Source organism: Arvicola amphibius, chromosome 13, assembly GCF_903992535.2.
Source record: "Arvicola amphibius chromosome 13, mArvAmp1.2, whole genome shotgun sequence".
In the NCBI taxonomy this organism is placed as follows: Eukaryota; Metazoa; Chordata; class Mammalia; order Rodentia; family Cricetidae; genus Arvicola; species Arvicola amphibius.
This window is the reverse complement of record NC_052059.1, coordinates 40,011,009-40,243,428: the sequence shown is the minus strand read 5'-3', so window position 1 is coordinate 40,243,428 and position 232,420 is coordinate 40,011,009. Positions and strand designations below refer to the sequence as shown.

Genomic DNA, 232,420 nt, shown 5'->3' with positions numbered 1-232,420 from the left:
GAAGTGTTCCATGCTTACTACAGGCCTCCTAGTCCATGGCTACCCTCCTCAGCCCATTTCTCTCATGGCTCTTTCTCTTATCATCTCCCTACCAATCCTCTTTTAGCATCTTAGAGTATGTCCAACTCAACATCCACCATGACGTAACTCTTCTACTGTTGCCAATAATCACTCGATCTACCCTGTACTTCCTTGTGCAGAGGTTTAAAGAAGGACTGATCGTGGTTCAGGTTCTCCATAAGAGGACAGATATGTTCTGCTGAACCCTGTCTGAGGATGCAGACCAGATTCTACCTAGAGGCTTTTCTCAATCTAATCTTCTGGGATGAGCTGTGTGGGAAGTTCCCCAGAAAGGATCTTTGGCATGAAGAAAAGAGTCACTGGATTTACCCTAGGTCTACATGCTAATGAAAACCTTCTCTGCAAAGTGAATCTATGGACTTCCTGATCTGGTCAGTGTAGCTACCTCTTTAAGGCTTTGCATTCCTGTTTCTTTCCATTTTCCCTTCTAATATAACTATTTTCAACTTCCCCTACAAGCTTTTTCTGAAAAACAGGACTTTCAAAATAATAGACACTTAAAAAGATATTATAATAAGCATGTCAACCACTTTTTTTAATGGTTTAATCAGAAAAAGTCATCACTAAAAGCAAAACAAAATCCAGAGTCATGAATACAAAACCCTTGAAAACCAGTGGACGGAAGATGAATCAAACTCAGTGATTTTTTATTTCACTGCTTGCCTCAGAATTGCGATTTGATGACCTTTACAGAGCAGTTGCTGTGCTCCGTGATTAAAATAGTCACATTACAATCCACAGGAAATCATTCAAACCTCAGTGGAGGAGAAAAATCATTTGGTAACTAAATTAGAAACATTTATGCCATCAGTTCGACCGAGCCCTTAGACCCACTGATGTTACGAAACTTGTATGTTCCAGAATGTCTGCCTTATAGCTGCCAGTGCGGGGAACATGGATTTCAGCCTCTCCAGATCAGAACCATGAGACAAATCAGAGACTGGAACACTAATAAAAATATGGTCGGTCAGGCATGGTGGTGCACACCTTTAAGCCCAGCAGCACTTGGGAGGCCGAGGCAGGTGGATCTCTGAGTTTAAGGCCAGCCTGGTCTACAGAGTTCCAAGACAGCCAGGACTCCACAAAGAAACCCTGTGGAGAATCAACAACAACAATAAATCGTTAATAAAACATTCCTCCTGTAGCACAAGAGTTATTCAAATTATTCATATTTCTCTTTGGTTTTTTGGTTTGGTTTGAATTTTTGAGGCAGTATCTCACTGTGTAGCCCTACCTGACCTGTAAGTCACCTCAAATGCACTGCGAGAAGCCTCTGCCTCTGGAGTCCTGGGATTAATATACAGCACAATGGTTAACGATACTGTATCACCACCATGCCTGGCATATTATTCATATCCTTTAGATTCACAGCAAGAAGAGAATAATATAATAGAGCTGGGGTAATTTGTTTTTAAAGTATCACAGTGAATCAAAATTCTTAGGAAGGACATGGTGTAGAGTCTATACTTTAAATCTAGTGCTGGAAGATTTAGGAAGACATTAGTAATCAATCACCAGCTTAGGAGTCACCCAGACATTACTTTGTATCCTTTCTCTACCATTTACTGTCTGCGGGGAGCAATTATTTATACCTTGCAAGCCTCACCTGTTAAATGTGCATTGTTATGATTCAAATGTGAAAATTCTCCAGAACCTTCTCCCCATTCTGTGGTGCAGTACTGGGAGATTGTGGGATGTTTGGGGCACAGGGCATGGCTTGGAGATACAGGTCACTAGGGGTGAATCTTCACGGTTATAACACAGTCCTGTTTCTGGTCCCTTCTCTGCTTGCTGTCAGTCACAATGTGGGAAGCATAACCCACAGGCTTCTGCTGCTTAGTACCAGACAGATTTTCCCACCGTGCCTTCCCCATCGTGAGGAACATGAGCCAGGACAAACCTCTCCTCTTTTAAGTGGTTCCTGTTAGGAGTTCGGTCACAGTGTCACAAGTAACTCATTCAAGGGTAACATTGGTTTGCAGCATTGTAAGAATCAGGTAACATTTACACAGGAGCTGATTCATAGAAGGAGGTGGCGAGCAGAGGCTGCTATGACCTCCTAGCCATTTTCCACAGGAAGGAGGAGAAAAATGAATGCAAGGGACCCTCAGTACTAACAAGCCTAAGGCAAAAGTTAGATATGAGATCTAGCAAGGGTTTCTCACAAACCTATCCCTGTCTGGTTTTTCCCCTGGTGTATCCATAAGATGTGCTACCCAGGGGGAAAGCAACAAGAAAGGATGAATGCTGTGTGATCTCACTTACATGCAGGATATAAAACAGTCAAACGCATAGCAGTAGAGCAGCACAGTGGTTACCAAAGACCAGGCATTCAGGAGATGTTGGGGAAAAAAGCCTTATAGTCATGGTACTGATAACATACAACAGGATGTGAGCTGTCAGTGATATTGTATCCCTTACTTGAAAACATCTAGAAAGGTAGATCCAAAGTGTTCTTTCCGAATACATCTGTGCACAGATGTGTGGTGGTTGATGTGTTAATTTGACTGTTAGTTATTATGTACATACATGTAGATTTTTGCCTTGAATGTATATAGTTGTCGGTTACATCTCATTAAAGTTTGTGAGATTTCTGGGAGAAAAAGTGTATTTTACCATTCTTCAATCTAGTCCATTCCCAATATACTTTCATGAACGCTTCGAGAAATATTACATTGAGGAATGTTGCAATGTAGAAACCATTTGACTTTAAACCTAAATAATAGAACATTCTTTGGAGTTCTTTTGAAGATACAGCTTTACAGGGGGCATCTGCTTTCCTGCCCTGTCTGGTTTTAAAAGTTCTGAGAGATTCTTCCCATCAGGGGAGCCCAACATAGGCCTCTCGGTCCCCCTGGATTGTGTCACGTCAGATGCAGATAGGGTGGGAGGGAAGCCTTCACTGGTGTTTCTCAGAGATGTGGGAAAACACAAGCCTGGCGCTTCTACAAGTGAGAAAGACCAGTGGTCTGCTCCATCCTAGACCACAACTGGCAATCCAGAAGACTTCCTTCAGGCTACCAATGGACCAGCAGAGAGCAAAAATCAGATGTGTTGGCAAAGGAGCTCCATGTCTAAGCCTGGTGTGAAGGGAGTGACCCTCCCCACCCCCTCACCTCCCCACCTCCCCACCTCCCCACCCTCCACTTCCCCACCTCCCCATCCTCCACTTCCCCACCTCCCCACTCCCCACCCAAGCAAAACAGACAATGGCCCCATGGGGCTTTGGGACTAAGGTATTTGAACTCTTGAAAGGGAGCATCTCCTTGTACTTTCCTACCAATCTTTACAGCAGAAGGGAAGTTGGGTACAGAGTACTTTTGATTTAGAAAAACTTTATTTTCTCTGAAATGTTATTATTTAAAGTAATAGTAAGGAAACTATGACTTCAAGGTACATTTCCTTCAAATGGTATGAAAAACTGTCCATTGTGTTGGCTAGGGAGGCGAGAGGATCATTCCATTCCTACCAACCATCTTTGGAACAGTAAAAAAATTTCATTTTTTACCACTGCTGACATCTGCTGGGCATCTACTGTCAAGCAGCCTCAGCCCTTTGGAGAAAAGAACCAAGAGAGCTGCCAAATCCCCAGATGACTCCAGCAAGAACAGACACATGTCTGCCCCTAGTCTACAGAGACCTTCCTCACGCCCCGAAGTGGAGCCCCTGCTCCACACATAAGCAACACTGTGGTACCCACGGCTTCCAAGTTTGAAATCGCAGGTACCTGTGGGTTGTTGTAACAGTCTTGTGATGAGCTGTTGCTAGTGACCAGTGTGAGTCAGAATAAAGCAGAGATGGAAAAATAAGGCAGAAACGGGGATTCAAGAGCAGCCAAGTCAAGTGGTGGCCACTGTCAAGGTGTAGATAAACTACAAGTGAACAGCAGAAGAAAATCACCAGAGTCCAACGGTTTGTTTAGATAACAATGACAACCACATCTTTCAAAAGCTCTGGAACAATAGTTCTCAATTTGTGGAACACATTTAAAATGCACACTGCAGGGTCCCTTTCCAAAGATTCTTGATGCATTTACCTAATTATTTTTCAATAAAAACTTGGAGTCAGATATTGGGATAAGACCTGAATGATCAGAGAAGTGGCAGAGAAGCGACTAGTGGCCTCCCTATCTCTTTCATTCCTCCATCCAAAAAGACTGAGACCCTCTCTAAGCCCTGCCCTACTACTTCCCCTCTCTTTATCTGTCCTCAGTCCTCCAAAACCTCTGTGGTTAATTTTGGTCAGCTAGTAGTTAGCTCAGTCCTCTAATTCAAAACAAACTTTACTGATAGTCTTGGGAACATTAGAATGCAATCAAAATATCACACAGAGATTCTGCTTGGAAACATGTAGGGTGTAAGCTAGGAATCTACAGTTGTATATAACATAGAGCTTCTACATAGTCTTCAGACCTCTTTTCAGGAAACATTGACGTAAAGGTATGCCTGCAGCCCCATTTCTTCATTACTTCAGTGGAAATTTATTTGAAATGCATCCAAGTGGTCAGGCATGGTAGCACAAACCTGTAACCCCAGCCCTCAGGAGGCAGAGAAAGAAGGAACACAGCAAGTTCAAGACCAGCCAAGTCTGCATAATGAGACCTGTCTCAAACTTAAGTAATCGATTAATGTAAAGTTCACCCAGTTATTTAGGGGGATGCTGGGAAGTACTGCAAGGATGCTGACAAAGGCTCAGTCCCTGGCTTTAGAAAGTCCACAGCCTGGCTGAACACACCGGCACAAGAGTGAATGGAAAACCGGCCATTAGAGGGTCTGGAAAGTATTTGTGGATGAGAGGACTGACATGTGACGACTAGAGCCTGAAACTCCCCTCAGAGGCTCGTGTTTCCGGGACTTGGTTCTACCCCCTCCCCCTCATCTTGCAGACGTAATTGGAAGTCTGTGGAGCATTCGTGAGATGGGGTTGAGGTGGAGGCAGTAGACCTGTGAGGATTGTAGCCCTACTGGTCCAGCTGCCAATCTGCTTCTTGGCTCATGCCATGAGGATCCTAAGCCACTTTTGTTGTAGCGCATACCTCCTTTAATCCCAGCGCTCAGGAGGCAGAGGCAGACCTGTCTCTGAATATGAGCCCAGCCTGTTTCTATAAAGCAAGCTCTAGAATAGCCAGGGCTACACAGAGAAATACTATCTCAAAAACAAAACCAAAAACCATTACCTACGCAGGCTCCCACTGGGTTGCACCATGACTCGATTACACAGACACTGGGAGGGATCATAGTATGGAAGGTAAAGATGCTCGAGGTGAACATGATGGCCATAAATAAAGTAGAACATGCTGGGGGCTGGAGAGATGGCTCAGAGGTTAAGAGCATTGCCTGCTCTTCCAAAGGCCCTGAGTTCAATACCCAGCAACCACATGGTGGCTCACAACCATCTGTAATGGGGTCTGGTGCCCTCTTCTGGCCTGCAGGCATACACACAGACAAAATATTGTATACATAATAAATAAATATTAAAAAATTAAATAAAATTTAAAAAAAGAAAATGCTGACAATGTTTGGAAATAAAAAGAATGAATAGGAGATAGGAGAACAATTGAAAGAAGCCCTTTAGAGACTCCAGGCCCACAGTCTTCTGACCATCATACCAAGATTCTTTATCCTCAATTCCAAAGCCAAAAAAATATTAAAAACTAAAGTTGCTACTTACTTTATTTGGTTAGTGAGCTACTCGCTTTAAACACCAGAGCACCAGAGAGAAAAAAGGACCATGGGCATGAAGGGGAAAACAAAATCTCATCTCTGGCATGGACTGATGTTAACAGAGACCATCACCATGCAGAATGAAAAAGGAAATAAAACCAAAATACTAAGGAATGTTCAAGGGAGGTTAGACTAAATAATATAATTTTCAATTCAAGTTGTTATTTTTTTAAAAACAGTTTTTAAATGGATACATTAACCATATTTGGAAAAATCCACTTGTCAGTCAAACTTCAAGCTTCTTTTTCTTTTTGTTAATGTTGAGAACTTCATACATGGGCACTGCATCTATCTGTATCACTCCCGCCCTTCCTCATATAACTCCTCCACAATTCATATCTTTTTAGAAATATATACATACACACACACACACACACACACACACACACACACACATATCCATGCATATACTACCTACTGAGTCAATTTAGCTTTGCTCATATGCACACGTGTTCAGGGCCAACCACTTGGGATTGAACAACACATGAGGACTCTTATCCCTGAAGAAAACTGATTCTCCCTCCCAGCAGCCATTGACTAACCACAGCCCTCCGTCTAGGGATGGACCAAGGTAGAATTTTTCCTGTCCACGTTGGCTTGTCTGTGATGTTATCAGTATGCTGATCTTGTTTATGGGTACATTTCCTCCGTCACCTCAAACTTCTTAAAACTCAGATAAATGAAGACAAAAAACAATAATGTGAGCTGGGTGGGGCACCTTAGCACAATTATCATCTCCCAAAACCACAGTATTTATGCCTCTCCATAGCCTTCCTAAATTTTTGTTAGCTTGTGCTTACAGATTCTGCCAAATCCTCATTTCGATTCAAGTTGCTTTTCTGTATATGAAGTTTCAAAAGATATATTCCCTAGCAGCAAAGCCCCTATAGAAAAGGAGAGGCTTGAGAGCACCAGGAAAGGAATTTCTGGAGCCATGTGTGCCTTCACACAAGTGCCAGGGGAGTCTCTACTGAGTTCATTAACTAGCATGGCATTATTTATTTCTGCTTCTGGGGGAACACATGGAAGCCCATACCTCTCTCCTTTCAGTACTCCATATGATTTGATCACTGTTTTCTGTCAATAAATTTTCCCCAATGGAAAGAGAATTGCAGTGATCTGTACATCTGTTAACCTTGTTTGCTTCCCCATCTCTTGAGTTAATAATAAATTCAACTGTTCCATCCTTGATTGCATTTTTCTTTAAAGTTCTATATTTATCAGATGGTCGCATAGCATATTGCAATGCCCTTGCCAATTCTATGCACCAAATATTTGTCTCAGTCACCCCGGATCCCTGAGAAAGCACATGCTGAGATTATATACAAGTTGCCTAAATGAAGCTCAGGGTGCACCTAGAAAAAGATGTCGATATCATATATAATTTCAACAGGTGTGTAAATGTTATGAGAATATTGTATTAAACAGGGATTTCTAGAAGAATAGAAATAATAACGTGTGTGTGTGTGTGTGTGTGTGTATACTTTAAAAGGAAATTTATTAGATTTGCTACACACTAAAGACTGGGTAGAGAAACAATGGCTGTATGCACACCAGAGAAAAACACAGTAGCACTCAAACCAAAAATTCTGGATACCTTGGCCGTCCCAATACAGCACTGAAAGTCTAGTTCTCTGGAAAGTCATTGATATTAAGTCTGTATTGGAAGACCTACGCCCATATAGAAAGAACCAACATGTGTATATAGGTTAGTTTATTTAGTAATGTATATATTAGAATGAATATTTATGCTCATTATATCTATAAAGGAGATTTATTAGAATGGCTTCCAGCCAGTTCAACAATATCTGTCTACCAATGAAAGGTCTGAGAATCCAGTACTTGTTTGATACACGAAGCTGGATGTCTCAGCTGGTCTTCAGTATATGCTAGCATCCCAAAGAAAATCCCAAAGAAGTCGGGTCTAACAGCAGTGAAGGAGGAATGGACTTGCTAGTCAGAGAGTGAGAGTGAGCAGTCCTTTATACAGGTTTCCAGGAGAAGATGTGGCTCAAATTAAAATGGATCTTGAAGTGGATCTTACCTCTTCAAAAAAAAAACCCAAATTAAAGCTGGGTCTTTCCACTTCAAATGCTTTTGGGAAAAAAAATCTCTCACAGGTGTACCCAACCAGTTGGGTTTTTAGCTAATCCCAGATGTAGTCAAGTTGACAACCAAGAACAACCATTGCAGCAGGAAGCTGTCGCTTTTGCCCTGGACCACGTTGCATCTGAATAGCCCTTTGGAATTTGTTGTCTACTCTGAAGATGGCTCTTCTCTGTAAATGACCTCACAAGATGTGTGGCTTATAAAAGGATTCTAAATCCTGTCAAGTTGGCAAGACCAACTGTCACAAATATATTGTTTCTGCTGGGAATAATGGTGTATACGTGTAATTCCAGCACTCAGAAGACTGGACAGTCTGAGGACAATGGATTCAAAGCCAGTATGGTATGTAAAGTAAGATCCCTGTCTCAGCATGCATGTGCACACACATACACATATACATTTCTTATAAACATGCATATATATATATATATATATATCATCAGCTCATAGTCAAATGAGAAGGTTCTGTGTACAGACTCTTTTACTTTGTATGACTATTTGGTAGGAATTATTCCATTCTTCATGCTCCAGAAGATCAAAGAAATGATTGCATCGTTTTCCTCTTTAACTCGTGTTCCCTCTGTCTCCTGCTCTTCCTTCTTCTATCCCTCTCTCCGGTTCAACCATCAAAATATACCCACCCCTCTTGACCAGAACATTGTCTCACCTAGAAGATAACAACAATCCTCTTTGTCTCTTCAGTTCCCCATTTGGAGAGCTTGTGCACAGCTCAGCAGCCAGAGGAGTGCTTAGAAACCATTTTCGGCTCAAAAACTTTCAATGCTTCCGCTATCTCACTCACAGTAAAAGCACCCCATCTGAGCTCCTCTTTCACAATGTTCTTGGGTTTATCCAACCATACATGGGTCCCTGCTGTTCCAGAAGCTGCCAGCATGTGTGGTCAGGTCCTCCAGAATGAAGGTGACCCTTCCAATACCTTGATTTTTAAACCAAGAGACTTGTAGGAGGAGGTGGCGCTTGTTGGTTCCCGGCCACCCCAGCTAGCTTAGCCCCGAAATAACCACACAGAAACTAATAAACAGTATTAATTAAATCACTGCTTGGCCCATTAGCTCTACCTTCTTATTGGCTAACTCTTACATCTTAATTTAACTTATTTCTAATAATCTGTGCATCGCCACATGGTTGTGGCTTACCAGCAAGGTTCTGCATCTGACTCTGGTGGCGGATCCATGGCCTCTCTCTCTCTCTCTCTCTCTCTCTCTCTCTCTCTCCGCCCTTTTTTCTCCCAGCATTCAGTTCTGTCTTGCCCACCTACCTAAGTTCTGTCCTATCAACAGGCCAAGGCAGTTTCTTTATTCATTAACCAAGACAGAAGGACCTCCCACATCATAGACTCATCTCAGATGCCAGATCTCCAGAACTGTGAGGTAGCTCACGTGTGACTCAGTTTCCATCTGGAGTCATTACTGACTTAAAGAAGTCATTTGAGTTTAAGATTGCCTGCTCTTCCTGCTCCAAATATCCTTGAGGACTGTGAGAAAGTTAATCATTTAGCCCATGGGAAGGAGCATTTTCACCCATGAGAAAGAACACATTATTAAGATTTGGGCTGGGGTGTGCCAGCCAGAGGCACTCCTCGTTAGCGATGAGAAGCTGCTTAGCTGAATGAGATAATGCACCTGTTTGAGCTTCCTCCTAAGGACAGTGCAGGGATGCAGCCAGCTGACTGTACTGCCCTTTGTTTTGCCTTTTGCCTGTAATTAGTATATATGCTGGCTGAGAAATAAACTCGGGGCTGTTCGGTATTAACTTCAGTCCTCCTGGTCTATCCAATGTTTCTGTCTTCATTTATCTTAATCTAACATTTCCTCAGCCTCGGCGCCCCCTCCCAGGATACCCCCAGATGACTTCTGTGTGGCAGGTTCCAACAGAACTGAAGGATGTGTGTGCTTTAAGTCAATCACCTGTTGCTTCAGCAGTAAGAAACTAATATACAATCCACTCTTCATCTCATAGCAACCAAAGACAGTGACCCCTTCATGAAAGGTTCTTCCAGTTCTAAAATTTCACCAGCTAGCTATCAGGTAGGTGGTTTGCTTAATTATTTGTGTATTTATAATGTATAGTTGGAAGGGTGTTTATTCACATTAGACACAACATACAGAAAAATAGAAAATCAAATTGAGAAAGAGCAGAGAGAGGAGGGAAATACTTGTTTTGTTTTTCTTAATCATAAAGTTCCTGAAAGCATCCCCTGGACCAAATATCATAACCATGGCAGACACCACACCACCATGTGATATGAAACTAACTCCATACAGTCATCAATTGACCAAGTAGAAATTGTTGATCAGATCCTGTTGGGACCATTTGGAGTCCTGGCCTCCAGCTTCTCTTCCCTGCTAGAGATCTTTACTTTCCTTCTGATTTGAGCTACTGAAAGCTGTGTCAAAGTTGTTTACCAGCTCTGCTTCACGAGCACGTGTTGCTTTGGCCTTGAGGATCAGAGGATAAGGTTTTCACCTGTTGGCCCACCTGACTGTGTTGGGTACATAAGCTTCCATGGTGCTATTGAATAAAGGGCTTCTTTCCAGTGACTAGAGGTCTGTGTCTCTGTCTCTCTGTCTGTGTGTCTTTGTGTGTGTTTCAATCTCCAGCCCCTTGCCTGAAGCTTGTGAAATGTATGGTAGCGCATAGAGTACAGACAGGTGTTGTACGCTGCAAGATCCTATGCAGTTGTGTGCTTGTTTGTGAGTAACAGACAAGAAATGTATGGGGCTAGAGAGGTGAGTCAGCAGTTAAACTGGCTCAACTACACTCATAAAATGATAGGCCATTGCCATATTATTCCTGCCACTATTGCACCAGTGAGCACACCTTGCCTAGAAGGTTGATAATTGCAGTTCACAGAGCTTACAGCTAAGTAAAACGACTGCTGACTTGTTGGTGGGAGGCTACTTGTTCATTCCCAGCTGCCCAGAACCAAAATAACCACACAGAAATCTGTATTAATTACAATGTTGTTTGGCCAATAGCTTAAGCGTATTTCTAGCTAGCTCTTATATCCTAACCCATCTCCATTAAGCTGTGCATCACCACGAGGCCGTGGCCTACCAACAAAGTTTCAGTGGGCTCCAGTGGAGGTGTCTTTCTCTGTCAGTGGCTACATGACTTCTCACTGACTCTGCCTACTCTCCCTATATATCTTTTCCAGCCTGGCTATATTCTGTTAAGCCATTGGACAAAAGCAGCTTCTTTATTAACCAATGGTAATAAAACATATTCACAGCACACAGAGGGGAATCCCACATCACTGACTTTTCTCCCCCAGAAGTCTGCACAAAAAGTCTGTAACTATAAAAGATAGGAAGATTATATATATATATATATATATATATATATATATATATATATATATATGAATTACTTACAGGCTACAGCCCAGCTAATCCAACAGCTAGCTGCAAATGAAAAGGCCAAGAGTCCAGTAGTTACTGAGTCCACAAAGCTGGATGTCTCCGCTGGTCCTCAGTAGATGCTGGAATCCTGAAGAAGTAGGCTTTAATGCCAGTGAAGGAATGTTTGTTGTTAGCAAGGTGAGGACAAGCAGGCAAAGAACAAAAGCTTCCTCCTTCCATGTTTCTCTATAGACTTCCAGCAGAAAGCGTGGCCCAGATTAAAGTTGTGTCTTCCTGCCTCAAGACCCGACATAACGAATTAAAGGCATGTGTCGTTCTACCTCAAAGGTTCAGACTAAAAGTGGATTCACCCACTTCAAATCAAGCAAAAGCAATTTCTCACAGATGTGCCCCCTCATTTCTGGATTGTAATTCATTCCAGATGTCCAAACTGACAGCCAAGAATAGCCATCATAGTGACCAAGAGCAATGACAAGAGCTTGTAGTGATCTGGAGACCTCTGGAACCTCCATGACCAACCCATGAACTCCTTAAAAATGCATCCCACACCTGACACTGAGATTTGTCTTTAATAGTCTACAGCCTCTAGAGGCAACCTTATCCATCCATGGAGGTGTCTCCCTTCAAACTCACATATGTGTGTATATATACTATATGTTTCATATATACTATTTTAATTTTTAATTATCTTATAAAGAGTAGGTTTCATATGTATTTTCATATCCCTTAGTTTCAGTTACTCCTCCACCTATTTGTGAATATTTTGTGAAATAGGTAGCTAACTTTTTTTTAAAAAACATCACTACATTTTTAACTGCCTATCTAGGTCAGTTATGTAAACTCGGGGAACTCAGGTTTGATGATCTGTATTTTTTTTTTAATGCCCTTCCATTTTGTTCTCTGTCAACTAATCAAGCTCTTTTTTTATGATCCAGGAGCTAAAGATGGACCATTCATCCCCCTGAGAATTTGATTCATGCTCCCTGAGACCCCCAAACCCTCCACACCATGATGGTCCTTTCAATTTCCCCCACTAAAATACATATTCACACTGAAGGCAAAGGGAGCAGACAGAGCCTCCACCCCGGTCCTAGAATGAGATGTTCTCCATGTCCAGAAGAAGTCACATCTGCTGGAGTGCATCTGGCCTGTTCCTCCCACCCCCGACTCACAACATCATGATTTTCAAATGTTGTTACTATATTACTGGCTCCCAGGCTGTGTAGTTGGGCTCTAGGAGGTGGACGACTGGGCTAGAGCGGTATTTAACCATTATTGGAAGATACTGGCTATGTCATGTTCGCCTGAGCTAGTCTGGGCTGGTAGCCATGGGTACTGGTATAAACTCACTAGCTTCCGTTTCTCTTGCTCCTCTTGAAAGCCTGAATTTTCTCTAACAAATCATAGACAGTCTGGAGACAGATTGCTTCAATTTGTATTCAACTCAGTTCCCAAATAAAAGAGGTCATTTAAAAACTATTTATTTACTTATTATCTATACAGTGTTCTGCCTGCATGTATGCCTACATGACAGAGGAGGGCACCAAACCCCATTACAGATGGTTGTGAGCCACCATGTGGTTGCTGGGAATTGAATGCAGGACCTGTGGAAGAGCAGAAAGTGCTCTTAACCTCTGACCCATCTCTCTAGCTCCTAACAAGATCATTTTTATTGTTTAGTTTATTACTTGACTATCCTCTTCACTCTCTAAAAACTGTAGGGGGCACAGGGGTCTTTTTGTTCATAGACATGCACTAGGTGAGCCTGGAATATACATAAAAACCAAAGTTGTTCCTTCAAAGAGAGAATGGAAAATCTATTTTCCACCCAGAATGCCGGAGTGGATGTCCTTTCTAGCCCAGTGACTTTTGCACAATTTGTGTGGCTGGGGATGTTCCACCCTGCTCCAGGCTTGTTCTTATAACCTTGTTCTTCTCAGTCAATATATAGACCCCATCTTTATGGAAGGTGTCACAGGTGCTTTACAAAGAGTCTCAATGTAGTCACACCTTGTCTGTATTTAGCTTACTTTGTCCCTCAAAGAGATTTGTGTAGGCTTTGTTGTGCATGTGAGACTGAGTTAGCCATCACAAAAAAAATAGTTTTCACCACGTTGTGCTGAGCTTAAGCCCCAAATAAGCCACTTGGGGTCAAACTCCCTAAGTTTGAGCCAACACTGGCTACTGAGTCATGTATGCTAAGTTGTCTTCTTGCCTCTCACTCAGCACTCTGCTGCCTGTGGAGGTCACAGAAACCCCTGAAAAAAATTACCGAAGGAAGATTACCAAACATTCTCCCTCCAAATCAGAAATAAGGTATATACTGCTTCCTGGGGAAAAATAAACAAATTTTATGTAAATTACTGCTAAGAAAAATACCAACAGAAGACCTTGAGCTCAAGGAACCAATGCTTTATACTGTAGCCGCCTTAATACATATGATATAAGGTTGCTGCAGACAGCATGTTTTTTGCTTAGTCATTTATATAAGAAAATAGCGCCTAAGTATTGTTCCGGGAATGCTGCTGTCAAAGCAACAGGAATATAATTGCAGGTGGTAAAGCACAGAGGAGGGTTTTTTTTTTATTGTACACATAAAAGAGACATATTGTATACAAAATATCCATTCCTAGAGATGAGGATTAAGATAGAAATGGATTTCCATATGATTGATGAGTTTCTTTCTTAAGATGTCTTTGCTTTATTCATTCTCTCTCTCTCTCTCTCTCTCTCTCTCTCTCTCTCTCTCTCTCTCTCTCTCTGTATTGCTGTTTTGTACTGAATAAAATCAATACGTGGCCTGATGTCTTTAATAAGTGTGATAGTGGACATAACACATGTCCACAGATTCTTTGGCCCGTTTATCAAGCCTCCTTTCTGTAGTCTGGGTAGCTTGTGGTTTCCATGATCAGCATTTCAAGGTAATATTAGGAAAGGACAGGTAATTCCTGCCTCATCTTTCTGTACCTGAGCCAGCACGTAGACAGGCACATGCTCTGACCAGAAGGCAGCATCCACTGCCGGGTTTGCGAGTGAAAACACCTATCAATGACTCCGTTCCCCCACTCTTGACTCATCTCAGCTTTTGGATCTCATGGTTAATCCACAGACACCAGGGATCAGAGAGAATTTATCCCTCTTTGTGCCTTGTCTAACTTCTGTACCCCAGAATGAGCAAAGCAAGGTGGCATTTCACATGACTATGCTTTGCAATAGTTTGTACAGGATTAGTTACCAGGCCAAGGTGGCATTTGTTAAGTGAAATGTGGCACATCTACAGACTGACACGACACATAGCTATTAAAAAGTTTTAAAACGGAATAATTCATAATAATACATATTACCCCAGTGTATGAAAGTGAGGATGATAAACACTGCACTTATGAACTTTCCAGAAAGAAATATGGCAGTAGATTTCAAGAGCAATAAAAATGTCCAGAACAATTGACCCAATAATTCCTCCTGTAGGACTATATTGTAAATTAAAAATGTTTACGTCCAAACATAAATCCAAGAGCATCTGCTTCAAAACGTCAACAGAAATAAATCACATTTAGAAAAAAATCGATAAAAGAAAAGAACACAAACTCTCAACAATTAACAAAAACAGCTGGGCGGTGGTGGCGCACGCCTTTAATCCCAGCACTCGGGAGGCAGAGGCAGACGGATCTCTGTGAGTTCGAGGCCAGCCTGGTCTACAAGAACTAGTTCCAGGACAGGCTCCAAAGCCACAGAAAACCCTGTCTCGAAAAACAAAAAAAAAAAAAACAATTAATAAAAACAATATGACAGTCATAGTGGTGAAGACATTTTTAACGGCACTAGTATGTAATATGAGTGAAATAGATCACCTCTTCAGAAAACGTGGATTATTAAAAGAATGTTTTTGAAAACTTAAACAATCACACTACAAGTTGCAAAACTCTCATTATTATTCATGCACACACACACACGTGAACACGCGTGCATGCACGCACACACACACACATCAGGTTTTGCAGTCAATGGTTTTCAAGTTGAGCTGCTGAGGTCTGGAGGGCTGGCTGGGAGTACAGTGTTCTGTGTAAGCATGAGGACTTGAGTTCAGGCCTCAGCACCTACGATAAAAGAGCTGGACCTCAGGGTGCACACCTGTAACCTCAGTGCTGAGAGGCAGAGGCTAGAGGATTCCAGGGCTTTACGGGACAGCTAGTTTAACCAGTTGTTGAGTTCCAGATTAATGAGAGACCCTGTCTCAAAATACAAGGTGGAGAGCCAGAGGGAGATACCCAGAATGAACTCCAGGCTCCACATGTATATGGCATGGATACAAACACTTGTTCCCATGCATATGCTCATTCATATATGAGGGGTGTGTGTGTGTGTGTGTGTGTGTGTGTGTGTGTTTTGGGAAAGGGCATGCAGTTCCTGACTCTTTCTCGTGGGACTTCTTTATGTATTTGAGCCACCATGTAGACAAATAGATATTCTGGCCAGAAGGTTTGTGAGTAAAAATACCAACAAATGACTCACTTCCAATGCGCGCACGCACACACACATGCACACGCGCGCGCGCGCGCACACACACACACACACACACACACACACTGACCTATGCAGAGATTAAATTCTCTCAGAGAGGAGAGATACGGTTCTCACAAGTGTATATATATCACTAGACTCAGATCCAGCTGCGCTAACTTTACAGGTTAAGCATGTATTTTAGAATCAGTCATCTAGATGCTCAGTATCCCAGGTTCCTTCTGTAGATTAAATATTAATCTGATGCAGACTCCACTTTTATGTTCCTTAGCTTTATACTTGAAGCCTAATTCCTCAATTTGATGGCATTTGGAAGTGGATGATTATAACATGAGAAGGAAGGTCCTCCCAAGTGTGAGTAACGCCCCTAACAAAAGCTGAAGGGCCCAGCACTCTTGCCCTTTGCAGTGAATTTGTCCCAAGGTGCTCCTCTGCAAACCAGGAAGAGAACTCTCACCAGGGACAAGATTTCCCAACTCTCAAAATCAAAACGAATAAACTTGTTATGCTCCACCCCAGAGTACAAAGTTTTGGGAGAGCGAAGACAATTTCCATTCCCACAGATCTGAAGGAGGTTTGAGCTTTTAGGATTTCCTTTGTATGCCTTGGTTGATTACACCCTGCTCATATTCATTCAAATTGAGAAACTGAATAGTCTCAGTCACATACCTGTAGGTCAGCGTTTCTCAACCTGTGGGTCACAACCCCTTTGGGGCGGTATCGAATGACCCTATCAGGGGTTGCCTAAGACCATCAGAAAACACAGCTATTTACATTATGATTCATAACAGTAGCAAAATTACAGTTATGAAGTAGCAATAAAATAATTTTATGACTAGGAGGTCACCACAGCATGAGGAACTGTGTTAAATGGCAGCAGTATTGGGAAGGTTGAGAACCACTACTCTATGTAATTTTGGACATATTTCTTTAAATGACTAATAGTCACACATTTTTATGATCAGAAATATCAACGTTACTTTCTCATTCAGCTTACTTTACTTTCATACCCAAATAATAATGCAAACTCTTAATATATTAGAAGATAGAAGTTTTGATCTACTATAATTTCACGCTACCTGAAAGAGAAGTGTCGTCGTGATTATTATTACCTCTTGCGAATACAAGAACCATTTAAGAAAATTAGTCTGTACCTCAAAGAACTCAACTTACTAATTGAACACCCTTTAAACTTTGCTCAAACATTTAAGAGTTAGAAAGAACCTGCAGACTTGGACATTCTTTTATTGTTTTGGTTGTGAGACTCAGTTTGAAGGTAATTACTTTTTCAGTAATTACATTTAAAAGGTGTTAAGCTGGGAGTGGTAGAGTATACCTTTAATTCCAGCACTGGGGAGACAGAGGCAGGGGGATACCTAAATTCAAGGCCAGCCTCATCTACATAGCAAGTTCCAGGCTAGCCAGGATTACATTTAAGACCAAATCTCAAATAATAGTCATAGCATTATTAATAATAACAATAATAAATTTTAAAAATTCACCTTAATAGTTTCTCAATATAATATTCTTTTATGAACAGGTACATAAATATACCCGAGTCACATGACACAGAAAAGCTGCAGCTCATCCACATTTAGGTTATAGTGGTCAGTTCACCACCTTGTTATTTCAGCAAGACTAGCCACATAATGTGCAGGTGTCTGAGCAAAACTAAAAAGCAGCACCTATACACAGAGCAGGCTCCAGGTCCTTCTGACCGACTGTTCCAAATGCACGGGTTGCATGCTCATTAAGCCATGCAAACTCAGGCTGTGCATTGTATGAACAACCTAGCGGCCTAAATACTGATTTAAAAAACTAGTTGCAATGTTTAATTTTCTGAACAAAGTACACTTGCTGGTTAAATTGGTTGAACAGAGATCTGCTGTGAATGATTAACCAGCAACTCTTAAAAACAGTTCAACTTTTATCGAGGGAAAAAAACCAGACACTGATAGAGTTACTGTGTGTCACCCTCTGGAAGCCCCAGCTCAAGCAGGTGCACCCAAGACTTGGGGCAGGGGTGGAAATTTGAAACGTCGCCCAGGTTTCTGAACAACTGAAGAGTGACACTTAAGCCCTTCTCACAAGGTAACAGCGGCAGGCCCGCTGGTGTACTGGATGCTTCGTTCCCTTGCTGACTTCTGGAAACATCTGAAGCGTGCTGCAGAGATCAGGAGATCCAACGTCAGATCAAACACATTTTGGCTAACCCAGGCATACAGAGTGAAAAGAGGAGCCCGCGAAAAGGCTGTCGGGAATGGCCTCGTGAAGGAGGGGCAGGGCCCGGAGAGGGCAGGGAGCTTTCTTAGAGCAGGGCCTCTGGGAGAGCGAGCCCTGAGGGCGGGGCCGCAGAATGGGAGCAGCCCTGGAGGGCGGGCTGCAGGGGGGGAAAGGGGAGGGCCTTGAGGGCGGGGCCGTGAGAGAGAGGGGGGGGGCAACGGAGGGGGCGTGTCTGAGGGCGGAGACTAGAGTGGGACCCGCCTCTAAGGGCGTGTCTGAGGGGGAGGGCGGAGCGGGCCATCCTGGGTGGGCAGGGTCATAGGGGCGGGTCTCTAGGCGGACGTGTTTAAAGCTCCGCCCGTTTTTTCTGGCCTTAGGTCTCCCAACCCCCACCGCTGGAGCGGTCTCTCCCCGAGGTAAGAGGGGGTAAGCGGCGAGCCCCGGCACCCTCCCCGGCCTGGGTCTGGGGGTGGCTGTCTGCAGACGCCTAGCCGTGCGGCGGTGATGGCTGCGGCCCGAGAGTGGTGATGATCCCTGCGCCGTCCCGCCGAGGCAGGGCTGGCCTCGTCCCGCCGGGCCTGCTAATCGCATTAGCTCCGCGTAGCTGGAAACAATATGTGACCTGGGGCTCCGCGCGCTTGCTGGGAAGCTCGGGTTGGTGGGTGGAGTGCCCGCTAGTGCCGCTTGGTGCTGAGCGTTCCGGTGCGGAGCTCCCGCTGCCGGGAAAGCATTCTGTCCCGGAACCCCGCCTGGGCTGCTGGCGACGCCACTGGGGCCCGGGCGACCCTTCACCCTGAGGCGCCATCGGGAGCGCGCGGGGCCGGTGCACCCCGGAGCTAGAGCTCAGCGCTCACAGTTCAAGTGTCTGTTGTCCTCGATAGGTCGTTTCTGGTTGGGTCATCAGAAAGGTGGCATTTGCAGTTTTTGAAAATTAACAAAAGTTGCTACCAATTTTTGTAGGCTCTGTTAGGCCTAAAGATGAGCTACTTAAAGGCATTCATTGAGAAAGAAGTTAAGTGAATGAACACCCAGGCTTCTATAACGGTATTGTTTGTAGTGGAACAGACTAGTAAGAAAATAGACTAAGTTTTAAATTATCTATTAGCCATATATAATTGCCATTATGGTAGTGGAATTTATTTATTTATTTTTATTTTGTAACTGATGCCTGCCCCAGAACTTACTTTGTAGACCAGGCTGACCTCGAACACAGAGATCCATCTGGCTCTGCTTCCCTGACTGCTGGATTAAAGGCACGCATCACCGAGTTCGTCTTGCTAGTGGGAATCTTTAAAGTTAAACTTTGAGACAGTCCAGATGTCATTTAGGCTGTCCAGGCAACGGTCTGAAAACAAGCCAATAAGAAAGGAAGTTGACTTGAAGGTGAACAACTTAAGTTTAGTTTTAAATGTGTGGGGTTTTACTAGCTGGTGATAGACGGGCCTAGCAATTCTGGCAGTAATGCTTACAAATTTGAAAATAAGAAGGCAGATTTAGATTTTTCAACCCAGAAACTAGTTGAGTTGGGGGAAAATACGTGAAGAGAGCAAGGAAAGGGGCACGTGGGCAGGGGCGGTGTGTGTGTGTGTGTGTGTGTGTGTGTGTGTACCTGAAATAGAGTGGCCAGAAGAGGATTTGAGTAAAGAAATGCATGCGGGTCAGTACTGTTGAGTTTGTGCCCGCCCCGAGCAGCCGAAAATGTCGACTCATTGTGAAGCTGCAAGAGTTGTGTTCATTGTCAAAGTTCCGTGACCAAACCCTAAGCCTTGTGGCGAACAGATGCAGTCACAGGTTGCTTAACAACTAGGCTAGACCCTGAGAATGTTTTCTTAAGAGGGTTCATTTGTGGGTGAGCTTCCCAGAATGAGCTTAGGCCAGCCTAGATGGTTCTTTGACTATAAAATATGATCTGCAATTCTAACGCAGTGGTAACGACTTGTGTGTCTCCACAGAAAGGTGCAGAAGGACCTAGCGATTTCTGGAAGTAATGCTTAAAAATTTGAACATAAAAAGGCAGATTTAGATTTTTTTTTTAACCCAGAAACTCTGATTGAAATTTAGGGAATGGGAGTTAGGGGGAAAGTATGCTAAGAGATCAAGGAAAGCAGGGAGGTGATAGAGTTTTGGGCAAGGAGAGACTTTGGGTAGAGACATGGTGTTTGTTACTGTGAGTTTGTACCAAACACACACACACACAAACACAAAGCAGCAGAGAGTGCCTATTCATTGTGAAGCAGCGAAAGTGTGTGTTCATTGTCAAAGGTTTTCGACCAAACCCTAAGCCTTATGGCAAATAGTCATACATTGCTTAGCAACTAGGCTAGGTCCTGAGAAATGTGTGTGAGCATCCCAGGATAAGCTTAGGCCTAGATGGGCTGTGGACATGTACAATGTATAGACTATGGTAGGCAATTCTAACACAGTGGTAACTAATTGTGTATCTACACATAAAGAAGGTGAAGTAAAATGTGGTATAAAAGATAAAAAAACAAAACAGGATGCCAGGAAAAGCATGCGTACTGCAAATGGATTTTCCAAGTCAGGAGCAGCTCTGGTGTGCCGCAGTGAGTGAACGGAAGTGACACTGAATGCTTGGGATGCTAGGGATTTTAGAGCTGTACTAAATTTACTTTAAAACATCTTACTGATAATAAATCAGTAATAAATTTAACTTTTTCTTTTATAAACTTTGTAGTTTTCAGAACTATTTAACATTATGCAAGTATGCAAAATATGTTGCAGTCTTATTTTATCAGCTTTTTCTTTTCCTGTTTTTAAGTTTTACAAACTTTTTATAAAAACGGAGACCTGTTCCCACAATAGGCAGCTGATTACACAGGATCAGTCCCGTCAGTGTTCCTGTCTCCTTCCTCCACTTTTCATCCCACTGGAAGATCCTGGGGGCAGTACACATAGGGCTCTCTCCTCTCCCACAGTAGCAACGCCTTCTCCCAGCATGCCTTATGTGAGGCCTGCATGAGGCTTTTATTTTTAGGAGTTGGAGAGGAGAGTGTATCTTGTTTACTTTCCCTTTTAGTCCTAAATTTGATAAGTGACTGATAACCATCAGATTTCCTCTCTATGAATAAAAACCTTTTTGTAGTGATATTTTATTTGTATTTTAATAAATAAAGCTTGCTTGAAGATCAGCGTGTAAAACAACCCCACTGTCAGTCTTGCAGACCAAGCAATGGTGACATACACCTTTAATCCTAGTAGCCACACTAGTTTGCCATAGAAAACTGGGCAGTAGTGGTGCACGCCTTTAATCCCAGCCCTAGAGAGGAATATAAAATGGGAGGAGACAGCTCCCAGTCTCAGTTTCATTCTGAGATTCCTGGAGGCATCATCGCTACTTTGGACTGAGGTAGAGGTAAGAGCCAGTCAGTGGCTGGCTGTTTTGCTTTTCTGACCTTCAGGTTGAACCTCAATTTTTGTCTCTAGGTTTTTATTAATTGTGCTATACCTTTTAGTGTTTGTTCTTATGTTTTTAAAGATTTAAAGATCTCACTGAGCATTGCAAATGGTTCTATTAAATCTTTCACTGAATGTTGTCTTCCCTCTACAGCTATGTGTGTGTTTGCGGTTTCAGCTCATACAGCATCACCATCATATATGTCATATGTCCTTGACTAAACTGTTGGGGTGGAAGTTCCATCCCAAGCCCTCTCCCCTGGGAGTTGCCTCAGTCCAGACTCCCCCTCTGAGAACCTGCCAAATGATGACCCCTAACCACAAATGCTCAAGACTACTCCCACCAGATATTTAAATAGCACCCTAGAGAACAAATGTGTGGTTTTCCGGTCTTCCTTCCCTGCTCCTCTTTGGGGGGCTGGAAAGCCATCCAGGAGCATTGGTATCCGTTAAACCTGAGCTTTTTCTAAATTGGTTTAATTTGATTTGGTCTGATTTGGGTTATTACATCAGCAGAGAAGCTTATCGGGTGCAGAACCTTTTCATAGATCCTCTCTGTGCTGACTGTGTCTATTAAGGAAGACTAAGGGGTTGACGTATTTATCCCATCAGCTATATTTCCCAGGTCAATAATGACCTCCCTCAAAAGAGTATCTCTGTTGGAAATATGTCAGTGTGTATAACCTCTGGGTAGTCTGTGCTGTGGTGGAATATGTTCTGATCACAATCTGTTTCTTCTTTTTAGATCCATTGCCCTTTGGTGCAGACAGAAAGAACAAGTAGCAACTTTACAGGTAAATTTAAGTTTCATTATTTGTGACTCAGTTAAAAAAGATAATAGTATGGTTTAAAACAGTTGTTAATTTTCACACAGAAAGGTTTTATTGAAAAATATAATTACCTAAATATAATCACTTGTTTAATTGATTTAAGATTGAATTTATAAAACAAATAAAAGGAGAAAATGTTAAGTTTTTTTTCTCTCTTTTTTTTGGGCATTCTACCAATTTTTTTAAAAAAGGTTTTAACCATGTTTCTTCTGGCCAAGTAAAAAATTCTATTTAGAATTCAGCTACAATCAAAAAGCAGAGGAAATAAAGTACTTGTGGTTTATTCAGATAGGCAAGTAACAGTTTCAAATGATACAAAAAAGTATCAAAAATGAAGTTCAAAAAAATTACTCGTCAGTTCTACAAATCACAATAATTAGGTGCTTCTTAGGTACCAAATATGTGCTCAATGAGCCATGTTTTAAGGAAGCAGATGTAGTTTCTGCTAAGCAAAGGAAAGAAGACTTCATTGTAGAATCATTTAGCAAATAAATTGTATTCTCCAGTCTCGTGTGTGTGTAAAATATATATACTGTCTGCCTCTGTAATGTTAATGTTTTAGAAACATGACTGAGAATGACTGAGAATAACTGAAATTTAAATAGAATAATAACATGTTATGGAATAATTTGTCATTAAGAGTTAATATTTTGTAAGTTAAAAACCAAGATATCTGTGAACAAAGGGTACTTTCTCTATGTGTAACTACCCTAACCCTATAGAATTGGTTCATCTGGCCTCAGAGAGAGAGAGAGAGAGAGAGAGAGAGAGAGAGAGAGAGAGAGAGAGAGAGAGAGAGAAGAAAACAGAGAGCTCATGGTCCTCTAGGTGGCAGGACCACAAAGCAGCTATGAGTAGCATCACCGATGTTGCCCACCAAGTTCAAATCACATTCCTCCAATGTACAACTAAGTATCTGGATTAAAGACGGAGGAACATTACTCTCATTTAGAATTGTGTAAAGACATTTCCAAATTTGCTTTTCAAACTGATGTTGCACATCTAAGAGTAGCCTGGAATAGCAGCACCCACTCAGCACCCAGTTACATCACTGAGGAGACTACCAGAGTGTAACACCTGTTTCTGGTGTCTGAAGGTGCTGGGTGTAAAACCTATTCCTTTATATTTTAAGTGGTGCTTCTAGGGGTGGGAGGAAATCTTTCTGTGAGGTGCACACCAGAATCAGTTGATTCTTTTCTTGTAATAGGTATTTATGATTAAAAATATTCCATGTTTTTCCCATGCATTTTCTGTTGAAAGGTAATATGTATGTTTAAATTTATCTTCATGTGATGACCAGATTCATTGAAGAGAAAAGAAATTAATTGCCATGCTTCAAAATTTCCTGACAAGTTCTTCCTTTAGTTCACAGCTAAGAGTTTATGTTTGCTTGTTAATTTGTTTGAGAGGAGAAATATTGATTAAAGATAGCTTGTCACTTTCTTGCAGAAACTTATAAGAATGGACACACATATAAAGATGCCTCAGCATGTAAAAAAAAAAAATGCCTGTGATGCTGGAAGTGCTTAGTAGTTTTCTAAATTAATATAACTTAAGATCTGTCAGACAGTCCACGACAGTAACGACAACAAACCTCACAGATGACATACCAAAGTGCTGACATTTTCTAGAAATGAGTGTGGCTAGCACACCTGTGAGTATGAAAACAGTTGTGTTTAGATAATGGATCCGAGATCAATTCTGTCTCAAGGTTTTTAGGGATGAAATGCCTTTAGAATGAATGGGATTTATCCTCACCCACAGGAGGAGAATGGCACTGAAGCAGATTTCCAGCAGCAGGTGCTTCGGGGGGCTCCAGAAGGTCTTTGAACATGACAGGTAAGCGCTTAAGATGCAATTGTAGAGACCTCTCATTCAGTTCTATTATGTATTTTGTTATCATTTTAAATAAAACTTCCGCTTATAAACCTGCCTGCTCTGCCCCATGCCCACTGTGTATCTGAGAATTTCACCACATTTAATTGTTTCTGGCTTGGGCACTATGAGAAGAAGAGCCTGCAGAGGGTCTTCACTGAGAAGAAGGAGAGCCTGCAAGCGATCTTCAAGCTGTGGCTTGATGGTCTTCTAAAATTTCCTGGAACTTTGTCTGTGTTGTTAAAAATTAGAGAACATCTTCCTTGTAGATCTCCTAATATAGCAAAGAAACCTAGACTTGATTAAGTTGGCAGCTTAAACAGACATATTTGCTTCTACCACTGTCTGAAATCTGACTGTTGTGTTTTAGGTAAATGCATTAAACATACACACATACACATGGAGACAAAGAATCAGAGGACAGGACAATATTTCAGATGCATAAATGCAGATAGTCACATACCACATAACTTAGCAAAGGTTTAGTCCTTTATCATCATAGTGGGGAGCATGTCAGGAGGCAGGCATGGTGCTGGAGAAGTAGTTAAGAGCTATATCCTGATCTGTAGGCAGAGAGAGAGAGAGAGAGAGAGAGAGAGAGAGAGAGAGAGAGAGAGAGAGAGAGAGAGAGAGAGGGAGAGAGGGAGGGAGGGAGAGAGGGAGAGAGAGAGAGAGAGGGAGGAGAGACTGGGAGGTGGGCAGGCATGGACTTTTGAAACCTCAAAGCCCACCCCCAGTGAAACACTTTCTGCACAAGGGCACACCACTTAATCCTTTCAAATAGTGCCACTCCCTTGTGACTAAGCATTAAAATATATAAGTCAGTAGGGGGCATTCTTATTAAAACTACACACCCCAGAACTCATATGGTGGAAGGAGAGAACTGACTCCTACAAGCTATCCTGACCACTACACAGTTACCATGGTGTGTCTACCCACACGGTGTATACTAACTCACCATGAGGGATAATTCTAGAATTCTTCAACTGCATGGTTTAAATTGTCAGACTGAAAAGGCTATCCAGTACAGAACACCACAATGCTATGACGTATCAGAGCACTGGGAGCAAAGAAAATTTCTAAACGTATAGAAGAGAAAATGGATTGAGATTTTATTTTACGATACTGGTTAGTTCATGAGCCATGCCCAAATCAACGAGACGGTGGTGGTGCCTTAAATTCTGACGGATGAACCTATCGTGATTACACATCATGTAGATGGAGAGAATGAAGACAGTTTTCACATATTTTCTAGGTACTGAAATAGCTGGGCGGCATGCTTCTAGTGAGGGACTAGAGAGAGAACTGAGGACTAGCGATCAGGAAGCAAAGTTATCTAGCGGCAGTCAGAGTAACTCTGACAGGATATTAGTGATCACAGAGGAAGATAAGGATGTGGCACATTTTAGTGCTCAGCAGCAAATGTAGAACTGAAGAGCCATGGTTTTGGAATTCATTTCTTATAGAAGTTGCTTTGGTATGTCATATCTCATTAGAAATACAGACTTTTTCATGCTACATTGGGAATTACATTTAATTTTTTGAAATTTATTCAACCTCAGAGCATAGGCCCAGTATACTAAGCCGGCTCCATTCTCTTTTAAAGGAGTATGGTATATTTATTAAATGTTGGTACTTACTTTAAATGTTAAATCACATTTTAAAAATTCTTTACTGTGTATTCTTCCTTTTTTTAATTGTTAACTTAGTTTTGTCTTGATTAATGAAGCACATTAATACTTCTTGTGGCTGTTAAAATTGCAGTGTTGAGCTGAAATGTAAAATGAGACTTGCTGTCTACCTGCCTCCACGGGCAGAGAGTGCCAAGTGTCCTGCACTCTACTGGCTGTCTGGTAAGTGCTCTTCTCTGGAATTTCATAAAGGCATTTTGTCTAGCTTTTTGATTGTGACCTACTTATCTATTTCTTGAGTCATTTATAAAAGTCTTCGGGTGGGGCTGGAGAGATGGCTCAGCGGCTTAGAGCAAGTGGTTTGGCGTTTAGAATTCACGCAGGCAGCTAGCAACTTCCTATAACTAGAGATCCAGGGGATCTAACACCCTCTGCTGGATTCTGAGGGTACAGGTACTTGTACTCACGCACATACATACACACATAATTAAAAAGTAATAAGATAAATTTTTTAAAATTTTAAATTTTGTCCTACTCCGTTTTATAGCTTTATCTTGAGAATAATTTCGGACTTAAGAGAATTACACTTTACAATTGTAGTTCCTCTACAATTAGACCAAGTCACTTAGCTGAGAACATAAAGTTCAGTACTCAGTGATAAGGGTTTGGAAAACTTATACGTAATTTGTACCCGTCCAAGCATTTCTGGAGTTTGCAAAGACTCTAGTGGTCAAACAGAACACTATTAAATGGAACTGGAACACAAGGATGCATGCATTAGAAAGAAGACAAGAAACTTTCTAAATGGGCAGAATGCTGAACCCTGGTCTAGAGCAAAATATAAGGTATATTATTTGTGTTTTAATAAATAAAGCTTGCCTGAAGATTAGAAGACAAAGCAGCCATACTAGTCAGACATACAAGCTAGGCAGTGATGGCACACACCTTTAATCCCAGCAGTCAGAGGCATCCGGATCTCTACGAGTTCAAGGCCACCCTGGACTGCACAAGACTGGGTCTGTCTAAAAGAGAAATGGAGCTCACACAATTGGGATCCCTCACCTTTAATCCCAGCACTAGGGAGGTGGAGACAGGAGCAATATGGGTGGAAAGAGGACTGTAAAGGGGAAGAGACAGGGACTCACTGGAGTGTGGAGTCTGAGGTTGGTGAACATTGCAGGATCGCCTCTTTGTTCATCTGAGCCTTGGTGGAGGTAAGATCTCTCTAGTGGCTGGCTGCTTTGTTTTCCTGATCTTCAGGTTGAACCCCAATATGTGTCTCTGTGTTTTTGTTATCCATGCTACACAAGAGCATTCAGTTACTTTTAATGTTACTTGTAACTTTGTGTCTTGTTAATTTAATACTGTTTATGAGTAGGCTTAGTCTCTATTCTCTTGTGGGCTAATAACTATAAATAATTGATAGTTAATTTGTAGCATATGCATTTCCGTAAGCTTCATTTTTGCTACTGTTCAGATATGCAGCATTGACCTTTGGAAAAGTGCTGCCGGGTTAGGTTCAGCTCAAGCATCATTGCTAGTTTACTTGGCCACTCTCATATCAGTCTTCAGTAGCTAATAATTAGCTGATTTACTGTATAGTACAATATTAAAGCTTGTAGAATATTCACAGTGTAGCTTGACATAACAACCTTTTTCATCTTCAGGTTTAACTTGCACAGAACAAAATTTCATAACCAAGTCTGGCTTTCAGCAAGCTGCCTCAGAACACGGCCTTGTCGTCATTGCTCCAGATACCAGTCCCCGTAAGTGTCCTGTGCAAAATGCCTTACAGACAGACGTCTAAGTTGTAAGTAGAATAATGCCCATTATATAATTCATTCTAGGTTTGTGCTGTCATTACCCTTTGAACATTCAAGCAACATCATGACTCTAAAATGCCATACTGGGAGTAGATTGGGGAAACAGGATGAAATAATTCCAGAGAACATTCGGGGACATTTTCAGCTCAAGATAATGATTGTCACCATTGACATCTGTCTCCTCATAGTGGTGAAGAGACTTACAGAAGTGTCAGTAGTCCAGGAGGGTCGTCAGGGAAAGCATCACAACACAGTCCTGGAAAATAAAGAGCACACGAGCTTCTTGTAACGGAATAAAGATACGTGTTTTCAGAATGTGTAGGAGGATGTTCAAGTTAGGGTAGCTTGCCTTGCCTCCTGAATTCTTGTTTGGAAGTCTTCCCTCTCACCTCACTGGCCAGAACAAGTGCCATGTACCACTCAAGGGAATAGGACCCAGAAAGCTGAATCCCTTAATGTATCTCAAAAAGTAGAGGAGAGTTCACACTGTTTCGTGAAAGCTCCACTGTGTGTGGATGCACATCTTCAGCGAACAGTGTGTGGTGGGGTCATTCTCTTACTAAGTAGCCTAGGCTCACAGGCTGGGCGATGAGCGAGTACCCTGTCTCAGCCTCCCAAGTGCTGAGATTATAGGTAGGTGCCACTGTACGTTACTGAGCACGGGGAGCAGCCATAGAGTGGTAAAAGTTTACCCTTCCCCTGCTAGGTGGCTGCAACATTAAAGGAGAAGATGACAGCTGGGACTTCGGCACGGGTGCGGGCTTCTACGTGAATGCCACTGAAGACCCCTGGAAAACAAATTACAGAATGTACTCTTACGTAACCGAGGAGGTAATTCAGTTGTCCTGTAATGATTGACTGATGACCACTGAGAGTTTGGTTTTCCTTACGGAGCCCTTCCAAACCTGAGAAGTTATAGGAATGACACTGGAAAACCAATTTTAATTTAGGAAAAATTCCAAGGTCTGCTAATATTACAACTGTAGGATTTTAAATGATTTTATAATTATATGTAGGTCTGTGCACACTTTCCAGGTTATCTGAGAAAATAACACATGAACCAGACCTTTATGTTCTGGAGCCAGTTCAGTTAGGTATCTTATGTAGGAAGCAAGGGCTTGATTGGAAAGGGCAAGTGGCAAAGCATAACTTCTTTAGTAATGTTGATATGCAGTGTATGTATTTTCCTGGATTTTATCACATATATAATAAAAACTCAGAAACAGTTGAAATCTTAGTCATGTATAGTTTGTGGTGAGTTTGTTGTTTTTGGTGCTGGGGTCAAACTCAGGATCTCATGCATACTAGGCAAGAACTTCACCACTGAGGCACCCCAGCACCCAGGCACCCATAATTTAACCCCTAGATAGCAATTATGCTTTGCTATATTCTGAGCTTTAAAATTTTTACTTATTTTTTATATATTGATTTGTTGGTGCAGTTTTTCCTGTTAGCATTTGTTCATTGTACATTATCCTAGGTTTCAACGTTTTCATACAAGCAATACCCCCGCACACAACCTCTTAACGTCTCTGCTCCCTTACTGCTAGTTATTCCTCTATCAGACATGCCAGCCTGCAGCACATGGCCACATGCATCCTAGGACAGCTACGAATACAGCTCAACAAAACAGCAAACTCACTGAAAGTGTATGTGAGTCTGTTTTTTTTTTGGTTGTGCCATTCTTACGTGTGACCTCTGTAGATGACAACATTGTGTTGCATTTGGACACCCTGCTTTCTTCTTCACGTTATATCACATAAGTGATTTTATGTATCTAGGATCCACAATTATGTATTTAGGATCCACAAATGAGAGAAAACAGGATTTATCTAAATTTGTTAACATGTTAATATCGTTATTTTATTTTTCATGGCTGAATATAGTTCCATATATATGAACCACTTTTTGTTACCCATTCTTCTGTTGATGGACACCTAGTTTGATTCCATAATTTAGGTATTGTACAGTTAACATTGATGTGCAAATGTCTCTGATATATTGACTAATGTGTAGGTCCTAGGATTCAGGCTCAGAATTGTCAGATTGTCAGTCTTAGAGGCAAGTGACTTTTATCTTCTCACTAGCTCTGAGCACTTTTTAATTGAAAAGTATGTATCAATTTCTGTCATTTTCTTGCTCTTTGTTTATCCACTATTATACCATGGCTTATTCTTTACTGTAGCCTCATGAATGTGTGATTTCCTTGTTTACTTTGTTTACTTATGTTCTTTAATTCATTTAGTTTACTATGTTCTCTTGATTTTTGTTAAACATTCTTACAGTTGTCCTTTTGAATTTGTCTGAGATTCTTTCTAAATCACTCTGATGGAATCCACTACTGTGGAATTGTTCGGGGATTTTTGTTTGGTTTTGGTTTTCAGGTGTCATACTGCCTTGATTTATGTGTCTCATATTTCTTCCTATTGGAACTTGTGTACCTATGGTTACTTCATAGGTTGTATTATATACATCATAGGTTGGATTGTATACTTTCATGGGAAGAATTTGCAAGGTTTACATGGGGCAATGTTGTAGTAGGATTGAGGTGTCTCTCCTCCACAGATTAAGATGTAGTTCTTGGCTAACCCTTCAGATCACATGACCAAGGGCACCAGGCATAATTCTCAAGAATATTGTTCATTACAGAAGCAACTACAAATGCTAGACAGGCCCACTTGCAAATATAGTTGGTCATCTATTTAACTTTAATATTTGAGTCATAAAGGAACAAAGGTAGTATGGGGTATGCTAAAGTTAAGACTCCAAAGAAGTATGCTGAGGAAGTACATGGATTTGTGTTTGAGCAGAGGAGACAGACACCAGGAGGGAAAAGTAGAAGGAATGGGGAGCCTTGGAATGTTGCTAAGATCCCACAGGGATTAAAGATTGTTAAAGCTACAAGATGTTATAGTTAAAAAGAGAGATAGGGAACAAGGTAGGAATGATGATGATCTGTGGGCGGTGCATAGGGAAAATTCAGTAGACTAAAATGGGTGCAGAAGTTAATGGAACACAGGACAATCCTAAAATTACTTGAGCAATAGAAAACATAAATTTAGGAAATGTGCAAAGAGAAGATATTTAAGATGTAAAAATAAAGTCAGGTAGTCTTTTTGAATGTAGCATGGGTCAGTAATTCTTTCTTGGTAGGATGGGTTCTGAGTTCCTTCCCCCCCTGTATTGTTCCACATGACTTTACTGTAGTGGTGCGGGAGGTACAATTTGCATATCCAGGTCAAACCTGTAAAGCTAGATTGGTGAGTTTTCAGTGGCCCAGTGGAATTTGAACCAATACATTTGGGCTGAGTTTCTTCTCTCTAGAGCAGCGGTTCTCAGCCTTCCCAGGGGTGCAGCCTTAATACAGTTCCTCCCTCATGCTGTGCTGACCCCAACCATAAAGTTATATCATTGCTACTTCAGAACAGCAATTTTGCTACTGTACTTATCTGTGTTTTTCAGTGGTCTTAGGCGATCCCTGTGAAAGGGTCCTTTGAACCCCTTCTCGGGGGATGGCATCCTACAGGTGGAGAACCTCTGCAAGCTAGCAGCTCTCTGCAGGGAATGTTGCTTTGAGGATGATAGCCACTCAGTATTCTGCATATGCTAGAGGTCACACTTCCTCTGGCTGTTGCCCTTTTCTTGGAAGCATTTGTCTTAAGGCTCTGGCTGCCTTTGGCTGTGGTCCTTCCAGTCTCCATGCACTTTGAGACTATATTATTAGGAAATTTCATCCTATTCGCGTTAGCTGGATTTTATAAGTATTTTTCAGTATTAGTCTAACTTGAATGATTTCATAATTGTCCATGTACTTTATATTTTTTCGTAATGTAAGACATTTGTGTTTTGAAAACGCATTTACCATAACAAATAACCTTCCTGCCTAGCTTTTCTCCATGAAGTACTCATTTCTTATAAGATTAGCAACGTCAGCTGCTAAACCTGAAGATTGAATTCTATAGCAAGATAGAAGCCACCTGAAGAAGAGAGCTGGGCTGTCACAAGTTGTCTTGTGGACTCCATAAGGGGCATAGTGCAGACATGCATGGGGACACACACTGAATAAATAATTACGGGGGTGGGGGTCAGAATGTTTCGAATGTTCTTCTGTATCATATCCTTAACTTTATCCATTGATTTATAAAACATCTGGGTGCATATTTTTCAGTGACACATTAGTAACCGCTTTCCACCTGAGGGTTTTTCTTGTAATCTGCACCAGTTCAAGCCACTGTGCTTTTGATCTGCACCAGATCACACTGCTATATATAACTTTGGAAAAGTCTAATATTTCCTCTAAGATCTTAATCATATCATTAAATTCTTTCTAGCTTCCACAACTCATAAATGCCAATTTCCCAGTGGACCCACAGAGGATGTCTATTTTTGGTCACTCCATGGGAGGCCACGGAGCTCTGATTTGTGCTTTGAAAAATCCTGGAAAATACAAAGTAAGATAACAATAAGCTTCATTGATAATGGGGATGTTCAAAGACAGAGATTTTGAACTGGCTTTAGAATCAGTCAGGGATTAAACATTTCTTGGGTTGGGGTTTCAGGAGGTAGGCTGAAACTTGATCAAATGTGATACATGCTATACAATTATTATCATAGAAATTCCATCAGAATGGTTCTCATTGGCCTGGTAGAAGCAGCAGAAAATACAGCTTATATTTTCATTGTTTTTTTTTTTTCAGACTATAGTTTTGAACATATTTTTCCTCAGGATTGTTAGTCTTGATTACTGTTATTATGTGACACTATCTGTCTATCATGGCTTCAACTTGAGAAACATCTCTGTAATGCTGAATTTGATTGCCTACAGTGGAGAACATTCATATTTTAGAATTTTATGTTTATGAATGCTCTGGATGAGGCTGAAATGCAATTTGGTTGAAACATATCTCTCACATCTCTGATCCCTCATGCCCTAAACCCCGCTTTTTTTAAGGCTTTGTAGATTTTCTTTTCTTTTAATGAGACAAGATGGAAAAGCCACAACTGAAATGTTAAATTCAGCAACTGAAATGAAGTGTGCTTAAAAGCGGGATGCGTGTTTTAAATCAGGGTGTTTGGCATCTTGAGATTGGTTTCATCTATTTCCTTCCTTTGGAAAGACTGAGGGATGTGGTGTTACTCGTAGCAGCTTCCTAACCCAACGCTAGAACATAAGGGTTCAGTTTTCCAGTTATTGTACAGTCAGCGAACTTATTGTCTAAGGTAGAAAGTAAACTTAAATATTTTATTAACTTAATTTTTCATTTGTTTTTTAGAAATGAGTAGTCATGAGCCTGTGAACATTGAGAAGTCTAGAGCTGAGAAACGCACTGTTGCCCCCCGAGACTCGGTGCTGTGTGAAGGCAGTCCTCCTTGCTTCGTGCTACACTTAAGAGAAGCCTCATTTAGCAAGAGCGTCACTAAGGGAGACATCAGTGTTTATATCAGTACAGATCAGTTTTCAGCGGGAATAAAGAGTAGAAACTCTTGAACACAAACTTTTGTTTATACCTGAACTGACTTCTAAGGCATGGTGTGCACGAAGCACTTCAGTTAGTGAGCTTTTGAAATAAATTATACAAAGCTGTAGTATGAAGAGGCCACAATTGCAGGGATTTTGTGTTAAATCAGAGTTGCAAGTTATATGCATCCATAGTTGATTAGCAACATATAACTTATTCTTAAATTTTCTTTGTCTCTCAGTCTGTGTCAGCATTTGCTCCAATTTGCAACCCAGTGCTCTGTCCTTGGGGCAAAAAAGTTTTTAATGGATATTTGGGACCAGATGAAAGTAAATGGAAGGTAGGTAATGTTTAAGAAATACTCATTCTTAAATTTTTAGGTTTGTTATAGATACATCTATATGTATATGTATATATACCATGTATGTATTTGTGTGTGTATATGTGTGTTACATAATTACATATGTTGACTGTTGTATAGTTAACTCCTGCATGCTTGTAGGTTCTACATCTGTAGATTAAACCAAAAGAAGCTCATTTTAGTCACATTTGTAGTTAACACGGTCAGACCTTTCCTCATCGTCTCTGTTCTCTACCTCACCTTGACACTGTAGCAGGTACTAGGAGTAATCTGTAAGTAATTTCAAGTACTAGGGAAGGTGTGTGGGTTGTATGCAAACATTGCTATTTTATATAAGTTATTGAAGCATTGCCGTGTTGACATCCTTGGATGGGTTCCACAGCCAATCCCCAGGTGCCCGGGGACAGCTATGTAATAGTAACCTTGGTTTTTGGTTGTTCTGAATCATGGAAGTTGTCCTGATGCTACTTTCTCTGATGGTGATTGCTTTCATATTTCTAAGTTACCGTTACCTCTAAATTAATTTTATAAAAATTTAAATTGGATGTCTGAGTGATTTAGGCTAAAAGTTAAAATAATTTTGAGTTTAATTTTGCTTCTAGTATAGTATATTCTGGAAAATACTGTTTTGGACACTTGTAAAATTTTAATATTTCTTCTGTTTATAGGCGTACGATGCAACCTGTCTCGTGAAGTCCTCTTCAGGTTCCCAGATTGACATATTAATTGATCAAGGGAAGGATGACGAGTTTCTTACAAATGGGCAGTTACTCCCTGATAACTTCATAGCTGCCTGCACAGAGAAGAAAATCCCTGTTGTTTATAGGCTACAGGAGGCAAGTGTTGGGAGACCTTTGTTTATCTACAGAGCAAGACTTTTACAAAGCTAGATTATGTACAACTTAGATTTTATTTTAGCTACTTGAGGACAGAGGATGATGCTGGCCGCAGGAGTCTTTAGTTACATTTAGGCATCTGGAGTGAAATGTGTGATACCTAAGGCCAAATTAAATAAGAAAGCCCTTGACAGTGAAAAATAATGCAGTTTTGCCTGTTGTCAGGCAGTGGGAAACAAGAAGTTTAAGGCTTGAATGGCATAGTCTCCCACAGACTCACTGCTGGCACTCAAGAATACGGCCCGCCTCTCCTTTACTAGGCTTCATGTATACCATGACCTCGGAGACTGAGTGTGGTCTACAAGTGCTGGGGATCCTGCTACTGTGAGAGGGAGTTGTGGTTGGCTTGCAAAAAAAAAAAACTCCCTCTGAAATTCTTCTGACTGTCCACTGGGTCACCTTTTTGTGCTGCTCTGGTTTTAGAAATTTTACTTTTAGTTTTTAAAAATACTCATGTGGCTCAGAATATAATATAAACAAAACATTCATTTCAAGATGAAAAATGAACACTGAAAATCATATGATCATGTTTTATAAAAAACTTACTTGTTAAAGCTTAACGGTGACGTGTCTGACATGTCCACTAAAGTGTAGCCGTGATGACAAATGCCCAGATAAATGCAGCGGTGTGCAGCGTGGCTCACCACAGTTCGCACCATGCTTTCACGGCACGGACTCGTCTGCAGCCCTCACACGAGCCAGTGAGGTTGTTTCTGTGCACTTTCATCTTTTACACGTATGTCAGCTTTAGAGCAGCACTGTAAAGTTCTTACCTGAGGTCATAACGTGTGGTGGAGTCAGGACTGTTAAACAAGATCATGGCCACAAGTTCTGGCCCGTCCTCTTTCTGGCTTTTCTAGGCAGTGTTCTGAAGAGCAAAGGGATGAATTAGAACTAGCACAAGGGGAGACTGGATGTAGCTGCTACCTCTCTAGCTTTCACTGAGTTAGTAACTCCATGTTTACAAGGGTGGTTTGATCATGTGGACCATATAAAAATGTGTGTGTGTGTATGCACACATTCATATTTATCTCCATTGATTAAGTCTCTGTGTGTATTTCATCCTTAAGTAATAGCATTTTTTTAGGATTATTTGAACATTTCCCATCACAGTTGGCACTTAATTCAATAGCCAACCTAAGAAACCCCAATTCCAGTTTGGTTGTAAGTTTGGCACCATGTTTAACTACGTCAACTGTAGCTGTGAGTGAAACCCAATTCTGTTCTTGTCCAGATGACCTTAGCTGCCTGGCGTTAGCATGCTGAATGCTTTGTCCGCTTCCCCTGAGGCTGGGAAGCTTCTGGTCCAGCAAAGTCTGAAAATATCTGGAGTTGGTTAAAACAATAACCTGGAGTTAGAACACGGTTGACATTGTTGGGGGAAAACATAAACCAGTGTATTAGTTTCTAAAATGCCTAACTATCCCAAGCAATGAAGAAATGCGTTTGGCTCCCTTAGAAAGAGCCAAGACAGAATAGTAAATTCTTCCCCAAATCAAAGGAACTTACTAAAGTCACCAATTACAATCTTATAGGTAGGCACAATCTTTTCATTCATTTTCCTTCCTGCAAAGGCAGGAGGAGTAACTGCAGAGCCTGAAACAGATTTCGGTAGGTGTGCTGTAACTGGAACAGTGAGTGGGCACTGCTGGGTGGTGGCCACAGAGAGCCACTTGCAGACCCCTGCTCAGTTTCCTGACCTTAGATTTCTGCAGGTCTGAGGGGTACTTTGTTGGTTAAGTCTTTTGGTTTGTTTGCTTTGATCTGATTTTTGCTATGGTTTGTTTGTTATTTTTTAATTACTGGTTTATTCATTTAATAAGTATAACTATCTCTGAACAGGAGCTGGAAACAGGTTTTATATAAAAAGAAAGACAAAAATGACTGCAGTTCTATGCTTTAACTGTCTTCATTGTATGTCTGTCAAGTCAGATGTCCTCAGTTTATATTTGTGTTTTGTCAGTTGCCAAAGAAGATTGCTTGAGAGGAAAGGATTAGTTCATGAGGATATTTATTTATTTCATATAGTTTTTAATCTGGGGCTTTGTGGCATCTAAGCTGAAAAACCGTGATATGCACCAGAACTCTGGCAGTGTTCAGACACTCCAATTATGACAGTAGGACCTTAGATGCCCTGATTTTAGTTACTGAAGTTACGGAATGGGGAGAAAAGTTCAGTGGCCTAATGCTGAGGAAACATCCAGAAACAGCACCCCCTTCTTAGAAAAGAGAAAAGGGGGAGGCTAGCCTTTCTGCTCAAGTTTTAGGGCTTTTTTGAAGATTCAGGGGCTGTTTTGACCTCTGCCCATCTCTGTGGCTGTGTGTAAGGTTGTTATCTAGCACCTAGACTCTTAACTGATAAATAAGCAAATGAAAGTCTTTCATGGCTCTTTATTCACTCCAAGTTCAACCTGAGCCTTTCTAATTGGATCTAGAAAATATGTAGGGAGGTGCTGCCTTTTGATGTAGAGATCCATAGTGTGGTGGAGCACTGCTTCCCTTTTGAGAATTGACTGAAGACAGAAAGAATGGGTTTACATTCTTAGAGCCAGCTTTCCTACTGAGTGGTTTTCCATTTAGAGTTTGGAGTGGAGGAGAAAGGGCCCCTCAAGTGTTGCTAAATATAGGGAATTACACAAGCTGCTTGACAAGGCAAACTGACTAATTAGTCAAAGAATGTAGTGGAAGGCGCTCATTTAATAAGCTCGGTAACCAGAAACTGAACCCTACCCAGGATGGCATGCTTAGCTCCCGTTGTCTACCTTCAGCAGAACTTCAGTAGTCAGCGTGTTCTCTTACCTCTTGTTGATACTTTCAAAACTCCTTCTTGGTCCTTCACGGCAGGCAGTAGGCATAACTCTAATTATTGAGAGGTGGGAAATCAAGTAATTCTAGGGCACAGTCTTGGTCATGATGACTTTCCTCTTGGATGTTCTTCCACACTCGAAGACAGGTTACTCTTAAGTTACTGGGATGCATCTGCATTGGAACTTCAATCATGATGAATCCAGAGTGACCTTCCAGACCTTTTTGCAAGAAAAGAGAACATGTACTGACTCATGTTCAGAAAATGTAGGCAGTTCCCTATTTCTCCAGTGAAAGCTTGATGATATTGTTAGGGTTGTTTTTAATCTTACATGCTTAGAAAAATTCTCATTTCCCCCTCAGAGACTGTTCAAGCACATACATATACATACATATACATACATATACACACACACATGAGTTCTTAGACTTCCGTCACTTACAGTTTATTCCACCTTGCTTTTAAATTGCAACTGAGGTCGTGCTGTTCCCCAGGCCATTGATATTTTAATACTCTTAGACGTTAGTCCAGTCTTAAATGTTTTTCTTTCAAAGCTACTTACCTTGTACTCAGAGAAGAGAAGGTTGCATTTCCTTCCCCTATAGCAGTGGTTTTCATTGGAGTAGATTCATTGGATGTAGAGTTTGATGAATTAATTCCTTTCTTCTCAAATAAAGATAGGACATGGGTAAGAGAATTTTTTTCTTCCTCTTTCCATGGGGGTACATGTGCCCATGTGTGCTTGTGCATGTAAAGGCCAAAGGTGAACATCAGGTGACATGCCTCAGATTCTGTCGTTTTGGAGCATGTACAAGCAAATTAAATGACAGGAGAGTTTGTTACTCATTCGTAAGAGAGACATTTATGTCGGAGTTTCTGAATGGTACAGAACAATGTCTTATTTTGTCTTCCAGGGTTATGATCATAGCTACTACTTTATTGCAACCTTCATCACCGACCACATCAGGCATCATGCAAAATACCTGAACGCATGAAAAGCTTCAGGTGGAAGAATCTCATCGGCATTATAAACCTTGGACTACACGGAATTGCTCAGTAAAAGATTTGGGGTTTCCTCTCAAAAGATCATCCTCCTGCAGTTAAATCACTTTTCTGAATAAAGATATCAAACTTTCTGATAGTTATTTTACACAGTTATTAATTCACATAGGAATTTAATGCTTGATAGTTTTTCTGAGTCCTTTGGGAATCCCTGTTAAATAGCCCCAAGTCTTAGACTGAATACAGTTCCGTTGGAGTGATATCAGGATTGAAAGGGAATTCCGCACAAATTTCTCACCCTCCAGACTCCAGGTCTCTGAGGCCACTGGCTCTTCTCACCTTGTCTTCAGGGATTTGATTTTTTAAAGGCATTTGATAACTGATCATTAACAGGACAGGGAAGCAGGCCCAGGAGACTTGAGTAAACGCGCATCATCACACAGCTGTCTGCAGACTTCCTCAGCTCTGGTCCAGTGAGGGTTTTCTTACCTACTGAGCTGAATGCATTGGTAAATACTGGCTTGGGCTTTGTTGAGTCTCTCAAGATTATATACTAAGACACAGTCTGAAAAAAGTTATGTAAGGGGACTAGTAACTTATATGTTACTCTAAACAGATGCTTTCTCCTAGTTACATGGATAAGTTTAACTTGGTGAATTCAGGTGATTGGTCACTGTAAATACCCACACACTCCCTAAAGAACTTAATAGACAGCCTTTTGAAATACGATATAGAGCCTGACTGCTTTAATAGTCTAAGATTTTTCTGTTAACACAAAGGATCTGTCCTAGTTTTCCCTCTGTCGTTAGGGTAAAGCACCGTGAACAAAGGTTTGCCTTCTGTCGTTAGGGTAAAACACTATGACCAACAGCATCGAGAGGAGGAAGAGTTTGCCATCTGACACGTCCACATAACAGTTAACTGAGGCAGGAACTGGAGGAATGCTCTCTACTGACTTGCTCTCCGTGGCTTGCTGAGCTTTCCTAGAGTACCCACAACCACCCAGCTGCCCAGGCTGCCCCTGTGGGCTGGGCCCTCAGCCACATCAGTTATCAAGAAAATGCCCCACATACTTGCCTATAGCACAAGCTAAGAAAGATTAAATTCTGTAGCTATGAATACTACCCCAAGTTCTTTTTCATAGGAGTTTTAGGATTTGTGTGTGTGTGTATGTGTTTCAATTTTGTGTGTCTGTGCATGTATGTGTGTGCACATGCATGTGAATACCCAAAGACCACCTCAGGCATGATCTCAGGAGTGCTGCCCATCTCCTAGAAATTATTAATATTTATGCTTTGCACATGTCCTGCCAATCACTGGCTTAATGTAATTGCAACAAAGGTAAACACCAGTTACAGCCCAAGTGGCCCCTATAGATGTATAGGTAGCCAGGACATCTGAACTCAAAATTTTATGTAAGGTAATCCTAACCTGCAGGGACTGTTTCTTATTGATGCCTAATACCTAAATATAAAAGGAATTTCTACTACTCCCAACACACACACACACACACATTCCCTAAAGAATACATCTAAATGGCTTGATGTAAGCAACGGCTAAAAAATGATCTTGCAATACCTAGTTAGCATGTTCTAGAAGTCGTGCGACAGAATTAGATTAGAAAGCATTATGTTGAGCCGGGCGGTGGTGGCGCACGCCTTTAATCCCAGCACTAGGGAGGCAGAGGCAGACAGATCTCTGTGAGTTCGAGGCCAGCCTGGTCTACAAGAGCTAGTTCCAGGATAGGCTCCAAAGCCACAGAGAAAGCATTATGTTGGATGAAAACTCACCTCTAAGAAGCAACAGTCAGCTGACAGATTGTGTCTTTTAGTTATGAGAGAGAGGCTTCAACTGAAACCTCAAGTTATGTCTGCTTAAAGAAGACTGGACAATGACAAGGCCAGATGACATTCCAAAGCAAATGGGAGAACTCCCACAGGTTCCCACCTCTAGATGAACCACAAGCGATCCATGACTGCGAGAGAAAGTAGAAATACACCTTCATGCGAGTAACGCCACATGAACTCAGCAGGTGCTACTGATAGATTTATTCAGATATCCATCTATATGTGACAATAATAAAAAGAGGCCACGAATTTGAGAAGAAGCAGAGGGACAAGGATGATGTAATATCCAGATGCCAGACTTAAGTGCAGGCTTGTCACTGCAGCTACCAGCCTCTGAGGGGGAGTGACTGTCGCTGACTAGAGTTAAGGTGTGCGTGAGCACCTTAGCAAGACTCTGTCTCAGAAAAGAAGAAAAAAGATCAAAAACAAAACAAAACGCGGTGCTGCAGATGCAGCTTAGTGTAAACTGCCACGCAGCATGCATGAGATCCCACGTTCAACTTCCAGACCATAAAAATAAAAAGGCAAGCCGCAAAGGAGGTGCTTGCAATAGGCTTGTCCGACGAAGCCGATGTAGGGTACAGTACTCACACAAGTTTATTATAAAGGGCCAAAAATGTGAATGGCCACATCACAAAAGTGTGTGTTAAGCAGGAAATGGACAGACTACAATGAAAGGCCACCACACACCCTCCTGAATGGCTGTAGTGAAGACAACAGGGACTCTTGTTGACAAGGCTACTGTGACATGCACTGGTACTGCTGAGGGGTGCAGGTGGTGTCAGCTAAGTCTGAACATAATATCCATGTCCCCACGTAACAATTCTACTCTGAGATATGAGCACACAATCAAATGAAAATGGTCACAGCAGCACCAATCACAGAAGCCCAAATCCGGAGATGAGCTGGATGTCCATCTGCACTAGGATGAATAGAATTGAACACGTGACGAGATACTCTACAGTAATGAAAATGAACACATCACAAGCAGATTTTTGGCCACACACAAGAGTCAAAGAATTGAGGCGACATTCCATATGAACTCCTTGTGACTATTTTTTTTTCTTTTTTTTGGTTTTTCGAGACAGGGTTTCTCTGTAGTTTTTTTTTTTAGAGCCTGTCCTGGAACTAGCTCTTGTAGACCAGGCTGGCCTCAAACTCACTGAGATCCGCCTGCCTCTGCCTCCCGAGTGCTGGGATTGAAGGCATGCGCCACCACCGCCCGGCTTTCCTTGTGACTATTTTACATAAGGCTTTAGACCTGGCCACATTCGTCTATGGTGGTAGAAACTGGGACAATGGGAAGCCACAGCAGAGAGAGGGGACTGGAGCATAGTGTAAGAGGACAGTTCACTTTGAAAAGTTACCAGGACATACACAGAATTCTTCCACTTTACCCACACATGCTATTCTTCAAGGAAGCTTACCATTAAGAGTACTCTGAGTACTTAGTCTGTGAAGACAAGACACATACTCACTACTGATGTCCGACACAGGACATTTATCCTGGGTAAAATTTCCAGAGGCAGCCTCAGTTGTTGATTCCATGATGTATCTCCAAACCCTCAGAGATGGTGATATGGCACGCTGCGGAGTACACCCTAAGTGGCATACTGGTTTTAAAGACACAAAATGAGTTTAGATAAATTTTTTCCCTATGAAATTTTATAGTGGAATAATAAACATTTCTAAACTATGTATCTAAGGTATTTTTGGTTTATTTTTTATGTATGTGCATGAATGCCTTGCCTGCATGTATGTATATACACCACGTGGGCTCCTGGGGCCTGTGGAGGTCAGAAGAGGGCCTTGGATCCCCTGGAACCGGGGCTGGGAGAGTTTTGAGCCACCCACACAGCTGCTGGGGACTGAACTGAAGCCACCTCTTCAGCAAGAGCAAGGTTCTTGACTGCTGAGCCACCCCTCCAGCCCCTACGATAGCTTCAAGTGTGTATACAATAAGCTGTAAAAGTGGGAAGGATTTTTTATTTATTTTGGTGGTTGGGGGTAAACACACAGCCACAGCCCATGTACAGGGAGTAAAATGACAGCTTTTGGGAGCCAGTTCTCTCTCATGTGAGGTTCCAGGAATTAAATTCAGGTTTCACAAAAACAAAACAAAATAAAAAAAAAAAAAAACCAAGACTAAGCCACATTCCTGACCCTGGACAAGATTCTATAGAGTCTAGACATATATCAACTAGCAAAGGCTGTTCTGGATATTAGCATCAGGGGAGCGCAGATGGCTTCCTGCTCAAAGCAATCTTATATTAGGTCTACTGAGGATATACCATGTGGAATAGACTATGTTGTCCGTAGAACCTCTCAAACCAAAACTACCTCACGAAATGCAAAAATGCCAAGGCTTTTGTATTTGTAATTATTTGAGCTTTCCTTTTAAAGACTAGCTTCCAAGTAATCAGAAGACTTGGAGCTTTGGGTAAAAAGGAAGTATTACCCATGCTCCAGTGATAAGAAGAAACTATGTGGGGAAACACAGCATGCGGCAATAGAGACAGCAGCCTGGGTGGGTTCCACTAACACCAGCAGCACAGACACTGAGATCGACAATTAATAGTTTTCATAATTCGGGTCAAGAAACTAAGGCATCTTCGAGATGTCTTGATCCAAGGGAAGCCCCACCTTTACCCTCATTGTACCCCCCCCCATAATAAGTTTGCTTTTGGTTTTTGTATAACAAGTAAATTTTAGCTTGGGGGGAAAAGCATATTAACCTGCAGGGAGGGTACATGTGTATTCTCCCCATGTGCTCTTTGATCCTCAACCTAGCAGTTGTTCAAAGACCTCCAGACAGTGCTGAAACTGATTTTTTCATATTTATAAATTTAAATTACACATCAATTTAGTAAGATTCTAACTACTGAAATAGAAGTTACAAAAGAAATTATATATTAGTTAGATTCATGTATATTCACAATATATGATTGCTATGATCTATTTGAGCAATGGTACCCTATGTTTGTGTGTGTGTGTATGTGTACATGTGTGTGTGTGTGTGTAGTCAACATTAGCATCAGACTGATAAGTCAACCCAAAGGTGGTTGGTACAAGTTCAACGTTTTAATGGCTGTTAAATAATAAAAAGGTTTGCACTATATACATTCTGTCTACTTATCACACTGTCAGCCAGTCATGCACGTTTCATTGCACATATAAACAGTGTACAAGGATCTTGAAGACATCTTATCCATACAAGAACTGCATTAAAAAAAACATTTTACAAAATATTTGAAGCCATTTGTATGATACAGCCAATTTCAAGAAAATAGTGGAAATTAATATCAAAAGAAATATTTTAATTAAAAAAATATCCAAAAGTCATGGTTACTGAGCTTCATGTCATCAAAGATACATGTAAAAATATATTTCAGGACCCCCTGCTGCCAAGCCACAAAGGCGCAGCATTCCAAATCCCTGTGTAGCTAAGCTTTGAATGCTGCTCTGGTTGAACACACTGTTAAAAACCCTCTCATCTTTACATTGTTACGCCATCTGACAAAACAGGTATTTGTGCAGTAAAGTATTAAAATAGATTTATGTTAAAGTGCACAGTACATTTGATAGGAAGTAATTTCCTAGCTGCCGGTCGGAACCCCGTGTTCAGAAACCCCCATCATGTCCTGGTGGAGGGTCCGTCTCTGCTGAACGCACTCGTTTCTCCTGAAGTTTTTTGTACCTACCGTGACAGTCAACACTTTCCCCCCCCCTCCCCCCCGTAGCTACTGTGGCTAATGGCTTTGTACAGCGGTGAATGTGCAATCAGCATTGAGGGGTTTGGACAGACAAATGGCTGGGATATCCATCCATACCTACAGCGTGAGTGTGCATGGGTGTCACTGCCCGGCATAGTCCTATGAAGCCTTCAAGGAAGCTCTCGCACCCGCAGGGTGGGTCGGGCTCCTCTCCTTGGCTGGCTCCTCGCTAGTCCTAATGTGCTCGTCTTTGCTCCCCACTGGCTGCTCACACACTCTACCTACTTGCCCTTTACCCACACTGCATGGCTGTGCACGTAGCTGCCTACCAGAGGCACCACGACCCACCTCACTTCCCAAGTTTCCTACCAGACACCGGCGAGGCTTCCACGTCTGGTCTCTTTTTAAAAGCACCAGCTCCATTACAATAAAAATGAGCCCGTCGACATTTGGGAAGCTCACGCTTTTCGAATGCCGGCAGTTGTAAGAAGTGCTGGTTTCCTGACTCCAACTCTTAAGACCCTATAGTTAGACCTTCCATCATCCCCATTTCCACGCCCATTTTCTCCACGTCTACCTTTGGTGCTAGGTGCTACTCAATTACCCAAAATACAGTGCAAAAAAATTATACCTCGAGACATATGCTGGACACGTCCCACTTCTCTGTGTTAAAATGTGAATGTTTTTGCGCATAGCAAAAGAAACATGAATCAAAAAAATAACCTGTTCACATTTCATCTTCAAGTTTAATATGCCTTTTTTTTTTCCACATAGCTATTTACAAATTACTCTGGGGTGCGCTGGCGATTTCAGTCAGTTCACTCTAAGAGGGGCTAAGAGGGAGGGCTGCTGGAATGTAGGAAACTGGATGGAATGCAGAAATATAAATAAGATCAATGTTCCACAAATCAAAGGGTGCGTGTCACCTCCCCAGAATACAGCTCGTTGTCACGGAAGCACTAAGTGTTTCTTGCTTAATTTCCCTTTTCTGAATCATATACACCACCAGGAAATAGGAACACTGAGACCTGGAACTCCTACGCGCCAAAGAGGCTCGAAAATAACTCAGTATTTATAATATTAAAATAAATTGTTTAACCACAAAAAAGCAGTAATAAAATAGTCTCCTAATTTACAATTTGCATCCAAAGGATGAATAACGGCTCACTAATAAATAATATTTATATAAATATTTTGTGTGTTGAAAATAGTTTCTCAAAAAAGGCAATGGTCTCAAGAAACATCTTGAAAGAATTTGGTGGCAGAAGAACCTGGTTGCATCCCCTTCCCCGCCGCCCCCACCACTGATTCTGCAAGGAGTTTGGTTTTGCTACAACAGACGCGACTCACTGTGAAACGGTTTGTGCTTGGCGTTTGGTAATGGCAGTTGGTAAGTGTGGAAGGGATAGAGGAGGTTGAAACGGCAATGGTGTGCTACTCCAATCTCTGCCAGCTCCCTCACTGGCTGCCAGACAACACCTGTCCAACCTGAACCCTGGAGACCAACTCTAAAAGGACCCAAATCCTCCCTTCGGCTGAAGTCTTGTCAACGTAGCTGGTCAGGGAACTGGCGAGTGGGGGAGCAGGTACAGGTGCCAGGAGCAGAGCCCGGGGTCCCTGCTCTGGGTAGAGTCTGAGCCCACCCAGCAGAGGCGGCTGGGCCTCATGTGAACAGAGCTTTTGTGACGGCGACGTCCAACAGCGCTTGAACAGTCATGCCCACTTTGACCAGACCTTTCTCTTCAAGGATGTGATGAGGCAGACAGAGCTTTTCCTGCAAGGAAGAACAAAACACCAGAGTTCAGATGACGGGCCAAGGACGGTGAACTATAGCATGGGAGTTGGGTCACCCATGGCTGTGCCGCTTGCTTCCCTCGGCCCGTGCTCCCTCCCCTGGGGGCCAAGCCATTGTCGAAGCCTTTTCTGGGCTTGCAGGGAGAATGAGTTCTCCTATGTGAAGGCTGTTTCAGAAAGGTTCTTAATCACACCCAACTCTGAACTAGATCTAAACAAGTAGGAAACTTTTCAGAAATAACTGAGTGATACGGAGTTAAAATAAAACAAACAAACAAAAAACCCATACACCAAGAATATCATAGCTTTTAGCCTAGGCAAGAAAAATTGCAAATAATGCCTCGTGTTTAATGGAAATCTCTTACTCATTTACACAGACTACAGATGGTTATAACGACCACCAGCCTTGATCTAATTCACTTTATTTTTTGTCATTTCTAGAGTGTGTCCATGCTAGGTGACCCTTCTGTGGTTTAGGCACAGTCTGTATAGAAGAAATCTTTTTTAAGGTCTTTTTTGAATGGCAATTTCTATTTTCTGTGCATGAGTGTTTTGGTTGCACGGATATATGTGCATCACATGCATGCCCGGTGCCTGCAAGTCAGAAGAGGCAGTGGAGCCCCCAGAACTGAAGATAGAGACAGTTGTGAGCTGCCATATGGGGGCTGGGACCCAAATCAGGTCCTCTACAAGAGCAGGAAGTGCTCTTAACCACCGAGCCATTGCTCTAGCTCTGCCAACGTTTTGTCTTTTTTAATTTTCAATCTTGTGCATGCCTATGTGTCAGTGTGCGAGCATCTGAATGCAGCTGTCCACGGAGGCGGGAAGAGGAGCTGGAGTCACAGCCCTGATGTGGTGACGGGAACAGACTTGAGTCCTCTGCTAGAACAGCCATGCTGTTAACTACTGAGCCATCTCTCCAACTACTGAGCCATCTCTCCAGCCTCTACAGACGGCACCTAACACAGCTCCCAATGACCTTTCCTTCAAAGGTCTTTTCTTTAAACTGGCAAAGATACACAGCATACGACTTCCTCATGTTCTGCCTTTGCTTGTGGGAGATGTCTAAGGCACCATCTTCAAGGAGAGTGACCCGGAGCCCTTCCTGGCGTACCACCTTTCACATGCTACAAGGCAGTGTACAACATACCATGAAAAGACATTTGCACCTTTGTCACGTGGCCCTGCTCCGTTACCTAAGTAAGAGAGGCTTGGACTCCGGGCCTTAGGAAATGACCACATGTGGCAACGTAAGAACAATTTTTACCGTGCCTTCATATACCTGTGGAAAGCCAAACAGGATGACCTCTGTGACATGTTAGGCAAGCAGGTGAGTTTACACTGCTAGTCAAGCTCACGGCCAAATGTCAGGGTCAGAAAGGATGGACGCCGCGTGTGACTGAAACTGAGAGTAAGTCATGACCCACGTTAGGAGAAATGGTGACTCAGGGGGCATCTATACCTAGATGACGATACCCATCCTTTTCTGACACCCTCTGTACAGGCCAGGAAATCTGTAGGCTCTGTTGTCCCTCTGCCGCAGCTGGTTAACTTCCCCAGCACCCAAGCTCACCTCTAACCCACTAGGAAACTACGAACGTTTAACACAGTTAAGCTTCTGGTGTCAGGCATTATTTTGGAAAGGAAAGAGAGAGAGAGAGAGAGAGAGAGAGAGAGAGAGAGAGAGAGGGAGAGAGAGAGAGGGAGGGAGGTCAACACTTCATACCATATGCTAAAATCAATTAAAGTTATTAGAGTTAAATGTTAAAAAACTCTAAATGCCTTTGATTAAAAGGAAATACAGATTTATGTATTTATATATTTTGTGTGTGTATCTGCATGGATTTGTATGAAGCACATGCACACGCACACAGATGCCAGGAAATCTAGTTGGAGTCCCCAGAATTGGAGTTACAAGGGGATGTGAGCCAACCCATGTCCACAAAAGCGGTCTTACCCAGTCAGGGGAAGACTCTAGGCCTAATAAAGACATATTTACATAATGCAAAGAAAAGATCAAAACATTGAAAACTTAAAAATGTGAGTTTTCCATTTGAAAAGTGAAAAAAAAACCCTGCTTAATGAAAAGATAAACAAGCCAAAAAGCCCTTAAAAAAATGTTATTTGCATCAGATTCCAAAGGGCTTAGCAATACTGAGAGATCAGTAGGTGAATACAAAGGCGGTAGGCATGTTTGTAATCCAGAACCCAGGAGGTGGAGTCAGGAAGATCATAAGTCTAAAGCCTGCCTATGCTACCAGAAACTCCCTTGATGGGTAAGTACAACTTCCAGATAGCTTTGCCTACGACAGTGTTAAGACATCTGATTCCCAACCTAACCTACCTACATCACGGCTTGGTCCAGCATCTGCCACACACATGCTCAGAATGCTTGCATTATTTCACCGTTGGGCAAAACCACCGAACACAAATTTTATTCTACACCTATATAGAATATGTATTCTGTATAGTGAATAGCTCATGTAGTTTATTGAGTCCTACACTGAAAGCGAAAATAATGATTTTTCAGAACGGCACCATCTAGGTGTAGAAAATCCTAATTGAGTATCATTAAGTCAGGGATCACCTGTGAACACAAACAGAAACATAACCCTCGCACCCTTCCTTCCTCCTTTCATTCAGGCCCACCCAGAGGTAGCCTCAGATCATGTGGATAGCTTGGAGTCATCTAAGAAAACTAGCCTAGAAGGTAGAAACCATGTAAAGATACAGCAGCCCTGGGTATTCCACCACAAGACCGGAGTGGACACGGGGTTCAACTCTAGGGGCTGTCTGGAAAGACGAACACAGAGATTCCTCAGAAATGGGGAGCAGGGTCACCCTACTTGTGGAGAAAGGTCATTTTCTATCACAACAGTCGTGTCCCTGCTTCTCCCCAAAGCGGGCTCAGAGGATGGAACAGGACTGGAATTGCTGTGGATTTACACTGGGACTGGGGACGACGTTGAAGATCAAGGGCTTCAAAGAGCCAGGCAGGTCAGGCGCCACCTCCGCAGACCACAGCACAAAAGGACTTACAGAAGAAAGCACTGTGCATGGTTACTGACTGACTTTACATGAACTAAAACTGCCCTGCCGCAGGATGTCCGAGGACTTGCTGAAAATGTGACAGAGGACGCCTCGTCTATCTGTGGGCAGCCTGTGCTGGTATTTTTTAAACGGGGTGAAATCACAAATATGACCTGGCTTAACCCTCAAACACTCAGTTGCTTTTTGGAGCAGGTGCTTCCCGTTACTGCCCCCGTGATGGAAACGATCAGGACTTCAACCTTCCTAACGCTGCGACCCTTTTATACAGTCCCTTAGGTTGATGACCACCCCCCCCCAACCACAAAATTATTTTTGTTGCTACTTCATAACTAATTGTGTTACTGTTGTACATTGTAATGTAAATTATTTTAGAGATACAAGTTTGCAGAGAGGGCCCTGACCCACAGGTTGAGAACCACTGGATTGGGCTCTCTCATCCACATTTTTCTGAGCCACAGTAAATAGGATCAGAAAAGGCAGGCGAGCCATTGAGAAACAATGCTAACTGGGGAGTAAAGGCTGTCACCGCTGGCTCTTCTCTCCCTGCCGTGTTCTTAAGATGACTACAGACAGCCAAGCCTACCCCGAGGCCAGCCACTAGTGCAAAATGAAGCCCTCCATACCAGCGTACTTCCCTACGTTCCGCCCGTTTCTTTCTTTCTTTCTTTCTTTTTTTTTTTTTTTTGAGACAGGGTTTCTCTGCAGCTTTAGGGCCTGTCCTGGAACTAGCTCTTGTAGACCAGGCTGGTCTCGAACTCACAGAGATCCGCCTGCCTCTGCCTCCCGAGTGCTGGGATTAAAGGCGTGCGCCACCACCGCCTGGCCCGCCCGTTTCTTTAAAGGAAACATTCTGGGACTAAATTGTGTGAAGCTTAAAGTGTGTGTTATTTTAATGCACAAGAGTGCAAAGGTCAAGTTCTGCCCCCAGAGTCAATCCCTTGCTACTTCTCCCTTTATTCCTCGCGGTGCAGCCGGGCTATTCTCTGGCCCCTTCTCATCCTATGTTATTCACAAACATCCATCCATCCACTGCCTTCCCACTCAGACTAGCTTACACACCTTTCTAATCTTAGTGGATATTTGCTGTTTCAGGGGATCTGCATGGCGACCCTTCTTGAGTGTCAGGCCATCTTTCGATGTGTTTCACAGATCCTGTAATTGAGCCATCCCAGGTCCTTCTCACTGAGTCTCTCTTTGTTTCCTAAGAAGCCATTTGATCAGGGGTCCACAAACTAGGACCTGCAAGTTAATCCAATTCCTGATCTATTTTTTGTGAATAAAGTTTTATTGGCACACAGAACTGCGCATCAGCTCATGTATTCTGTGTGCTGGTATTGATGCTTCAATGACAAGCTGGGCAGTTGCAACAGAGACCATCAATCTAAAAAAAACCATATAATTTCTGTCCTGCCCCCAAATGCTAGAACCTGGCATGGACTACAAACTTTCTGAAGACAGGGGCATAGATCTTGGTCACTATTTTACCTGCAGAGTCTCCCATAGGGGCCAGTGCACAATGCACATGCAATACACAAGAATGAATAATTGAATGAATAATTGAATGAACCACGAATGAACAACAATGCAGGGAAAGTCAAGGACTGGAAGTAAAGTAAAAGACACAGTCCACCAACCTAAAGGGCTGTATGTTGAAAGGGAATTCTAAAGTCTCAAACCTAGCTTTCAAAGACTCTGAAAGAAAATTAGACTAAAATATTTTTCAGGAGATGGGACATAGCTTGGATAAAGAAAATGCACTTAACGTATGCAAGACCCTAGGTGCACTTCTCAGCACCCGAACATTTTAGCTAACCTATAACCACTTTGCGACTCTCAGGCTCCTGAAATTTTAACTCAGACTGGGATTTGTGTGAATTTGGGGGACAATCAATGCACTAAATATACATACATACATACATACATACATACATACACACACAGACACACACACACACGAATGCATTGTGATATCAAGTGATTCATTTAACCACTCTCACTGATAAAACCCAACTCAGCTGTCCTGCTTTGGGATTTAACAAGGCCCCTTTTCTGTAGTTTTAAGGACAGTGAAGTAACCTAGACCTGAAGTCCAGAAGGAGCCATTAGAAACAGGCTGTCACTAAGTTTGGAAATCCTTACACCAAGGGGAACATTTTCAACCAATAGCAGCGAGGAAGGAAAAATATATGTCATGAAGGGTTACTGCAAAATGAAAATGGGAAGAGTTGTTTCTCTTTATCATTTATATTATCTTTATAGGAGGGAATATTTAAAACATCCTTTCTTATGAGAAGACGGGGATTTAGTGTGCCTGACAGATCACACTGCTGGATCCTCCACCTCTCAGCCTCCTCCAGGCAGATCAGTCAGGGGTCCCCAGATGACACGCAATGGCAGGTGTCCCATAAGCACATGAGCTGTGTCTGGGACCTTGGAGAAGTGTCACAGAGAGGCTTCGTGTTCCAAACAGAAATTAATGCCTTGGCTCATAATAAGCAAAATGACTCGCTCCAAGTTTTGCCTGAAGGGCTGAACTAATTACGTTCTGTTGAGTGACCATACTTTATAATGAAGAAATAGCACACAGCACGTGTTGAGGGGAGCGGCACATTAGGGTGCAAATTAATGACATGAAAAATGAAGTGTGGCCAAGGGACCTTCGGGATGCCTGGGGAGAGAGACATAGACAGTTAATGCTGAAGTTCAAATCTCAGCTCATGGAATTGTGCTACTCACTCAATTTTTATTGATAGTGTTTTTTCCTTGACCCAGCAACCCAGTATGTTTTCTCTTTCCCCCTTCCACCCACCATAAAAAAAAAAAGCGAGGAGAAAGAAATCCAAACAAACAGTGGTGATCACTGAAAGTCAGCCCCCATGCATGGCAGAGCTGGGTGAAAATGCCAAGAGCCACTCTGGGGACCCATGAACAAATGCATCAACGGGCCAAGAAGAAACTTGGATTAATCACCCAAATTGTGTTTATTAAGCGACTTATGGCTCAGGGTGCTCACCAGACACTGTACAAAGGGATTTTATTGTTACAGATTGAAAAGTACAAGATAGCACCAAAGGCAATTCAGTACATCTGTGGTTATTTAGACACAACTCAATGTCCAACAGCTTCCAAGTACCCTGTATTCCCCAATCAATACAAAGATGGGAGGAAAAGGCCCAGACAGTCTAACAGCGTACCATGTAAAGAATGTTGCCTGTTTAAAAATAATTCTGATCTGATTTAGCAGCAAGGAAACATTATAAATATATCCTTTCAAATATGGAGGTTTTTCAGAATCTCCTCTTCCCTGGACTCATGAACAGGTTCAGAAAAATAAGATACTATCCCTAGCAGCTGTATCTGAGGAATGTCTGCATCCAGCAAACTAGAAATTTACCTTGAGGACAATAACTCTACCATCTTCCCCACCCAAGAAGCAGCATTTGGCAAGAAGGTATAAAACAAAGCAGGTGATAGTGGTTGAGCTTGCAGCGGGGCTTCTCATATTGTAAAGAGGCATCCCAGGACTCAGCAAAATCTGGGTCTACATTAGAGTCTAACATTTTCCCCCTTTAATGAAAAGCTCATTGTTTTGCTCCAAAAGTGAGCATTGATAAGCAAGCCTTAAAAACAAAACAGTTAGCCAGTTAACATGTCTGGAAATCAAAGGACAAGTGGACAAAGTAAATGGAGAAAACAAGATTCATCTAAAATGAGAGCAATCTTATCATTAGCTGCTGCTATAGTAACTCGAGGCCTTGGTACCAAGAATGTTCCAAGACCCATAGATTTATTTGAGACTGAATAGTCAAATCTATCACATTCTGGATCTGCAGTCATGTGACATATTATGAAAGTAAAATGATCCAATACATTATGCAAAAATAGAAATCCCTTCTAGAAAACACTTTTCTCTGACCCTCAGAACAGCCCTAACGAAAAGGAAAAGCAGTGTAAGCAGATCCACCAGGTGGCGCTCTACCAGGAAGGCACTTCCCCAGAACATGCCTGCATAGGGCAGAGAAGGCTTGCTGAGGTGGACGTGGGCGACGACCCTTCCGGGTGTCCTTCACAATTCCCTAGCAGCAAACAGGGAGGACTCCAACTAACCAGCCGGCACTGCAGCCATTCTCCAGATAAGACTTCTCAACTTGGTCAGCAATGGCATCGTTAGAGAATTTTATGAATCATACAGGGCCAAAATGCTGGCTTCTTGTCTCTGCAAGGCAACCCCTCTACAACTCAGTTCCCAGTCCTGACTTTGAACTGGCATCAAGTCTCAAGACTACCATAAGCTAAATCCAGCCTGTTCTACCTTGACTTCCCTTATCCACTACCCAAAGCAGCAAAGGCTCATGGGAGAGAGCAGGGCCCACAGCAGCATTGGTGCCCGCACTATGTGCATGAAGAAACATGAGGTATAGATTGACAGGCTTTGCTGTCACTGTTAAGGGAGAGAAACTACCCAAGGGAAACTGTATTCTATAAAGTTTGTGCTTCTGGAAAAATCGGATTCATAAATGTTCAACTTCAAAACTCATTAGCTTACTGAAGAGCTGAGAGGAATGGGAGTTTGCAAGGCAAAGGCTCCAATGGAGGGAGGAGCTGGGATGGACCAGGGTGCCAGAGCTGAGCATTTGGATGCGCGTGCAGGGGTTACGCAGACAGAGCGTTCCAGCGGTAAGTGATATAGACCAGTACTATAAAAAGAACATGGACAAGACAGAAGCCTATAAGGTCCCTGGCGCGGAGGGTAGAAGTTGGTTGTGGGGGTTTCTCCCCGAGTGCCAGCAGAGCGTCAACAGTCTTTCGAATGTGACGAAAATCCAACTGCAGGATGTCACACGGAGAGCAGAGGTCGGCCTAATCCAAGGGCAGCCATTAGAACAGAAAGAGACAGTGCATACGATTAACAACACACAGAAGAACAACTGGGAAGAAGCACACATTTATGCTTACTAGCAAATAGTAGGAGTCAAACCGTACTTCAAGTGTGACAATCCATGACAAAAGTAGAACCTCCCAGGGTAGCCTACGTACACTGGACAAGAACCCCTAGCCCCAGTCACACCACGGCCACTGCACTCTGTGCGATGTACACACCATCCTGAGACCGGTGAAATGTTTATGTGCTCACCAGTGGCACAAAAGCACGAGCTTCCCATTCGGGACATTGAGGGCTTAAACTTCACTAAAGAAAAATACAAATCTTAAAACTGAATCTTCAATCTTTTTTGGGGGAGGGGGAGTAGAGTCAGGGTTTCATGGTATAGCTCAGGACAGCCTCAAACCCAAGAGCCCCAGACTTGGCCTCCTGGGCGCTGGGGTTACATAACAGAATAGGCTAAAGGGGACCTCTGAGATACGCAGTAGGATAGCTAGCACATGACAGGTTATTATCTAAATCCCTTTACGATTACGCAAGTATGGCAAGATGCCTCAGCCTGTGTTTTATCTCCATGCAACCTATGTGTAATAATTCGCTGTTCAGACTTCTGAAGAGTTCTCCTGGCCCACCACTGTCAGGATGAAGTATTCTTACGCACTGAACTTCTGAATCAGGAGGGTTTTGGTGTTTCTGTTGCTCTTCTTTAAAGACGGGGTCTCACTGTGTAATTTTGGTTGGCCTGGAACTTGCTGTGTAGACCACACTGGTCTTGAACTCATAAGAGATCCACCTTCCTCTGCCTTAGGGGCTAGAATTAAAGGTGTGTGCCACCACATCAGGTCTGAAACACAATGTTAAGCCATGCAACTCAATATTAACAATAATTATAACTTGTAGACCAGTAAGACAAAAAAGTTGCATTTTGCTTTCAACTTTAACAAAGATTGACAATATCTGTGACATTTCACAGACATGATTTCCAAGTGAGCAAAGCATTTAAAATACCTATTATATGTATATGATGTGTGTGTGTATGTATGTATGTATGTATGTATATACCTCGACAGAGGATTAGTCTTGTATTGTAGCTTTCTGGATAAACATACCAATCTAAGTCAAAGGACTATTTTAAGTGCAAGTGCCTATATCCTCAGTTCAGCCGATACCCTCAGGTAAGATACGACATGGGCGGATGAGGATGGAAATCCTTTATGATGGCAAAGATGGTCTGGTGTGGGAAGTTTTTCTGTATATGTGTTGCTTTTATTGGTTGATGAATAAAGCAACACATATACAGAAGAACTTCCCACATCAATGCTCGTAACAAAAATAAATCAGTGCTTTTAAAGATTTGAATGTTATATGTGCACATATGCACCGTGTTTGTGTGTCTGCATGTGTGTGTGTGCGCACGCACATGTGCACCCAGTACCCACAGAGACCAGAAGAGGTGCTAAATGCCCTGGAGTGGAAGTTACAGGCAGCTCTGAGCTGTCCTGCATGGGTCCTGGGAGCAGAACTCAGGTTCTCCTGAAGAGCAGCAAGTGCTCTTAACCAATAAGCCATCTCCCCAGGCCCAACAAAAGGTATTTTAAGATTAACAAATCATGTCAAATCCACCCAGTCTTACATGTATTCTCAGTGGATCTCAAAGAACTAAGATAACATGAAGAGTCCTCCCAAGAATCAAAGCAGCCACATTTAAACTGGATCTTACTGGGGTCAGATGTTGGCCATGAACTAGGAGATGGGAACTATCTCCTTCCCATAGCGGAGGTTTCCCCTGCATTAGAACATTGTGGGGCAGTGCTATCTCTGACCAGGAAAGGGTGAGAAAAGTCAACATAAAACAGAGGCTTAAACACAAACTGAAATGTGACTTTCCAAGGGACCAGGGAAGCCTGAGAAAAGCAGACGTGAGACGAGGGGGTAAACACAAACATGCATGTGACTTTCTCAGGGCATTTCCGTGTTAGAAGCCACCCACTCTGTCAGGGGCGGTGACACACACTTACAATCCCAGCCCCTAAGAGGCTGAGAGTTTGGGGTCAGCCTGGGATACTTAACAGGATTCTGTCAAAAAAAAAGAAAAAAAAAAGAAAAAAGAAAAAGAAAGAAAAGCAAGCAAGAACACTGAGGAGCACCACTGGTCAAGCTCCCTGGCAGCACTGGTCTGAGGGGTCAGACTGCTGGGAAGTTAACTTCTTCAGGTGGGGCGGACATGCCCATGAGCGCACTTTTGGGGACATAAAGGACATCTCACCAGGTCATGGAAGCTAGATTTAATTAAAGCAGCTGAGGCCCAACGTCTCAGGCTATGATCATTTAAATTACAAGGTGACCTTTAAGAAAAACGGTCGGGACTAACTAAGCCCGGCTGTGGAGCCATGGCAACTGCGGTGTGTCATGTGGTGGGCTGCTGCAACCATCGTAGAACCGGGTGCTGACTCGGTCCCACATGACAGCGCCAACACCCAAAAAACAGCTCCAGCCTTGGCGAGGCTAACCACGAAGGAAATTCCTGAGAGAAACTGGGATTTCCTGACCCTTTGTGCTTTCCCCAAATTGGCCTGTGGAGAGGAATTCTGAGGTTATGGTACTCTCGTATCCCTGAGAATTAAATGAGAAAACACTACATTTGCAGAGACTAAACCCCCTCATTTTTCACAGATTACTTGTAATGAGTGAAAACATTTGCGAAACAGTTAATCCACTCAGAACCCTTCTGAGGCAAATGTTGATTTAATTTCCCATTACACGGGGAAAAAAAATCACAGCCAGCAGAGCCTACAAAATCAGCTAAGATTAAACTCACGGATGTGACTGAAATTGGAAAATGAAGATTGACTCAGACGCTCCAAACACCAAGTGCTTACTCACAGGAAATAGAGACAAATTTGGATGTCTGCCTGTCTATAATAAACAAACATAAACAAATAAAAACTGAGGCAGTCTCATTGTAGTTTTCGCTACAACTATGTATACGACAGGCCTTGAACTCCGAGATCTGCCTGCCTCTGTCCAAATTACTTATGTTCTTTTGCCCTATGCTAACTTATCTTCCACCCAAAGTGCCCATTTTTATTATTACTATTTATGCCCAGGCTCTTCACATAGGAAAAATATGCAGTGCCTGTCATTCTGACCGTGGCTTATTTATCAAAATGATGATTTCCAGTTCCATCCGTTTTCCTGCACAATAATATCCTTTCACTCTATTGCGGAAGGAAAGCTGCACAGTGCAGATGGTTCACTGTTTCCTTGTCCACTCGTCTGGTGACAGCTAGCGAGGCTGATTCCAAGCCTGTCAACCAGAAACAGTGCTTCCACGGGTGTGTACGTATCTCCCTGGGATGCTGGCCTGGGTTCCTTTAAGTGCGCACCCAGGAAAAGTATAGCTGGGTCACATGGAAATTCTTCAGGTTTCTGAGGAAATGCAATCTCGACCTCCACAATCGCTGATGTAACTAACATTTCCATCAGCGAGGACAGGCACCCTCACTAGCTTTTCTGTTCATTTGGTTTCTTGCCTTTTTTGTTTTCCTTTGAGTCAGGGTTTCTCTGTGTTTCTTGCTCTGTAGGCCAGGCTGACTTCAAACTCAGATTTGCCTGCCTCTGCTTCCCGAATGCTGGGATTAAAGGCGTGTGCCACCAGCGCCTCACAGTTTTCTGTTTTCTTAATGATAGTCACTTCTGACATTGATCGTTTTATTTTAAAACTCCCTGATGGCTAAGAACAATAAACATTGTTCCCAGCTATCGATTAGCCATTTGTATTTTTTTCTGAGAACAGTCTCCTCCATTCATTTATCTATTTATTCACAGAACTTCTTAGTCTTTTAGTTTTTCCGTTGTTGAGTTCCTTCTGAATTCTGGCTATTAATCTCTGTGGGCTGAGTTATTGGCAAATGCTTTCTGTCCTTCCTTGGCTATGAAGAACCCTTTAATCAGACGAAATCCCATTGGCCAACTGTTGCTGTCATAGCTTGAACAACTGCAGTCAGGGCCTCCCCCTTCATCTTGAAAGGTTTTCCTCCAATGCTTTCAAATTTTCACGAAGACATATGATCCAATTTTAACTGACTTCTACACAGGATGAAAGAGGGGGATCTAGTTTTATTCTTCTACATGCCAATGTCTATTTTCCCCAACATCATTTGTTAAAGAGGACAGTTTTTTCTTCAGTGTATGTTTTTGGAACCTTGGTCAATAATTAGATGGTTACATTTGCAAGGGTTTACTTCTGAGTCCTCTGTTCTGTTCTGTTCTATTCTATTCTATCCTAACTACTCTACTCTACTCTACTCTACTCTACTCTATTGGTTTATGCATCTTCTCCTGTGCTGGTCCCACACTGTTTGTCACTATAGTGCTGCAGCATAATCTGAAATGACATTGTGTGATATCCACAGCACTGATTTTGGGTTTTCTCTCGGACTGCTTTGGCTATCCAGGGAATTTTGTGATATCCACAGTACTGATTTTTGGTTTTTTCTCTTAGGAATGGTTTGGTTATCCAGAGCATTTTTGCTTCTGTGCAAATTTCACTACTGTCATTTAAAGCTAAATTTTAAGGGTGTATGTGATTGCCATGGAGGTCCTTCCATTTTCTAGTATCTCCTTCATTTTTTTTTTCCTTCAGTATTTTAAAGTTTTTGCTTTGGAAAGGTCTGGCACATACTTCCTCAGTTTATTTATCTTAGCTTTTTGGCTGTATTTTGTTTTGAAAGCTTTCAACAGGGTCCCTATCCCTTGGTTTTATAACTGGCATACAGAAAAGCTACCGGTTTTGTATGTTGATATTTGTACTTGGTTGACTGAGAGGGTTTTTCTTTTTTTGATCAGAGAATCCTTTTTATTTTTTTATTATTCTGCATTTTATTTTATTTTATCTCATTTTAATGGTTTTTATTGCGCTACATGACTAAGAGTTTTCTTAACTACTGTCTGGTAACAGCGATAGCATGACTTTTCTTACCTTTCCTATCACTTTGAGTATTTCTCACTTACTGCTCTAGCGAGGGAGTCAAGGTCCACAAAGAACGAGAGAGGGGAAAGTGGACATCAGCACCTTGTTCCCGATCTTAGAGGAAGTGCTTTCAATCTGTCCCCATTTGGCATATGGCTACAGGTTTGTCACACACAGCTTTGATGGAGGAGGGTCATCTGTCTATGTGTTGCTTTCATTGGTTAATTAGTAAAGAAACTGCTTGGCCTGATAGGTCAGAACATAGGGGGTGGAGTAGACAGAACAGAATGCTGGGAAGAAGGGAATCAAGTCAGTCGCCATGATTCTTCGACCCGAAACGGATGTAGGCTAGAATCTTTCTGGGTAAGCCCCCACCTCGTGGTGCTACACAGATTAATAGAAATGGGTTAATCAAGATGTGAGAGTTAGCCAGTAAGAGGCTAGAGCTAATGGGCTAAGCAGTGTTTAAAAGAATATAGTTTCCGTGTAATTATTTTGGGTAAAGCTAGCCAGGAGCCGGGCAGGAATGCAGCCCCCTGCTCCTTCTACACAGCTTTTATTAGGTTAAATATGATCCTTCTAATTCTGCTTTCTTGGAACTTTGATCATAAAGTGTTGACGAATTTTGTCAAAGACTACTTCTGCATCCAGTGAAAGATCCTTGCCCTGGCTTTTATTTATATCCACAAAATACTTACCGACGCATATGCTGAACAACTGCATCCCTACAATGAAACTAATTTATCATGATTACACCTGTGGTATTGAATTTGTTTTACTGAAGAAAAATGGTCTATGGTTCTCTTGTGTTTTGTCTTATCTGGTCTGTGTGTTTGGATAATGCCAGATTTGTAGAATGATTGGTAACTGTTCCTTTCCTTTCCAGTTTATGGAATAGTTTGAAGAGTCTCTGTGATGGCTGATCTTGACTGTCAAATTGGCAGACCTGGGAAGAGGAAACCTCGACAGAGGAGTTTCCTCCATCTAACTGGCCTGTGAGTGTGTCTGTGGGACATTTTCTTGATTGCTATCTGGTGCAGGAGTGCCCAGTCTACTGTGGACACTGCCAGCCCTGGGGAGGAAGGGAGGGAGATCTGGACTGTGTAAGGTGGCTGAACAAGCCAAGGGAAGCAGCAGGGTTCTTCCATGGCATTTGCTTCAGCTCTCACCTTGATTGTCTGCTCTGGCTCCCTTTCCTGATCCAAGCTAGTTTTGGATAGTGTTTGTGAAGGTTTGAATAATAATGGCCCCCACAGGCTCATATATTTAAATGCTTAGTAGTGAGGGAGTGGCACTATTTGAGAAGGATTAGGAGGTGTGGCCTTGTTGGAGCAGGTAGGGCTTTGGTGGAGGAAGTACATCACTGGGGGTGGGCTTTGATGTTTTAAAAGCCCACAAAGCCCCCTATCTCTCTCTGTCCGTAGAACAGGATGTATCTCTCATCTACTTCTCTAGCACCCTGCCTGCCTGCACAATGTCATGCTCCCCCATGTTGATGGACTAAACCTCTGAAACTGTAAGCAAGCACCCAATTAAATGCCCCTTCCTGGAAGAGTCGCCTTGGTCACGGTGTCTTTTCCCAGCACCAGAACAGTGTTGTGTCACAGTAACTGAAAACAAACAGGGACAGACAGAAATTGGTACCACAGTGGGGTGCTGCTGTGATGGACCTAACTGTGAGGCTTTTGTGTCTTTGGTTGTTTGTGGGAGGAAGGCAGAGGAATTTGAAGCTTTGTCTAGAAAAGCGATTGAGTGCTCAGAGCCTAATGCGCTCCTGGGGGACTTGGCAAATGATGCTGAGAAGACAACTGAGAACGGGGGGGGGGGGGGGGGGGGGGGGGGGGGGGGGCTGACTTGTGCGGTTTCAGGAGGAGGTCTGAGATTTCCTCAAAGGCTCCATTGGGGCTGATTTGTGATATTTCAAATGGAGAATCTGTGCTGTCTGGTCAGCTGTGATCAACAAGAGACTAGCACCATGGCAGTGAAACCTTGGCTTTACTGGGATAATCAATGCTGGTTGGCTGGGGCTGAGAAAATCAGCTGTGACTGAAAAAGAGACCAGCATGCCTGGGGTAAAGTCTTCTGGGCAGTACTGTCTGGGGTCAGCACACAGTAGCTGTGGTCCAGGGGAGGTGGGAGTGGGGCTGCGTGCACAACAGTCTGGCAGCAGAACTTGGTAAATAACGTGTAAGAGTTCCCCATATGGTCTTTGTTTTGAAGACATGAAGGTGTCATGGAGAGCAGCTGAGGCTTGACACTGTGTGGCAAGGTCAGACTCCCTGAAAAGACACCAGGAGAGGCAGCTGCTGACAGTATAGACTCCGCTGCAGCGGAAGCTCCAGGATGGAGGCGTCATGGAGATGCGGAGGCTTAGCATCATGAGAGGCTGAAAGAGGCCGCTAGTGAAGGTGAAGCCTCAGCTGCAGTGGAAATCCTGGGATACAGGAAGTGGCAGGATCGTAGGATGTCTGATACGGGCTATGGCAGGTGTGGAATGAAGCCAGCCTGGGCCTATGAGACAAGCTATAGGCATTGGAGAGGGCAGAGACAGAGAGGTGGGGCTGCCTAAGTCCTTTGGAGACCACACGATCAGAAGGGAGACCAGATGCTGGACAATGAGATTTTAACACTGTTAAATTTTGGTTTTGTTTTGTTCTTACTGTAACTGTGCCCTGATTTTTCCTCTTGGAATAAAAAAGCAAGTAACTTACTTGGTATTTTATAAGACCCCAAAGATAAAAGACTTTGGATTATTAAAGAAACATTTGACTTTTAAAGCAAATTGTGTTTTGTTTTGAGACAAGATCTCTCTACATAGCCCTTGGCTGTCCTGGAGCTTGCTATATAGACCAGGCCTGCCTCAAACTCACAGACATATGCAGGCCTCTGTCTGCTGGGCGCTGGGGTTAAAGGCACGAGCAACCACATCTGTCAAAGTGTTGAACATCTTAATGGCTGCGGGAGTTCCAAAGTTGTACTATAAGTTCAACTTTTAATTAGCATGAGATATGGGGGACAAGGAAAGGTCACATGCTTCTGTATCAAGGTGACACGTCTCTGGACACTTTCTTAATTGTACAATGATGTAGTAAGGCCCAGTCCACTGTGAGTGGCATCACCCTTAGGCAGGTTGGCCCAGGATATATAAGGAAAGCGGCTGAGCAAACCAGTAATCAGTGTTTTTGCACAGAGTCTGTCTCAGTTTCTGCCCTAATTCCTTCAGTGATGGGTCATTACCTGGGAGTTGTAGGATCAAACAAACCCTTTCCTCTCCAAGTCGCTTCTGGTCACGGTGTTTATCACAGCAACACAAAGAAAACTCGGACACTACTAGGTGCCATAGAGTCTAAATTCTAAGAGCTAATCTTACCTAGACAGAAGTTCTATTTAGAAAACTGGAATGCATTTACTTAATCAATATGCTTATATTTTTATTGAATGTATCATTGAACAATATCTTGATAATCACTCTAAAAATGTAAAACCCAAACTTGATGACCAGGTAACAGTCTGCTGTAATGAAGAGAAAGGTGGAGGATTTCAACTTCTCTTCAAATATACAATAAAACATTGCCAATTTTATGGACTTAAGAGAGCAGCTCTGTTTTTGTCAAGCAAATTTACCTACATATACAGTTTTACTGTTCTTAAAAATTTGGTTTCCATTGTAAAACTTTCCTCTAAGCTTAAGTCATTGCCAACAATAAAACATTAAGAGGAAAAAAAATGGCTAGCCGCCTTGAAAAAAATAATTAAATAAATATATGTATATATCTGAAATAAAATTTAAAGTGTCCTTGTATTTAAAATTTTTTTAAAACCCTCATTTTAAAAGCTGGGTTTAAGATGATTCGTTTTGAACTATGTATGGAGACAGGCTGGAAGGTTACTGACCAGAAAGGATGCTCACATGACTGGGTATGGTACTTAGAACGGAACAGATGGGGATGGAGGACAGACGACCTTCAATGCCAGCCGAGGGAGCTCTAATGCCCTCCTCTAGCCTTCAGGGCAAATGTACTCACACACGCAAACTTGTATACGTTCTCGTAATTAAAAAGAAAAATAAATCTTAGAAAAAGAGATGAGCTGACTTTATATGGTAGGTTCCTCCAATAGTAGGAATTTACAAATTAGAGTAATAATAAAACCTGTCAGCCTGTATTTCCTTATCCAACCCATACAATTATAGACTCACAATAACTATCATCATGCCAAGAATCTTACGTCTACCCTTCAATTTAAAGTGATTACTAAAGTCACCGCTTTGTGGGAAACGGAAACAAACTCGACGAAAATAAGAAACTCGTTTCATTTAAAAATGAAAACAAAACCCAGAGCTACAGTTTGCCGTTGGATGACAAAAATCCTGATCTGTTGTCACGTCTGCATCATCTAACCCCTCACTGCATGTTGTCACACGTCTGCATCATCTAGCCCCTCACTGCATGTGTGATGTAGGAAATGCTCTACCATTGCTTTCAGCAGAAAATCTCACTACGAAACACAAATCCAAATACTAAAAGGTGGAAAAAAAGAGGAGAAAACCTCCAACACAGTTAAGCCTGCATTCACAGAATCAGTGTTCGCATCTGTAAGTAATTCTCAATGTCATTCTTAACTCCACTCGGTAGGGAAACTGAGGGCCACCCAACAGCCTGTCCTTGGGAGTTGGAAATGAAAACTAGCGGCCTTGCATCCTCCTGAAGGGACGAGGCAAGAAGGGCCACAGCCTGCCAAGGTGTCCTCGGAATGGGTCGCTGTCTTACCTTCCTTCTCTATGTTCTCTCTAGAGAGAGTAAAGAAGGGCAAGGGTGGGGCAGTGAGAAAAAAAAGAGTGTCTTTCTTATCCAAGTGCACCTCCCCCATCTAAATAGGTACCTCGATTAAAAGAAAGATGATTCCTACAGAGTTCTATGACTATGGTGACTTATTTAGAATTGGGTGAAAACTTCCCAGTGAATGATGTATTTGCTGTACAATACTTTTGATTCTTCATCAATGAGAGACTTCTCTCAGCCTGACAGACTGCTAGTCCTAAAGTAGCCTAGATGTGGAATGACAGCCAACCATGAACCCGCTACATGCAAACCAGAGGTCAGGAGGGCCAAACTGACTCAGAAACGACAAAGGAAGCTCAGCTGTGTAAAATGGCTTCATGGGCCCAAGACTTAACCAGACTCAGATTCTTGGCTGATACAAAGACTCTAGCCTGAATGATTTAGGAGCCCGCCGAGCACTGTCCTTAAGGCTAAGGTCAGAGATAGCTGCCAATCTGACCAGCAGCCTCACACAGGGTACTACTGTTGCCCGATACTGTCTACAGTTCTGAATCTCGCCAACCAAAGACACTGTGTGTGCACAGGAGCCAGGCTGGAACCACTTACGGCAAGGAGTGCTGTACCATGCCAGGGAGTGGCAGTTTCACCCGAACCCTCCACTATTTATCTAGTGAGCTGAAATGCTGCCTCACAACACCCCACATGGGCACACGTCCTGGATAATTAATAGACTACTGCCTAGTTCTAAGGACCAATTGCTCAACTGTACATAAATACTTCACAAACACTGCCAACTCTGGAGTAAGTATCTGGGATGGTACTGGTGGAGATTTCTTATAAAATGGAATAAATTATGAAGGTAAAAGCAATTTTAAAAATTGCTCCTATTCCATCAACTGACTTTGCATGCAATCATTTAACTGAGTCTGCCCAGCTCTGGCATCTGCCCCTATGTACCTGATAAACTATACAAACTGTGCCGACTTTAGGCTGTAGTTCCGATTCTAACACAACACGGAACTAACACAGGCTTAGAGAACAGACAGACCTCACATCATCTCTTTGAATGAAACATTCCCTCATGCACTTGTGAGATGAAAACATTCTGTGTTGAGTAAGCAGGAAGATTTGCTAATTACTTTCCAATTGAGGATTTCTGGTTTTCCACTCGAGTGTGCCTTCCTTATTTAACATTCTCAGTAAAGAAGTTTAGTTGCTCATGTATTCTTTTCCTGGTAGTAGTGACCTAAGGGTAACCTAAGAGACAAGAATGATCCCTCCTAACTCACCGGGGCCTTCCAACACACACGCTTACCATCTGCCATTGGCTTGAGAGTTCCGATTCACAGCGGGGGAACTCTTACTGGCCCACGATAGAATCAAATTAACAGAAAAATTGTCTTTTCACAAATATCTGAAGCCAAGAGTGTTTATGGGATATCCAAAGACACACAAATGACACAGACGTACGGAGTAACGGAGTTGAAGGCAGACCTGATGACGAAGACATTTCAGCAAGTAAATAAAACGAGATGTCGTTTCTCAGAAATGGCAGTGGTGACCTTCTTTTCACTGACACAGCTTGATAGAAGGACACTTTACAAACAGTTTGCCTTTTCTCAGATAATCCGGGAATCCTTCTACTAACCTACACTAAGCCAAAATAACAGGGAGGAGTAAAGGAAAGCTGGGGCTAAGAGGAGGGGAGTGCAGTACACTTTGAAACTGATACACAAGCTCAGAGTCTCTCCTGAGAGTTTTGTTTTTTAACTGCTTGTTTTTTTTTTTAAAGTTGCTTTATCCCTGTATCATTAGGAAACACAGAAGTCATAAGAAATGTAATTTCTACTTATCTCTGTTTACCATAATGATGAGGGACTTTTTTTTTTTTTTTTTTTTTTTTTTTGGAGACAAGGTTTCTCTGTAGCTTTGGAGCCTGTCCTGGAACTAGCTCTTGTAAACCAGGCTGGCCTCGAACTCACAGAGATCCTCCTGCCTCTGCCTCCCGAGTGCTGGAATTAAAGGCATGTACCACCACCACCTAGCAAGAGTCATCTTAGTTTGTGTAGCTGTGACCTAAATCCTGAAGTCGTTTGAGGCTAAATTAAATATGGAAATCTCTAAAACCCCCAAGCACCTTCCTGAGGATGCCTTTAGGGCTGAGCCTGGGATGGGGGATGGGAGGAGTGAACTGTATAATTAGTTGGGCTACAAAGACTTGCAAACTGGGACTAAAGCAGACGGAAGGATAAAATGAAAACGTAAGTTGTTAGCCAACTGCAAAGTCACATGGATTGTTATCACCAACAATAACAATAATTTATTTTTAATGAATATTAGTTTGACTCATCTCTTAAGATCCAGCCACTGGGAATGAAAGCCAGCAATTAATATGCCATCAGGGGTTTTGCCAAACAGCCCAGGCTAAGGAGCCCACGGGCTCAGATCTGCTGCTCTTAGCTACTCTATGGGTCTGGTCCTAGGCCACTCGCTGTCCCAGCAATTCCTGCTAAGAAAATTTCTGATTCTTTTTTAAAATTTATTTATTTATTATATATACACCTTCCAGGAAACAGTGCCAGATCTCATTACAGATGGTTGTGAGCCACCATGTGGTTGCTGGGAATTGAACTCAGGACCTCTGGAAGAGCAGCCAGTGCTCTTAACCTCTGAGCCATCTCTCCAGCCCCCAGAATTTCTGATTCTTATCAACTCTCTGATAGCCCTTTTCTTTCAAATCTGGAATTTTACATTTTAAAACAAATGATTCCCCCTTCTCCTTAGAACCAAACACACATGTAAAACCATGCTAATTTCATTGCAAGAAAACAATTTCCGTTCAAAATGTGTGTCACTTAGTCAAGATTATTTCTTGAAACTTAAAAAAAAGATGTGAAACAAAAACAAGATGTCTATTCAACGGTTCAAACAGCTATAATGACGTTTTGATCAAAACGTGGCCATTTGAACTAAGTCTGGTGTTACCTCGGGAACGCCAAGTTTTCTGCAAGCTTCCAGGAAGTTTTCCACATTCCTCCTGCACTTGGCCATGCTGAGTTTGGGCTAGAAATGCAAACATACAAAAACAACAGAGTATTAAGATAAAACGCGATCCAGAAACATCCATCTAGAGACAAAAAACTTACTAGTGTGGCTCATATCCTTGCACTGTGTGTGCAAACACAGACACTTATATGTGCTCGGTAGAGAGAGGTTTAGAGAGACACAAGTATGCAATGCTGATGCACTGCCACAGAGCTATGCCAGCTGCTCACACATCTAAGCTATCTGTGCATGTGCACACAAAAAAAACTCACATCATACACTTGGACAGCCCATTTTAGTTCACCTAAAAATATACCACAAATATCACCTTTCCCCAACAACAAATGTATTTCCATACTAAGGGTTAAAAATCCATGAGGCTGTCTCCTCACCAAACAAACAAACAAACAAACAAACAAACAAAAAGTTGAATTAGAAAGACACATAAGAGGTAAACAGCATTAAAAACGGCAGATTTAACCCAAAGCTTCACTGCTGCACCGACCCTCACTGCAGTGACGAGGAAAGCACGGGTGGAGTCATACAGGAAAAAAAAATTGATGATAAAATTTTAAACACTTCTTAGCATTTTTTTTTTTTTTTTTTTTTTTTTTGGTTTTTCGAGACAGGGTTTCCCTGTAGTTTCTAGAGCCTGTCCTGGAACTAGCTCTTGTAGACCAGGCTGGCCTCGAACTCAGAGATCCGCCTGCCTCTGCCTCCCGAGTGCTGGGATTAAAGGCGTGCGCCACCACCGCCCGGTGAGCATTTAAAAAAAAAAAAATTTCCACTATTAATTTTCTTAAAAAGGAAAGCAAAAAGTATGGCTGATACAAATAAATAAACAAATACTGAGAGGCTAAACAAATACTGTCTCTTGTAGCGGAAGAGGAAATCCTCTCACCAGTACCCCAGACAGACACAGGACAGCTGTTCACAGCCACACAGACAGGAGGAGCAGAGAGAACACAGGGAATAGAGAAGAACAGATTCTAGAGGAACAGATTCTAGAGGAAGTGAGGCGCCAGAAGCCTCCTGTGGTCCCACAGGTCCACCGCCGCCATCCTGTACTCCTAGCTCAGGGACAGTTCTGTGGTAGTGGTTAAAGGTTCAACCTCACCACTGGTAATCAAAACTCCCATTAATCACACCAAGTGGGAGGCCAGTGTTTTGACTATAGCCTGGAAAAACTGAAGAAACTAATTTTTCTCCTCTTTAAACAATTTTTAGACTATGTTGAGGATGGCAATGACTCTATGTAAACTACCTTCCCTGAGCTTGGCATTACAAAACCATACACCACGGGGCTCATGAAACAAAAGACCAGAACACTTAATGCTTGCAGTAGCACGGTCAGGACAGGCACCCTCGGCATTGCTGATGGTGCAGACACAATTGTATTGGTTGTCTATTCTACACCTGCTGCATTTGCTGCTGAAGGCGCAACAGTGGAACAAAAGGACACAAACCTTAGGCCACACAGCTCTAGCGTTGCTGGAGACAACAGCCAAAAGAAGGGGTAGAGTGACATGGGGGAGTTATTACCGGTGATGGGTTTGCAGTGAGGGAGACACAAAGGAACCACATTCTCCTGTGCCAGAGCAGGAACTGTGGTGGGCACCAGGGGTCCAGGTTCTACGGCTACAGCAGGGCTGGGTCCATTCAAAACTGCTTGAGGGGCTGGCAAGATGGCTTAGTAGGTAAATGCACTTGTAGCCAAGCCTAATGACCTGAGTTCGATTCCAGGACTTGCAGTAGGAGATGCTAACCCACTCCTAAAAGTTACCCCGTGATCTCTACATAACCACTGTGGTAAGTGTCTACACACACGCATGCACATTCATGCACACGCACACATGTACACAAACATACACATCCTAACTTTAAAAATAAAAATACTTTGAGCAGACCACAGGAGAATTTCTGGTAAGTGGGCATTTAGAAGTGAGCTGCAACAAACAGACTCCTGCAGCAGATGGTAAGAAAGAAGGGTGATCAGGAAGGATCTGGTGCAGACAATTTAGGCTCCCATAGATTTCAAATATACATAGTGTATATAAGATCATAACTCAAAACACAAATGTATGGAGCATGTTAAAGACAGAACACTGGTTTCTGCTATTTTTCTCCTACCAGCCACTGTTTCCTATGTGTTTCCAATTTGAAAAATTATTAAAAATGAAAAGATCTCTTGAAAAGTATGGTGTTTCTCCTGAAACATAAATAAAACTGTAAGGGGTCATGATTCTTAATGTCTCCTGACACCTTGCAAGGTGACAGTGCACATTCTGCCGGGCAAGCCAGAGAATCCAGCATGTCTAAAAAAACTGAGCGTTGGGCACACAGCTCACCCAGTGTCATAGGGAATTGGCTTAGTGGCTAAGAGAGGATCCAAGTGCAGTTCCTACCACTCACCCCTGCATCTCCAGCTCCAGGGGAGCCAATGCCTGAGGAGGCCAGAAGAGGGCATTGGATCCTCCGGAGCTGGCTGAGGATGAAAAAAAAAAAGTGGCCATATTTTTGAAAAGGAAAAAGCAGAGTCAACATTATAGAAAAGAAGCTGACAGCTGAAATGAGACAATCAGCTGCTTTCTGCTGCCAGGACAAAACAGAATAGAATAAAAAAACGGTCCTAGCGAGAGCTCCCTGAAGCGGAGGGCAGGGCTTTCAAACAAGCAGTCACCTGACACTGATTACACAGTCGAAATTGTACCTTGAGATGAGTGGCTCAGCTATATATAAACAGGGACGGTGGCAGTGGCTCATTTATGTGACTTGTCTCTCCAGTACCTCATATCATCCTCTCAGGAGAGCCACCATATAGTTGCCGGGAATTGAACTCAGGACCTTTGGAAGAGCAGGCAACGCTCTTAACCACTGAGCCATCTCTCCAGCCCCCTGATTCATCCACTCTTGCAGGCAGGATCACAAACTGCCCCTGTAGCTTTCTCCCACCTGTCCCAGGCGCTGTGACATCTAGGACAAGTGTCAGGGACAAGGCAGCTCAGTGGGAAAGCGCCTGCTTGGCAGACAGAGGCCCTGGGTCTGATCCCTGGCAGAGGAAGGAGAGGAAGGAAGATGGGAAGGGAGGAGAAAGAGCAGCGGAGTGGTGCCTGGTGCCGGGATTGGTCGGTGATTCAGGATGCTTTCTGTGTTCACGTATCTCCATAAGCTACTGCAAGATCCCCAGTGATGAACAGAGAAGAAATCCCAACCAAGCACTGGGGAGGTTGAGGCAGGAGGGCTTGGCTTGGGCTAGCTAATGAAAAGCTAGTGAAGCCCTACTGAGAAAAAAGCATGAGAGAGACCACTAAGAAAAAGCCTTCAACCAGACAGCCTTCTGAAGAGGTACCTCAGTGTTTAAATGCCCTTTTGTAAGGGTCAAATCTCTGTGCTCTATGGCCTTAAACCAGCATACTGATTCGTAACTTCTTTAGACTCCACACCTGAGATAGCTATTTTCTGTCTTTCTCACACATGTGTTTTAACTGAAAAGTGCTGCTTCTTCCAACTTCTTGCTTTACTCCATTCTTCTGGTTGTATGGGGCCCAATGGAAGGGTTCCGGGCAGACTCCTAGAGACCCCACTGGCATCTTTAACCAACAACTCCATGCAAAGAGAGCCTGTCTAATGCCAGTTTCCCTCTCTCTGGCCTTACTTACAACTGCAGGTGAGGGGACATGGATGCTGGCGACAGACCGCGGGCGGATATGGTTGGCCAGGTGGCAGAGCACGACGCCATCCATGAGTGCAGCCCCGAGGTCTTCGTGGAGGGTCACTTTCAACCTCATTTCGATGCTCTGGGGGTAGAAAGCAGAAAGAGCCAGTTGCTATGGGCACCAAAACAAGTTCAGTGTTAAACACAGCTGGATGTATAAACTGGAACACTATTCTCAATGGGGGACAAGGGTAAGAATTCTGGAGGTAGGGAGTCGGCTCTGTCAGTGAAGGGTTTGCAAGGACCCAAGCTTGATACCAGAATCCAGAGAGTCTGGTATGGTAATCTATGCCTGTAATTCCAGCAATGGGGAGGTGAAGTCAGGAGGGTCCCTGAGGTTACCTAGCCAGCCAGGCTCGTCAGCAAGGTTCAGGTCAGTGAGAGAGAGAGACCCTGACTCAGACACAAAAATGTAGATGGTAGCTGAGGTCATTTCCTGGCCGCCACACATACATGCACATTCACACACATGCACACACACACACACACACACACACACACACATACAGACACACACACCCCAGGCACAGAGAGAATGTTTGGAAAACACATTAAATATTTTCAAACATTTTTTAAAAACCCTTTATATAAACACAGATTCAGTTGTCCTGATATGCTTTATTTAAAACTGCACTAATAAGAAAATCCTTTTGTAGTTTATTTCTAAGACAGAGGCACATGTAACCCAGGCTAGAATCAAACTCTCTGTGTAGCTGAGGATGACCCTGAGCTCCTAGTCCCCCTGCCTCCACATCCTCAGGACTGGAATTACCCACCTGTGTGACCACACCTGGAATCACTTAAGTTCAGTATGTTCCTAGCTTTGGTTATGAGAATATAAAAACAGAATGAACAGATTGATAAAGACCAAATCTGGCTAGCTCACTGAGTTGACACGGAGTGGGAGGGGGATGAAGGAAGCATTTTAGTCAAGAAATCAATTAATTATCCTTATTCTAAATATTAAACTGAAGAATGGTTTAGCAGCTAAGAGCACATACTTACAGTGCTATATTATTTGTGTTTTAATAAATAAAGCTTGCCTGAAGATCAGTGCAAAGCAGCCACACTAGTCAGCCATACAGGTCAGGCAGTGCTGGCACACACCTTTAATCCCAGCACTAGAGAGGAATATAAAGTGGGAAGGACAGGAACTCGCTCTCTTTCAGTCTGAAGATTTCATATAGGGTAAGAGGTCTCTAGTGGCTTGGCTGCTTTGCTTCTCTGAACCCCAATATCTGTCTCTGGGTTTTGATTATTCTTGCTACACCTACTGCTCTTTCAGAAGACCTGAGTTCAGTTCCCACCACCCATGTCAAGCCGCTCACAACTGCCTGTAACTCCAGCTCTAGGGGATTCCACACCCTCTTCTGGCCTCTGCAGGTACTGCACTCATACACATGCCCACACTCAGACATAGACATAGGCACATAAATTAAAATAAATAAATTAGATTTGAATTTTGAAACAATGCAGGGGAATTAGAAAGCAAGACAGGGAGCTTTCATACGCTATTTGCCAATGACAACAACTTGGAAAACAACCGTGGTGTTGTGTGTCGAGGCACACAAGGCTCTTTCTGAAGGCACCCAGGGGATGGGCGTCCCCTCTTGAACTCTTCGCACATGTTACTCCTTCACAGGCTCCCAAGCTCGGTTCTTCTGTTTTCAGTTTGCCTTCTCTCCGGGCCTTCAAGTCACGTCTATCACCCTGTCGTTCGGCTCATCCCACAGCATCTCGGCGCTGCTGTGGCTCCTCTGCAGAGATGTCCTGGTTCCCTTGTGTACCACTCTACGGCTTCTTCTCCCAGGACAATGTCAGTCATTACTCTCTCTAGTGTGGCTGCTTGAAATTCTGTTCCATGGTTCGAGGTATTCTTTTCACCCTTGCAGTGCTGGGGCTCAAAGCGGGGTCTTCCACGAAGACAAGTGAATCTGACCCCACCACTCTGCCAGTAAACGACACCTCCAGTTTTCCTCGGGTAATCTTGACCACCGTGCCAGATCAGAGTTGTCATCTGTGGGCTGTCTTCTCACAGGGTTTATGATCCTCCCAAACCCTTGGTTTGCGGACTGATTTTTCAATTGAAATCCAGGCACTTTTTGCATTGTGTTGTGAGATTCAGGCTTACTTAAAACTCGGATTTAGACAGATATGTTTAAGGATACCAGTCTGATATAAAGTGAAAGACTCCCACCATGTTATGGCGAGACTAACGTAGAGGCCTAGGTTTTCCACTTGGCCTCAGGAAGCGGGAGGATGGTAGTGGTCGTCCTCTGGCAGGGTTCCAGAGGAATGACCCAGGCTCCACACGGGTCTCCCCTGACTCTGTGAGAGCAGACAGGCTCCTTACTAGTGAGGGTGAATTTCTGGTTTCTACCTTGGCTTTTCTGATACCACTCCCACAGGATGGTCTCTGACTCGGCCTTTGCCAGCAGGGCATCTTTTCTCTGATGTCCAGAGCGAGTAGAACACCAATAGTCTGAAAGTTCTCGGTCTTGCTAGACAACCACCCAGTTGTCTGGGTAGAGGACACAAGCTTTCAATGTGTGTGCATTAGTGTCTCTGGCTCCAGAGAGACGTGAGGTGAGACAAAAACCCACGGAGCTTAAGGCCGTGTTATTCCTCAAGTTTCATGCCTGGCCCTGCAGGGCACTTAGCTTGTGCAGGTGTGCTTACTGGAAGGATGGGGAAGGGTGGGACTGGTCTATCCTTTAGCCAGAAATCAACTTTAAATCCCGAGCAAAAGCTGCTGCTAAGGCAGAAGCTTTTTGGAACTGAGTAATAGCTATGAAGGGACAGCTAATTTAGTGACTTGCAATGAGTGAAAACTGGAAGGTGCTCACAAAGCTGGACATTCAGAACAGATCTGTGTGTGTGCGCGCGCGTGTGTGTGTGTGCGTGCATGTGTGTGGTTTATGTATATGTATAGTTGTGTGCAGGTGCATGGTGTGTGTACGTATATGTATGTATGTGTACATGTGTGTGGTGGATGTGTATATGTAAACGTGTATGTGCGTAGGTACTATGTGTGTGTATGTGTGCATGTGTATGTGTGGTATATGTATGTAAATGCATATATGTGTGCAGATGTGTGGTATGTGTATGTATATGTGTGTGGTGTATGTGTATATGTGTGCGTGTATGTGTGTAGGCACTGTGTGTGTGTGTCATACATGTATGGGTATGCATGGGTATGCATGTGCACACATGTAAGATCAGTTGTCAGTTTGGGGGTTCTTCCTCACTCTCTGCTTTATTTTTGGAAACAGGAATGCTTACTTTTACCTGGATCTCACCAACTAACCCCAGGGATCTACTTGTCTATGCCTTCCCAAAGCTGGTGTAGCTGTTTGGATGAGAACGGACCCCATGCTTGGTTCCCAGTTGGTGGAACTGTTTGGAAAGGCTCGAGGAGGTGTGGATGTTGGAGGAGGTATGTCACTGCGGGGAGGACTTTTGTCAGAGAAAGGAGAGGTTTCAACATAAAATCTGCAGCCTCTCAGAAGAAGCCTTCTGGCCCTCTGCGGCCCTCACCATAATAGGTCTGTTTGAATGTTGAGTAACTTACAGACCATCTTCCACAGCTGACACCAGCTTCTTCCTTGGTGACAGGACTGTTAGTGTCTTAAAAAAACATATCATTTTCCTATGCAGACACAAAGACCTTTGGGGTGCCCATGAGGTTCCACAGCACCGTGAACAAACACACATTCCCAGTCCCCACCATTATGAAGCTGAAAGTCTTGGATGGCATTCAGGCAAGCCTTCACCTTCAACAGGAATTCAAATGGTTTGCTTATTACAGGGTGGATTTCAAAGCTCTGACTGGTTTGGAATACAAACTTCAGAATACTATATACATGCCTTTAAACTAGCGAAATATTACTATTAGGCAAATAAACGACAGGCATTCTTTCACACTGTACCAGAACTCACTGCGGGTCTTCAGTATAAGCAGAAACTGAAACTCAAGGCTAAGTTACTCACGCAATAACAAACAGTCCAGCAGGGACCGACCTAGCTGGATCTGTAACTGGGATGTGTGCAGTGCTTCGGGAAGGCGTTTGCCACACACAGAACGCTGCCGGGACTGTGACCGTCACACTCAGTCACGTGCCACCCCCAGTACCTCGCGGAGCTGCTCCACCAGCTCCTTTTCTTCTCTCATCTGCTCCATCTTCCTCCGAATCGTAAACTGTGGGTCTATGGATTCCAGGTTTCTCTGAGGTCTTAGAAACACTGCAACAGAGATGGGGGGAAAAGATCAATCCATGTTGCTACACAGGGCTAGTCCTAGTACAGCTAAATAAATTATTTACTTATCCCAAAGTATTGATCATTCACAGAAGCAAGGAAATTCCAGGATCACAGCAAAGGTTTGATGTGAGTAATCAAAGGGAAATTATCTCGAGCTATGGTTTCAGGTTGTGTGGACTGCAAAGCTGTCTTGTGAATGGTGACTGAATGAATAAACCAGAGGGGAGGATGGGTCTCATGGGGTGGAGAAGAGAGCACACCATCACCCACACCTCTCCCACTTCTACCGTTTCTTCCAGTCTAATTGATATTCTAATCATACGCTTTATCTTTCTTTAAATATAAGTAATTTAGATAAAAAAAGAAGGTACTAGAATTGTTTTATATGTTAAAAATGGGTGTAGAAAACTGTTCTTGTTAGCTTCACATTTAATAAGCCTCCATCAAGAACTAGGTAATGACATAAAGGACAACATATTTGAGAATGGAGTGGAAAAATTCTGCTGTCTGCCCTATCACCCGGGTGTTCAAAGAGTCAGCTCTTTACAGATGTGCTCAGATTAATGTCGCAAAGACTGGCGGAACTACGGGCGGCTTCATCACCGCTGGCTCAGGAGCCTTGGACTTCCTACCAGAGCAGAGGCTGAAACCAGTGCTTGCTCTGGAGCAGTTCAGAAAATCCATACTCTCGGGGCTAGAAAGACAGCTCAGTAGATAAGAGCACTGTCTGTTCCTCCAGAGGACCCAGGTTCAACTCCAGCCCCGACAAGGTGGCTCACAATTGTCTGTGACTCCAGTTCCAGAGGACCTGAAGCCCTCTTCTGGCCTCTGAGGGCATCAGAGATGTAGATGGTAAACAGACATACATGAAAGACAAAACACCCATGTGCATAAAATAAAAATAAATAAATCTTTTTTAAAAGTTAGCAAAAAAAAGAAAACATATAACTCTCCTGGGCTGAATGTGTAGCTTGTTCAGCATATATGAAGTCCTGGGTTCAGACCCTAGCACTGTATAGAACAGAACAGAATGAACGGACGATGGGGGGAAAAACCTCATAAAAACCAAATGCACTAAACTTCTCGGTGATAACAACAGTGGAGATGATTAAAATACATTCCACATATGACTTCCCACCATCTCTGCACCTGTGGAGGAATGCTGGGAACAGGACTTCTAAAAGCCAAGCAGATTAGGAAGGCCGTGTTTGTGAGGCCATTTTTGCTGGCTATAAGGAAGTGTCAGGAACCAATGAGAGCACAGCTCTTCTAGAAACTGAAGGTGTGCGTGCGTGCCAGAGCTGAAACTGAACTCTTCTTAGGCAAGAGATGTACTTAGGTGTACAGAGGAAAAGAACAACCTAGAGACTCCTGGAGGCAGGTCGAACAAAAGGAGAATAATCTGGGGAAAGATAACTCTGGCCCCTGCAAACAGTGACCTGGTTCATGCCAAATTCCAAAGCAAGCTATCTGCAAAGGCCGGTGGATATGAAGTCTGTGTGATGCGGTACCTCTTCCAAGTTGAAGCTAATGGAAAGTACATAAATAAAAGTGGATTTGCTGCCTTATAAAAAATATTCTACATGTAAAGAATTTAGTAGCCAGGCATGGTGGTACACGCCTTTTATCCCAGCACTTGGAAGGAAGAGGCAGATGGATCTCTGTGAGTTAGCAACCAGCTTGGTCTATATAGTGAGTCACATGCCAGCCAGAGCTAGACAGTGAGGTCCTGTCTCAAATGGGGTTGGGGAGGTGATTGTAGCAGGTTAGTTAAGTTTTTCTTACTAGAGATTTTTTTAGCCTGGAGACACAAAGCTGTTGGGGGCAGGATGGTCTGGTTCTCTCGGTGTGGACTTTTAGATTTGGCTGGGAGGTGGTGGCAGTGCTGACAGTGTCATTCGGGACAGTTGGGGCAGAGAATTCCCGCGTCAGACGTCACCACTGTCTAGCAAGTGACAGGGATACCACAACTGCAGTAGTTCCACCCGCTGTCCTTCAAACAGTGCTGGATACAAGGTGTCTACGGCCATTCTGTCATTGCCTACAAGGTCACTTTAGAAATGACCTCAGCTCATTACACTTTAAAACTTAAATACGGGCTGGAGAGATGGCTCAGAGGTTAAGAGCACTGGCTGCTCTTCCAAAGGTTCTGAGTTCAATTCCCAGCAACCACATGGTGGCTCACAGCCATCTGTAATGAGGTCGGGTGCCCTCTTCTGCCCTGAGGGCATACATGGAGGCTGAACACTGTGTACATAATAAATAAATAAATCTTTAAAAAAAACCCTTAAATACAGCTGGCAAATACAACACTATGGGGGTGGGAGGACTGTGTTCTTGATGGACTTAAATATGGGGTGCTATGAGACCGTATCCATCTGAATCCTCCAGTTCTCTTCCTACGTTGAGTTCAGAGATGCCAGAAGCAGCACTGAGATGCTTGGGTAGATGAGAAGTTTGACAGAATCTTTGATTTAGTTCTTGGAGAATAAGGCCGACCTAGTGCGCATAAGGCTTTCTGGAATGGCAGAATGGAGCCTGCGCCCTGGACTTACGAGGGAAGGAAGCTGAGAAGTCCCTGGAAAAAGAAAGTGTGTCACTGGAGTCTCTGAAGTAAGACCAATTGGAAGTAGGGGGGGGAAGGATGGAGGAAGGGAGGAAGAGAAAGAAAGCCAAAGCTAGCAAAAGAAGGATAATGTGATCCAGTCAGTGGGGAGGAGAGTTACAAAAGAAAGTGAGGGCAAGTTGGCAAATTAGAACCAATGGAAGCAGAGCCATGGGAAGAGAAACGCAGTGTAAACCCTAAAAGCAACTTCATGCCGCAGAGATGTTAACCGAATTTACCAAAAAAGTCAAGGAATGTGGACGGAGCTGGGTAATGCACCCATATGTCACCAAGGGGCGCCTCGACCCCACTCCAACAGGCCTACTGTTTGCTTTGGAGATCATTTCCCTTCTGCACTTATTCCTGGGCAAATCTTATCTAATCCGACCTGCTAGATATTTTCAATATGTTTTTATTGGACGATTCCATTCTGAATATGAAAATCTGAGGAAGTTGAGTGAACTGTGAACTCTGGCTTAACTGCGCACGATCCAAGCGTCTGTGTTGGCAGAGTCTGCAAGGGATATTGGGGTCATGCGATGAGGTCTGCCTTTTAATTCCCTGACATGCCTGCTTATTTTACCTTCCTGGGCCTCTTCGCGACAAAACCTGCACACCGGGGGTGTTCGTTCTGTGAACAGCCAGCAATCAAAAAAAGTATTACTTAGAGCTTTAAACAAATGCTTCATATGTACACATATTATTGGATGTGAGGAGTAGATGTAGTGTATACGGTAAAATTATACAATTATTATAAATACTGTGGGCTATTTAAGAATTTTAAATAAACTCTTCTTGGTTTGGGGGTTTTTGTTTTGTTTTTTGTTTGTTTTTCAAGATAGAATTTCCCAGTAGTTATGGAGCCTGTCCTGGAACCAGCTCTTGTAGACCAGGCTGGCCTTGAACTCACTGAGATCCACCTGCTTCTGCCTCCAGAAGGCTGGGACTGATTAAAGGTGTGCGCCACCACTGCCTGACTGGAGAGAAAGTTGTAAACGCAGGCCTGCGTGATGGTGTGCGTATAAAGGATTCCACCGGTCTCTCCTCTGTGATTCAGCCACTGGCCTCTACACCTTCTCCTCACAGTCGCTGCTTCCCATGCGCATCCAAAGACGTTTGTCTGTATCTCTTGGCACTCATCACTCTGTATTACCGCATACTTGATACGCGGCTCTGGAAGAGTCCGGTGGCGTGCTCTACTGCACCCCACAAAGCAGTGCCGGCACAGGCTTGTTGGTCAGCAAAGGAAACAAGTGTTTCAGATCTCTCAGGGAGGAGGGATGCACCTCGAGATACCTTTGCAGAAGTGACCTCATCCTGGTGCCTAGCTTCTCGATTTCTCTCTCCTCTCACAGAACGACACCAAATTACTTTCCAGGTCTGAACACATTAACCTCCAAAACAAAAGTCACACAACAGGGACGCCAGTGTTCACCTAAGGTCTCTGAATCTGGGGACCAGACTTTCTAATCTGAAGCCAGAGCTGAAAGTCACTAAGGAACCTCCCACACCCTCAGGGGTACACTGTCCTCACAAAAGAGATGGAGATGTCCGCAAAACTGGCCGGAGATGGTCGGCCATTCACTCGCTCTTACGTGAAGATTAATTTTAAATAAGTCTAAATTAGTAGAAGGCCAGGATGGGTTTCCAACTTCTAAGGGAATGGGGAAAGGGAAGACTCGGCCACAGAAGGCCTGAGAGATAAGGCGGAAGAAGAGGGTGAGTTCCCAGTAACAATCAGATGGAAGGAAAGCCACCCCAGCTGGTGGCAGAAGCAGGCAGGGTCACAGATGGACTTCCATGCCGTTTGTCCCTATCAGCAGACTGATTTCAGAAACTGTGGGTCTCCAGATGACCAGGGTCTGTCCAGCCTGTCATAAAAAATAAATACTCTCTGAAAAGAAAATGTTACAAATGATACGGTGAATTTAAAATGAGCTCAGTTCTGAACAAAATGTTGGAAGGGACTTGAAGAAAAGAAGGTTTTGTGTGGAAAGTGAGGCAGTAAAGCAAAGGGAATATCCCAAGTTTGCCAAAGTTAATAACCAAAAGTGATGTTATGGCAGTCTAAGCTAACATTTACAAGGCTGGACAACTACGGGCGTCAGATAATAAAGACACTGGGGAGACAAGGCATTGCTGGACATGCCGAGAAGGCCTAGCGTAGAGCAGTCCGGCTCCGTGGAAGCACTGAGAGCAACACTGAGAGCTTACTGCCATGATCCTCCGCTCCTCTACCGCACGGCTTCTTCAGCTGAGCTAGAACACACACCACAGTCACAAGGCGAAGTCAAGCACACAGGGAATGAAGATGTGTGCCACACTTGGGACAAACAAATAAAGAAAAATGAAAACCACATCTGACATGATTGCCCATTCCAGAGGAATACCGAAAACAGTCCTTTCATCATTGCTGCGGTACTATGCGGTAAGTCGCTGGAGTTGTTACATACGGGAAAAGGTCACGGAATAAATGCAACGCTATTTCATTTTCAGATGTTCGTTGCTGGCTGTCGGCACCTCAGAATTCCTAATAAAAAGAAGGCCAGGCCTAGAGCCTTGTATATCAGGTCCTCACTGGTGCAATGAATGTAGATTTGTCTGACAGGGGACACTCAGGAGTTGGGAATGCAGGCCTCCCTGATCCCTGTCTCACAGCGACATCCACACAGCTCCTAGATATTCTGATAGTGATCGGCTCACATACCAGCAGAGAAATTCTGCTGTTTAAAAGTTTCAAATCTTTCCCAGATTTGAAAAAAAAAAAAAAGTCCTCTGGTTTCAGAAATCATACCCAAGGAAATACCGACTCACACATAAGTGTTTCATGCCAGGCTTATTTCCGGTAAGCAACATCACACCATGAACAACTGGGCTTTGAGAAGAACAGAAACTCCTTTCTGGTTGGTCATTTATTCTTAAACTAAATAAGAACAGCTTATCAACAATGTTTCCACCAAACCCTCCCCAGCTTCCAGAATCTAAAGTAGGATAACATAAGGAGGGGATTTTGTTTCATGATCTTTTTTTTTTTTAAATCATGCTTATTTTCAGTGAAAAAATATTAGACCACCAGTTCTCAACTTGGGGATCACGACTCCTTTGGGGAAGAACAACCCTTTCACAGCGGTCGCCTAAGACCATCAGAAAAATCAGATATTTACAATTCCTAACAGTAGCAAAATTATAGTTATGAAGGAGCAATGAAATAATTTTATAGTAGGGGTCACCGCAGCATGAGGAACTGTGTTAAAGGGTCATAAACATTAGGAAGGCTGAGAACCATTGATTTAGACAACTATGAAATACTATTATTTCTTGTAGAATCAGTCTATTAGAATATGCATTATTCTTTAGTAAGCTGGAAATGTGGCTGAATTTTAAGCAGAGATCGCAGTAGTGTTCTAACTTTATTTTCTAATCACTGTAGGGATGACAGATGGCACACTTGGCATCAGAAAACGTACGTACGCTGTGTGCGTGGTAGTTATGCCTCACATCCAATTTCTCTGTTTCATTTAAGATTTCTTCTATCCTTTTGGAGTTTGAGGTAAAATGTTTACAACTAGCATTAAACCAGAACAGAGATTTAGATAGATGTGGTATATAGTTCTAAATAATTTAATTTTTATTTCAACTACTTGAGCTATCTAATAAGACAAAATTAGGATATCCATATTGTGACTCACTGGGTGTTCCCAATTTTTAAAAACGTACACATATTATGATCAGACTAACTCTGTATCCTCAGTATCCTAATGTGAGTGAGTTCACACCAAAAATTATGAAAGTCAAAATGTATTAAAATTTTGGGGGAAAAAAGAGTAATTTCTTTTCATTTTTAGAAACTGTTCAATATCAACATTATTTCCAGTGCAAAACTCTAGGCTTCACCATGATACCTTTAAATTGCCTTTAAAACCCCCATGTAGTAAATATAGACAATAAAAGATCAATCTTATTTTTTGAGGCAGGGCTCCACTATATATATGGCCTCAGGTGGCCTCAAACTCTCTACTCTCCTGCCTCAGCCTGGCCTATGCTGATGTTATAGGAATGTATCACCACACCCACATTCTAAACCCCGATATGTGAGCTCAAATCTTTGCAGATGAATAGACAAACCAACCAAACCCCAAACAGAACAGGTAGAGAGAAGAGAGCAGTGTGAAACCCTCCCCGGACGCAGCACCCTGGGGTACATAAACTGTCCCGCCATCAGCCCTTGGGCAACAGCTCACATGCACTTGTCTAGACTTAGCCTTGGAGGCTTCCCGAGTACAGAGCATGCAGGTCAGTATCTACTGTCTCCAGCTACACACTAAGCAATGTGCAGCACAGTCACTGGCTTATCCACAGAAACATTGAAGAAGAGACAAAACACCTACCATTGTCAGTGTCTCCTTCAGATGGAACACTGTAGCTAGAGTTGTCCCATGTTTGTGCCTGCGTAAGTTTGTTGAAGGAGATAGGAGGGAGAATGAGGGCTGGGTCTGCAGGAGAGCGAGAGAGCCAGGTGGACAGATGCACAAGGACCAGGGGAAACCAAAGGGGCCGCAGCATTTCACGCATGGCATAGGGTTCGTATGGAAATGAAGTGGATTTTGTTACATGGGATTTAAATTCAAATGCACAATATAGGGGGAGAATGAAGGATGGCGCATGGAATAAGAAGAACGATAAAAACTGAGCGTTAGTAATTTTTGGTCACATACTTTGCATGCAGTCAATAGCCGAAATCTTAACGGTTCTACAAGCCTGCAGTCTAGAGTCCTAATGGATCATGGCAGCAGAGGGCAAGAACCCATAATTTATGCAGCTGAAAGGAAAAGGCCTACCCAACGGCCTTTGCAGGCCCTTCTAATCCACTAACCAGCAGATACAACTGCACAGTTCATCCTGAGCTGCAGGGCACATTAGACAAAGCTCAAAATGGATAAATGTATCTGCTATTTAAAAACAAAAGGATCACAAGAGTGTTGCATATGCTAACGCTTTTTTAAAATCAAGACAGTAGATTTTTAAAGACACTCCTGTAAGGTTTCATAGGGTGTTTAACTAAGAACTGGCCTCATTAGCTCTTCCTTTAACCCTTGAAGTGCTTTAAAAATCACTTTTCAATGTCGCTCAGTAAAACGGTTTCTGAATATTCAGTACACATAACATAGAAGAAAAAAAAGTCAAGAACTTCTGAGTTAGCTATTTATAAAATGGTAAGACATCTTATCTTTGGGCTCAATATCCAGAAAGTAATTTCCCTGGGTAGTTAAGGAATCTGCAACTGGAAACTTGGGAAGGAAAGAGCATTTGTTTCCTCCAGCTTACAATAAATACTCTCGTTTTCACCTCGTCCCAGAACTGGAATTGTGCACAGTGCGGGCACAAGGCAACCTCTGACTTGGTGAGTTGAGGCTGAACTCTATAAATGCATCAAAAGTCACTGAACCCATTTTATAACTAAATTATTGGATCCACCATTCAAAAGACTGTTAATCTTTGGAGAGTCATCCAACTTTTGATTTCGATTATGAAATTTTTTTTTACATTCTTACAGAACTGTCCAGAAGGCTTGAAAGAGCCCGCAGACCCACATGAGGCAGTGGGGGCAGAACCATGGTTACCTTCATGTCTCCCCGGAACAGAGCTGGGATTGTGGAAATCAAGGCACGGCCGAGATTTAGCCATATAAGCCCAGTTTTGCACATGAGGCGGCTGGTCACCTGAGTTTTATGCTATTTCATCTGGGCTTTTCCTTTCTAGAACATACTCTAGGGCGGGAGATATAGCTTGGTGGTAGAGCACTAGCCTGGCATCTGCAAGCCCCTGGGTTTAATTTCCAGGACTGAAAACCAAAAGCAAAAAGGTCTAGGAACTCTGATCCCTCTACAAGCCTTTTTCCAACTGTTTCTCTTCCCCCCTCCACCCCTACTCTGTTCTCATGGCCTGGAAACCTCCACACCTGGCTACACGCTGCCCATCAACCATGTGCTCCAAGAACAAAGTATTTCCTTTTGTAAAGGAATCATCTTGTCTCTCCCATAGGCCAGAGACTTGTCATTTATCCTGTTGTCACAATGCTTTCCCCCAAAAGCTTAGAACTGTGTTTTCCTCCAGGTGTGCTTACAGACATGTGCCCAGGGCCTTTATTAGAATCCACTTCAAAGCATTAGTGGTAATACTAAAAATACAAAACATTTAAAACAAAGGCTGTCCTAAAAAAAAAAAAAAAAAAAAAGGCAGATAGCACCCAAGCCAGAAATATATAAAGTACTGTTCTATCGCTAGTCCTTTTTAGAGACTGAGGGTAACTTTGCCCATTGCTATAATTGTTTTTGTTGATATAGTAACACAAATCAAAATCAAGTAAGCCAAAGACACTTTCCTGTAAGAATTCTCTCCCCTGACACCTAACCACTCATATAAGCCTTAAAATGCTCACCCTCTTGTTTGAGTCAACGCAGAGGCCTTATCACGCTCAGAAAGCAACTGGGGACATCTTGGGGAGGACTCTGCCTTCAGGCTGCCCTTTAGCTCAGTGGGGCACCAGGAACCTTTAGGTTAAAGGGGACTCCTTTATTTTCCGTGGGGAGAAAGTTCAAGGGAACCTTCCTTCCCTATGCGCAGATTCCCTTTGCCGCCCCTCTGCCATGGTTCAAAAGAAAGCAGGCTGCCCATGCCTGGAACCACAGACCAGAGAGCTCGAGACAGTCACCTGACCTCCTGAGCTGCGGATGCCAGGACCCCAGCTGACTAGAGCTGACCATGCTCCTATTCCTCAGGGAGACGTTTGAGGGGCCCCAGAGGCACATCAGAGTTATTCAGAGTAAGAATCAGCAAAGGTCAACATACCTGAGCGAGGCTTCAGGCCAAAGGGAGCTGTGATGTTTGCAGTCGGAGACACCGAAGGCGAGTTCTCTCTCATCTGTGGGATGAGAAGGGAAGATGATTGGGGCAAAAGTGAAGAACCAGATGTACTTGTAGGGTCAAGGATTATCATAAAAACACTCTGCATTTCGCTATTCCTGCGCTGTGATGGAGTCCTGGCTTCATTCTTGGCTACAGAAAAAACATCATTCTGTAAATGCTTCAAGAGCAGCCAGCAGAATGTTTCCAGGCACCCTAGTAAATGGTGTTACTAGCAGTGTTTTTGTGGTTGCATCCAAATTTTTTACTTGCTCGCTATAAAAATATTTCGTGGTGACATAACACCGGCGACCCACTTCTCCTCCGACACAGCTGAATGCATGCATGCAGTCATCCCAAAGGGCACACCTAAGGCAGCCTCTCCAACACGGAGGGATGAAATAGTTACCGCTGAGCAGACAGCTCCTCTGCCCAGCAACTGCACGCTGACCCCACACATGCCACAACCGCATCTGTGCCACCTGAGTGACTTTCTGACGACTTCTGTAAAGACATCCCCATCTCTAGTTTCCAAAAACTATTTCTCATGAAATGAACCTTTAGTTATATAGACAGCCAACAGATTTGTGACAGTGGGTGCCAACGAATGAAGGACCCCAGAGACTGTCCACTAACTCATCCACCCCAGCATTAGAAACTGCCCATTTCTCCATCCACTAACTTGTCCATCCCAGTGTTCGAGACTGCCCATTTCTGTGAACGATACTTCAGTTCACTTTCACGAACTACTTCAGCTTCCATTCATCCCCAGGAACCTTACCTCGTTTGGAGAATACTGGCTCCCATTGCTCTGTAACATCAGGTCGTTTTGCACCTTAAGGAAGAGACAAATGCACAAATTCTGTTAACCTGTGAGAAAGAGGAGGCAAGGACTGCATCCTCCCTATTTCCATCAGAGCCCTGGCCCCAGAGGCACACGCTGGCAAAAGCTGAATTAATCTGTGTGTGAAGTAGTGAAGAAGGTCATATTGCTATTTTCTAAAACTACACAGCGGTATTCATAGAAGGAAGAAGGTAGGGGCTGGAGAGATGGCTCAGAGGTTAAGTGCATTGCCTGCTCTTCCAAAGGTCCTGAGTTTAATTCCCAGCAACCACATGGTGGCTCACAACCATCTGTAATGAGATCTGGTGCCCTCTTCTGGCCGGCAGACAGAATATTGTATACGTAATAAATAAATATTAAAAAAAAAAAGAAAGAAGGTATCCAGAGGACAGCACAGACTGAGATAAGAGATCCCCGGCATAGGGACCCTTCCCAAGTACCTATAAACACATCTTACCTGGCTGGGTTACCAAACTGCCTGCTAGTTCCCTTCTCCATTTAAATTATGGGTTTTTAGAAATGGTCCAAGCCAGTAATTCCAAAATATCCAGAAGCATACTTGGAGCTTTTAGGGAGTACACATGCCTGAACCTCAAGTAACCTTGAGAAGCCTCATTCACACACCAGTTTAATATCACTGTGGCAATCACTGACTACAAGAAACACTATGGGACCAACCGTGACTTGCATATGATCGCTAATACATACAAAGTTTAGGGGCAGGTAAAAACACCTTCATGCATGCCTCCATAAAAGTGTAAATCCAAGATGCCCATTCTGTTGAGGAGTGCTATTTTAAAAATAGCCCTCATTTATATGAACCGAAGTAAAAACTACATTTAGAATAAGATGCCATGTGTGTCCCTGCCCAATTAAGGGTCTTTGTTACAGCTGCCAGCAAGGGGTTTCACACTGACTCTTTAAGAGACTTCTTCCCGTTTTCCTCGCTCTTCCCTCAAAACCTTCCTCTCTTCGATCCCATTTCTGTCCAAACAGTCGGGGTGCATTCTCACTGCATGGCCACAATGATAGATCCCCAACTTCATGTGGTCTTACTGTCATCTCCTTCATCACATCAGACCAGCTGCTCATCCCTTCCTTTTGGAAGTCACAGAGACCTGCCTGCCGTGGACCCAAAGCTGCCTTGAGAAGGAAGAGAATGCCTTATGCCAAAATCACTACTCGCTGAGGCAAAGAAAACACACTCACAGCATACTAAAATAGCCGAGAGCACTGTAAGCCGAACAGAGACAAGTTCAGAAACCTTTGACCCCTGAAGCTCCATTTCCTTCTTTGTGCTCCAGCAATCTTAGAAATGGGTAAGTTTGGTTTTGAGACAGGGTCTCACTCTACAGTCCAGGCTCACCTTGAACTTGAAATCCTCCTGCCTCAGTGTCAGAATTATGGGTATGCACCACAATCTGCAGCCAGACAGGTTGCACTTTTGTGGGAAGGTAGGACAGTTACCCGGACTTGCCTTGGCCTGGCCAGAACATGAAGTTCACCCTGGGGGCCAATGTGCAGCTACGGCTTAGATGATAACAGACTTCAGCATCTGGCTTTGTGCAAGGCTTGCCGAATCAAAACGAGACACAGACAAAATCATGAACTGGGCTCAGCCTATATTTAGCACATAGCCATCCTCTTCTGCCCTCTGCAAACTCATTCCACATTCCTGGAAGCATTGCTCATGACCTCCTAAGTGTGCTGGGCTTCTTGCCTTCTGCCGAGCCAAGCTTTGATGGAAAGGTCTGACACAATCAGGTCTCGCGAAAGTTTGGACTGTAACAAGAATGAACACAAAGAGGAGGCAACGCAGTGTGATGAAATAGCTGGACCTACCCATTACCATGGTAACCGACCCAGCCTGTCGCTCAACCTTGAGTTTCATGTCCTGTATCCATGAATGGGTCGTGCTAACTCCTGCATGTCCTAACAGTCATCTGGAATATACACTGTTAAGAGCAGGACCTTCGTGTTCTTCGAAGTTTCCATGGTGACAAATGGTAGCATCCAGAGAATACTTATTGAAGAGATGGAAGTAGAAAATCCTGACTTCGTGAAGGTTTGACTTAGAAAATTTCTGCTTTACTCTCGCGTAAAAATGCGCCAATCCAACCATCACCATTTTGTTTTTTACTTTTTCTTAAGGCGGGGTTTCACACGGTCCTGGCCTGCCTCAAGCTCCTCATATAGCCAAAGCTAGCACCGAACTCCTGATCCTCCTGACTCCGCCTCCTGAGTGCTGGTGTCACAGGCGTATGCTACCATGTCATTTACTGAATGGCTTCGGTACAACGGTTAACATGCTACTTCAGATTTTATTATGAAGTAGGCATTATATGAAATGATTTTGCCTCACTGCCAGCTAATAAGTACTCTGAACCCATTAGCAGTCGGCTAGGCAAAGCAGCAGTGCCCACTAGGGTTCGTGGCTTAAAGACATTTTCAAGGTAATGTTTTTAACTTAGCAAGAGTTTATTGGGAACAGAAACCCCTTGTAAGTCAAGAAGCACCTGTGTTGAGAAGGCGGATAAACTATGAGGCACATGACCTGGCACCCAGCAAAGCCTTCTTTCTTCCTCCGTAACAGGAATCTTTTTTTTTTTTTGGTTTTTCGAGACAGGGTTTCTCTGTAGCTTTGGAGCCTGTCCTGGAGCTAGCTCTTGTAGACCAGGCTGGTCTCGAACTCACAGAGATCCGCCTGCCTCTGCCTCCCGAGTGCTGGGATTAAAGGCGTGCGCCACCACCGCCCGGCTCAGGAGTCTTTTTGAATAGGGACACAATGTTGGAATCGAGCCCTGGAGTTGCGGTGAGGTGTTTTAACTTATTTTATTTTGTCTAGAAGTCTAGTGTCATCCTCACTCTGAAGTCATGCAGTAGGAGAGTCGGAGGCCAGAGGTGGAGGCAGAACAGACAGAAGCTCAAGATCACCATCTGATACACAGAGGGTCTGAGGCCAGCCTGGGTACATTCGACCCTAGCTACAAAAGAAAAGGCCTAGCTGGGGCTATGGTGGCACCTGTCTGTAAGCCCAGAATTTGGGAGCGAGGAGTAAATGATTAGGAGTTCAAGGCTATCTTCTGAACTATCAGAGTTCTAGAATAGCCCAGGCTACATGAGATTCAATTTCAAAACACCAAAACAGAAAAGGCCTGTATTCTCCACACTTTCAACCACGTAGCATCATCGTTCTCAGAAATGTTGCAAAGCAAAGGAGACAATAAAGAGCCCAGAGAGATGTGTCAACCAAACGCAAAGCCTGACACTAGGCGGAAGCCCACACCGAAGGGACAGGAATGCTCAGCGAACTACTTTAAATCAACTGATATACCTGGAATCTGGAGGGCCGACGACAGGCAAGCAGCCCGTCAGCATACACTTATGAAGTGGAAGACGAAAATGTGTCTACAGAAGAGGAATGCACACGACGTGATACCGACGTGCTAGGGAGAGCGGAGAGTGGCGTGCACGCTCTCAGCTATGTCAAAGAACTGCAGATGTGGAGGAAAGAGAGAGGTTCCAAACAACAGCACAGACCCAGGAAAGGACCAGGCTCAATCTCCCTGCCCAAAGGGAAGGGGCTGGAAGTGTCTGCACTTCAGAAATCTTGGGTTTGAATTATTTGTAAATACATATTAGGAGCTTGGAAACAGGGCCTTAATCTAAACCATTTGTATTCGTTTCATGTATGCCCTATACACACGGTTTGAGGGGATTTGACTCTGTGTTTTCAAAACTTTAACCTGTCTCATGAGACCAAGTGCAGAATTTTATATCTGTGGTGTCCTGGTAGTGCTAAAAAGGGTTTCAAGTTTTGTAACATCTTAGATTTGCATACTAACAACATTTAGCCCATACTGAAAAATCTGTGGTAGATTATAATATTTTTTATAACTTTTATAGAAACTAATTTATTTTTATAATCCTTTTGAAGTTAAAAATATTTCCAAATATGAAACTTTTTAAAAAACAAGTCTCCAGGGAGGGGCTGGGGAGACAGCTCAGGGGTTAAGAACGCTTCTTTCAAAGGACCTAGGTTTGAATCTCAGGGCGCACATGGCAATTTATAAACACCTGTAACTGCAGCGACGGGATGTGTGGCCCTCTTCTGATCCCCGTGGGCACCAGGCATGCATGTAGTACACACATGAGCAAAACACTCATATGCATTAAAAAATCTTTTAAAAAGTGGGTCTACAGAGAAACAAACTCATTCTCAGAGACCTTATGAAACCAGCACACAGCTGCCTGCTAACTGAAGTCCCCCGATGTTCAATCCTGGTTCACTTGCGAAGGTGGCACTGTGACTCTGTCTGAAGACCACACTAACAGAGCAGGAGAATAGCAGCTAGCATTTACCTGCCGCTGCTGGGAGATTCTTCTGAATCATCTCATTTGAGATGCACAATAGCTATCATTAGACGGAAGATGACCAAAACTAAAAGTTTAGAGAGGTTAATTAAGTTGCACAGAGTTAGCAGTTCAAAGACAGGGCAACTACGTGATGTAAACACTAGCCCCTGACGTTACCAATGTAGCCATACTCTGCAAACCTGGCTCGTAACCTTTTCGTTTCTTTGGCACAGACATGGTGAGTGTGAAACTGCTTTATTACTTCATAGGACGTGTGCAGGCAGCTCCAGGACATGTACTGGTTTGTAGGGAACCTCAGTACTTCAAGTAGCCATCTTGAACCTACTCACTAGGAAGAGTGGAACAGGCCGTTTGGAGGCCCGAGTAAGAATGGTCCCCACAGGCTCATAAACTTAAATGCTTGATCCCAAGTTGGTGAAAATGCTTAGGAAGGATTAGGAGGTGTGGCCTCATTGGAGGAGGTGTGTCTCCAGAAGCAGGCTTTGTGGTTTCAAAAGTCCATGCCATTCCCACCAGTTAGCTCCTTCTGCCTCCTGCTTATGAACTGAGCTGTAAGCTCTCAGATACTGCTCGGGCACCATGTCTGCCTAGATGGCGCCATGCTCCCCTCCATGATGGTCACGACTCTTAACCCTCTGGAACCAGGTGCCCTAAGTTAAACATTTTCTTTCGTAACTTGCCTTGGCCATGGCGTTTTATCACAGCATTAGGAAAGCAGTCAGAAGTTGGTGCCAGGCCAGACCAGGCTGTGTTTTAGAGAAAGGTTGAAAATGTGGGGACTTTGAACTAGGAAAGCAGCTGGATGCTGTACCTATGGCTTAACAGAGCTATCCTAGTAGGAGCTTGGAAGACAGCAGTGCTAAGAGCAATGGACTGTGGAGACCAAGTACAGGTGGTTTCTAGCACCTGGGCTAGAGACCATTCCTGTGATATTTTGGCAAAGAATGTGTTTGGGTTTTGCCCTTATCCTAAGAATCTGCCTGAAGATAAATTGAAAAGTTTGAGACTAGTTTCTTTCACAGAAGATATCTGAAGACAGACTCATATTTATTAAATTGTGCAGTTATTAGCAATAACTCTTATATAGCTCTACAAGGAAAAGTATCCAGCAGGACAAAAAGGAATTCAACATATACAGTCTACGAAGAAAAAGAGCACCAGCAAATTGAAGGTTGGGGCCCAGGCTTGTGCTGAAGATGCTAAATGCCAAATGGGGCAAAAGGAGGGGTGCCCTCAGGGCACGGCCCCACCCAGCTAGTCTGCAATTTCTGGAAAAGGGCCCAGAAATTTTTCTGGTGCTAAAAAAAGCAACTAACCAGAGCTTGTGTAAATGTAATTCAAGGAGAGAGTCAGACTCTATCCAACAAGGACAGTTGAATTTGGAGCACTGGTGATGTCTCACCCAGGAGAGAAGGGGTGGTGGGTCCTTCCCCTATGGCAGTGGTTCTCAACCTGTGGGTTGTAACACCCATAGAGGTCACATATCATTTATCCTGCCTATCAGATATTTATATTACAATTCATAACAGTAGCAAAATTACAGTCATGAAGCAGCAATGGAATAATTTTACGGTTGGCGTCACCACACATGAGGAACTGTGTTAAAGGGTCACAGTGTTTAGGAAGGTTGGGAACCACTGCTTTATGGTTAAAGAGAGTTCCGAGGTCAAGTGTATGGCAGGGAAGTCCCTGCATGGAAGCCATAAAAGGCCAATGAATGAAGCCACGAGAGTAAAGTCTAGATTGTGTTAGTGACCCGAGAATACTAGAGTGCCAGAATCACAGGATGTCTGCCAGAGAGAGCTGCAGACAGGGAACAGAACCAACCCAAGAGAGAGAAGGGTGCTGCAGTCAACGGAGTTGGAAGGGCAGAGCCATCTAAGCTCTTTGACATCAGACTTGGAATTACAGGCTCTGAAGCTTGCCCTGATGAAGTGTTTTGACTTTTCTTTGATCCACCTTCTTCGCTATGACACTGTTCCTCCCTTTTGGAATGGTAATAGATATTCTAGGCCACTGTATATTGGGACTATGCTTTTTTATTTTAAAGGGGTTACAAATGCCTTGGGTCTCTGGAGAGACTTTGAAACTGTAAAAGATTATGGGGGCTTTTGAAGTGAGACTAAAACGCATTTTTGCATTATGATATGGCCACAAGCCTATGGGGCCCAAGGAGTAAAATATAGTGGTTTGAATAAAAATGGCTCCCACGGGCTCACAGATTTGAATGCTTAGTCCCCAGTTGGTTAAATTGTTTGGTGAGGTTAGGGGGTGTGGCCTTGTTGGAGAAGGACTGTCAGTGGAAGATGGTTTTGAGGCTTCAATGGTCCCTGGTACAACAGTCATAGACTCTAAACCTCTAGGGCCCCAAATTAAACATTTTCTTTTATATGCCCTGATCACGGTGTTTCATCACAGCAATAGAAAAACGGGCTGTAACCCCCAAACTACTAGTGCAAACCCACAACCGGGATAAGCTTTCTCCAGGATCAGCCTTAGTTTTATGTCAAAAATGTTTCCCTACGGCCACCAAGGTTTCTCTCCATGTAACTCTATCTAATCCTGTCCCCAAAGATTCCCGCCAGCTTCTCATTATAACATTCTTTTGTATCCATGTGTGTACCTATGTGTATGCAAATGTGGAAACCAGGTGTCAACATCTGGACTCTTCCTCAATCATTCTCCACCTTATTTTTTTTTTTTTTTGAGTAGGAATCTCTAGCTCTGTGGTTCTCAACCTGTGGGTTGCAATCCCTTTGGGAGTCAAATGACCCTTTTGCAGGGGTGCCATATCCTGCATGTTAGATCTTTACATTATAATTCATAACAGTAACAAAATTATGGCTATGAAGGAGCAACAAAAATAATTTTTTGGTTGGGGGTCACCACAACATGAGGAACTGTATTAAGGGGTCATAGTCTTAAGAAGGTTGAGAACCACTGTTGTAGCTGAACCTGGGGCTTTACCCATTCAGCAAGGCTGGCTAACCAGTGATCTCTAGAAATGCTCCTGTCTCCATCTTGTACCACTGAATACAGCTATCGGCTGCCAGGCCTGGCTTCTTACACAGCGGCTGAGGATCTGAATGCAGATCTTTATGCCTGTGCAGACATCTGTCTCCTAACTCCCAATAAATTCCTTTAATCTTCCCAGACGTCCTCAGCTCATTTCGTCATGTCCCCAAGGTTCTTCCTGTGACCAGACTTTGGCTACTGCCTGAGCCAATGAGTCTATCTCGGCAAAGAAATGCAAGGAATCCAAAACAACCAGCCAACTCTCATCTTTCAGAAAAGGCGAGGGACAGTGGATAACAGAACTAGAGAACAAAAACAGGAAACGGGTAACATGTGTCATAAACTAACACCGCCACTGTCCTTCCACAAGGCAATGCCAAGCTCTGTCCTTACCTCACACTCTGGAGACGTCTCTAGCTGCATCTGACCACTGTAGGAAGGCAGGGAGGAAAAAGAGACAAAGTGGATTTGGAAATTCAAAAATGCAGTATTGTAAAAACAGAAAATATACTTAATTATGAACGGTGAACATACTTGATCGTGGGGTCTGGTAATTCTAAGGCTTCTGCAGAGCCCATGGGGTACAGGTTCAAAATACTCCTCTCTGTGATGTCGGTGCTCAGACTAAAGAGGAGGGAAAACAGACAGCAGTCAAATCATTAAATTTCCAATAAACTCTACTGGCCCACATACTTTACAAAGCTTGCCTTCAGGATTAAGAGGAAGGCTTTCCAAACACATGTTTCTTTCCCAACATAGTTTCCTATCAGCTGTTTGCACCTAACTCCAATTTGTGAACAAGATGGTACAACAATTGCTGATAAAATCATGATCTTAATGACATATTTACAGACACACACCAAGGTGCTCACGCGTTAACAGGACAGCACAGATGACATCTGGTTTTGACTGCAAAGTCTTTCTGAGTTACAACGCTACAATTAAAAATTAAGAATCTAGGACCGGGCGGTGGTGGCACATGCCTTTAATCCTAGCACTCGGGAGGCAGAGGCAGGCGGATCTCTGTGAGTTCGAGGCCAGCCTGGTCTACAGGAGCTAGTTCCAGGACAGGCTCCATAGCTACACCGAAACCCTGTCTTGAAAAACCAAAACAAGAATCCACTGGCTCACAAGAATATTACCATAAAAATCAAGCTTGTCGAATTTATTTCATTTATTTTAAAATGCAGAGCAAGTATATGGAAGTAGCCAACGGAGTAGAAAAGAAAGTGTCCCACATGAAATTTTTTCAACATGGGCCTTGATACGTCAAGTTGGGCATCACTTGGAAATCTGTCGGGATGGTCTCCTATAGAGCTGCACACACCTGCCATTCTGCACACTGAGCATGCTCAGCGACTCATCTCGTCTCATGCACTCCAGAGCTTGTCTGTCTAACTCGGTGGTTCTCAGTCTTCCTAACGCTGTGATCCTTTAATACGGTTCCTCAACATACAGGTGACACACAACCATAAAACTGTTTTCATTGCTACTTTATAACTATACTTTCGCTACCATTATGAATCGTAATGCAAATATCTGATATGCAGATGGCCATAGGTGACACTGTGAAAGGGTCATCAGAGTCCACAGAGGGACAACCCACAGGATGAGAACCGCTGGTCTGGAGGATACCAACCCAACCTACTTCCAACAGAGAAGAACACTGAGGCCCGGTGCAGACCCTTTTCTCCCAGTCTCCCCGTTTTTACGACGGGGTCCTTAACCCACACAGCAGGACACAGCTATTTCCACAAAACTAGGACCTGCTTTTCTTCTCTCTTTCGCCTTGAGAATCACCTGCTAGCCAGTGAGACTTTGTAAAACCAAAAGGACAAAATACTCAAAAACACAGAAAACCGGAGCCTTCTCCCCATGCCGTCAGTGTTCCGGCTCTCCACTCTGGCTTCCGTGCCTATCCTCTGCCCCTCACCCCTCACACAGCTTTCTCCTGCACCCGACCCTCACTGCCCCGGTTCTCCGCCCTACGATGTCATGTGGCTGTTTGATGGGTGTCCCATGGGCAGAAGTGTTCACTCTGTGCTCAACTGAAGCTGTCGCCTCACTCCTCAGATGGCCACGCCCTCCCGCCATAGTCTGATGGGATGAAGAGACACGGGCAGCTCAGGTCTTGAAGGATCCACAGCAAAAATATATTTAATATATTAAATCACTTTTAATATATTAATTTTAATATATTAATATATTAAAAGTGATTTAATATATTTTAATTTTAATATATTAATTTAATATATTAAATTAATCACTTTAATATATTTCCTTCTAGATTTGTTTCAGTCTCTTATGCAATTGGGACCTAATTCTGTATCTTCAACTGAACTCAAACTATGCACTTTTAAATTAAACCTTTTAGAAGTTAGTATTAAATAAGGGCCATTTCAGCACCAACGGTAACCATAACAAAAATTGTTATGGCCCACATTACATTCTATTTTATCAATAGCCATAAAACATACTTAAAATACTCCCAAATGGTTCATTTCCTTTTTTCTAAATATTGCTGTTAAAAATAGCCATTTCTCATCAAACAAAACAACAGCTCCTGTTCTTTTCTTCCTTAAGGTAATTTTACAAGTCATTTGAAAGGGCCACATATTTTTAAATTCTTGCTTACATACTACTAAAGTGACTTGAATGTCTGACCAAGTTAGTTTCATTACAACTGTTTCTGTATCATTTCAAATCCTTACAACCCTAAGAGGCAAGTGGGTTCTCTACTTTGTAGATCCATCTTAGCGAAATGGGATTCAGGTGCTGGAACTGGGACAAACCAGCTTCTGGGTGACTCAAAGTCTGCTCTTCGCACCAGCCATGCTATGTCCTGATTCTTGGTATGTAAGCACACAGGCTCACACCTCAAATCAATGTCCTCAGAGTTAAAATGCTTTTCAAGGGCCAGCAAGATGGTTCATTGGGGAAAGGTGCTCGCTGCTAAGTCTGACCTGAGTTCCGTCCTGAGATCCTCATGGTAGGAGGAGAAGACAAGACTCCTTTGAGTTGCCCCATGGTCTCTCTACACATGCTGTAGAGTGTGCTAGCTCCCACGCTGGCACCCACTCTCGTCCCTCTCTTACACATACACAGTCAGTGTAATCTTAAAAACTTTAGATGTTTTTCAATCAGTTGCTAAAGACTTCCAGTCATACACAAACGGACATTCCACTATTCTTTCAGGGCCAGAAGACACCGTAGAAGGTGCTGACTGGACTGCTGAGCCACCTTGTTCTTAAATTCCAGCTAAAAGCGATGTGTGTGCAATAGCCACATTCACAATAACACCCCTTCGTCTTCGCATTCCTGGGACTCCTGAGAAATTTAGATGATCAGAGGTTTAGGTCTATCCCGGCATTAGCTTTGTAGTTAGTGTCTCACATCAGACACTGCTGGACTAAAAAGGAGCTTTGCCTGTGGAAATTACATTATCTAAGGAATTTTCTCTCTCTCTCTCTCTCTCTCTCTCTCTCTCTCTCTCTCTCTCTCTCTCTCTCTCTCTCATACACACACACACACACACAGAGAGAGAGAGATTCAAATTTAAGGAATCTACAACCCAAATCTTTAGAAATACATTGGCTGATTATCATATATCTAGCACTACCAGAAATACACAGAGGTTGTAAATTTCCATTCTTAATAGAATTTGTTTATGTTTTGTGCTTCTATCATATTTCTGTTTTCTGTAAATTCTACCAAGCACTCCACATGGATGTCATAAGAGGAAAGGATCCATCATTAAAGACTGAGAAGGTATGAACTTATCTCAATAGCTACAAAAATCTGACTTTCACTTTTGGATCTTGGGGACTAGGCAATTAAATGACTTTACTTTGTTGGTGGTTACATGGAGAACAAATTGGGTATAGTTATTTTAGAAAGTGAAGTAATGTCCTCAGTAACTTAATAGGCTTCATTTGCACACATGACCCAGGCCGGGAACAGACGCACATACCCGTTGGGATCCTGAAGCAAATCTGCTTCTCGGAACTGCTCCATCATCACTATATCCAAATCCTGATCTTTGGATGACCCTAGTCTGTAACACAAAACCAAGTATGAGTGCAGAAAGACTAAAACACCTTAAGTACCTCCTTGCAAAACCCATCAACTTCCTAAAAATGATTCTGACAGACTCAATACTGTAATGACGCCATGCTAGTATCTTGCAGGTTGGGTCCCTTGGTGGTGGGAGAAGTTTCTGGGCAGAGAAAGCTCAGCTTAACTCCAGACTCCCAGGCTTCTACTTGCACCCATGGCCAATCAGGCAATAGACAAGGTTGGTTAGGCTCCACACTTTCCTGAGTTCTCTAAGATCCTCGAAGGGCTCCCCTGAGTAGAGCTGTATCCGTTCTGAGGTTCCACTAGCATGGCTGAACATTCTTACTTTTACGGTGTGAGGGGCTCAGTGTGGGAGAATGGCTCTCAATCCTGATTCTGAAAATGCAACAAAATCAGCTGTGGAGCTTAAGAAACAAACATACCAGGCCCAACGCACCTAAATAAATCTGGCCTTCTGTAAAGACAGGCCTTCTAGAAAGCTCTACCAACGATCCTGACTTTACAGCCAGAGTTGAGAGAAGATGTGAAACTGAAAATAAGATATCCAAAGATTTATCTGCTTTCAGTTCTCTTTCCTTGGGATAGGATGCTATTACAGTAAGCCAGGCTCCTTGGCTTCTCAGAAGTGTATACAAGGAGCTGGTAGAGCAGAATGGCAGGGAGGGACTTCCCAGGAGGAGAAATTTGATCACACTTGGCTGCTCTTGCTGTACAATGTAGGCCAAAGAATTTCTACTAGTAGACAACATTTTAAACAATTGTACCAGCCCCTTTTAAGGAAAAAAACCCATCCTTACAAAGTATAGTGGAAGGCTGAGACCTATGTATATCCCAAACAACAGGAAGCAAAAAGCTTATGAACTAAACATCTACCTACACTATAGGTACCAAGTCTACTTCCTGGAAGAGGCTCGTTTTCTGGCAAGACACTCATTTGCTCTCCGGAGATCTTGCCAAATAAATCTTTATATACAGTAGAACAAAAAGAGACATTCATTTGGGACAAGATTCCTCAAGGTCAAATGTTAGCCTTTTGTAGCCTTAGAGACAAGAGCATCATCAATCTGTGGGGCAAGTTCATCATCTGCAAAATGGTAGACAACAGAGCTTATAGGACAGCTAAAAGGAAGAACTGAGCTGTGCTTTGTGAAATAAAACAGTGCCAGGAACGCAGAATTTAACATGTGCTAATTATAACCGTTATTAGACTGGACACTGAAGAAGCACTTTTCAAAGATCTGAGCCAGAAGACCCTGGTTGAAGGGACTGGCACTCCTCACATTAGGTCTGGCTATTGGCTTCTTCAATCAAAGCAAAAGGAAAGTAGAAGACATTGTCAATATTATGTTTTCTGTATTGACAACATCGAGTCAGATAAACCTAAAGGCCAACAACAACAAAAAAATATAACGTTCAGCTATGCAGTGGTTCAAATGTACCTTCCAAACTTTATGTGTAGAAAATTCAATGCCAAAGACGGCAGTATTAGGCATGGGACCTTCATGAGGGACTCTAGGGCTCCTGAGGGGAGCAATGGGTGCCGTTATCACAGGAGGTGGCTCCCCATCCATAGGAGCTGAGCTCTGTCGCACACTCTCATGAGACACAGCCCTTTGATCTTGGACTTCTAAGCCTCCGTAACTGCAGGCCAATTAAACTTCCATGTCACCTAGCCTATGTGATAGTCCCTCGTAAAAGCACAGATGAAGAGAGATCGTGTACAGCCCTGTACTGTAAAAAAGAGTCATAGAAAAACTGGCAACTTCTTACTAGTATGCCGGGGGAAGACTCTAGACTTGCCCTAAGAAAAATGGATGAAAATCTATCAGGACGTGGCTGCCAGTGTGCCTGAAGAGCAGTGGCGATGACCTATGACCCCGCCCTGGCACTCACAATCCCTCCATCTGCCAGTGAGCGTCCTCTTCTATGCGCAACAGCTCTTCACAGTCTTCTGCCTGGTCCTACGGACAGAACAAACACACGGGACAATCAACGGAACGTTAAAATCACTGCCGGCCCATGTCCACGGCAAGTGTAATTCGCAAGCGTCAAAAGGCAAAACCAAACCAGGAATCCACTGATATGCTACAGATATCTAATGGGATAATCTGCATCCGGAAAATCTCGAGTAAGAAATCACACACACACACACACAACACACACACACACACACACACACACACACACACACTGCATGACTGCACCCATGCAAGGTACTCATAGTCGTCAAATTCGTTGAGATGAAGAGGAAAGCAGAGAATGCCAGAGAGAGGAGGCAGAATTAACAGGTACAGAGTCTCGGTTCTAAGTGACGAAAAGGGTTTTGGCGGTAAGAGGACAGTGTAACAATATGTATATCCTTAGCCCAAACTGCACTGTGCCACTGAAATCTGGTTAGGAGGATCTGCTGGGGTGGGGTATAGGCAGTGTCCGCTTGCACCTCAGCATGCGGAAGGTTACAGCAGAAGGATCGTGACTTCAAGGAGAGCCTGAGCTACCTGCCAAGACTTTGACTCAAAATCTTTTATAGGTAAAAAAAGATTTTATTTTTATATGTATCTTACCACAATTAAAACTTAGAAAATTAGTGGGGCGTGGGCGTGGTGGCATACGCCTTTAATCCCAGAACTCAGGGATGCAGAGGCAGGCTGACCTCTGAGAATTTGAGGCTAGACTGGTTTAAAAAGTGAGTTCCAGGACAGCCACAGCTGTTATATAGGGAAACCCTGTCTCAAAAAAGTAAATAAACAAATAAAACCTTAGAAAATTAAATGTTTAAAAAAACATAAAGTTTACCTGAGTTCCTTGTTTAATTCAACTAACTAGTATTTAACAGTAGAAAAAAAAAAGGCCCTACGCTGAATCCAACAGTCTCATGTGAACAAATTCAGAGTTCTCTCAAATGCTTTCCCTGAGTTCTCTGGAGACGCCACAGAGTGAGTGGACCCTGGGAAAGCCGCGTCTACTATGGGGCTTCTATGTGTTTCCTTGGACTGTCTCCTCAGACAAGGAAAATGTCCTGGCTGGGCAACACTGGCAGGGAGCCACCCTGGAGTGGGTACATTTCCCTATTAGGGAAGAAAGAATATCGGACTGTAGGATGTGGGGGCACATCAGCATTGGGTCCGGTGTGTCTTTAGGAGCAGACTTCCCCTGAGGAGGGAGTCTCAAAAACCACTCAGACTTTTACTATGCCGACTGTACTTTCACAGTTTAACAACCACCATATAAACTAATTGTGCGTCACTCTGCATATGACAGTGAAATCCACAGAAATAGACTGTTAGATGTCACACCCAAAGCAACGTGTCCCCGTTCTTCCAGGTCTCTGCTGGTGGAGACACAGTGTCCTTCTCATTTGCAACCTCAAAATGAAAAGCCGCCAAAACATGTAGTTTTTCTTCAGAGCGCAGAACAAGCTGACGTTAGCCGGCTGAGCTTGTTTTTTTCCCCCTTCAAATTACGCAGCATTCAGGAACAGGTCCACTAGACAAAAATTCACCTGTAGTCTCCAAAGCAGTGCTGGGGTACTTCGGCGTAACACAAAGACACAGACACACTCTCACTCACAGACACACACACACACACACACACACACACACTGACAAAACACGTGAGAGCTCCAGGTGAGGCAGGATAAGGAGCACTCTGCCTTCTGGCTCTAATTCTCATAGTGTAAACCGAATAAGCATTGCTACTGATCCACTTAGCGCACATTTTCATATTTTTGTGCCTTTTAAAAAATGATTTCACAGTTCACAATGGGCCCCAAATATAATGCTGAGATGCTGCCTAGCCCTAGACAACTACAGAGTCCTCATTAAAGAAAGACGTGGTAGATAAGTTTTAGACAGGTATGTACGAAGGTGTTAGTGAACGCAATACAGATAAACCAATGACAGGCAGTCACACATAAGGATGCTGGGCCATCTGAGACTGGCAAGTGCACAATGATGAAATTCTGTAACAACACAGTTTTCAAAACCGACCTCCACCATTAAGGCTTACCTGACTTGACTCTGAGCCAGGTGTCTCTAACAACAGACACGCATAAAACAAAGCATGGTATTGACTGATAAAAATGTAACCAAAGGCTCTCAGAAATCTAAGTTGGTATTTTCTCTAAGCAGGCTGGCTTGGTATTAGATAATTTAATATGCATAATGGTTATATACAATATAATTATTTCAAATGATAAAAACTGACCAGAATAACAAAACACAAGATGCCAATTCAGAAAATAAGAAAGGATTATATAAAATACAGAACTTTCAATGATCAATGTGCTGGGGCAGTACGGTACACAAACTGGTCCTTAGGTATAAGGTTACAAAACAGAAGTCGGGGCCTAACTAACACATGCTTACTCCTACGTCTCTATCCAGAGGATCAGCCCTCTACAGCAGCCATTCCCAGGATCCTCAGCATCCTGGCACTCTCGAAACCGGGGGACAATGTGCTCTACTAATTACTCTGATTTCCTTTGGAACTTGAATTGGATCTTGAATCTTCTAAACACGTTTTTCAAATGTTCTATCTTTAGAGTCTCAACCTAAAGGGAAACTCTCGAGGCAAGAAGACCAAATCATTTTCCTATGTTCTCATGACTCTCAGTGTCCCACACAGACAGGGGTCAAATGCGAAAGAACCTTGTGAGAGGGACCTGAGAGAAACTGCATCGGATTTGGGCTCTAAGAAAACAAACAGCTGGTGGCAGAGGGACAGTGTTGGCGGAGGAGCCCAAGAGCCACCGCTAACTATCACGGTGAGACGTGACAAGTTCAGCTAAAGCCATGCAGATGGAGACAGAGGATAAGAGGAAGCTCTGAAAGTGAAAAGCTAGGGTACCGTACCATCCCTCTGAGTTTTACCCTTCTGGATGCCTGGTCCCTTAGATCAGTGGTTCTCAACCTGGGGGTCACGACCCCTCTGGGGTTGAATGACTCTTTCACGGGGTTCGCCTAAGATCATCCGAAAACACGGCTATTTACAAATCGTAACAGCAGCAAAATTACAGTAGCAACGCAAATAATTTTATGGTTGGGGAGTCACCACAACACGAGGACCTGTGTTAAAGGGTCGCAGCATTAGGAAGGTTGAGAAGCACTGGTTTTAGACTGTCACACTGCACAAACTAAGCAGGGTTAGTTATGGAATTGCCAAATTAAATTATTTCCACCGCAAGGGCAGAAAGAAATCTACAGCGCACTAGAGTCTTAAGCAGTGTGAATAAAGTTTAGCTTGTCTTCCTCCTGGTGTCCTTGGAGTTAATGGCCAAAAATATTGGTTAGGCTGGGTCAAAGCATCAAACTGATCATCAGAAAACATGGATGAAGGAAGGTCTGGCAAGATAGCTCAGGAGGTCAAGGCAACTGTCACCAAGCCTGATGATCTGAGTTCAATCCCTGAGATCCAAATGGTGTAAAGAGAGTTAGCTGTCCTCTGACATCCATATGGAGCTAAGGAACCAGTCCTGGAACTTGCTCTGAACCAGGCTGGCCTCGAACTCACAAAGATCTGCCTGCCTCTGCCTCTGGAGTGCTGGGATTAAAAGTGCACCACCACTGCCCAGCTGGCATTTCTAGTTCTAAGGAGGTAGGTAAAAGAGCGCTCAGCCTGAGCCTCTCAAGAAATAGTCACACAACACATGTTGAGGAAAAGAAAATGATTTTGAGCTTTTGCAAATGAGCATGGTAATCCTGGTCAGGCTGCTAACTTGTGAGGCTGGGTGAGGAAGGGGCTGAGTAACTCCTGAACCAAAAAAAAAGAAAACCATATATAAGCATCGTCGCATCCAGAGACAGGCACGGTTTGAGCGAGTTCCCAATGCCAGACACAGACATGCTGAACTTCGAGAAGACACGCTGGAGGCTTCAGGAACAAATAGTAAATGGGACTGGAAAGTTGGACTGAAATCTTTGAACCTGAATTCTAAGGTCCCAAGCTGATGAATATGAGTTGAGCCGCACCATCTTACCTTAATATAGTTCATAAATCCCGAATGAAGAGCATCTGCTCCATCAGCAAACTGGTCTCTTTCTTGTCCTGAGCTGTTGTTCTCACCCAAAAGGGAAGGCTTTGGCTGAAATTCTCCTGTCAGGAAGACACAGAGGAAGGAAGGAAGTGTGACTTTCAGGACATAAGCACAAAGCACAGGTCCTCAAACACACAGATAACTGCTCCCAAACCCTCTCTCACCCCCTGTGAAGGTCCAGGAATAACCCACACTTAATCTTCCCTGTAAAATGTAAGGTGAAAATTCACCATGGGAGAAGAAGGAATAAAAAATAAACCAGACCCCAAAATGAGTATCGGACGTTAAGGCTGCTTGATGGTTTAGATCCCCACAAAAGAACTGAAATGTCACCTCATGGTTTTAAAGAATATAAAAGAGAGTTTTTACACTCTCAGCAGAATGTGGCTAATTAATTCAAATTCTAAGTTCAACAAAATGTACTGACTGGTTGTTCCATGGAAAGCATCAAGCCACTTAAGATATGTACCTTCATGTCCACTGGAGGGAGTAAATGACTTCTGTCCTTAAGCAACCAAAATTCTTCAGAAAATGTGAAACATGACTAGACAAGAGCCCCAAATCCTACCAATGACAGAAACTACCCCCCTATGCCCTGAGAAAGGCTCTCCAGAAGCAAGAGCATGCTGGCGGGGTAGAAATCACCTGTCCCAGCAGGCAGAGCACAGACAAATGGACAGCACAGAGGACTGCTCTGACAGAAGACAGAACAGGAGAAAGGTAGGGGCATCCTTTAAACTGTAAGATTAAAAGGTAACCTTGTCGGGGGGTTAGGAGGAGCTTGCTAGTAAAAGATTATTTTATTTGAAAAAAATGTCTCAAACATGACCCCCAATGTTACATCTTGTGATAAGATTTACATGAATGAACACAGTGACAGTTATATTTTCATGTATGTATTCGGCTAGACTTTTAGGGTCACGTATGGCTTCTATTGTAATCTCTATATTTAAGGCTACCCTCAAGTTCTAAGTGTAAAAATCTAAATCTATGGTGCTGGAGAGAAGGCTCAGGTCCTCTTCCAGAGGACCCAGCTTCAATCCCCAGCACACACACAACAGCCTGCAACTGTCTGTAACTCCAGTTCCTGGGGATCTTTAATGCCTTTACACAGATACAGATGCAGGCAAAACACCAATGCATGTATGATAAGAATAAATAAATCTTTTAAGAATCTGTCAGAAAACACACAGGAATCTAAAGCTAAGAGTCAGGCTCATCTACATCCAGTACTGGAGAGGCAGAAGCAGGAGGAGTGGCCCAGGCCAGCCTAGGCTGGAAGTAGGAAGACCTTGTTCCAAACGAATACAAGTTTCATAAAACCAAAAAGTGAAAAAAAAATAGAGAAATGTTTGAGTGGCCTTAAAATAGCTCTCTGATCCTTAAGAAGACCATGGCAGGGACGGGAGATGCGGCTCAGGAGGTAAGTGTGTGTGTGTTGCTCTTAGGGAGGATCCAGGCTCAGGTTCCATTCCCAGCCCTCAGCACTCACATGGTGGCCCACAATCAACTATAACTCCAGCCCCGGGAGACCCAATGCCCCCATCTGACCTCTGCAGATATCAGGCCCGTACAGGGTGTGCTTACATAAACGCAGGAAAAACATTTACACACATAATAGAAAAGGAATAAATCTAACAAACTGTGAAAGAAAGTGATCATCCTGGGATCTGACCGATCACTGATACAGTTCTATGCTTTGTGTACAACATTCTCCATCCTCTATCATGAATGGTACATTGCAATACTTTCTTTTAAAGTCATTGAATAAACAAGAGCCATCAAAATAATGCCGCAATTATCTATGACAGTGTGGCTCTCACGAGGATTGAGACACTTAAGGTACTGTGTTTGATGATCACCTGATGATTGTCTAAGAGTCAAAGCACTTGAGTTACAAAGACCTTTGGAGGCCATTTAATTTAATGGCCTTTATAGGAGATGAATGAGACCAGCTGACTGGTTACAGTCCAACAGTCCCAAGTGCATTTTCCACCCTCAAGTGTATTAGATGTGACCATGGAATAAAGCATGTCTTATAAATGATGGGCACTTCTAGGCCAGCCCACAACCACTCTAGCTTAACAAACATGGATGTGAAGACACTGGGAATCCATGCTAACGGTGAGGAATGAGCATTGGCCTGCCAATCAACCCTTGGAGGGCGGGCAGCTGTCTGCCAACCACCAGCTTCTATTTGGACTGTCACTGAGATGTGGAGATTTGATGATAGCAAGTAGAGCTGTCCTAAGTCTTATGTATCATATCAATATTTTCTTTTCAAAAATCAATCTAAAGACTCTCTCGAATCTTCAGGATGAGGGTTCCATTATTGACTGTGAGGAGCAGAGCTGGCTTGAGAAACCACTGGGAAGTCATTTCAACTGCCTGAGCCCTGGTCTCGCCTCCTGTAGAATAGATAGAAGAGCTATCTAGAGTTTGGGACTTGACATGAAATTCACCTGTGGGCACGTCAGTTGGCTCACAGTATGTATAAGACAAAGAGTAAACTGATCGTCTCCGCATCTGTACGTGGTGCTGGAAGCCCTGTGGGCAAACCTACAAAGCAAGCGCTCTCCACACACATCTCGCTCTGACCTTTAGCTGGGGTCAGACGATGGCGTGCATCCTCCTCGATGGTCTGGTCTTCCTCCACGATATCTGACATGGGAACATTGAGGCTAACCGTGTCCTCATCGGAGGGCTATAAAGATAAAAAAGGAATCGCGTCGTTCAAAGGAGAAGTCTTGTGGGTGCAGACAAAGAGAACTCTGTAAGAGAGTGGCATCCTGGCCTTCACAAACAGCATACTGAGTAAAAGACAGCAGGGACAAAATCCTACCTATACAAATTCAGAAACACCCTGATGGTGATGTCTGAACTCAGGAGAGCAGCTGTTCACGGGGGATGGTGGGCATGTGAGTGAGATTCTCAGCACAGCTGGGGAGCTCTGCTTTCTGGATGAGAGCTGGCTGTGAGCGCAGATGTACAATGTTAACACTGCAACACACACCTCTACATATAAGCTTCGACCTAAAGTCTTGTGGGGTTCCTCCCTTTCTGAGCTTACAGCCATAGGCACTCAAGGACCATGCAATGCCTGATGTGACAGAGGAATGTTTTACACAAACTATCACATTAGTCCTAAGCCATACTCTTGTATCACATGTTAAGACACAGATCCTCATTTATCTTCCCATCTCCATTTCTGGTGTTGCTATTTAGTGACAAGTGACAAGCATCCCAAGGCACAAGGAGCAGGGCATCCCCAGAGCACACAACAGCTGTGCAGCTGGTTGCTCAAGGTTTGCAGCTCTCTTCATTCTTGGACACAAGCACAGCCGATTTAGAAACAGGCTGAAGGCAAGCATGAATTTCACTCAGCAAACAAATATTCACAGATTCCTCACAAGCTCTGGCTGAATTATCTTGGGGAAAATATGCATCTACTGTCTTCATGACCAATGTTAAGTCAGTCAGACAACAGCAACCATCAGAGAAAAGGTACCGGCGTGACCCCTGACCCCGACAATGAGGTTTCAGTGAGGAAGAAGTGATCCTGACCAAAACATTTACAAATAGCACACCATGAAGTATTATTCAAAACCTTACCATCCCTAAAAAACAAAACAAGCGTTTTAGAGGTACGCTTAGACAATGAGGCTAGCATGGGGGTGAGACAGGCAAAGGACTCATTCATTTTATTCTACTGATTTATAGTTATTTCTACAGTCCCCTTTCCCTCCCTCTACCTCCCACCCTTACAGTTAGCAGAAGTCCAAAGATATGCATTTAATTAAAGGGGGAAAACAATTCCTTGGGCTCTCTTCAGAATGCTATTAGCATCCAACTTATAAGTGGAGAAGGATAATGAAGCTCTTTGTGAGATGTTTTATTAACGAACTTAATTACTCTTAGAAGAGAGATAAAGGAGAGATTGTTTCAGTTTAATGGAAAATAAGTCCGGGGTGGCTAGTTTCTGCAACAATGGTCCATTTGAGGGGACTCAGGAGTTTTCATGAAGTCCAAGGGGTTAAACAGACAGTAACATAGGAAAGCAATGTAGTCAGCATTCCCACCGCACCCAGGAACCATGGCCAACTGTCAATGTGGCTTCACGTGGGTCATTTTCTTACACTGCTAGTGGCTGCCTTTATCTTCCTACTAACTCTTCTTCAAAATGCTTTAAAAGAAATTCTTCATCAGAAAAATGCTGAGGAATTTTATTTTATTTTTAAAGTGTGTGTGTCTCTGTGTGTGGTTGAGTGGGGTGTGTGTGTGTGTGTGTGTGTGTGTGTGTGTGTGTATGTGTGTGTGTGTGTGTAGCATGTGGAGGCCAGAGGTCAATGCTGGAACTCTCCCTCCCTCTCCACATTCTTCTTGAGGCAGGGTCTCCTCACTGAGCCTGGATCCCACTGATTTAGCTGGGCTAGTTGGCCAGGAGCTGCAACGCTCCAGGTTCCTCTTGTCTCTATTCCTCACGGTGTGATGACTGGCTTGTATTACTGGGGCTGGCTTTTCCAGGGGCACTGAGGACTGAACTCGTGGTGCGCAGCGATAATTTTACAAGACTACCCAACCCATGCCCCGGCACCAAATTTTAGGTTGTTTTGTTTTGTTTTTAAATACACTGCTTTATAGCACATTTTGTGGAAAATAAACTTTTCTTCTTGTTAAAGCTCAAAACCAGAAGAGAACTGGGAAAAAAAAAAACTTCCTGAAATCGCATTCAATAAAACTGTGATGCCTTTAGATGAAGTAACTGATCTAATTATTGCAACCTCAAGGATACCTTGTGCGATCTAATGGACCACACATGGCTGGGCGTTGTGGTACACTCCTTTAATCCCTGCACTCAGGAGGCAGAGGCAGGTGGATCTCTCTGAGTTCAGGGCCAGCCTGGTCTACAGAGTGAGTTCCAGGACAGCCAAAGAGACACAGAGAAGCCCTGTCTTGAAAATAAATAAAAGACATGCATGGCGTGTTCCATGTCACTAGAGGAAGCTCTGTCATGCCAGACTGATTTGACTAACCTTATAAATACATTTAATTCTCTGAACAGAACACAGCTGAAGTGGCAGAACTATAAATACTGATCTAAAAACTACAGGTAAGGGCCAGAGAGATGGCTCTGCAGGTAAAGGTGCGAGGTGCCAAGTTCGATGACCTGCGTGAATTTAATCCCTGGGACCCACGTGGTGGAAGGAAAGAATTGATTCCTGCATGTTGCCTTCTAACCCCCACACACGGTGTGGCTCGTGCACACCCTAACACACCCACACACACGGCATGGCTCGTGCACACCCTAACACACCCCCACACATGGCGTGGCACGTGCACACCCTAACACACCCCCACACACGGCGTGGCACGTGCACACCCTAACACACCCCCACACACGGTGTGGCACATGCACATCCTAACACACACATTCACTTAAACATTTTACATACACAATGGCTAGTTACAAACATTTCAGGAAATAGGCTACTCAGACACAGCACACGCTTGGCTCCTCAACACTTCTGAATACATATAACCATGCTTCCCTGAAGTAGTGTGAAAGACAGGTATATTTCTAAAAGAGTCTCATGCTTGTACAGGACTTAGCCCTTTCGTAATATTTACTTAGCAGTAAAGAATATTCTGATAATGTGGGAGTGGGAAAAAGACAGGGACTGTATTTTTGAGTTATTTCTAAAATAGTAAGGTAGACAGGGATACAGAGTGACAGAAGCTACTGTTTACATAACCTTAGGGGTTCCGAGCTGTGCTCCCAAATGTGACTGAACTGTCAATGCAAATCATCCAAACGCACCAGTGGCTTCTTCCAGAAAAAGACTTTAGTGGACACAGACAGACGGACCCAGAACCAAGGAGAATACAGTGGTCACCAGATTTACCTCGGTGGCAGACAACCGCTTATCTCCATTGTCACTTCCAACTCCCGAATCAGAATCCTTCTTACTGGGGAGATGTCATCATCATCATTGAATTTGGTTAGGAAAAAAAATTTAAAAAATCACAAAGTTGACACCCAGATATACCGATTAATAATATAATAACTTCATTATAGAAAATTTATCATCATTATTGTAATTATGATTATGTGACAACGAATCAGTCTACTCCTAAGAACTATGAAGAAATGGACATAATGAGAACCTATACACAGCTGCCACGGGCATCATAATTCTCTGTGTTCAGGACTTCCTCCTCTGAGGAGCAACTTACTGCTTTGAAACAGTTACTAATTTTGTTTCATTGTACATATGTAAAAATAGTAAGATATATAATTATTTTTTATCTGGTAGGTAATAAAACACTATTTTCAATCATTTTGAAAACCTTTCCTGTGATTAACTATACCTGGTAATATAAATATAAAACAAGCAATATATAATAATAGCATTATTTTGAAAATGCCATTACGGTGGTATGAAAATTTCAAGTCATCCTGTTTAGCAAAGAGCAAAGCAAAAGGTCTCTCCCTGGAGAAGTCTCTAGAAGAGGCTGTTCCTTAGTGTCCCTGAGGCTACTCTGTTCTCAGGATGTTCATGGCCTGTCTTACGGCACAGATGGCCCAAGAAAGCTTGAAGGGATCCTCACACTTTCACAAGAAACCAGAAAAAAAATTGGAAAAAAAATATCCACAATGCATTTTAAAAACTGAAGCCCACAGGTCTTAACGGTGTTGGGAGACAACTAATAGTTGCAGGTATACAGAAAATCAGTAACTCCTAAAACATTTCAGCTTGATACAGTCATTAAAATCAAGAACAGCAGGGCCAGGACAAGATCTTGCTATACATACCTATGTTCGGACCATGCTGACCTAAAATTCACAATCCTCTTAGCTTGGTCTCCTAAATACCGGGATTATGGGTGTATGCCACCATGCCCAGCTTAAGAACACCAACTTTAAAAAGTGTAATGCTTTACAATAATAGCTTGATACAGCTATGTTAATTGGAAGCATAAAAATCCATTATAGATATTGTTTATGAGCATCCACACACATATTCGGGAAGAATTGATTATTGATGAGGAGAAGGTAGATTAGAGTCTTTCCAGCATCAGCGTTTTGTACGCCATTCTTTTCCCAAGCTCTAAGTCAGAAGTGTAAATCACACAAATGAAACATAGGTATTCTGGCTTCCAGTTATCTGGGCAGCTGAAACTATGCGCCTTCTAAGCAGGCTTTCTCAGGAAGGAAGGCATTAACTTACCTGTCTTCTACGTGCTGGTGTAAATGAGGCCTCTCCATGGCGTGGAGGTAGAGGGGATCAGTCGTCTTAATCTGGCACGCCTGTATACTCAGATACTTAAATATGTGCACTTTGCCTTTTGTGCAAATCTACGAAGACATCAGTAAGGCGTATTTATTACAAAATGTAAGCTCCAGATCCTTGACCATGCAATTTAATCTTCAGAATGTCATGGTGAACAACCCCCTACTGACAGCCACAAAACGCACATGGATTCTCAGGACTGTTCCCTCCAAGTTCTACTTTGAACAGAAAATCATGCTCAAGAAATTCCTAACCTTTTGAAATTACTAAATTTTAATGAAAACATATTTAAATGACAATAGTGTAAGATTTATAAAAGTGGGCCCATATTGGTACTAGTCCAACTATAAAAGGTGAAAAAAATTCATTTTTGAGTCTATAGAGAACAATTAAGAGTTTAAAAGATAATCATAGATTTAATAAGTCATTACGTCATTTAAAAAGAAAATATATCTTATTTGTATGAAGAAACATACATACTTTATAGAGTTTCTTATGGTTTTATATTTGATACCTGTCTCAAAAATATCAGCGATCATTTATTTTTAAGATGTTTAAATTCCACTCTCCCAGCTAATGTTCAAATATGGAACATATTACCCCCTTTGTAGCCCACATATTCTATGACTGAGTGGTACATTACCAAACCTGTAATTCTGGCCTTGGGGTATTCAAAACGGTGACACAGATGTGCGAACAGATGTGATGCATCCCGAGGCAACTTAGCCAGATGTGCTTAAAGCTTCACTCACGGCAGGAGAATACCCACTGCACCCCCATCATGCCTAGCGCAGCCTTGGGTGTGCAGAGAGTCACAGAGCAGGGGCCACTGGGTCAAGGCTCTGGGTGGGTCCTCACCTGAGCCGGAGGGGACTGCAGAGGGTTGTTCTCCAGCAGAAGCACCTGCAGCTGCTTCATCTCTCTGAAGCAGATGGGGATCACCAGAACTTTGTTACAGGAAAAGTCAAACTTTACCAAGGGGAGATCTACTAGCTCTGAAACAGATAAAAAGAAAAACGAATTAAAAGAAAAGAAAAAAATGAAAAGAAAAGAAAATCTCAGAAAACAGCAGGATCAAGCAGCTACCCCCTCAAAAATTAACCTTCTGCATATCGGGGGATATGCTGTTTAGTAAAACCAAAAGCCAGCTGTTAGGAATACAAGGTAAGCATATATAAAGTATTTCCCTGAATGGAGGGATCTTTTCCTGGGTGCTCAGTCACCACTAACTACACTGGGAACACTTGCCGTTCATAGTATCTAAGGAGCCAGTTCTCTTTCAGCAAAGGAACAGCAGGAGCCCTGACACACAGAACATGATTGTTCTAGCTGTCACCCATTTTCCTGAAGTACTTGCTGACGAGGAATGGCATGCTAATTACAGAAAATCCTTATCTATTCAGTGGGGTGCTTAGTTGGCAGGGAGCCAGAAAAAGTTTCGGTCACTATGTTCCTGATTTTCTCAGAGGCTGTGTTGTTGTTGTTGCTGCTGTTATTGTTGTTGTTGTTGTGTTTTGTTCATTTTCCTAGTGTTACCTAATTTAGGATTTTTCCGAAAGGCCCCATCATTCCGATCTGGCCAGGCTTTGTTTCGTTGCCTTTGAAGTCGGCCCCAGCGCAGCTCATAAGGGAAGATGCTGCATTTAGCCTGAGGTCCCCACCCAGTGGCACAGTAAACACTCAGTAATTTCAAGTATTCCAACCAACACTGGCAGCTGCTAGGAATGAAGTCAAACAGATTCCCAGAGAGCAAAGCGAGGCTGGGCAGTGCCAGAACCTAGGGTGACGCTGGCAGATCTCAGAGCTGGCTGGGTCAAGACTACAGTAGGGTCACTTCAGAACAGTGCCCCGTACTTCGGGTATGGGAGCTGTCAGAGCCCAAAATATAGTGGTTTCAAATACTTCTGGCCTCCTAAAGAGGAAGACAGCCAGAAGCTAGACAGGGAGAAAACCCGAAGGAGAGGGCACCCACCTAAAAGAAGACTCAGCAGTTTCTCCTCTTCCATTACACGGCTGAGGCTTTCAAACAACCCTGCGGAGGACTTTGGCTCCCCCGACACCACTCCCTGGGGCTGAGCACTGAGTCTTCTCAGAACTCAAGGCCCTGGGAAAGTAAGGGGCTTTCCACCTTTCACGCCTGAGGGCATTACTTCATCTTCCAGAACAGAGTAACCAGATAGAAAATTCTAGAACGATGAAGAACACCCAACTCCCAGGTCTCAAAGTGAAGTCCCTGGAGGCTCTATAGGACAAACTCGGGAATTGTATGTCAAAACATATGCCAAGGAATCTGTGTGTCCACACTGCCCTGAGCAGCTCAAATCCCCAGTGGGGGCAGTCATGAGTCTGGACATCTCCTAAAGGCTGTCTGGATGTGGCACAGGGAGGAGTGACAGGGGCAGCTAGGTTGTGGAGGTGGAAGCATTGGACTTAAAGGGAAAGCAGGATTCTGTCTTAGTGTTTCTATTGCTGCAATGAACACCATGGCCAAAAACAACCCGGTGAGGAAAGGGCTTCTCTCTGCATACAGTTTACACAGTTCATCACACAGGGAGGTCCGGGCAGGGACCTGGAGGCAGCAGCTGATGCAGAGGCCATGGAGGAGTGCTACTTACTGGCATGCTCCTCAAGGCTTGCTAAGCCTGCTTTCTTCTAGAACCCAGCATCATTTGCCAAGGGGTGGTAATACCCACAGTGGGCTGGAAGCCCCCAATCAAGAAAATGCCTACAGACTTGCCTACAAGCTAATCATTTCTCAACTGACGTTCTCTTCCCAGATGCCCTAGCCCGTGTCAAGTTGACCAAGAACAAACTAAGTATAGAACCCTCATGGTACAGTCTGTAGATCACCTAAGGATTGGGATTTCCAGGGCAGGATGACTTCGGAGCTAAGCTGTCTCACCAGTGTTAAAATTTTATGGGACTCTGTGTTCTGGCTCTTATGATTCCTCTGCTAGAAGAAAGGGGGCTTTTTAGACAATAGCTATTATGTAGCAAGTGTTCCCAGCAATTGTTTGCCAATTAAAATGAAGACTATGAGCATAACCAGAGGAGTATTCCGGGGAGTGGAGAGCTCACAGGTGAATAGCAAAGGATGCTTTTCCGGTGACCACTGCCTGGTCCATGGGTTTCACCGTGCAGTAGCGTAGGGGAATGAGACCGCTACGCTCCCACAGCAATAGGAGGTAATGACAGTCTTGCAAGGCTGACCCAGAAAAGGTCAAGAAGCAGAAGAGGAAAGAAGAAGGCAAGTCAAGAAGGAGGAAAGGAGGAAATGAAGAAGCAGAAAAACAGGAAGACGGAAACAAACAGAAGGAGGAAGAAAAGGAAGAGAGGAAAGGAGAAGAGAAACAGGAGGAAGAGGAAGAACGGAGCAGAAGCAGAAGAAAGACCGTTGGGAGGAGGGAGGGAGGAGAAAGAAGATGAGAGGAAGGAGCGGAAGGTGGAAGGGGGACGAACTTGACAATTTCACTCTCCATTCAAAGGGAGGCCAGGATTAACCCTCCAGTCCCCGTGCCATCATGGCCTAAAAGAAGGCCTCCCCATTCTATTCATTGTAAGATACACAAAACTGCTTAGGGTGACTGGGCTGCAAACTTCTTTTTCCCCTCCTCAAACTGAAGTCATATGAGGGAAGAATCCCAGGAGCACAAACAGGTAAATATGGAAGGCCACGGATGGGCTGCCTGGAGGGACCACTCTTGTCAACAGAGTTCTCCAGACAGAGGCAGACAGAAACGTGATATTCAGAATTATTTTCTCCTTTTTAAAAAAGGTTCCAGTAAACTTAACATTTCAGCTCTGGGTGTTTTTTTTTAAAAAAAATATCAAAGCTGAGAAAACATAATTATAGAAGGCAGAGCAAGTGGCAACTTATTTTTTATTTATTTATTTATTTATTTATTTATTTATAGAAAAGAATGTTAAGGTGGGAGAGAAGCAGGAAGAGAAACAGAAACCGAGGCTTGGCAGGTGTGCTCTCTTCCCCTGCACCACACTGTGGCCATACAATGACGTAATTGGCTTTCCCTTTTGGAAACGGAGTCAATTATTTATGACATTTCCAAACTGATTATCACAGGCACGCGAATGCAGAGGGGCTTCTTCATAACAAGCCGGAAAGGTTGTGCTGTGCAGATGTGCTGCGAATTAAAATTTTGTTTGTAGCTATCGCTGTTATTGTTTCTAGTTATTATTATTGTGGGAAATAGTTTTATACCCTCAAAGAAACGAGACAGCGCCCCGGAACCAGTAGAGAAAGTAAATCTCTTCAATGAGCTCATCTCAGAGACGGCAACGAAATCCACACGGAGGAAGTTTATAATTCTTCTTCGAATGCAAGCCAGCATGAGCAAGGGGAACCCCTCCCCCCAGCCCTCGGCTATCGCGTATGATGTATTTTACAGGGCTCCACCGCCCTGTTCCAGAAGCTGTTTCCATGTCTCGAACAAGAAAGTGAAAACAGAACGGCAGATTTCCAAATGCCACCCTAATGAATACCAAACGAACTGGATGGCAGCTGCCTCCAAGGGTGCACGTTGGCACTGAGATGCCTTCCAAAAATGTCACGGAAATTGGCTACTGCACAAGCTTCCTAAATGTAATCATATGCACTTACATCAAGGAGTTAAAATGGAGTCAGTCACCTTAGAACCTAAGATGGGGCAGCATAAGTTATGAAACATAGCAAAATCAAGCAGGTACCGAATGGGAAGCACCATCCCTACTAGTAGCATTCATAGAGCTCAAAAGTGCAGTGCATGCTACCAGAGAAAAAGAGTAATCTTCCTTCTTACCCTGGGAGTACGCTCTGAACCCTGGGAGTCACAGTGATGATTGGCCTGGCAAGGCATGCCCACTTTTGCAATAGTGGCTCAAACATCATACAAATAACCAAGCACTTACTGATTGGATGTAAGTCCACCCTACACGATGAGACCCATATCCAGCACCATTAAAGATAGGGCAAAGAACCTATGGGCTAGACAGGTAATAGATTCCAGGATAGAATCTACTATTATTATTCTGCTCAAAACTGCCATTATATTAAACTGGCTCCTGATAACTTACTGTTATACCCATAGGTCAGCGCATCTCTAAGCCCTCATCTGAGAAGTAGCAGATGACTGGCCAATGGCCAAATGAAGATAAGAGATTCGGCCCCAAATGGAACATAAATGCTCTACCTTCTCCTCCCAAGGCTTGGGGGCTCATTGAGGAAGAGAGGGTTCCATGTCTTGAACAAGAAAAGTGTAAAACCCAGAGACAGTGGGTAACTACAAGAAACAATGCTATAGAAATACAGCAGGGGCTGCTTAGCACGTGAATCTGCAGCAGTTGCAACAGCACACACAAAACCTGTGTAGGATCAAATCCCAGCAAGGATATGGAAAATGGGCATGAAGTCCTACCCCTAGCCATGGGGTTACTGTCAACTGTTAGCTGCCGGGAGAGGGAGAGACAATTTTCTCTAAGAAGTGTAGGCCCTGATGGATTGACCATGTTCACACGGAAAGCCACACATCCAAGAATACTTGGGGAATAAAAATTGGTCTTGATGAGTTAAAAATAAAAAAAGACGCAAAGTTGGCTGGATGGGAAGGCAGGGTTGGGTTTCATCAGAATTGAGGAAGGAGTGACATAATAAAAACACGTTGTATGAAACTCTCAAAGTACAATTTGGACATCAGAGGGCTCTTAAGGAAAATCTAATGTGATCTCAGGAAATCAGAATGTGTTTTAAAGAAATACTTGGCATTCTGCTTCTCATCTACTCACTCCTGACCAGTATGTGCTGGGATGGTTAGTGCTGTCTCACCTGCATCACTTAACATGGGATGCAGCCCACTGTAGGCAGCGCCATTCACTATTCAGGGAGTCCCTGAGCTATGTACGAATGAAGAAACGAACTCAGCATAAGCAAGAAAGCAAGCGGGCATAAGGCATTCTTTCTCTCTCTGGACTGACTGTGGATGTGACCAGTTCCCTCAAGTCCCTCCCACCCTGTTTTCCTCACGTGATGGACTGGAACCTGGAACCACGAGCTGAATAATCACTTTCCCATGAGTTGCTTTTTCTCGGGGCATTCAATCACAGAAACAGAAATGAAACCAAAGGGGTGTGTGTGTGTGTGTGTGTGTGTGCGCGCGCGTGCATGCTTTATACGTACATGTGTGTACACGTGAAAAGCGGAGTTTGCCATCAGGTGTCTTTATTGTTCTTACCTTTGTTCTCTTTTTAAATCTTTGAGACAGGATCCCTGCTCTAGCCTCCTGTCCATTGCCATGATAACACACTTGTGATAAGCCATTTAGTGGAGGAGAGGACTCATTTCATCTTACAGGGTCACACCGTCCATTGTTAAAGGAGGTCGGGGCAATAACTGAAGCAGAAACCCCGAAGGAACACTGCTTATGGCTTCACTCTCTGCCTTTAGCTGCCTTGCTTACCTGGCCCAGGAGCACCTGCCTCGGGATGGATCCTCCCATATCAACTAGCAATCACGACAATCAGTCAGAGAAAAGCCCACAAACCAACCTGATAAAGATAACTCTGAGACTCTTTTTCAGGTGATTCTGGGTTAGGTCATGTTGACAGTTAACGCTAATGAGGCCAGTCTCTCACTGAATCTGCAGCCCACTTGTTGGGACCATTTGGAGTCCTGGCCTCCAGCTGCTCTTCCCTGCTAGAGATCTTTACTTTCCTTCTGATTTGAGCTACTGAAAGCTGTGTCAAAGTTGTTTACCAGCTCTGCTTCACAAGCACGTGTTGCCTTGCCTTGAGGATCAGAGGATAAGGTTTTCACCTGTTGGCCCACCTGACTGTGTTGGGTAGATAAGCCTCCATGGTGCTATTGAATAAAGGGCTTCTTACCAATGACTAGAGGTCCGTGTCTCTGTCTCTCTGTCTTTGTGTGTGTTTCAATCTCCAGCCCCTTGCCCGAAGCTCGCACACTGTATGGTAGCGCATAGAGCGCCGTGCGCTCCACCCACTGATCTGACCAGGCTGTCTGGCAAGCGAGTTCCAGGAATCCACTTATCTGCACACCCCTTCAGCGCTAGGGTCGCTGGTATACTCTGCCACACTCATACCTGGCTTTCCCATGAGTGCCAGTTAGCCAAAGTCACGTGTCTATGCTTATGAAAGAAGCACTTCACACACGAAGCTATCCCCACAAAACCCCTTAAGTACTTACAACTTCTAAGTAAATATGCGTTTAGGTTTAGAGCCTCACGCGCCGGACAAGAGGACATATTACTGCAAGAGCCCGTGGCAGGGTTGTCCAGGGGACACTACTGACTGTGCTAGGGTCCGAGAATCAAGTGTCCGTGCCGCAGACTTAGGGTCGTCTGATAGGAGTGACCACAGTGCAAGGGCGACTCAGCAGTGGCATCATCCCCCCCACCTAGAGGTGGGATGTGGAATTGTGGGTTCCCAGTGTTCCCCAAAGATAGAGATCCTGATAGTCAGGATCTGCAGGACCAAGCTTGTCCTCCCCAGACTGTTGGCTTTATGTTCTAGAACGGCTCACACCTGCCCCAAAAGAATTCATCCTGCCCTGGTATGGACTGGCCAAGTCCCTCACCCCAACATTCAGACATAGAATTCTTAACCCCGATATATCAAAATTTAATGGTATTTGGAGACAAGGCCTTTAGGCGACGCCGAGGCCATTAGAGTAGACTTTAATCCTCTGGCGTAATAGGAAAAAGAGACCAGGACAGAGACCCAAATAGTGAGATGCTCTGAGGACACGGGAAGGAAAAGACCATCTGCGAGCCATGGAGAAAGACCTTGGAAGGAACAACCTGGCCAACACCTTCCAGCCTCCACAATGGTGAACAGACACGTTTCTGTCATTTAAGCGGCCCTCTCTGTGGCCCTTTCCATAGGAGTCCTAAAAAGCTAACATCCATCCCGTTAATGGTTGTGTTGCTCTAGCCTTGATTCGAACTACAACCTGACCACCATTGCTCTGCTATCTGCCGGTGAGATTCAAATTCTTAATAATAGCAACCAGAGTGCACAGGCACACAAGACCCACCACCGCTCAAAAAAGAAAAACGAGGAAAGCAACGTCTCCTGCATGCTCTTCCTCTTGCCCTACTTTCTTACCGGGTGGTAAAACCTTAAGGTAATTTCTCCGGACGTTCAGTTCTCGCAGAGACTTCAGCTGGCCTATCTGCTGGGGCAAGGCTGTGATCTCGTTGCAGCTGACATCCTGTAGCAAGAGGAGGGTGGGAGGGGGTGGTCAGACAGGGATAATAAAATGCACCCCCAAGCATTCCATGTGAATTCTCCTCAAAGAACTCAAATGCTTGTCTAACTCCACATTCCACGTTTCTACTGCTCTCCGGCTCCCCAGTCGGAGGGGTCAACGATGAAGAGAAAGAGTTTGGTTTCCTGTGTCCTTTGAAGGGAGAAGAGACATCAGTGGCATTCACTAGCCGTTTCTGTCACTCTCTTCTCGAAGGTGCTCAGACCTTATACAATACCCACCACAAACTTACGAGGTGATGTTGCTAGCTAATATCCGCAGCTGCAGAAAATGAGGCTTTGTGAGCCCAGGCAGGCAGGTGCCAGTTGCCCTTAGGCAGGAAGTACCAGGCACTGTTCAGAAGGAGAGGAAATGGCCTCCCATCATACCATGTTTTTACACAGAACCATGAGCACACCAACTGATTGTGCAATTTATTACACATGGACCTCCTATCACATGGCAGAAAGCTGTGGCCAACCACTGCATACACATTTGATAAGCAAGTCTATGGGGGATACAAGGATTTTGTCATCTTTGTTTTGGAAGGACAGTACTGCACTAATCCTTGATTAGAACCAGTTCATGACACATCAAACATAGACACGGCTCTTCTTACCCTATACAAATTCATCCACGTAAAATAATGATGTGGTTCTTCTTACCTTGTACAAACTCATCCACATAGAGACGTGGCTCTTCTTACCCTATACAAACTCATTATTCCCCCCCCCCCACACACACACACATCTTCCCTTCAGTTCCAGTAAGCTGCCGGGCTTTGCTTTCTCCTACAACTCTAGACCCCTCCCCCTTCAGTCTGACTATGCTCTCTCTCAGAATGACTCTTGCATGTGAAATTCTCCGGATGGCTTCTGTCGTGCCCCCCCACCCAACATCCATGCCCTCAGAGCTATCCCAGAGCAATTTCCATTCTGTTGTTCATCAACTTAGTAGGGCCCAGCGCGTGTGAGGAGGCCTGTCAGATTCCCCTGACTTTCTCTGGATGCTCTCTCTTGCATTCTACACCCAAGCCACGCCATCACCACTTGGGAGTTTTGGAGTAGGCCATGCTGTCTCACAGCCCCGAGACTCATTCTGCTTCCCCCCTGCTTGATATGCAAAGTCTGGCATTGTCTGCTTGGCCTCCTCCACATCTGTTATGGCTCAACTCAAGCCTCAACTTTACTCTTTGAGACATTCCCAAGATCCTCTCCTGCTCTGAACAACCCCCAGGGATGGGTATTTTCCCCTTCCCCTTTGTGGTCCTAACGGGCAGTGGTACCTGTAATTCACTTATTCCCTTACTCTCCTCCTCCTCCTGCAAAGCTGGGAGTTTCTAGGGGAGAGGACCCATGGCCTATTCTCTCCATCTTTCTGGTGCCTAGCAGAGTGCCAGATATAAGGCAGAGATGAAATTTCCAATACCCTCTGATGTGGACATCCCATAATACTGTGGGCTCCTTCTGCCTTGCAGCTGGGACCCCAGAATGTTTTAACATATCCCTCAATTTCCATGCGGGTTCCAGTGGCTACTACAGAACCAAAAACAAACGCAGGCTGAGAATTATCCTAGTGAGGTCTAGTCATTAATAGCCCATGTTACTTATGAACCTGCAAAACATGCTTTCTCTTTAGAGATCACCAAGGCCTTGTTACACAATCCCCATTTCACTTTCCTTCAGACTAGACGATGCATCACTAACCAGTCAATCAATCCCTTGCTCACTACTTCAACCCCACAGCCAGGATCTCTTTTCAACCAGGGCTATGTCAATCAGAGATCCCTATTTTCTAGCTTTGCCGCTATATCTCCAAGCCCTCAGGTGAGCCTCGTCAGTCACAAGCCTGCACAGTGGACACTTCCTCACAGAGGCACAATTATCACCTCTGGTACAAGAATAGGAAGCCCCAGTCTATGAAAATGGTGTGCATGGAGTCAGTGACACATTGCACTCTCCTGTCGTCATCGGAGTGGGGAAGCAGGGTGAGAGGGGTCAGGGTCACAGCATCCTCAGGATGCTGCCCTTCTCCTGATCCACAAAAGTCACACACACCTCTAGTGTTGAAGACAAATTAACAAAGCAAGAATAACAAACCTCTACCAGTACATCTGCAGAAACACAAATGAACCAGAAACAAAAATAGATAAGAAAGTAAAATCAGAATTAGGCCTGGCCATGACCTAATTCTGATCAGCCACAGGGTCCAAAAACAAATCCTTCCTGTGCAAACTGGATCTCTCCATGCCTCACCTAAGTTATGAATCCACAGTGGGCCCATTCCACTCTGGTTTACTACAGCCCTCACAAGCATGGAACCCAGGTATGCCGGAGACGGGTGTCACATCGGAACAATGTCCTCCAGACTCTAGACAGGCCTGGTGCAGGGAGCACTGAGGTCAGAGGTGGAGGCAGGGTTGTGGGGAAGAATCTGTGGGGATTATTTTCTATCTATGGGGAGGAGGACGTGTGGTACTGAACTACAAAGTAAGTTTCTGTAATCTTATAAGTGAGCGCCACTGTTTGTGGAAATCTGTCTCAGTGTGAAATCAACAATCCCCACAAGTTTCAAAGATGTAACGAATATGATTTTAAAACATGAATGGGAAACGAGAAGCTAAAGGATAACCTACACATTTAGGCGACACACTCACAGGATGCCCTGTCCTGAGATCAAACTCAGCCTTGCTCCATTCTTAGGGAAAACTATATATATATCTTGCCCCGTGTCAACCGCTCCCAGTTAATTAGCATGGAAGAATGCTGGATCCCTAAAGCCAGGTGAGTCCTCCCAGCACACACCTCTAATGCTATGGCCTTAGGAGCAAAACCAACTCCTGCAGGCTGTATTTAAACATGCTGGTAGACACAGCACCCACTTACTCCATATAAAATAATGCTGCACCCCAAAAGCACCTGACTTTTCCACCTAAGAGACAGGAAGCCTGTGGACAAGTGTAAGCACAGGGGCCAGCAGCCTGTGCAGATTTTGAAGTCGGCTATGTTAATGATATTCTATATTCCTACTAGTTATATCTCCCAATAAAACAGTAAGCAGAAAATTCCCAAGCAAATCTATTACATAAGGGAGAGACGGGCTGTCCACCGCTGTACACTCAATATGGTAAAAAAGGGCAAGTCCTATTCCCCAGGAGCCACTGAACCTAACCAAATTTTAAAGAGGTTATGAATATCATCATTAAAAATAAACCCCATGGGTAATTATGTCTAATTAGCTGAAGGAGGAGGAGGAAAAAGAGATAATAGTCTACATGTCTGGGGATGTTTTGGTTTTAAAAATGCACAAGCAATATTTCTAGAATGGCCTCATTCTCTAGAACATTTAGCCTAAATAAGGCCTAGGGCTTTTTAAAGATTATTTTGAAAAGACAATACTTAAAAAATAAATTAAAAATAAGTAGCACTGCCTTACTGCAATTAGTGAAAATTATCAGACTGTAAATTCCGCATTCATTTACTTACTAAAATATTCAAATTAATTCCTTCTGAATGTTCTATTAGCCCCAAGCTACTATGTTTCAGAGAATAACTAAGCTGAGCATCAGTGAAATCACCGTACGCTCAATGTTATAACATCACAACTGTACAGCGCAAGGATCATAGGCAACAGTTACAGATATTTACCGACCTGATTCTCCACGAATAGAAAAGCAAATCTAATTATAACAATATTAATACTCAAACATAAGCTTTTCATGGACTACCCAGTCCAACTCTCTGACTTAGAGTCTAACAATGACTAGACTCTAACAATGTTAGACCACACTTGTCAACGGAGCAGCAGAGGAAGGTCTATGAGAAAGTCAGGTTTCTATGTAGCTGGTGGGAAAGCAAATTATCGGCAGTCTCCAGCCATCACGGAGCCATGGCCTTCTGCAGAGATGCCTTTTGTATGCCTCACTCAGCGAGCTCACAGACAAGGAGCAACGAGCACCCGAGCACCGAGAGCATCCGTCTGTAAAAGGCACCGACAGCCAAGACTGCTGACTTCAGCTCAGTCCCTGGCCCCTGGAAACCACATGGCGGCAGGAGGGCACTCACTTCCCCAAGTTTCCTGACTTGCACACGCCAAACAAACAAACAAGTAAATAAATGAGTGTTAAGTAATCCTAATTTCCTCTCAGCACCAGGAGGATCCACTGACTGACTATCAAGAAATAAAGGAATCAGTGATGTCAGTAATAAAACAACCCTCAGCCTACAGTCAGAACGTGAAAAAAAGGAAAAGAAATACTGTACATTAATTTAAACTCGAACCCTTCCAGGCGACCTTTGATGTGATAAACGATCTCCTAACACCCTTGTCTCTCTAAGGCGACACTTCACCTCAGGACTCTCTGCGTATACCACAGACGCATGCTTCATGTCCTGTACTTGATAAGGAAATAGGCAGAAATGGAAGCCACAGCAGAGCCCTGAGCAACTCCTGGGTTTCCATAGGAACCAGAGAGGTCCAAGACATTTCCAGAGACCGCTAATGGATAAATGTTACAGCAGGTGTATTGCCACACAATCCCACACCTACCTCAGAGGCAGGAGCATTAGGAATAAAATAATGGGGGAGGACTCTATTCAGAAGTCTGTCGTCCGCCCTTTAGCTCCAGATTCCCAACACAAACCAAACAGTTCATAAAAAGAGAATTTAAAAGACTGTGTGTGTAGGTAGGGCTTGGAAACATATCTTCCAGCCAGAATGACTGTGGCCAGCCTGGTAGGCGTATAAAGGCAGGTTTCCAAATCAGGCCTTGGGTTCTTTTGCATGGACAACAGGATGCTCACGTGGTGAGGGAGTGGATGATAACAGAACCAAGAAAAAGCGAACACGGCCAGCAAGCCACTTAGCAGTGGGGAGCTCCCGAGCCTTTGGCAAACGTGTCGTCCATAAAAGGCCCCAACTTTACTGAGCTCTTAGTATGCGTGTTCAAACCGTTAGCATGTTTGCTGGTATGCTTCACGGCTGCCACGTGTGGCATTTACATAGCGCTGCTCACCAAACACACCTCATCATTTAGCCAGACTGCACAGAAAAAAAGAACCATGTCTTCAGAGATGACTCAGCCTGGTAGGAGCATTGAGTCTGCACCTCCAGCAATCATGTAAAAATCTGGGCACAGAATCAGCTGCCTGTAATCCAAGCCCTGGTCGGCAGAGATCAGAGGATTCCCGAGGCTGGCCGGCCAGTCTAGCTCAGGTTCACTGAGAGGGCCCAGCTCAGAAAATAAGGCAGAGGGGCTGGAGGGATGGCTTCGGAGGAGCAGGTGCAGCAGGAGGGACCAGAGTCTCATCTCCAGCACCAATCTAAAGGCCAGGCATGACAGTGTACCTGTCAACTCCCGCACTGGGGTGAAAGGCTGAGAGTGGACAGCTGGGGCCTGCCGAAAAATAGCAAGTTCTGGTGTCTATGGAAGATCCTGTCTCGTGGGAATATAGCAGAGAGTTATGGAGAATATCAAACATCCTTCTCCGACCTCCCCATGTACACGCACAGACAGATCTTACCATGTGTATATACATACATGCACATACTATACCCCCCCCACACACACACCTTGTTTTCAGTAAGTTTGAAATGTTTGAATGAGTTAAATGGGATTTAGCTGAAACGTCTACAGATCCCCAGAACCTGACCTGGCTCTATAGCTAGGAAACGTTCAAACATGTCCATCTGCCCACAGTCATCAGGAGAATGCCCCCTGCTCACTTGCAAGTCATGCTTGCCACAGCTTTAATAAGAATGTCACAGCAAACCAAACTCTGGAGTTCCAGAAGAAGAAAACAGTCCTTCTAAAGTAGTCGCTCATCTACAGTCTAGGTAGAGAGGGACTGCCTTGGGCTTTAGACTATATGTCACCTACCATCCACCTATCAACAATATCTAATATATTATATAATACTAATATGTTATATATAGAGATACACACACACATCCATCTACCTACCTAACAACCTACCTACTGACCTACGTTGACCTATCTATATATCTATCTATATCAACTTGACACAAGCTAGTGTCATCAGAGGAAGGAGCCTCAGTTGAGGAAATGCCTCCATGAGATCCATCTGTAAGGCATTTTCTCATTTAGTGATCACTGGAGGAAGGCCCAGCCTATGGTAGGTGGTGCCATCCCTGGGCTGTTAGTACTGGGTTCCATAAGAAGGTAGGCTGAGCAAGCCGTGGGAAACAAACCAACAAGCAGCACCCCTCCATGGCCTCTGCATCAGCTCCTGCCTCCAGGATCCTGCTCTGCTTGAGCTCCTATGATGATTTCCTTCAGTGATAAACGGCAATGCTGAAGTGTAAGCCAAGGAAACCCTTTCCTCCCCATGAGTTTTTTTTTTGGTCATGGTGTTGGTCACAGCAATAGAAACCCTAAATAAGACACTATCTTTGTAGTTCTGGGAATGTAAGCTAGAGAGGCACACATGCTAAGCAAGTGCTGTAGCACTGAGCTCAAGCCTGGCATGGACTTTAATCACACACAAACCTCCATCCCCTTTGGTAAACAGCTTCAAAAGCAGCTCTCGACTGTAACACGTAAAACATGCCTTCCTCGGTTCTGAGGCTTTATGAAATGATGTACTAGACGGCAGCCTGATAGAAGTGGATGCTGAGCAAATGTTAGTTTTCTCACTTCCCCTTCCCCACAAAGCAGCACTCACATATATACAGTATCTCTGCTGCAAGAGACGGTGAGGAAACCATTTAGAGTGGGCAAGGAGTTCTGAATATTCTAGATTACTAATATCATTAGTGAACCTAAAAGGACCAGTTAGGATTCCATAAATGCACCAGTGACTGAATCAAGGTGGAAGTACAAGAGACTGGCTGTGCAGGGTGTTGGCTGTGCAGGGTGTGGGCTATGCTAGGTGGTGGCTGTGCAAGGCAACGGCTGACATGGGGCACTGTTTGTCTTAAGACTCAGGGGTATCGCGATGTGATGGAAAGGCTAAGATGACATTTTGCAGCTTGATTTCCTTGCAAACAGAAGAAGGAACCACTGTGTTCCTTCTGAAGGCTGAAGTGTGTGGTCTCTGTTCCTAAAGTGCACACGAACTCTGGAACGTTCGTCCACACTTAAGAGAAGTGGGCATGAGTCTACTCCAAACACTCTGATGTGAAAATTTTTGGAAACAGCCTTTCCAAAACAGCCAGCAAACAATGCTGAGAGTCCGGGGGCTGAGCGGTTTCCTCCGCACTCAAGCCTTAAATGGTTGAGTTTTCTGAATGCTCAGGGAGTGCCCAACTTTACTTTTTTTTAAAAAAAAAAAAAAAACAAATTGGTAATCTGTAACTACAAAAACAAAAGCCTCCTGTTCAAATATGACATCTAGCTCTCCAGGGAACTCCTTCCCAATTGATAACTAAAAATAACCTGACCTGACGTGGTTAGCTATAGCAACACTACTATTTTAAGCTAAATAAATATATAAATAAATAAAACTAAATCAAAGATAATTGAGAATGAAAGGAAAATTAATCTAATTTTAGTGTATGACCTTAACCAAGGCAGGCCACATCACCCTTTTGTGGTTAAGTAAAATCTGTCAGTAAATTTCACCTACTTCATAAATAAATGTTGTGGTTTTTTAATGCCACAGTGCACATGTAGAGGTCAGAGGACAACTGTGGAAGCTGGTTCTCTCCTTCCACCATGCAGGTCCAAGGGATTTGAACTCAAGTTATCAGGCTTGGTGACAACTACTTTTACCCACTAAGCCAACTGACTGCATCCTCTCGAAAATGCTTTTTACTAAAAGTATCCTTGCCCAGACCCAAGGACAACAGAACTTAACACAGTGAGGCCACAGAGCTGTCATAGGAAAGTGATGGCCCAGCCTTGGTAGCAATGAGACCCAGTGTGCGGCTGATCCTATGTGTGGCAACTGACCCCTGAAAGACGCACACTGGACTTGGTAGGAAGGGCTCAGTACAAACAGAAGGGTACAGACAGACAGATCTCAATAGCTTTCTGTCATACATACAGGGATCATAACTGCCTCTTTGGAGTTAAATATAATATCACAGAAAGGACTTTCTCTTGTTTCTTTTAACTGTTTAAACATGGCCACCACTACATTTAAACCTCATTTTTTTTGTTTGCTTTGGATGTCTGCTGGTCAGTGCCAATGATGATGGTGTTTCAGCTCAAATTCCCATGAGCGGTGAATTTCCATATATCATTGTCTCACTGGCCTGGGTACCATCTTTTGATCAAGAGGTCAAGAGCCTGGATGACACTGCTTCTACAATCTGCCGGGGCTCTGACATTCTGTAGTTTGTGGGTCTGGGGGAGACAGGACTGTGACAGTACTAAGGTGTGGGGCAGGACCTGGGATGAAGGGACACCCTGGCCAAGATCGGCTCGCAGCATAATGGACCCACAGCGTATACCCAGGATTGGAGACAGCGCTGTTCCACATATGCCAAACTCCATACAGAATCACAGCTATTTCTGTTCTTTGACGTCATTAGGTATGGCTTCCTATCTTAGATAGTAGAGATCTTTTTCTGACTTGACCATACTTTTTTTGGATGTAAATGCGATCCGCAAAAAAATTATGTCACTATGATGCCACAACCTGCCAACTTCAAAACTGCAAGGCCTGTAAAATTCAGGTGTGATCCATAGGACTTCGGGACCCATAACCCAGCACTGCATGGCTGCCACTACCACGTCTCCTTATTTAATGACTTTATCACACACTGCCTCCAAAGGATAGGCGCCTGCTGTAGTTTCCATGTTGGCCCCAGGGGCTCACACACTGGAATCTTAAGTCTTCAGTCTGGTGGTGGTAGGAGGTAGGGGATCCTCTAAGGAGGGAGCCTAGCAGGAGGTGATCAGACCAGTTCCTTATACAGGGTTAACACAGCGCTTGCGGGATCCCAGTAAGGGCCAATGACTGTGGACCATTATAAAGGCATAAAACTGGTCCCTCCCTCTGCCTGGCTCCCTGTCTAGCCACTTGCTCTCTCCCTGGCTCATGCACTCCCACCATGATGCTATCAGCTGTAGATGAGGAAACTCATCAGCAGAGGTCAAACAGATAAGGCCAGCTTGGTCTTGAACTTTCAGCCTCCAGCACTGCGATCTAAACAACCTGCTTTATAAAATTCCCAATCTCGGGTATTTGTTATAGTGATGGGAAAGGATGGTTATAGCCTTCTCCCTGCCCATCTACAACCAAGTTTTTTCGGAAGACCTTTAACGGTTATGATCAGTGAGCAAAGAAGAGCGTCTTAGAAATCAATAACATACCAACTCCATTAACTGTTTGAGCTGACCTATCTCTTCAGGCAGTGATCCCAGCTTGTTGTTACTCGCGATTAAGACTTTGAGAGGCAGACCACACAGGCAGGCGGGCAGGGCAGACAGCTGATTGCGGCTGTAAAGACAATACAACAAGAACACATGTAAACAGAAAGGCCACTTCATGATGCTGCCTGTGAGCAGGTTCTCTGGCTGGCAAGTGCATTTTTCTCTGGGTTATTTGAGATAGGGGCTCTCTATGTAACCCTGGCGGACCCGGCATCACTCCACAAACTAAGCTGGCTTTAAACATAAGATCTTCTGCCTCTGCCTCACAGCCAGAAGCACCATGCCCAGCTGTGAACATGAGAAGATATTTTATAAACGTATAAACTCTAATGCTTCTGTCTCCGAAATCACTCAAATTATTAAGGGCACAAGAAAAAAAAAACACATTAAAAAAGAATGGAGGAGTGGACAGACAAGATTGAATAACAAATATCAAAGTGCAATTTGGCAACTACATTGAGATTTCATCTTACACCAACCAGAATGGCCAAGATTGGCAAAAACAAACGACAGGTCATGCTGGCAAGGATACAGAGAGTAAGGGGACTGCTCACCCACTGCTGGTGGGGCTGCATACTTGGAGAGCCATGAAGAAAAGCAGTATGGCACTTCTTCAGGAGGATGGGAATTGATCTATCCCAAGAACCAGCTAGACCACTCTTGGGCATATTCTCAAAGGAGGCTTCATCCTACCACAATGACTTGCTCAACCATGTTCACTGCTACTCCATTCATAATAGCCAGAAAGTGGAAACTACCTAGCTGTCCCTCAACAGAGGGAGGAATGATGAAAATGTGGTACATTTACACAATGGACTATTACTCAGATGTTTAAAAATAAAAATAAAATCAGGAAATCCGCACGTAGATGGACAGAGCTAGTAAAAAAAATCATTCTGAATGAAGTATCCCAAGCCCAAAAGAACAAATATGGTATGTGTTTGCATATATGGGGATGTTAGCTATTAAGTCTTCGATAGGCAGAATACAGTCCATATAACCACAGTAGTTAGGTATAGAGTAAGGGACTATGGAGAAAGGAGGATCTCCCTAGGAAAGGGAAATAATGCATATTGACTGGGGGGTGGGGATGGAACAGGAACATCAAACAGGGAGGAAAAGGAAAAGTGGAATATGGGAGGGAAAGTGGGAGGGGTAACAGCTAACACTAAGGGCCATTTGAGGGGTCATATAAAAATATACTGCAGTAGAAGCTTCTTAAAATATACACTAATGTGACAGAAATCTAAATGGAACCACCAAATGGCCAGGAGACAAAGCTACAACAAAACATCTCTAGCCACCAAGGGAAACTTTCAGTGTCAGGAAGAGATTACATCTCATTTGAGTTACTGGGCATAGGAGCCCGGGGAAACCCATAGCCAAGCCAGGCTATTTCCAAGGCTACTGAGAGTAAGGCCAATTGCTGGAGATAACACCGACATGACTCACTGAACACGGAGAAGCTGAGTTGATGCCTGCCTAGAGCCTTCACCCCTGCTACCTAGTGCTATGGTACTGGAGAGTACTCTGCATGCTACCAAAAGAACAAAGTCAAAACCAACCCAGCTATAAAACCTTCAGTCTACAGTGGTGACCTGTGGGCAATATACACTGGTACAGCAGAAGTACAAAAGTTCGGGGAGTGACCAACCCCTACCTGAGTGGATTTAAGGCCCACTCAGAGAGGGAACACAGACACTATACTGCTCCAGTGGCCAACAACCTGATACCTGATAAGCCATGAACCTGGGGGAAAACCAAGTTGTTTTGCTGAAGGACTGTAGCGATACAGCGGTTCCTAACAACCTTCCGCTGCACTCAGAGATCAGCGCCTTGCTCAGCCACAATCATGGAGGCTTCCTCTTGCAGCAGACGGGAACAAAGCCAGAGACCCACAACTGGACACTGTGCAGAGAGTGAGAGACTCTGGAACATTCTGTCCTGAATTTGATGTCAACATCAACTCCTTCCGGTCAGGGCTCAGGGAACCCCACGGAAGAGGAGGCAGAAGGATCGCAAGAGCCAGAGGGGGTGGAAGATACCAAGGAAACAGGCCTGACACACAGAGGACTTCTGAGACCATGGCAGCATGCACAGGGCCTGGACAAGTCTAAGCCAGATGGGGTCCCAGTAGTAAGCGGGGAAGTAGACACAAGCCCCCACCCCAACCCAGAAACTCTCTCCAATTGATAACTGCTTGCAACAGAAAAATTAACAATCTCCAATGGAGTCTCAATGGATGTTCAAACCACTTTTAAGGAAGGTCTCATGCCCAACAGTAGAAGGCCAACACAAAATGACATGAAGAATGTTTCTGGAAGTCCTTTTATTTTCTTTTCTTTTTTGGTCTCATAATGCTTAGCCTAAACAATTTTTCTTTTTAATCTTACAGGTATTTTGCTCATATATTATGGTTTCCAGTTTGGGATTTTTAAGGCATTCTATATATGTGAATGTGTGTGTTTCTGTGTCTACATGAGTTTCTTGTGCTTTTTCTTCGGCTTGTGTTGTTTTTTGTTTATTTTTGCCTGTGCATTTGTTGGTTTTTATCTTATTTTTTTATTTTTTACTTATTTATTTTTTTAGAAGCCTATTTGTTTTCTAAAGAGAAAGAACAAGAAAGGGCATGGATTTAGGTGTGGGGAGGTAAGAAGGATCTGGAAGCAGCTGAGGGAAGGAAGACTATAGTCAAAACATATTGTGTAAAAAACTATTTCCAATTTTTTTAAATTACCATAAATTTTTTAAAAGAAAAGAAATTTGTAATTCTGAAAAAAAAAAATGGAATCTGACAGAGAAAATAGGCTCTGGGGTCCTGAAGCAGAGTCGGGTGAGTCTAATGTCCAACAACTGTCTGTCACATATTTCAGGATCAGTGACGGACTGACTGGAAGGTTTCCATGAACAAATGACCACTGCTTAAGGACGGGAAGATGCTAGGCACCAGGCACAATCACTTCACTGTTATGCATACCAAATCACCACTCTGCAGCTCACAACTCTCCCCTAGTCCTGGGCATGCATCACACACACACACACACACACACACACACACACACACACACACACACACACGGGCCCTCTGCAGGAGGTGGACTTTGCACAGTAGAGTACCATGGAGCTCCTTGAACAGGACAGAAGGAGACTGAAGGACAACCTTTCCCTCAAACCAAGACCAAGGGGAGCAGGGGCCACTACAGCTCAGGCAGTCCCCAAAGGTCCAGAGCAACAGGATGCCTCTTAAAAGCCCACCATCAGCTTAGGCAGTGGTGACGCACGCCTTTAATCCCAGCACTCAGGAGGCAGAAGCAGGCAGATGGCTGTGATTTTGAGGTCAGTCTGATCTATGTAGTGAGTTCCAGGACAGCCAGGCTACACAGAGAAACCCTGTCTCAAAACAAACAAACAAAGCACACCTCCTCCTAAGAACACAATGCTGCTCTTGCCGTGATGTACCGCCTCACAATAGGCACAAAAACAATGGTGTCTACAGACTAGATGGAACTTCTAAAAGAAAGACAGCGCAAACCTTTCGTCTTTGAAAGTTATTTTCTCGATTGCTTTGTTACTTGGACAGACCACTGAGTGATGTCACTGTCCTCTCCCGACAGGTGCAGGAAATTCAGTCAGACAGGAACAATAATACTCCAAAGGCACTGCTTGGTCGTTTTGAATTTGCTGCTAGATTTCTTTTTTAAATGTTTACGAATGTTTTGCCCAAGAACATGTACCGCATGAGTGCAGGGGCCCGGAAAGAACTTCGGATCCCCCAGTACTGGAAGGCTGCAAACCACCATGTGGATGCTGGGAACTGACCCTGGACCCTCTGGAAGCACAGCACTGAGCCATCTCTCCAGCACCGGAGATGTTCTAACATTCATTTTAAGCTGAAGAGGGAAAGAGGTGCTGGGGGTGAAAAGTAAGAGATATCCATGTGGACGGGTGTGGCTTCTCAAAGGCGAGTCACTGTTGGTCAGGAGAGAATTGCTGCAACCTATAAGTCAGTGGGTGGAGTTCCGATGCTTGACTCAGCTGCACACTGTTTAAAACAAGAGCGGCTACAACTGCAGTCAGCTTGAGTACCTACAAGGGGGCTGAGGAAAAGGCAAAAGGATGCCTGGAAGCCAGAGGGCTTCAGCTTCCCAGAGTAGCGGACAAAGTCTGAAGGGGGTTTTGCTCCTCTCTGCATGAAGAGAACATACAGAAGTCTCTGAACTTCCTACTGCCGGGTGTTTAGTTTTCTAACTCAGAGAAAGAGTCAATGAAAGAAACCTGTTGCCCCTCCACACATCCCTGTCAGTCCTTTAGTTCGGCCTCCTCCCCTGCACAAATCGCTTCTGTCCTGCCACCAACCACAGAGACAGATAGATGGGTTACAGTCTTCTGATTTTCTTTCCCCATTATTCTGCAAATGAAGCCAATGGTGTGTGGGTAAGACTGTTAAAAAACTTCCATGCGTCTGTGCCCACAGGCGTAACATTTCAGTGCCATGCCCCGCGCATGCATATTTACAGGCAAAAATATCTGGAAGTCACAGTTTGCAATATTTTCTGAAATTCCTACAAGAGCTTTGATAATCAGATTCTACCTCCCCTGTATACAGCAAGGGGAAGGAATCCGGCGCACCAAAGGGCGTCTCTAACCTATGGGCTCAGAAAAAGCAGGCGCTGTGCTAAGCGCCTATCTAATCAAGGCCCTCCCTTAACCAACACCTCAGTATGACTCCTACTGCAGGCAGTACTGCCCAGCTAACTATTGGGGTGAGAAAGAGCACATCAGCAATTTCTCCCATGGCCCAGACCTGCAAGAAAGCTATTTCCATAAGTGGGCAGAGGCACTTTCCCATAAAGGTCCAGCAGGAGAGAGAAGGTTGGGGCCCCCTCTGACCTGTTAGAAAAACAGACTATGACATTCTTCCAGGCTCTAACGATAAAGGGAGTGGCCACCAGCCTTCTCTCAGTCCTCCCACAGCCCTCTCCCACCTAGAAAGGACCGGTTAAGGAAACTGGTTGGATAAGGGGTCCCCTTGGGGCTCTGCGGGCTTTTCTCGAGCTCTGAGAAGGGCGCTGTAGCCATCACCTCTATAAAAGAGAACTTGGTTATTAAAAGGTGACGAGTAAATAATTCACAACATAATTTGTGATTGTGAAATATTTATAAATGTGTCAACTGGGCACGGTGGCACACACCTATAATCTGACACTTAGGAGGGGACACCCAGGTTACAGAGTGAGACCTGGTCTCAAAGAGCAGAACAGGGGCTGGAGAGAGGGCTCAGCCCTTAAAAAGGCTAGTCTCACAACCAAAACTAAACAAGCAGAACACTTTATAAACATCCTATTTCACAAGTGAGGACGGGCCCAAAAGAAAATTAACAAGGCAATTCCCTTAGCATGGAAGTATATCTCAACCTCCTGCTGAAGAGAGGATTATGGGGGAGAGAGGTGTTAAGTCTGGAGTGTAGCCCCCAGCCCCTGGTATCCATCCTAGCCCCGCTGGCCTGGGAGTTGCACTGCTCTGGATTCTAAATCCCAGGACCACTCCCACAGGGTATTTAAGTGTGCTCCCAGGGGAAAAACACATGGTTCCGGGTTTGCATGGGCTCCCTACTGTCCTGTCTCCACGCCATGCCCTCGGCTACCCAAGAGTGCTGTACTTAATAAAACCATGGGCATTTTGATTTGGCTTGATTTGACCTAATTGGATTTCTTTGCGCCAGCGGAGCTGCCCTTCTTTTTATTTTTGACTTAACAGGGGAAGATGGATATTTCCAGAAATTCCTACTTTCCGATTCACACTGAAATCTTTCCAATACTGTTACAGGTCTCACCACTGGATGCAGGCACCTAACCAGGCCGGTGCCACAAGCGACAGGGTCATTACCACAGCACCAAACACGAGGCTAAGAAGGCGCTGCTCTTCGGGATCATCCTCCCGGGAGTTGTTTGAGGCCAACTGCTAGCTTGAGGCAGAACACAGGCTAAGCTTCTGGACGCTGCAGAGATGGCTCAGTCTTTTCATGGGCCTGCTGCTCTTCCAGAGGAGCCATGCCAGGTGGCTCACCACCACCTTTAACTCCAACTTTAGGATTACCCTTTTTCTGACCAAAGACAGGACATCCACACATACATACACGTTTAAAAAAAAAAAAAATCCAAGTTTATAAAAAGCACTCATGGCCTCTTCTGGTGGGATTGATTTTGTTTTTTCACTAAAAGCTGCTTATCACGCCTCAAATCCACAGGGTTAGTGATTTAGTCATGTTAAAAGCATGCCACAGGCAGGGGCGTGTTCCTTCCACGCCACCCACCTGTTCCTTCAGCATCAGTTCATGTATTGTGTTACAAGGTATGTGCAGTTTCTTGACAGTCGAAAGCAATGCACATGGGTAACAAAGACCCATGGTCCCCCAGAGAACTATTGACGGAGGGGAAGGGCAACTGTCTCCTCTAGCCCCACATCCACCAGAGGTCAGCAGCCCTAGCTTCCTGAGGCCACTAGCTATTTCTCCCAGGCAAGCCACAAGGGCCCCATCCCCTCCCCCACTCCCCACTTGCTTCCTATAAAGCCTCCAGGCTATAAACAGATCCTTCATGGAAAGAATGTTTAAGAATAAGCTCACAGGGTACCTGATAAGGCCAACATTTAGTCTCAACTCTAACCAGTGAGGCCTGTCTAAAAGCTAATTTTATTTATTGTTGTTTATTTCGGTCACATTTTATTAAAGAGTTGACTTGTAGTGAAAAGGGCTTGTTGTGTTGATAACAGGCAGGTTCAACTGTGGTGGCCTGAGATTCCTGTCATCACCTCTGGAGAGCCATGCCTACCTCCTCCTGCCGCTGTCCCTGCCCTGCCTGGGAAGACAAGGACAAGGAGACCAGAGAGGGACCGAGGCTTGGCTTTCACTGGGTCCTTTGATCTCACTTTTGTCTTTCTCAGCTGAGTAACTCCTCAAGCGTTTGTTATCATAAGACTAAGTAACAGAGTTCAAGACCATCTCTGGCTCTGTTTGTTTGTTGCCTAAATCCCCAGGAAGAGTTTTCAAAAACCTGCACCCCACCCTTTGTTCCTAAATTAAAGGATTCACAGGCCGAGACATTTTTTGATGGGTTATTTTCAGAGAGCATTAGTTATATGTATTTTGACTAAAGGACTTATCAGTGTCCATTTTGAGTGGCTGAATTAATTACTTTTTGTTGAATATTTTAAGTTATTTTTCTTGAAATAAGCAAAAACACAGATGTGTAATATTCTATGTGATTTCACTATCAGGGAACAATATTATTTCCCCGAATTCTACAGGATATAGATGTGTATGTGTCTTCACTTAATAAAGATACAGAACTGACTCAGAAATAACTTATAGAAAAAATGTTTATCACCAGGCAGTAGTGACGCATGCCCTTAGTCCTAGTCCTGGGGAGGTAAAGACAGGTGGATTTCTGTGAGTTCAAGGCCAGCCTGGGCTACAGAGTGAGTTCCAGGGCGGGCAGAATCACACACAGAAACCCTGTCTCGAAAAGCCAAAATAAATGAATGAATAAATAACTAAATGTTTACCACAATTTATCTACTATGACCTTTTTACTACTGGGTAGAATGCTCACCAATTCTAGAACCCAAAGACAGGAATTCAAATCCCACTTTTGCCAAAACATCCATTTCTACAGCTTTAGATAATCTCTATTTAGCCTCTCTGGTTTGGTTGGACAAAAAAATACACTAGTAAGATCTACCTGGTAAGACAGCTCAGCAGGTAAAGAAGCTCATCACCAACACTGTCTGTACTTACACCCCAGCACCCATTAGCAAAAGAGAAAAGTGACTCCACACATGTACACACACACACACACACACACACACACACACGGATGGACGGACGGACGGACGGAGGGCACACGTGCATACGCATGCACATATAAACACACAAATGAGTACATGAAAAACCATTTGTAAAAGAGCTACCTAGCATAAGATTCTAGATGCGGAAGTACCAGACAAACACTAAATCCGAATTTAAGGCAGCCATTCATCTCCCACTACTCACACGGTTTACAAAGGAAAGTTAACAAAAGAGCAGAAGTGTGCTGAGCTAGTTCGGTTTATTGTCCTTAACTACTAACATCCCAGCTGCTTTTAAGAACTGACCAGCAAGACGTCATAAGCAAGGCAGGGGTGACATCACTGGAGACCCTTGAGCTGGGCAAAAATAAATGTAATCATTTAAAGACCTGCTGAGGAGAGTCAAGTCCCGTGTTTAGTCAGTCAGGACTAGGGCAGGCTTCCACAGGGAGCTCTTCTCCATAATCTTCCCTGACTCCAGCAGCCTTTCTCAAACAAAACAGGGATCCTGGGACGTCTTCAGGTCTCCAGACAGTCTCGGAAACAGCAAGGTGAAATCATTAACCTTCACAGAACTGATAAGAAAACACCTGAGGCCTTAACAGCCACAGGGCTGGTTTCAGTGTGGCCACACCAGGCTCAACCTCAGCTGCTCTCAGCAGAGAGAAGGCGTACACATCTCTACTTACTGCTCAACTAGTACAGCCTGTGCTGGACTCAATTGTTACTGTCTGCTGCGCTGGGCATCTGACCTGCAGGAAGCAGCAGTTACTTTAGCCAGTTTCCTTTTTTTTTACAGGATACCTCACCTGATTCTATTTTTATTCTTTGGTGTGAAATTTGTTCGCATCCCGCTAAAAGCAGCATGGCTTGTCTTCTGCTTTACATACGACACCTGCTAGTTTTCATACACACAAGGCAGTGAACAACATCCACAGAGAACCACTTCCTTTTCCTGCTTCCTCCTTCCGGAAAAGCCCCCAGGGCAAAGGGTCTCACCCTAGCTTCCTTTAATGAATGAAGACTTCCCCATTCATCACAACACCCCCAACCCCATGTCCTTCATTCCCAGGAATGTGTCTCCACAATTAACTACACAAGCCTGCCTTTGAGTTACCTCTGGTATTTTTGATGCACTTTTCTCCTATGCTATAAAGCAAAAATCAAATAGAGACTATCTTTATGCTTAATTGTAGAGCAAAGGTAATACATTACGTAATTTCTTCAATCTGAAAGTTTATTTTCTTACTAGCGTTGGGACTTCAACCCAGGGTCTCACAAGTGCTACTTCCGTGCACTAACCTCAGCCCAAAGCCAGGATTTAATTAAAGTTAAATGCACACATCCAGTCTGGAAGTCCAAGTTTAAACCTCACTTTGAAAGCAATTGTGTATGGCCCTCATTTGCAAACTTAAAACTCCTTAAAACTAGAAACACACAATGGTCATTTCAATTAAAACTTGAACTGTGTTCTTAAAAACTATGCCCATTCATTTCATGTCCACGCATGTAAAAGGCATTTTTAAGAAAGTTAATGACTTGGTTTGAAAGGAGAACTCTATCAAAGCCAGTCCCCCAGAATGAACCTTGCAAGCCACTCCTCAGAAGTCAGCCCAATTCTGCAGTAGCTGCTGCACAGCCGTTCAGCTGTGCATGCCTGTACCATATATGGGTACCACAACTGCACTGGTTTCCCACAATAACACACCATCAATCTCCTCTTGAGTATAAATAACTCACTGCTTAAAATATTCCATATTGTTACACCCCAGCTGGACAGCAACCACTGCTAAGCAATGTCCAGTTCAATTAGATAATGCCTCCACCTCACGTAATTTTTCTCCTTATGTCTAAGAGTTCTTAAATTCAAAGAGGACGGTATTCATTATTAAAAAAAAAAAAAACTACTAGCTCCAGGACAGGCTCTAAAAGCTGCAGAGAAACCCTGTCTCGAAAAACCAAAAAATAAAAAAATAAAAATAAAAAATAAAAAATAAAAAAAACCTACTGTTTGAAATCTTCCTTTAAAATGGAAACAAATGGTTAAAATCAAAAGGATCATCAAAGAGAACTCAGTAACAGCATCACCAAAAATGGTTAATCTATCAAACATTTTCAGAACCAATAACACTGGGATGTGGTTATACGTTTGCACGTGTTTATAGGGAAAGTGTGTTTCTGGGGGGTAGGGAGAAGAGAGCAAGCTCTTGATATCCAACAGCCTTCTCTGCAACAGATTACCAAAGCTTGTGGGTCATCCCTCCATACATTCATTCTGGAATAAGAACAGCAAAAGAAATCCAAGAAGACAGCAGGAGAAAGGCACAGATTTTCCAGTAGGAGACAATAAAATGCTGCACTGGTCACTAATGATTAGTGCAAAAAGGCATGAAGGAAAGGGGTCAAACTAATCCTGAGACCTCAGGTAGAGGTGATGGAGAAGAGAAAAAGCATAAACGGGAAAGAAGCCAAGAGACACACAGAATGGGCACAGTCTTGGTCTTGGTTACGATTCTATGGTTTTGGTAAAACACCACAAGGAAAGCAACATAAAGAAAGGACTTCTTTGGCTTATGGTTCCAGAGGTTTAATGGTCCGTGATGTCAGAGAGGAAGTAGCAGGCAGCAGGCAGCTGAGAACGCACATCTCCAACCACAAATAGGAAGCAGAGAGAGCTAACCAGGAATTGCCCGTGGCTTTTAAAACCTCAAAGCCCGCCCCCAGTGACAGGCTTCCTCCAGCAAGTCCATACCTTCTAAGCCTTCCCAAACAGCCTCAGGAACAGGGGAGCAAGTACTCAAACATATTCAAACCTCGACACTTAGTTTATCTTCTGCTGGATTTTGAGGTATAAATGGGACACTCAAGAGGACCTAGACGACAGGCAAAGGAGGAAGTGAGGAACGGTGTTCAAAGGAGCCAAAAAGATGAAGAATAAACTTGGGATTTGTGAGACAGGTCTTGAAGATGCTGTAAGGAGCAAAACTTTGGGAAACTTTGGCTTTGAATAAGTGCAGGGAGAGAAAGGGTGGCTAGATGCGGGAACGGAGAAGAAACAGAAAAAGGCCGAAAAGTCAACAGGAAAGAGTGATTGAGGCCATGGAAGGAAAATGGTGCTGGCAACATTACCTAACAGAATTCCATTATTTTTGACACCTACCTGAGTTCTTTTTCCACTCATGAATCTGTGTTAAGCGCTCAGAAACTGTGAAAGGCATAAGGAACCCTTGAGCTTCATCCTTAACAGACCAGGCAACATCATCTGAGCCACAATCAGCCACATCCTATTTCAACTATGATCGTGCTTTTTCTACAGTAGTAAAAGCTGCAGAGCCTGCCTATGGGGTTTCTGAAGATCTACGCATAAAAGCTTAATGACTCCCACGGAATAAAGCGGAGAATCGGCCTTTACATAGAATGGTGATAAAGGATGCCTGGCAAGCTCCACAGGTTCTATATAAGGGCTGCAGATGTCAGCGCTGCTGTCAGACACTCAGTGGTCACCCCACTGAAGTTAGGCTGCTTTCCAGGGCACATCCTGGCTGAGGTCACCAGGGTCTCACCACAGTCATCACCTACACAAGGGACAGCACTCAAAACTGTTCTGCGTCAACTCCTCCCTGTAGGGCTCTCATTCAAATACCGGCCAATGGAAGAAGGCTAACGGACTCCCCTCAGAGCACAGGGGTCACTCTTTGGTCCTGCCCCACCACCTACCTTCAGGCAACAGGGTCTTCACAGTCCTGGGGATACTTGCTCCAAAAGGAAAAAGATGCACACCCTCCAGGGAAGAGTTTCCCCACTTACAGCCCAGAGCGATGAGCTCACCATGGTACAACTCTTTCATGTGCTGATAGAAATCTGAATGAGTGCTGGGTTGGATGGAGAAGACAGCAACTCACAGGCTGGGGAAGGGGGGGGGTGGAGAAGAGCAGGAGGAGGAAGCCCTTTAGCGCTGATATCCCCTCCAGCTGCTTCCTGGCTGCTCTGAAGAGAGCAGCCCTGCTCTGCCACTTCCTCCCCAGCAGGGGCCTCTCAAGCTTCAGGAACTCTGAGTCAAAAGAGGATGCTTTCCACCCTTGTCCTGCTCATTTAAACACAGCAATGAAAGTCTCATTAGCACACCAGCTACACACACACACACACACACACACACACACACCGTGTGTTACAGTGGAAGATATGTAAACACCTATTAAAATGTCACCCACAACTGTCTTTACATGTATATATTATTTTTTTCCCAGCAAGCATAGACGGATTAGTCATAGAAGTAACTGCACAGGCTAGAAAGCAAATCTTGACCCATCTAAAGAATCTACAAACTGGAAAAACTCCCTGAAAGAGTAAGACAAATTAAAATTAATTTTAAAAGGTAACCTAAAGCAAGGACATAGAAACATAAAGCTTGTTGGTCAGAGTAATGCTAGAAAGTACAAAAGATTTAAGCGTGATTTAAAAAATTAATGCATATTACAATTTAGACACTGTCCCCCCCCCCCAAAGCTCATGCGTTAAAGGCTCGGGCACCTGGGGTGGTGGTCTCGGGAAAGGAAGAGCTATTGGTCTTGAGAAGGTCGGTGGAGCCTTTTGCTGTACTCTTGGGTCACTTGGGGCGCGTTCTGGACGAGAGCCCCCTTCTGTCTGTTTCTTTGCTTTCTGGCTCATGGCGTGAATAGCGTTTTGGTTTCTTCCGTCACATGCTCTGTTCAGAACGTACTATCCACACCAGTGACCCAAATTTACAGTTTCCCAATCTCAGACTGAAGCATCAATAACTAAATCACAATCATTTTACGTTCATTGTCTTTGTAGTTTGTGTAGTACCAGAAACTAAAATATACACATAAAAATAAGCATCCACCCAAAGCTACGGGCACCCACGCCTTGAAGGAGCTTACAGGGGGACGAGACTATAAGCCAGCATGGGGCACTGAGGCAGGACGTGTTGTTTTATCTCAGCACAGAAGCTACAGCTGTATGTACAGCTGTTTCCGTCACTGTGGCTCTACCCACCAGGTCTACCTCCTGCCACTGCCATCAAATAGAGCTTTTAATTAAATCTCTACCATTCTATTTTTTAATAAGGCTCGGGAGTAAGAGGCTGGGGTGAAAACCTGCTAGCTCTGAGAGGTTGGGGGGCGCAACTAGATGACCCTCCCTCTTCACCAACATCTCCAAAAAGAGCTTCCCTCCTCGCTGACAAACCAAGCAATACGGCCATGCTCAAAGTCCCTCCTACTACTTCCTGGGCGCCTCTCTATCCGTCTGCCAGACTCCCTCCGACTCTCTATGATTACTTTCTACCAACCAGTTGCTAGCTCCACTTCCTGGTCGATTTTATTTAATGAACACAAACGCAAACTTGGGGTTTGTGGTGTTATCATATATCCCGCAGCAAGGAAGCTTAGGCTTAGAAAATGAAAACACCTGTAGGCAAAACAGAATGAAGGAAACGATAGATCAGACCAGAAATGAGTGAAGTAGAAGATAAAGGATCAACAGATAATATAAACAAAAACTGGAAGGATCACACACACATACACACACCCATCATCTTTAATTAAAAATAATCATGGGGGCTGGGCACGGTCATGTACGCCTTTAATCCCAGCATTCAGAAGACAGAGGCAGGCGGATCTGGGTGAATCTGAAGTCTCACTGGCCTCAAGTTCCAGGTCAGCCAGGGCTACATAGTGGGACCTTGTCTCAAAAAAATAAAAAAAAGAAAATCTTCTGGAAAAAATGAGAAGCAAATGCACAAGCTTACAGTGTGAAGGCTAAAGGGGGAACTATAGCAGCATTGCAAAGACAAAGGGTTTCTTTTTCATGTTTCCATACTTAGGCTGCTCCCTGAAAAATGAACTTTCAGGTTCATGAAATAGCTCTGCAGAGCACGGAATGCAAGATAACAGGGTCAAAGTGCTCAGCAACCTATGCCCGCCAAAGCAGGGACCCCCTCACTCCATCACTCCCAGTGTGACCTGGGGGAAGAGCGTGCTCCTGCCTCACACCTACCTGCTACAAGGGCTGCAGAAAGACTTGTTAGTGATGTCACAGCTACATGGTGCTGGTGGTGATGAGGACAATTATTCCCCAGATCCAGAATATTCTCTCTCTCTCTCTCTCTCTCTCTCTCTCTCTCTCTCTCTCTCTCTCTCTCTCTCTCTCTCTCTCTCTGTGTGTGTGTGTGTGTGTACACACACTTTTTCTCCCATCTCCTATATTATATACAGGCAATGTAGTGAGTTGCTTATTGATGAAACAGCAATGTTTTAATGTGTTTTTATTGGTCTAGTTGGGAAAATAAACGCAATCTAGAACTTGCTCACTTGGGACCACAGAACAAACTCTGGGAACGACTGTAAGTGGAAAGGAATTTCTGCAATGAACTCAGAGCAAGTGTTCACCTCATTTCCAGAGAGCTACTCTGGGGCACGAAGACCTTAACATGGCTATAAAGATCAGGACCAGAACTGAAGACAAAGCCCGCAAACCCAGGCTGTGCTCTGCGAGGAGCACAATGTCACTTTTGTGTCGCTGGCTTTTTTATTCTCCCAATACAAACAGGGAGTGAAAACATCTGTGATCAGGTGTATATAGTGGAAAAATCCTCTGCAGAAGTCTTGCCAAACCTGGGCTATGTTACAAGGAATGGAATTTGGTAAGAAATATCCCATTATTAACTTACTTGTGCTTGGTAGTGTGCCAGCACAAAACAAAGAGACAGAAACTTACACACACTTAATGCAGAGCAATTTATAAACACATCCAAAAGTTTAGGGCTCTCTGACTGTATGTCTGTCCATATCAACAAACGCAAGGGCTTAGAAAAACCAAGGCTCAAGCCACACACAGACAGCCGTGCTGTGCAGCCTGGATGTCCCAATGGCCTTGTTCACTTCTACCACTCCATGGAAAATGTTTTCATTTTTTAAGATTAATACTATCAAATTCCAGTCTGGCTCACTGTGTTCTGGTGCCTCTGTGTATCTGAGATTTCATAAGATACGCGACTATCATAGACTAGCTACATGCACACAGACACACACACACACACGCATACATACACAAACATTCACAGGTACACATATGCATGCATACACACACAGATACAGAAGAGCACACTGCATGACCACACACAAATGCAAACATACACACATGCATGTGCACACAAGCGGTCACATGAGTTCACATATGCATGTACACACACACACACACACATACACACACATTCATTTTCCTTTTGAACACAGCTTCGTAAAAAAGTGGAGATTTAAGTTTGTATTAATTAAAAAAAACTCCAAGTTCAGAAAAAATATGGTATCAATTTTCCCATTTTCTAGAGCAAAGAGATACTGTTTTCCCACAGACAGCTTCTTCAGAAATGGTCGGTGTAAGGCAAGAGAACAACGAAAATTAATTTTTGTTTCACAACAAAAAAATGAAACAACTGCGCTTTGTAAAGTTGCCCCGACCCAGGGTCCCTCAAACAAGAGAGTGGGTATTCTGAGGCTTAAAGATCATTTCTGAGAACGAGTCCCAGAAGAATGTGGGGTTACTGGTTATATGACCGTCAGGAAGTTGGCTCTTTCTCCACATTGTTCAGCAGCCAGAAAGGGTACCACGGAAGCAGGCGGCAGCCAGGATGCATTCCTTTTACAGTGCGAAAACATTTCATGCCACGGACAACCCCCTTCACGGGCAACAGCTCCAAACCCAAGCTGCGAAGAGAGGGCTTCTGAGGAGCGACCCAGGCCCAGCTGGTCCTGTTTCCTCTGAGACTAGGAAACCCTCTCCCCCTCATCCTGGAAGCAGTCCCATTGAAGAAGTTTGGGTTTTGACGCCTCCACCCCTGAGCTTCTCCAAGATGACCCCTCAAGCTCTCCATTCTAAGATTCCTAACACTCACTGCAGCCAAGCCCTCTGCTGCTCCTGGATCTTCTAGTTTCTTCTGGAACACTAACACCTTTCCAGCCCTTTAAAATAGATTTTAGGCTTCTCTGTGCGCTTCCGGTTCCAAGTGTTTGTTGCTATACAGCAACAGGCTTGCTGAATCACTTTTATTGTTCTTGGCCACATTTCTTGGACAAAGACATTTTCTAGCAGGAAGGCTGGGGGCACACACACTAAACTAACATAACCTTTGGTTGTAAACAGCAAGAGGTGAAGATTAAAAGAAGCTAGATGCTTCAAACCAGGCTACATAAACAGCAATAAAACAGTATTTTCCACGAATAGGACATTTCCATCATCTAAGAGAAAGTGGAAACCAGTTTTTAACTGCCGTCTATGGTGAAGATGTTTTCATGTGTGACTCAATCCCGCCTCTGGAGAAGACGTGAGGATCCTTGGCACAAAGCAGCCATCGGAAAGTTGAAGATAATGTGAGGGAGAAAGGATGCCAGCCAGGAACCTGGCTACGCAGCTAAAACATGTTCCTGCCCCGTTACCATGATAATCATCATCATCACCAAGACAATTCTCAAACATTTATGGCTGTTTACACTGCTAAAGTGTACATGATTCTCAGGGGACGGAACCAACTTTGAACATTCCCATAAATTCCAAGTATCTTTATATGAGATCTTTTTTGATTTTAGAATGTACAAAATTAGTAATTCCTGCATGTAATTTTTTTAAAAGGGGGGGATTCTAAATATAGCAAGAATGGAGCTGGAGCGCCATGGCGGAGCACAGGCCTTCCATGTCCACGCGCTGGTGTGGTCCCCAGCGTCAGAGAAACACAACAGCATTAGGGCTCCATTCTAAGTACGGAAACATGAGATCTGGGAAGACATTTTTGCATTACTTTATCTAAAAAAGTCTTTCTTCCTAGTTAATATGAGACAGAGAGAGAAAGAAGAGAGAGAGGGGAGAGAGAGGAGAGGAGAGAGAGGGGAGAGAGAGAGAGGAGAGAGAGAGGAGAGAGGAGAGAGAGAGGAGAGAGAGGATGAGAGAGGTAAGAGAGAGAGATGGAGCGGAGGAGAGGAGGAGGAGAGGCAGAGAGGACGAGGAGAGAGAGAGAGGAAGGGAGAGGACGAAGGAGAGCTGAGAGAGATGAGAGAGAGAGGATGATGGACGAGAGAGAGAGAGAGGGGATCAGAGATGGAGAGGGGGAGAAGCTGAGAAGAGAGGAGAGAGACGAGAGGTTGCCAAGCACCACAGGGGGTATAAAACATTTTAGTTGCTTAGGAAGGAGGATAGACTTAGGACTAATTGAAAACAGCCTCACCTATCATACCTGATGGCCTAAATTCCATCCCTGAGGACTCACGTGTTTGAAAGGCGGAAAAGGGACTCCCCCAAGCTGTTCCACGCATAGTATAATATATAATATATATATATATATATATATATATATATATGAATGTATAAATGGATATTTAAAATTTATTAAAAGTAGGTGACCCCCTCTTCCAATTGTTAAAGCTATTGCCCAAATATGGCCTCCTCAGTTCTTCCAGTTACTAGTGTGCATCCAGCTGGAGCGGGGGCCAGTCTGAGTCAGGAAGTTGTCACGCAGACAACGGACGGCACAGGGGTTATGATATTACTCAGTGTCACAGAGGGTGCCAACAGCGTTGTCTAGACAAGGTTACATATTTGCAAGTGCACAGCTACGGCAGTCACCTACTATTTCAAAATCAACAGGTAAAACTCTCGAGCAAGAGCTATTATGACACATTCTGCCCAAATCGTTCCCAAGTCTAGAAGTGTCCTAGAGATACAGTTCCTCAATCTTTTAGTCAAGCAAGATTTAAAGACTATTTGAATAACATAACTCTAGCTTCTTGGTTTCTTCAAAAAAAAAAAAAACTCGCTCTCACCATCATTTCATATTTACATATTCATATCCAGACTGACTTCTGCAGGAGGTCATCAAAAGTAACTGCTTGTGCTGGCTAGTTTTTGTCACCTTGACACAAATCTTCCCAAAACCTGGGAAGAGAAACCCTCAAATGAGGAACTGCCACCATGAGACTGGCGTGTGGGCCAGTTCCATGGGGCATTTTCTTGATTGATGATTGCTGGGGTAGGGCCCAGCCCAGCCCACTGTGGGTGGTACCACACCTGGGCAGGTGGTCCTGGGTTCTGTAAGAGAGCAGGCTGAGCAAGTCATGGGAACCAAGACAGTAAACAGCACCCCTCCATGGCCTCTGCATCAGTTCCTTTCTTGACCTACAGACCCAACTTCATTCAGTGATGGACTATAGCCTGAAAGCCAAATAAATCCTTTCCTCCCCAGGTTGCTTTGGGTCAGAAAGGTTCATCGCAGCAATCTGAGACATTAGTATTTTGGGCTCTCGAAGTGGTCCATGGGGTAAAGGCACTTGCCAACAAGCCTGAGGACCTGAGTTCGATCCCCAGGGACTGCAAGGCGAAAGGTGAGAACTGGGTGTTATAAGTTGCCCTATGACCACTGCACACACGCCGTGGCACACATGCCCCCCCATGAAAGAGATTTTAAAATGTAATAAATGATAACATTATTATCTAGCTTAAAAAAAACTTAGAGGCTAACCATATGTGTTTTATATACACTCACATTAAGCTCCTGAGAGATGAGGCAAACTCTTTCTTAATTTTTTCCCCTCCTATCGTGTTCCTTCAAAGAACATATGGCTTGATGCAAGAGAGTAAGTCTCAGCAATGTTAATATTCAAAGTAGGACATGTGGAAAAAGAAAAACAGACAAAATTTTGAAATTCCCAATACAATTGAGAGATGAGACATGGGGTGAAATGCAGAAAGCGATTGGAACAGTCTTTTCTTTCCTCTTCCCTTAGGCAGGAATTCATCACCAAACGCCAACTGCATTACTTACTCTTCGGCCATCACAACAACTTCTCTGTCTTTTTTTTTTTTGAAGTTTTTATTTTATTTTTATTTTATTTTATGTGTGTAAGTCTTTGCTTGCATATATATCTATATGATACATGCATGTGTGGTGCCAGAAGAGACTAGAAGGGGGCATAGGGTCCCCAGAACTGGAGTTGCAGACAGCTGTAAGCCCTTATGTGAGTGACAGAAACTGAACCCTGGTCCTCTAGAAAAGCAGCCAGTGCTCTTGACTGCTGAGCCATCTCTCCAGCCCCTTCTTTGTCTTAACAAATTCTCAAGTCCATACTGCATGATATTCTTTCTATTCATTTGAGGACAGTAATAACCCATTCTCAATCAAGTGTAACTTACAACTTCTTAGAACAAATACAACATTACTAATTTTTTAATGCAAATATAGATCATCAAGTGTTTTTAGGATTTTATAGTCAACTATGTCCCAAAGTTCTTGGTGGATATGGACTTAATAGAACAACATGAAGTTACACTGATTATGTATATTGTTGTATATAATAATACATACTTACTGCATGCTAACTACTGGGGTCAAATATGTTATAATGGGACAAAAATGGGTTAGCAAACAGAGCTACTTTGGCAACAATCACAACTAACAAACAAATCTCTTGAGAAGTAGGGGAATCAACATCTACAGACTCGGCTGTGTGGGTTCCCAGGGAAGTCTAAGGGAGCAAGCTGCCTGCTTGGCAGAAACCGCAAGAAAACTGAAGCTGGACAGATGCACCAGGAGCCTGCAGAACTAAAGATCAGATAGATGAACCTGCAGATAAGCTAACAGCACCCAACTCTATTTTCAAAAATGCTTTTACCCTGAGGAAAAACATGCACAACTATGAATAGGATGGAAGCCTCTTTGTTGTTTGAGAGAGAGAGAGAGAGAGAGAGAGAGAGAGAGAGAGAGAGAGAGAGAGAGAGAGAGAGAGAGAGAGAGAGCGCTCTAATTTTTCAGGAGCCAACTAAAACAAAAGGCAAAATCAAAAGAACAATAACAAAGCAAACAATAATAAACAAAAAAACCACTGCATTACTATGTTATAAAGAGTTGCTGTCTCTGGTTTGCTGGTAATTTTGAACTTTAAAATTGATGTATTTGTTACGCAGCATGAGCCTGGCTGATTAATTAGCTCCTACCCTTTACTCACCAAGAGGCTAGTGGCACGAGAAAAGATTCGGGCTGGAACATGGGAGCTTGCTTTCATTAAGACAGAAGGACAACAACAACAACACCCTTTCTCCTAAAATCCTAAGTGTGTGATAAGGATTTGGGAAACAAGGAGTGAGAATCTGACCACAGCATCTGGCTATAAGATTTAAAACCAAGATTTTAGAAGAACTCATTTTCTTGAAACTCTAGTCTGCAGCATTAACGTGTTACACGATGCTACCCAAGGCAGACTAAGGTATGCTCAGCACACACCAGCTTCATTCAATGGGAACTAAGATGGCAAACTATCTGGCTAGAGAGCTCAGTGGTCCTCCACATCCTTCATTTTTGTTTGTTTGAAGGTCTTTTTTGGTTTTTGTTTGATTTGGTTTTACCATTAATTCCTTCATTCATTTTGGTTTTTCAAAACAGGGTTTCCCCTCTGTAGCCCTAGGTGTCCTGGAAATCACTATGTAGACAAGGATAGCCCCAAACTCAGAGATCCACACACCTCTGCCTCCCAAGTGCTGGGATTAAAGGCATGCACCACAACACAAATCAGATCCTCCGCAATTTTCTTAAAGTGACTGAACTCAAAAAGAATGGCTACTTCCCTTCCTCTTGAAATACCTCACTCTCAGTCTTCCCCTTCCTCCTTCAAAATCTACATGAACTCCTGAAGACAACATACTAGCATCCTTATACACATGATGCTATGTCAATATTCCCTTTTAGAACTCTGCCCCTGCTGACATCTGGAGAAGTCCAGCACCAAGAGCAAGGGCCCGATAAACTTAGGACAAAGGGCCTTGTTAATATTTCTGTGGCTTAATTGCAAAAATGACCAAGAATGGCACCTCGATCATTGACATCGATCACGATGATCGACAGTCGCATCATGGATTTGGGGCTGGTCTCCGAAGGCACGTGATCAGAAGTGCCCAGTTAAACCTACCTCAGGTTTAAGTAGGTCAGCATCTGCAGGTTGACAATAGCCTCAGGAATGACGCGGATGCAGTTGTGGTACAGGTTAAGGATTTCCAGGGACACGAAATGGCACAGTTCCATCGGCACCTCCACCAGCCTGTTTTTAGACAGATCTATGAGAGAAAGGAGAGAAGGCGCTGTGAGTATATCAGCATCCTGGATGCCCCGTGCCTGCTTTCCAGGCTACAGTCTGAACTTCATCAACGTCATCGTTTTTCTGCCTCTGTTACAATTTCCATCTCTTGGGCAAATTCAGAAGCACATGCACTAGGGAAGCAAAGGTGCCTGCGGGGCTTCCGGTCTCTGACTTGTACATCTGGCTACGCAAAAGGAGCTCTTCACCAAGTTTTGGAAATTATCTTAGGCAAGAAGTATCTTTTTCACACAGACAAATATGCACAGTTCCCATAACCATCACTCAAATTTGCATTCATTATATGCACTGACTCCAATCAGAGACCAACTCTCCTAACGTAGCAGGGATCTGTCCATTATGTCCTCTATAAACAGACATACAACCAGCACTTTAAAAAAAAATGTTTTATTCACTGGAATACTTACAATTTACAAGATTGACATGAACCAACTATGTCCATTAAGAGTCAATATGTGTCTGCCAAACCATTACCAGTAAAAGTGGACCCCACAGCCAAGTCCACAAAAACAGGGCCAATGACCTATGCAGAGACGTGAACACACAGCAGCACCCACAAACAAAATGATGCAATATCCTTAACGGACAAAGGTGAGAACAGCAGACATGGCACCAAATATAGGCGAGCAAGGACGCCACCGCGAAGAGAGAAGCCCAGACCTAGAGGATGATAAACTGGGAACTTTATGCTCATGAATTTAAAACTCCCCAGACAGCTTGAAGGAAGAGGGTGAACTTGACACATGAACACAATGCTTGTGACAAAATGATGCCTGAAAACCATGATAAAAAAAAATGGGGAACTACAGTCCTTACATTCACAGCTGAGCAGACTCTTATACAAAGAGAAGAAGATGCTATCGTCAGGAGGACTGGGGCTGAAGATGCAGCTCAGCAGGGGAATGGTACCCAGCTCGGTGTGAAGTCCGGGGTGAGATCCCCAGCCCCACACCAGGAAGGAGAAACAGCACTGAAGTGACTGCCAAGTCTTGGGCATTGGATGGGGTGGGGAGGGCGTGAAACAAATTTCCTTTCGTGAATGTTTAGGACCAAAACGGAAAAAAAAAAATCCAATTCCAGAAGGCATGAAGATTCTCGTGTGTTGCAAAGCAGGAAATGTGCCCAGAAAACAGAATGCTGTTTCCTATGAGTTCAGTTCAGAAAGTTCCACTGAAGTTTACAGAGAGACTACTGTGGCATGCGGCCTGGTGTCTCCAGTGTTTACAGTACAGGGTGTTTGCTGTCCCCACCTCTTATCGCCTCACGGTCTCCAGGAGTGGGGGAAAGTTCAGCATTCTTCCCCCCCCACCCATTTTCCTCTGGGCAAACTGATCTGACAGAGGCCTCTGAAGAGGTGGGGCTGGTCCTCCCTAAGTCCTCCTTCATTATACACTGGATCTAACATTTTCCTATTCAACTCTTACTCTGTTTCCTTCTTTGCTTGGGTTGGGGATTTTGTTGATTTCCCTTTTGGAGATGGGATATTACTATGCAGGCTAAAATTAGCCTAGAACTCACAATCCTCCTACCTTGGCTGACACATCAGGCCTGCCTCATCAGGACCCTCTGAAAATATTGTGGTTGTCTTTGAGACAGGGTCTCACGTAGCCCAGGCTGACCTTGAACTCTCTATCTAGTAGTAGTGGCCTTGAACTTCTGATCTCCCTGTTGGGTTTAGGCAGGTGCCCCAACGTCTAGCACATAGGTTTATGCAGAGCTGAAGAGTGAGCCCAAGACCTCGAACCCTGGGCCTTATGCACATTAGGTAAAGATGCTACCAACTGGGCTGTATTCAAACTTTTGTTTCTAATTGTCCTATTCTCTATATGCCTTCTCAAAGGTCTTTCCTTGAAAGGAGTCAGGCTACATACCCATCACAAAATAAGTTCTAAACTGCTGACCATGGATATCCACCATGACCAGGCCTTCACTGTCCCCAGATAAGTAGATCTCCATATCTACCAAGCCAGTGACAATTCCTCCACGCCATGAGCACCTATACTTCTGGATTTGCGTCAGTTTCTACAGCAGAAGGTAAGGAATCTACATGCAGCCTAGACTCTGCTAATGCCTACACAAAACAGCTGCCTCAGTCAGCAGCCCAGAAACTGAAGCAAAACAAAAAGAGCTTGTTTGGGTTAATGAACCGAGTGTTGAATTATTTACACACGCGTCAACATTTCCTGAGTATATGCGTTCTACAGAAATGGAAAAACCACACGCAATCAAGAAGCTTAAATGTTTAATAGAAAAATGCGGCAAACTCACAACAAACCATAACTTGGGATATTCTGAAATATACTCTTAATAAATCTGGGGCTGGAAAGACGGCTTAGCAGTTAAGAGCCTGTGCTGCTCTTGCAGAGGTCTTGAATTTGGGGCACAGAACTGTAACTCCTGCTTCAGAGGACTTGCATGCTCGTACCCACACATGCATAATTGAAGAATAAAATTGTATATACACATCATATATACATACATATAATATATGTGCTCTAAATCAGGAACTGAGTGTGCCTGTAAGGACAGATACAGCTGGTGAAATATGTACAGCAGATAGCAGATGCCTCATGCAAACCCTATGTGGAACAGTACTACCTCCAACCTATGGGTAAGAACAGGCTTGGGTCACTTGCCTAAACCACAGAGCTTGACTGTGCTCCCCCAGTAGATCACCCTTCTTCAAGAAATGATGCCAACAAGACCAGGTCAACAAGTCAGTCTTCCAGTTTGATTTGTCCAAAAATTCAACCAAAATATAGTCACTGTGGCATAGGGAAGCAAAGTCATGCCTCAAGTACAAAGAAGAAAGCACTGAGCTTGGTAGGCTTTCAAATATATGGCTTTTTTTTTTTCTATATGCAGTTTAATTTTCAACTTTGTTAGTGGAAGACAGAAAGAAGAGTACTAAAAAAATGGGCATGTACGCTCCTCTGAGCTTTACATAAAGCCTAAAAGTAAATCATCGGATGCCCAGAGAGGGAGGGAAGTCCGCACTAAGGTGTTTGAACTCGGATTATCAGATTACAAAATAAAATGTCTTCAGAATTCTTCCTGTTCCCTGAGAACCAAGAAGAAAAGCAGAAGCGGGAAGAGGGCAGGAGGATAGAGAGAGAGAGGGAGAACAGAGTGGACGCGCATGTCCCAGCACTCAGGAAGACAAGATGAGGCCAACTGGGGGCTATGTTAGCTACTCTCTGCCCCCTGCCCAAGAAAAAGGAAAGAAGAGGAGGGGAAGGGTGGAGAGAGGAAAGGAAGGAAAGGGGAGGGGAGGAGATGGAGAGGGGAGAAGAGGAGATGGGAAGGGAGGAGAGATCCAAAGAGCTGGGAATGGAGGGAAGAGGAGGGGAGGGAATGAGAGAGGGAAGGAAGGGGAGGATAGGGGAAGAAAAGGGAGAGGAGAGGAAGGGAGGAAGGGAGGGAAGAAGGAAAGGGTCAATGAAGGGAGGGGAGAAAAAAAGAGGGGAAGGGGAGAGAGTGAATTTCGGACTTCATTGTAATCAAAGACACAGGACAGTGAACACCCCTAATTTAGACCCTGACATAAGACAGCAGAGCCAAGAAGACACTTACCCACCCCACTAATAACAGAATCACAGACACCCCAAAGTCTGAGGAGCGAAACTTCTCCACTCAAAACACAGAAAGAGCAAGAGTCTAGAGCTCAGGCACAGGGTAAGAGGACAACTCACATCTTAACTTCGAATGACAATAAAAACCAGTCGTGCACAGCGGTGAGAGACCCAATAAGGCCTGAGCCATTCAGAGAGAAAGGGGCTTGAACAACGGATTTGTGTGTGGGTTGGTCATTTACAACTCTGAGGCCTTTGGGCTATCAGTGAATCTATTTAGGGCTGTTTCATTAACTAAATACCTGCTTAGCACCTCTCAGACTGTTGGCATGCTAGGGTGACTGGAAGGGTTTTAGAAGCTGGGGGCTCCTGGCTGGAAACTCTAGCGCAAGACTCAGCCATGGGGATTCTTGCTCTGTCCACATGATGCCTTCCCCACCCCTCCTCACCGTTCAGGGATAGTGAGGAGGGGATGCTGATACACAGCCCCACTGGCATCCTCCGCCTCCACACCAAGCGTCAGCAGCAGGCGCTCTCCCAGGGATGGGGTTATGCCCAAGAGGAAGCTTGAAAGAAAAGAGGCCCTGACCGGGCTCCTAAGGTGAGGATAAAAATAATGCCCCAATTGGAGTCAGCTCTTATGCTGGCTCTAACCCCTTATTCTCACTTCCTTCTCAGCAAGTTTCCAGTATAAGCCAGGCAACAAAAATCTGGTCAGGAATGAAGTTTTGCATATTTTGAAAAAGTCATAGACATAAAAAAAAAATAGCTTAATTTTTCCCCTTTGTTTTACATGTGTGCACCACACACAGAGACCAGGACTCGACACCAGGTACCCGCCTCAATTATTCTCCATCTCATTCTTTGAGACAGACTCCCCTCCTCCCCAGCTCTCTATTTGGGGCTTAGACCAGCCAGAGAGCCCCAGGGACTCTCTTGTCTCCACACTGCCCCCACACCCATTAATTTTAAAGCAGGTGCTGGGATTGAACTCGGGTCCTCTCTTGCACGGCAAGCACTTCACTGAATGAACAATCTCCACAATCCCTGCTTCTTTTCCTCCTTAACAAGAGCCAGAACCAGGCAAGGCAGATGCCTCTGTAACCCCTAGTAAGGCACAGACTAGGGAAAAGCAAAACCGAGTCCCACCCCTGTGAGCAGCCACTAACACATCCTGAGAGCCTTCCTTCACTTGGCCCCACAAGACTGGAGGAACAGAGAGACCAACTGTCCTTCTGAGTATATCTTGTCAAAAGGAAAACTATGAACCACCGGCCTATTTCTGGGGGCCTGGTCAGCACTCCACAGTCTTACAAAAGCTACATGACCTCTGGCCCAGTCTTTAACGTGTTCTCCAAATGAACGGGGTATCTCCAAAGGAACGGTGTGTTTCTCGGGTGCCTTTGTCTCCACCCAACCCAAGTGGGCAATTGTCCTAGCTGGAAACCCAACCTGGGGTCTCTTGCTCTACAATGGGGAGTCAAGTACAGCCTAGCGCAAACACACTCGGGAAGCAAACCGGCACCCCCAAGACACGTCTGCCCACATCCGCTGCTTAATTAAAGTACTTGCACGAAAGCCAAGCAGCCAGAAATAAAACAATAAGTATCACACTGCCAAAATAAGCTTTGCAAAGCCCTAAAATAAAGTGGCCAAATGAATAAAAATAAGCAGGGTAGGGGAGAAAAACAGTATGTGGAATCCAGTGTGCAGTCAGCAAGACTGAACGGAGGGAGGGCGCCGGGCTGTTTTTACATAAAAAGTGGTAGCTCCCAAGGAACTGGCTGAAGCCCCCAGCTGCCAGCAATAACATCCGAAGTTTGCCGTCATTAGCCATCCTCAAGGCACAAGCTCTGTGGGCCAGGACAGCTGGGGACCTCGTGGACCACATCCTGTTGGGTGGTCAGCGGGAAAGGCCGACTCCTGCAAGCCAAGATCACGACCAGTTTCAGCAAAGCCAAGTAAGACCGTAAACAGACTGCCATGTCAAGTAACTGCAGAAGCCAGCACTCTCCCCCATGGCCAGTAGGGTTGCAGCTCCCGACTCCCAGGGGAAGCCTAAAGAGCCCTGATAGGATGGAGTCCATCCATTCTTTAGTTTGTTCTTCGATACGCATGCCTATGAAAAAGCTGAGAAAGAGGCTAAGCAAGAGAATCCCAATAAGGGGCGATTGGCTAGAACAGACTGTGATCAAAGTTGTATGGCTGTGGCCTTTCTTGAGATTTAAGACAAACGTTATTTTTGGACCACAGCTGACCACGAGGAATTGATCACAAACAGTGAAACAAGACAGGAGGGAACTACTGTGCTAGTACCAGCCATGACATCTGACTGGCCAGATGTGTCACCAACACACGGAAGTCAAAAGCCCCAGCACACTTCTGCATGTGTCCTTGTGCTTCCCAAGGCTGTGGAGGGCTCTTTCCACTTGCCTATTGCAGCTCCTCCTGAGACCACTGCCTCTGGAGACCATCTTTGTTCAGAGAGATGGCCTAAGGTCACGGGTCTTCTTCAGCTCACTAGGCAAGGTCTCCTGCCTTTCTATCCATGCTCAGCTTCCTCACTTTCTACTCCGCTCCGTAAACACGGGAGCCCAGCCCCAAGATTCACCACCCACCCACAGGAGGGGCAAGTTTAGAAAGGCCCCAGAGTACAGGATCAGGGCTCCGGGCAACGGAACAGAGCCCACGGCTGACTCAGACCTGACTCTGCAGATTTAACCACCAGATACTGCAAGGGCCAAACAGGCAGAAATAACAGCAGACTCCTAAAAGACTGGGAAGAGCCCAGCTCTCAGGCATACCTCTCAGGGATCTATCCAGAAGGAGGTCTCACGGGTTGGCATCATAAGGCTTGAACTATTTGCCACAAAGCTCTTCTATTCCCCCTGGTACCTGGATTTCTATTATTCGTGTACGATGGTTGCTAATTTATCTTCCCGAGCCTTGAACCTACGTTCCACAATGATGAGGCCCTTACACACAGCTGGAGCTCAACAAATAGGACGGGGAACGTGGCGGGAAAGCAGGAGCTTGGGCCACACGGTGAAACTTCAAGCTCTGGCCTACCGCTCGGCTGGGGAGACTTGGAAACGGTAATCTGCCTGTGCCTCAGTTTCCTCAGCTGTAACATGAAGATAAGAGCAGCCGCTGCTCCAGAGTTCTTGACAGGGTCAGACTAGGTCCTCCAGAGTAAGTCCTCAGAGGAGCGCCCACATAGATCATGGCACTGCAAGAAGAATTGGCACAAATAGGCTGCCACTGACTTATTCCATTATAGCAAGCAATAAGGTCTGAGTGACAAGTAGAGTAGATTAGACTGGAGAGCATATTCCGCACGAAATACCAGGAAACTAATTACACTTGTAAACAACTATATATACATATATATATATATACATATATATACATATATATATATGTTTTATCTGGGGAAAAGGTGTTTGTTTGAGATATTTTATTAGTCTAGGCTGGCTTTGAATTTATGGTTTTCCTGCCTTAGCTTTTGAAGTGATGGGATTACATGTGGCGGCTGGCCAAACTAATTGTGCTTCTGTATATAATGAATGAATAAAAACCTCAAAATCAGTTTGATGGCTTCTCTATCCACTACGTCATACTCGCTAGTTTTGTCTAGCTCCATCCGTGGCTCAGCTCATCTCTCCCTCCACTCCTCACACACTGCTGCCCACACGTGCCAGACTGGCTTGCACCTTGGGCTGTTGGGGAGTGGAATGCTACACAGGAGGCAGTTAGCAGCGTCCTGGGCTCAAGGGGTGACAGCTGACCCAGGTAGTTCATGGCTCCTACTCTAACAATCTCCGTGTGCAAAGAAGGCACGCGCACCTCGGCGGGGGATCTCTAGAGAGAAGTTTAAGTTTGGATGCACACAGGAGCACAGACTGCTGGAGGAGGGATGGGCTTCCTCCAGGTGCAGAGAGGCCCAGGGTTGCCTGGAAGGAACAACACAGCCTGGAGCAGCTGCTCAACTGGTAAGAGAGGAGGAGACCAGGATTCCTGGAATGCACCGGGGGGGGGGGGGGGGGGGGGGGGGGGTGGGAGGCAGAGGCTTCTGGAAGTTCCCATTCTGGGGTCTTTCTCACGGATTAAGCTGAACAGCTGATAACAGAGGGAGAAGCAGCTCTGCTCTACAAGTGCTCAAGATGAATTCCTAGTAACGAAGGAATCTAGCAAGTGCTGCAAGGTGAGCCAAGCTGAAGTGCAAAGGTTGCGATGCCCAGAGATGCTAAGGACCGGTAAGTGGACTTCGCCATCTTGCACGTCACCGGCAGTGTAGACCTGTCGTCAAGGATAAAACGCTGCTCACTGTAAGGATGTTGACAGCAAGACTGGTCCTCAACCACAAAAGATGGAAAGTATGTTTGGAAACCCCAAACCCTTATAAGAAAATAATCATACCATAAAGATTTTTCCAAGGTCTTGACTTTAGTTGGGAACTTCTGAAATCAAACACAGCATTAAAAGCCTATTAAGCATCAGTCCACCAGGGCCCACCGTTAACTGGATCCTTTATTATACAAAAAATGGTAAATATAAAAATAAGGAAAAAAGACAATACACTAGGCATGAGTGCGCACCTGTACTCCTAGCTACTGGGGAGACTGAATAAGGAGGATTACGGCATCCGTGAAGTACGAGGAGAGGCTGAACAACACGTCTGTTCCCAATGATAAAGATAAAAAGGCAAACAAGACCACTGAAAAATCAGTACAACCCCCTCTCTGCCACCCGACATCAAGTGCATGCAAGGCTTTCATAGCTTATGAAGCATGCACATCTATTTCTAATCTGGTCACTCCTCTTTAAAAATCAAAAGGCTTTTAGAGGCAAGTCAAGAATGATTTTTTTTCTTTTTTAAAAATGTACTATAAATAATCTCAGAGATGAGACCACATACATCAGATCTTTCATCCTCAAAGATTAAATTATTGACCCTGTAGGAGACTTTTGAATTTGGCACAGAAGGTGGAGCACCGTTTTAAAGGGATCCAAGACAGCGGGATGGATCTCTGCTTTGATCTGGAGAGAACTTCAGGCTAACCAGCAAGTCAAGAAACCCGAGTAATCGCTCTTGTCAGACTCAACAGTGAAGAGTGCAGCAGTATTTCAAAGTAGAAACCCAGGGGATTCAGAATGGTTAGATACCACATGGTGTCAATCACATATGTAAAATGAATCTCAAATAAGCAAAACTTCAAAAGCTACCCACGGTGTCCCTTCCATATGTTCCTTAGAAAGTCAAGGGGGAAAAAAAGCATTGCCACAAAACCTCTCAAAGCTGTGACCAGTGATATTACCACGCAGATGGAACTTGGAAGATTTAAAGCTACTCTAACATATTTTAATGTAACAACCCCAAGAAAAAAATTTTAATAGATATCTACTTAAAAATTAAAGCAATTCCCTTGTATGCATGAAATAAAACTATCATTAATGGCATTTCATATTAAAATGTTCAGCATTAGAAAAATTAAAATGTCACGTGTATATTCTTAGAAAACAGGTCATCTTAAGGAATTTTTTAGATAAAAACAAAATAATAATTTTCATTATGACATTTTCATATATGTAATTTTTGTTTGGGAAAATTAGAAATCATCTTGGTAATGATTTAGATGAAATAAGACTTTGACATTTCAAATTAGTCTAAAAAAGTGGGGAATGGGCAATTAACTACACTTGTTTGGGAAAAACTTCAGTTACTTGATAAATACTGACAGCATACTTACTACATGTCAGAAATAGTCCCACACAGAAGACAAGCACCACAGACGTCATCCCAGCCCCAGAACTGACATTCTAAGGAGGCAAGACAAACTAACCCAGCAGGTAGAACCAAGGACAGACTAGCTGCCGTCAAGTGTGGGACAAGGATGCCGGGAAACACAGGGCGGGCTGTGACTTCCAAGTGGAGTGACCAGGAAAGAACTCACAGTAGGAAAGGAACAGACATTGTCCCAGAAGACCAAGGGGCTAGATTCTTTTCCAGAGCCAACAGTCACTGAGTGGATCCAGGGTAGGGACAGGTGGCATACTGAAGGGTGGCTGAAGAAAAGACAGAATCCCGGTGAGAAAATTAAAAAAAAAATTACACCGATATGGTCTCGGGGTAAAATCTGGGCTTCAAATAACTGCAAATATCCAGCACCTATTAACCCTTGCGTGTTTTAACTAGGGTGTGACTCGCCTTTAAAAGGCTCCTACCAGAGGTGTCTCAGACTGAAGGAGCAACTGCCACAGGCAAAGGAAGGAGGGGGAAAGACTGAAGTGAATGGGTGGACCTGGTAGCTATGAGAGCAAACTATGGGTGTAGCACAGAATGGCCGGGCTCGGCTTATTCCTTCTGTTGTGCTTTGAATACGGAATCCCAACCCCCTACAGGCTCATGTGATTGAACATCTGGACTCCAAGCTGGTCGTGCAATTTGGGAAGGTTGTGGAACCTTTAGCGGGTGGACATTTGCCGGAGGGAGTGAGTCAACAAGGACGGATATTGAGGTTTTACAGCCTGACTCCACTTCCTGACTGCAGACTCCGTCCGACCAGCTGCCTTCTGCTCCTTAGACCAGGCCTTCCCTGCGATGGAGGACCGCATCGCTTCAAACCGTAAGCCAAAACAAGCCCTTCCTCCCTCCAGTTGTTCCTGTTAGTGGAGACGTCCGTGACATACTCGGGTAAAGACACAAGGAGGCAAGCATGCCAAGTGAGAAGTCGAGAGACAGGTCTGGAGGACGTCAGAACGTAAGTGGCACAGTGAAGATCTCTCTAGAAAAGTCACCAAGGAAGGAGTGAAAGCGTGAGAACGGAGGGGATCGCTGAGCCCTGGGGCACTGACCATACACAGGCAGGGCAGTGGAGAAGATAAAGGAATGGTCGGTAGGGAAGGAGAAAACTCATTTCATGGGCCAAGTTGTTTCCTTGGAAAAGCTCCCGCTTTGCAAAACGCAGAGTTCTGAAGACACAACACAACAATGTGATGTACTTCACATTCCCGAACCATGCAAACATTTATTTATTTGTTTGTGATAGGCGCTCTCTATGTAGTTCTTACTGAACTGGAACTCACTATGGAGACCAGGCTGGCCTCGAATTCACAGAGATCCACCCACCTCTGCCTTCTGAGTGTTGGGATTAAAGGCGTGTACCACTACGCCCGGCTATACTATAAAAGTGCGTTCTCTAACTATTCTATCACAGTTAAAAAAAAAAAAAACCTTTAGGAGAGAAATAAGTTGCAGTGTGTTTATATAAAGCAAAATGAAGGAGAGCAGAAGAGGGCTGGTATAGGGAAGAAGGATGTTAGCATGTTTGCATGCTGATGAGAATCACATGAGGGAGGGAAGCTGGTGCTTTAGAAGATAAAGTGTACATGTGTGTCCTCCCCAGGACCACTGATAAGCCCCCTACAGCAAGAGAGACTAGCTAGTGGCTATACAGATATAGACACAGATGCAGATAACTGAACACATCGGGGTGAGGATGGAGGGGTGTTCCTTCTGACGGCCGGCAGATCTAGTTAGCTGCAAGTGGGCGCGAGAGAAGGTGCCAAAGCTTTAAAGGGAGAAGAAAAGTAGGATGCCGTCGATAGAGGGCATCTGGAAAGTGGTTACTATAGCAACACACAATACAGGTTCTCGTGGGATTTTGTGGATTAAAAGTGAGACCACGGTCATGGTCACAGCGGAGACAGACCCCCCCCTGACAGCATCTCCGTCCGAAGATCATGGAAGGTGGCTGGGCAGCCCGGTATGGGTGCTGGAGGGAAACTCGCGAGTGCCTTCCCATCCTGGCAAGAACCACGAGAACATTCACCCAGTCGCTCAGTCACTTACTGGAATGTTATCTGTGAGACGTATATGCCATGTTGGTATAAACGGACATGAGTGAGAATTTATTAGCTACAGTAACACTGAGTCTGATGGAGGAGGCAGACAAGCAAACAAAAAGAATGTACGTAGAGCAGAGGGGCCTCTCTAAACATGGCAAGATCCCACTCCACTGGCAGAGGCTGAGGAGGATTTCTAAGAATCATGGGCCTGTGATGAGCGTCTGGACCAATCAATACTCAGGAGCTTGCCAGGGCACGCAGAAAAACGCCTTCTCAGCTCACAGGCACAGCCAGGATACAGGACAGAAGGACGGGTAGCTCCGTCAGTGCAGCCACTATTAGCCCCATGAGGCCCAGGGCACTGACACTCAACAGGGATTCATGGCGGATCATCTACTTTATATCCACCCGGAGAAGCAGGGGAAGGCGGAGGGGGAAATGGAAAGCAACCCGCAGACTAGAGAGACATTTGTGAAGCACAGGTAGCAGCGCCTAGCCATCAGTCTAACCTGTGTGCAGGGAGCATCATGGGGCCTCCAATCTATGCGGGGCCGTGCCTTGACCGATGCTGCTTGCTAAAAAGAATACAGGACAACAAAGAGGCTGGAGAGTGGCCGTGGACGAGGCCTCACGGCAAGGCTCGTTTCTCCCACGCCGATTTAAGATCGCCAGTGGGCAGCCAAGGACAGGGTCTGTTCTCCACTTGATTTGGGGCTTAAGGCCCACAAGAAATACCTTCGCAAAATGCTAGCTAGGAAGACATCGGTATACGAATAAGGAATGTAATGTCCCGGCCTGGCCCCCACCCCCACCCCCAGAGCATGTGACAAGGCAGGAGAAAAGGCTGGGACAGAGTCTACCAACAGCTGCTGCACCATGAGGCCAATGCCACACTGTCACAACTTCTCAAAGCAAGGGAATTCATAAAGACTGGAACTCATACCTCCGACCCCAGGCCCACCGTTACCCCCCCCCCACCACCACCAGCACCCTCTACATGTGTATTACTTAATTCAGTAATAATAGCGACAAACCCTGATACCCTGACCCAGCACATGTAATTGGGTGACAAAATTTAACTAGACTTACCTTCTAGAAACCAATATGACTCGTGCTTTAGAAATAAGACTGTGTTCAATTACACTTGAAGTTACTGCCAAACTCCCCCAAACAAGAACACTATCCCAGTCGAAAACACCACGCCAACCTAAAAGCTAGGCTCCTTCCATGACTTTTTCCTTAGGCAACTTTTTTTCGGGGGGGGGGGGAGGCCAAAAATATAAAACAAAGAGCAAACTGTTTAAAAAAATGCCTGGTTTTCCAATTTTCAAAGTTTGCCCTTAGCCGGGACGGCGTGGATCAGAAAGGCATGTTTGTGGTGGTGGCTGAATACAGTATTGTGAGAACACGAAGAGTTGCCTGGACGATCCCTCTCCCCTTTCTGCAAGTGAACTCGGATGTCTCCTGCAGAGCCGGAGAACAGTAAGACTGCCAACTGTCAAGTACAAACCATCTCACATTATTTTTTTCTAACTAGAAACTGCTTGGCCTGCAGGGACAATTCAAGGTGTTATACTTAACTGGTATATGGCATTCATACCACACATGAAATTGCCAAGAGATACAAACGTAAGCAAAACACTTACTACTCTCGCACGGTTTCTCTTTTTCCTCGTTTGGACCACATCATTTGTTCATCTTGAGTTCCTTATGCGAAACAAATAACTATGACTCAGAACTTCTTTCTCATTTTTTTTTTTAAGATTTACTTATTTATGTAATGGAGGCTGCGGTTTTGCCTGCATGTGTGTCTGTGTGAGGGTGTCAGATCCCCGGGAACGGGAGTTACAGACAAGTATGCGCTGCCATGTGGGTGCTGGGAATTGAACCTTGGTTCTCTGGAAGAGCAGCCAATGCTGTCAAAGGCTGAGCCATGTGTTCAACCCTTATTCACAACATTTTAATAAAAAAAAAATTTCCTTTAAGGCACTGAAAAGAAGTGATTGCAAAATATATTCAGAAGCCCTCCCCCACTTCAAATCTCCTTCATTGTTTTATACGTAAACATTAAGAGGCCTTATCTTTTTATGACTCATTCTTCTGTAATCTAAATCTGCTTTTTAAAAAAATCTCCTTCTCACCTGAAGTTCAAATCACATTATTAGGCCTGTGCTAAAGTCAACACGAAAGGGATGCAAACCGCTCTGATCTCTGCAATGGGAATTCTCTGCCTTGACCACAAAGGAGTGGACAGTAATCATAATAGTAGGCACAAGGACTTGGGATGGAATAGCCAATAACCATGTAGAAGCGGGCACAGTGGCATATGCCTGAAATCTCACAGCTGGGAAGGCAGAGACGGGCAGATTCCCTGTCAGTCTAGGCAAGCAAGAACTCGAGGTTCAGTAAGCCATCTTATATAAAAAAAAAAAAAAAATGTGTGGAGGGGGCGCATACGGACCATAATGACGACTGAGAAAAGCAGTTCAACCTCTAGCTTCTTCATGCACATGTACAGGAAGACACACATATCCGCAAGTGTTTTAAAATGGTAACTTTAATGTTATATCTACTTCAACATACATTTTCCAAAAATGTTTCAAAGGAATAACTAGATACAAAGTTGATTTTTTTTTTCTTTCTTTCGTTTTTTTGTTTTTTTGTTTTTTGAGACAGGGTTTCTCTGTAGCTTTGGAGCCTGTCCTGGATCTAGCTCTTGTAGACCAGGCTGGCCTCGAACTCATGGAGATCTGCCTGCCTCTGCCTCCCAAATGCTGGGATTAAAGGCGTGCGCCACCACCACCCGGCCCAAAGTTGACTTCTTATACCAAAATAAATTCCAAAGAGATTAAAATTTTAGCAAGTTAGGAACAATAAAATTCCTAAGGGTGCAGGGGAGTGAAAAATCTAAGCTCCAAACCCCAATTACCCAACAATCCAACATGACAGTCCCTGCCACTCACTAATGCTCTCCCACAAATTGCTAATTTATGGGTAAAATCTACCCAAAGTGCTATTACACAGAACCACCTCATTATCATCAAATTAAGTTTAATAATAACTCAGCAGTAATTCACAGCTTCCAGGGAACCTGCAACACACTGGCAAGTCTGACTGCCGAGCAGGCAGAGGCCAAGTGCCCAGGCAAGAGGAAGGAGGTGCCTGGAGAGCCAGCCCAGGCGCTGCAGCCAGCTTGTTCACAGCAGAGACAGCCACTGCCAAAGAGCAGGCGCTGTGTGAGGAGTGCATTCCAGAACCTCCTTTTGGGAGCCGGCAGTCGAGGAAGAAATGCCCGCTATGGAAAGGATGCAGAAAATAAGCATACTCGTGTTTGAAGAAGCCACAGCGTACAGCAGGGAACAAACAAAATTACAGTCTTCCAAAATACCTCAGAGTGGAAAGCTTGCAAAAAGCCTCAAATCTTTTCCTGTAAGTCTAAATAGAGTTCAGAGGGAGGAGGGGGAGGGAAGGAGCAGGGGCCGATCCTGAGAGAGATCTCCCTGAGGCCTTCAGACAAACACAGGTACCAGATATGGAGAGCACATCCTCCCTCCAGGCAGATCTAGGTGGCCCAGGCACAAGGGGAGGACTGGAAAAAAAAAAAAAAAAAAAAAAAAAAAAAAAAAAAAGGATATGAGGGGTCGGGTGGGGATCTTCAGATCTCTCTGAAGTCTGAGCTCAACACAAAGAGATTATAATTCCTTTTCACTAGGCCAACCTATAGTTTGCCTTTCTTGACATATCAACCCATGCTTTGCCAATGTTGTTTTAGGATCAACCTAACAGCATTTCACAAGGGGGAGAAAGTCAAAATGCACCCTGGAATTCGACGCTTCAACACCGAGTCTCATCCCCATCAGATAAGCAATGCTAATCCCCAGACCACTGCTTAATGCACACAACACTGTGCGAAACTAAGAGAGAAACCAGAACTGACCCCTTGGTAGCGCGTTTACTGAAATCCGAGTCCGGAGCGAATAAACACCTCGGCTTCTTAGGCAGCAGGTCATGTAAAATAGGACAGACACACCTCAGAGTCACACAGCCCTGCCTTAACGCCAGCCTTGCTATAGAACTAGCTCATCAAGGTTATTCTTGGACTCACAGACGCAAAATCATCTCCTCAGTCGCCAGCTGCAGCACCACGCTGCCTTCCACCAAGGCTCAGACCCCCCTGGACTTGCACACAGCGGGTCCTAGGATACTGGGGACACTCCTAAAGAGGGAATCAAAGGTTAAATTACGAGGGGCTCCAGTCAGGAGGCCATTGATAACTGCAGCCAGCCAATTAGAGGGCTTTTACCCCCAGCAGTTCGCTAGCAACGGTATCCATGCTGGTATTTTAATTTTTGCTTGGCATACATAACACCAAATGCATTTCCATGGGACTGGTCGCCAAGTTAAAAATAAAAATAACAAGCAAAACAAGAAATGAAAGGCAAAACGATCATCTTAAAAGATCATCTTGTAAGTTCATGTCTTGTTTGCCCACTATAATTTAAAACACAGATTTTTTTTTTCTTTCTTTCTTTCTTTCTTTCTTTCTTTCTTTCTTTCCTTCTTTTTGTTTTTTGTCTTTGTTTTTTGTTTTTTGAGACAGGGTTTCTGTGTCTCAGCATCACTTTGGAGCCTGTCCTGGAACTCTCTCTAGAGACCAGGCTGGCCTTGAACTCACAGAGATACACCTACCTCTCTGCCCCCCAAGTGCTGGAACTAAGGCATGCACCACCACCGTCCAGCACAACAGAGATTTTTATAATACCCTGTCCGGGTGCTATCCAGTTAATATTTTACAACAGAGCAGCCCTCAAGGCAGCTGTTTTCAGGACTCCCCATACCGGTAATCTGCAATACCCAGTTATCCTTGTCATCCTTCCAAAGGGAAGTCTGCCCCCTGGTAGGTTTGGCTAACACTAACCCACCCACCTGTTTGTTACTCACTCAGTGACTACGTTTTGTGCTGCTGCTGAGGTCTGGGGATTTCCACATGAAAAGTCACTGTCCTAACCCTCAGAAATGTCCAGTCCAGTGAGGGAAAAGACTTGAAAAGCCAGAGTTAAGTGTATTTGTGATTGGCGGAAAACACACTTTCCAATGTACCCCCAATCAGGGCGGCATTATTTAAACAGCTAAAAGCGAAGCAAACCGCGTACTCGTGAAGGGATGACTGGAGAATCAAGATGTATATAAACACTTAAAAATGGGAGGGAAGGATTCACAAAGGCTGTAACATGAATTTCAATTAACACCCTGTTAACTGAAATATGTCAAAGAAAGACAAATACTATGTTCCACTTACAGATGAGGCATTCTGAGTCAAATTCATGGAAATGAACAGCCCCCACTCAGAGGACATTGGGTTGCCAGTGGGAGGGGAAAGGAGGAAGCATCCCATGGGCACGGAGTTACAGTTACATAACGGGAAGCACTCTGAGACAAATGCGGGCAGTGGCTACAAAATTATTTGAATGCACTCAAGGCCACTCAAGGGTACAGAAGACTGAGGAGGTAGATTTTATGACAGGTGTGTTTTATCCCCCAACTAAAAATATTCAAGGTTTTCCACATTCTTTCACATCCCCGCCCCCCCCCGCCAAGCAGTGACATCTAAGAACCTCTCTGTTTCCCCTCCTCAGATGTAAGCAGGCCCTGCTACCTGAACGAATGGGATGCAAGAAACTTAACCTTGATCTCCACAGTGAGCTTCTTCTGGAACACTCGCTTCAGAGCCTTGGGCCTATGTACAAAAAGGGCAGCAGCAAAGGATTCCCACAAAGCGAGTGCAGGAAACACACTGAGAGAATTTGCCAGCAGCGCAGCAGTCCCTGCCCCAACTGTCAGATTCCTCCGTGGTTTTAGACCTATGAGCGAAGAAATCTTTGGGGTCAACTCAGCTCTACCCATCCTCCGACAGCAACTGTGTGAGACCCTCCAAGCCAGATTCCCTGGCTGGGCCCACTTGTCACCAGAATCAAGAACAAAATAGGTGACTAATATTGTCTTTGCTCTGGCCCACAGTGAACACTTCACAGGTACAGCTCAGACAACATCTACTTAATTCTCACTGTTCTGGAAGTCAGAGAGCCCAAGACTGAGGTGCCAGCAGATATGGCATTTTAGGTCACTAACTCATGAAGGCTTTCCTTCCAATGGCCTCAACCCCTTCCGCCACATCCTAAAAGCATCCACTGGAAGGTAGGCTTTCAACATAACAGTCTGAGAAGAATACAAACACTCAGTCTCCAGTGTCGGTTTTAAGCCACGGTTTGGGGGTGAGCAGTGCCGTGGTCATAACTGGGTGAAGCGCAGAGGTACACTTAAAGCTTGAAGTTTCGTGTCCGTAACTGGGACAGAGGAGGCCAGGAGCCAACAGAGTATCTGGGCTGAAGCTCAAGGCGCTAACAGGACATCATTGCTGAGCACTTGGACGGAGAGGGGCTAGGGGTGTGGTCAGACAAAGCTGCAGTTGCACAGGTAGGTGGATGGGTTTGTTTAGCACAAGTGCTACAACAGAGTTCACCGCGGAAGACAGGGCTGACCAGACGGCACTGGGTCTCTGTGAGCCTGATCCAAGGGCTATGGGTGGTAGGCAGATTTTTAGTTTTGGGGTTCTTTTGTTTGTTTTTTGGTTTGTTCACTTGCTTTTTTAGAGGAAGAGGAGGAATTCTGGTAGCAAGATGAACCTACTCACCACAAAATTCTGCTCAACGCCACTGTAACAAGGGTTAAAATGTTGCCCTAGCACGTAATTAACATTCTTGGGGTTAGCCAAGTAATCCGTCATGATGTTAATGTCTTTCTTCTCTGTCCTGATTTAAAACAGACTGTGTCACCAGTGCCAACAGCTGCATCTAAGGCCCTGCCCCCACACAGCTGCCAGGCCCTCCACCTGTCCCAGGACCTCCTCGGAGGGGAAACTTCTCCAGCTTCACTGATTGTTCAGCAAGACTTTTCACCTCTACAGCTTCCCTTAGAAGGCTCCGCAAACTCAAACCACTGTGTCAGGAGACATCGTCCTCCCTCACAGTAGAGAAGGGAAGAGCAGCGCTCCAATGAATGTGGAGGCGGATGCGCTAGGAGATGCGTGAGAACTGGGGACGACCAAAGAGCTCTCACGCTAAAACTAGGTGAGGTGGACCCCAGCCAGTCCCCTCCACACTAAGGGGAACAAGTGCCCGTTCCCTTCATCCTCCAATCTGCGCCATGCACCTCGCACTCCAGGGGACAAAAAAATGAATGAAGGCAGCTGTGCAGCAGGGCGTTCTGTTCATTCTGTCTTTCAACAGCCCAGTCTCGCAGCGAACTGCTGCGTTAAAAACAGAGGCAGGGCTGTGCCAGTCACTCAGAGTCAAGAGAAGAGGGTGAGGCAGCGGTGGAAAGAATTATCCATCAGCAATGTCACTGAATGAAGGTGACAGGCTTGAACACATCCCTGAAGGACATAACTGACTTCCATGATAAACGGGAGGCAGGGAGTGGGGGTGGGGTCCTCCAAGGAGGACAAGTAGGTGTTGTTTAAAAATCTAGAGAACACATGCTTTGCTTCCCTGGTGCTGAGAAGCTAACGCTTTCTAGGATTTTTTTAGGACTCTTAAACGAAGATGAGGAGACGGCTCAGTCGGTAAAGGGGCTTGCTGCCAAAGCTTGCGGGCCTGAGTTGAATTCCCAGGTCTTACGTGGTGGAAACACAGACTCCTGAAAATTGTCCTCCGTAGGCACGTGAGCCGCACAAACACACTAAAACAAATAAATGTAATAAAAAAACTAACGAATTAGCTTTAAAAGACTCTTAAACCCATCCTATTTGTGGATTTCCTCATCCCTAAAAATAGCTGTCTTGCCACTCTCCTGAATATCTGTCTCCTGCAGTACCACAATGTTTGCATGAGAGCCCCTACTCAGCCTTCACATTCTAATAACCCCAGAGCTATCATGCACTAAGATGGGGCCTCACTGTCACCACGAGTAAGAAACTGCTCCCAAGATAAAGCCAGAGTGCATTAAATACAGATGATGGTCCCCAGCTCACAGGGACGCAACAGCCTCCTTCCAGCTGCTCCCAGGAGAAGCAGAAGGCTGGGCTCAATCCGAAACCACTTGCCCAAGTACAGTGGATGTCAACGACAGAGCAACATCTTTAAACCACACTAAAAGCTTCAAGCCCTGCTTGCTCTGGGCCACACGCCAGAGGGATCAGCTATTATACCATTCGGGCCCCCAGCAAATGCTGTTTTCCCAAAGGCTTCAGCTCATTGAGCAGCACACACACAACAAAGCCAGGTCAGGGAAATGACCGAGGGCAGACTTCCTAGAGAAACAGCGGCAAGTGTAAGACCTTCTCAATAAACACCAGTTTCAGCCCTGTGTTTCTGCATGTTGCTGGAAAACCCAAGGGGAGGTCGGGTTGTTCAAATTAGAAACTAATTTACATCCTTAGCTTATTCTTAGTATGAACTGATTTCAACAAATACACTAGTGTAACACACACACACACACACACACACACACACAGTGGAATTTTTCCATCTTCCAGGTCCTGTGGCCCCAGAACAGCTCCTTTGGGGGTTATGTGAGTGGCGCTTCTCCTGAATGTTCTAGAGCTACACTCTCGAGTCAGCAGGATGGTGAAGGCACTCAACAGATGCTGGAATACAGTCCACTTCCAAGGGCTCACTGCAAGTCTGAGCCTGCTGCGGGAGGCAGGCTCGGGATTTGTACTGCTTTTTAATGAGCTTCTGCAGGCGATCCTCAAGCAGACACTTGTCTGTTCGCAAAGATGCAAATCATACCCACCCAGGCTGAAGGGAAGCAAAACCCACTCAGCAGCCAAGACATGGCAGGTTAGCTCTGTGCCCTGGGTAGGCCTTCAGTGTTACTGACTACGTTAACCGTCTCTTAACCAGGCAGGCGATTCACCGAAGGAATCCAACCAACACAGAAGGCACAGGTTAACTCTGTTTTGGAACAGCCACAGAAATGCATAAAGGCTTCCCATTTTTTAAAGGGGTGTGTGCTACAAGTACAGACACATAAATTTATGGATGAGGATGTGTGGAGGCCAGAGGTTGACATCAGTTGTCTCCCTCCTTTGCTCGCCATCTCATATTTTGCGGCAGGGTCTCTCAGTGAACCCGGAGAGCCCACAGACTCAGCTAGATCAGCCAGCAAACTCCCAGGCCTCCTCCTATCTCCTCCTCAGTGCTGGAATTACAGGCATGCCACTATGCCTGGCTTTTCCATGGATGCTGAGGCTCTAAATTCAAGTCCTCATGCCCGCTCAGCAAGCAATCTACCAGCTAAGCCACCACTCCATCCAGCTCTATGACTGTTCTTTATTACACACATTTCAGCCCTGGGCTCTTTCAGCAACTAAGCACACTCCATGTCACTCAGTTCCTCAGGACTGGTTTATACAGCAGCTCACATAAACACCCTATCATAGAAGAATGATACCATTTCCTATGTGTTTAGAGTCTAATGTCTGCCGCACAGGCATAATAAACCTGTATCTTATTCATCAAATAAATCCCTGAGCAGTTCAGAACGTAAACTGGAGACTGAACAAAAGCCTTCAGGATCAAGAAAAGGAAGCTCCTCAGAGCAAGCTCACCCACCTGAGGCCCCTGCTTCATCGGACTGCGCTTCCCACAAACACTGCCTACAAAAATGCAGCGATCATCGCCAGTGACAAGCGATTTGGTAACTTTATATTTTCTTGACATGCTGGCTTTATAGAACATTATAATATCAAGGGTATTATAATATCATATGGACTCAAATGCAATAAAAGTTTGACAACGCTTTTCCGAGAGATCTAATTAAGAGCAGCAGCAAAGAATCAGGGTACAGTCCTACCAACATCCCATGTCTCACGCAGACATTATGAAAAGCTTTCTATCGGGGACCTTATCTCTACCTGTTCCTTTCTAACACTGGCAGGGCCACCCGTTAGGAAGCATAGAGAAGCCTGGGACTCACTTGTTCAACAGCTTCTCAGAGTAGGCTAATGCCCCAGACCAAAGTCCAGACTTGATTTCCTGTTCCAAGTGCAATATGGGTAGAGCCAGGGTCTGATGGTCAGCTAGCCGTCTCCTCCACTGAACAATGTGCTTGGCATTCCCTCAGTGGGACAGCACTACCCTCTGCCTCCATACACACACACACACACACACACACACACACACACACACACACACTAGCTTTTCAGGGAACAAGCGATGCAGACGGGTGTAGAAAATACACTGTGGCACCAGCCTGCTGCACACTTCCCAAGAACGGGCAAGCGTCATTTTGCAGACAGAAATGTCCTGTTCACTGTGTGTCCAACAATACTCAAAGAACCTCATCAGCACTAATGAAGTGGGGGGAACAAAAACTTCTGGACACAAACATCTGTGCTCTTCCACACCCATCATAGAAGACCCCAAACTGAGAGCTGAGGTGGCCCTATGGCAGAGGAGCAGAGCTGAGCAAGCATGTAAAACCAGCCTCTGTGCTCAGGGCCAAAGATGCCCACAACACCCGCAACAGACAGAGCTTAATAAACGGGGTTATACAGCCCACGGGAGCCATGAGCCGTTAAGACCAATCCAGGAAATGTTTCAAGCACACCATACAACACAGCTAATTATCTTTAGTTAATGACTGACTCCACGTCACTATCAGACGGAGAACGGAGTAAACGCTAATCTGATACTGTCTGGTGCTGTCATAACTAGAATGCAGGTTAAACGCTAAGCATGGAAACGCCCAACTGCAAAGGCAACCCTCTTCATCCTTAAGAAGGCGAACAGAACAGCAAGTTCCTATGGACTTCAGCTACGGAGCTCAGCAGTGCAGTGCTTCAGACGGCATGTTATTGGCTTACAATATGTAAGGGCCCCTCGATACCGCAACCTGTTCTGATAGACTACCTACACCGGCTTTGGCTTTTGCTATGATGAAATTTCCATCTTGGGGGCTGGAGAGATGGCTCGCTGGTTAAGAGAGTTTGCTGCTCTTCCAAAGGACCTGAGCTCAGTTCCCAGCAGTCCCATCGATCAGGTGACAACTGCCCATAGCTCCAGCAATCTGACGTGGTCTTCCGGTTTCCATGGGCACCGACCCACATGTGGCACACAGAAATACTCAGACATGCACAAGCACACACAAATAAAAATAAATCTCTTTAAGAGCCTCAATAGTCTTTGAGCTGCATACCTGTTTCTCTAGAACTACAGAATTCTCTAAGAATTATGTTCATTTCATTTTACTCTATTTTTCTACAAGAAATAACGTAGCTGTAAACACCACTGGATAACAGACACAGCACATCACCATAAATATAAAAATAAGAAGACAATACACTTCTAGCTTTGCTAAGCCTGGGTGCCTGCAGAAAGGGGCCTGGATGGCTGACGAAGGACCCGGAAAGTCCTCTGCACTGCCTACCTGCTTATCACGCCTGTCGAACCCGGACACAGAAATGCTTTACTGAGTCGGAACAGTTCAAGGACCCAGAGCAGACACTACAATTACATTACCTCCATTCATAATTTAAAACTGGTGCTAATCCAAAAGGAAATTAAACGTAGTCCTCCCCTAACTACAGGCTTAGCCCAGTATTAAGAGACGTGAGATGTAAAATACAATTATACACTCCGGGAAGTGTCTCTGGCAGAAACAGGAGAGCTGAATCCGTGGGCGCAGACCTGGGGGAGTCTCTTCAATGTCTGCACACATTGATCTACGAGACAACCATCTACTCTGTCGCACCAAGAGAGGATGGTAGTAAACACCACAAAGACCCAGCGGCTTCTCCAGCCAAAGGTTCGCTTTTCTTTTCTCTGCCTCCCACACCGAGCTCAGTCAGTGACTTCTTTCCAAGATCCCGACGATGAGCACCGTGAGCACCGGTATCTGTTCACGTAAAACCATCCCTTGGAGCTCACCAACTCCAGCCAAATAGGGAAGGAACAAGCATAGGATCAAACTTGTCCCTCTGAATGTGGCTGACAGTTACATGGCTGGGGCAGACTGAGGGGCCACTGGCAGTGGCACTGGGATTTATCCCTAATGCTTGTACTGGCTTTTGGGGAACCCATTCTCTTTGGATGGGTACCTTGCTCAACCTAGATAGAGTAGGGAGGGCCTTGGACTTTCCAAAAAGCAATGTGACTTACCCTCTCTGTGGAGTGCATAGGGGGTGGGGGAGGGAAGGTGGGGGAATGGGAGGAGGGGAAGTAGCGGGAACTTGAATTGGTGTGTATAATGAAAATGATAAGTTTGTTTTCTTTTAAAAAAATAAAAATAAAATAAAACCCTCCCTTGGCCTGTCTTACAGACCTGTGTTCTCACTTCAGCCTGTTGTGCTGAAACATCTATTCCTTAACAGAGTTCCTGAAAATTCTTGGTGGTGGCTTCAAGCCTACCTTCTTAAACTGAGGGAGAAGAAGAAAACTTAAATAGGAACTCTAGGTACATAGGTGGCAAGCCTTTCCTAAGGCCACTTGTAAAGAGTAAAGAACCATTCTCTAACACTTGCCTTTTCTTAACTGGAGGGAACTCCCCTTCCTTTTCACAAGACAAACCCACACTGGGGACTCACAGCCCAAGGTAGGCGGAGAAGCTGCAACAGCCTGAGTAGCTGCGTTTGGAACTCAACTCTGAGCTGCTTCGCAGGAAAAACACAGCTAGGTAGATATTTCACGGCTTGAAGAGAGAGTTCCTTAGAGCAGCAAGGTCTACTTGGGCCTTACAGGCACGCCCCCAGTAGGTCTCCACAACAACAGTCTATTGTCCTGCAGCACCGGATGTTCTCCTCCTCATCTCCAAAGAAAATGCAGGACTCATGTAAACGCACAAAATTCCCGACTCTTTTTCTTCTAGACACCAGTGGGGGAGAAATGCCACAGCAAAGTTCCATACACACAACACACAGAAGAACTACCCACCCCCAACACCAGGCCTCACCTGTAATTCCATGTACATGTGCACACACACACACACACACACACACACACACACACACACGGTTTATGGAACGTGCCGACGGCCTCACGGCATCCCAAAGACAGGGCCTTTGTCCTACTGAACTTTGTGTCAAAACACCTAGTGTCGCTGGGTGTTCAGCGGATTCTCAGAAACATTTGTTTAGTGAATGAAAAATGAACCAAAGCAAAATGAGGGCATGACAATCTAGCATGAGGGAAAACGTTCCAGACCTGTCACAGATGGGAGGATTTCAGACCCTTTGGGGGAAAAAGAAAGAAAAGAGAAAGAAAGGTAGCACTAGGGATTGTTTTGTTGCTGTTATTGTTGTCATTTTTTTTTTTTTACCTTCTAAGGAAACTCTGAGGGAATGAGTCTACAAGTGCGCCGTTGCTGCAGGGAGAGCGAGCAGCTGACCTTTCGCTGAGAAAGGTTTGGTAGGACTAACAGTATCCAAGGACTCATGACTGGACTCACCCTGCGAGAGCCTTGCTCTGTGTCCCTGGCTGTGGGCCAAAGGGGAAGCCCACAGGACGGACCCACGGTGAGGTCAGACTTCAGAAGGAACCTCCCTCACCCCTGCTGCTGCCCCAGGTACGGCAAGGGCCATAGGAGAACGGGATGTTGATATGAAATGATACCATAGCACTAGTCACTGACGCGTCTGGGGTGAGAACCAAGCGTCGCAGGTCCTTGGTCCAAAATTATAGCCAAGTCACCAACCTCCTTTGCCTGTTTGAAGGGTTGAGACGCTGCCATCTGCCAACTAAAGCATGGAAGCATAAACGACTAGATGTTCTTGTGTAGACTGAGCGCCCAAGACCATCCAGGGCACACGGGAAGGCCTTCTCTGAGCTCTGAGGCACAGACTTTCCGAAATAAATACACATACAGAAAGTGCTCCCAGAGATCGGGGAGATGGCTTCATTGGCAAAATGCTCATTGCCCAAGTGTGAGGACCTAAGTTCAATACCCATCATCAATGTAAAAGGCCAGGCTTAATGGTGTACATTTATAATTCCTATGCTGAAGGCGGGGAACAGGTAGGTCCCTGGGTTTACTGTCAGCCAGTCTAGTTTTAGGAAGAACAACTCAGGTCAACCCCCAGCCTCCACACACAGGCGCACACACACCTAGGGTACAGCCCCTTGTAGTTTCCTGCTGCTTGCTTTGTAGTGTTATTCTAGTACCTTGTCTTGCCTCATTGGTTCACCTAAGAAAAAGATGGACTAACCCACGTCACAGGGCCCTGACATGTTCCAAAGCACTGAAAAACTATTTTTCTGATCTGCAAAATCTCCACCACCCTCCAGGATATTTTCCTTTTCCTAATGAACAGCTCTCCTGCCAAACACATGAATGCATCACAATTCTATTCACATGTTTACATTTGCAGAACGCAATACTCAACTGCTCCAGGAGCCAAATACATGGGAGCTATACATGCCATCCACAACTACAGCTCCGACAGCCACCGGCATGAGAACACAGAGGGGGAGGAAGGCTGTGCCGTGATGCTCGATTAATAAAACTCAGAGAGAGAAACTGGGGTTCAACCTAAAGATCCGAAAAGCCAAACAGTCAGCCAAGGGCTCTTACTTCTACCTCTCAGCCCCAAATGGCGATCCTGCCTCTAGGGATCTCAGAATGAGACTGAGTCTGAGAGCTGTTTCCTCCCGTTTTATAATCCTCTCTAGGGCTGGAATTAAAGACTCGCACTACTGGAATTAAAGGCATGCATCGCCTGGTTTCTATGGCAACTAGTGTGGCTACTGGGATTAAAGGTGTGTGTTACCACTGCCTGGTCTGTAAGGCTGACCGGTAGGGCTGTTTTACTCTCTGATCTTCAGGCGAGCTTTATTTATTAAAATACAAATGAAATATCACTACAGCGCTCTGTCCAACAGGGTCTCCTTCCCAACACTCGAAGCATAAAGCTTCCAGGAAAATTTTCCCACCAAGCCATTACCAGTGATACTTCACTTGTAAGAACACAATCTATTCAGACCACAGCTGGGCACATCTCTATGTATCAGAAACACAGAGAACTGGTGGATGCGTAGTCTTGAAGACAAAAGCAAGAATAAAATGTCTGTGTGCTAGCTGTTTTTAGAGCCGGAAATACCAGCTACCCCGATGGGATCATTCCATGTCATATACATGTGCTAACATGTATATGACACATTACAGTATTAGCATGCTGTGCCCAAAAGCATATGCGATGGTGATTATCTATTAAGAAATTTTAAAATCATTTACAAGTTTGAATCATCTTTATCCTTGGAAACAGGGCTGTGTGCATGCTAGGTAAGCCCTCTCCGGCTGTGCTATACATCACCAGGACCTATGGTGAGTTTTTTTGTTTGAAGCAAGAATTGTGATGGCCACCGTTTATCCACAAAGCCATGGGAAAAAATTATTTTGTTTTTGCTTTTATTTTGGTTTTTGTTTGTTTGTTTGTTTGTTTGTTCATTTCTCTGTGTAGCTTTGGAGTCTGTCCTGGAACTTGCTCCATAGTCCAAGCTAGCCTTGAATTCACAGAAATCTACCTGCCTCTGCCTCCCAAGTGCTGGGATTAAAGGCATTGTGCCACCACCGCCCAGTGAGAAAACGTTTTTAAGACTCAAAACTCAATCATGAGTAGTAATAACTTCGATTCACTGCTAGCCAATGAGGAAACAGATCAGGGTCTCTGAACAAGAAGGTAGACATAGTCCCAAAGACAACAAGCTGGTCTTCAGAGTAAAATCTGGCAGGTGCTGTGGTAAGGATGGAGGATACAGCTCTGTTGCTCAGTGGGAGAACACTAGCTGACGATGTAAGGCCCCAGGTTCCATCCTCGGCACCAGAGACAGAAAACACAAACCACAAGGCGGTGCAGCCACAGACTAAGGTCAGCATCAGGGTCCACATGCCCAAGGTCAGACCATGGTTCTGAAACGTTTCCAACATTACAATTTCAATCGGATCTTCTGAGTCACAGCCACCGCTTCCCTTCCAGTGATACACAATAGAGTAAGTCCCTCTTTCATCAGCAACATCTCAAATGTCACAATATCCTCCCTCCGAGGTGACAGCCCGAGGCAAAGGGAGTTAACACTGTAATAGACAAGGAAGTTGGAATAAGAGGTTTATTTTAGAAGGAAAAGCATTTGTTTTCCAATGAAAACCAAAAACGTCAATCAGAATATTTGATCCAAGATAAAGTTCTAAATATGATTTGGAAGCAGCATCCACCCCTAACCACTACACTTTCTTAGAATTTTCTTCTTAAGCTCTTCCTTAACTGGGTGTGATCTTCTAAAAACTGCCTGAGTGACCTCACCCTCTATGAATTCCACATTTCTTTTTATCATGATAATTCGTCTGCCGGGTGGTTATAACTTTAGTTTTATGATTTTATTCACTTATCATCTTTAATCTGGTCTTTCTCTAGCAATTTTATTTCTCGATAACCAGACAAAATGCAACCCAGGGGCTCAGGGGTGGCTTGGGGTGAGAGTGCTTGTCTAATAAGAACACTGGCGTTTGGATCCCCACAGAGCAGGTAGGGCCGCTTGCCTGCAATTCCAGGCTCAGACAGCTGAAGCAGGGAATCCCTGGAGCAAGCTGGCTAACAACACCCACACTGGGAAAAAATGAGTTTCTGGGTTTGACTGAGAAGACTACACCTCAAAGGATAAAGTGGATGAGTGACGGGAGTGATGGGGGAAGACTCCCAAGATGGGCCGCACACACACACACACACACACACACACACACACACACTCATACAAATGAAAAGAGGGGAGGTAGTCACCCAGAATCCACTGGTGCCCACTACCGTACTGCCCCCCTCTTAAGGCACAGCTGTGAGAAATGGGAGCACAGAGGGATGTAGATCAAAGGGCACAAAGATGCAATTATCCTGGATGAACAGGATAGAGATCTAATGCACCGCCCGAGAACCGTAATTAATAGTATCAAACGATATACGGGAGATCTGTCAGTGTAATAGGTTTTAGGTACTCTGTCCACCACAGAGGGAGGATAAGACACAGGAGTGGTAACTGATTGAATCCGTGAGTACATAAAGCGACGTGACTGTTCTATACTTTCACTACACACAACTCAAAATAAGGAAAAGGGCCAACAAGCATAATTACGGGGCCAGTTCGATATGAAAGCCCATGACCTGGCTCATCTAATGATGCGTAGAGATACTAGTGAAGAAAAACAACCTCTTTATTTTAATGCTGGGGGGGGGGGGGGGGGGGGGGCTGGCAAGATGGGTCAGGGCATAAAGGCGCCTGCCGCCAAGCCAGGCAAGCTGACGCTAATCCCTGGGACCCGCACAGGAGAAGACTGGATCCGTAGGTTGTTCTCTCGCCTCGGCATCCATGGCATGGCTTGTGCATACACACACAGCGGCATACACACATACACATAACAAATAAACCCAAGATCATACTTTAATAACATTTTCAAAGGTGTTTGGCCAGGCCATCTTGAAAACCCGGGTGGAAAGGAAGGCCCTAGAAAATGTATTTATATGCCTTTGAAGTAACTCCCGAAGTTCACTGTCAACCCATGGGAAATTGCTCTTTCTCTCATTCCGCCGCAGTTCTATAAAAATTAATTCATGAGGAAGTTCCCATTATTCCATTATTAGCACTTTTAGCAGCAGGCTGACAAGTGTCCCTTGATATTAATGGCAGACACTTGCAACTCAATTTCGTCTCCTTGGTTACAGCAGGAAAAGGGAGAAAGAAAATGGTAGACTCAACTCTGTAGACGGCTAAACACCTGTTACTGAAATGACAGGCTAAGAAACAGAATGGTTCTTTCTGTTTGTTATTGTTCTTTTCTTCAGCAATCATCCCAGTTCTGCCTTAGGGGTTTCTCCTTACACTGAGTAGGAATGCATACTAAAGTTACCCCAAATGACATGGACCCTGTTTGTGGGGCCTGCGACCAGCAGCAGAAACAGGCTATGTCTCTACGAGTCCAAAGCAACTCTGAGAGGGAGCATGTCATCTTCCGCCTTAGTTTGCACACCTAGAAAAACCTCGGAACATGATTCCACTTCCCTTCTCCAACAATGGTCTGCTCAAGACGTCCCTGGATCCAGACTCAGACAAAGAACTGTCCTCTGGACCCCAACTTCTGGAAGCTTTTCCATTCACAAGTCCCCCACCTTCCTGGATGACACCACTTGGTCAGTCACAGTGCACTCAGCAGGTGCCAGCCTTCTGCTTTGATCAGAGGGTGACTTAGGACCTTTAGACTACAGGGATAATCCAGGGATCCCGCACTCCCTGCCAGCTGCCCTGCAACAAAACAGAAAACGGTATCGACTACATTACAGAAGCACAGACCCACTGTGCCACACTCCCCCATCTCAGGGAAGTTCCTCGTGATTAAGTCACCTGTGACTCTCTGATTCCCCACCTTCCCACCCCACCCTCCGCTGCCAAGGAAACAGGCTCACCTGGTTAGGAGACAATAAATGACAGTTGTTTTCCTGAGGTGGCTGAGGGCCTGAGATTTTAGATTAGGCTTTACAATGGTACCAATAAAAATGTTTAACGAGCCAAATTAAAATTTAAATGTGCATGTGGAAACCGGAAATTTAGAAGGCAGTGGGACTGGCGTTGGGCAGAAACCATCAGACTCTGCCACCTGAACAGAGTTCTGGTTCTCAGCTTCTGGCGAACGTCTGTTCAGGTCTGAGGTAGCATCCACACAGAAGATAGTACATATATCTCTCTCTCCACGACTTCTCTTCAGCGCAGGTATCTGTGTGTGTGTGTGTGTGTGTGTGCATGTGTATATATGTGTGCGTGCATGTAAAGGTGTGTGTAGGTTTGTGTGTGTGTGTGTGTGTGTGAGAGAGAGAGAGAGAGAGAGAGAGAGAGAGACAGAGAGAGAGAGAGAGAGAGAACTCAATGGGATAATCCAAGAAAAAGATCTTTCTGCCCTAAGATTCTCAATGATGTCTGAAGTCTCCCCCCATCCCTATAAACGACATATTTACAAGCTTCAAGGATTACAACCCAGACATTTTGGTCCTTATTCAACCTATCACACCACTGAATTATGTTTCAGAGCTATCTAAAAGCCTTTGATGTGTGAGACTTTTATTCAAATAAAAATATAATTTCACCTCACCTATGGGCAAGATTAGGTAGAAGTCCTTCTGAGGCAATCTCTAGCCTTAGTTATCCTAAGCCCTTCCCTCTGCCTTAGGGCCTTGGTCTCTAGAAACTAGGCTACTCCACTAATCCCATAAAGACTGAGCAGGGCTTGTTGGATATAATGCCTCACAAGGCTTCTGTAGAAGCATCACCATCACCATGTACCAAGGGAAGAGCAGCTCTGACTGTCCCTTGAGTCACTCAACAGACATCCTCAAGTACGGAGTCAAGCCTGCCATCATCAGGTGAACAGCAGTGAGATGCTAGCCACCATCAGCAACCCCCTCTGGACACCTGCTGAGCACATGGCCCAACCCTAGGCTCTGGACCACACTGGAAGACAAAGGGCTATGCCAAGTGGAAGAAAGAAAATGCACGAGGGAGAAAATCCAACAGGTGTGAGTGCCATCCTGGAAACACAGCAAGGCTTCAGATTTAGGTACAAAGGAAGTAGGAGGAAATGGAGACATAAAGCCAGGCATGGGGTACACACCTTTAATCACCAGCACTCAGGAGGCAGAGGCAGGCAAAGAGATCTCTGAGTTTGAGGCTAGCCTGGCTTGCATACAAAGTTCTAGCACTGCCAGGGCTACACAGTGAGAGCCCCTCCAAATAATAATATCAATTTTAAAGTAATAAATATGTAAATAAATAAATGACGGCTTATACAAGCTTACACAAGGACACATGGCAGATGGCATTTTGGCTCTACTTCAACTGGGCAGGGTTTTCAAATACAAAAAGAAAGAGGGGGGGGAGAGGGGAAAAAAGGGGGGGGGGAGGGGGGGGGAGAGAGGGAGAAAGAGAAAGAGAAAGAAAGAAAGCGAATCTCACCCCAAGGCACGGAAGTTGTCACTAAGAATCTACAAGGTTTCACATAAAGGAGCTTTGTTTCTAGTTATGAAAATATCTAGTCTTTCCTGTAAACCCAAAATCACAAGAAGACCTCAAAATAAAATAGATCTCATGCCTCATAAAATAATAAATGTTCTCTTCCAGACATCTACAGAACACACACAACAGACACCATCTAACAGGCCTGGCTAAAGAATTTCTTGGTTCCCCCATAAACCCAAGGAATTAAAACAGGGCAGTGTTCTGTGTTTATTTGCCCTCCATTAAAGACGGGGCCAACCTGACACTCAAAGTGTTTTCCATCCACCTAGCTTAGCTCAGGGCCTCCCTTCCCTCCTCTCACATACCCAGCACTTATGTCCCCTGCCCCAAGTCACCAAGGCCAGACGACAGGCAACCAGACACTGAGTCGAGAAGCCATTGACAGTCTCCAAAGAACGAACCCTCCCCTGTTTGCCTCTCCCATGGAAGCCCTCAGGAAGATGTGGGCCCAGGCTTCCCCTATGAGTCTGTGTCTTCCCTGTGTGGGCCTAAATGACATTTACATCCCGTCTTTGAAGACAATCTTCTTCACTGTAAGTGGCCTTTCTGTGCACCACTCAACATCTCGGTCAACTCTAATCCTGTGGGTTGGTCACCAATGGCAGCAAGTAAGAGAGGAGGATCATGACTATCACCCAACAGCAGCAGAAGGTGCTAAGGACTGGAGATCCACACAGGAGGCTTGTTCTCGTGCAGCTCCTAGCTGAGAAACGGGTCCAAGCATCAAACCACAGAGGAAAGCCAGCCTTCACCAAACGGCGACAGTCACCAAGCTGAATCATGTTCCACACAGTCAAGGTTTTAGAGGGCAAATTTCTTTAGAACAGCTACTAGTAACTGAGGTGTGGGTCTGTGATGGAGAGCCAGCCCCCAGCATCCCACCCACACCCTGGAGGGTGGGGGCGACATCACAACTAGGACAGCTTTCACCAAACACAGTTCCAGTGAACTTCAGCTGTCTGAGAGGCTCAGTTGCACTGATTACTCAACAGCTGGCGGGAAAGTCTCTGAATCCAGCAAAGCAGGGCTGGAACCCAGCTTCCCCACTAGATGGCCTGGTGGTGGGGTACCTTCTGTGTCTTGGGAGGGAGAGCACTGAGCCTGAGAACCTGAGATGGCAAGACTCCTCCCAGCCCTAGAACCCTCAACACCTTACCTCCAACATATCCCAAGTCACAGCTATTGCTACAAACTAAGGTCTCTCTATCCTTATAAGCAGAAATATCACATTTTCAGACAGTGAGAAAATGGTAAGGGAAAAAAAACTTAAAAGATCAGAATGGTTCCTATCTTCCCAGAATCCATCTCATGAAGAAATATTTAACCTTCCCCGCATAGGGATGGATGGTGAAGGTGGTCAAAAATGCCCAGCAAAAACACAGAAAGGCACATGAGCGGCATGGGCATGCTTATAGCTATTTTTGAAAAAAAGAAAAGTCAGATGGGAGAGGAAGAGAGGAGGGGAGAGGAGGAGGATGCGAAAGGAAGAGGGGAGTGGAGAGGGGGTCCCTCTTCATCCTCCTCCTCCTCCGCAGCCCACACTCACTATGGAATGTCTAAACAGAATAGTCTCCTCAAGTTTTGAACCTCTGCTCCTTCAGGACACAAGTCTGTTTCCAAGGTGGATCTGAGCGGATAAAAGGCACAGGGCGTCTGTAAAATGAATACATAAAGATGCATGGAAAGAACACGTTATTGTTCAGGAGTCAGGAAGCTTCGGAGCCCAACCCAGGAACACTCTCTGCAGTCGAAGGTGTCCTTTTCCAGTCTCCAGTCTTTTCAGAAAGGACTCAGATAATGTCACACACGGGCGAGTCCGTGTCCTTCCCACTTTCCTCAGAGAAAACACGTGAGCTCGGAATAGCTACAGTTTAGACAGGGCTGCAAAGAGCACTTTAGCATCCTCATCCGAGGGACCCTTGCTTGCCTCTCCCACCACGACGTCACTGCTTCTCACTCAGCCCAGCGCTTTTCTTCTCCATTTGAACGCTTGCTCCTAATTCCTCAGCCAATACTGGATATGGCTAAGTCTCCCGGGACCTTTGGTTCTCATCAAAGCTCAAGGGCTAAGTGCGATGCTAATTTGATCTTGGTCAGGAGTTGTCTGGTTCCTTGGAAGGAGAGATGAAAAGTCCGCAGCTAGTGTTGAAATGAGATAAAAGACCTTTTTAAAGGGCTTATCCTGGAAGCTCATCAAGTAAAAAGCACCTCCCAGATCCTTGTCACATTATTCTGTTAAGTCTCATTCTTCAGACAAGGAAAGAGAGGAAAGATTAAGCCCCTAGGGTCAAGAGCAGAGAAGGATGAACCCTACGGAGCTCCAGCTACCACTTCAGGCCTACTCAGGATCATGGGAAGAAAGGGCAGACAAGTGAGCATCAAAATAACATGGCGAAAGTAACCGTTTCCAGGAGACTGCACTGCTATGTTCCTTCACAAGTAAGCTGTCCCACTGCCTGAAGTCACTGTCATCACCCTATCCTGAGTGATAACAGAGAGAAGGCACAGGGCTGGACTCCCAGGAAAGCAAGGCTGGCTGACAAAGATGCCACCAGACTCAGCCCTTTTATCTGGCTACCTCTCAGCCCTCCCTCCCTCAGCACCTTCTCCCCAGTTACGGAAGCAGGAGAAAACAGGCTGCTGGGGTTGGTTTGAGTTTCAGATAAATGCAGTCCCAGACAAAACCCCTCACAATGAAGGGAAGGCCTGCCCCCATAATCATTCCATGTTGCACTCATTAAATCACATGATAAAGTCAACACTATTCTAAAACATGCTTCATGCTAAATGGTTCGCCCAGTTACAGGCTTGGAAAACTTTTTTTTTCCATACAATATATTGTGGTCATGGTTTCCAGTCTTCCCAAATCCTTCCAGATCCTCTCCACCCATCCAACTCTTCTCTCTCTTTCTCTCTCTGTCTCTGTCTCTCTCTCTCAACAAATGGGCAAATAAAAAAGAAAACAAGACAGGAAGTCTGCATCATGATGCTAGCCAGGATGATTACTTTAAGCTTGTATCATTTTCACAGTTTCAGCAAAAATAGAGCATCTTTGCCTCCTAATCATTTGATCTGACCATAACCCAGTGCGGGGGAGGATACTCAAGGAGCCCCTTTAATTATTTTTAGCGTTGGCAGATCTAAAATATTCCACTGATGGTGTTTTGTTAAGAAAATAATCACTTTTGAATTGTCAAAATAGGTTAGTGGATGTCTCAGGGTTGCTATTGCTGTGATGAAAATGTCACGACTATAAGCAACTTGGGAAGGAAAGGGTTTATTTGGCTCCCACTTCCATCACCAAAAGAAGTCCGGAAAGGAACTCAAACAGGGCAGGAACCTGGAGGCAGGAACCAAGGCCATGGATGAGTGCTGCTTACTGGCTTGCTCCCCATGGCTTGCTCAGTCTGCTATTTTATAGAACCCAGGACCACCAGCCCAGGGACGGCAGCACCCACAAGGGGAGAGGCCCTCCCCCATCAATCTCTAAGAAAATGACTTACAGCTGGATCTTATGGGGGCATTTTCTCAACCGAGGTTCCCTCCTCTCAGATAATTCTACCTCGTTTCAAGTTGACAGAAGACTAGCCAGCACTGTGGATAATGGCTCTTGGTCCATTATAACTGTGGTCCTGAGTTCAGGCCCTGGGACCCACGTGGGGAAAGGAGAGAACCAACTCCTTCAAGTTGTCCTTCTGACCTCCATAAGTATACCATGGTTATACACGTGTACACACATGCAAACACATGCCCACATACACACATACACAAATGAATGAATGAATGTATGAATGAATGAATGTTTTTTAAGGGTTTTAAAAGCAAACATTTTATATGGATGCTCTTTTTTTTTTTTTATTTTCCACATCTGGCATTCTAGCCCCATCATCTTGCAATAGTCTATGACAGTTTAAAGTAAAAAAGAAAGATAAAAGGCAAGCTGGGGAGGGCGAAAGCCTGCCTGGTGGTGGGGAAGAACCAACAAGCCAACTGTGTTCAATGTCATCAACGGCAAAATTATTTATTTTCAAGTATCACTGAATTTAAGAGTTTACTATCATTATCTGAAACACAAAACCTCAAAGAGATGCTGAGGATAGATCTTTCTTCATAACACACCCAATCAGAAAAGTGGAGGCATTGTCTCCATACCATATTAGTATTCGGCTTCCCAATTAATCATTGCATTACCAACCCAGTGTTCCCTGCCCTCACCCGTTTTTTTTGTTTGTTTGTTTTTGTTTGTTAGGCACAGAACAGCCCTGCGACACCAGCTCTGGGAGACATCTTTGGTAACCCACTTGGGTTGTATGAGGAGTGTGAGGGTAGCTGACAGAAGAGAACATGGCTGGGGCTGACAGAGGACTTCGGGGAAGACTTGAGTCAGGCTCAGGAGGAGGAAACTGGAAGGCTTCCCAGGACCTTAGATCCACAGGGTGGCTTGTTGTTCCCGGTGATCTGACACACCCATGCTCCCCACACAGCCCGCCAAAAACAGCACTCTGGAGACAGGCCGTATCTGTCCCATGTCCGCAACACTGGGAAGACCTTTCTCCCTCCTGGATAAAGAAAGCCCAAGAGACAAAACACAGATGGAGCCAGAGAATCAGACATTATTATAACAGCACAGCCCTCTAACCAGCAAGCAAGCAACAGATTTAAATTGAATGCCTATTGATGGCTAGGGAAGTGTTGCGCAGCGGCTAATAATAAACAACCCAGACTCACCTTACAGCAGAGGGAAAAGGAACTCGACATTTCTATCTTAGTTCAAAGCCATCAGTGCCCTGTGACTAAGTGTCAACAGGGCTGGACATTTCCTGGCAGTCAGCCATTGCAGTAAGTATATCATACTGTCTATCATCATTCCGTGCCCACAAATCCCCTACAAGAGAAAAAGCAAAACCCCTATTTCTAGCTCATCTCATAAGAAGGACAAGCCAACAAGCTGGGCGGCCCATCCAAAGGTACAAACACGACTAACTGCACGGGTGATTGGGATCTGCTGCGGGCTGATGGAATCGCTGTCCTCCACCTCCAGGAGGCACCAGTGCTGCTACATATCACACAGCCTGGGTGGTGAGTGTTACATGGGGAAAAGATACATTGGAAAAAACTCACTCCAAGGAAGCGAGAGTCTCTCCAAAGACTTTCCCCATGTCCAAAATCTAGGTTCTGTTCCATTTGAACCAAAGATATCCCGAGTTGGCTGCGTATTGCAATGTTGAGTCCTGACAACTCTCAGGTTTGGCACGCTTAAGTGGCTTATTCAGAGTTCGATCTTTTGAGTCTATACCCAGGACGGTCAAGGTTAAAGCAGAGCTGGATCCATGTCTCTCTGTGGGCAACAGTGTTACAAGATGGAAGATCCAGGACACAAACTTAACTACAATATATCAACTATTAATTCTTAAGCTTGTCAAAGAGCCTGTTTCCCAGCAATATAGAAAGATAGTTATCAAAGAGAAAAGGGGCCATCAATTTGAGAGTTGGGGGAACAAGTGAGGGACTGGAAGGAAGGGAGATAGGAGGCACAGAGGGAGGGAAGGAAGGGGAGAAGGGATGCAATTGTATCTTAATCGTAAAACTGTATTTAAAAAAATAAACAAATCAAAGTGTCACAGGAAGAAGTTAGAAATAAACTATAAAAGAAAAATTACTGAAAATCTGACCTCAGTAGATGGGTATCAACTACCAATTAGGCAGTGGTGTGACCTCAGTAGATGGGTATCAACTATCAATTAGGCAATGGTGTGACCTCAGTAGATGGGTATCAACTACCAACTAAGCAATAGTGGCAATGTCATGAGGCAACCCTGGGTTAGGTCATCCCGTGCACTGATAACCACATGGGAAGACCGGCCACTCTTCCCTTAAAAGCACCCCGGCCCTGTGAACAGCAGAGTTTTAAGATTAAAAGCATGATGAGAGCTGGGGACGTGGCAGTGCTGGTGGTGTCTGCCTAACATGCACATGTTCTGGGCTTGGTCTCCAGCACCCTGTAAACTGGGTGTGGTGGCCCATGCCTGCAACCCCAAAATGCTAGAGGAAGCAGAGGTGGAGGCATCAGAAGTTTAAGGTCATCATGGGCTACAAGGGAGTTCAAGGGCAGCCTAAGCTAGAGATTCTGTCTCTACTAATACAATAATTCAAGATGAGATGAAATAAATTGCAAGCTATAAAACAGATCCAGTAATAAGCATCTTATGTAAATTAGTAATAACCGCACATATCTGCACCCTGAAACAAATGCTGAGGTTTAAGAGGCAGAGTGCACTTCTTAGAGGAGAGCTGGGAAAGCACTGTGCCAAGTGAGTCACAAACTCAGCTCTGAGTATAATCATGATGGTGGTCGGAGAAAAGGTGAACGCGAGTAAATAAAACGCAGGAACGCTTTAAAAGGCTGACTACTGGGTTTGCATTCTTTTTTTTGTTTTATTTTTTGTTTTTTGTTTTTCGAGACAGGGTTTCTCTGTAGCTTTGGAGCCTGTCCTGGAACTAGCTCTTGTAGACCAGGCTGGTCTCGAACTCACAGAGATCCGCCTGCCTCTGCCTCCCGAGTGCTGGGATTAAAGGCGTGCGCCACCACCGCCCGGCTTTGGGTTTGCATTCTTGATCTCGATTCCACTCTTTACACCTGAGAAAACCACCATGAAACACAAAACGTCCCCAGCACAGGTGTTCAGAGGTGCATCCACAAAAACAAACACACACACACACACACACAAAACAGCTTCAGAAGACAGTCCCCAAACATAAAGAAGCGTACAAAAATGTTTACGCTACCATGACAAAAAGCCCAAGCTGCAGAGGGTTTGTATTACAATGAAAGGCCAACAGCAAGAAATATCAGCACACAGGTATGGCCTCAGTGTGGAAGAATGGAACAGGATCCCCCATCTCCATCCCCTGTGCGTGCGTGCGTGTGTGTGTGTGTGTGTGTGTCTGTGTGTGTGTGTGTGTGTGTCTGTGTGTGTGTGTGTGTGTGCGTGTGTGTATTTTTGTGGGTATGCACATTTATCTTCATGATGTGAATGTGGAGGCCAGAGGTCAAGCTCCAAGTGCCTTACACCTTGAGGTTTTTTGTTTGTTTGTTTTGGGGTTTTTTTTTTTGTTGTTTGTTTGGTTGGTTTGGTTTGGTTTGGTTTTTTCTAGACAGGGTTTCTCTGCAGCTTTGGAGCCTGTCCTGGAACTAGCTCTTGTAGACCAGGCTGGCCTCAAACTCATAGAGATCCGCCTGCCTCTGCCTCCCAAGTGTTGGGATTAACCACTACTGTCCGGCAACACCTTGGGTTTTCTAAGGCAGGATCTCCTACCAGGGACCTAGGGTTTATTAGTTGGACTAGGCTGGCTGACCAGCAGTCCCAGCTTTTTCACATTACACCAAATTAAATAACCAGTCACCCAAAAACAAAACAGTCATATCGTATGTGTAGCTTACATGACGTACTTAAAGTCATCAAATTCATAACAAGACAAAGCAGAACAGTAATTTCAAAGGACTGGGATAAGAGGAGATAGAGTTGGTGCTTACTGGACACAGACAAAGCTTCAGGGTTCTAAGAATTCTAGATGCCCCATCCTACAGCAGTATGGATGCATTAACACTACCAAACTGTGCACTTAAAATAGCCGAGAGGGTAAATGTCATGTGCATCTTACCACAGTTAAATACATACACACCAGACCCAAACACCATAAACAGACACCACGGGCAGATGGAGAGACAGACAGATGGACAATGATGGATGGACACACATACACACTTAGTTCTGAATACTACCCATGGTTCTAAAAGTAGAAAGTCACTTTCCAATGACTCTGTAGACAATAAACCCAAGCCTTGTAGCTGCCTTCACTTCCCCTACCAAAAACCCATACCGGAAATCCTGTCTCTCATTTCTTGTCTAGCCAAAGACTCTGCCCCCCCCCCAAAAAAATGCTTCCCCAAACAGACAAACAGAGCTGGTTTTGTTTCTATCACTTCCCCCTGCCCTTCTTTTCCTTCTGAGTGGCAAAACAAAAGAAAAAGTTACATAGACTACAGAAAGGTACACACACACACACACACACATACACACATATGCCAGCATGCATGGGGCCACATCCACTTTTTAAAAATTAGGTAATTTTTGGAGGAATTGGATATTTTCCCTTAAACTTGTAGAATAACATACAGTGAAATGCAATGGCTTCTGTAGACCAAAAAGCAACTTCTCCCACATGGGAGAGTCCCATGGAGCCTGTTTTCACACTGACTCTGCATTGCCAGGGCTCCAGTTCAGGAGGACACAGAAACTCTACACACACCATACAGAGCCATTGGTGCAGACGAAGAAATGATGGGGCTTCCAGGGAGAGAACGTGCTATTCTCTGATTTCCTTTCATTTAAGCTCCCCTGTTGGTCCGTAGTTCTGGTCCAGCAGAGCATACACTCCCTCCTGCACGCCAACCGTAATACATACATAATAATAACAATACCACAATACAGTCTCAAGACCCTTCAGAACCCAATGGGGCTTGCGTACTTTTCAAGACTGGGAAAGATGGAAGGAGAGGTTTTCCCCCAGTGACCCTGGTCACTACTAGGTGCCAGTCCTACTGTACAAGGTGACCTTGAACACTCCATCAACACTTAGCGATCCTCTAATCCTACCGGGATGTTCAGTGCCAGAGTCCCACAAACCCCCAACACACTGTCCTCAATCAATCAACACGTAACTTTGTTTTATTTCTGTCTCTACTTAAAAAGAAAGAAAGAAAGAAAGAAAGAAAGAAAGAAAGAAAGAAAGAAAGAAAGAAAGAAAGAAAGAAAGAAATCCTTTTAGTATATGGCTACTTTATGAGCACTGGAGACACAGGCAACAGTGCCTTTCTAACATACAGACATCTCTTCCAAAGGCAAGTCACAGCCCACCCTTAGGAACGCTAAACACACACCAGCCCTATGGTTGGCACCATTTTGAACAGGAAAATCACCAACAGAAGCATGACAATGCGAAACAACCCCGGGTTAAGTAGACCATCACAGAGACACTAACTCACAGTGTGAGGAACAGACAAGAGGAGCGTAGCCTTGTCCAGCCTCTCCTGGTACACGCACCTGGAAACTTTTGTTATCATTCACATCTACTGACTACCAACATCCGTGAAAGCACCTCAAGTGCTGCTTTAGGGTAACAAATTTTAACACGTAGGTCATTCACAAATACACAACCTTGCATGATGCGGACTAATCTTAACGCTAACTATATTGATTGACAGGAGTCTCTTAGACCTTCATGCACAACAGCAGTAAACACAAAATCTACTCGACCCTATCAACTGTGGCTTTCCGGTCATCTGATCAGGTTCCTTTGGCTGTGCACACTCAGCATCCAGCACCAGATGCTTAGGAACAGTGGAGACTGCCCCTCCTCTCCAACATTTAACAGGCAAAGGGCCAGGTGCTCAGAACTTAGCAGATTTGATTTCGGGGGTCGAAGGCCAGCACGACCTAGACCCAAACACATGCCACCTCTTTTCCCAGGAGGACCTCCTCAGCCCCCAGAAGCCTCCCCCGAATCATCCCCTTTGTCTATTCATGTCTTCTGCATCGAATCTGAATTTAACTAGCATTAAAATTCACAGATATTTTTTCCGCATCCTGACAAAGGGGTCTCTGTTCCAAGATTTCTCTATCAGTTCCATATTCACACTTAAGATAAAACTCAATGCCTGGTTTGTTCCAATTTGCTATTCCTGGTAACATCAAGTGTCTTACATCATAGAAATCAGAGCAGATGGCAGGCATACTGTCCCTAACACAGCAAGCATCCTTGCAGTAAAATAACAAGTGACTTTTTTTTCCAGTTTATTTATTTTTTATTAAAAATTGCCATCTCCTCCCCTCCTCCTTCCCCTTCCCTCCCCTCCCCTTCACCCACACCCCCACTCCCTCCCTCTTGAGGCCAACCAGCCATCAGGGTTCTCTACACTATGTTGAGTCCAAGGTCCTCCCAACTCCCCCCAGGTCCAGGAAGGTGAGCAACCAAACTGACAAGGCTCACACAGAGCCCGTCCATGTCGTAGAGACCAAGCCCATCGCCATTGTCCTTGGCTCCTCGGTCAGCCTCCACCATCAGCCACCCTCAAAGAGTCCGATTTGGTCGCATGTTCCATCAGTCCCATTCCAAGTGGACTTGGTGGTCTTACCCAGGACCCAGCAATCCCACTCTTGGGAATTTACCCAAGAGATGCCCAATCATATTACAAAAGCATCTGTTCAACTATGTTTATAGCAGCATTATTTGTAATAGCCAGAACCTGGAAACAACCTAGATGCCCTTCAGTGGAAGAATGGTTGAAGAAAGTGTGGAATATATACATGCTAGAATACTACTCAGCGGTAAAAAACAATGACATCTTGAATTTTGCATGCAAATGGAGGGAAATAGAAAACACCATCCTGAGTGAGGTAACCCAGGCCCAAAAAGATGAACATGGGATGTACTCACTCATAATTGGGTTCTAGCCATAAATAAAGGACATCGAGCCTGTAATTCGTAAAAATCCTAGAGAAGCTATATAAGAAGGTGAACCCAAAGAAAAACATATAGTTATCCTCCTGGATACTGGAAGTAGACAAGATTGCCGGACAAAAAATGGGAACATAGGGGTGGGGTGGGATGGGGGGAGGGGGGATGGGGCGAGAAAAGTGTGAAGTGGAGGATGGGAAGAGCTTGGGGGAATAGGATGGTTGGGATATAGGAAGGGTGGATATGGGAACAAGGAATTATATATCTTACTTAAGGGAGCCATTCTAGGGTTGGCAGAGGCTTGACTCTAGAGGGGTTCCCAGGTGTCCAGGAAGACGCCCCCAGCTAGGTCCTTGGGCAGCTGAGGAGAGGGTGCCAGAAATGTCCAGATCCGATTGCCATACTCATGAATATCTTGCATATCACCATAGAACCTTTACCTGGCATTGGATGGAGAAAATGACAGAGCCCCACATAGGAGCACCGGACTGAGCTCCCAAAGTTCTGATGAGGAGCGGATGGAGAGAGATCATGAGAAAGAAAGACAAGTGACTTTTTTTAAAAACTCCATAAGAAAAACAGACACATGGATTTACAATCAGAATGGGCTGCCTGCTTGAGATTCAGAATGTTTAGGGCTAGGGGACCAGGGTCCTGGAGCTCCCTGAGGTAACTGTGTGTCTTCCATGCTTTATAGAAAGATCAGGGTGCAGCAGTCCAACATTCTCACCATGGAAGAAACTTGATTTTGCTTACTGTAGACCGGAGTCAACTCAGGTCTCAAGCACATAGGCCAGGCACCTGCTCCACCACAGAGCCACATCCCACCCCTAAGCCTGTCGCCTCCCTCCCCCACCTTAAAGAGCACCTTCTCCTTTCTGTGAAGCTAAAATAGGAGGCACTGCCTGTGAAAACTTCTGCTTTCAACTATCAAACTGGGTTACTGCGAAAGGCTTTTTGACATCACGATTAAAAGGTTCTACGCTTTCACTGATGCTGTGATTGTTTATTTTTAAAATACATTTGCTTTTTTTTTTTTTTTGAGGTAGATTCGTAATGTAACCCAGACTGGCCTAACAGTAATTGTCTTGCCTCTGCCTCCCAAATGCTGGCAATTACAAGTGTAAGCCACCACACCCAGCTAGGTCTACCACTCTTAATTGCTTTCCCAACTTGAACACTAGGCTAGTCAAAGAACAAATGGGTTGCAAGGGGCCAGTCACCTTGTACCAACAAAGAATTTTTTCTGGGCTAGATAGGACTCTACATACAGGGCTTTGCCTGACTTGTCAAATTCCTTGGGTCCGTTCATGCTGTGCGTAAAGGCTCTACAAGTGTGGGACAATGACTAGAACCCGCTGTCTTCTGCATTCACCACCAAAACAAGCCAAGTCGAAAATGACCTCTGAAAAGGCAGGAGGAAGCTGGAAGAACAGATGCGGCTCTGGCCCCAGCTGGACACACTCAGAGGAAACAGATGTCTGCAATAAACCAGGGAAAGCCACGGGGCGGCTAGCTCAGATCCATCTCCAGTGAGGGAAAATGAGGATCTGAACATAATGGTTCTACCACTCTCCTGCCCATCTGGGGCTGCCATGTAGGGAAGGCAGGAGAATCAGGCCATGGGGTAGAGATGCAGAGCAGGGGTAGCGAGTTAGTGATGGTGCATGCTATATGGCAGGTTGTAGGCATGATGACATGCAGCAGGAGTAGGGAAGTGAGAGCTGAATCATCAGTACCCATATGAAAAGCCAGGCTTGGTGGTTCAATATGCACTGGGGTGGTTCAGTATGCACCGGGGTTGTTCTGGATGCACCAGGGTGGTTCAGGATACCCTGGGGTTGTTCAGGATGCACCGGCGTGGTTCAGGATGCACCGGGGTTGTTCAGGATGCACTGAGGTGGCTCAGTATGCACCAGGTGGTTCAGGATGCACAGGGGGTGGTTCATTATGCACTAGGGTGGTTCAGGATACCCTAGGGTGGTTCGGGATGCACTGGGGAGAGGGGGGTTTGGTATGTACTGGGATGATGAAGGCAATGGGTCCCTGAGACTCAGTGGTCAGCCTGCCAAAGGGGCAAGTCCAGGCCAGTGAGTGATCCTGTCAGAAAAATCAAAACAAAACAAAAAACAAACAGGTAGGCATTTCCTAGGCCCTGGCCTCTGGCCTACATATACATGTGCACCTGAATACATACACATACCCACATGCATGCACGTGCATGCACACATACACACTCACACACGCACACACAATACAAAATGCAATGACTATCTTGATTTGTTTTCTGGAATCAGACTGCTTGTGCTTAAATCCCAGCTCTGCCACTTATTTGCTGTGTGATGTTGGGCAAGTTACTAACCTCTCTGTGCTTCAATGAGTACAACAGCCATCACCTCATAGACCCTTAAATGGGACAACCGAATTCGCAGAGAACTTAAAACTCTCTCTGTCACATGTCACATTCTGACAGAGGTCACAAGGATCAGCTTTTACTAGTATTAGTATTTGCATGAACATGTCATCCTAGGTTTCATCAGTCGATAGTGACAACTTTGCATTATACCTTAGCAATTTAGAATTATCTTTATAAAAAAAAGATATATAATTTTTTTAAAAAGTCACATGAAATAATCCAGACCTTTTCCACATTGTTATTTGGGGAAAAACTTAATCAAAACCATAACAACAAACTCATATCAGGGTGAGCTCAGAATTTGGAGGGGCAGGAAGTTGATAGAGGCTGGGCGTCTCCCTGGAACTGATACAGAGGAGGTATCTACCCACCTTGTGCCTCACTCCACCCAGGACAGGCAGCGGGCAGCAGGCAGCCACCGAGGCACTCATTACAAAGGCACGGTGGCCGATGACAGAGGTTGAGCGGTGACCACTTACACCACCCCAGGGACAACTGGGTCACAGCATGGCCTCCCTTATCTGAGGACCTAGCTTACTGCATTAACTGAAGTCACCTTGATTACCCTAGTTTGGAAACCTGGTGACTCAGGCTGGGGTGTGGCTCGGGGCTGGAGCACTTCCCAAGTCCACACAGGCTTCATCTCACCCAGTGCTACGAAGGGAAAAAAAATGTATTCAAATCCCGTGACTCGCCCTGAAGACTTTTCAATAAATAACTTTTGAACTCCTGGCCCCATACTAAGCACTGAGGCTCCTAAAAACAAAAAGTCTAAAGAATGACATGTCGTGGTTAGCTAGATTTATCTAGGCCACTCATGTCTTGGGAAGACTAAATCAATAAACATTATACAAAACACTTTTTGTCAAAAACAAGTTTTGTCAAAACATGCTTGGCTGGGACTGGAGAGATGGCTCGGCCGTTAAGAGCACTTGCTATTCTTCCAGAGGACCTGGGTTCAATTCCCAACACCCACACGGCAGCTCACAACTACCTGTAACTCCAGGTCCCGTGCCCTCATCTGGCCTCCAAGACACCAGGCATGCACATGGTACCCAGACACACAGACAACCAAAGCACACCTACACCTAGAAAAACAAAACATCTCAAGTAATGCTTGGCGATGCATTGATAAAACTTCTTGTATTCAAACCTAAATTTCCTTAAGGTTTAGGAAAACGAGAAACATGGGAATAAATTTATTCACACAATTGGAGAAAGGAACTAATTCATTATGAAAATGGCAAACTCACACACAAGCCTACCAAAGGCTCCTAAAATAAATATTTTCATTTGAAAGTTGTGTTCTTATACTCTCAAATTATTTCCAGTATTTGGCACAGAGCCAAAGCAATTCAGTAACTTTGCCATTTATAGCAAAGCTAGGGCTGAGTTTCGTTGTGGGGCAAACAGAAAAGTTTTGTGGCAGGGCGTCTCAAGGACATGGGACGGGAGTGGTAGAGCAGGAAGGGACTTTTGCCTAAGTGCAAGTCCCAGTTCTGGGCAAGTGAAACAGAAGAACCAAAAAGACAAGAAATGCCCCAGCAATGGGAAGCTAAGACCAGGGAAGGCACACCTCAGCTCCTAAAAAGAGAAAATAAAAAACACACAAGGGAGCCGACATCTCCTCCTACTTGGAAGGAGACAAACAGCCGTGAGAGGAAGCAGCTAAAGAAACACCGCCAATTGAATCCACCCGGTATTCGAGAAGGCATCTGCTTATGAAGCAGAGGAAATCCACTATTGACCCAGAAAACCTCCTCTTCACCCAACTTAGGAAAAAAGTGCTAAGTGGGAATAAATTAACTTGTGTTGGCACTGAGCTGCCTTGGCCTTCAAAAAATGTTGGAAGAAGTTACAGTGTTGAGGTGGGGAGAGAACGCGGAGGCTCAAATGCTTGTCACACCAGCATAAGGACCTGAGTTCAGTCCCCAGTCTTAATGTAGGAAGCCAGGTGACATGCACTTGTAATCCCGACGCCAAGGGGACAGACAGAGGCAGGTCCCTGGGGCTTAATGGCCAGTATAGATGAAACAGCTCTGAGGCTGCGGGTAAGACAAGTGGCATGGAAGAGCTGCCACACTATGGGACATTCTTAGTGACATACACTCATGGCCAGGAGAGTCAAAGGAGAAGCAGACACGGATGTGGGGACAAGCCCCAGCCAGATCAAGTTAGTGCTTGGCAATCAGGAGGAGCCTCATAGCAGACATGTACAGAACTGACGCCCAATAAAGTGACCCTGCTGCACTTTTCCCAATACTAGGAGGAGGTTCATGTTTTCACAAAATCACTGCAAAAAGAACACCAATTACTCCTCAATCCTTCCACCTCACCGACTTGAGAGAGACTGCATGAACAACGCCATCCTGACTTCCCTTCCATACAGAATACAGTGACAAGGAAAACAGACAAACAACCACAATCCCACACCCTCAAAGTGGCTGGGCTCCTGAAACGTCAGCCTGATAGGAGCGATGAGTGAGAAGCGTTCTAGACTCCAGCATAAATGTCAATGGGTTCCAGAGCCAGCAGGCACATCACAAAGAACATGAACAGATCTCAGTTCAGGGGAAACATAAACATCTTCCAGGAACATCGCAGAGACATCTGAGCGGTTGTGGATGCGGACTGAATACAGCTCTCGTCCTCATGAGAGAATGAGCTCACTGCCAATGCTAGTATTCTGAAATGTTACTGTCTTTATGTAGGAGAAAACTTCAGGGTCAGGGAGGAGACACAGAGCCTAGGGTATCAGACCCTTGGTCCAACATGCCGAGAAGGAAAAAGATGGAGTGTGGCAGGGGAGAGGGGAAGGAATCTGCTTACCCCAGCTACCTCGAACTGCTCATCTGTGTATACACATGCACAGAGATGCACAGACGCATTCGTAAGTATGCATCTATGTTCGTACACATACACACAACCAAACACACCAACACACAGATACGGCACACACAGGACAAGGGTAATTAATAATGAATCCAGCTGGAAGGTTTGCGGGTGTGCAAAATGTACCATTTTTTCTTCTACTTTCCTAAGGTTTCTTAATAACTAAAAGCTGAAGCAGAGGAAACTGCTGCTAAGGCTTTAAACATTGCAGGGAACGGGCATCTATCGGGAAAAGAAGGAACCAGGAAAAGAGGCGAGGCGAGTCAAGGGTTATTTAACATGTAGCCGCCAGAGACTTTAATCAGAATTATAGGTTACTTATTTATCTCTGAAAACTGCCACCACTTTCAATACAGTAGGTCTGTGGAGGTTTCCTACTGTAATCTATCCCAGATTTACTGTGCGCATAAAAGGTATTTTATGACTTCAGATAATGCCGAAACTTTTTCACGCTATCCTGACAACATGCTGTAAACAGGAATGACTCTGAAAGAAGTCACTCGGGCGAGATCAAATAACTCCACTTTTACAGTTCTATCCGCCTCATCGGGAAGAAATGGGGCCCAGTATCTGCACAGTCCTGTGGTTTTCTCACATTAAATCACGTTAAAGGTCCCCATAAAGCTAAGAGGCATCCCTTAATGACTCTGCCGTATCAAAACGAAACGAAAACCTTAAAAATCAGTCAGCAACTGGGAGGGGAGAACACAGAGACAGGTTCCCATGCAGTGGGTAAATCCAAGTGGGCTGTGTCTTCTCACGGCTACCTGATGTCAGCCCCCCCCCCCCCCAGGAGAAACCAGGGACAAGTCGCCCTCAGTACCCATGGCTCCTCCTAGCACTTCTCACCCTGTCCCCTCCCCTAACACCTCTCCCTTCCAGAGGCCGGGCTTTGCTTCCCTTCCCCCAGCTCCTGATTCCTATAGAAGGCAGCCATTTTTGGTTCTCTGTGCTCTCTTTGCTCTCCCTTCCCCCGCCCCACCCTGCCCCACCTCCCGGCTCAGTCTGTTCTGCAGACCTTGTCCAGTCTGGACCCTTCCAGACGCCTCTGGCTGTTCTCTTCTGCATATCTAGGATAAAAACCTCTCCTCCACCATACCTAGGCTCCATCACATCCTCATCTCCATTCACCCGAACCTACGCTATGAGCGAGTCTTCTGGTCCACATCACACCCAGTGTTAACGAAAAGGTAGGTAAACCTGTCAGCTTTTTCACCAGCGGAACAAACGGCATTCAATCTCCAAAATTTTACTGTAACACAAGAACTAACTACTTTGCAATTTTTCAAAGTTTTTTTTTTTTTTTAATTCCTAAGTCATCGTATTTGTCTTGAGTCTCCTGAGAGATTCATCCATCAGTTCAAACAAACCCTTCCCCTCAGGGAAGTCATCGTGTGTGTGTGTGTGTGTGTGTGTATGTGTGTGTGTGTGTGTGTGTGTGTGTATCTTAACATCTTTATTTAAAATGTCTGTCACTTACTTCAAAACGATCAGACGCGTCCTGAAATACTACCCAACCCGCCTTCGCTCATCACTGTCAAAACCCAGTCCTGTCCTGGCACCCTTTCCATCAGTACGGATGTCACACATGCATTTCAAGTGACCCTGCAGAGTGCTGCCGAGGGCACAGGAAGAGTCAGAAAGGGTCCTGAGCTCCTTGAAGGGTTCTGTCTTTCCAGGAGATAGAGAGAACAGGGTCTGGCGGTATGGAAGGCTCTGCCCCTCTATTCTCTGGACTCAGGGTAATGGGGACAGGAGACCTCACCCTGAGCAAGCAGTGCCCCTGGACTGTGGTCATTACAGCCCAAGCATCTGGAGAGGCAAAGAACATCCTAGACTTATTGAGCCTCTTCTCATACCTGTCACGTGCTGTTCGGTCCTCAGGAAGGACAGCATCTCCTGAGTCTGAGCCAGCAGTCACTACCAGGGTCATTTAGTGGCCAGTTCCTGGTCTTTAAATGAAATAAAGACCTGGTGGGAGTCACTGACCATGCTGCAAAAACTAAAGCTTTCTCTATAAAATCCTGGTGAAACAAACAGCTATATCTGTCCAAATTCCTACTATTCTTCCCTGCTTGGAAGGATCCAGAAAAACCAATCATGCCAACAAAATGCAATAAAACATCCCAGAATTCCATCCTGACCCCAGCACTACCGTTTACTGTTCAGTCTCGGTCCTCAGTGCAAGAAGGCATCTCTGTACAGCTCAGAGGATGAAGATGAGGATGAGGGGGGCACCAAAGCTCTAGCCATGCCTAGCTCTCAACTGCAAGTGGCTAACAGTCACAGACACTCTATGTGGCCCTTCCATCACAGCTTCCCAGGGGCAAATCCAATGGTCAGTTCAGTTCAGCAAAATGTCCCTGTGCCGTAGCGATGGCCACTCTCTCCCTCTGCCCACCATACTCCACTCCTCTCTCTCCTTCTGCCAATATTTATGTAATATCATCTGAGCCAGTCTTCTCCTAGCTACTGACCGGCTAGAAATAGCTTCCCTGGTCCATGTCCAAAGGCCTCTGAAGAGAATATGGGAAGCTTTTAAGGGGGTCGAACTCAACAGAAATGTTAAAAGTGAATTCCAGAGTGCTAATTTCCCCTGCAAGACTGGCTCACAGCACTAAGAACTGGGATTTCACACAGCAGGGTGGGTCTAAAAGCAGACATCTATAGGTTACAAGTAAAAAGAAAGAGCTGGGATCAGAAATGAAAATTACTTGAACGGACAATACACAGGTAGGCGGGGCCCATCCAGGTCCATGGGTTTCAGCTCACACTCATTCCCATCAAGTTTTGGCAAGCTGTGGAAAGACCCATGGCATTCTCGAGCGCGACAGGAGGACGGCATCTGCTCTCAAGCATCTCCCAGATGTTCTGAGATAGGTGACAGAAACTCCACCACCCTCCAAACCATTCCAGTGGGGACACACACGATCTCTTCATGTGCCAATCTCATAAGGCTTCCAATGACCTACACAAACCATACTTCCCTTAAGGAACTACCTCTCCATGCCTGTAGAACCCCATAGATTCCCCCTTTACATTTCAGTAGAGAAAAAGCTCTGTCTGGTTCCCACCAAAGCACTCCGAGAGAGGAATTTCTACACCTAACGAAACTACACTTCCACAGCGGTCCCCAGTTGGCACAACACATTCCCTCCATGTTTTGCATCTGGTTCTGTTCCAGAAGGTCCATTTTCCACAAGTGGCACTTTGTAAAACAGTGTTAATACAGTCCGTGTGGATCTGGACTATAAAATTATCACACGGCATGCTAAAGTCGAGGGCTAGCTTGGTGTGGTGGCTCACATCTAAAGCCCCAACACTAGGAGCAGAGACAGAAGAATAGCCACGAGTTCATAGGCAGCTTGAGTTCCAGGACAGCCAAAGCTGTATACACAGTGAGACCTGTCTCACACTTCCTCAACCTCCCAAAATAAGCCATAAATAAGTATGAAGTCCACACACTTACACAAGCAAACGGATAAAACCTAAAGAAACCAAAGTCCATTGAGATACAGCTAAAAGACACAAAGGAAAGTTGAGGAGGTAGCCCAGTTGGTAAACTGCAAGTGAAATTCGCATGCACAGCAACAGGAGTTCAATCCCCAGATCCCACTTTTAAAAAGAAGTTTAGCATGGTGTCAAGCATTTTTAACGCCGGCAGGAGGAGAGGGGGCGGATGTAGAACAGGTGAATCCCCAGGACTCACTGGCCAGGTAATCTAGCCTGCACAATGTGCTCCAAGCCAGTGAGAGACCCTGCCTCAAACACAGGGGAGACAAGGGCTGAGGAGTGCTACCAGAAGCTGACCTCACACACACACACACACACACACACACACACACACACGTATCCAAGAGCATGAGCAGGTACTGATTCAAGCATATGGGCACACCCCCACCCCTACACCTGAGGCTGAAAGAGACTGCAGAGACCATCACATTCAGACAATACTAAGCAGCTCTTGAATACCATGAGAAAGAACCCACATCTTAACAATATCAGCAACACAAGCTTCACTACCTCCCTGGGCTCCGGGATGCAGATGAGGCAAGTGATATCATTAGTCTGAAGAACTCCTCCACTAAAAACAACACTACAAAGCTTTTAGGAGGCTTGCTCAGTATCAAACAAGAATGAGTCGGACCCCACTTCCCCACTACCCCAAGTTGGAAGTGGCAGAAGTGAGCCTGGGAGAGAAGCAGAGGCCCGGGAAAGGCACTGAGGAGAAACCCACAACAGCATTCATGCCAAGTGCCCCGGGGCTCCTCTTGCACCTGCTCCTGGATGCAGACGGTTTACTTCTCCATGAGACAAGATCCAAACCTCTTTCCCAGGGACAGATGCCAAGTCCTCCTGCAGAACTCTAAAATTCCACCACATGCACTTCATGGTGCTGAGGTTCTGATCACCGGGTTCCTTCAGTTTGAGCTTTCAAACTGATCAGTGGAGAACATAACACACATTTCTGAAGCAAGATCCTTTCAACAGACAAGGATGTGGACATTTGCACTGCAGGCCTGCATTGAGGAGAAGGTCGGCAGCCTCCCATGCATGCATGGGCAGATAAATTCTGAGATGTATGTGCAACAAGGAAACCCGGGAAAAGGAACTAGGGATGAGTGGCTATGAACCTGCTGTTGTCTATGATCCACATTAGGCAGATCTGTGGCGGGAAAGCACAGGACAGGAACTGCTGGCCTTGGAGAGGGAAAAGTCATTATTCCCCACTAGCTGCCAAGTGAACATGCATGGGGGGCTGCAGGGAGAACGAGCTTGGTGTGGCTGCCCCTATCTGTAAAACCAGCTCACGGGAAGATCCTGGTGAGTTTGAGGTCAGCCCAGCTGTGTATAAAAAAGGGGAAAAGCAAAGAGCAAGCTCTAGAGACAAAAACATACAGGAATCAGTCCACCGTGCGTGAGTGTAGGTGAGAACATACTGTCATGAGTCCGCCGTATGTGTATAGACAAAAATATAGCGCCCTCAGTCTGTCATGTGTGTTCAGGGCAAAATATAGTGTATCAATCCAGCATGTGTGTGTGTGTGTGTGTGTGCAGATACAAAAACATACATCAATCTACCCTGTGTGCAGGTGTATAAACAGAAACATTATCAATCTACCATTCCACCATGTGTGGGGGTATACAGACAAAAACATAGCTTATCAGTCCAGTGTGTATGTGTGTGTTACATGAACACACATCTCCCTATGTATCCCAAGCTGACCCTGAACTCCCAATCCTCCTGCCTCAGCCTCCTCAGTGAACCGAGGAGCATCTTGCTCATGGAGTTCTCAGACGGCCCACTTTGTTACTAACTTCCCTGATGATCAATGGGAACAGATGACTGCTGGCCGAGCTATGTTGGCAGGTGCTGTAATCAGACACTGGAGCAGAGCGAGTGGCAGCCCTCCCTGTGGCAGAGCCAGCTGCACCAAGGTTTCCACATGAGTCCTTCAGCGTAGCCTGTGTCTATTCCAGAAACCACATACGAATGCTTAAAAACACGAGCATCTCTGCTCACGGCATGCCCTCCACGTCACCACCACCACCCACAATCCTCCAGGAGGAAACACCCCAACATTCTTCAATGGGATGTAACTTTTCAGCTCTGGGTTTTCTCTGCAGAGTAGGAGGCTGAAGTCTGGCTGTGCCGGTTAAAAAAAATATTAATCAAATTAAGAACTGCCTCTCTCCCTCTACGAGAGAGCTCCCCCGCAGAAGCTGCCCTGCCCTTTCTGGCACCCATGCCTGCACACCCAGCTCCGGCCATCTGACTGCATAGTTCGCATGTCTACGAGTCCAACTCAGCAACTGTTGCTTCTGCCCCAGCTTGAGGAGACCACAGGGCCAACAAGTTGCTGCATTTCTCAAGGGAGTCCACACAACCAGTAGGTTATTTTTGGAGGGGAGCAGGAACTGAAAAGCAAAAGGAATAAAGAAAGTTGCCATCAACCGTCCCATCCAGAAAAGACCCCGAAAAGGATCTCGGCACGCATCTGTCTGCCAATCAGAGGAAACAAAGGCTTTTTGCATCTGCACATTACCAGCCCGTGCCCGTCATAGTTTCCTCTGAATCTTAATGAGAGCCTCCAGCTGCTGTTAACACACCATCCTTCAGCCTCTGTGATGAGCTAAACACAGCGGTGTATACACAAGATGGCACCCAAGCCCAGGGCTGTCAGGGACACAGGCCATTGTCTGCCCTGGAAGCAATCTGGGCTGGGCTGAGTGGTGTTAAGTCATGGAGACTTGAACCACATGGGCACCACCAAGCACACACCCCTTCTGCCTCGCCAAATTCAACACAGACACACAACTCCGACTCTGTTTTGTAAAACTAGCCACAACCAGGAGATGTGACAAGAAAACATCCATTGCGTCGTTTTCTCGGGACGTGAAGGGGCAGCCCCCATGCGCACGTGATTAGAAGGGACCCACCCGTGTTCTGCTTTCAACACAAGGCAGAGACCTCTATAAACTGCAGTCTAACTAATGGAGCACCTACAGCAGCCATGCCACGAAGCAGACTGCCCCAGACTCCCAGCTCTTAACCTCGGAGCAATGGAGTAACAGCCTGGGACTGGGGAGCCCTTACAATACCACCTAGGTCAGACTTTTCCTCCTCCTCCTCCTCCTCCTCCTCCTCCTCCTCCTCCTCCTCCTCCTCCTCCTCCTCCTCCTCCTCCTCCTTCTTCTCTCTCTCTCTCTCTCTCTCTCTCTCTCTCTCTCTCTCATCCTTTTTCTTTCTAGTTCTTCTTCGTGGATGTCTTTCAGTTACCAAGGAAACGGTTCACAAGTGATACACTGCTGGCCACTGCATTTGACAATCATTAACCTGCATCTTGACTCAGGTATTTTACACAAGAGCTGGTTGCTTAGGGCACCACCAATCAGAATCCACCCCATTCAATCACCCCCACACCTGCGCTGCCTGGAGGAACAGCCTACATGATCCCCTCCACTTGAGTGGGGGTGAGACCCGGGGATGTGGCAGGTAGCACTCTAATGGTAACATACATCATTTTACATGGTATAGTGGTTTGTGCAGATGTCATTAAGGATTCTGATCAGTCACTCTGAACCATCCTGAGTAGGCCTGCCCTAATCAAATGATGGGGGAAAGGGGAGGGGGAGTTGGAGTCTCCTGTTGATCAATAAGGACAAGGTTAAGTCAGTAACCTGGGGAACCAGGATGGGAGGCTCCAAGTTTCAGATGAGCACAGACCCATGAAGCACCTATACCATGACGCCAAAAGAGGACTCGGCTAAGCTGGAACCAGGCTCCCACCCCACTGAATGTCCCCCAAAGTCCATGTGCTAAAGGATTAGTCAGCAACATGTGGTATAGTGCTACTGGGAGATAGTGGAGCCTTCATGTGCCATAGTAAGAGAAGTTAGGTTAATGGTGGCATTCTGAAGAGGATGCTGGAATCCAGCCCCTTACGCTCTATCTTTCCTTTCCCTTCAGACAGCTGTGAGGTGAGAAATCTCTTCCAGAGTGGGAGGAACAAGAATATGAGCAAAGAGGTCAAGACCACGATGGGTTCACGCACTGAAACAGTCTACCTGAGCTAATGGGAGCTCAGCAACTCCAGCCAGACTGGGAAGGAACAAGCATGGATCAAACTAGTCCATCTGAATGTGGCTGACAGTTGAACGTCTGGGGAAGACTGAGGGGCCACTGGCAGTGGCACCAGGATATATCCCTACTGCTTGTACTGGCTTTTTGGGAACCTATTCTCTTTGGATGGGTACCTTACTCAGCCTAGATATAGTAGGGAGGGTCTTGGAACTTCCACAAGGCAATGTGCCTTACCCTCTCTGTGGAGGGGATGGGGGATGGGATGAGAGGGTATGTGGAGGGAATGGGAGGAGGGGAGGGAGTAGGAACTTGGATTGGTATGCTAAATGGAGACATTTTGTTTTCATATATATATATATATATATATATAGTTCTTTTATATATATAACATATATATCTTTTTATATATAACATATATGTGTTATATATATATACACATACATATACATATAAAGTCTCTTCCACTATATGTTCCTGCCCTGATGTGTTACCTCGCCACAAGCAATGAAACCAAAACTTACAAAACTTATAGTCCAAATGAACCTTTCCTTCTTCAAAGTCACTGAACTCAAGTGTTTTATCACCATAATAAGAGCCACAAACACTGTGGTAATTTCTAGTACTGGACTAGGACTATGACAAATGAATATGGAAATACAACAGAGAGACTGATGAGGAGTAAATACAGACCTCCTACAATACCATGGACGGGACCACTAACCATGGCCAGGTAAGGAATATCCAGATATAAGAAATATGATTCTCTAACTTCTACAAATTCATCAAAGTTGGCATCATTTAAAAAGCAGAGTTCCTCCCGATCCAGGCACAATGCACTTATGTAAACTGGGTGATGTCATCTGTATCTTTCAGTTCCATACACATCTGTCCAATAAGCACACACTGATCATCAATTAGTTTCTTTTTTTAACCTTTTATTGGAAATAGATTTTTCCCCTCACATAATATATTCAGATTACGGTTTCCCCTCCCTCTACTCCTTCCAGTTCCTGCCCACCTAACCACCCATACAGATCCATCCTCTTTCTGTCTCTCATAAGAAAATGAACAAGCATCTAAGGGACAATAATAAAATATAATAATATAAAACAAATAAAAAACACATAGGAATAGAACAAAACAAACAAACAGAAGGAAAAGAGCCAAGACAAGACTCAAGAAACATACAGCCTGGCAGTGGTGGTGCACACCTTTAATCCCAGCAGAGGTAGGCAGATCTCTGTGAGTTTGAGCTTGGTCAGAGAGAGAGAGAGAGAGAGACAGAGACAGAGACTCACTCATTCACACATTCAAGAATCCCATAAAAACATTTAACTGGTAGTCATAATATATAATACCCAAAGAAGGGAGAAATATAAATAAATAAAAATTAAGATAAATGTTTAAAAAAAAAAAAAAAAAAAAGGCCCTGACGTGACATTATGAGAGAAGGAAACTCCAATGACGCCACTGAGTTCATCTTCTGCTGACCATGTACTGCTGGGCATGCAGTCTATCCTTAAGAGTAGTGTGTTTCCCTGGAGAAAACCAATTTTCACTTGCAAGTGATCACCAACTATTTTCCTAAGCATTCCCTGGTGCTAATGAACTGTTGCTAGCATGGACTCAACATAATGAGCCACAAAACACACACTCCATGCAAGGCTTTGACACTCCTACCTGAAGATCATGAGATGTCAGAATGGAGACCACCTCTGACCACTCTGTCAGTCCCCACCCTCCAGCACACTCGCACACAGCTCTTACTTTTGCAGATGCACACTCTGATGGAGCATGCGCTACGACCTGGAGACTCATTGGTGTGCATAAATCTGACAAAGAAAGCTCTCTCGGGCCCAGTTTCTTCACCAGACCGCAAGGATGCAATGAGAATCTACTCAGACACATCTTCATGGTTCCCTAAGCCTCACTGGTGGCTACCATCAACACTGGGGGTACACAGCAGCTGAGCTTAAATGCTACACCTACAGAAAACACCATGAGATGGCTCAGCCGGTAAGGGCACTTGCTGCCAAGCCTTAGAAACCCGAGCTCAGCCACCATAACGTACACAGTAGAAGGAGCACAAAGCGTGCTCAAAATATGCGTGTGTGCAGGCACAGACATGTACACACACACACACACACACACACACACAAATAAATAAATGCAATAGAAAGCTTGTTAAATTCCTAACCTGCAGAGCATTTGACACTTTGTCCTGACAATGGGGACCCTCAGCATGGAGTCATCCCTTCAGCTTGTCTGAATAGTGGGGCGAGAGAGGGGAGCAGAAAAGTAGACCCAAACAGGGATCTCTACCTGGTAAAAGAGAAGAGCTCTTGATGACCAGAGATGTTTGGGTTCAACTTTTTTTCCTACATTTATTTCACTATTAGTTGGTCAAAAGGACCTGCTATTTAAATATCCAAGAACTACTCAGGTAAACCTCATCCAAAGGCCAAGGTACAGACCCACCTTTATTAGCACTGTTGACAAAACACTTCTTCTGGCTGAACTCACCTAAAGTAACAGATAAGCAAAAGATGAAGAACCACCACCAAAACACAAAGTATCCCAGGCAACCAAGGTACACAAGTGTTTTGTAACTTTCCGTTATATGGGCTGGCTTTTTTTTAAAGACCTCTTAAGTCATTACATTGTTTACTTTCCCTTTTGCTGGAGAGATGGCTCAACAGTTAAGAGCACTAAGCTACCTTTCCTTACCCAGGTTAGATTCCAGACACTCACACAGTGGCTCACAGCTGTCTGTAGCTCAAGTTCCAAAGGCTCTGACACCTTCTTCTGCCTTCTTCCAGTACCAGACACCTATGTGACACACAAACATACATACAGGCAAAACACCCTTATATTTTCCTTTTATAAGCCCGAGAGTACAGTGAAAGAATAGTTGAGATGGGAATTCTTTAAAATAAAAAAAAAGGGTGGAGGGGAGGGTAGAAGGGCTGGAGAGATAGCTCATGCGTTAAGAGCACTGACTGCTCTTCCAGAGGACCTGGGCTCGATTCCTAGCAGCCATATGGCAGCTCACAACCATTTGTAACTCCGTTCCAGGGGATCTGATGCCCTTTTCTGGCCTCTGTGGACACCAGGCATGCAAGAGGTGTACAGACATACACGCAAACTGTTAGATCTCAAACCCAGGAAGAGTCTCTCCTACACCTGTAGCTCCTTCTAGCACTTCTGACCCCGCCCCCAATCCTAAGCCCCGCCCTCCCAGGGGCTGGGTTTCACTTCCCTTCCCCAGTCTGAACCCTAGATAACCACTTGGCCTACTCTTTCTAGTCTCTTGGTCTCAAGGCTTCTTGGCTCACGTCACCTCCCTTGGTCAACAGCAACTCTCTTGCTCTCCTTCCCCCTCTCTCTTCCCATGGTCTGGTTTAATCGCCAGCCATGTTCACAGACTCTTCCCTCTGCCTGCTTTCTCCCTTACTTCTACAATAAAAATCTTCTCCATGCTTTAGGGATTGTCATGTCTTCCTCCTTTTATTTCATTCTTGCATTCACAGGCAAAACAACCATACACATTAGATAAAAAAATAAACAAACTGGGCATAAACAGTTGTTTTAAGTCTCCAACTGGATGAAAGGAAAGTGGTCCTGTCCTGCTCGTCACTCACCATAGTCTGCTTCTCCCCAACCCTGCGAGTAGAAGCTGTCACCTTCATCTCTCCTTGCCCATCGCTTCTCACCTAATGTAGCCACATTTTCCTTCCATCTAATGAACTGGATGCACCACAAAAGTAAACACCATGTTCTCTTCAGATACATCCTCTTCAGAAGCACCCAGCATACAGAGCCTGCCCAGCATCCATTCACCCATCCACTCCCCCATTCATCCATCCACTCCTCCATCCGTCCATCCACTCCCCCATTCATCCATCCACCCCTCCATTCGTCCATCCACTCCCCCATTCGTCCATCCACTCCCACATCCGTCCATCCACTCCCACATCCGTCCATCCACTCCCCCATCCGTCCATCCACTCCTCATCCATCCACTCCCCCATTCATCCATCCACTCCCCCATTCATCCATCCACTCCAGCTATTCATCCACCCATCTTTCAGTTTTATTTCAACATCTTTCAGTAAAAGCATCCACTAGGCTCTTAACCACAAGCCACGAATGATTCCACAAGTTGTACAACTTCTATCTAGTTAGTGTCAATATAACAAAATAATATTAACTTTATTAACTTTTTCTGGGGAGGTGCAAATAAATGTATGATTCAGATGGATGCCAACCAAAGACCAAACAACAGTTTCACCGAAGTCCAATATGGTGCAACAATGAGCTAATTGGGCTTGTTTACAAAACGTGGATGATGGGTTACTCACATAGGCAATCCCAAAACAGTTGTTTACAAAACGTGGATGACGGGTTACTCACATGGACAATCTCAAAACAGCTGCATTGCCACAGAGTCCCACCCCATCAAAGATGGCAACCTAGTGCACCATGGAGTTCCCGTTCAATTACTTTCCACTTTATATGTACTCCAGCATCTGTCAAGATCACCTGCAGTGAGAGAAGGAATGGCTGCAACCAAGTGAGGCTCTCCAGCCTCCCCCCCCCCGCCCCCAGCCAGTGTTAAAAGATCCATTACCATAGCCCTGCAATACACTGTTACAGTTGCCATAGGCCCAAGATGGCATCTTGTCACACCCAGAGAAAAAAGTGTCTTTTCCAAACTTTATCCCATCTGTTAAGAGTCACTCTGAGGTCAGAGTGGAGGCACACACTTTTATTTCCAATTTCTTTCCAGCACTCCGGGAGGTAGATGCAGAGGAGTCTCTGTGAGTTAGAGGCCAACCTGGTCTCCAGAGTGAGTTCCAGGTGACTCCGAGGTGCTCATAATGGCACAGATAGAATTTGCTTTTAAGTGCTGCCATCCATTTCACCTGTCACCAAGGGCTAAGACACGGGGCCATATGAGAGGCTGTGGGCCAAATTCAAGTCCCAGACCATAAAGAAGAATTGCGGTAAGTCTCAGCATGGTTCAAATACAACAACAAGTTTATCTGCTCGGAGCACTGCAGCAGCTTCGGAGACTCTATATCTGCTTCTCAGGGAACCTGGGAGAAAGTACAAATGTCCTCCCTTCAAATGCAGTGAGCTAGCTGGACAGTCAGGACAGGGAGCCCTGGGAGGGGCGTGCCTGGGAGGGGAGTGGCCTTGCCCAGGACTGACAGGCCAGGGGAACAGAAGACAGCTGTACCAGTTAAGAGCTATATTCCCAGAAAAGTGACAGGAAAAGTGACAGAGACAGATGCAGGTCCCCAGTGAGGGGGATTAGGAACAAGGAGACGAGCCCTCCTCTCTAAAATAGTCCTTGTGTGTACAGAAGAGTTCAGCTATAAGCAATACAAAGGAGAGGTAACCAGAGGTTTCAAAAGGTGTATGAATTGGCCCCAAACCACCCATCCAATGACAGAGGCAGAATCTGACTTTGATGTGGGCCACCAAGCCCATTACATCCTATGAATGGTCACAAGAAGAAAAGGATACCAGCCAGTGAGAGACAACGAGACTTGAGCACTTAGCAGCATTTTGAATCGGTTACGGTTCTAGAAAGTGCCACTGACTTTGGCAATGATGTTACCAGTCTGCACTCTGCAGAAATCCAGTTTGCGCAGCTAGCTCTTCTCCAGTGACTGCATACCAAAGGCAAAGTCCAACTTGGGAGTCACTGCCTTATGAGTCTCCCTGGCAGTCCTGTTAACGTGCAGGGCTCTGACAACTGTTCTCTGCAGACAGGCCCTCAACAGGAACCCTCACCGATAACCATGACAATGGGTCTGTAGCCAAAGCCCGGAAAATACCTGGTACAGAAGAGTCACCTAAAACTGCTGGGGCACCTATGCTAACCACCACCCAATGCCACCACCAAGATGCACAGGCAGTTAAATACACGTGTCCTGACAATGCAGATTCCTATATGTCGTAATATTATTTTTTATAATATCATAAGAACATTCCTTTTTGTAGGTAAGGGCTTTTTAATTTTATTTTAAGTATTTATTTTGTGTGTATGGGTGTTTTGTCTAAATGTATGTCTGTGCACCACATGCATGTCTGGTGCCCATGGAAGTCAGAAGAGGGCACCAGATCTCCTGGAACTGGAGTTATATGTGGTTGTGAGTCAGGATGTAGATGTTGAGAACCCAATCTGGGTCTCTAGAAGAACACCCATTGTTCTTATCCACTCAGCCATCTCTCCGGTTCTGGTCACAGCTTTTAATACAATAAATTACCCTAATGGAGGAGCTCTAGGAACCCACCAAGGGAAAAGTAACATGCCATTACCACTGACTTCTGCACCCACCATGAAAGGCAAGAAGAAGGGATAAGATGAGACGCTCACCACCTGGAGAAGATCAGCAGCAAGCCACAGATCAGAACCACGACACTGGGTTCCTCCCCTCTTACACCGTGGTATTTCTCCACTCTAGAAAATCACAAAGCAATTACCTCTAAAGATAAAGAAGAACGGGGAGCTGGTTCTGTTGGTAAAGCGCCTGCCACACAAGCATGGGGACCTGAACTCAAATCACCACCAGCGTGCACACAATAAAGTGGGGCATGGGCACATGCTCACACAACCCGAGACAGGCAGATCCCAGGAGCTCCCAAGCTGGCCGGTCCAGTCAACCTGTGAGCTCCAGGGCCAGGGAGAGACCCCTGTATCAATATGAGGTGGAGAATGATCAGTGTAGACTCTCAACCCCATCACACATGCCCACGCACCTGAACACACGTGTGTGCGCACACAAAATAAAGCCATGCACATATTGCACTCTCTCTCCTTCAAATAAATAAGAGAGCCTGTGGCTGCTAAGCAAGGTCACTCACCTGTCACGTATCTCCACTTATGAGTGCTCTCTTAAAAATTCGACAGACTACGGACTGCATGATCCCTTACCAGAACACACCCACTAGGCTCATGATCCCAACAACCAAACTATTACTAACTGAGACACAGCACCAGTATCTAGCTCTGTGCCAGGCCCAGAGAGACCAAAGAATGAAGCATGGCACCTTTTCCATACCAGTCACGCATCCCTTGGAGCAGCGGCTCCGGCTTGACTTGGATGCCTCCTCATATACAGCCAGTAAGTCTGAGATAATTATTTAAGCACAGCCTTTGAAGAATTGGCACTCTCTTGCAGATGCCAGGCTGCGGCCCCTCCATTGCCTCAGGAAGTCCCTCCCCTCCATCGAGGAGCTGTAAGAGCCAGTGGGGTGGTCAAACTAAACTTGAATCTGTTTCTCCACAGAGTGCCTATGAGCTGCTGCGCCCTGCTCTCTGAACTTCAAGGAAATGAGAGTCATGGTGTACCTAAGATTGTCTGGGGAACTAAACGTGAAAAAACAACATCAAGGGGAGAGCGTGATATCTGACTCAAAAAAAAAAAAAAAAAACAAACATATTGCTGTTATGGTCATGATTATTAACTGGAGACGAGACGTGTAAACACGTTAGGATCATGAGTCACGGAATCACCATTACTGCCCACCAGAGCCCACAGATGAAGGTGAACAGGCGAGAGGTGGGGGTTGTGGGTGGGAGTAGGGTATCGCAAAAGAGGGAGCAGTTAAGACTTGGGGATGATTTACAGGGATGGAAACAAACTTCAGGGTTTGGCTCCCATTCTCTCTTATTTGGTAAATACAGTGAGGTCAGAAAAGATATGATCACATATAAAGTGGAGGCCTTCAACCGGGAATATATGAAGACATTTACGAGAAAGGCAGCTGGAGTCTTATAGGCTCTTGAGGAAGGTCTCGTGGGAGACCCCGGTAGGATAAGCAGGGTGGCGCCAGATTCCAGAAGCCCTAGAGACTCCTGTCAAGCAGCTGCGCCTGGGTGGGCCAGCAGGAGAGAACCAGGGAGGGGGGGTCTGAGAGGCAGTGTGCAGGATTGCAGCTGTGCCTCAGGAAGTCAGAAAGGGACAGGCCACACGGTCCCAGGGCTACAGCCGCAACCAGCGCTCCACTTAGCCAGCAAAGGGCAGTTCACAATGACAGTGTCTTGTGAGAAAGGGGGTTCAAGTTTCAGAAACAGACAACTGGGGTACAAATTCTGACTCCCTACCCCCGCCTCTGCAGGATTTTGACAAGCTGCTTAGCAGCTAGAAGCCCTAGCTGTCATAACATAAACGATACCTGTGTACAGGCTGAGGGGGATGGTTACCCGATAGCATGTGGCAGTCACAAAAGGCTGGGCAATGCGCATCCACCTTAAAGCCTGTCAGCCAACTGTATCCCAGTGGTCACAGGCAACTGGCTCAGTACTAGATTTTGTTTTTTGCTCATCTGTTTTTTTTAGGTTTTTTTTTTCAAGTGCCACTTCTGAACACAATTAAAATATTTCATGAAGATAGCGTTGACGAGCTACTTTACAATAAAGAAATGAAAACAGCGTGGCCGGCCTTCCAAAGGTAGGCATGGAGTCAGGCAAAGCTCCGGCTGTTTAAAACAGCTTGTCATCCGGGAACCAGCAAGGACTGGAGGCCTGAGACCATACCACAGTGATCTGCTTTCTTGGTGGGGGAGCACACACATAGGTGTGTTTTTAGTCTACTTTAGGAAGACATGATCGCCATACGGTAGAATGTACCGACTTTCGGTATGGAACGCTGACAAGCGTCTTCACCTGTGCACTGCCTGTTCCAACCAATGCGAAGTTTCTCCAAGCAGACATGGGGTGCATGCCTGCAATCCTAGCACTTAGCAGGCTGAGGCAGGAGAATCAGAAGGTCAAGGCCTGTGTGGACTACATGACAATCCCTTTTCCCAAGAACAACCAGAAAAGCAGCAAGGACAAAACTGCCTCCTCATTCCTGCCCCTCACAAGGCGGCACCTGGTCCCTTCGTCTGCCTTGGTGTCGTTTTCCAAATCATGTCTACATGACTACATACTCCTTTCAAGCTGTGGTCTCTCAGAACTTTTTAAATTAATGCCATTGTTTTGCTAGTCAAAATTACTAACATGCCAAGCGTTTTATCAAAAGGATTTCTTGGCATGCTAAGTTAAAACCAGCCGGGAGCTGTGCATCCCTGCAAAGGACAGTAGTCCCGGCAGCTGGCAACGACGACTGGAATACACTCGCCCACTTCAGGATCTGCGTTAACAAAGCCGACTGGTGTGAGATCTCAGAGGAGCCTGGACAGTCTCACTCTGTAGCTATGAGACCTCCCATCACCTCTCACCCTGCTCCTACCCTAAACTTTCCAGCCCAGGGCGCTGGGCATCCCATCTCGTTCTTCCTCTGATCCCTATATAACCTCAGCCATTTTGGCTACCAGTCAGTCTCTTGGTCTCCTGGCTTGCTCCTGGCCTCTTGGCTCCTGCTTCCTCTCTCCCTTCCCCTCTCACTCCCATCCCCATCCCCATCACCATCATGGTCCAGTTCAGCCTAGACCCTTCCAGATGCCTCTGGCTGTTTTCTCTGTCATATCTACAATAAACCTTCTCCTCCACCATACCTAGGAGCAGACATGTCCTCGATTTCCATTGAGAGGGCAGAGATGGAAGAGTCATTTCATTTTCAACATTTCAAACTATGCTTAAATGAGTGTCGTTCAGGAAAGATGAAATTCCAAGGCTGTCTGACTACTGAGCACTGGTTGGATTACACAATCCTGTCACTAGCCCACCCCAGGGACAGGCACTAAGGGTACAAGCACGTGACCTCAGAACTCCCACCCTGCCAGAGGAGCTATCCAGTCTCATTAACATACCAAGCAATTCAAGAGAGCGTCAGGGTGGGACAAAAGTTACGTCCTCACAGCTGCCAACTGAGCTTCATAAAATACATCACATTCAACATATTCCAACTCATAGACATATAGATTATGATACATAATACTGTGACGGGCAAGACAATGCAAAGGCTCCTCCACCTTATATTCTTGCTGAGGCCACTGCAGGTGTCACTAGAATTTGATCTTCCTGCTGGAGAATCCTGTAGAAAATTACCCAACTCTATTCTAGGACCCGAGGTCAAGATGCCCCAGCTAATTTATCTTAGCTTCGGGTAAACCACCTGCTTTTGCAGGACACCCTCCAGCTAACCACTTATCTTACTCAGGTGAAAATGCACGCTCTGTGAACCTCCCAGCAGCTACTGAGCTGGTAACAGGAGGTGGGTTCTGCCTTTAAAAGCCCCTTGGTCTAAATGCTCCGGGCTACACTTAGGTTGAAATACCGGGAGTGTAGTCCCAGCCAGCTGGAATAAAGACTTGCAATTGGCTGTAAACTGTGGAGGAGTGTTGGTCACTGATGTAGCAACCCCGTAGCAATATCCCTGAAAGTACTCCACAGTTACCAGAAAGCATTATCTGAACCACAGCCAAAACTAAAATTAATTTGGATTCATCCAAGCTTTCTAAAGATGCACACGCACATACACACGTGCACACGCGTGCATGTGCATGTGCACACGCGTGCATGTGCACGTGCACACACACACATACACACACTCATGCCTACTTTAAACTGCATGGCTAGATTACCATCCACGTCTCTGAGAGAACTACGCAAAGAGAGAAACGAGTCTTCTTTCAAAATAGATTCAAACTGCAAACCAATCAAACGTTAGGGTTTTTCCAGGGCTGGGGATCAAGCCCCATGGGCTCAAGCATGTTAGCACTCAACCACTAAGCCATACCCTCTGCCCACTTAGGTTTCCTTATGTTTTCGGGGCAGTACAATGGACTGAATGATCCACATACACTAGGGAACACCACTGAGCCACATTTCCAACCCTCTTTACTATTTCCTATTTTGAGACAGGGTCTTTCTAACTAGCCCAGACTGGCTCTGAAACTAACGCTATGCCAAAAATTGGCCTTAACTTAGCAATTCTCCTGTCTCAACCTCCCCAGTGGCTAAGACACCGGGCCTACCCTACTGGGCCTGGCTCCACACTTAGATGATTTTAAGTGCAAAAAAGGATTACACTGAATAAGATGCATTTTGAACAAATCAAATCAATGATTCTTGTGACCTAAAATGACAACTTTCAGAAAGTAGATATTTGTGATGTTCCAGACCCTCAACTTCTTGGTCTCTGACCAAACTGATATTTGCTCATTTCTCATTAGAGAAATTAAAATCCAGTAAGAGGTCAATGAAAGGATCAAGTGGGTTACAGTTTGTATAGTCTAGGAAACCTTCATACCCAAGAAGTAACGTATATCTACATTTTTATTGCCTCGTCCTTTATTAAGTGACTGCGCCAAGTCACTACAGCTGGAGGTTTTTAGTACATATCTATCTCTTTAAAAATAACAAGTTCCTTCCTTTAGATTTCATTTCTTACAAAAGGAATTGATAGCTAGCATGACACATGGGGAAAGCTCTGGCTGGACTCGCTGCAGCTTGCACACGGTCCCTCTGCACACCGCTTCAGAATGGCATGTGATATCACCCGGGTTAGGAATCCATGTTAGGAATCAAGTCTAGGACAGACTCCAGCATCTCTAGCCCCAGGTCTGACTCTCATCTCATCTCACGCCTCCCTCTCATCCTCCAGTGCCACCAAAGGCCTTCTGCAAGAGCTAAGATCCAGCTGGGTACCACCTTTTCTTGCTCACAGTGTACTTGGACCACCTGAGTTCCTTTCTAAGAAACAGATGCCAAGTTGCTCATGGGTGACCTGGGAACCAGTAAGAACCATGGCAAGAGTCCAGAACCCACGAGCGATACCACTTAACACAAAGTACCCCTCCCATGAGTTTCCGTAACAATAGCTTTAGGGGAGCAGGGCTAATGAAATGAATTTTGATTAAACTTCAATGCAAAGGCAAAACAGTAAGAAGAAATTGGTTTGAGTCTTGATAGTGAGGTCAGCTAAGGACTCCCAGGCTCAGCTATGCTCCCCAGCCCCTCAGTTCACCAGACAGAAGAGCTGAATGCTACATCTTGCTCCTCAATCTACTGTGTGGCTCAGAAATGCAGCCCCAACGTGCACAGACCTCAGGGCTCATTCTTCACTACCAACTCACTCCCCTCAGGATACCTTCGTCAAATCAGATGGAAGACCATGGTCAAGCTGAGGACTGAATGGAAAACACACACACACACACACAGAGAGAGAGAGAGAGAGAGAGAAAGAGAGAGAGAGAGAGAGAGAGAGAGAGAGAGAGAGAGAGAGAGAGAGAGAGAGAGAGAGAGAGAGAGAGAGAAAGAAACACGATTCTGTCTGTACCAGACTAGTAGCGGGACCCAAGAAAAACATTTCCCCATCCATCTGGCCTGCATATGGAACGATACGACCTACTTCCATCTTTCCAAGTCTGTCAGGGGAGTAGAAACATCACCCCCATACACAGCCAGCTCACACACAGTCTTTCAGGGTACCAAGATTGCTTTGCTGATGTCACAGGATTTCTAGGAAGCTAATCTTTCTTATCCTTAAAGCGTGGGTATCTTCTCTAAAGATGCCTCGGAATGGCAGATCTCGTGCCCGGTGTTGACCTAAACGACTCATATAACCCGTTATTTACTCCTCACAGTAACCCAAGGATCATCACGCTCTTTTCTCACTGGGGAAACTGAGGCACAGAAAGTGAAGTGCTATTTCCTTTGGAGGTGGATGAAATCCTAGCAGCTTGAGCTCTCTGGCACCGTGCCAACGACAGACTGGCACTTCCCAAGCATTGCCTTGATTGATGAAAACTGAGCTGTTTGTCCCTATGGGACCTAGGCTTCTGCTGGTCACCCACCCTAAGCCAAATCTGTGGAGCTCTAGTATGTCCCTTGTGACTTTACAGAGGACCCAAGCAGAAAAGGGTATTTTTTGGTCTTAACACATTACAAATATCAGCTTTAGAGACACTGAATAACTTCCCTCCAGTTCTACAATTCATAATTTGTAAGATAACAAATATTAAAAAGCAGGGAAGCACGCGTGGTAGCATATACCTGCAATCCCAGCACTGAGGGTATAGTGAGTTTGAAGACATTCTGCGTCAGTTAGACCTAATTATAAATTAATAAAAAAAATAGTAGGTATATAAATCCAGGACATCTTGTGCCCAGCAGCCTCTCTGAGTCTCAGAACCAACTCAAGGCACCCCTGACTGCCGCAGTCTTTGCCAGTGTGGAGGAGCTACACCCAGCCTGGGCCCACTGACCAAGGAGCCTAGGAGTGGGGTGGAGACCCTCTAGTAGCACATACTGGAGAGGGCTAGGAGAAAAGAACTATTTTCCAGAGGCAGGAACCTGGTTTACAGGTTGATGGCCATGTCTCTGAACTCAGAGTATCACTCCAAAACTGTGGTTATGTGTCCCCAAAGACATAACGAGTCAATAAAGTGTATGTCAGCCAAGCATGTGGACCAGAGTTCGAGCCTCAGAACGGCGAAAAGGCCAGGTGCCAGTTCGTATTCCCAGCATTGGGGAAAGCGGAGTTAGGAGGAAACCTGGGGCTTGCTGGCTACCTAGCCTAGCCTGATTGATGACCTCCAGGACAGAGAGAGATCATGCCTTCAAAAAAGGATGAAGAACAGCTCCTGAGGAACCATACTCAAGGTTGACATTTGTCCTTTGTACAGGCACGCGCGTGTGTGCGTATACACACACACACACACACACACACGAACAAGCACATACATACATTCTCATAAACACCCATAAACGCAAGAAACTAAGATGAAAGAATTCACCATTAACACAAAGGCCTGCCCCTGCTAGGATTAAATGGGCCTTCCTGGGTCGGCAATTCTTTCCACAGGAAACCTGGAAGAGCAAATTCTCACTCACAAAGGATGCTACGAAAAGAACCTTAAGCCCTACAATTCGCGGACCACGACTGCTCCGCAGGACTGGCCAATTCACAAGGGGCCTATGCGCGTCCCCCAAACCACAGGCAGTAAAATCCTGAACTAACATGCTTAATCCGGAACTACTGTGGGTTTTACGACATTCTCCCCAGCTTTGGACCAGATGTCATTAGAGGTTTCAGAGCATTTTCTGATCGCTGGGGGGTATGCCACAAGGCCGGACTAGTAGAGTGTGAGCTGAGACCCGTACAGAGGGACAGAAGCCTCCCCTCCTTTACAGCGCAGCCTCCTGACCGCGGCAACAGCTCTTTCACACAGGCAATGAGAGGCTAACTCGGCTCAGGCAGCCACCACTCTTGCAACGTGACCTTGGCCCAATGAGAGAATCCTATAGGGCTCACTAGCAGACCGGAAGGAATGGTTTCTACCTTTCTAGCCACCCTCTTCCCTCTTCGGAAGGCAACGGGAAGGCGTGGCCAACAGGGACTAAGCCCCGCCCATGCTTAAAGCAAAACACCTGGCTAGCGTTAAACAAAGAACACACACTGAAGCAATCTCTGGCCCCGCGGAGCTGGATAATCACCACCCTCGCCACAGGTCTGAGGTATTATTAGCCCCGTTCCACAGGTAAAGAAAGCAGTGGTCAGGATTTATCTGACCGAAGAGACAGGTTTTCAGAGATAAAGATAAAACCTGGTCAAGTCTTAGAAGCTACAGAAAACCAGTTTGAACCACTAGGGCTCCTGATAGGCAAGTTCACACTTACTAATGAGAATACTTAATTGTGTGAAGTATCTTCAAATGCATTGTTTCTTTCATCTTCATCAGAGTCTGTGACGTGGATAAAACTGCATCTCTATTTTTCTTTAAACTGTTCGCCAAATACCACGGTCTGTGGCTGTGTGGCTGGCTGTGTGGCTAGTGCCGGGGGCAGCAGATCCCTGGAGATGGCTGACAGCGTAACCACGAACTCCACGTTTGGTGAGGGTAAAAAATAAACTAGAATGTGATTTTATATATATATATATATATATATATATATATATATATATATATATAAAATTTCTCTGTAATAAAGTTTTAAGGCATTTAAGAGCACTCATTTTTACAGAGGAGCTAAGTTTGATTCCTAGTCCCAACAAGGCAGCTCACAAGCCCCTGTATCTCCAATCCCAGGGAATCTGACACTCTCTTCTATCTGGCACGAATGTTGCACAGACACACATGGACACAAGACACTCAAAATTTAAACATAAAATTTAAAAATCTAAAAATGAAAATTTTAAATTAAAAAGATAAGATTTCAGTAAGTTACAAAATCAGACTTTAATACATTTAAAAAATAGTAAGATGGAAGTTACACATTGTATACTTTAGGCGTGCACGCGCACACACCACAAACTGACTAGTTTCTATTTGCATGTTTATTAGTATATATTCACTGTGCAAAACGATGGGTATCATCACATCGTCATGCACGAACATCATGTGTGCTCTGATCTTCTTCAAACCCCCCACCCCTCCCCACGGGCTCCTCCCCTTTCTCAAACAGTCCCCTCTACTTTCAAGTGCTTCTTTTTACAAGTCTACATTCCAAATTCGAGAGGAGAACAAGCAATTCATCGCTGTGGGCCTGATTTATTTTGCTTAACATGAGCTCCGGTTCCATCCATTTTCCCGAAATGGCATCTTGTTCTTGGTGGTAGAGTATGACACCATTATGCGTATCCGTCACCTTTTAAAATCTGTCTACTGATGGACATGCTTGGCTATCATGAACGGTGCTGCTTTAACACAGGTGCACAGGTGTCTCTGCCACACACCAACGTGAACTCCTTGAAGTGTAGATCTGAGACAGGTACAGCTAGATCCATGCTAGCTCCATTTCATGGCTTTTGGGGGGGGGGTTAATACTATATTTATACAGTGCACATGTATGTGGCTATGCCTCAGTGTACATAAGTGCATCACGTGCCTGCAGGGATCAAACGAGGACCTGGATACCCTGGAGCTGTAATTACAGACAGCTGTGAGCCATCACAGAAAGTTGGGAACCAAACCCAGGTCCTCTACAAGAGCGGTAAATGCTCTCAACCACTGAGTCACCTCCCCAGCCCCCTATTTCTCTTTTTTTTTTTTTTTTTTTGAGGAACCTCCACAATGATTTCCATAGTGGCTACACTAATTTACATTCCCACCAACAGTGTGTGAATAAGGGTTCTCTCTTCTCCAAAGCTCCACAAGCATCTGCTGTTTGTTTTCGTGCTTGCTAAAGGGTCTCATTATGTAGTTTAGGCTGGCCTGAAACGTGAAGTGTAGCCCGAGCTGGGCTCAAACATAGCAGCCTCCTGACACAACCTCTCCTGAGTGCCGAGATCACTGGCATGTGCCAGCTCACCCAGGTTTTATTTACCAGTTTCTTTATCTGCTCTTTGGTTCCATAAAAATTTTACCCAGTTCTTCCAGAATTTCTTATAGGTCACCTGGTGTCCAATAAAGCTGGCACCAGGAAAATGACAGACCAACTAACAATTCACAAGTAGAGGACAAACTCGTGGTGGATCCAAGATAGCAGAGGAAAGTGAAGAGTTCAGGGGCAGAGAAGTCAGACGAGCACCGGAGTCTAGCTCGCTATTCTGGAGGCAGACCTGTAAGGCACACATAGGAAAATCAGGAAAGCCCCTGTCTAGCCACTTTCATGAGCCAGGGAAGGAGGAAGAAACTTAAACCTGGGGAAAGCAGTGCACTTCCCCTTTTCCTGAGAGGGAAACAGTCCAAGTCCAAGACCAGTGGTTGAAAACACAGCTGGTAATCAACTCTGTATACAGAATGCATGTCAACGCACGCCTATGCTGAAGTGTAATTTCCAAAATACGCAAAGTAGGACATAAAAAAACAGCAACTAATAGTGGCTAGAGGGACGGCTCGGCAGTTAAGAGCCCTTGCTACTCTCACAGGGGACCTGAGCTTGGTTTCCAGCTCCCATATGGGGCTCACAATCTCTTGTAGCAGTGCCCTCTACTGACCTTCTTGGGTACCTGCCCTCAAATGCACATACTCATATAAACATACACACACACAAATACATGTAATTAAAAACAAAAAACATATATGAAGAAACAATAACTAATAAAATAAAATACTGTGATAAATGTGGTCTCTCTTGTGGGGTATGTGTATACATACGTGTGCAGACACATGTGTATGTGCTTGCAGATGTAGGGCCAGAGGACAAGCCCAGGTACTATTCTGCTCCATTCCTTTTTTAAGACACGGTCTCTGGCCCAGAACTCATCAAACCAGAAGTTAAACCAGAACTAAGCCGGACTGCCACACCAGGCCAGGCATACTGAAGCTGTATGGCACGCCATACCACACAAACACCAAAAATACGGAAGAGTATCGGTGGAGCGCGTAACATGGCAAATGCACAGTGCCCAGGGGTCTGCGGTCGAAAACGAGGTCACGAGGGAAGCCAGAGGATCAGGAAAGGACCAGTGACGAGAAAACTTCAGAGTTCTTGGAAGAATCCCGTCCTGTTCATCTCCTCCTGCTCTATTTAAGGCCCATGTGGCAGAGGGAGCAAAGGAAAGCTGGGAGAAAAGCCAGCCTCGAGGAAGATCCCAGGATCCATCACCTATTCCCAAATGACCTAAATGCAGTCTGCTGGCTTCATGTCAAGCAAGGTCACCTGCCTCAGCCAAAATCATATTGACTGCAAAGCAATTATTTATAATTAAGGGAAAAAAATTCCAACATTAGAAAGCAGAAGCAGGGGAACCTCAACAAAAGGCCAGTCTGGACCACATATCAAGTTCAAGGCTGTAGGGAAAGTTAAAGGCTGGCCAAGCTACACAGGGAGACCCTGTCTTAAGAGAGAAAGGAAGGAAGAAACAAAGGGAAGGAGAGAGGAAGGAGAGGGAAAGAGAGAGGGGGAAGGGAGGGAGGGAAGGGAAGAGGGAAAGAGGGATGAAACAACTTCTGATTTGATTTTGTCTTTGCCCCATCCCCCACCCCTGGGGCTATACCCTCCTTATTTAGCCAGTATAGGAGAATACAGCCAAGGCAACTGTGAACACACAGATCTCTTATCAAAAATACATCTCCTGGCTCAGTTGTCAAGAACACTTGTTCTTGCAGAAGCCTTAGATTCACAACCATCTCTATCTACAGTTCTAAGGGATCCGACCCCCTTCTCTGACCTCCATGGGCACCAGGCACACACGGTACACAAACATATAGGCAGGCAAAACATTCATATGCATAAAACATAAAAAAAAAGTAAACAAGAGCAGTCTAATTCTCCCGTCAACTTTCTGCTCACAGAAACAGTCTCACGGCTCTTTTCAGTTACTTCCCACGTCACGGTTTAAAATGTATCATTTCTTCCTACAGAGTACGGAAGAGGAAAAGGAAACACCACAGCATGTCTCAGCTCCATTCTACTCGGACAGGTCCAGTTTTCCCAAACTAAGTCTTGCTTAGAATTCCGACTTCTTTTTTTCCCCCTTTTCTTTCTTGCAGTCTGTAGTTGTTTGTTTTATTCTGTTCTCGTCGCTTTTAATAATTACAAATAAAAAACCCTATCATAGCAAAGTTCCGGCACAAATAGAAACTTTGGAGCTGGGGCGATGGCTCTGTCAGTAAAGTACATGGCATGCAACCTTGGGGACCTGAGTTCAGATCCCCAGCACCCACATTTAGGCCCAGCAGGAGGTCGGGGGCAGTCAGAAACAGGCAGATCCCTACAGCCAGGGGCTGAGCTCAGACTAAGGGAGAGACCTTTCTCAAAAGGTGAATATCTACAGAAGAAACAGGACATCCTCCGCCTCTGGACTCCACATGCATGCACTTAGTCAAATACAAGGGAACACATGTGTGTACATGCACACACAGTCAAATACACGGGAACACACGTGTACATGCACGCAGTCAAATACACGGGAACACACATGTGTACATGCACACACACACAAACAGCTTTCACGGAACACAACAGGAGCAACTGACAGGAAGGAGCTGGGCTCCGCATGAGCTATGCCACCTTGTCAAAAAACAACTCAGCTATGGGAATATAGTAAGGTTTTATGGCTACAAACTTAAACTTCTATTGTTTTCGGTATTGTTTTTTTCAGACAGGGCCTTGTTCCAGAGCCCAGGCTGGCCTTAACCCCTGATAGCAGGTGTGCGAGACCAGTGAGCTATTAACAATTTCATAATACATTGTAACTTTATAACTTGACCGGTGCAGTTAACACCAAAGCACTCGGGAGTCAACAACAGAGACAGGAACAGGAAGTAAACACTGCTCAGTATCCAGGGGTTATATATATATAAGACTCTTCAATGTATTGGAACACAGGAGGGGGGCATAGAAAAGTGCACTTAAAAGGGGGGAGATTTCGGTTTGATCAAGCAATGACAAAGATGAGTGACAGCAGAGGAGTCTCAGCAAAGCTAGGAACAGTGTCCAAGAGTCAGGCTATCTATCTAGCCTTTAAATACTGATGGCACAGTCACTAACCAACAGGGTAAAAAAGGCTGCCTTGCTTCAGCCACTCAGAAATATTCTTCGTCAACACTTGAAATAAAAAGTTGTCAATGGTTGGATGAGAGGCAAATTTGGGCCTATCGTGAACCAGCAGAACTTAAAGATGTTACCAGGACTCATAAAACCTCCAACAGACTCAGTTCTAAGACCAAGATTAACAGCTGTGGGCTGTTCTTTGATGATGAACTGGTGTCTTGGCCTATACTCGTATGTTACTATTTCGGAAGCATGTGTATGTTACCGGCTCTTCAATAAAGCAGTCTAAACACGCGTGTTGGTAGAGACCTTTGGGCCGCGCCGCACCACGGGGACGAGCACATCTGGACATGATTCACATCCCCCGTGTGTACTGAATCACAGTGCATTAAATGCTTCTAAGGTCCTCTGTGCCCTGGCAAGGAAGGAATTAATCAGCAGCAGAAGAGAATGCAAATAGGAAGGGACACCGCTAGTGGTTCCTGAATGGATGGGTATACAAACAACGAACAAACGCTCCACATAAGCACAGGGGAACGGTGAACGGAACACAGACAATTTAACACTCGCTACGCCACCAGCCAATCAACCCTAATTAAATTCAGGGAACTCGCACACACAAAGTCATGGAAAGAGAAGGGGGACTCATTGGCAAGGAGGGGTTCAGCCAGAGCGGCAGAGCAAAAGAGAAAGCAATGGGGTGAACATGATCTAAATTATTATATACATGTAAAAAAAATCTCTAAAAATTAATAAAAATAAAAAATTGCCAAGTGTCATCAATAAGCAGTAAATCAATTCAATAGCAGAAAAAATCTATAACTAGATATATTCATGAAAAAATACAAGTGTTTTTGTTTTCAAGACAGGGTTTCTCTGTGTAACAGTCCTGGCTGCCGTAGAACTCACTTTGTAGACTAGGCCGGCCTCAAACTCACCGAGATCCACCTGCCTCTGCCTCCTGGGATTAAAAGGGTGCGCCACCACACCCATTTTAAGAACACAAGTTTTAAGTTTTAAGAGAAAAGCCTGGTGGCATACGCTTGAAAGCAAAAGAAAACGTGATTTCAAAGGCTTCACTATAAAACCCTGGTTTTGTAAGTTTTCCTTTCTTCCGTTTATTAAAGCTAAATATTTTATATTAAGCTAGTCTGGTTAATTCTGACTACTGATCGACCATGCCCCTTCAATATTTAACACTGAAAAATCTTCATGACCAAAATTATGGAACAGAGCATGATATCAAAACCAGATTTCATTTCAAGCCCTGTAGGGATTCCAATGGCTAAAATACGCTCACATCCAAGGACTCTGGGCCCACAGGATGGGTGTGGGGTAGAGGAAGTCAGCCTGTAGCAGATAAGCCTACCCCCGGTCTTGAATCCTCAGACACTGAAGAGAGCTAGGGTCAGACAGGGGCGAATGACAGTCCCACCAGCTGACAAATCCCAGGCCTCAGCGGTTTCCCAGAGTCCTCAAACAACACCGCATAAAAACTCCATGGGCTGACTCCCAATGTCAGGTAGGAGTGGGGTGAGAGGAGATGACCAGGAGACAGGCCTAAACACCCTCTCTTCCGTTAATGACAGGTTCTCCCTCCCCATCCTAGATTCCTCTTTCCAACCACAGGATGTTCATGGGCAGGCACATCCACCCACATCCATCCTGCAAACCTTGAAGGGCATCCTACCTCCGCTGCGGAACCCTTCCCTAATGTCTGAAGGCTACAGTGCCTGGTGCTATCTGGATGCTCACTTCGCCTGTGTGGTTTCCTGCAACTCCTACCTCGCTTTTCACACCTTACACTTGGCAACTCCACTCCCCACTCAAAATTACACATAGAAGTGTGTGTGTGTGTGTGTGTGTGTGTGTGTGTGTGGGTTGGGAGTAGCACAATGCCAGAGCACTTGCCTAGAACGTTCCAGGTCCTGAACCATTCAGCCTAGTGTCTCACACATGCCCACAGTGAAAGCCCAAGCCCTTTGAACTTTCAGTTTTGAGACAAGTTCTTACTAAGTTCCCGGGGTTGGCCTTGAACCCACCTTCTAGTCCAGGCAAACTGGATCCACTGAAACTGTGATCCACCTGGCTCAGTCCTGAGTAGCTGGGATGGCAGGCCAGTTCCATCAGCCCCAGCCTTTGTGAGTATTTATGCCACGTGGCTAGACAGACCAGCTCTCCATTTCCCATTTAATCTTGGTAAGTAAGACACTGACAATGATGACCTCTGCCATTCAGTCACAATATACCAACCTTTTTATTCTTTCAAGGTATGGTCTTATGTAGCCCAAACTATGCATCAATGGATGATCCTAAACTCCTAATCTTCCTCCACCCCTCAAAGTGCTAGGATTACAGGCACGTGCCACCAGGCCTGGCTAAACAATACCAGTTTTCAAGGAGTGTCTTATATGAGGGTTTTCTTTTTACTTCCTAGAGGCTCAGGCACCCAGCCACTTTTAAATTTCTTTTCTTTTCAATCCACTTTATGTCGGTCATAAGCACCAACTTTTGGAAATCTCCATCTGAACCGATGTTATCTGATGAATCAAGACTAGAGGGAACGGGGCGGGGCAGGGGGAGCTTCGCTGACATGGCTCTGTGTGCTTCTTATGAGGTCCAATTCTGCGCTTCGTTTATACTTGTGACCAGTCATTATGTGCTCTTGTCATGAGCAACCTCAAGCCCATGCGAATCAGCCTGTGTGTTTAGACAACAAAGACATTGCAGGCATCCAAAAACCCTCTTACTCATCTTGCACGATAAACCATTTTTTGTTTTGTTTTGTTTTCTTTATCTCCCAATCCCTTCCTCAAACCAGAGTGGAAGCTTCATAGGAATGAGAGAAGGGATGAACGTTTATGGAATGAACCTCCAGGGATCCTGGCAAATCCTAGCCCTATCCTCTGTGAACCTCTCTGCCTAACAGGAGATCTCAGAACACAAACACTAGGGAGGAGCCATCTGGATTCAAATCACTGGTCCATGTCTCAGAAGGGGTAGGAACCAGAGCAATGTTACCTGGTTTCTCTCCAAGTCAATCTCTCCACCTCAAAATGAGACTCCATGTGCTCCTGCTACCAAGTACTTCACAGTTAACCACGTAGGTACCATGCCCACCTTAGTTCTAATCTGGACAGGACAGGAACACCTGCGCCACTGTCCCCATCCCCCTTCTTGCTAAACCTACTGAAAGACTTCCTGCCGTCACACAACAAACCTCATTTTGAGTGAAATTCAAGTAAATGAGCAGCCTCAAAGTGAGAGCAAGAGGGGTTTTGTTTGTCTTTGTTTTGTTTTGTTCGTGTTAGTGAAGCGCGTGCATTCGTGTGACAAGGGCCTAGACTTCGACTGTGCAGTTCAGGGTCTCTAGTCTTGAGTCTGCACCTCTACTCAGGGCTGTATTGCCCAAGCATGCAGCCCTGCCTGCAGAGGCGGCTGCTGGAGAAGCTACATTTTACACGACACAAACCAAATGGCCTAGGATACATTAACTTAACAGGGAGAGAGCGCGGCTTTCTCTACTTCCCACAACCAAGGAAAATTTATGAAAAGGTTTTAAAGATCTTCCTATGCCATCCTTAGATAGTCAGCTTGAGCCCAGGAGAAACCACTAGCTGCATGGAATCTATTATTGCCAAACGTTCATCAACTCGCTGAACCCCTTACGTGTAGGAAATGTCAACACCACCCACAGAATGTCTTTATTTTGCTTTGCTGCTCTCACACGAATAATGCTCAATTAAATATATTCTTTGGAGGGGGGTGGGGGTGTGGAGGCATGAGGAATGAGTCAAGGGCCTCACCCTGTAACCCAAGCAGGCCTGGAACTCACTGTTAAGTCCAGACTGACCTCCAGATCCTGGGATCACAGGTGGAGCCCCCCAGGTCTAATCTAAGCATTTCTAGAGAACAGAGAAGAATATGTGTGTTTACACTCAACTTTTGACCCGAAAGCAATCCTTAACACGTGTATGAAAATTTTACAACTGACTCTTCAGCTACTTTTTTTTTTTCTTCGTTATATTGCCTCAAGTGCCTGCAAAGTTAGCTGCCACCCTTTCTGCCTCTGCTGCCGCCGAGATAATAATGTTTTAGGCTGCGGAATTAACATAAAGCCTCTTAATTTTAACTAGTTAGGACTCTGAGGGGCATTAAATATATGTGAAGCTCCTAATTAAACACCTGCAAAACCCAGGCCGTACAGAACCAGAAGAAACCAGAGAGGACCTTTTACAAGCACTGACCACCCATAGAGACTGTAACTGAAGGATGCATGCCCTGCGCCCCCCCCCCCCCGACTTTTGCACTGGTATTCTCAAAGAAATGCAAGCACAGCGTACATGGCAACTTTACCCCCACTTCAGGAGTAAGCATCAGCAATAATGAAGCATTGGAACAACTCTCAGCCTGCAACGGAGCTGCACAAACATGTGTTGATACTGGTCATGCTGGCTCCACTTTCTGCAGTACACAACCCCTTTTTTTTAAGGCTAATGATTCAGGCGACTCTTTTTTGTTTGTTTGTTTGTTTTTTGTTTTGTTTTGTTTTTTTTTTTTTTTTTTGGTTTTTCGAGACAGGGTTTCTCTGCAGCTTTTTTAGAGCCTGTCCTGGAACTAGCTCTTGTAGACCAGGCTGGCCTCGAACTCACAGAGATCCGCCTGCCTCTGCCTCCCGAGTGCTGGGATGCAGGCGACTCTTAAGAATAACTTCTACTCGAGAAGCTGTAACTATGACGTCCTATCAAGAGTCTCTCCAGCTGTTGAGAACTAAGTTCTGGAATTTCCCCTCTGCTTGCCCATTCCTGACAATCCTTAAGTCCAAATATCACCGTTTAATGACCCCAGAGGAGTGCTTCTGGCCTCCAATGAACTCAGAACTCCATCCAAATCTCCAGTAGGCCTTCTGATAAATGTTTATGGGCATTAACGAGAAACCTAGCCTCCAAAAGGCCAGCTGGCCTGCAGGCCTCCCGGCCCCCCGGCCCCGCCCCCTAGTCTTCCTTTATAAGAGGAAGCTGAAAGATCCTGATATGAGTCAAGAATTCAGAACCCTAGAGACCTGATGCACTTCGGAAGACGCAAAGACAGTCGTGAGGTCTAAGCAATGGCTCAAAAATGGGGCACCCACTGCCCCGAGAAACGCTAGACGCTAGCAGGGGTACAAACTGTCCCGCAGAGAACGGAACCGGATGGTCGGAAACCAAGTCAGATCTGCACGGATCCCAAGGCCCCAACCCTCTTCCACCACCCTCCTTCCTGTTTATGGATCTGCTCCCACAACTCCGACTACCAAAGGGAAAGCAGACATCTCCGAAATATGTCAACACATGACACAACTTGAAGAAGCCGGCTGCTCTTTGGCGCGAGTTACAACTTGCCGGGCTCACACTGGCGAACAGGCTCACTTTAATTACTTTTCATTTACTACGCCACGCTTCCCTTGCAGGGCCCCCGCAAAGGCCGGGTTAGTGAGAACCGGGGAGTCCCGGTGGAGGGAACCGAAATGTGTGGGCGGGAGAGCCAGACACCAGGTTCTGCTCGCACAGGCGCAGAAGCAAGGCTGGCACCGCCTCTCCGGCTGCAGCAATCCACGGTCGCGCGGCGCCGTGGCCGGGACCAAGACACTGCGCGGAAAGGACAGGGCTGGCCGAGGGCCGGCCACCTTTGTCTGGGCTTCCCCACCCACCGGGACACAGAATGCTTCATGGAGAGGTCGGTGACCTGCTTCATGTTCCGGACTAGCTCGCGGTCGCCTGCTATCTCCCACTTCCCGCGCGCCAGACACAGCTCGTGGGCGCATCCCTGCGCTCCTGCACCAGGGTCACGGGTCGACGGGCCAGACGGACCACTGTGCCCGCTGTAATCATCGCGCACGTTACTTAACCGCTCCTGCCGAGCCAGCCTAACAGCAACACTCGGGCCCGGCGGGACGGTGCGACAGTCCCGCACACGCGTGGCCAGCCCCGGCCCCGTCTCACCTGCCTGAACCGTATCCGAGAGGTCGTGCCCCGGGGCTGCCGTCCGGGGAAACTCCTTCAGCTTCCTTGCGCTCAGGTTCAAGCCCCCAGAATTGGCCGCCTCTTCCAGCGCGCGCTCCAGCCCACGGTTCAAGGGCAGGTTGAAGCCCGCGCCTCCTCCAGTGCCTCCGTGGTGCTGGTGGTGCTGGTGGAGATGCGGGTGCAGGGCGGTTACCGAGAGGGCGGGCGTGAAAGCTTGGGGTTCGCTTCCCGGCGTCGCCATCTTCTCCCGGTCCCCCGCCCCGCTCTTGCGCGGGGGTCACAGGTTTTCCCCGCAGCCCTGAGTCCCCGTTGCGCTCTCTCGCAAGCCCCGGGATGGCGGGAGGGGCGGCGGGCGGCGCAGACCTAGAAGCAGCGGCTCAATTGCAAAGGTTTCCAGCCGGGGAAGCCGAGGGCTGCGGCGGCGGCGGCGGCGGCGCGCGCGCATGTGTCTGCTCGAGCTCGCGCCCGCGCCCTTGCCCGCGCCCCCGCTCGCCGCCCCTCCTCCGCAGCTTCTGCGCGCTCCTCCCCCGACGCTGGTTGGACCTGGGAGCGCGTTCCTGGTGACTTTCACTCCGGCCCCTTCTTCGGGTTTACGTGTGCGACTCAGTGGTTTTTCATTTTGTTTTTGTTTTTTAAGCGATTTGGGAAAACCGGGGCGGGGCGAGAGATGCGATTTGAAATATAAGGTGACAGGGAGGAAAAGTAGTTTTGGATGACTGACCCAGAGTTCCCCCCACAGGGCAGTTTTTACACTGTGGCTTTACCCTCACTGACGCCCCCTGGCATTTAGGTACTTACCACACCAATTCTCTGAATCCAGGAAGTCTGTGAATGGAAAAATTGCTTCCTTCAATTGACAGAGGAAGTTAAGAAACGAGCCGCGATCACTAAGTTTTGAACCCACAGTCACTAAGTTTTGAACCTTTACTGCAGACCACAGGGACCAGACTTAAGTGCAAATAGACAAATCTAAAGGAAGGACTTTAAGAAAGGATGATTTTTACGATAAAATACATTGTTTTGTCATATGAGGGAGAACACTGAGCCCCAAATAAGATGGTGGTACCCCAAGAGTTAGAAAGCCAATGACCTAAGACGCCAAAAGGTCACATCTTAAACCTAAGCCTTGATGCTATGAGATTTTCAATGCGCACCTTCTCCTTGTCCATATGGGACACAGGACACATGTCTGCTAACAAATGTTCTGCCATGGGTGACCTACAGTGGGCACCAAGCCAGGATTTGCCCCAAGTGGAAGAGCCACCTAAAGGCCACCCAGCTGAAGGACTGATAATGCCCCACTCCCTTCCCACACCTTGAGAGCCAATTTCCTGGGACTGCACCCAAGGCTTGGCAGTCTCTGTGGGGTGACCTGGCTTGGGGAAATGAGGCTGGGGCGACTTGTGGACGTGATGCAACTTCATCATACGTACAGTAATGCGACCTGTGATAGTCTAGGCAGCTGCGTGGAACTAGTGACGTCATCAGCTCAGAACTAAAAGTATGACATGATCTATGTCACTTGCTTGGACTTCACTAAAGAACTACCCTTAATTCCTGAGATTCCAGGCTGAGAGTAAATCATACTTTTTGCCGGAAGAAACAGGCGCCACCTACTGGTGCGCTCGCCATCCTCCTGTCTCTGGCTTCTCTCCTGCAGTCTCTCAAAGCTTTTAAAACTAGACATCAAGCTTAGTTTCTTCACTGTTCTGTGGGCTGTCTCTTCGCTCTGTTGTTTCCTTTGTGGTGTAGAAGCATTTGAATTTCATTCAATCTTGCTTGTCAGTTCTTACCCTAATTTCCCGTGGGCTTAAGGGCTCTTTTCAGAAAATCCTTCCCTATTCCTCTATCATGAAGGGGTTTTCCTGTTTTCCTCTGACAGCATAAGGTCTGTACATCTTACGTTTAGGGTTTTGCTACATTTTGAATTGATTTGGGGGTAGGGTGAAAGACAGAGATCAAGTCTAATTCTTCCACGTGTAGATTCCAGTTTTCCCAGCACCATGAGCAGGAAGCCATCTTTTCTCCAAGGTGTGTTCCAATGGGATAGCTGTAGCTGCTGGGGCATGGATTCGTTTCTGGGACTTCTGTACCTTTGATTTACGTCTTTTTGTGGCAACGCCAGGCTGTTTTTCTTCCTGTGGCTCTGTGGTACTTGGAATCATGTATTGTGATGTCTCCTGCATTACCTTTTGATTCAGGATTGCTCTGACTACCCAGCATCTTTTGAAATTTAGGTTGCTAATGGCTAGGATGTCGAAAGAATGCCAAAAAATTAAAACACCCAAGAAACCAATCCAATCAACAAGTGGGCAAACAGACAGACACTTCTCAGAAGGTAAAGTACAAATCTACTTTCTGTTACTATGATAAACACCGTGATGAAAAGCAGCTTAGGAAGAAAACGTGTATTTCAGCTTACAGCTTCCGCATCATGAGGAGAGGTCAGAGCAGGAACCAAGAGGCAGGAGCTGATGCAGAGGCCATGGAGGAGTGCTGCTTACTGGCTGGCTTCTCATGCTTTTGTATACAACCCAAGACCACCTGCCCGGGCATGGCACTGACTACCAGGCTGGGCCCTCCTACATCAATCATCAAGCAAGAAAAATGCCCCTACAGACTTACCTACAAGCCAGTCTGAAGGAGGCATTTCTTCAGCTGAGATTCCCTTCTACCAAATGACCCTAGCTTGTGTCAGGTTGACCAAAAAACAAAAACAAACAAACAAAAAACCTAACCAGCACATACACTGATAAAGAGTCCAAAGAGCTTTGAAATGACTTCAAATGAATGAAAATGTATTTACATCATGTAAACATTTGCCTACTCTTCCCACAGTCCCTGGTCCTCAGGAGCCCTTTACCTAAAATCTAGGAGGGGGTGGAGACTGTTTTCCCCAACAGACGACAAACCCAGTGCAGAACAAGAATTGTGAGATGCACCCAGCACACAGGGCATCAACAACAAGCAAAAACCAATCCTTTCTTAAGGGAAACAAAAGACCATGAGTCTCTGCTTTGCTGGGAATAAATCCTCAAGTCCTCCTGACACACTGACCTGGTTATTGCAGTCTCTTAGGCCCTTGTGCAGATTTCTGACCGGCAAGCTCACCAAGATTCCTGCTAAGTCCTCAAGGCCTTCTCTCTCCTTCGCGGTTTCTCAGAATCTACAGCCTTCTGCCTGTGATGACTGCACGGGGCATTGTAACAGGTAGCTCTTTGCTGGTACATCTCTAAAGTTTTAAGCGATTTTTCTGCACAAAGGAGCTTTTCCTTCACATTGAGGGGAATACTTGACTCTTCAAACTAATCGTGAATGACTTCTAAAAAGTCGGAAAATGTAACCAGTCTTTCCAGGTGGCTGTTAGCTGCTTCACTGTTTCCTCAAAAGCATGGGCTTGTCTCTTTTGTTCAATTCCCTGTTTGTTTCTTCAGAAAGCAGAGTGAGCCCTCTCCTTTCTTCCTCCTGTGTCTGCACATATAATAGTCCATTAGGATTGGCTGTGTTATCTCATCTGGCCATTGGTGTTTCATTTGGAAAGAAAAGAAAAGGAAAGGAAAGGAAAGGAAAGGAAAGGAAAGGAAAGGAAAGGAAAGGAAAGGAAAGGAAAAGAAAAGAACGAAATGTATGTCCTGGAAATGCCAAAGCGTGCATGGGCAGCCCATATATGACTGACCAGGTCTCTTCCTCAAGAGGGCACCAGATCTCATTACAGATGGCTGTAAGCCTCCATGTGGTTGCTGGGAATTGAACTCAGGACCTTCGGAAGAGCAGGCAGTGCTCTCACCCGTTGAATCATCTCTCCAGCCCCAGTCACTGGTAAACGGACTCGCAGAAATGTTCTAGAGCACACAGAGCATCCCGAGTTCATACTCGGGCTCTGCTGTTCCATGGTTTCACCTTCAGCTTCTATGAGTTGTCTATAGTAAACAGCAGGCCCTCCCTATTCCCAAATGTGGCATTCCACAATCCCGCATCTCCCTCATTATTTAACTAACCATGAGCTAAAAACATTCATTAAAAAAAAGTCTATCGAACATGTACAGATTTTCCCCCGTCATCCTTCCTGAAACAGTATACTATGGGGAACTATAATACATTGAATTAGGTATTACAGGGGATCTAGAACTTAAGGTATGTGGGGGACCAAAGGACTCATTATCCACAGGAAGGTCCTACACCCTTTATTTGGAACCACTTTATTTATAATATGTTGTCTATTGAAAATCACCAAGAATCCTCTCTGGGTGGAACCCAAAGTCAAGT

At 44.8% G+C, this 232,420-nt stretch overlaps 2 protein-coding genes across 2 annotated transcripts; one reads left to right on the top strand and one right to left on the bottom strand.

Moving 5' to 3' along the window:
* Nucleotides 1-17,753: 17,753 nt before the first annotated feature.
* Nucleotides 17,754-38,276, top strand: Esd (esterase D). The gene is made up of 11 exons (XM_038309916.1): nt 17,754-17,908; nt 18,418-18,456; nt 22,200-22,248; nt 24,049-24,123; nt 25,924-26,012; nt 27,458-27,556; nt 28,320-28,444; nt 31,945-32,064; nt 33,314-33,412; nt 34,102-34,269; nt 38,050-38,276. The coding sequence occupies exons 4-11, from the start codon at nt 24,056-24,058 to the stop codon at nt 38,128-38,130; spliced, it is 849 nt and encodes a 282-aa protein (XP_038165844.1). The 5' UTR covers nt 17,754-17,908; nt 18,418-18,456; nt 22,200-22,248; nt 24,049-24,055; the 3' UTR covers nt 38,131-38,276.
* A 4,767-nt stretch (nt 38,277-43,043) lies between these two features.
* On the bottom strand, nt 43,044-228,586 carry Lrch1 (leucine rich repeats and calponin homology domain containing 1). The gene is made up of 19 exons (XM_038310017.1): nt 228,134-228,586; nt 147,752-147,896; nt 126,882-127,008; nt 117,460-117,565; nt 110,203-110,339; nt 109,282-109,409; nt 107,956-108,019; nt 104,651-104,756; nt 101,996-102,111; nt 97,912-97,979; nt 95,912-95,995; nt 92,476-92,565; nt 92,335-92,371; nt 84,487-84,540; nt 83,652-83,724; nt 74,070-74,179; nt 69,882-70,019; nt 66,163-66,240; nt 43,044-45,471 (listed from the first exon to the last, which is right to left on the bottom strand). Exons 1-19 carry the CDS (start codon nt 228,393-228,395, stop codon nt 45,361-45,363), a joined length of 2,034 nt encoding a protein of 677 aa, XP_038165945.1. The 5' UTR covers nt 228,396-228,586; the 3' UTR covers nt 43,044-45,360.
* Nucleotides 228,587-232,420: the final 3,834 nt, after the last annotated feature.

Bases quoted from the DNA above. Each gene is read 5' to 3' on its own strand.
- Esd (XM_038309916.1), top strand. From the start codon at position 24,056: ATGGCACTGAAGCAGATTTCCAGCAGCAGGTGCTTCGGGGGGCTCCAG. The intron at 24,124-25,923 runs GTAAGCGCTTAA...TTAAAATTGCAG, and splicing joins AAGGTCTTTGAACATGACAG to TGTTGAGCTGAAATGTAAAA. The intron at 33,413-34,101 runs GTAGGTAATGTT...TTCTGTTTATAG, and splicing joins CAGATGAAAGTAAATGGAAG to GCGTACGATGCAACCTGTCT.
- Lrch1 (XM_038310017.1), bottom strand. From the start codon at position 228,395: ATGGCGACGCCGGGAAGCGAACCCCAAGCTTTCACGCCCGCCCTCTCG. The intron at 117,566-126,881 runs GTATGTTATTGA...CTCTTGCTACAG, and splicing joins TCAAACAGTTAATGGAGTTG to GATGTCAGCTGCAACGAGAT. The intron at 83,725-84,486 runs GTAAGGTTCCTG...CTCATCCCACAG, and splicing joins GCCAGTATTCTCCAAACGAG to ATGAGAGAGAACTCGCCTTC.